We start from the raw sequence: 288,358 nt of genomic DNA on the forward strand, positions 1-288,358 counted from the left end.
TGGATGACTGGATATGTAAAGCGCTTTGGGGTCCTTAGGACTAGTAAAGCACTATACAAATATAGGCCATTTACATATCCAAGACTGACTTGGGAAAAAATGGTTTTTATATTCCTGTGCCCACATTATGACCAGATGTCAAGTTAAGCTACAAGGAAAGAGCAATAAAAAGCATCGAGGAAGCGTCTAGCACTTTAGAATGGCAATGGCAATGTTTACCATGTTAACTGTTTTTGCAGTTACTTACATACTTGGAAAATCTGTTGCAGATTACAGAAAAATATGATTTCTGGATATAATTCATCATCTGGGGATGATTTGGATATTTGTACCACGATGAATTAGATGCAGATTCAATAGATGTCAAAAAAATTCACAACAAACTCAAAGGATCATGATCATGCCAGAGGATCATGAAAACTGGATTTGGATTCCATATCCTGGAGACAATAAATGTTTGCTTGTGTATTTGATTATGGACCATTCCTAGAGTTAATAGGGTTGATTTTTGCATAGGAAAATATTATATTAAATAAATATTTAATATAATATCTGAATGAGATTATGTTGTTGGAGTAATTGGCAGGACAGTAGCCAAGAAAGCAGAGAAAGAGTAAGGGGGAATGACATGCAGAAAATAGTTGAACCCAGTGGCCTTTCAGCATGTGGGTCACCTGCCTAGTCAAGTAAGCTACTGTGTAGCAGCACCCTGTGAATGGTGTACTTTGCACTAAAATACACCTTTAACAAAACTTTACCCTTTTTCTAAAGCTTCATATGAGTTTGAACATGCTTATATGAAGCTTTGTTTTCATGTAGTACTGAATAAGGTGGCATTGTGCTGTGACAGAACTGGGGAGAAAGAGCCGAGAGGAAGAGATAGAATGTTCACCGTATTCTGAGGTAGGATTATGGCTTAAGTGCATTTGATTACAGCTGTATCAAAACTGACCTCACTGTGAACACAGTTTCAATACGGAGGAGCTGTTTTGTGTGTGTCAACAGAAAACTGGGAGAAATAAGTAGATATTGCTTTCATCAGACTTGGACTCGCCTCTGTGCTGCTCGGTGAGGCATGTGATATCGCATTCGTTATTTTACTGCAGAGACCAAGGAAATGTGTGCTTTGTCTGATAGACTCTAGTTTGTTCATGTAAACTATGTGTCTTTCTCACACATAAAAGTCTGCCATGCTTTGACTGACAGCTTTTCAGTTGTATTTTCTTCCCTTAAGTATTATTATTAAAGAACACTGCATACATTTTCATTTCTATGTCAGTGACACCAAACTTTATTTATACAATTGTGCCTTCTGTGGCTTCAAATGACACAATTCAAATAAAATTGTAGCTATAAAAGCTTTGATGTGAAATTTTGTACTTCTAATTTCAGTTTTGGACCGAAATCTCAAAAATATTTTGTATTATAAGATACTTATTCTTGCCTCCAGCAACACTGTGGGGAATTTTTGACCAAGATATGTCCTTTAACTCATCCATTACACAAATATTCAGGTAGCTTCCTTCATCTGCGCAATAACACTAAGATTATAACCATCCTGTTTGTGATGCTGGAAAACATTTGTTACCTCTGCTGGACTATTGTAAGTTATTATCAGGCTGTTTTGAAAGTTTTCTAAAAAGCCTTCAGTTGACCCAAAATGCCACAGTGAGAGTACTAACACAGACTTGTGTGAGATAATATTTCTTCTTTGTTAGATTATCTTTATTGGCTCCCTGTTAAATTCAGAATTGAATTAGAAAACCTTCTCATAAACAAAAGTCTTGAGTGAAATCCTAAACACGTCCTAGTAATATATTATCCCAACAGAGCTCTTCACTCTCAGACTACAGACTTACTTGTGGTTCCTAAAGTTTCTAAATGCAGAATGAGAAGCAGAGCCTTCAGCTATCAGGACCCTTTACTATGAAACCAGCTCCCAGTTTGGGTTCAGGGCGCAGACATCCTCTCTACTAATCTACTCTCTAGATTAGGTTTAAAACTTTCCTTATTGATAAATTGTGTAGTTATGATTGCAACAGGTAACACAGATGCCATTATTACATATTATGAATGGTTGTCTTCTTTATTGTTGCTCTGTGGTTACCCCTACAAAAGTCTGATGCCTGCAGCGGCATCCTGTTGAAAGGGAGTTCTTCCTCCACACTGCCCCCAAGTGGTTGCTCACAGAGGTTTTTCTCTAATTCTGTAGGATCCTTACCTTACAGTATGATGAACTCTGAGAAGGCTGTTTCTGTGAACTCGTGCTATAAAAATAAGGTAAATTGGCAACAAGTCAATAACATGACCAAAGGGTGGCTGGTTCTTCTATTAGAAATAGCATGAGGAGTTGAGTCATTTGCGAAGGGCAAAAAGTAGACCCCCTCTCCTTTACATCGAAGGGCCACTTGAGATGGTTTAGGCATCTGACCACGATGCCCCCTGGGCACCTCCTGGGTGGGGTGTTGCAGACATGTCCCACTGTGAGGAAGCCCCATGGCAGACCCATGACATGCTGGAGAGATTACATCTCTCAACTGGCCTGAGTGGATATAAAGCCATTTTTTATTTTACCTTTCACTTTCTGAAGTCTTTGTGGTCATGCAAAGTCCTGCAAATCTCAAAATAAAAAAACAGCCGAATTTTATCTTCTTATAGTTGAAAGAACCCTAACTGAGACTTAAACTGTAGAATACATTCAAAACTATCATGTTACTATTATCCTGAAAACTGTGGCAGTTACTGTTTGTTTTATTATGGTTCAAATTGAATGTAAGGTGTTAAACATTATGTTGTTCCTTTATTGTGGTTTATATAAAAAAATATTACTGTTCAAGGTAGATTTGAACAGGTCCAAAGACGTCCTTGAGGAAACATCCATAGCCTCAGTGCACCACTTATATTGTTAGACATCAAACATGTAACACGTGCTGGAAAGATTTTTGCTTCTCATAACAGCATGATTGTAATATTTACTGTAAAAGGTTTTAGCTTACAGAAATTCATACATCAAGGGCTTTTGGGGCACAAGAAGAAAATTTGATTCTGTATGTAAGATAACATGTTTACAGCTCAAAAAGTGTTTTGGAACAGATTTAGCCTTCCAGTATGAATCATAATGAGTAGGCTCACGTCTCCTGCAGTGAACAGCAGCTCACTGAGGGAAAAGCCTGAGTTATTACAAAAGTGTGATTCAGATATAAACAATGACAATAATGTGACAAGCGTGCAAATTTCGACTAAAAATCAAGGTTAAACTCATTAAAGACCAGGATTACAGTCATCATGACTTTTGTCACTAGTAACTTGTTTTACTGATCACTAAAGTCTGTAAATGCGCTCACACATGACTGCTATTTCGTAAACAGCAAAAATGTAGAATGAATGGATCATTAAATATATACATAATATATATAATAATATAGAAATATATTCACCCAGACCTACAGGTATTATCCAAATGTCTAAGAGAAGCTTTTCAGCGTTGTTAAACACGGCTGTGGGCTTGAAAACATTTCATAAAGTGGTAAAGGCAATTAAGTTTAAACATTTTTCCGCTACTCCACAGCTTCGAACATGGTTGCAACAGCATGCGGGAACTGCTTGTGTTTTCGTGTGTGAACTTCCTCTTCGCAGACGCACTTGTCGATGCGCATCCTCTACCACCCTGCTTCTCGGTCTGTTCCTTTAAATGCTCACAGCCCACGCCTCGAAAAGCGGCTTGTTCCGGCTTGCCCCTTTACATCTTTTTATCCTTGCTCACAACATTAAACTAGTGCCATCCTCATTACACCGCTCCCCTGACCCTTACGCACCAGCCTTTGAAGCCGAACCGCGGTGCAGTTAGTAAATCATATCTGGGGAGGAGCGTGCCCCTCTCTGTCCGTGCAGCTCGGTGCTGAGTCCGATGATGAGGGCCAGTTCGGGAACCATCACTGGCGGAGCAATACCACCATCTCCTCGTTTCAGCTTCGGTTTGTCAAGCAGAGGGCGTGTGGCTCGCCGTACCTGAGAGGAGCGAGCGTCTCTTGTCACGTATTCTGCGAAAGGGGGGCAGAGGATTAAAAGCGGACCAAGGCACCTGTCTCTACTGCTCTGGGATGCCGTGCCGTGTCAGTGTCGCATTAGAAATAATGTTTCCCCTGCGCTTGTTTTGCAACTGATGAAGAATAATTTTGAAGGCATGTTCACGTGGATGGCTATGAATATGTTTATTCCGGTGTTCTGGTGTAACGCGTGAGGTAAGTGACTTATCCAGAGGTGCGCGCTACTTTCTCCCGCTGCTCAGATTTTTCTGCAGAGCTTTGACATCTTGGGGTTGTTTACATGTTTTTGTTTAGGGTTTTTTTATTCCCCCATCGTTTGCAAATAAGAGCTTGTATCGTGGCTCATGATCAAAACAAAAAAAAGCAATGTCTATAATAACCATCATGCTCCTACCGCATTAATTTCTAGAATTGAATTGGCACTGGTGTTATATTAAAAGAAGGTGGGCTGTAGTTGAAATGAAGTGACAGCACTTAAGTGAGCTGGGAATACAAACGAGGGGTTTTTCTGGAAAGAGTTGAGGCACTCAGTGGCAATATGTGAAGCGATATGAAAGTAGATGTGCTGCTGTAATGGTGGAGACTGCTTAATGTTGGCTCCAGTGCGCGGAGATCGCTTCCAAGACAATGTGAAATTTATGGAGTAACATCGCTGTTGCTGAGAGAGTGACTTCTTGAGCCGTAGCAGAGCAGTTTCCAAGTTCAGGTGTTGCATATTATTTACCGCCGCTGTCATCTTAAAGTTTAAGCATGCAGCATGGCCGCCCTGCAGGGAAGGTTACTGTATAACCTGCTGATTTGCAACTGGAAGCAACCTTGTGTTCTAGCATTATTAACCAAAGGTGCAGCAGCCCTCCCTCCACTTTGCTGCAGACACAAATCACAGGCAAAGTGAAACAGACTATGGTGCAGTGTGTATATAATATATGCTGTATAAAACAACCAGCAGCAGCTTTGTGAGATGTATGAGTGCCCTGCCTCCCATTTAGACACTACCCCCACACACTGTGATGACAGACATAATGAATAAATAATCACACAAGCCCACATACCCCCACAGTACACTGAAAAAAACAAGTGACATGACATGGTGAAACAAGTGATATGAACTGTAATAAGATAAGATAAGATAAGATAACTCTTTATTGTCATTGCACAGTCATACATAGTACAGTAGTACAATGAAATTGGAAAAACTGTCCTACGTCGGCACTACATATAACACAACACGACACGATATGACACATCACAACGTAACAAACAACACAACACAGTATATTAACTTAGTATAAAAAAGAAGAATAAGTGTATGTGTATTGCACACTGTTATTATTGCACATTATGCAATGAACTCACGAGTACCATTGTCTTATCAGGGTTATCTTGGCACAGTTACTTAGAGTTGCTAAGCTTTGACAACATTTAAAACGAGCTGTGTGGTAATTCCAGTGTATTGGTGCGACTTTATGTTATGGTTTTATATCGCAGGCTCGAAGTGCATCAGCGTTCTGTGCTCCCTGTGCAGCAGATTGGATTTTCTGTGCCCTTTGAGAGTCTTGCAAACAATTACCTGGCGCCATCATTTCTCAGTGTTAAAGTCTAACTTTCCCTTCATCCTTTATCTGCTGCTGACTGTCATTTGCATTTATTGTTTCCACTTCACAGAGGTGCTGCTACCTACTCAAATAGAAAGTTTTCATTCATATAAAAACTGTCACTGTGAAATGAGGTTTTCCGATTTGCGATTTTGAAGTATCCATTAAACTTTAAAATGTAAACACTGAAAGATGTTATTAAAATGTTATTGGCAGCAGTGTTGTGCGCGTAAAGTTTCAGCCTTGTTGTGCTTCGATGTTCCCACGAGGCTTGGATGGTAAAATTATGGTAAAATTATGGCTGTGATATTTGTGAGGTTGAATTTAACAGGTCATTGGCACGTTGGCGAAAAGTGTTAAAAGTCACGAGTATTTAGAAATATTTCAGCCTTTTTTAATATAATGTGTAGACATATTTCAGAGGCATTAAATATGAATAAACTGGAGCTGTGATGTGTTCATTACAAGTAAATTACGTTTCGGTGGAAAAAGTAGGGGAACCCAACAAACCCCCCACCCACCCAACTGCACTTTATTGTAAAACTCTTGAAAGCATTGATATGTTTTGCGAAAATGTCCTTGGCCTTCATGAGCAGCATTAACTAAGCATGTTTTTCAATGGCAGGAGGAACCGGAGGTCCCAGAGGAAACTGTGTACGGAGAAAACATGCAAACTCCACACAAAAAAAAGGCGTTGGGTTTTGAACCTTTGACCTTGAGCGACTGTGGTGCCTTATTCAGTAGCAGTCATAACACACACACACGCAGCATAGTGTATCAATACATAATTAGTGCTTTGTGCCTCTTCTGTGTTTTTTTCTTCTTCTCTGTTTACACAGATATTGTGATGAATCACAGGGGGGGTCTTGTCATGCTGGTATTGTATTGTGAATCCTCGATACAGGAAATGTGGATTGACAATAAAAGGGAATGTCAGGCATCCAAATACATTACGTCAGAATTTGGCTTAGAGACAGTTACAGTCTGAACGTCTTGGACTGCAAAGCCACAAGGAGGCCCTAAACTTATAGCTGTCACAGCCAATTTAAGATTGTATTGTCTAAGCACTGCATAACTGCTTAAAACATGTTTTCCTATTTCACTTTTACTATGCGATGTTGGCTTTAAAATTGTTTAGAAATACAAATATTTCCCTTTGTACGCCCCACGTTCTTTGCTTTCTTCATACACAGAAGTGTATGAAAAAGTAGTGCTGCCCCTGAAGGGTCTCTCTGCAGATACTGGGGGGGTGGAATAGAGGTAACTGTGCCACATCGCTCCGCTGGGCCTACAGAAATACTTAAGCGGGAGTCAGAGTTAAAACATCATGACCCAACACATTCAGGAATTGGTGGCGGCAACAGACGCACACGTAAGGTGTAAGGGCCGCATATCAAAATTCACCCATCCATTGTTACTACATGTCTGTTAGCTCTCACTCCAGCTATGACCTAATCCTGGTGGCTAGTGGGTGTGTTCTGCTTGGACTGAAGCCTCATTGGCTGTCTGCTGGATGATCCTTACTTCCGCTATTCCTTTCAAATGTGCTGCCATTTTCAGTAGCAGAAATTAGGTTTCAGTGTGTAGCGAAAACCTGTAACTGTAACAAGGACTTGAGCTGTGGCATGATATTTTCTAAGAGCTTCAACTGTGTTAACTCAGTCTTAGTCCAAGCATAAGTGATACCCATGTGATGAGCTAAATGTCACCCCGATGTAGAGTATTACTTCAAGTCCTGTAGAACACTCCCTAACAATCTTTGTCTGTGTGTGTGTCTCTCTGTGAGACATGCCAAAGGAAACTCCAGATGCCCCCCCCACACACACACACACACACCCAGAGGGGGCCAAGCAAGGCCTCACAGCCAGATGATAGCTCGCCAACTGTTGGCTGTAAAGACACAATGTACTTCTCATCGTCAACTGAGTAGAGTGGGTAGCTCAGCAGCACCATGTGAGGAAAGCAAAAAACTGCTTTGGCCTTGTGTGTTTTAAATTTCACCAAGCTCGCTTATATTGACCCTCTTCTTTGTTCATGCTCTTCAGAATGTCTCATTCTCAAGTGAGAACTCGAGGCGCTTCTGCCACAGGCATCCCCGAAAGAATAAAAATTAAAAAAATCATTGCTCATAGGTTAATTTCCCTTTTTTAGTGTAATCAGAAAAGGAGAGGACCTCGATGAGGAAGTTGTGGTCTGCAGTAATGCACACCCACTTCTTTCTGTCACAAGACTGGAAGTATTCATGACTGTGTGGGCTTTGTGTCTGTTTGTATGTGCATGCTCTGCCTAAATGCAGCAGTGATGCACTCATGCAAGAAATAAAAATCTTGTGTCTATTATGACATTTTTTTTTTTGCCACTCATGTGATGTGAGGTACTCATGCTTTTTATTTTAATAGTGGTGTGATAGCGTAGGCTTGCATCGAGCAACCCGGGAAGTACTGCTGTACCTCGAGCACTCAGGCACAGTTGTAGCTGGGGCTTATTTGTGAAAAAAAAATGACGGGATAGCAGTTTGTCAGAACAGGAACAGGTGGCTGTCAACGTGACTACAGACAGTGAATCACGGTTAAACAGTTGCCCCCAGAGGTTACACCCCCCTTAATCTGCAAGGACTCACAGAAAGACATTATCCGGCTCACGCGCCGTGGTAAAACTCCCCACCTTCTTGGTTTTCCAAAAAGCCCCCAGAAGCCGGTTCATCACATGAGTGTTACCTCACTCTTTAGCAGGTTGTGGGCTACAAAAGCTGTAACCGGTGTTATATTTGGGCTTCTCGCGGAAGGAAATATGACGCGCGAGGACAGAGCGGGGCTATCCACGCGGCCAAGCAGAGAGCGCTGCCGAGGCGAGTCGTGGGTCGTTCCGAAGGTGCGTATGTCTTGTTTTGCAGTAAATCTGGCAGGCTGCCATTTATGTGATTATGGCTGCATATGGATTTGCAGGACTTTTTGGGCATATTTGCTGTTTAACGCGGAGTACAGCACGTGCGTAATGCGCACAGTTCCTCTTTTTTTGACCTCCTTCTGCTGCAAAGTTGCCATTGTTAACAGACTTGGTTTTCATAAAGCTTCCAAAAATAGTATTTAAAATAAAATTAGAAATGGTGTCTTTTTCTGGTTTTGGATAATAGTTCTCCATTAGTTTGATACATGCAGTACCTACACATGTAAACAAAAACCGGTCCAGCCGATTAACAGCTCCCTCTAATCGTCGTCTTTTTTTCAGTTGGCGTGTGCGTGATAAAGTTATTTTATTGTATCTCTAAATCCGTTTGAGTGAGGGCACCAGCTGTTGTTATTTTAGTGAATATTGTACTTTGAGCAGATGCAACAGACTATGAATGCAACAGGCGCTCACCATTTGAAGGCAGTGTTAAACATTTTGCATAGTGGAGACGGAAGGATCATGTTGTGTTTGATTTTTTCCTTTTTGTGGTTATATTTTATGAAAGGTTTTGCGTTTGGTCAATAACCAGCTATGTATAGAAGCTTAGTCATGAGGCTTTTACACAGAATATTAGCACATTTGCATGTGTGCTTGTCAGTTGATTCTCTCTGTGTCAGCCCTGTGATTGACTGGCCACCTGTCCAGGGTGTAGCCCAACTCTACTTCCAAGACAGCTTGGCTCTGCTGACCCTGAGTTCAAAATGCAGCTGAGAAAATATATGAATGAATGGGTTTGGTCAACTGAATCATCTACTGACAAGATGTTTTTAATCATACTTTCAGATTAGTCATAACATCTCTATAATATACTAAGTATTTCATATATAAATAACATGCAATATAATACAGAAAAAACAAAACAAAAATAAAACCACAGCATTACTTTATCCCATAAACAAACATCCATTATAAATTCAAAAATATACCTGATACTTTTCCTCCTCTCTCATGCTGTACACAGTGAGTGGCTAAGCCTGACTCTTCTAGTAAATCACAGCAGTATTTTATTAAAGCACTAATGTAATCTGGATGTTAATGTAGTAAAATAGAGTATCCCGGCATTATATCCTGCACATTGTGCCAAAGCGACTCAAATCTTGAAAGCGGCTTTTGGCTTATTTCCGATTATCTGTGCACATGATTTAAAATATATTGGAAAATGTATAATTAGGTTTTGTAAAAATACAAAACAATGGATATTAAAACCAGTATTAATGATCTAGAATTGCTTTGGGTTAACTTTTCATGATACTCTGTGTGTGTTGGTGCAGTGTTGGGCTTTGAAATTGTCCTCACAATAAAAAAAAAAGATTCTGGTACTATTCAGCTCTATGTGCATAGCTGTCTGTGCACAACTGTCAGTGCTTATCAGTTATGTCCACACTCATGCACACTCAAGAGAAGGTACGGTATGTTATAAAAAGCAAACCAGGAAGACTCAGCATGACTAATTTCAGTCTCACAATCATGTAAAACTTTTCTTTTGGCTTCTCTACTAATATACATTCTGAACTTTTGCACTCTCATAACAGGTTCACAAATAATGCTGTTAAATTCTCTTTCCTACTTGCTGTTGTTGTCATCGTCTGTTCCCACTTGTTGTTGCTTTTGTAATGAGATCGGTGAAATATAGACCTGGACTTGAAACTGTGTTCTCGCTGAGGAGGTGCCATTTATTGCGGTGTGTGTTTGGGGAACACACACCTACCCAGTGGCAGCTACTTCTTTTAGGAAGTTAAACGGTTTTATTGCCCTCATTGCAAATAATAAACGTATAACTTTTATGACATGTGAGGGGCTGCCTTTGTACTTTGCAAAATGCGTGGAACTGAAATACCTATCCAGTGTTCACACTTGCTGGGCTTCATGCACATCGGTCCAAATGATATTTGAGTTCAAATGAGATATATTAATTGATCCCTAAATAGCTAATTCACATCTTTACATCCTGTTCCTTACAGTCATCGTTGGCACTGGCAAGCAGGTGCTGTTGTCGGGGTCGTTGACATGCGTTCCACCTGAGCTCGGCATCGCCTGTCTCGGTGGTGTGGTGGCAGGATGCCAGTGCAGGCGGCCCAGTGGACAGAGTTCCTGTCCTGTCCCATCTGCTACAATGAGTTTGACAGCAGCGGCCACCAGCCCATCAGTCTGGGATGCTCCCACACGGTGTGTAAGACCTGCCTACACAAACTGCACCGCAAGGCCTGTCCCTTTGATCAGACGCCGATCAGCACCGACATCGACCTGCTGCCTGTCAACTGCGCCCTGCTGCAGCTGGTTGGCGCTCAGGTGAGGCAAAAAAGAGAGAACTCCTGTTTATGTGAGCGATTGTGACACTGTCACAGTGAGAAAAGCCTGAAGCTTTATGTGTTTATATATCTTCTGTGTTCATCCCTGGTATGATATCAGGTCCCAGATGTTCAACCCGTGAGTCTGAGCAGTGCAGCAGAGGTTAAACACTATGAGGTCTGCAGGATGTGTGTAGAAGAGCTGGCTCTCTACCTAAAGCCCATCAGTGGCTCAAAAGGTACTGTATGTGTGCTTTGTGTGGTACATTTGGGCAGTTGTGAAAAAGAATTAAGCTCCTTATATTCAGTGCGTGGGGACTGCAGTTGGGCTGCCTGTGTAACTTGGCATTGATGATTCTCACACTTCTCACGATGCTGGAAGCTTGTGTGCTTTTATAAGGCTGAAGGAACATTCATCTCTCTCCGGACTATATAAAAAGAAGATTTTATTACTGAAAAAGACTGGTTCTTTGTTCATAGACTTCCGGTTTATGGGATTGGGGCAGTGTTCATCATTTTGCTCATAGGTGATCATATCTGGTTAAGAAGGAAAAGCAAGGGTTTGGTTGGAGGTTATTACATGCATAAGAACACTGACTGCTCAGCTGTTGTTTTTGTGTAGGAGGATAAAGTTCTTCTTAATTTGTTTTTCTTCAGCTATTATTTAATTGAGACTAAATATCTGATGACTAAAGTGAATGCTTTCATTGTTATTTGGTTTTAGAAACAGTGGGTTTAACTCCGGAGCTGTCGCTTAATACAGGTGTGGCAAACCTGAGCCCGAGTGTGCTCAGTAGGCCCATGCAGAGGAAGCTGGTGACCTTGGTGAACTGCCAGCTGGTGGAGGAGGAGGGTCGCGTGCGGGCGGTTCGGGCAGGCCGGTCTCTGGGGGAAAGGACAGTCACCGAGCTCATCCTTCAGCACCAGAACCCCCAGCAGCTCTCTGCAAACCTCTGGGCTGCAGTGAGGGCACGGGGCTGCCAGTTTCTGGGACCTGGTAAGTGTGCATGACAGAAACATATTAGCTATATCACATAGTGCCTCTATACTCATGCCTGTGAGGCAAAGCACTTTCTAATCACAGCTAAATTCCAACCATTTGCATAATGTATATGCATCATCACTGGAGTGCTGTAAGGTATGCTAAAGATGTAAACATGTAAAACATGTTGTCTTAAAAACTATCACTTATTAAACATTTGACACTCTGAAGTTTTAAATGTGGAAGCAGTGCAGTTAAAGAGTTTTCCTTAACATTAACGATTCATGCTGTTAGACTAGATTTGTGTCACCCTGTCATCTTTTATCAAGTCAGTGGACTCATTGTGTCCAGAACTGTTTAAATTGCTTCATCAAACCGCCTGCTGGTGCTGGAACCTGGTGTCCTGTGATGATTACTCATAGGGCAGATTCTGACTGGGAAAGATTTTCTTGTCATGATAACACAATGAGTTCATTTAAATCTGAGGACACCTCCAAAACCCTTTGTTTACTAGATATAGACTTGCCTTTGTTTAGTCTTTATGTAACCAGTGTTGAATATTCGAATATGTATAGCATGTGCATGCTGCCCATGTCACTGAGTGTGTTTGTGCTAAAAAGTTCTCTCTTTTCTCCCCACTTCCTCTTCATATACTGCTACTTTCATTCTGACTTCCCCCTTCATTACCACCTTTTTCCTATCCTGTCAATCTCTCAATCCTTGTACAACCCTCCAACTCGTCCTCCATCAGCTATGCAAGAAGATGCACTGAAGCTTGTCTTACTGGCTCTGGAGGACGGTTCAGCTCTGTCCAGGAAGGTGCTGGTTTTGTTTGTAGTCCAAAAGCTTGAAGCTCGATTCCCCCAGGCCTCCAAAACCAGCATAGGCCACGTCGTGCAGCTGCTCTACAGGGCTTCCTGCTTCAAGGTACAGGCAGTAGATGTATGCACACTTACAGGAATGTGTAAACATGCTGCAATGACAGGTTCTACATTTCAGTGAACTGAACAAGCAAACCACAGATCATTGAATTTGTTCTATGTCAAACGTTACAAAACCATCACCGTTTGGTGCTGTCCTAAGAACCCAAGCCACGATAAATGGCCTCATTAATGGAGGGGACCTAAATAGATTGTCGGGTACGACTACAGGTTTCTTTTCTGATGAGGCGGTGCTTCAGATTAATATCCCCTTTTTGGCATTGGTTTTGTAGGTACTTTCCAGAACTTACATTCTCGTCAGTACAATGTTTTCCAAAAAAAAAAAAAAGTAAAATAACGATTCGTTTAAAATTAGTCATAGTGTCTGAGAAAGCTTTGCAAAACTCCCTTTCAGCTGTGGATGGATATGAAAATGAGCACAATCCAGTGGATTACAGTGTGAATCCTCTCCACTTAAATACTGGTACTAATAATTCATAAAAGGCCACTTCTTTATTAAGAAGATGGGCTTCTTTAAATATATTTTCGTGTGTGTGCGCATCTGTGTGCGCGCGTGTGTATTTTTATGCCTGTTATCTGATGACAGACATCGCTGGCAGGGCAGAAATGCCAGCTATCTGCTTGTGATGCAACGGCAGTTTATATTTGCACCTGTTGCCCCGCCTCGCAGGACAGACAGAGACATCACAGAGATACACAGAAAGATAAACGATGCAAAGATAGATAAAGGAGTAAAGACAAAACCTGATCGTGAAATTTGATTGTGTTTTTATATTTGTAAACAGCTGACAGTTGGTGTCTTATGATGATTACTCATAGGGCAGATTCTGAGAAGGGGAGAGTCCCTTTGTGTGATCTGAATTTGAGTGTTTGAGTCTGAAGACACCACATGTTGACAAAGTGACGGCTCTGTTTGATTTACGAGACTAATTGCAAACACGACACTCAGCATTTGAGGTTTCACAGATAGAAATGTATTGTAATTTAAGGACAAGGAGAGTTAACAGGAATTTAAAACAGGCACACATTTTTCCAAAGAAGCCATGCAGGTGTGCATTATAACAACATGATTTCATTGCTGGTACAAAATTACCATAGTAGCCTTAATCATTCAATTTTCTGACCCCACAAAACGTCAATGGTGTTGATAACCTAAAATTGTGCCTCAGTTTTAAGTGCACTATTTATAATATACACAAGAGTACATGAAGCTTTATTTTGAAATCGTGTTAAAGTTTGATTTTTCTTTTTTTTTTGTCTGTCTAATCGTATTGGAGACAAAGGTCATTTGTGTCCTTGTCTCTTCTTCTCACTCCCCTGTCTCTCATCCCCTCTCTCGCTCATCCATCTTCATCATCAGGTGACAAAGCGTGATGAGGACTCCTCCCTGATGCAGCTCAAGGAGGAGTTTCGCACATATGAGGCACTGAGGAGGGAACATGACGCGCAGATCGTCCACATCGCAATGGAAGCGGGCCTGCGAATCTCACCTGAGCAGTGGTCCTCTCTGTTGTATGGAGACCTGGTCCACAAGTCACATATGCAGTCCATCATTGACAAGGTACCATTAGGCTTCGTGTCCTCACCTCTGGTGACCGTGTGCAAGGTTGTGACAGCTTGAATTTGCTTTTTAAAATTTCAAGCAGTGTTTATAACTAGAGATGGCACGATACCACTTTTTTATGTCCAATACTGATATCACAAATTTGGATATCGGCCGATACCGATATAAATCCGATATAGTGTTTTTTAATCAATAAAACTGTTTTTTTAATATCTTGCTGCTTTTTGTATAAGTTCATACTCAAGTTAAAAAAACAAACAAACACTAAAGCTAATCTGTTATACCTGTATGCAAAAAATACACTGCACCCAAAATATTTCATAGTTCAGCAATATTGATCAATCTGATAAACTTAAACCTACTCCATCCTTCCTATTCTGGTATTTTAAATATTAAGCAACCTAACTAATAGTGTTCTAAAACTCCCAGCAAAAAATAAATAAATAAAAAAAAATAGGGAACCACCCTCCACCTCATGATGCTTAATTGACGTAATCAACTTTAATTTGATGCAGTGTGGAAAAAATGCTCAGAAATAAATTATTTTTCAAAAATAATTAAATAGATTCAACATCTTCAACAGAACTGCAGACTGCACAGATGGTACCTTCCCAAAGGAAAAAGTACTATAGCTTACTAGGGTATATTAGACTTAATAGTTGCTATATACAGTAATGGGCTTCTATACATTTTACATCAAATTAAAACTTTGGGTGTAAGATTCAGATAATTATTGATTAAAAGCTCGACATTTTAAATGAGAATAAGAAAGAAAAGTATGTCTTTGTGCCCCCTTTTCCCTGTTCATGCCCTATCGGCCCCCCTGGCTAAACTTTGCTAGATCCGCCCCTGCACAGTTACCAGCCATCAGCTACATAGAAAAAGATCCTCGAGTAGAATGTAATATTAAATAAATTCTAACAACAGCTTAACAAGCTTAAACGTGCTGCTGCTGTTCAGCTGCTGGTGTCCTCTTTCTGGGCAAAGGTGACTCGATATATCAGTTGTTAAGCTTAACGCGGGAATGCTTTACAAACATTCAGAGATGAACTTACACATTTGCTTTACTTCTCTCTGGGATAACTTCCTCGGAGATGAAATGCCGGATTGGTAGCGAGGCTACAAATACACACAGCCGCTCTATCACGTGACGCATACTGCTGCTACGTGCTACGGTTATGAGCCGAGTTATGCCATGTTGCAAGTTTTGTGAGGTGCTTTTTTGATATTTAATGGATCGATTACATTTTTTATTTCTCTCCGATATCCGATCCAGTAATTTATGTCAGTGTCGGACCGATACGTAATATCGGATTGGTCCATCTCTATTTATAACAAGCGTCTGGAGAGCGGAAGCAGAGGAATAATGCAATCATCTGTTTATTAATTCCTTGAAAAACGACCATCATCTTCTTTCATCTGCTCTAGTTGCAGTCTCCAGAGTCGTTTGCAAAGAGTGTTCAGGAGCTGACGATCGTCTTGCAGAGGACAGGAGATCCTGCCAACCTCACAAGCCTTAGACCACACCTAGAACTGCTAGCCAACATAGACCACAACCCAGGTACATCCCTTCATTTAACACCATGGATCTCAAGCTTTTTCTGGTTTTCTTCACATGCCCCACACTCCACAGTTTGTATCATTTATTAACAAGAAAATAAGACCCAAGTCAGATTTTTGTGAAATAAACGGTGGGACAATAGCATCAGGTTTGTTTGTTCATTTGCTTCCCTAGCATCCTCCTCTGTCACATCAACCCATTGCTTATCCTCGTTCAAAATCTCTGTCTAATATCTCCACTCCCCCCATTTGCACATGTCCAAACCATCTCAGCTTTGCCTCTCTAACTCTGTTTATATTGCCCACCTTATTCAATTTTTTTATTTTCTTTTATATATATTTTTTTATTAGTTCACTCCATATTTCTACCCCTGGATATCCCCAGTGACTCCACCTACAGTAGCTTCAACAGGCCACTGGTGTGGACTGCCACATAGAGAACAGTATTCATCCATCAATCCATCCAATTTCTTGCACTTATCCTTATGAGGGTCGCAGGAGGGCTGGAGCCTATTCCAGCTGCTGTAGGGTGGGAGGCAGGGTAACAGTATCCATATGGTTCTAATTATTAGGGTTTCAGAAGGATTGTTGAGTGAAAAAAGTGCTGCTTACATGCCAAAAGGCAAATTGCGAGTGCAAGACAGAGGGAAAGTTATGATTCATCATGTGTGCTAAACATTTACTAATCAAAACATAATGACTAAGTGTTTGATGTCTATTTGTCTTTTACATACACCCTCAGCACTCAGAAATGTATTCTGCACTGTGCCTCTCAAATCATTAGACAATACATGCTGCATTACTGCAAGTGGCTATATTTTCTTTGGTGTCATGTGGGATATTATCCCTCTGCAGTGCTGTTGCTGTGCTACAGCCAGCAAAAAACTGGAAGCTTGTGCTTTTCAAACAAAATAGTCATGTGACCTTCAGCTGTACAATGTATTTTGTGTTAATTATCAAATCTTGACATCTTAATGCACGAAGCCAAGATCTGAATGCTGTAAATATTACTGTGACATTTCATTATGATAGTATTTAGCTTTAGCATTCCTGCTTTCATATCTTCTTTAGTTATTAGACTGTGTAGGAACGTCCAAAAAGATAGAAATAACTCTCCAGATGGGGAGAGTATTAATTTGACTTAATGGTAACAGGGTCTCAGTTGTTTATTCTATATTTTCAGTGGGCTACACTACAAATTTCTTGGTTGAATTCTACTTGGGCTTTCTGTAATTTAGTTCTGTGAATAGCTCACACTTACATGTTTCGGATCATCAGACAAATTTAACAATTAGCCAAAGATAACCTAAGTAATCACAAAGGGCATTTTTAAATGATGATTTCATTTATCAGTGGAAAAAAGCTATCCAAACCTACCTGTGTGAAAAGTAATTCACCCTGCCCTGCCCTGTCGACATCTGTCATTCTGGAAAGCATCACAAATAATGTCCAAGGCTTTGGAACTTCAGTGAACCACAGCCAGAGTCATTATCCACAAACGGAGAAAACCCAGAAGACTAGTGGACCTTCTCAGGATTGGCTGGCCTACCAAAATTACAGTTTCACTTTTGGGTGGAACTGTTTTAATCCCACTATTGGGTTTAGGAAGCAACAGGTTGAGAAATATGGGTTAGGGCTAGTAATTCCACCCTTTACACAGAACAGTAGATTAAATTTTGTGGATTTCTAGTAATAAAAACCTCTGCTTAACAAACTGTATGTTGTCGTTCTGTGTGCAGATGCTTCCGCACCATCATGGGAGGAGCTCGAAAGTGTGATGCTGGCTGTAAAGCTGGTGGTTCATGGTCTAGTGGAATTCATACAGAACTTCAGCAAGAAGAGCCATGAAACTCCACAGGTACCCTGAGGCTAACAATTATAGTCGCAAAACAGATAACCAGGTATAAGGTGGGATGTGCTGCAAGTTTGTAAAAGACCATTAACATAATATATGTTTTAAAGAGCTGGTAGAGCTGTTAACAGCTAACAGATTTAGTTGAGAGGACTGAACCTCGTCTTTAAAAGTATAGCCAAGCGAATAGAGACTGAAATTGCCGTGTGAGTCTCATGCGCCTGGAAAAGCACTGAAATTGTTGTTGTAGGGAGATATGTTCATTATAGTAGGTTTACCTATGAGATAAACGTAGTAGTTTAATAGTTGGGTCTGTGCATTTTGCAGCCTCAGGCAAACAGCAAGTATAAGACCAGCATGTGCCGAGATCTTCGTCAGCAGGGAGGCTGTCCCCGAGGAACCAGCTGCACATTTGCGCACACACAGGATGAGTTGGAGAAGTGAGTGTGCAACTACATAACTTCCATTTTCTATGATTAAAAAAAATAGCACCTGATACATGTCCATTATACTGAATGCTCCTGTTGTGCATCCTTTACTCGATAGATTTAGATTGAGGAACAAGAAGAGCAGCAGTGTGGGCCGTGGGTTCCCTTTAGCGCAGGGGGGAATGAATAAAACTTTCACCATGGAGGGCAGCATTCACTCTGATGTGTCTGGAGGAGTAGGACAGGGGCTCAAAGGCAATGGAGACAGCACAGCCACCATGGTGGAGGGAGTACCCAGCCTAAATCACCCTCAGCTGATCTCCAGAGGGCTCGATGTGATGGAGGAATCTAAGCGAGCTGTGCCAAATGGAACTAGTGGGCCCAATGTGTCTGGCTCCAACAAAACCACATCTGGGTCAGCAGAACAGTAAGAGTTGTTTCCACCTGTTTGCTGATGTTTACATCTTCTGTTGTTGGTATTTAACCCTGTGATCAATGTTAATTTTGCTTTAAGCGTAGCACTGCTGTTTATATGTCTAAGAGAATAACTACAGGTGAAAACTCTAGCACCATATGAATTTCCAACTCAGTCCTAATCTTGTACTAACTCTTTCTCTGTGTGTTGTCATTCGGTTCATTAGGAAGCCTCTCTCTCCTCCCAGGACTCCAGTCAGCCACTCATCAGTGATGTCTCCCTTGACCACAGTCGGACGGTCTGATGGTGGTGCTCCTATACCCAAACATGGTCAGTTTATTCTGCGTCCATCGCATCCTTCTCAGGCGTCCGAGGTATACTACCAGGAGCCTCACTCCACATATGACACTGCCCACTATCAGCCAGCCTGTGAGTTTGTTTTTACACGAAGTTGGATGTGCAGAAATACTTCACTGTTGTGCGATAGGCGGAAAGTGCTCATAGCTTCTGTTTTTCTTCTTTCCCTCCTACTCTCCAGCAGGTTCCTATTACCCATCAAGTCTTCATCCCCCTCACAAACCTTGTATGGCTCGGTTCCTGCGATCCTCCAACGTCCCAGAATCCTCTCTGCCACCTTCCATTGGTCCTCCATCTTCTTATCCAAATGAACCTCAAACTCCACACCCACCTTCTTCGTCTTCCTCGGGGTACCCATCACACCCGCCTAGAGATCGAATGGGACCTCACACGTTCCATGCCCACCCAGGGCACCCAATGGGCCCTGCTCATGGAGTTTACGCTCCCCTCTATGACAGCAGGAGAGTATGGAGGCCTCAGGTGAGCAATCTCGACTATCATACTACCATAAAGTGTGGTAATTCTGCGACTTTATTTGTAATGTTGATGATTACATTTGCAGCTGTACCACAGAGAGGACGCCAGGAGTAACTCGCTGCCTCCAGAGGTGCTGCATTCCTCTGTCTACCAACCTCCACTCAGGGAGAGGTTCAACTCTCTAGACAGCAACTACTGTTCTGGAGCTGAACATCGTGCAGGGCTACACAGGGTAGGGGAAACAACCATAGACTGTATATAAAAGACATACTTTTTGTGTTTGCATCGAAGCTTTGTTTAATCTATGAGTCTGTAGAGCGCAGTTGTCACCATGTAAACGTGAACGTTTCACCCACATTTGCGACTAAAAATAGACCTGCAATAGAAACGTCTCTCGGAGCAGGCATGTGAATAAAAAGTATGACAACAGCCCACACGGCCCCCACTTTTTAAACAGAAAGACTGATAATGCAGCAGCAGCAAAGACGATGATGTCATAATTTATACACACTCAGAGCAAAGAGGCAGAGCTGTTACCGGCACAGTGAGCTCACAGTGAGTGAAAAGAAAATGTTTTTCTAGCATCCAAAACAGCAACACTGCTACTGTAATCACCATTAAAATCTTTGCTGGGAAAAAGCTCAGATATTATGGAGGGGACTGCAGCTGTCAGAGAGGGGGTAAATAAATGATAGAACAAAGCTGTAAATACATTTCATCTCTTCAGTTAAGTGGGCATATGTAGCGTGGGGGTGTACAGGAATTGGCACACTTTTAGAGCCAGCCCCAAGTGGTCTATTGAAGAACTGCAGCTTTTGGCCCTTTATCTTCCAACATATCTTCACCATTGCCGAGGGCAACACTCACTACTAATTGGCTGGAAAAATAAACTTTCCTCTTATCAGTAACATCTCGCTTAGACATTTAATTCAGTGGTGATATTGTAATTTCCCCCATGGCTCATTTGAAGAGCAGAAGTCTTTAAAATAAAATAAAAAATATATATATTTGAATTATTGATCAGTGGGCATACAGAGAGAGATAAGTGACTGAGTTGTGCTGTAATTAAAAAATAGTGGTCCCTACTGAGGAAAATAATGCTAACATCCCAATATATCACATTACCTTATCAATTTTTAATTGGTGGTGGTCTGTGTTACACTGAACAGATTTATTGCTTCTTTACAGCAACATCTCCTCTCCTTCTCTTACTCTTTTTACACCCACATATCGCCTCACCTCTACCTTCCCCTTCAGTCACAGAGCTGCAGCATGGAGCTTCAACCTCCTTTATAGTCCTCCCACTTCTCACCCGAATATGTCTCTGCCTCTCCCACTCACTTGTCTCCTTCTCATATCGTCGTATAGCATTACCAGCTATACTGCTGCAGTGCTAAAGCGCACTTCACCGACAGAGCTACATTACCTGTCGTACATAACAAGACTCGTTTTGTAGGGTGTATTTGTGGAGATAAAAGTGAAAATGAGGAAATGCAGTGTAAAAAAAATCTGCAAAGAGCAAACAAACATGATCCCATCTGGCATTATTATGCGTTACTAAAAGCCAAGAAAAGAAAATGAATCCACTAAGTGCAATGCAACTCAGTATCCCCCCCACTTGCATGTACACGTGATGAGGAAAACTAATAGAAAAAATAACCACCGTGAACATTTCTCTGACACATAAAGGACATTACATTATCTTGCATAGTTATTTACAGTTTCCACCCTGGCTGCTACCAGTTTCAGACCTAGGCCACACAAGTGCAGAAGACTGCAAAGGCTGTATCAATACTACCATTTTGGGTTCAGATATATTATTATTCATATTATTCTTATATATGCTGTAATATCTCTGTTGATGTTTCCTCCCCTGCCCATCGCTTCCCTCTTCAGGACTACGGACGTGTTGCTCTAGGCTATGAGGATCTGTTCAGAAGGAAGCAGGAACAGTGGGCTCATCATCACCATCATCACAGTGCCAACAGACCCTCCCAGTCTTCTCCCATCTTCACCATCGATTTTGGGACAGAGGTATCAAAGCAAATAAAAGAGATGCCCATTTCTCCTTATTTACACACACACACACACACACACACACACACACACACACACACACACAACACTTTTAAGGGGATTTATTGCCATGACAAGTAAAACTGCCCTTCTTTTTATTAAATATTTATTAACGTGCTCACTGCAGGCGGATGAAGCTACGAAGGGGTGAATTGGTTATGTGTTTTAACGGTTTTAAATTATGTTGTTTTTTAATTCCTATCCCAAAAGCTTATGCTTCAGCTGTGTCCAATGCTATTTAAGTGGGAGATAGTTGCCTAGCAACTGTGGAGGAAGATACCATAGCAATGCACAATTGTGGCGTGTGTGGGTGTGTGTGTGTGTGTGTGTTTGTGCGGGAGAAAGTGAGAGAGAAAAAGAGAAGGCAAGACTTCACCAAGCAGTGACTCAGGCTTTCAGCGGAGTAAAGCTTTGTTTAACAGTTTGGCAGATGTCTGTTTGTGAAAACATCCACGATTAAATCGACCACTTATTAGGTGCACAACTTTTTTAATTGTTTGCTTAACACGTTCAGTAAAATTTGAAAGACTCTGCATAACAAGAATAAGCAAATAAGACCAAGGAGACTGGCTGTCGGCGCAGTGATTTTTGCAAAGTGTCAGCACTGGCAGCAAGTGCAGAAATTCAACTTAGTGAGTACATGTGGCTGCTATATTTTAAGGACGTTACTTTGCTTTTTGCATGGTCTTGGAGGAATTGAATCCCATCTAAACCCACACACAGGCTGCCAATCTGTCACAGGGATGACCAACACGCTCTCATCTCAGGGTGTCAAATACCGCCTTTCTGTCAGATTGCTGAGATATGAACAAAGTGTCCTTTGACTCACCGGCTGCAGCAATATTGTATGCTGGGAGATAACTGTTCTGTTTTAAAGAGTGACAAAGTCCATATAGGGAAGCAAAAAAGGGTGGGTGTGGTTTTCAGTTACCAATTCTTAAGCTTGGGAACAGTGGTTTCTGTTCTTTGTGTTTAACACTTTGTTTTGATCTACACTTTAATTTTGCTCTTGGTTGTCAAGTTCAGGATCATTTGCAAATTATGCTAAAGGATACTTAATGCCTTTAAGGTGGTCCTTTAAAGGTGTCCATACGTGGTGAGTTAAGACCAGCTTCTTGTTACTGTAACCAGGTGTCACACAGCACAGGTGCCAAAGGAAACCAGGCAAGGTGACAGTATTTAATGAACTGGGAAAGAGAATGGGCACCTTAAAAATATGTTAGCTTTTCTGCATGATTTATCAAATGCAAAATATGAAATGTTGAACCAGCATGCCATTCACACAGCTGAATATTTCATGGCATATTCCTGGCCGAAGATCAGCGGAGGAAAAAAAAGGTGTAGCTATTCTCCTCAGGTGCCTGAAAAATTGAAAAATAAATCTTAAATTAAATAAATAAATAAATGTCCTTGACCTTTGGGCAAGTAAATCTAGAGCAATGAACAGCAAGCACAAGTCATTTTTTTACTGTTTTTCTATCTCTCTCTTTCAGCATGTGGAAAATAGTGGAGGTCAGTGTGTGGGATGCAGGTTCAGAGGTGATGAAGGCTTGGCTCACTACTCCCCTTGGTCCTGTGGTACCATCGGGCCCTGCCTCAGCTCATTTGAGCCTGAAACGCTTGCGCACACCTCATCTCACGCCTGCTCTGAGCACTCGGTAAGGCTCTTCATATATACAAAAGGATCAATTGTTTATTGCAAAACACAGAATTTTTGGCTGTGTACAAATGTGTGCGATCGCTTTAAAATGTGCACGTGTTTTCCCCATGCAGGAGTTGGACAGTAACGAAAGTAGAGGTGGTGGCGTCGGAGATAGCGGCGTCGGGAAGCGATGGCTGCATTCGCTGGATAACTACCGTCGCTTGAAAGACGAAGACCCGATCATTCCCTTTAGTGAGGGGCCCATTATCTCGAAGTGGGGGGCCATTTCCAGGGCGTCCCGCACAGGCTACCACACCACTGACCCTGTCCAAGCAACAGCCTGCCAAGGGAGCGCCAGTACCACTCCCATCAACTTCAAAGGTGAGCAGGGATAAAAAACGAAAGAAGATATCGTACGAAAAACTCAAAAAGGACCGAAAGAGAAGAGAAAAGATAAGAAATGTTTAAAAGTAGATCAGTACCTTCTTTGAAAAGAGTTAAAGCACAATCTGATGTTTTTTCTTATATTGCTTTATTTGGTGTGATTCAGTTGTTTTTACAAATGTTTTACTTTACAACTCTTCATTCATTCATAGATTACAATGCTCACTTGGATCACAGTGACTACAGGTGGAGCTCCAGAGGATCAGACTCTTCCAGCCACTCCAGTTTCCTGGAGAGGTACAGCATTTACATTCAGACTCTGTCCTTCTAGTTTTTTTTCATTGCTGTCATGTGAAAAGGAGGTTTTCACAGGGCTACGCACACCATTACTGCCTCCATAGGAATTAAGAGGGTAAGTAGCAGCCAGATGCTGCTAATCAAATGCACACGATTAACTTATCATCACCAAGAGAGACCACTGAGATAAATGCAGAAGTTTGGTTAAATTTCGGGAGCATACCCAGCGGTGGGCATCCCATCACATTTACCCCCATCACATTGTGCAACAGTCAGAGCTAGAAATCAGACACTAGAAGCCTCAGTTAGGATTTTAAAGTTCAGGACGGAACAATTAGAAGAAGACCGAGCAAGTATGGTTTGTTTGGAAGGGCTACCAGGAGAAAGCCTCTTCTTTCAAAAAGTGACATATCAGCACGGCTTAGGCTTGCAAAGTTTCATCTATACAAACCTGTCCTTGGAACAGATGAGACCAAAGTAGAGATGTTTGGCCATAATGCACTGTTCCATCTTTGAAGAAAATCAAGCACAGCATATCAGCACAGACATCTCACACTAACTCTAAAGCACGGTGGTGGAGGTTCGATGAATTAGGCTCATTTTACGAGCCCAAGGATCTGAGCATCTTGAGTTAACAATAAACTCCTGTGGATACCAACATATTGTAAAGTGAAATGTGAGGTCATATGCTGGACCACTTAAACTCAGATCTAATTGTGTCATGCAGCATTACAGTGATATCAATCACAGCAGCAACTCTTCAACACATTGGCTATGAAGGAATCAAGGTGTCACAATAGTCCAGTCAAAGTCCAGACCTAAACCTGACTGAAATGCTCTCTGATGCTGGGCCATAGAGAGCTGTGCAAAAACAAATGTGTGCTAACCTCTATGAATTGCAGCAAATTCCTCTCGAACGATGTGAGAGACTGATAAAGTCATATAGAAGACTATTACTTCAAGTTATAGCTCCTAAAGGCCTGTGGAAATGTTATTTTTTCACATGATTGTACATGACCACACAGTAATCTTTGTTTAAAAAAACTGATCTGTGCCGGTCTGTGCTTGCTTTAGTGAGCAGCTCTGTGCTTCAGAGCTACATGCCAGACGAACTTCAATAGGGAGCGGAGAGAAAATTGTGTCTGATCTGAAAGCTCACCGGACCGCCTTTAGCCAGGATCAGGACCGAGCCGAGAGCGAGTCAGACCCAGATCGAGACATTGAGCTCGAACTCTGTGCTCTAGACATGGAGGATTCGGACCAGCAGGAAATAAAGTCTCAGGTCAGTATGATTTTGTATATGCTGACGCTATATGTAGTTTCATGTTCTGAAGATTGATGTTGAATTTGCCCAACTCTGAACTGGGAACAGTCTCAGTAAAAAAACAAGTTGAGAAAAAAAAAGGTTTAATTATCGACCAGACCTCTTTATCCTTTGTCTTGTGTTACAATTTTGCCTCACAGGAGTCGTTAGACCTGGTCACCCCACAGTCTCAGGATGCTTCCCTTCTCCTTTCACCTCCGTGCTCCTCTACCCTCATCTCATCTCCTGCAGCAGAGCACCCACAAACAGAGTCAGAAAAGATGGATGCTCACCTGTTGAAAAAAATGGCCTTCAGGTGAATTACCATGGTAATCACTGTTCACAGGATTGCCCCGAGTCTTGAGTCATTTTTGACTTAAGTGACGCACAATCTCTCGCTGTCTTCCTGTCTCACATCTTTGCTCTCTCCTGTTTTGCAGGAAGTCTCTGTCTCCAGGAGGGTTAGTATCAGGAGGTCTGGGCATTGCGAAGCTCCAGGTTGGACCCCCTCGACTGGGTGACACTTCTACCCGGGCTTGTCCCGAAACATCTGGGCCAGAGATGCTGCTCAATGGAAGCTAAGAGGACACAAAGTCAATCACTGACCTACAAAGAGCTACACCTGAGTTCCACATCCTGGTTGAATGGAAAACCTTTTAATTCCAGCCTTCATATATGTTGATCACATGCCTAACTGAAACTTGACAGATAATGGTCAACAGCCTGTGCTGTGCCACGCTGCAAGGTCAAGAGTTATACACATTTTACTAATTTTCCAACTTTGCTGTTTATGGCTAGGAAGGTAAATAGCCAGTTTTCCCATATAGTAGATGCTGAACTTGTCTGTGTTTGCCGTGCCAAATCTGGTCATATTTACAAGGAGGGTTGGAGAGCTCTTAAACCATCCGATCGGTCACATAGGATTGAATTCATTTGTTTCGTTTTTTTTGGGGGGGTTTTCTTGTCGTTCTGCATAAGCTGTCAGATAAAGTTTATGGGTGACAATATGATAAGTGAATGTTCTTCAGTTTTACCAAGTTTACTGAGATCCTTTCTCCCAGTATAGCATTGAGGTACACAGGAAATTAAACAGAAGTCATTTGCAGCAGCAGACCCTCCAATTACTTACGCCTGTCCCAAACATTGAATGCTTTGACATTAATTCGCTGTGTGTAATTTGCGTTTAGCTTGTGCCTTGGAAAACATGCATTTCCAAAAGTTTCAAAGCAGGTGCTGGTTTATGGTCAAGGCCCACATAGCTTTTTAAAGGGTAAACAGTGGGATTATTTATCCCTTTTTTTAGGCGGACAAAATTTTTTCCATGTCTTATTAGGCTATAACAAATGCCTTCTCTGAGCAGCCTTATGTTTCATATTGACATTTCATTTTACGTCTCTGAAAAGATTAAGACATAGATGTTACTTATACTGAGACCAAAAATAGAAAGGGCACGGCACCCTTCTGAGAAAATAAAAAAAAGAGCAGCAGAGGTCTTTAAAAAGTGCTGATAGTGAATCAAGCCTCTGTCTTTTGAGTCATATGATCTTTTAAACGTTGGGCTCTGGATTCCAGTCCTGTCATGGGATCAGAGGCACAAACATACAGACCTAAATTTTCAAAAGATCACTGATCACCTAAGGTCAGTTTTCTACTTTTTTTTTTTTTTAAATGAATGATACAATACTTTTAACATAAATGTATTTTATTTAGGAACAGACTTTGTAGTTCAAGCAGCAGCTAGAGAAAATGTAATGAATTTCTCTACAAGTCAGTTTTATCTCTTTGTGCCTGTAGTGGCACTAATCAGCTACTCTTATTAAGTTAAAGAGTTTCACGCCGTCATGTGACTGCCATTCACACAAACATGCAATACAGTGGCCTTTCTCTCCTTAGCGTGGTCTAAAACGAAGCATGTGCTCTACAGTCCCCCCGCTCACACACAAGCTCTGTTTGTTTACCATTTCAAAGGTGTTAACAAACACAAATGTGATCTTAAAACGGAACTGCATTTTAAAAAGTCCACCGTCTATTATTTCCGGTCCCGTCATTTTTTGTTTGTTTGTGTATGTGTGTGTGTTGTGTAAACAATATTTACCAGCTGTGCGTGATGTTTAAAGGTCAAGCCTACCCAAGAGAGGGACGCCACTTCGTGCATCTGTTCATCTATAAACCTTTGTTTTACTTTTTGAAAAGTTTTGGTTAGTTTCATTTAACTAACTTCTGTGAAGTTGTTTGTTTGGGTATTTCTGTATAGGTTTTTTGCCACTCTTTTGTTGTTAGTTGTGTGTTACATTGTGGTAGACTTGCTTTCTAATGTTTGTCTGTGTTACATTGCCGTGTGCTACTTCACCATGGCTTTGTTTCAATATGGGTGATTTCCATACAGCCCTGCTGTGCCTCACTCCTTTTATAAATATGAGGCTTCTTGTCATGAGTGAATTTTTCTTAGTGACTTTAATAAATACAAAACATGAACCCATATATATATATATATATATATATATATATATATATATATATATATATATATATATATATATATATATATATATATATATATATATATATATATACATACATACATACATACATACATACATATATGGGATATAAAGTTATGAGGTTTGTTTACATCCAATTCTAAATCTTGAGGTCGAAAGCTAACTGATTTTCAAGTCTTTCAAGCTCCCTTAATTTCCTCTTATCCCCGCTACTGTACCTATTTAAAAAACAAACTCAGAAACATAAGCATTAACATCTTTTCTCTCATTATTTTATAAAAGTAAAAGGAGAGAGAAAGAGAGAGAAGGGAATTGGATAAATTGGTCTGAGCATTTCATTATAACTTGATGTGATACTCTTTAGAATTTAAAAAAAAAATTATTTCTTTATTTTTTGTTTTGTGTGACCGTGAAAGCCAAGGGCAGGCACAGGGATTTAGCTGCTTCCAGCCGGTTATTAAATCAGCTCAGCTACCTATACTATCACTCTGCATCTGTTTACAGCTTCACCTTTGAAGTACAACATAATAATGTCAAGTGCCATGTTGGGTACAGTACAATCAGTCTCTGAAATCCGCGCCCCGTCCCACAGCTTTTAATTTTCCTTCCCCTGTAAACTGTGCGAGGAGGGAGAGGCTCTGTCAAGTCGAGGAGTGAGATACTTCTCTTGTAGTTGTGCTTTGTTCCATTAGAGGGGGCTAGTGGACCCATGTCTGTTTTGAATTGCTCAGGGAAGTCTTAATTTGCTCAGCTACTTTGGCTTTTTCTATATCCATCACTTTGAATATTATGTGGAAGTATTTGCCTGAATTTCACTTTGCTGATAACTGACCCTTTCACCCCAACCATGCGTGGGTTAAAGTGTTAGCACTGATTATGTTATTTGCCAGTGTTTTCTTTGCCTCTCGGTATTAAGTATTGGCTTTGCTATTTGTGTTCACATGAGAAAGGGCTGGGCACTACTGTATGTAAAAACAGTATTGTGAGTATTGAAGTAATGTCAAAGTGATACTCCCTGTTTCCTATAAAGTGTCTGGAGCACTGCTGTAGTGGCTAACTGCACTGCACTGCACTGATTCTCCCATCGCACCCAGCGAGTGCCCCTTCCCACTTCCCTTCAACCCACCTCCTAAACCTTGGCCCTCCCTGCATCCTGCGTCATGCATGCGATCTAATCCCTCTTGTGATGGCGGAGGAGTAATGACAATTCTGTAGTTGTGATACAACACACCCAGCGCTGTAAGAGTTCTGCACATGCCCACTGTGTGGCCACGTCAAGTGCTGAAGTTTGCTTGCAGCATTTTAATTGCTTGCTCATGAAAATCAATTATTGTTTAATAGAGATTATATTATTATTGTTATAACCACATTTGGTTGTTGTGGTATTTTTTTTTCTTGGTATATTCGAAGTCTGCTTCTTTTGGATATGAAAGTTTGCTAAAAATGTTTTTTATTAGAAAAAAAGTGTCGCATTATTCTATATTATATGGGGGGAAAGCCTGTTTGTTGATTGTGAAACATATGAACTGATGTTTTCTGACTATTCATGTCTGTATTAGACATTTTATTTGCAAATCTATTGTTCGATTGAAATGTAAACTATTAAGAGATGGTACACATCCGTCATTGTATACAGTCTGACACCATCATTAGATGGACTTTTAGTATAGACGCTCATTTATACAACCTGTGATAATCAGATATAGTTAAATGTTTAAGTCATTGGGGCAGTTGTGTAATGTTTCAGAATGAGGAAACTACAATCCTTAAGAGACGGTATATCCAAAAGGTCCCCAAGATGAATAATACTGTTATGTATTCCATTTATTTCCTTGGAAATATCACGTTGTGAAAGGTTTCCCTTTTACTAATTGTGCAGTAATGCAGGGCTGGAGTAAAGTCTAACCTATGGTGGTGATGATTTATGTGCTCTTAATAATGTATGAAACTGTTTGAGTTTTGTTTTACTGACTGATTCTTCTGGTGCATTTTCTGGCTTGTTCAAATGTATTACAATGACTTGCAGACAGCTTGGCCCAGCGGCATACTGCTTCGGGGTTGCACTGAGACGTTAAGTTATGAAAAAGAAGATTTTAGCACATGAAATTGCATGCTATAATAAACCAACAATAGTACTGTGTGTGTGATTCTTGTCTTGATTTGTCTTGTTATAGGATTAGATGCTGGAGCACATTTACAACAATTAACAACAAGAGGTAATCCACCCAGATATGAGGGGAACATTAAAAAATCCACATACAAAGGCCACCAGGCTGGATTCAAACCTGAGACCTTTGCGCGCCAAGGTGACAATGCTAACTGCTACACCACTGTGTTAATGATTTTTCTTTTCAATGTGATTTCCTAGGATCTTTTTTTAAGTAGAATATCACAATGATGCACCCACATTGCTTCAAAATGCAGCAGGACTATACATTCCTTCCTGCGTGATTGTTGCAGTGCATTTAAACTAATCAAATCAAAGTGGCTGTTAAAAGTGTGGACTTAAACATGAGGTGGTCAGTGTTATTGTGAAGCGTTCATTAGAAATCTCTTATTTCCTAACAGGCTAAGTATGTGTGTGAGCCTGCTGTGATGTGGTGACCTGGTTTTCAATATATTTAAACGGAGTATTGTGCTTTGTGTTCCCACGTACGTCCCTTATGAAACAACAGGCTGGACAGGAAGGGCCAGCATGGCACCGACACAATGAGAACCGTAGGTGTGTTTCTCATAACTGACTGCAGCGGGACATAGTTGTTGTTTTTTTTAAACCCAAGATATGTTGTAAACAGAAGGGCGCCATCAAGACTGTTTTGTTTTGGGGTTCTTTTTAATGAGGTGCAACACAAGGACCAGATATATTTAATAAGTGTATAAAACTAGTGATCAAAAAACAATTTCAAACTACGCAGTCCTTTTTTACAGATTTATTATGTGAAAACTGGAGCTGCATATGAATTTAAACAGAAACTTCTAATGGATAGTTTTTTGCAAAGTGAAAAAAAGGTATTAGAGACTTTTTACCTAAGTAAAAGAATCATTTTTAAATAGCTTAGTAGTTCACAGGATGTATATTTAAATATATTTAAGTTCTTGAACAAAATGTACTCACGTGAAATGGCACTGTTAGAATCATATGTATGATATTTTTCGATTATTTTAGAAATATTTATGTGTATGTATCTTTAACATTGCAGCTGTTGATGATTTTAATTACAGATATATTGCTCTGTAACTTGATCTATAATTGCACTCAAAATATAAAGTGCATGGAAATAGTTAAATGAAGTATAACTACATAAAACCTGAGTAAAGTACTTGCGTTAATGGTCCTATCTGTGCTCTCATCCAGTGGTGGGATTGTACTCTAGTCCAATGCATTTGGGGTGCAGGCAACTAGAGAAGGAGAACCATGTTTCAGAGGGACCATGTACAACCGATTCATCCCTTCTATACATACCCCTGGGCACCATCTACACTGAAGTACTGCAAAATTCTGGGTTTACATTTGATTAACTTGAGTGTGAACTATGGAAACAAAGACTGAAGAGACTGAAGAAGTCACTTGGATGTGTTGAAACGTTTCTCCCACTGAAAACGCTACGTCCAGATGAACAGACTCAACTTTTGGAGATATGGAAACAAAGGTTCTTCTATGTAGAAGTGCATGAATTAATACAAGAGGAGAACATATCATTATTTTATGACTGTACCAACTATTGTACTATTAAGCCAAGGAGTTATATGGTCAGCATCAGCACCACATATGTTTACAACACTAAGAAAAGGAATGAGCACTCAAAGGTAAGAACTTGGGACTTCTGTGAAACCCCAGTCTGCCTTGTCATGAAAGAATGAAACATTAGTGTTTGAAGCTGCTGAAATCCAAGAATAAAGCAACAGGAAGTCTATGTGTAGTTGCACACCCTGAATATTTCATGATTACACCTACTTTCTCACCTGACAGCAGCAACTGTATATGATATAGATATGAAATAGATAAGAAAATCTATGAAATAGAAATGGAAACCTCCATCTATACCATAAAAACCTCCAGAGCCAAGCACAGACATTCACGCCACTTGCAACTGCATTTATTTTGAAAAATGGAGAACAGACTCCTACTTGGCCCAGTGTGTTTGACACTTCTCATTTAAGATGAGCCCTGACTTAAAAAACAAAACAAAACAGACTCGTGTTATCAGTCAAAGCTGCACACCAGCCAGCGCCTCCTTTCTGCATAGACTGAGGAGCATTGACAGACGCATGCGCGGTGTGGTTGTCAGCGGGTTGGTTGGGCTTGTGTTTACAGCTCGGCTGGATGCTGTTGTCTGCTGATGTTATTTGGGAAGTGCAATGTTGTGCCAGCCACCGTTGGAATAAAAATAAAAGTGGGAACCAAGGTAAGCTGTTTTGCACTTGCGCACGCATTTATACTCGAGGTTAAGCGTGACTGTCTCCCTGGTCAGGAGGAAATATACCTGTTTGTTGGTTGGAAGTGCCAGAGTAGCATGGCTAGCAGGCGTTAGCTATCCAGCCATAATACTGTAATGGCCTGTATGAACACTCTGTCCATCGCGGGGCCAGGCAGCGGATTTATCTTAAAGTTATTTGCAACCCATTTACCTAAGAGTTTGCATTGATTGTGTCGTGTTGACGGAAGTGTCTGGGGAAATGTTCACTGTGCGATTAAACATTTTGGTCTGACTTTGAGGCTATAACTGCTATAGCTGTATTAGCTAACGTTAGGCAGGTTGGTGAGGGCTAACTGAAGCAGTAAGTGAACACTGGAGCTAGCGAGCTTCGCACGTTTTAATCGAGAGAAATAGATTAGTGCCTGCTCAGGGACAGGTGTGGTTTAATAGGCTGACAGGTAGCAGTTTTGCCTATATCCACATGGAAATGAATGTGAATGCTAAGCATGCCAGATTGTGTGTAGATGTTACAGTTGTCACTGTAGTGCAGAATATGGACATATATTAATACTTATCAATGCACTCATTATCAGATCGGATCGGTCCTTCCGTATGTTATGCAGTGCGATGGGGACCTCATGAATAAAAGGTCAAATAGCCAAGCATGTACTGAAGGCATATGTGATATTAATATACAAGTCAATAACTTCATAAGATCAGCAGCAGATATTAGAATTAGGCTGTCGGTGCTTTTAACGAGCCTTTCATGCTGTCATTGTTTCAAGAAGACGGAAACTTATAGTGCTATTACAAAATGCCCTGCAGGTATTTGCTGTACTGTTATAGTCACGTGCCAAGGGAATAACCAGGGAGGTTATGAAGTTCTTTCCTGGAATAACTTTATTATTATTATTTTTTAAATCATAGGCAGTCTGCTCTGCAGGACCCATTAACTACCAAAACACAACCTTGGAACAAAACTAGCTGTTTAAATACATTAATAACATTTCGCAAAAGGCCTCATTTTCCAGGGTAGTCCCCTTCAACCTTTTAAACTAACTTCGCTGACCCTGATTTCAATATATCAGAATGAGTGTGTGCTGTGTTACAGCTTCCTCTATGCTCTGTTTTACACTGTTAACATTGCACATTGTCAGTTCTTTAATGAGACAAGTTGTGTCAACACAAACTGACCAGAAGTTATATGCCATATTCCTCTCACTTAATGCTGACGACTACTGTCTGTCTATCTGTCTGTGAGCTTGAACAGTTTCCATCAGTCAGCTGATTGTTCCTGTTGTATTTCCTGAAACTCCAGTATTACGAAGCAAAGCTCGTTGCATATAATGCATTCGGTGCATGCGCTCGATAAGAACAAAACAAAGCCAAAAAAAAGGATTAGACTTTATGTAAATATTTGTTCTATTAACCATCAGCAGCTATATTAGAAGAGGAGGAAAGCCAGCACATTCACAGCTATACTTTATGGAAGCATTATGTTATGCATGTGTTTTCTTCCACATTACACAGTAACATACATAATGCTGGTTTTACTACAGATGCTTATGCACAATAAAGTACTTTATTTGTCTGATAAACAGACCGCTATATGGAGATTGCTATGATTGTTAATTTATGTGGTGTTGATAATATCAGGAACCACTTCATTCATCACTTATGGTAATTAAAACTTATGTTATCTGTTTAACATTAATACTTTTGTGGCTTTAGGGACAACTTAAAAAGCTGCTGAGAGGCTAAGATTGGGCCGTGCCACTTCTCTGATATGTTATCTGGAAAATGTCTCACAGAGATTCTTTCTTTCCTGTATCAGCAAAGAAAGAAGCGACTTACTGTAAAGTGCACTTAACAATCAAAAAAGTAAACAGCGATCACAAAAAAGTGACCAATAAACAAATACCAAACCCACTCCCCCAAATACAAACACATAAATGACATGCACAGGGGGCGATCGTGGCTCAAGAGTTGGGAGTTCGCCTTGTAATCAGAAGGTTGCCGGTTCGAGCCCCGGCTTGGACAGTCTCGGTCGTTGTGTCCTTGGGCAAGACACTTCACCCGTTGCCTACTGGTGGTGGTCAGAGGGCCCGGTGGCGCCAGTGTCCGGCAGCCTCGCCTCTGTCAGTGTGCCCCAGGGTGGCTGTGGCTACAATGTAGCTGCCATCACCAGTGTGTGAATGTGTGTGTGAATGGGTGGATGACTGGATATGTAAAGCGCTTTGGGGTCCTTAGGGACTAGTAAAGCGCTATATAAATACAGGCCATTTACCATTTACCATTTACCATGCACATAGCTCAGCTAATATAAGTATATGACATTACATTATATTATTATTAGGCCCTTACACCATAATAATAAATATCAACCACTAAAGACAATAAAGCAGAGTAAAGATGTCAAACTGAATAGATTTTAGCACCTCCCTCTATCACTACTGTTCAGATGTTTTTTTCCATATCTGGACTGAGATGCGAGTAACACCCCTCATACACACCTGTTTTTGGACAACTGATGTAGACTGAATGGCGAGGGCACCAACTGTTGTGGATTAGTGTTTCAGTGCATGTGCTGTGGGTGAGATGACTCTAATTCATACATTAGTTACATTAGAGTTCAAAAGTTCCCGGGCGTTTGATAACGGTTTACTTTTGGGGGAAATAATGTTTCCGCCAAATAACCAACGAATTGGACAAGTCTGCATCGGCCTCAACTTTGCACAACTGGATTTTGTTGCATGTACTGCTTCTTTGGAGCTTTATGGAGTTATTAAGCTCATTTGTGTCACACTGATGGATGCATCAGGGGCAATTAAGGGTTCAGTATCGTCCCCAAAGATACTGAGCAAGTGTTTCTGTGGTTAGTGAATTACCTGCTCTTCTTCCCAAGTAACAGCTATCCTCATGTTCAGTGTTAATCAAATTTAATTAATAATTAAAAAAAATGTATAGAAAAGACCTGATTACCTTCTGGATTTTAAATGTTATGACTTGGTGGATTAGACGTATTTCCGTCCTCAGTTTATGTGGCTTCTTATTAACGGTAGGGGGAAGCAGTTTATTGGTAAATAAATGTCTGCAGACTGTTGTAAAGCTATATCTAGCTAGCTGTACTGTACCTTGTATGGATGCAGCTGATTTGTATTTGATTCTTAATCATTCAGTTGCATTAGATGAATACCCACGTTGCATGAAACACTTGTGATACTCCATTAAAATCTGTGTCATCACCTAGGTGCACACAAAAACACTGAACACAGACCGAGCAGAAACTAAAAGTGGGCTCATTCAATCATCTGGACTGTTTGTGTTGAGAAGACATTAGCCTGATATCCGCAGACAGCTGGTTAGTATTAGCTGCCCAGCAGGGACCGACTGAATAAATTAGAATCCACATACTGTTCAGTCCACTTCCACGCCCTCATACTCTGTAGCTAGAGATAGCATCTCATCAACAACCACAGGCCGAGAGCTCAGATCACTATGCAGATCTGCGCCTCTTGCAAGACAACATTGTATGCACTGCTCACGAGAGCTGTCTTCTGTGTTTTTTCCTTGATACTCAGTAAATAGAAGAGCTATTTTAAGGTTAAATACATACACACACAAACCCACCCACATTTTTAGATGTGTGATCCAAAAATAGCACTCAATGTTAAGTCACCTGAAACAGAAACTTTGGTTGCATGTTAAAAGCAGGGTTAGATCATGTCATTTCAGCTGCTCATCTTATAAGGGTTGTACCTACCTCTCTATTTTTACTCACAGACCATTTGCACACTTCTTTTGAGTTATAGATGCTGTACGCTTTATTTCTTCCTTTTTCTTTCTTGCAGCCCTGCTTTGTTTTCCTGCATCTGGGCTTTGGCTTTGATAAGAAATTGCTAAATTTTTATTGTTAATTCACTAAACGACAGAAACTTTGACATACATATTTATCACTGAGGTAGGGACAAATGCAAAAGTGAGAATTCATATTCACTTTCAGTTCCATTTTCTGTATGTTCATCACACATAACTATTGTTGCATGCATGTTAACACACATCTAAGTGTCAGCTTTACTTTAAAAGCCATACCTCTATTTTTCAGAGACAACACCACTAAGTAAGTAGCTGTGAATAGCCAGTCCATGGCTGTAGCTCAGTATTTTACAGTGAACAGGTTTGTTGCAATCAGTTCTGTGTTTGTGAAATTAAAGGCAGGCCTGCCGTATTTTATTTAGTCACGTGAGATCATTTTATTGTTGAGCGCGAGTCTTTCGAGAGCATTCATACCACTTTATTAAACCAGGGGCCTCTGACCTGCAGTGAATCTGAATGAAGATTATAATTAGATGCTCACACAGTACAAATAAAATACTGTTTATGTGTGTGTTTCTTTGATTTTGCTTTGTACTGTTACACTCCCATTGTAGTAGATGAGCTGTTCTGTCACTTTTCCTCTTTTCCTCTTTCCTCCTTTTTCCCCCCTGCTATCTCCGCCTGGCTGAAATCAGTGCTGTGAGGCGGGTTGAAAAGGACTGTGGTGCAAGCCTGAATGCTCTGCCTGTGTCTGGCTGTGTCTTCCTCTCCCTCGTGAGGTGCACACAGGGCCCAGCTGGCAGCCCAGAACAGCCCGTTCAGCTGGATAGCAGTGGGAAGCAAAAAAAAAAGAAAGAAGAAGCAGGCATGTGTTTCTAGTGTGTGTATTTTTACACATGGGTTAACATGGTATCCTCCTGTTTTCAACTTAAAATAAACTAAAGTGTGTGAGCCACTTTAAGGGATACACAGACCTCACCACTTTACTACTGTTATCGCTTTGTGTTGATTTATAGTTGATAAATGAGTAGACGATGTAGGTTGTAGTCCTGAAAGAAGATACTCAAAATGAACCTGGCTGCACTTTAAGGCTAAACGTGAGCTTACTTTATTTTCCTCCTTGACAGAGTAAATGTAACTTATATTGGTTTTCACATTTGTAGCATCTCATAGACATGCAGAGTATTCATGTTGAAGTCAGAGAACATTTTGGGAAACAAGCTTTGGAAGAACTATTGCTGCTTCATATCCATATGAACCTATGAAATATGCTGAACAGTTGAGTTATTGGATTCATCCAGGGTGTGGGCTCTTCTCTTCTCTTCAACCTGCTACTCAAAACAAAGAATCATATAGTGATGAGACATAAAAAGTCAAATTAAAGTTGACTGAACAAATTAGTTTAAATTTGCTAAAAACACTCAAGGTATTGGAAATGACCTCCAATTTAAGGCATTTTAGAACCCAGATAATTTTAATGGTCAGTATCCTGACTGACTGGCAGCGATTGTCGATCTTCTTGGAAGTGTACCAAGGCAGTGAAAAGGTTGATAAGGAACAGTGTATCTTGGCAGGAGCAGGCAGAGCTCTGTTGGTGAGGCTAGAAAGGAAACTGGGGTGACAAGGGAAGCATTATAAGTCTTTTGGAGCCTCCTGCTAGTCAAAGTATTAGGTTTGTGTGTGTGCATGCACGTGTTTCTCAGTGAGTGCCTATTTGTGTTCATAATACAGCTGTCTGTGTGTTTTGTAGGGTATGTGACATCCAGCACAAGTGGGTATTTTTAAAAATGTATTTTATGTATGTATGGGTGTATATAGTATTGACTGTTGTATGTGCATAAAATCAAGTTTCGCCTGGCTTTCTCAAATCAAAGTGCAAGTCTTAGTATTTACCTTAAGAAAAGCAAACAACATGCTCTCTGGACCAGCAGGCAGAAGGCCTGACTATTAGACATTATAAAAAAGGTGGACATGGCTTTGGGGTCTGAAAGACGTGAGAAAACTGCCTCCGGGCTTGTGCTGACGAGTTTGTGGGCTTGGTTTCAGAAATAAGTTTCAGGATATGACTTATAATATCCAGCTTATGACTTGTAATGGGCAAGTGTTTAGCCAGTGAGCATGCAGTTTCATAAATCCACCTCTCACTTCTCACATCCAGTTTCAAAATGCTAAGATGAGCAATGGGAAATCGCTTCACAATGGGACTTCAGAAATCAGCGAGTGATGGCACTATAGCTATCCCTAAAGTTTATTTTAGCCATCTTTCCAAAAGTAGTTAAACAATTTGGAAAAAAAATATAAACAGTTAAAACAGGAATAAAGATCTGGACGAATGAAATATGTTGCTGTATGTGAAAAAGTAATTGTCCCTGTCCTGATTTCTTAGGTTTTGCCTGTTTTTACAACACTTGAATATTTCAGATCATTGAAAAGAGTTTAATGTTAGTCTAAGATAACCCATAAAAATTATTTTAAAAAAAATATATAATTTAATTTAATAAGAGGAAACGGCCACCCAAACCTTTCTGGCCCTTTCTCAAATCTTTCAGCCCTGGTTGCTACCAGACCTGCTGGATCAGTTAAATAGAACCTGTCTGACAATGTAAGGTAGGCTCATAGAATGCTCTCAGTCATTGACATCTGAGCGTTCTTAGGTGTCCAAAAAACAACACAAAGGCTCATCTCACCTTTGCCTCACCATAATGATCCCCAAGACTTTTGGGGAAATTTCTGTGGATTGACAGTCAAAAGTTGGACTTTTTTGGAAGATTTGAATCCCACTGCAACTTGTAACAAACTAACACAGCATTTCATAAAAAGAACATCATATCAGCAAACATGGTAGTAGAAGTGTGATGGTCTGGGGCTGCTGTGTTGCTTCAGGGCCTGGGTGACTTGGCATAATTAATGGATCCATGAATGCTGCTCTTTACCAGAAAATCCTGAAGGAGAATGTCTGGCCATCAGTTTATCCCCTGAAGCTCAAGTGCTTTAGGATTATACAGCTTTACAGTAATTCTGAACATACGAGCAAGGCCACCTCTGAATGGTTAAAATAAAATGTATTTTGTTTATTTATTTATTCAAACATAGGTTCATTTAAAAACTGTATTTTGTTAGATCTGAAACATTTAAATGCAACAAAACACTAAGAAAGCAAGAAAGGGGCAAGTACTTCTTCATGCCACTGTAATTTAATATTATTTTACCTGTTTGCTTTAATATGCACTACTTTCGAATTATGCTAGGCACTTTTGCTCTTTCTCTCTCTCTCACTCTCACACTCACACTCACACACACACACACACACACACACACACACACACACACACACACACACACACACACACAAGCCAACTGTGCTAAAAATGGACAGCAGCTGTCTTTGAGCCAAGAGTAGTGTAAACATCTGCAAAGTATCCTCAAGACTGAAAGCCTGCAGGGATGAAAGAGACTGGGGATTGATGCAAAGGACCGTGTCTGAATGCTACTGAGTCTGATGCTTAGTTTTCTTTTGGACTGGTATTTGCTTTACTTTGTCAGATATTCTCTTCAATTAATATTATTTCATATGGAACAAGACAGTTGCCAGACCAAACATCCAAGAGCACAAAATGAGAGTAAACCGTCATATCGCAGAAACCAGTATAGATTTGGCTTATTAATAGCTACAGTTAGTAGTTACAGTTAATTAGTCTTATTGAGGTGTCTATAAAGTATACTGGGATTAGAAAATCACCAAACTATGTATGAAATAACAGCAATGACAATGTTTTAAAATGATCTGCTCAGCAAAGCTATCAGCAGAGTAAATAAGCTGCCAAAGAAGCACAGTCCATAGACACGCATGCAACCGTGTTGTCTGTTGCAACATAAGTAACAACGCCCATGCAGAATGAGAGTTATCATTAAATATTCTCAGTATATACTAGTTTTAACGATATATTTGTGTTACTTTGTACCTACATTGTACACAGTGTATCAAATTATTGTTGCACAACTAACCTGTAAGGTAGGGTCTAAGCAAGTTGTGGTGTGTTCGTCCATTTGCTTTATAGTGTTTATGCTAGTGTGGGATGTTAAAGTAGCACTGCATATTTTTGTTGGTCATTAATATTCAGAAAAGACAGAATAGATTATAACAGGTATGCATGGGAGCACCTTTTTTGATTAGAAAGTGAAACAGGTGGAGAAGGTAAATAGAGGTGTGTGTGTGTAATTTGTGTGCACAGTCCCTCATTACAAAGTGGGTGAAACATAGTTTCTAACTCCTTGGCATTAATTATGATATTTAACCAGTAAAGGTTAGCATAATTGGCTGTCAGCTGAATGGTCTTTGTGTTATGATTGTGTTATAGCTCATTCAGACTAGAGTCGAAATAAGACAACCTTCTTGCAACCAGGAAAGGTCAAAGGTTGCCTGGTGATTGTGTTTAACTTTGTCATATTTGGCAACTGATTGCAAGTAGTTGCAGCTACCAACTGGTTGCCAAGAAGTTGGCCATGCTGATTTTTTTTTTTTTTTTTTGCTTTTCATACACATGAAACATAACAAATGTTAAATAAATCTATTTATATGTGGTTATTTATAATTCTTTACTAGGAAAATATGACAATTCAGTTTAAACATGATCTTGCTTTATTGCCACAACAGGTCGCACATTACTTGTTTTACCCGACTCTGCTCAGATCAGCGGGTTGTTGTGTTTGTGCCTTTCCAAATAGATGTTGCCAACAGGGAAGTTGGCACACTAGTTCTAGCCTCACTTGATAATTGTACCTTGTTTTGCAACACAAATTTAAGAAGAAAAAAGCATAAGAAACAAAAAAAAAAACCCAGAATATTTAGAGGAGTAATCAGATTTTAATTTCCTCAGAGTGGTTTGAAATGATAAAGAGAGCACTTTAATTTATATAGTGCCAATTCACAACAGGTGTGCCCTCAAGGTGCTTTTAAATTGTAGGGTAAAGACCTATAACATAAAAAAAATCTCAATCAGATGGCTCTTTATGAGCAAAGACTTGGCAACAGTGGGAAGGAAAATCTCTCTTTTAACAGGAAGGATCCTGTGGCAGAACCAAACTCTCACAAGGGCAGTCTGCCCCGACCAGGTGGGGGTTAGGAGAAACAAAGGCAAGTAGAGGGAAACGGGGCAAAATACACATGCGAGAGAACCAGTTTAAAATTATTTACTATATGAATGAATAAATGCACTAGTGCTGTATAATTATATCGAGAGTGAAAAAGACTTTAATGAAGAATAAACACTTAGTCCACCAGGGGAAACCCACAGCTGTCTAAGCATATTGCAGCATAACTAAGGGATAGTTCAGAGTCACCTGATGCAGTCCTAATTATAAGCTTATCAAAAAGGAAAGGTTTGAGCCTACTCTTGAAAGTAGAGATAGTGTCTGTCTCCCAAATCCAAACTGGTAGTTCTGCCTTCCATTCTGCCTTTAGAAACTCTAGCAACCACAAGTAAGATCCTGAGATCCAAGAGCTCTGTTGGGACAATATGATACTATGAGGTCTTTAAGGACACGGGGTCTGATTACTCAAGACCTTGTAAGGGAGAAGAAAGATTCTAATTTCAGTTCTGGATTAAACGGGTAAAAAGAAGATAATATGGTAGAAACATGCTCTCTTTCTTGTCCTGTTTGTACTGTCGTTGTAGCATTTTTGCAACCTGAAAATAATGCATTACAATAGTTCAGCCTAGAAGTGATAAATGTATCAGTTAGTATTTCAGCATCACTTTGAGACAGGATGTTTCTAGAATTAGTGATATTGCACAAATGTGAGCAGTGCTACAAATCCATGTAATACTCACATTGAAAGGCACATCCTGGTCATGATTCCAAGATTCCTCTAAGTGTTACTGGAGGCCAATGGCAATGTCATCCAATGTAAGCATCTGTTGAGATGCTGTGTTTCTAAGATTTTTAGGACCGAGTACAATAACCTCAGTTTTGTACGAGTTTTGAGGCAGAATATTAGAGGTCATCTAGGCATTTGTCCTTACAGTTTTTTACAGACGCTAGGACACATTTCTCAATACTTAGGTCCTTTTGCAAAACTCCTCACACAGTGAGCACAACAGAAGTCTATGTGGGCTAAACTGAGGACCAGTTATCATTGTTTTGGCACAAAATGCATTCAATGACTACATCTCTCAAATTTCATGAATTATTTTCTCACTCAGACACAACAACTGCCAAAAATCTTTGTACATACAGGACATTTTGCATGTACTTACATACTGTTTTCAAAACTGTTAAACGTATGGCCAAAACAATAACACAATGCAAAACTTAAAAAGACAGCAAAATCCAACAGCAATATTTTATTGAAACATATTTTAAATCTAAAAATGCAGTTTAACCAGCCACAGCTTATTCTCATTGTAGATGAACATCTACACAGGTGTTACTCCTTCAATTTTTCAACTCCTTCAATTCTGGCATGCCAGAAGATTATTTCCTAGGTGTGTTGGCCTAGATGACATAAGATGTGATGTGGATGAGAACCTGTGGCCAAATGGAGAAGACCGAGTAGAATAGCATTACTGTTGTATGTGTATCAGTGGATGGTGTGTATACAAATTCTTGTATTTTGGGATTACTTAGTGCAAAAAACTAAAAATACATAAACAAATATTAATGAATTCTGCATGATGTCTGATTCATTCCAGTAACATATATTGAAATTATAAACAGAGATGTGTCCTTGTTTTACACAAGAAAACACTGTGTAATGCTACATGTTGTTAGTGTTTTTTAGGTCATTGTTTTGTGGGTGACAAAGTGTGTTTGTCGGCTGTCAACCTTTGCTAGTGTTCTGGAAGAATGAGTTTATTTGAGACCTGAATAAAGTCTTTTGGTAGTTGTAGTGCATTTTGAATGTGAAATGAACTGCTTTGCCAAGCTGAAGGTCAGTTAGGAGAATTGTGTGAAGAGTTTTGCAAAAGTGACCTAAGTATTGTGAAATGTGTCCTAGCGGCTGTACAAAACTGTAAGAGATTCTGTAACAAACCACGGCAGACCCGGCGACGCATCCATACGCTTTTCAGCATTTTTCATCGACTCTCGGTTGCTGTTCACAGTCACACGCACACACAGCTGCAGCTTTCCAGCTCGCAGCTGAACACACTGACAACAACCAAACCAGGACCACACTAACACCGTTGGGGAACGCTGGTGGCAGTGGCGGCGGTGCCGGCCAGGACCAGGCCCGAGCGGCCAGATTCTTCCTGCAGGCGGCGTGATGCCACCACCTGTTCCCACTGTGTGCCCACCATTTCGGCCACCATTCGGGCCAGCTCATCCACTTGCTGGCCTGGTTGTGGGTCCGTCATGCCTCCCATCCTGGGTTTCGGCACTACTGTGACAAACCACGGCAGACCCGACGAGACATACATGCTTTCCAGCATTCTTTATTGACTCTCGATTGCTGTCCACAGTCACACACACACACTGCTGCAGCTTTCCAGCTTGCAGCTGAACACACTAACAACCAAACACAGGACCCTACACCAATTTTAAGCTGGTGAGGCAGGATTGTGATGCCGTGCAGGTGTGTCCGCCTTCCCTGCCGTGGCACTGCCGACTACACTCCGCCACACATGCCTTTACACATGCCTGACATTATCTGCATAGCTGTGAAAATGTTCCTTCGAATGATACTGCCTAAGAGAAGCTCTTAAAAAGTATTGGTCCCAGCACAGAGACCTGTGGAACTCCATAATTAACCTATACAATTAACCTATTGTTGTTAATTATTAGAGGTGGGAATCACCATACAACTCACGATACGATATTATCACAATACTTAATGCACGATACGATATTATTGCAATTTTTAAAAATATTTTGCGATATTCAAATTCTGTACATAAAGGTAAACTTTATCAATATTCATTTTATCTAATATCAAAGTCTTACACTCAGTCTTTCTCTCATTTCAGTCAGTTTTATTGTTGACAAACTGAACTGTTTGTATTACAGTCTAGTCCAACTTAACTGAATGCAACCATCTGGTACAATTATAGCTATTCTGAACTATGCAATTTATGAAAACTATGCAGCCCCTTCAGCAACTGAAGAATTTGAAAGTAAATTAAAACAAAATATAATTTTACATTAAATAAAAAAAGTTTTGAACTTAATTAAAATAAAACATGTCTTAAATTAAAATAAGTAAACTGTCATGTTTATTGCTGCCAAAAAACAAGTTAAACACATTTGGACAGTGAAGAAATGTCAGGATTCTTGCTCAGAAAAAGGAGCTGATCAACATGCTCTGAAGTCAGAGCGTGTTCCAGTCCACAAAAAATGGTTTGTAACAAAATATCGATTTCTGCTGTCCCTGTATCGATACATTATTAGCAAACAAAATATTACCATACTACACAGTATCGATTTTTTCCCCCCACCCCTATTAATTATGGAGTCTGAATTATTGTGTACTGTGAGAATATGACTCAAACCACTGTAGCGCAGTATCTTTAATACCGAATCTCTGTAATAAAGTATTGTGGTCTACAGTATCGAGTCCTTCACTAATGTTGCTTGTGTACTGTGATGATCTCTGAAACCTGAAATTCTTAAAATCAACCATTCATCTACAGGTGATCAGTTAGCTGCTTACAACTACTCTTTCAAGAATTTTTGAAAGAAAAGGAACACTGAAGATTATCCTATAATTAGCTAAGACAGCTGGGTCAACTAGAGGCTTTTTAAGTAATGGTTTAATTACTGCCACATTAAAGGCCTGTGGTACATAACCCGCGAATAAAGATAAAGATAATAAAGTGAATACGGTTGATGGTTTTGAGGAAGTATTTACTGAAGCTAACTTTGAAAGATCAATTGGAGAGTTAAAGTTTAAAATAAATAAGAGCAGTTTTATAGGTGCTGTACATAATGATACATCTGTGGGACTGCTGTGAAAAATTTTCTTCTCTAATGGTGAAAATTTTAATTGTGAAGAAATTCATGAAGTCATTACTAATTAAGTTCAACAAAGCTCGGACTCTTTCTCAGCCTGGCTAGAGTGCTGAAAGGAAACCTGAGGTTATTCCTGTTTTCTTCTAATAGTAAGTGAATTAATGTTGCATCTTTACAAGGGACTTTTTTTTAAAAAATAGAGCGACAAATTATTTTTCCAAGTCAAATAAAGGTGAAACGCTAGTATGGGCAGAAATCTGTGCCATCAGAAACTGAATTTGAATAAGTTAAATTGCTCGGATTGAATCTGAATTGTAACTTGAATAAATGCTTTTACAAACTGAATATGAATTAGCCTAATTTGAAATTCTATTTATTGGTTTGAAAATGATCATCACTGAATTGAAATTGAATTTTATATTTTGAAAATGAATTCATTTGCTTTGAAACCGTATTTTATCCTTTAAAAATTTAGCGAGAGCCACAGTATCCAGAGACGTACACCGAGAGGATAAACCTTAAGCTGTCAATAATAAATTGCAGCCTAAAAATAACAATCATATCACCAGCAAAATCACGTAACCTCTAATATAGACGTTTATTTTGGGTCAGTGTGACTGTGTTTGTGTTATCTCTAATAATCCAGATTGACCTTTTGTCCTGATACTTTCTCATTGTTAAACCTGCTTGCTTTGGGTGGGTTTTTTTCCCCAAAGCAAGAAGGGCAAGGGCAAAGGTGGACACTGAGAAAAATAGATTGCAGGGTGAGTGATGAGGCAAAAAGAGAAGTGAAAGAGGGAAAGGGAGGAGCAGCGAGAGGAAACGGCCAGAAATGCTTATGGGTGTTTCCTGCCACCTCTCTTGTTTAGAAGTTACCTCATGCCTCAATACTAATAATAGAGCTTTGCCTGGATTTCCCTACCTTAATGCTAATTCTTATCTCAGTGTGAACTACACAGTGGCATCCCACAGTCGTAATTTACCAGCAGAGTCAAAAGTTGTTATTTGCAGTTGTGGTGGCTGGTTGGTGTTGCAGGGATGCATTTAGGAGTGCATGTACTGCAGTTAGATTATTTAGTGTGTGCTTTTACATTGTTCAATGTATTTTTGTGAACTTGTGATTCATTAGTGTGAAACCACAGCTGAGACTTTGTAGATGGAACATGGGTCAAATAGATGGTTGTAAAAAGTTGTCTTTTTCCTTACTTCCTCACTGTCATTCGCATCACCATAGCTTTGCAATGCATGTAAAATCAAGCTGTTTTTGCAAACTAGTCTACTTTATTCTTCTGAAGCATATAAAATTGCTTTAAATGACCCACAGATGCTTTTTCTTTGATTTTTCTGGTTTCATTGCTTCATCATTTTATTCTCTTGTCTATCACCTTCACTTGAACTAAGCTTCGTTTTGCGCTCTTTTGTTTTTTTGCCTTTCTCTGGGTAATGACCTCTTTCTTTGGGGTGTTCAAAAGACCTCTAAAAGTGAATCACAAGTACTTTCACCATTTTTAGAGCCACTTGCCTTTCTATAAGATGCTTTTCATGGATCTCATCTCATCATGACTGTTTTCTGCTTCTTTCTTTTTATTTATTTTTTTCTAGGGGATTTTGCTCATCATCTCCCACCACTTCCGCCTTCCGTCTTCCATTCATGAGCAGCGTGGCTGAATTTAACAGCGGCAGCCATGGATGACAAGGGCTCGGTGGGGAAGATTAGCGTGTCTTCAGACTCAGTGTCCACTCTCAACAGTGAGGACTTTGTCCTTGTGTCCCGGCTGGGGGACGAGACACCCTCCTCTACTAATAATGGTAGTGATGACGAAAAGACAGGACTGAAGGTAAGGTTGGCTGGGTGTAGGTACGGATGGAAGTGCAAGGTAGAAAAGGGGGACTTGTTGGAGATTAGGTGCACTAATAGTCACTTAGGCACAATGGCATAAGGGTCTTCCCATTAAAAAACTTCCATGAAAAGCCTTCCACCTGACACCCCAGGAATCAGCTTTTTTTTTTTTTTTTTTTTAAGATAAATTTACAATTTTACATAAGTAGTTGCAAGTTTACTTTCATATTTCTAACATTTATTACAAGTTAGAGGGTCTCAAAGTGGTTAGAGGGGTTCAAAAAAAATTTAATGCATGTTTTTTCCAGCATTTGAGCATCAAGATGACGGAGTATGTTGTAGTTTCAACAGCAAAACTGCACCATATTTATGTCTACGACATAGAGTAGCAGAAACAAGCATTGGCACCCGAGGTGTGTGTGTGTTTGTTTTTCTTTTTTAATTTTACTGAAGAAACCTTTATCAAAACATAGTGAGTGCGTGATATAAGAGGTCCTGTCTTTATTTACACTTTTTTTCTTTATCTGAATTCACACTCATCTTCCAGCTGCAATTTCTTGAGGGTCATTCATTTGCTAATATAGTCCTATTTTAACACAACACATAGGTTATGTAAAATGGAGAAACATTGGTGAAACGTGTTCTGCATAAGGGTCACAGAGGGTCAGGTGGGAACTTTGTTTTAGATTAGGCTAATTTTTTAATAGATAGATTTTTTTATATGGCCTTACCATTAAATTCCAGAGGTGTTTTTACTTTGAATAGACTCATTAATAATAACAGTTAAGATGGCCTGATCAGATAAGTAGAATAAACTGTACAGTATAAAGTAGGAAACCAAACGAGAATGTCCAGCACACTAAATGGTGTGACTATTATTACCTTGTGTGTTAATTAAATCTGATGGACCATGATATATCAAAACATCTCAATGTTTATTCATCTTTATTTATTTGTTAGAAATAGAACTCATAAAAAAGCAAATTAGGAATTACAGTTTATACAGATTCATGTTGCTAACATACTGTTTTCATTACTAACAACCATCTTTTTTTTCTTTTTTTTTAACATCTAGCAGGGTTTGTTAATTTCACACTCTTAACCATAAACCAGCATTTATTGTTTTGCTTCCTCATTCTCACTTTGCCTTTTTTGCCGTAGTTGGTCATAGTTGGTGTTTGTATTTGCTACTTTTAATGACGAAGCCCTTGGTGATTTGTGCACATCCACATAAACTGAGGGTAAATTGTCTGGTTAAGTTTCCCTGTGCTGTTTAGGCTGCAAATGAAGGATGTCATTCATGCATCCACCGCCAGATATTGTTGCCACTGAGTGTGATTAAGTTGGATGCTATTTAACTTTGGGAGACCGTTTCCCAACTGCTGTGTCAGTCAGGTGCTTGTGTTTAAATGCGTAATATGATATTGTGCTATAGCGAGGCTGACTTACAGCTTGTTTTCTATGGTTGAATTCACTGCTCAACTTTGAAAGATATCCAGGTATTGTGGTGATATAACCTTGCTTTGACCCATTGCTGGGGAAAATATCGGTGCTTTGTGATGCGGGCGTAGCTCTTTTCACAATATAAAGACTTTCTAGGAAATAATTGTGACTGCCAGCCACTATCCTGTGTGTGTCCCTAATGGGTTCAGATTACCTCTCTTCGCCTCTTCTGCTCGATCTCTTCACAGGATGCATTTTGTCCACGTGTCTCTCAGTTTAGTTGTTATCATGTTTCTTTTTATTGAGTTGCCTTAAGAAGCGGCCTCACACGTTCGGACTATTTTCATTACTGTATGTCACTCATGTACGATACCTGTTTGTTTGTAAAGAAAAGTTATTCTGTAAAGTTCCCAGAAGATGGCGCCAGCAGAGCATAGATGTTCAATATCCATTCGCTAGAAAGTTGCTCTGCTTTGACCTTCTGTCGTGTTCTGTCTTTTGAGTTTTCATATTTCATTCATAAGACCAGTGTCTGTAAAAGCATCACAGCTCTTTTTTTATGGACAATAAAATCAAGTTTTTGCGCTGCGTATTTTGCCATCGTCTGCCTGCTGTCAGATGGTTAAAAAGCAGAACGTGACACACATCCTCTGTTCTCACAATGTAATGGCGAAATCACTCCATCCACTGGCACGCGGTCATCCAGACATCATGTTTTGGTTTTTGCCGACACACTCTTGTGCACATCTCCCTCCAGTCAGCCCATCCAGTCAGCAGAGGAGTCAGTGTCTAAACTTGTTGTTTGTTATGCAGGTGATTTCTGAGGAAGGGGTCAGCTTTAAGGTCAGTCTCTTCTCTCGCTCTCTTTCCTTTCCTCAGCTTCTCTCTTGCTTGTGAATATTATTCACCTTATTCTTCCTGTGATGTGATTCAGTGGTGATTCTGTCTGTGATTATTTGTGCTTTCTGTAATTTTGCCGTCTGTCCAGCGATGGCCTCAGCTCTTTAATACTTTGGATTTGATGATGTTAGAATTAGACTGTAGGCTGTAGTTATGCAACAGTCGCCCAGGCTTGTAGCACTTCCTGTAAAGGCCCTCTACAGCTACACAGTTACAAAACGTCAGAAGTGTGAACGTCAATATAGAATTGATAGCACACTTACGCTTGTTTAGAATGCTTTTTCTTTTTTTTATCATGTTAATAGTCCTGTGTCACTAAGATAATTGGCAGTGGTAGTATCCATCCTGCAAATATATTAAGATAATTAAGTCCAGCAGCAATGGACAAATGACCTCATTCTTTTCTGCCAAAGACATAAATTAGGTTTTACTCTATCTGTTTGGAAAAATGTTCTATATTTTTACATCATTTTTGTTATCCTTAAATGATCAATACAACAGTGACCCCTACCGGCTGATCTCCTTTTCTTATACAGCTTTTGGATGCTGCTGCAGCAGGCAGGGAACAGGCATTTACCTCACTTTGTGCTGTTTGGCCAAGCTCAAGGTTTCAGTTGATACTTTCATTTATAATCAGTGTTGGCATAACTCTAAAGTCTTGATACGTCCACCCAAAGTGATCTCAATACAATGTACTAATATTGAAATATACCTAAGATACATCTTTAATGGCCAAACTGAAACAAGTGATTCATACCTTAAACACGCTGCAGTCGCTCAAAATACATTTCCATGTCACTGTTATGGGCAAGGCAACTGCATGTTTCTGCAAACTGCAAAACTCAATAATAATTCTTAATTCTGGTTAAATTGTTTGTTTGTTTTGTGCTTTTTTTGTGGTTGGGTGCATGATTATTTCTGTGTGTGTGTGTGTGTGTGTGTGTGTGTGTGTGTGTGTGTGTGTGTGTGTGTGTGTGTGTGTGTGTGTGTGTGTGTGTGTGTACACCTATGTGTGTGCATCAGATTGTAGGCAATGGAAGTGAGCAGCAGCTTCAAAGGGAGCTAGAAGATGTCCTCATGGACCCATCAATGGCTGACGCTGGCCTTGCGTCAGAAGCAAGGATGGATGATCTCGGTAGGGGCGATCATGCCCTTTATACCACAGCGTCACCTGTAGCCCCAGGCACTGACCCTCTGAGCGCACCCCCACCGCCACCCAAGCTGGAAATGGTGCTTCCTGTTCAGACAGCCCAAGAGAGTGAGCTGAATGAGAGGTCATACAGAGGCAAGTCAGGATGAGATGAAGTTGAATCATATTTATACCGACAATTTTACATCACATGTTTTAAACCATCCTGTTTCCTCATTCGTTTTGTTTCCTAAAGGATGAGGACTGTTGTCATTTTGTTCTTGGTTTCCTTGAATTTCATGAATTTTGCCAATTGATGTTATATTTTTTCCTTAAGCTTCTCTTACTTTTCCATTCCTTCTTTCTAACCTCCTCTCGCATGAAACTGTACAGCTGAAAGATTATAATAGATGTCATAATATTATCCTTTTCTTTCTTTCACTGCCTGTCTTTTCTCATAACTGCAGCTGATGAATCATCATCAGAATGTAGTCCTGGCAGCCCCATCCCAGATGAGGACAGCGTCGTGTTCAGCCAGCTGACATATCTAGGATGTGCCTCAGTCAATGCCCCCCGGAGTGAGGTAGAGGCCCTCCGTATGATGAGTATCCTCAGAGGGCAGTGCCAACTCCCCCTGGATGTTACACTGTCTGTGCCAGGCGTGTCTGAAGGGACTGTCAGGTAGGGCGAAAATATAGATTTTCGGTCAGTTGTGTGGATTAGTTCTAGTGCAGATGTCCAAACTTGGTACACTCTTGTTTCTTTTAAGAATTTAAACAACAGTAATTTTATTGGTGTTTTAACAGGTTGTTGGATCCACACAACAACACTGAGATTGCCAACTATCCGATCTATAAGATTTTGTTCTGCGTACGAGGCCATGATGGCACACCGGAGAGTGACTGCTTTGCCTTCACTGAGAGCCACTACAATGCTGAGATCTTCAGGATCCATGTTTTTCGCTGCCAAATCCAAGAGGCGGTAAGCATTCACTGATTATGCAACTGTCTTTGTCTAACTTAATACCACTATGTGGTATATAAGGCACTCTTTTCCAAGCTAAGGTCACAACAACAACTAGAGTAGCCAACCCCAAAAAGTTTGCAAGCAATGTAGTTGCTATTCAGTTAGTGAACAAAAGGGGGAGTGAAAGCTTCTTGATTTTATATATGGCACTGCCGTCTCTTCTTTTCACACTATTGCACCCCTCAAGTACAAATACATGTGCACACACTTGAGTTGTGGACACGGCAGCTCTGGGGGTGACCTGATGTGGCATTAGGACGCCGGTGTTGGTTTCTTTGGGTCTTGTGGGCCACGGGCACTCAATCAGTGGAGAGTTTGTGGATTCAGTCAAAGTCAAGTTTTCTGAACCTTTTATGATTGCGATAATTCAAGAAGTCTGGGGTAGGACACAGCTCTTAGGCAGCATGGCTTAGGTTGGTGATGTGTGTTAAATTAACATTCACATAAATGTCCCAAAACAATTTCCTAGCCTGTAATGAGATGATTGGTGTATCTGCCGATTATTGTAATGCTGTGTATGCAGTAGGTTCAGCAGAAATGTAAAGGAAGAGAAGAAGGTACCCGCTCATGAAACTGGGTTAAAGCTCTGCTTTCAGTGTTCAGTGACCTGATTTCTTCATCATGAAAGCCGTCTCCTTCAGTGTCACAGTGAGCCCCCAGACACTTCATCCTGTTATCCAGTTTCCGAGACTCCGATCTGTAATACACATACTCACTAAAACACTGATGCAAATACTCTCACTCAAATTAAAAAATATTCTGGACATCTCTGTTCTCTTCTTGGCACTCTTCATCTTGCACCCACCCTTCTCTTCCTTCAAGTGCCATAGCAACAAACCAGTCCACAGCATCTCCTGCTTTTTTGGGCCTCCCTTTCAGATTATTAGACTGTAGCGAGTCAGCCCATTGGTTACCCGTTCGTTTGGGGAGAAAGCTGCTCTTGTCATATGCATCACATCAGCTTCAACTTCACAGTAAACAGTTGACAAAAACTTGCCTCTCTCATCCAGAGATGTGTATCTATTTCTATGTAATTCACATCAGTTCAGCTTCAGTAGATGGGTTTTACAGAAGTATTCTAGGATCCTAAGAAGCTGATGCAAGTGAAACACAAATTGGCAGCTGAAGCTGATTTTTACCGTGACATCATTTAAGAATGTCTCAAAGCTTCGTGTGCACGGAAAGTACATGAAGAAAGAAAAAGCTGGCAAGTGTGAAAAAACATCCCGGGTGGAAATAAAAACAGTGTAACAAGACATTTAACACGCACCAGATCCTTAAAGGCTGCATTTTTTAGATACGGATCAAATCCAAACTTCTTATGTAATCGATTTCACAAGTTTGAGTTGAGATCAGGGACGGACTCTTTGAATGAAACTCCAGTTGTTGGGAGTAAAGGATGAAATAGTTGCCCTTTTGTTTTTGACAGCCTCTTTTGCAGAGAAAAACTGGTATTAGTTGATAAGACCTTAATGCTATTTTGGCTTGTGTGGGGCTATTTGAAAAGCACTCTGTATCAAACTAAGTTCTGCCTGCCCCGATTAGTTCTGGCGTACAACTGCCTACAGAGAGTTCCTTCGTGAAAAATGAAGATGTTGACAGCTGATCAGTTTTAAGCAGCACAGAACAACAGTCCCATTGTATTACATGTACCAATACAGGGGGTAATTTCCCCCCCCCATCTAGCTCTACTCATCCCCCATCTCTTACATCCTGTCCAGTGTTGTTTCTCAATAAATAGACCTCCTGCGATCTCCTAACATCCCTGTACTGTACCAGAGATAAAACAAAGACTTTCTGTAGCAGAGGTTAGAAGCTGCTTTGTACTCTGGTCTCGTGAAAGAGCCGAAGAGCATTGTTATTTATTGATAACCGCACTTTCCCCCACCCCACCCCTCTAGTCACTGACCCCCCATGAGCGGTGCTGTTTACCGGAATTAGAAATGATCCAAAACCACTCTGCAGTGGTCCTCTAGTTGGGGGGATAGCTCTGTTTATTATCAGCCACATATGTCTCTTTAGTAGTAAGTGGACAGAAAAAAAAACTTTGCTCGCTGTGAAACCTGTGCATTTAAAGTCCCCTCAGTGGAGACGATGTAAATAAATTATTACCACCTTGTGTTTTCACACTTGACAGACTCAAGCTCTGTCTCTAGCTCTTGCTCCTCTTGAGACTTGGCAAACCTCTGGTACAGCTTGCTTTATGTTACACAGGAACAACACCCCCACACTCAAAGTTCAAAATTAAATACAATTCAAAATGGTTAATCTGCTGAAGGTCTCTTCTGTTCCTCATAATTATGACCAGACAAATTCCACTTCGACCACTTGCACTATCCTTGTCTATGGTTACAGCACAGGAAACCTAAATCATTTGGCTGGAAAGCTTTAGCTTGTTAGTATTCTTCCTCTTTAACACTTTCAGTTTTTTTACTTTGCAACTGTTATCTTGTGTTTATACCATGTTTTGTTGAGTTTGCCTGTGTTTTTTCTTTGACACTCTTAAATTATATGTCTGTGTTAGAAGACCTTTAAATTTATATTGTCTTTTGGGATAGATATTCATTGTGCGCATTTACTTTGCTCCTGCAGGTTAGTAGGATACTGTACAGCTTTGCCACAGCCTTTCGGCGGTCAGCTAAGAGGGCAGTTCTGTCGTCTCAGCAGGCTCCCCCTCTCACCCCTGACAGTGACTTGTTTACATTTACTGTCAGCCTGGAGATTAGGGAGGACGATGGCAAGGGTACTTTCAGGTGGGAGTCACATTCACTCATCATGCATTCTAATTTTTAATCCATCATTGAATTCAAAAGTGCAATTTTAGCTGTCTATTGGAGTGTAAAATGTTTTAGTCAACATATTACACATATAAATATGGGAGCATACATCCTTAATTTTAAGAATCAACTTTTTTTTGTTGTTGTTGTTTTTTACTACTAAAGTCCCAAACCTTTCTGGGATGGGTGCTGCCCATGAGGGGAAGCATCCCCTAATTGGTTTGGGTAAAAATGATGAAAGGAACTTTGCACTGATTTATTTAAAAAAAAGAAAAAAGTATTCTTTGGTCTCTGATGTTAACCAATCAAACACACTTTTTACCACAAGATATAACAACAAAGTTCCTGTGTTTTTTTTTTTTTTTTTTTTCATCAATCCTTCTTCACAGGTTGTTTTTATTTTATTTTCCCATAGTCCCGACTTACTTCTATGTGATGACAAGCAGCCCAAAGGGTCAGGTTATTTGGAAAACAAAATAAAACAAGCAAAAATATGCCCGTGGATATTTTTAGCCGACTCGTATTTCCTCCTTATTAGCATTGGGTTATTTTTAGTGTTCCAACTTCCAAGCAAGCGGCTTCTACATGCAGGAACTCATGGCCTGCTTTTGTTTTTTCTTTGATAAAATTAAATTAGCAAGCCTCTGAAGACACTTTAAATGTTGACATATATTCTGTAACAATAACATTCACATTTTGAAATAGTTTTTCCTTCTCTACAGTGTAAATAATCCCATCAATCTGAAGTCATACAGCAGATTTACAATATAAATTGATGATAGTGGGGCTTCTGTTTTGGTTTTTTTTAGTGGGGGGGGGGTTGGTCGGGATGAAAAGTGAGAAATTCCAGCATGTAGACACTCTAATTAGACTGTAAAAATATTTCTTCTCTTTCCAGCGCTGTGGCAAAAGACAAGGACAAGCAAAGCTTCAAGCTGCGTGCAGGACTGGACAAGAAAATTGTCATCTATGTTCAGCAAACCTCAAATAAAGAACTGGCTATTGAGAGGTAAGATAAAGAGTTAAAACACTTATACTCTCATGCACACACATCTTCAGAATATAGGTCAGCATTTTACTAAGCAGTGCCCTGGAGTCCTCATGATTAAGTGTTTTTGTGAATTTTAGTTTCATGCAGTGATCAAATATGTCTAAATTTCTCATAAATGATGGTCGTGCTCAGAGGCATTGAAGGTCTTTTTGTTCAGAGTTCTTTTTAAGTTGTTTCTAATTAACTGAGAGAAGTGGAGTGGTTTCAGATGAGTTATTTTAAAAAAAGAAAGAAGAAAGAAAAGAGGAGAAAAAACCACACGAGGTGGCTCTTAACTTGATAAAAGAATGTGGAAACAATCTAAGTTCATGTAAACGGCCATAAATGTCCATAAAGTTGACCAGACATTCTTAAGAAGTAAGTCACTCTGTAATAAACACCTTCACATCCGTATGTCAGTCCATGTCAAGAACCGTTGTTAGGTGGTGATCGAGGTTAGTCTCATTTTCCACACTTTAATAAATCAGTGGAAATTTAAACATTTCTTTACCCTTTTTGCAGACTTTCATCCTCGCCATGATTTGTTCTTGATTTGTGAACCTAGAGAAGGTGACGATTTTAGTGGAGTGTTTAACGTTCTCCGTGCTCTGGTCTGTGTTAGAGGATCATTTCAGGAAGCTATTATTGGTAACATGTGTGACCTTTTTTTTTTTTTAACGATTTTTTTATTTTATTTTTTTTTGAGAGATTCATAGTCGTATGCCTCGCGTTTCTTTCCCCCTTATGTAATCATATTCCTAGCACATTTTTCTTTCTCTATATGTGCTTTCCTTAGGTGTTTTGGACTCCTGCTCAGCCCTGGGAAAAATGTGAAGAACAGTGACATGCACTTGCTAGACCTGGTGGGCCCCTTTTTTCACTTTTCTATGTGTATCTATGCGTTTGTTGTTCTGTGTTTGCTAACTTCTTGAGACTTGTACCTCCTCAGGAGTCAATGGGAAAGAGCTCAGACGGGAAGTCTTACATCATCACAGGAAGTTGGAACCCCAACACGCCTCAGTTCCAGGCTGTGAATGAGGAAACGCCTAAAGGTAGGAGCCAAGAATCAATTTAAGATTTGTATAAGACATAAATAGTTTTCATTAGTGATTATTTCCTTAGTTTATTGGATTGCTGGCTGGTTATTCACTCATATTTCACGGCAGTATGTGACAGAAGTATTTGAGTGTGGTGGTTATTAACAGAACTTTGCCCAAGCCAAGCTGTAGAGAAATAAAGGATATAATAAATGGACATTGTAAAAAGGAATGATAACGATAACAGTTGTTTTTAATATATTAATTACTTGTAGATGGAAAATTCGGTCAGTAAGTACAGATAATATTGTAACTTCTGTCTTTTTTTCCCCCCTTCAGATAAATTCATGTACATGACAACAGCAGTGGACCTGGTGATTACAGAGGTGGAAGAGCCCGTTCGTTTTCTTCTGGAGACGAGGGTCAGAGTGTGCTCCCCAAACGACAGGCTGTTCTGGCCCTTCAGCAAGCGCAGCTACACCGAGACTTTCTACCTTAAACTGCGACAGGTTTGTCAAATCATGAAGCAATCTGCATTTAAATTAATTCAGCCGATGGTCTCTGTGACCAGATATTAGCTGTGACCTGCAGTGGTAGAATGCAATATTTTGTGCCTTTTACTAAGTGGTATATGAACAAAGAAAAGAAGTAACAAATGTTTTATCAGCTATTCAGGGGATGATATCCTCACATTTTTACTCCATGTTGAAAACTCACACATACGCCCTTGAAAACTTTTTGTGAAAGTTTTAATTTGTTAATGATAGTTGTTAGAGTCAGACGTTTGGATTTAAGGGAAAGGTAAACCTTAGGACTTTTTCCTGTGGTCAAACACATCTTCTCTTTTCAGATGGAGCGTAAAGAGCGTAAGAGCCCTGCCTCTGACACACTGTATGAGGTGGTGAGTTTGGAAAGTGAAACCGAGAGAGAAAAAAGGAAGACCACAGCCAGTCCCAGTATCCTGCCAACTGGGCCTGGCGGGATGGTCCCTTCCCCACCCGAGGACGATGAAGAGGAAGGTACTTGTAATGCTGCCGTACTTTTTCAGCTACTTTTTTGTTATTCACTTTTGTAGTCTAAAAGTAAGTACATTTTATTTATACAGCACATTGAAAATGCTTTACAATTCAAAAATAGCTAAAAGAGGGGTTCCTCAAATTTACATAAAACAACACAGCAACAACCCGTGTTTCAACCAAATGTCCAGAGATTAGGGATGGGTATCGTCTAGGTTTTATCCGATACCGGTGCCAAACCGGTACTTTTGAAACGGTGCCGGTGCTTAAACGGTGCTCAAACCGGTGCTTAAAGAATGGAGAACACAAACTTTGTCCAAAACCTCTCATGTTCAGCTGTTTTCCACTTTTTCTTTGGTCATTTTAGCCTTTTTGGCCAGGGTGAAGGGAGTATCTGCCATCAAACAAGAGGACAGCCGCATGTAACTACGAGGTGTTTGCTAGTTCACCTTACATGCATTAATGTAATAACGTGGTTAGCCTACTCAACATAAATTACACACGAACAACATCAAACTACTCACGCAGAGAAGAACAGCTGCTGCTGCATCATCATCCGTCATCATTTCTGCTACACTGGCAGGGCTAGGGGCCAGGACTCTCCTCTTCGTGTTTTTGGGGGATGTTGCTAACTCCGGGTCCGATAACAGGCACCACACCCGCAGTAGATGTGCACAGCGTGAGGTCTTGCAGAAAGCTATCAAATACGGTGCATTTCTCTGCTTTAAAAAAACCCCCGCTTTTGACCGCTTCGCCTTGGGCATTTTTAATCTGTAGCTCTGCTCTAAAAGAACGTACGTACCTGGGCCCGCCTACTATCCTTGGGAAGGTAAAATGATTGGCTAGAATCCAAAGTGTAAGACATCTCAGGAAAATAAAGCACCGACATGTGCGCTACTTTTCGGTCTGGTTACTACCGTTTATGTCAGAACCGGTGCCATACTGGTACCCATCCCTGCCAGAGGTTAGCAGTTTCCAAAGGTTTGACAAGAATTTTGTGTCTTCAGCTTAAATTTAAAGACAGCCATAGTTGATTCTTGTCTAAGGTCCTTGGGAGATCATTCCTATTACTAGTCCTATTGTACCAAAACAGCAAAGGCGTGGCCCCTTGAAATAGTGATTGCGAAGGAGACATAATTGTAACATTTACCCTTTTAAACAAAGTGCTTTTTGTTTAGAAGCTATACACGTTTTGGTGCAATCTTGAAAAAGCTCATTAACACAACTTAGCACTGGTTCATTTGTTACATTTTTCAATTTATCCTTTTTTTGATCTTGATACCAGCTACATGTTGCAAAAATATTGTAAAAGTAACATCTTAGTTAAAATACTGCTGCTGCTTTCTTTGGGCCTTGTTTACTGCAATATGCAGTTTTGCAAAGTGAAAAATTGTCTATCATGTCAAAATTTGAAATACTTCTTGGCAGTCGTGGACACATTTTCCTCCAAACTAAAGAGGAGAGGGATCTTTTGCCTTGTTATTAGCACACAGTACTAAGGGTAGCCTCTGTTATGGTACCATTAATGTTGAACTAAACGTACAGGTTTGGAGTAACATGTGCTCCCATCTGGTGATAAACTGATCTGCATGCAGTCCAGATCTGTCACACATAGAAACCTTTTTTGACATCATTACTCAAAGAAAAGTTGAAAAAGGAGGCTCTGAAGTGTTGAGCCACTGAAGTCATACACTTAGTAAGAATGGGGAACATTATGCATTGTTCATCAAACTGCCTTTTAAAAGAAGAGATGATGCAACGAGTGGTAAAATGCATGCATCCCCATTTATTTATTTTTTTATTTTTTTATGAACAGTCTTACTGAGATTAAGTTTAAAATGAGCACATCCCATTTCTCAGTTGCTGCATATTAACATCAAAGTAGGGTTTAAACAAATATCAAATTTTTGCTGTTTGTTTTTTTATGATTTCATTTGTACATGCAGGAGTAAAGATTAACTGTTGACAGAGTTAAATGTTTAAAAAGGTATGGTCATGGATTGTTGCTTTGAAAAAAATTGATTGCCCCCCGCCCCTCTTCACAGATAATGACGAGCCTTTACTTAGCGGTTCCGGTGATGTTTCAAAGGAGTGTGCAGAGAAGATCCTGGAGACGTGGGGAGATTTGTTATCCAAGTGGTAAGGTGTTTTCCTCTTCGTGCTCCACTTCCGTCGCCATTGAAGTCATTGTACACAGATGCAGTGTAATCCATGTGAAGGAAAGAACAGCGGGTAGCAGTTGTTGATAAGCAGCTTATTAAGATGATTTCCTTCTTCCAGTGTGGAATTAGTTTTTAATCAAAAGCTTGTGATGAGCAGAATAGAAACTGCACGAGCTTTAATTAGCTGTAAATTAACACGCAAACAAGCTCTAATATTCAGCTGTCTTTGTCCCTGTCTGTTGTTGTTTGTTTTTCAGTGCAACGCTGAAATATACTTTAAATTGTTACAGTATATACATAGTATGATGATGTTATCCTATTGTACTAGATTTGGCTTTTAAAACACCTTCAGAGAAGGACCCAATGATGATATGATCATTAAAGCGATTAATTCTTTCTTTTTTTTTTTAATGTTTATCTCTCTTTGCTAATAATAACAATGGCTAAATAAAGAAAGGAATCATAAGACTAGCAAGTCATAACACTAGGCTTTCTTTGTGTGCTTCTGTGATTTTTTTTTGTGTGTATGTATTGTGGCATTGTTGAATGGGGCACAGAAAAGCAAATAACAGAAAGCCCTTTACAATCTTATGCCCTGAGGACCAGGCCTGGCATTACTTACATCACATGCACTCTCACATGCATGCACACACATGTACGCAGTTTCCCATCTTGGTCTCGGTAGAAATGCCACGTATTGCATAACCTGACGACGCCCGGGACAGATAAACAAAACAAACCCAGAAAAATAGAGGGGGCATGAATTAAGAAAGGGGGGGGGGGGGGGGGGGGGGGTGAGAGAATCATCAGGGATTCAGGGATTTTTCTGTCTGCTTCAGTCAGGCGATAGTTAGTGCCAAGGTACCTCCAGTTTGCCTTCTCCTTCTTTTGCGTGTGCATGTGCGCGCGTGTCTACCTCTCCTCTGTATCTCTTAACACTAATGGGCTTGCAGATCCCTGAGTTCATTTAAATCTGCGTGCAGGGTATAACACTCTCAGCAGGCTTAAGATTTAAAAGTGAAAGGAAAGAAGGAAAGAAAACATTGAAATTAGTTTTTATGTGTTTTTCCTGCTTTTTCCTGTTGGGCTATTGCTTTTTATTAGCTGTTGTTTTGTTGCTGCTGAAAGTAAGATGGGGATAAAATAAAACACATTAAAAAATAATTTAATAGATAAATAAGTTGTCATGCGTTTGCTGTACAAAAGGTGCTCATATGTTGCATTCTGAAAGAGTGATTGTTGAGTTCTTGGTCGAGTGTATTGATTGATTAGGCGAGGTGTGATTGCATATAAATCATTTTTCTTGTGGTATCAAGCCCCACTTGTCATCTTGGTCTTGGCTCTGCCAGTCATCAATAGGGATGATAATGGCTCATTAAAAACATTATAATTAAATAAACATCATTTTATTTTAGTATATATTTGGTAAACTGATCTTTTCTTTCCCCATTGTAGGCACATGAACTTATCAGTGCGTCCCAGACAGCTGCCAGCTTTGGTGCGGAGCGGCATTCCTGAGGCACTCCGTGGGGAGGTTTGGCAGCTCCTGGCAGGCTGTCATAACAATGACCACCTGGTAGAAGAGTACCGCACACTCATTACAAAGGTAATGCCTCGCAAACATATTACTGATGAGTAGAAAACACTTTCAATTCAGGTTGTTCAGTGATTAGAAAAGCAGTCCTTAAACACAGTCACTCAGTCTGAAGCACCTGTATTATTTTGGCTCATCAGTGAGATATCCCCTCTGAGGATTTCTTATACAGTTACTGAGATAGACTGTTAACTTTTAACAGTTTTGTCCTTTCATTGGTGTCACTTTAGATTTCATAGTGCAATACAAGAGATTATATCTTCAGATCGGAAACATTTAGTTCATAGATGTTATGTGTTTTTTTGGTTTTGGTTTGTACTTCCAGACAATATGTGTTACTGTTTTCTTCTTTTTTGCTTCAGTCCTGGTTAAATTTTAGCAACTCAAAGTACACCCCAGAGGCCAGCAGTGGCCTTGTGTCATAAGTTTTTCTCTCATGTGCTTCAAACTTGTGATAATAACCACTGTTGCCATGTAGATTGCACAAGATGATAACACTCTGTGTTATGTGTGTGTACACACCTATCTTTTTTCAGAACAAATTAGTGGTTTGTTAATGGCCCCATTAGATGCCTTCAGTAACAGAGAAGCATAGTGTCTAGAGCCTGTAACTACATATCAGTCATTTTGAAAAGGGAATAATCCTTTAAGATATTAGCTGTGTTGTTTTCAAAAATGACTGAAAAGATCAAAAACATTAAGACGAGGAAAACATGATTATGTTTTGTGCCTATATACAGCCAGAAATGTATTATATTAAACGACATAGACTGTTTGATTTGCGAGCTTTTTATTTGAGTTTTTAGGACTTCTGCTAGTGTGTAGATCTGGACATCTGCTCTGATATATATATTCAGCTTGCATTTAAGTTTCAGGTTGTCAGAGCACCATGATGTGTTTGTGGTAGTCCATCTGTGTGAGCTTGTGTGGAAGCTTCAGGGGTGACTTGTGTCTTGTCTAGCGTCACACACGCACAATCATTCTGATCAAACTTGAGTTTTGGGGTTAATGCACACTACAGGAACCGGGAAGTGAACCACAGACCTTCCGACAACCTGCTCTACCCCCTGAGCCCCACAAAAAGAAATCATGGTAAAATGATCAGGTACAAGTACTAGTCTGAAAACTAGTGGAAAAAATAGCCATTGTCCAAACAAAACTTTGAAAGTCCTTAAAAAAGCCTTGAGAACTTGTGCTCAACACCACCTTCAAAGAAAATTAGAAGAAAGTCTGGCTCCTTGAAAGCAAAATATAAAGAAATGAGGGGTTCAGCAAGAAATAACAAAAGGTTTGTACCAAAAAATTGCAACTGAACTTGGAAGTCAGTATTTCAGAGTTTCCAGATGGAATTCTTAACTGGAAAGCCCCCTCAAGTTTGACTTCCAAATTGAAAAGTCAGAGCAGTCCCACCAGTCCTGACTTAGCAATGCTTAACAATCCAATATGGCGGCTGCTCATGTAAACGATAGTAAAACTGTAAAACTTGTAGTCTGTGCTGCCTTTGTTGTCTATCCGTCACTGGCTAAATAAACCACACACAGAGCATTGAGCAGGCTCTGTCTGTCAGCATGCTGCAGTGGTGCAAAAAAATAAGCACTGTGCTCTATTGCTAGTCATGCATGAATGTCTCTAACTTGATAAGGAGCAAAAGAAATCCAATTTTCGCCTTGCTTTTATCGACTTTACGGCTGGAATATGCTCAACTTGGGAGTGATATCACTCCCACCTCTGACTTCTGAGATAAACGAACACAGGAATACTGGAAAGCAGATGCACCCCAGGAGAAGGGGGTGGGGGGTACTCCTAGAACCTATTAGCTGGGTGGGGGTGGCATTTTTAAGTGGCCTTATTTGTACATGACTACCCTTCTTGTGCGCTGAGAGCAGTGTATTAGCTTATGTAATTTTATTTATTATTTTTTGACCACAACTCTGTCTGCTGTTCTTATATAAAGGCAAGGACCTGCAGGGCAGCAAACTTGGTCTCAGGTGGTGACAAGATGTTAACCTTGCCCTTCCCTGCCTTCCTCTTTTCCCCTCTGACCTTCTTTTTTGTCACCCACCTTTTCCCTTTCTATTATCTCTAGTGTTGCCTGTAAGCATTTTCTGTGTTCCTGCACTTGCTAGGTAAATAGTTGGAAAGGAGTGCCTGCTCAAAAAGAGCTCTTGCAAAATAATGCATTAGCCATGCTGTAGTTCCGTTAAAATGAATGGCATGAGTGGAATCTGAGCAACGGATCCTTGTGCCAACATATTGATAGCTTTTGGACTGGATGTTGGGTGGGAATTCATTACACAAGCAGGACAGCATTCCAGGATTGTACTGGAGCCCACTGAAAGGGAGGGAAACACATGCAGAGGATTTATATTTTATTTAGACTTGTTAAAACTCAGTGAATTAGACAAGAACAGTTTAAGAATGGAAAGATTATAGATAGCTTAAAAAAGAAAATACATTGTTATTAATGTAATATAAAAAATATGCAGGTTTTGAAATTTGCTGCATAATGGGACTCTAAATATAGTATGTAAAAATTAGGAAGGACTTATTGTTCCCATTGTGTTAATTTTCTTATTCTCTTATGTACTGCTGAGGCTCATTTATTCTTTGCCTTTTTTTGGCACATGATTTGACATTTACACATACTATGTGCCAGCTCTTAATTTTCTCAGTGTGTTCACTTTCCAGCCTATGTTTATGTGTATCTCTTTGTGCTTTGTTGCGTGTCCTTGCTGGTTCCATCTTTTGTTCTCTAACCCTATCTGTACTTGGTGTTCATCCACGTTAACTGAAAGCGGGGTATTGACGGAAGGAGAAATTATAGTTAGAAATTTACCCTGTTACTTTCACAATGAGGTCCAATGAATTTCCTCCATATGAGGGTTGGTTAGCACTCCACAAGGGCCCAATAAACTCATCATATTTTGCATTAGTTCCATAAATTATAGTGAGTAGAATCCAATCACTGATGGAGTTAACTACGTTTGGAAAACAAATAATTGGGTTTAGCAGCACTCAGGTTCACTGGCAGATGATTTTAATCAGGAGGATGTTACGAAAGGCAACGTGACGTATACTGGCAGACAACGAGTTGTTGTTACAGCGCGTCACAGAAACAGTGTCACCGTATTATAGCGTGACATGTTTTTATTGTATTTTTCATTTCATATAGTAAGTAAAAGACCTTATGGTAAATAATCTATTTCAGTTTAAATAGTGAAATAGTGGTTTTAGCATTTTTTTCAAAGACTATTTATCTTGATAACAGTAATGTGGACATCAGATCACAACAAGGGATAACATAAGTTATAAGTATTTGTTTATTTTAGATCGCAAGAAACTATTTAATATTGCAACAATAAATTGGAATGCAGCACAAGCAGATACGTTGACTAAATGGGTTATAAGTAGCAGTTTATTATGTTGTTGTGAATGGAATTTGGAGGAAAGGTCGTAAAGAGAAATAGGCATAACTTTGCTTGCGTTAGCATTTTTAGCCGTGTACATGTGCCAACAAAGTGGCTGCCCAGCATATATGACTAGTGCATGCATGGTTCATAATGGTGTTACTGGATTGTATTTAAGCATGTTTCAGTCTCATTTGCCTAGGCTAGGTGGGCAAAATAGTTGAAAGTTTGCTCCAAGCAAAAGGGCACACTTTGTGTGACACAATTATGTGTGCAGTGTAGACTCAAAGTGATCCTCAGACCTGCCGCACCAGCCTCCTGTGGGGAGCCAAGCAATCACTTCTAACTACCTGTCTGCCTGAATGTGTCTGCTTGACCCACATAATGACCTGTCTCCCTGCCTCTTTGTCTTTGTGTCTTTATAATTATTTGTATTTGTTTACACCTGACTCTGACACTCTCTGGCTTCTACCTGCGCCCATTTGTGTTCATGTCAAGTCGTGCATCTCATTGCTTTTCTTTGTCTGGGTGCTCGTTTGTGATTCATCACATTGTCATCATGCCTTTTTCTCTTTCCTCTCCTGCTGTCTTGTCATCCTAGCATATCTTTCTCCTTTTTTCTGTGTGACTGTATACACATCCGTGCCATAGGTTTATGCTGTTCAGACTTCTTGAAGGCAGAAACTGAAATACTTACATAGCCAATCCCAGAAGGTTAAGAAAGTCAGATTAAAGCATTTCAGTGCTGTTCTGGTTTTTGTTGAATCTATTTTTGTTTTTGCACTAATGTGTAGATATTCTTCTCTTGCCTTGTGCTTTTATCAGTTAGCTCTTTTCCCTTTGGACACCTTTTGGTTAGATAGTTAGATAATCTCTGTAAACAGATTTTGCATATGAATATGTATCACAGCTCACAATGTTTGGTACCAGAAACTTTTTGTCTCTAGTCAGTTTATATTCCTAGTGCTGTTGGCCAGTCATGTTTGAGCAGGCTTTGGCTGCGTGTAGGTGAAGATTCTGTGCAGAGATTACAAAAAGCTGGGCTTGCTAAGGATTGTCTTATTGCATTGGAGTCACACTGGGTTAAATATGTACACTTGGGTTTTAAGGGGTATTTATTATTTTCTTCTTTTTTTTGGGTTGTATGGAAGCCCCAAACGCAATTTCATTGTTCTTGACAATGACAATAAATAAATAAATACCAAATCTGCTGAAATGAAATCTTGAAACCCTTAGCTTGTCGATTTAGATTTTATTTGTTTTTTCTGTTTAATGTATCTGGATTCCTGAACAATGACTAGTGGACAAAAATGAAAATCTTGGCCTTGAAATCTACTGGCTACACAAGTGCTTACCAGCAAAGACTATGGCAGTGGTGGTCTTTCTTTTAAAGAAATAAGCTGCCCTAAGCACTAGCATGATTACCTGTTAATTTCACAATTAACTCGAGCTTCCTACAGCAATACTGGGTTTTGTCTGGTATGGAATGGCTCATGGCAAGATGAGCAAGAAGAAAGAAAAAAAAACAAAACAAAACGATGAAGTAGTTAAACCTAACAAACTTGGGTGCTAACCAGAGATCAACAATGGATCATATATCGATTGTGGGAGAGAGTATGAGCATGCAGCGTTTAAAGCGTGGAAGTACTGACCTTACTTTAAGTTTGATTCCATAAAAAGTGACAAAAACATTAGTGTCCGTTGTGCGTGGGAAGAAAACTTATTTTTACACCGAACCCCCCCCCAAACAAGCACCGAGTGCGCTACGACGTAATGGGAAATTCACACAGAAACTAGCGGATTCTTTAACTGACCGCAGCACACCTGCACCAGGGTAAACCTCCACCTACCCCACTCCTACTTTACAGGTGAAAATAGAGCAAAAGGACCGCTGAGTCTTTGATTTTATTTATTTTCTGCTGTGTTTTACTTGCATCTACTTGAAAGGCTGAGTGTAAAAACAAAAAATATTTTATTTTATGTGCTGGAATGTGCAGAAAATAGGTTTAAATGTTAAACTAATTTCTTCCAGTCAGAGAATGTTGCATATAATTAAATTTTTGCTTGATGCATAAAGTTAAAAGATTAAAACTAATAAAACAAGTTTTAAAAAGAGACTTTTCCATTTGATTACATTTTGTATGATGGATTATGCAGAAAAAGTAGAATTGGGCTGAGAATCGCTTTATCACCTCTTCAGGTTGTAAATCGTGTTTTTAAAAAGTAACTAAGTAATTAAATACTTTTGAAAATAAGTAATCAGTAAAGTAACGGGATTACTTTTTTTGGGAAGTAATCAGTAATTAGTTACTGATTACTTTTTTCAAGTAACTTGACCAACACTGGTGCTAACAGTGTAGCTCAGTGAGTTAACAACTACATCAAAAATGTAGAATAGAGCCCAGGGGTCGATAAAAGTGGAGAAATTGGTATCATACTCAAAGCAGTTAATGGTAAGTCTGAGTTTCTTTGTAACCTGGAGAGGCAGGGCAGCAGAGATGAGAAGGATGATAAGGGACTGCTCTGAATGGGTGTCACAAGGAAAGCTTTACAGCAAAAACGTCTGGACTGGGAGCCAAGTGAATGACCTGAGGCTGGAAAACTTGGTTTTTTTGGTTTTGGGTTTTTGGGTTTGTTTGTTTTTTTGGATGCTGGAGGTGCTTAATGTTGACAGCCAAATTGATCTGGACAGACTGCACTGTTTTTTTTTAGATTTAATGCGAACCCCGTTGGTTTTAAAAATCTACCATTGAGAATAGTGAAATGCACTTACTGGACCCCCACAAACACCTGCTGAAATGATGAGGACAAAGAACAGGGTAAAGATGGATTTTATATTGAGTTTGGATTGCTGATTGTTGTGTGGTCTCTATTTGTTTCAGTTGTTTTTTTCCTTCATCATGATTTATAAGTGGGAAAATTCCTATATGAAGGAAAACCCTGCAATACAAACAAATACAAATGATTACGAGATCATCTAAGCAAAGTATACTATCAGTAATGTGTTCTTTATCGTTTTTATCATTGTTGATTGTTGTTGTTGTCCATTTTTTCCTTCCCTGGCCTTAGGTATCAGACTGTACTGCAGTTTTTTGGTGTTTTATTGTTGTCAGGTGTGTGTCAGCTGCTGAACACCTGACCTTGAGCGGATGCTAAGCAGGGAAGCATCATATGGACGGCTAACAGGGCTAACATGTGCAGAGCTTGCAGACCACGGGACAGCACACTGTACTCATATTTTAGCTCTTAGCTTCTTGCTGCTTTGCGTATCTTTCTCCTCCAGCTCGTCCTCCTCTCTCTTTATTAAGCTTTGTTTTTCTTTTGACTTCCATGCTCATTTTTCCTCCCCTTCCACTCCTCCTTCCAGCCCCTTAGTCCTACTGTCGTCTATTTTTAGCTCCTCGTGTGTTGAGCAGAAGAGGTGCGTGAAAGCATGGGAGTGTGTCTGGATTGCGGGGGAGAAAGGTGCAGGCTGGTGTGCGTGTGTGTGACTGTGTGGGTATGTTTGGGTCTCCATCACGCTACACCAAATTGCCCACCACGAGGCACACTCTGCAGTCTTCAGACAGTCATTAGGAGTAGGATGTTGACAGTGCTGGGCTAGATATGACAGTAATTACTACCTAATGAAGCTGCTAAATTTAGTGCTCTATATTGAGTAATTCAATTTAATCCTCACATTATGTGGTTTAAAATAACTCGCTGCTCATGTATACAGAATCAGGACACAAACAAGTTCACTGACAAAGTTTTACTAAAAGTGCAAACATTCAGAAATATGGAAGGTATTAAACCAACCTGAGAATGTCATGAGAAATTAAGTTGGTGCCATGTAGCAGTGTAGATGTTTAGTACTTCCTTCGCTTCCTCCCTGCCTTAATAGCCACAGATAATGATTGACTCTTGAAATTAAACAATCATAGTATAGCCAATCATCCTTATGCAGATCACAAACATGATGATCTTACCTCTGTTCATAAACTGATAAGTTGCATTGATGACATAAACTGTTGGATGTCTTGAAACTTTTTAGAGCAGAATAGAGTCTCTGAAACCTTGACAGTATTTTAGACAGTGATCTCAATTTAGATCTCATTATTTTTGATTATTTTATTGTTGTATTATTTGTATTTGAAGGATTATCCAAATTATCAGTAGGACAATTCACTCAGAATGCATCAGCCCAGTGTCCTTACAGTTACATGGAAATTTGAACATATTACTCCTGTACTGAAGTCACTGCACAGATTCCCAGTTTGTTACAGAATTACCCTTAAAATCTTTGACTTGCTCAGTGTCTGTAACCCAGTCAGATCTCTCAGGTCATCAGGTGCAGAACTTGTAACTGTCCCCAGAATTAGATCTAAGTGTGCTGATGGTGCTTTAAGTTCCCGTGGACCTGTTCATTGGAACAAGCTGCCTGCTGACCTGTTATCATTATAAACCTACACGGATGTTTTAATCTTCTGCGTTCAGTGCATTGAATTGAAGTATAATGAAATGTGCTCTATAAAAAATGCCATTGCCATTATATACGTCACATAAATACTTAAAGGAACATGTTGTTTTGCTAACATAGCAATATTGTAAAGGTGTTATTTTTATAGAAATTGTATGACATTTTAACATTACACTGTCATTGTTCAGTTATTTAGTGCAAATGAACATCATTGTTAAACAAAACGGTAAAATTTGAATTTCAATGTACTGATAAGCCCCCTTTTTCTTGTTTTTGAGACAGTAAAACTTGGACATCAAATCTGAAACAACCTTCTTACGTAGGATTCCCTTTTTAATCAGAATGATTGTAGTCAGAAATAAAAGTAATAATATAATGTTAAGCTTACTGATAACACTCAGTCTTAATTATATCTAACAATCATCAGAAGCAGAATAATTTAGCTATGAAAGTCAGTATTTTAGAATGATTAGATTTGACCGATGACCTTTAATTTCAGCATGTTATCAGGAGTGTCTTGTGAGCCCTCGGCTTCCTGTGGAAAAGTTTCTGAGCTTTAGTTGACTTGGAGGTCCATTGGGGATCATTGCAGTCCCCACTTGTTAAAACCAGTGCTAATACTAATTCCCATTTGACTGCCATTCCATTTTTAATGTCCACATGATGTTGCCAGTTGTGTCTCTTGGAACTCAAAATTTCTTTAGAAACCTCTTCATAGGGCAGGGATAGCTCAGTAGGTAAAGTGGTCGCCCCATGATCGGAAGGTCGGCGGTTCGAATCCACTTAACGGCTACCCTGAGGTACCCCTGAGCAAGGTACCGTCCCTACACACTGCTCCCCGGGCGCCTGCTTAGTGGGCTGCCCACTGCTTCACTGAGTGAATGGGTCAAATGCAGAGAAAAACAAGTAATTTCCCCATGGGGATCAATAAAGTATCCATTATTATTATTATTATTATTATTATTATTATCATGACTTATTGTTAGTTTGGTGTAAGGAAATAATTACGTGTCTTTTATAGCCACGTTTGCGTCTTGGCTGTAAAGGCAGGAACTGCATCTGTATGGCAGCTGAAGCTTATTTTGAAGCTTAGTTGTTACAGAGTTCACAAAAGTTTAAAACTAAAATTAGTTTTTTGTTTGTCTGCTTTGTTTTTGCAACCACTTTGGTAGTCTTGTGTTGAATCATGTGATTTTTGGGAGAAGGTGATTTATTTGTGTTGTGCATTAATATTATATTACTGTGCATAATGCAGATATAAACATTTGATGAGAGACAATAACATTTGAGTTTGGCCTTCTTTTCTGAATTTGAGTTGTCCCCTGTTGAGTAGTGTTACATGCAGATTTTAAACCCATATATTTAACACCTGGTTTAACTTGTGTACAGGGTTGTGCATCTATTGGCCTATTGAAATCTAAAGCTATGGTGGGGCTGTTGGTTCTTTATTTGTTTTTTCCCTGTGTGGATTGCTCCAAGATTAATAATAGAAATATTTCCTGTAAGCTGTACTAAAACATGTGGTTATTGTTTTCAGCAGCGCTTTACTTACAAATGCTGTGTACTGGGGTCTAGAAAGAGACTGGGCAGATTCTTGCTGCCTGATTGCCTGTGTTTGTGGGGGGATGAGAGATTTTAAAAGTCAAATTCACAAGTTCTGTGTTACAATGAATGTTTCTAATTTTAGCAGTGTGAAACATCATGTTTAAGTCTTGGGGTGATTATGAGAAACACTGGCACCAAGGAAAAAAAAAAAGAACGGGGAGGAGTGGGAGGGTGGTGGAAGGAGGGCAGCCTCGTGTCTTTGCAGTTGATCATTGGTTGGAACCACTGGGAAGGGGGTGGTGCCTCAGTGCCACTGTTTCTGTAGAGAGAGGCAGAGAGAGCGAGTAGTGTGAGAAAGAGACAGCAAAGGAGAATAAATGAACACTGGGGGTTCTCCCAGCCAGCCTGCCTGCCTGCCTGCCTGATTTCCACTACAGACAAAGGTGATGCCCTTCCCAGCTGAGGTGGGCGTGCGTGCATTTTGAATACCGGTCACCTCGCACACCTTCTTCATCCTCACAGCTCAAGGCATTCTGCTGTGATCTTTCTGCGAAGGACTAGACAGAAACTGAGGCAAGAGCAAGCAGAGAGGCGGAAACGGCAGCAAGAAATCAGAGCTGGAGGATAAGAAACGGGGGGAAGAGGAAAGACAAGCAAGTTAATGGACTGAATAAAAATGATGCTTAATCTTTCATGTAAATTATGTATGCAGCACATTAAACAATAATGTCTCCTCACTGGAAGCTGTGTCTGTGACTCTGTGGACTGTAGACAGAAAAGAGAGAGATTCAGTCTGGGATTTCTGCAGCTGCAGCAGATGTTGATGACATCTCAGACTATATAGGGAAGGGAGGCATTTCAAGCAAGTCGGACTGGAATTCCTTAAAAGTCAAATTTTTGTCTCTTTGCTCTTCTTTGTGCCTTCAACTGGGAATTTTGCAGTGCCGAAACAGGAAAAAGAAAAGGACCCGTATTGCATCATTTGGAAACCTTAACAGCCTGCTCTGAAGACAATTCCTGGGGACTTTCTCACCTTTTTATGGTCTTTCAGTCTTTCATTCATTTGAAATGATAAACGCCACCAGTCTCATTATGGAGCACTGCATTTGGACTGAAACCATACAGCTTCTCTGAGCTCTACCCAGCGACCGGGCAAAGTAGTGGCTTCTAGGATTTACTGTATCCTTGAAGAGCCCTTCGGACAGATATTTCTGCCCAAGATGATGAATTCCTCGCTGGATCCACTGAACCAGAGCTCTGCTGACTTCTCAAACTCATCTGCTCCCTTTTGCTTACTTGAGATAGGCTATTCCCAGATTTTCACGACCTGCCTCCTTGAAGTTTCGATCATACTTCTCCTGACTGTTCTCATTATTTCTGGTAACCTAGTGGTGATTTTTGTGTTTCACTGTGCCCCTCTGCTCAGCCAGCACACCACCAGTGCTTTCATCCAGACTATGGCATATGCCGATCTGCTGGTGGGAGTCAGCTGCCTTTTCCCCTCCCTGTCCCTACTCCATCATCTTCAGAGCTTCGATCCCAAACTCACCTGTCAGGTGTTCGGGTACATGGTATCTGTTTTAAAGTCAGTTTCAATGGTGTCTTTAGCATGCGTGAGTGTAGACCGCTACATCGCCATCACACGGCCTCTGACTTATGCATCCCTAGTGACACCTTGTCGAGTGCGCTGCTGTATTGTGTTGATATGGCTTTACTCTGCTCTGGTGTTTCTCCCATCTTTTCTTGGATGGGGGAAACCTGGTTATCATGGCGATGTTGTGGAGTGGTGCGCAGTGGAATGGAGGACAAGTCGGGCTTTCACAACCTTCATTGTTACGCTGCTCTACGCTCCAGCTGCTCTAACTGTCTGTTTCACTTACGCAAACATCTTCAAGATCTGCCGACAGCACACCCGAGAGATCAGCGAGCGCCATGCACGTTATGGACCTCAGCAACTGCAGGGCCCAAGAATCGCAGTTGGCTCTGTGGTCAAGGACAACAGTACAGTAGAGCAAGGACAGTTACCCCACTTGTCCCAACCCCAGTATCAGCAGTCCACATCAGCATACCCAGACAGACGTTATGCTATGGTGTTGTTTCGCATTACTAGTGTGTTTTATATCCTTTGGTTGCCCTATATCCTCTACTTTCTGTTGGAGAGTGGAGGGATCTACCACCACCCTGCAGCATCATTCCTTACCACATGGCTGGCTATTAGTAACAGCTTCTGTAACTGCCTCATTTACAGCCTCTCCAACTCTGCCTTCAGGAAGGGCCTCAAACGTCTCTGCTCTTTCTGTTTGCAGCGCAGCGGCAGCAACTATGGGGTTAGGAACACCAAAAAGGCTTTTTTTGGTTCTGCTGAAAAGGGGTGGGGATATGGTCACGGGGAGATGAGAACTGGTACAACATGTCACGTGTAGGGTAAACACTTTTGCCAAATTGGCATTTGGACACGTAAGAAACGGCTGAAGTGATGGCTGTTAAAATGCTGCTAAAATGTGCTGTAAAGAGATGGAACAAGGTGTTGAATAGCCTATGCCGTTTCTGTTGCATTTGGAAGTTAGACAAGCATCCTCTCTGCACAAGCCACAGCTGGCAAGTAGAATAAGTCGAGAGTAAATCTATGAGAAAAAAAAAAGTGGCTCTTCATGATGTTTTAAAATGGTCAAGGACAGGCATGATAGGTGGAGGGGGGTTGAAATAAGGAAAAAAAAAAGTATATGAGAGCCGTAGACGTAAAGTAACTTGAGGATGAACAAAAGGTTTATCTACCAGTGTTCCTTTTTTAAGTGAATCCTTAAATTGTTATAACAAAAACCCTTACCGAAACTGTGTTGAAAAACTAAATGTGCCGTTTCTGAAATAAAGTGATTTCACTTCATTTGCCAGATCATCGTCACATAAGTAATACTGAATGAAGCGCAGGATAGATGAATGCAAACAGAACAAGTGACTTCTGTGATTAAGGATCGATGTACTGAAGCTAACTGATAACAACCAGCTCGTTAATTATGGTTTTCAGTCCTCATACCATAAATCAGTGTTAAATATTAAAAATGATGCAACTTTTTTTCTTTAAATATTTGTTGTCTCTTGTCGCTGAAGGAGTAGGTAGGTGTAGACCCACCTAGATTTACCGACTTTGAATTTTAGATTAACCTATTTATTGATGTTGCTCACAAATGTCTTTAAATGATTTGTGAGTTTGCACACTACATCCATTTTCTTTGTAATATAGTATGGTAACCAGCTTTGGCATATGACTGTTAACCTGAAAAATGCAGATGTAATGATTAGTGAATATCTCTTTCAAGTAATATGTCATTGCACCTTTGTTATGATTATGTAGCAAATGTGATTTTGTGTTTCTGGGGCACTGAAAGGCCGAGGAAGGATGTATTATTGCACTTATTTTATATTGATTATTGGTACATCTTTGGGCTAATTTTATTTATTTTTTAAGAGATTTTTCTTGTTGGTTAGAGGAAAAACAAAGAAGCAAAGAAAAAAACCCACAACTATATTTTCAACCACAAAAGCCTAAACTTATTAACTTTTTTTAAGGAACTGAACATTTTCTTTGGGCTGTTCCTAATGACTATTGTTCTTTAAAGATTTTTATGATTGCGAGACCGTCTGACTGAAATGCCAGAAGTACTTGACCAGTCAAAAATTTTCAGTGCTCCGAGCCTCACCCACAGTTACTGCCCAAGAGCATTTACATTAGCATTCATATGAATAACCATTCAACTGTGAGCCTTACCCCTTATCTTTTGGATTGGTAGGAGAAACAATCCTATGACATCCTGAGTCAGATATTTGTAACAATCTCAAATGATTCCTTTTTTTTGTTTTGTTTAGTACAATCTTAGATGTTTGCTGTGTTGTGACTGCATTACTGTGCCTGCATTTGGGATCTAGTACACGTGTACGCAAACAAACAGGGATCACATGCAATCAGAACAGACAAATAGCCCATTCACTCTGCCAGCAGGCTTACCTCTGTGCGGCAACAAGAAGAGGGACTGGTTGTGTGCATACCGTCCTAAGCTCTAAATTTGCGAGGAATTACTTTTGCGATGAGCTATGGAGTCTTCTTTTATGCGTTTGGTTAGCTAGAGAAATTCGAGCTTTATACATTTTATTTAAACTACCAAAGAGAGTTCAGTAGGTATTCGTGGATATTTTTCCACTTTTCTCTAGTGTATAAAAGATCAATGCTAGCGGATTTTACTCAAAGTTTGCGGTGGGTCGGCGATGCCTTGTGTGCATGAATATGACTGTTTCTCAGACTACTGAGATATATCGTTGCCTTGATAGAAACACGATTTTAAACTGTTGGGAAATGATTTCCTCTAACAGCTAGAGAGGGCTCTGTTTATTAACACTTGGCTGTTTTTGGAAGGCACAAACTGTCAATTGTACGCACGTACAGAAATGAAAATGTCAGGTCCACATTCACTGCGGAGTAACCTGAACCACACGAGTTGTGAAATATATTTGCAAATTATACTTATATTTCACAAGTTCACTTTTGTCATTGTTTATCTGTTCTGTACAATCAAAATTAACCAGGAGTGAAAACATGACTGAGAACAATTTAAACAATTTTTTATTTTATTTATTTTTTTCTTTTGCATTTATTCATTCATGTGTGCTTGTTGTGTATGAGAGTTTACAGATATGTCAGGATGCGACCATTGGTTGAATTTGGACTGTTTAAGATTTTCCAGCAAGGGTGCTACTGAAGCTTTCCCCTTTGCTCATTTCTTTATTAGCTGCACTTCCCTCAAGTGTTTCCCCTCTGTGCGTTGTGAGTGTATGTGAGTATGAAGTATTGTGGTGGTAGATAGATTCACATGTTGTCTTTAAATACTGTAATCTGCGTAGCAATGCCAAATATTGTAATCTTTCCTATTTTTGTTTCAGTCTCTAAACAAGTGTACAATATTGCCGTACTGAATGTTTGATTGTTAAACTATACAAATTTCTTTTCTACTCACTTTTTTCCTTTTGTTCTTGTAAAGTGATAAATGTTGCGCAATCTAGGTAGGATTAGCAGCATGCTTACTGATTAAAAAGACTGAAGTTTGTTTTTAGATATTTCTGTTTAAATTTTCTGCTGTAAACACAATTTGTAAAGACTGATGGCTTTTAAAGTTGACTAATTTAAAACTATAAAACTTAAAGGTACAGTTTTGTAAATTGTAGCGTATAATGGTGACACATCATTGATCTTGCGTACACATTCAGTCTGTCTTGTGGGAAAATAATCACTTCCATGTTCTCAAGGACATGACACTGGTGACTATGAGGAACAACTATGGCACGCTGGGTAAGATTTTAAAGAACAAGAGGAAATGTGGCCGCTACAGCTGGTTTAGGAAGTCATTTGTAGCTTAAATGCAGCATTCTTCTGTGAGAGAGAGGAAAAGAATTGTTGGTGGGCACAATAGTAAATGAGCACATAGTTCACCTGCAACAGACTGATTAGTAAACTCAGAAAGGTCATGAAAATGTATTCAGTAGATGCAAAGAAAGAAAACTAAAATGACTCTGAACATCCAGAAGCTTATATCCTTTTCTTTGGCTGTAATCAAAGCGCATTTGAATAAATTTAAATGTCTTTATGAGCATACAGCGTCTTTGTCTTTTGTCCTAATGAAGTCACATACTTTAATGGATAAAAGTGTCATTTATTGGATTTTTTTCACTTGGATAAACGAATCGTTTGTCATGGAAAAGGTTAATGATAAAGTGATTTGTCCAATTCCCGTCACAGGTACTATGACTGAAAAGGCAAAGATAGCATTAGTACGTTGGTCTTTCTATAGTTAGTGAGGAGTACAACTACCTGTTAAAATGGTGGTGAAGACATATTGTTGATTTGTTTTAGGGCCTCTCTTAACCGCAATTTACCAATCTTAGAAGTCTTTGTGTCGCCTTGAGACTGGCTTTGTATTTTTAGTTTAAAAATTATTTTTTACCCTTGACTTGGCCCTGCACGTGTCATCTACATTGCCCTCTTGTAGTCTGATAGTGTAATCAGCAAATTAGGGCTGACCCACATTCAAAACTGTGTTTTGTTTTGTTTTTCTTGTAAATTACTCGTCTGTTATCATCATTGTTATGGAGGGTTTTCTTTCCCCGGAAAATTATCAAGATCATTTTATCGTCCTGCTTTAGTCAAAACAGGCAGTGTCATTAAAGGCTGACTTATGATGCAGCTGTTTTAAGGAACTGATTATTTTAAATACACAAGAGGAACCTGAGCACTGTAAGTGAGGTGTATTCTGGAAAGCTTCCAAAGTCAAGATTTTTACTCTTGCCCACATTGAACACTGAATAATACATGTAATGAACAGTCGGAACTATGTAAGTTTCAGATTGAGAAAATAGAGCCACTCCATTTTTAAAATAATGCTAAAATGCAAAATATTTTATTTGCCAACGGTGTTGAATTTCTGATGAGGTTTGCGTGAGATGTTAGCTTTTGTGAATCATGAATGTGGGGATAATTTAAATGTTTTTTTTGCTGCTGGTGGACGTGAGATTCTTCTGATTTACTCAATGCTTTGTTGCCTTGTTTTTGTAGCATTTTTGTGCATTGTGTATCTGTACTAGGCAAATAAATGTGATGTTATTTCAGTCTATTCAACTGAATCTGAACTAAAACAAGGAGAACTGAGGTTAAATTTTGAATTTTGTTGTTGATTTCCCAAGTTTTCACTAGTCAAAATGTCAGATCTCTCGAAAAGCAGCATATTTCTGCCTGCAGCTATTCAGCTGAATTTGAATGCTGCTGAAACTGATGTAAAATATGTGGCAGTTGACATTACTTGTCATTTCTATTCTGATGAGATTCATATTTTGTCTGCTCTCCTTTTGCTGAGGCAGTGAAACCAGTGCACAAATGGCACAGAAAGTAGGGCATGAGACAGACTATTAAGATTTAATTATGGCTGATGCTAAGGTGAGGAAACTGCACTATGGGAAGCCTAAGCAAGTGTTATTTACCAGCCATTTTAAAGAAAAGAGAAGGAATCACTGAATTCATCTCAGTTATATTTACGTTGTTTTTTTTTACGTTTTTTTTTTTTAAAACAGGACAGTAAAACATTCACCATTTATTCTTCCATTTACATTTAAATCAAGTTAAGTAATCTAAATGCAACACTTTGTATTATTTTGTTCAGGGTGAAAGGTTTATGGCAAGCTTGATAAATATCACCCCATGTTCTCTTGGTGTCTTGGTAGGGTCCTTTAGGAGCAGAGAAAGAATAACAGAGTGACATGTCAGCTATTGTGTTGAGTCAGAGAAAATCGGGGACGTAAACAATAGAGAGCTAGCTATTCAGCCTTCTCACGGAAGCTCTAGTCTAGTGCTTAACTCCAAGCTTTAGATTCATGCACACACACACACACACACACACATTTGCACTGTAGCGCAGCCATTTTTGGCTTACCCCCAGTGAAGACATTTTATTGGTGTTCTGTCAGAAAATGTTTTGTTCCTGGACTTTCACTCAGTTTATGGGTGTTGTGGGTCTCAGCAGTACTTGTTACTGATAGCCAAAAGTGTTCTGATGCATCTGTAATGTTTGTACAGATTTTTAAACAGAAACAGGCTGGTGTGCTCGAGAATAGAGAGAACTACAGAAAAGGCCGATCTGAGACAACCTAAATGCAAATGAATAAATAATTGTGGCAAGTCCTCCGAGAATCTTAGAACAACATATCTGCCGAGTCCACTTTAGAGAAAATGGCTGCTTCAAAGGGGAAGTAATATGATTTTTCTTATATTCTGCGATGCTTTTACAAAAGTGTAAAATGGCTGTCATTGATAAGGGCATCACAGGCACACAGCTCCAATCAGGAAAAACAAGTTGGCTTAAAGTGAGAGGAAAAGAAGCTAAAATGTGTTTTTTTTAGACAGAGTATGCACCAAGGAGGGGAGCTGTGCAATTGCCCACTGTAAGATAAATAGGAATTATTTTAAGTTGGGAATTGTGGAGAGCTCATTTAGTAGAGTCATAGAATATCAATATAGAGCAGTAAATGAGCAAAATAGACCCTCTTTAACGGGCATAGTGGTCTCAAGTAGAGACTGACTAACTGGTAGCTTGTACTACCGTTTGACATTGGCTATTTACGAGTCTGTCCATATTATACAAAAAGCAGCAGAATGAAGGAGAGTCAGGTAACACGTGAACAAGTAAACGTAAAACTAAATATATCAAATTATAGAAAAATATCAGCTGATGAATCAGAAGAGCAGAAAGTGTTTTTTTTTTAATCATCAAATATTGGTAATTGGTAGTGATATTGGTTCCATATTAGTCAGGCTCTGACATGAATCAATATAATTTTTTCTGAGATCTTTTTTTTGGTCTTGTTTTTGTTTGTTTTCCGTTCGTACTCTAATTCCATTGATAATTTTCCAGTTAGCTCCAGATGTATTTTATCTTTCATGTTTTCTCTCTTTCTACTTCTCTGTGTTTCTTTTTCTCACTTCCTCTCATGCTTCCGTACATTATGTTGAGATACTAAATGCATTTTCTTCCTCTCTCGTGCTACTCTAATTCTGAACTTTTCTTTAACTGAGCTGACAGATAGGGAGGAAGCTAATTGGCCATTATGTCAGAAGTCTTTGTGCATGCTCTAAACACTTACGATAAGTATGGCTAAGTGGTGCTTGTATAAATAGATTTCTGTGACACAAGTTTTTAGTACCCTTGAGGCTAAATGTCTCAATCACTTTGGATTTTACTGATGCACTTTATGGTGAGGTCCTGCCAAGTTTAGAAGATATACTTTATTAGGTATTCTTGTTCTTCTTGTCCTTGTTAATACAAATATCAAATTGGCAAGTCACATGGCAGCAATTCAGTGCATTCAGGTTTGCAAATATGGTCAAAATGACCTGCTGAAGTTCAACCCGAGCTCTGGAATGGGGAACAGAAGTGATTTAAGCGACTTTGAATGTGGCATGGTTGTTGGTGCCAGACAGGCTGGTCTGAGTCTTGTTGATCCGCTTGGATTTTCCCACACAACCCAACCCTCTCAAGGGTTTACAGTGAATGGTCAGAAAAAGAGAAAATATCCAGTGAGCAGCAGCTGTCTGGGGGGGAAATGCTTTATTGATCCCAGAAGAGCGTCTCTGAGGGCACAGCACATCGAAACTTGAAGCAGAGGACTAAAGCAGCAGATGACCACACCAGGTGGGACTCCTGTCAGCTAAGAACAGAAAACTGTAGCTTAATTTCACAATTTTCGCCTTTTTTAATGAGTTTTGATTTGTGCTGTGACATCAAGAATTTGCCATAAACAACATGAAAGCATGGATCCATGGTTCAGGTGCCTGAACCAAAGAAGACTTTCTTGACATAATTTGGGACCCTTAGTGGTGTTGCTGACCTTGTCTATCCCTTTATGACCACAGTGTGCCCAGCTATTTATAGCCTTCTCCCTCAGGATAGTGCATCATGTCACAAGCTCAAATCATCCCAAACTGGTGTCTTGAACATGCCAAAGAGTTCACTGTTCTGTACCAGGCCACCCGATTTCAACCCAATAGAGGACTTTTGGATGTGCAGCTGACAAATCTGTAGCAACTGTGTGATGCTGTCATGTCAATGTGGACCAAAAGTTGTGAGGAATATTTCTAGCAGCTGGTTGAAGCTATGCCGTGGAAAAGTAAAATGGGGATCCAACTTGCTGCTAGCAAGGTGACCGTGTTTAAAAGTGAACATGACTAATCTCAGATAATTAGATTTGTTATTGTGTATGTCCGATTGAACGAGAGCTACAGTGTAATTCAGAGCTCCAGCTCTGTGACAACCAAAAAACCAACTCTATAGTCACCAAAATTACTCTGAATTTCATCTAGTTAAATCACTTTCACTCACTGACTTAACACCTTCCCCTTGTTCTTAACTGTCACAGCTAACTGCCTGAGCCTTACACCAACCTTTATCACAACATAACCTCATTTAACCTCAACCTTAAAGTCAATTATTTACTCTAAAACAGTCGTTTGAAGGCAGAACAGAACATAAAGTCTTCATCCCATATTCCCAAGGTCTACAATTCACACAATACCATACATGTATACACACTCAGTGTTTTTTAGGGTGTGGTGTTAGTCGTGGAGTGGACCACTGTTGTTGGTCTCTTATCCCCATTAGCTTGCTTTGTTTAAATATCCCTTTCTTCCTGCATTTCTTCTCATACTTGCATTATTTTTGTTACACTCTCTTCCTTTGTGGAAGTTGGAACAGAAACCTCGGAAAAAGGAGGGACTTGATGGGTACAGTAACAGAGTGACCAAAAAGGTATAATTAGCTACAAAGGGAGCACGAGTGGTTTGAAAACACTGACGATTTAAATGAAGGGTTCTCTTTTAAGTTTACATCTACTTTGAGGATGGGTTTGCAGGATTGTTTTCTCGGACAGAATTTGATCCCCTGTAGGGATTAATAAAGGTTTAGTTATGCTAAAGTGCTCTTCAGCAATGGTTAAAAAAACATACAAGCAAATAACTCTAGGTGTAATTTATGAATTTCCAGCATGTAATGGAAACATTTTCCTACATGTATGAAATGAGTCTTACAATTTAAAAAAAAAAAAAAAAAAAAGTTAATTTAACATTTTTGGCTGAGACATTATAGGTTTACACCGATGACTGAAAGTGTTTCCCTCTGTTGTCGCGCCAACGCCCTCATTTTGCTTGAGAGAATGATCCCGGCACCAGATTACAAAGTTCAGTGAACATCACCCAATACATAGTCCCAAATTTATACTTATTTTACCCACAAATGCTACATAAAGCTATGTTTAAAAGTGGGTTTGATTTGTTGTATACAAATGGGGAGTTACAGAGTAAGATTTTTTATTTAGAGGCCGTGTCTCGGAAATTCACTTGTGATGAATAATGAATTAAGTGGTGATTAATCTTTGCAAAGCACGGCTAGTTTAGATTATATTATTCACTGATCTATGTGTGTGTAGTATATCCACTCTGTGGAGTGATATGCCAAAGAAATACGTTTCCCCAGGCTTGTATATGTACTGTGTGCAATCTCCACACATACAGCCATGCGGTTCTGTGAAAAACTAAGCACATTTAAGGATTTAGTCGCTTGTAGGACCACCTTTAACAGCAATAACTTGAAGTAATAGTTTTCTTTATGACTTTATCAGGCTTTTACATTGTTGTGGAGAAGCTTTGGCCCACTCTTTTTTACAACATTGCTTTACTTCATTGAGGTTTGCGGGCATTTGTTTATGTTGAGCTCTCTAAAGGTCCACAGTATTTCAGTCGGGTTGAGGTCTGCACTTTGAGTCGGCCATGCCATTGCATTGTCCTGCTGCATGGCCCAAGTCAGTTAGTTGGTCTACACTGAAATATACCAGGGCTGCTAGATGGATTTGGAACATTTGTGTACTCCCAAGAAGATGATTTTTTGAATCTTCTTGTTCTCCCTTGCATTTTCATCTAGTGAAATATCTTACCGGTTATATAAACTTGCTATGAAAGTTATTACTACTATAATAATAATAATAATAATAATAATAATAATAATAATAATAAAGTGCAAGTAGCAAAATTGGGTCATTAGTTTGAAAAGAAATGTGAATTTGTCTAAAATATTGATGTTGGGACCAAATAGAACTGTATTGTGTTACAGTAGCGCAAATAATTAACCTTGATGGCATGTACTTTCAATTTTACAGAAAAAAAAAAGCGTGCAATAGCAAAACCTTAAGAGCACACAGCAGTCTGGATAATAACTGCTTAAGCCATCCATCTATCCCTCTCTAAAGACAATATGTCTTAAACCTGATGCAGTTGTTAAATTCAGTTTATAGTTGCTGTAAAGTATTTCAGTCTCAGTTTATTTTCTTCCCAAATGACCATCTAGTTGACATCAAGTAGGTCACCAAACCAAGAATTGAATCTTACATACAACATTACACAAATTAAATTACCATTTAGTTTCCACTTTTGGTAAAAGCAAAGCTGTTAGTATATTATTTGTTTCACTGAACATGTTTTACCAAGTAAATAACAATATCTGTTTTGTGTTATGTGCCTGTTGTTTGCATACGTACTATACCATCAGAAACTAATGCTTATATTACGTATAAGAAGAAGTGGTCATTATTAGAGTCAAAGTGGGGTGGGCAGATACAGACAAATAAAAAGGCACTGAGCTGTGGACAATCTGTACGGTGGAAGGGAACACTCTGTCCTACCACTTTTTATTCCTGCCCCATACTGTAAATCTCAGCAATGTGTGAGGCCAGCAAATACTCTACAGCACTGACCACTGCTGGGTCTCTGCGGATTGATTTTTCTCTTTTTGCAGAGACCGAATAATAAAAATGGCTTTGAATGTTTTAGTTACTGAATTTCACCCTGCCTCTGCCTCTTCACCTCCTTTCAATCCACTTTAACCTCTCTCTCTCTCTTCTCTTTTCACTTTTAGGAGTCCCCTCAGGACAGCGCCATCACCAGGGACATTAACCGGACATTTCCAGCTCACGACTACTTCAAAGACACTGGAGGAGATGGACAAGACTCCCTCTATAAGATCTGCAAGGTGAGACACTTAACACACAAGGAGGAGGTTAATTTTTCCTCTGAAGTCAGCAGAGGGCATTATCCAGGCAGTCATTAAAATGGATTCACACAGTGCACAAAGCTACTGCAACAGCTGTATGCCAAATGAGGTGTAAACCATTTGGTAGCAGAACTGCAGAAACAAGTCAGCAGCACTCTTTTCCCCACTCTCCCCCACATTAACTTCTGCTGCGTGTAAATTTACAGCTTAAAATACACATAATGAAGAAATAACAGGGAGTGATAAAGTGGGTCAAGAACAATAGTAGTAATACTTCGCAGTATCCTCTTCAAGGATATTGGGCCAGTGGCTTAAGCAGAGATGATTAAAATGACGCTCCCACTTATTATAAATGTTAAGCTTTACTATTAGTGAGCAGTTTAAAGGTTTTCAAGAGGCACTCCAGGATAATCTGATATGTTTGCATTTAAAGATTACAATGAGTCATTTTTTTTAGTTTATTCAATAGAAAAAAGAACATCGTACTCATAAATAGACATTGATTAGTGTATAATTATATCTTCCAATAATCAGTGCATTGTCATAAATTGGGAATTAATCCATTTAAACTACATAGGAGCAGGGGCTGCCATGTTTGCCATGTTGCGCCACCATCTGAGCTGAGATGGGCGTCGCTGTTCCGCCTAATTATTTTTTATGTTTCAAGCTAGAGGCCGGCGGCATATGTAGTACGCCTCATAAATTACTTTTAATTTAAAGATCACAAATAGGTATTTTAAACTTTATTTATACATGGATATTTTAATTATCCCATTCTTATTATGTCTGCCTCATCCATTTCTTCTCTCTCTGCTCCCTCATTTCCACCTCATCCTCTTCCTCCTCACCTCAAGCCTCATGCTCTGAACACATGAAAATGTGCATAAACATGCTTGTTTTTTTTCCTGATATTGTCAGCAGATTAGACATGCGACCGTCCCTGTTTATTACAGTCTCACATCGTGAGTGTCAGAATGTCAGATCCGCTTCAAAGACAGTTTCAATAACGCCGGCTAACAGTGACCAAAACAGCAACACTTACCGACAACTCACCTCAGTATGAGACAGAAGTGAGTTTCACTGACTCGTCGACTCGTATCAGACTCCTTTCACAAAGTTTTACAGCCTCCTACAGTGTGAATAGACGTGGACTCCAGCTGAGATAAATGGAGGACTGACATTCTGTACTTACTTCATGAATGGCGGCCAATCTGCAATCTACTGATGTCTAGCAGTGATATTTTTCACAGTGTACCTTTAATGTGCACTGCTAGTTTACTTTTCTGCTTATAAAAGGCAGCATTTTGTGGTCTTTGCATGCATGAAGTTTTTTCCTTTCCCACTCAACTCACTTCACTGCCAGATGTTTATGCACCACTACTGCAGGTCATTAAATTTTGTTTTCTCCCTCCCATAGATTGTTTTGTCCCGTCTCCCTATAAACTCTTCCTTCTTTCCTCTTTCCCCTCACCTGCAACCACTCGAAGCAGATAGCTGACCCTCCATGCTCGTCTGGAGGTTTCTTCCTGTTAAAATGGATTTTTTCTAGTCCTAGTGCTGCTCTTTGTGGATTGTCTGATTTTTGGGGTAGTCTTTCTAACACTGTAGGTTCTTTACCTAAGGTATAAATCACCTTGACACACCTGTTGTTGTGGTTTGGCTCACTATTTCAATTTCATACTAAATGGAATTGAATCAAAACTGAAATTCACATAATATTTAATAAATCTTTTAAATATTAAGAAGTATAAATAGCTGTAATAGACAGCTTGTGTCCTGACATAGATTTGTAAACTCACACCCACTCATGAAGTTGTTTTTTTATAAAACTGCATGTAATTACAGGTGAAAAACAAGCAGTTGGTTAGCTTGCAGCCGTCGTTCTTGATGAAACCTGTCAGAAATAAAAATAATCTCCATGTGAAATTGAATCACATTTCTCTGGAATACGATATAATTACTATGTAAATGACTGGCTCCACAGTAGGTCTGTAGAGCAGTAGTTGAAGGTGCCAACGCTAAAATCAACCGCTCATTAATTTACTTTCTCACCGGGTTACTGGGTGGTTCAGTGAGTTCACAAGAGTGAAAAGCAAAACAAGTTTTTTTTAAATCGAACGCGTAGTTTGGTGTGCGCGTTTGATTCAAAACGTTGGCGTTTTGATCATCGAGCATCTGTGCTCTCTTTCTCATGAAAACGAGCACATGCGTCAATAATATGCATACATACATCTGAAGCTATACCTCCATAATTCGTCACGAATGTCCCGACTGCAGTGCGTTCAGTTTTTAGTTTCATGTCATTTATTATGTATAACTCAGGTGAGGACATCCATCTCTTCCCAGACAACCACCTCCTCAGGTGTGTTTAAATAATTCAGCGGGCCCTCCCTCTCCTGCATGTATGGATTGATCCACACTTTGTCCGTTTGATTCATGCTCATAATTTGTGTTTGTAGCTCAGTAGGCCACTACAGCCCTTTCGCCTGATTCTCTCCCTAGCTCCCAAAGCAATTTAATACATAACATTTGTACCAACATTTCCTTCAGACCCCTTTTTTCTTGCTTTTCTGTTTGTTTCTGAATCTATCCAGTTAGACTTGATTTCTTTAGGTCCTATTCAGTCTTTCTTCATTATTATACTGCCACACAGCTCATACACATTATAATTTAAGTTCTCTGTAGCCAAACCAGCGTGCTGAGGGTGAAAAAATAAGATATTTGTTTCATTTTGTTTGGCTTACTGTAATTGTGGGCGGTCACTGCCTGTTCTGTTGATGTGTTTTGTTTAATGTTTCTTGTAAATGTAGATATATGGTATACTAATTACGTTCTCACCATCAATTAAATGCAGCACAAGATCAGTATTTACACATTGCTTTGCAGCCTTGGTGTAACTTCCCAAATCTTTAGAAAAAAATGTATGCTATACTATACAAATACATTAATTTCTTTATTTCTTTTTTTAAATTATTATTATTTATCGTGACACTAGTTTGTTACCTTTCTTTCTGTCTGCATTCTTTTTTTTAGGCTTATTCTGTTTACGATGAGGAGATCGGGTACTGCCAGGGACAGTCCTTCTTGGCTGCAGTGCTGCTGTTGCACGTGAGTTTACATACCAGCATGTCCAGGGAAAAAAAAAAAGTATTTCAAATATAGTGTCATAGCTGAGCGGGGCTGTTTTATTTCCTTTGACATCGATACCCTTCCAGCTTTCAGAAACACTGGAGGATTGGCTTAATTTATTACATCCTCCATCCTATGTTTAATGTCTCTCAGAACTTGGTCAATAAGTACCTATAAAAGGAAATTTTAGAGGTTTTATTTGTTTATGTAATGTAGACAGCAACATTAAACCACCTGCCTAATATTGAGTAGTTCTCCCTTTGCACTGCCAAAACAGCTCAGACTCTCTGGGGAATAAACAGGTCCCCTCTTGGGATGGGCTGTGTTGACTGGGACCAAGCATATCCTACAATTGCTCATTGGGATCTAAGGTGTTTGGAGTCCAGACCAACTTCCTAATCTTGTTGTTGTGTTCAGGAGTATATGTTGCAGTAACCCCCACGCATGTGTCTCTAGCAAAGGTTTTAACCGCAGAACTCTGCATAGTCATAAGGCTTTAATGTTGGGGTTTATTTTTTATTTTTTTTTTGTGTGTACAATATGGTCACAGTGATCATCTGAAACCTGTAGCTTGTTTTAAAACTCCTCTGTGGTCCGGAGAAATGCCAACAGTGCCACCTAGTGTAGAAACAATGGCCATTTTTATAAAGCATCCGACCAGAGGATTTTTTAAAGTGACATTTTAGAATTTCTTGGGGCACTTTGCAGTTAACTTCATGTGAAACCCTTGTTTTCAGCATGACTGAACTGACTTAAGGCACTAATAAGTAAATCTCTTGGTTTTCTTTAGATGCCAGAGGAGCAAGCATTCAGTGTCCTGGTGAAGATCATGTTTGATTATGGGCTCAGGGATCTTTTCAAGCAAAACTTTGAAGATCTTCATTGCAAGTTCTTTCAGCTTGAGAGACTTATGCAGGTTTGTATGATATAAACTTGTATAACTGAATGCTCTGCACACCTGTACACTGATATATACTATTATATTATATAATGTAATACATAAGACCAGCAAGGTGTATTACTTAGTATTTAAGTAGAATTGAAGTGATTTCTAGCTGCTCTCCTTCCTTTCCCCCCCATTTGCTATCTTTTTTTTTATTACATCTTCCTTTTCTCCTCCTCCACATTCTTCAATCTGCTTCTCTAACCCCATGTCCTTTTGTGTCTTTATTGCTTTTCTTGCTTTCAACGTGTCTGTTCCAGGAATATATACCAGACCTGTACAACCATTTCCTGAATGTGGGCCTGGAGGCTCACATGTACGCCTCACAGTGGTTCCTCACTCTCTTCACAGCCAAGTTCCCCCTCTACATGGTCTTCCATATAATCGACCTGCTGCTGTGCGAGGTTCGTAATCTAAACACAAACCTCAGTGACTTCAATCGACAGAGGTAATGACTTATTAACTCATGGCATAGAAATGCCCTCAGCTGTTAAAGGCTGATGGGGTGTTGTGGTTACCCTGCCAATCCGGCAGGTGACATGATGTGACATGGAGATCCAAGTTTGTGAGTGGGGTAACTCGAGAATGAAGCGACATAGGAGTTTTAAATTCATACCATAGGTGTGTCTACAAAAAATATTGAAGGAGTTTGAATCTCTGTGACCTAAACCTTCAGCTCAAGGTCAGAGGTCCAGTCTTCTGAAAATTGTTTGAATTGATAACTCAAGAAGGAAATCGCCTCGGATTCTGAAATCAATTTTATACAGTGGTGTGAAAAAGGGTTTTCCCCTTCCCGATTTCCTTATTTTTCTTCTCTTGTCACACTAAAATGTTTCAGATCATCAAATTCAGATATTAGACAAAGATGTCTTGATGGATGCTCAATCATCCAGGTAAGGAAATCCCAAAAAGTTGATTCGATTCATCTGGATGTAGCGTTTTTAGTGGAAGAAATGTTTCGTCACTCATCCAAGTGACTTCTTCACTTTCAGCTGAGGTCAGCTTCTTGATCATTCATGTGAAGAATGATCTGCTAGTTTCAGTCATTATGCAAATATATTGTTTACTTAAGCTGAACTCAGCTTTCCAAAAATTAGGTTAATCACAGTTAAGTCATGATTTAACAAGATGGGCAATTGCTTTTCACACAGAACCAGGTAAGTTTGGATACGTTTGGATAAGTTTTCTTCCTTAATCAGTGAAATCATTGTTTAAAAACACAATTTATTTGGGCTATCTTTGTGTGATATTAAACTTTGTTTAATGCTCTGAAACATGTAAGTGTGACAAATATAAAAAACTGTAGTAAATCAGGAAGGGCGCAACAACTTTTTCACAGCACCGTAGGTACCATAGATATCTTTTTTTTTTTACCCTGGGAATTGAAACTCTGAATATAGGAAAACCCTCGTCTCATTAATCTGCTGAATGATGTCAGTCCAGTGATGGTGGAAGAAAGCAGCAGGACTTGGGATGTGGTTCAAGATTTAGGAATTTATGACCAGACCCAGGGAGACTTGTTTCAGATCACACAATAACTCAGACCAGGGTAAAGTCTGACCTTCCGGTGTAGCGGTCCAAGCTGAGCAGCTGTCTTCAGATCCTGTGGAGAGATATGAAGTTACCCCATTAAGTCAGACCGCTTTAACAAATCATCTGGGAAGAAAAGGAGCAGCCGCTGTGCTTATCCACATACTTAGTAAAAGTATATCCCTAGAAACAAGCACACCACTTAAATATGGGGTTTTATTATGAAAGCACTTTAGATGTTTTATTTTTTCAAGAATAAGCATATGACAACGTTTATGTGTGATTTTTGTCAGTCGCTTTTTTCATTAAAACTTTAAGCAACAGTAATTAATCAATTCATTTTGTTTTTTTCTCCCCTCAGGGCATTAGTGTAATCTTCAATGTGGCCTTGGCACTTTTAAAGGTAAGAAAGCCCAGACAAAAAAGAATTATTTTATTGTTCAGCCACACCAAAGTGAAAATGGGACAGCAACCTCCTTGTGATGAGGGGAAATTGGTTGATGATTGTGTGTAGATTGCAATTGTGTTGTTGGCAACACCCTTAACATCTGGGTAAGGTATTTATGCAGGTCGACTGGCAGGAGGCAGCCTGAGACTGCAGTCACTCAAGCAGATTGGTGAAGGTTTGCAAATAAGTTCAGTCTAATTTTTAAAACACAAAAGTTGCTTCAGCATAGCAGCTGACTGCAAGTGGTTTACTGACCTGGTCCCCGTCTTCGACGTGACCATTGAAAAGTCAATGAGATCACAAGTTTATTGCAATAAATTTGGTCGTGCTGCTCCAACCGCCGTCTTCTTTAGTGTGACTGTAGCATCAAACCAATGAGCATTCAAAGATGGCCAGAAGATTTGAGTGGAAACAGAAATGGAGAGGTTGTGCCAACAGAACCTCAAATTCTAAAAGGTTTATGCATGTGAGACATGTGCAGCCTCACCCCTCTGTTCTGTGCTAAAAGCAGTGCACGTGCTTTTTTTTAAGGGGACGTTGTGCTTGAAGAACACAGTTCCATCCATAAAATAAACAGGCAAAATAAAATAAATCTGTGGAACAACTTTTATTTTACCATAGATTTATAGACTTGGCCACAAACACAGTCTTTATCTTAGTGCTCACGTGTTCCTAACCAAACCCAGGATGTTGCCTTAAGAATTGTTTCTTCATTTAACAAAAAAGGAAATGAGTCTTTCCTTGACAGGCTGTTTAGGCTTGAGTAATGTAAATTTATGTCTAATTTACCTTTTATCTGCTTTTCCCCAGACATCGAAAGATGATCTAATCCAAACAGACTTCGAGGGTGCTCTCAAATTCTTTCGCGTCCCTGTTCCGAAGAGGTACCGCTCCGAGGAAAACGCAAAGAAACTGATGGAGCTGGCCTGTAGCATGAAGGTTAGTTTAAAGCAGAGCATGTAGTACTTATACCTGCTCAACCTGGCTTTTTCTTAAAGATAGTAGACTTGTGTCTTATTGTCATATTTTGTATAAATAAGAATAAACAGATGATTTTCTTAAAATATTCAGAAAGCCTCAAACCCAACTGAACAGTAAATTATTAAACAAAATATATGGTACCAAATATGTGATATATGATCATTAGTTGATCATTCGCAGATCATTATGCACAAAAGTAAAAGATTTTTTCAAGCAGTATTTCTCAAATACCACTAGGGGTCACTGCCGTGCTTTACACCAACCTTAACAGATAAATCGAACACACGTGTCTTTTTCAGTATCTCAAACAGGCGCACTCGCACCTGTGTCCTGACCCGTTTTGAACTGTCTGGCCTAGTTTAAGGGACCTGACTTTGAAGGTAGCTTTGGGCAGAGATATTTATTTGCACAGACTCTGTAAAGGAGCCAGCAGACCGAGAGATTTGAAGTTTTTGGTTCGCAGTTAGACAGCTGGGCAGCAGGCAGATCATGTAATGATCTTCAGCAAAGAAATATCTGCTGGAAATAAATCGGAGGTATCGCTTTTGAATTTAAATCATAACCACCAGAAAAACACTGATTTTCTAGCTTATACTCCTTTTGGCTTATTTGACTTCTTCTATATGCTGTCTTTGAGTATTACACTTATCTGTGCTGCTTTTTTTCTTTAGGGATTCCCCGTAGCAAGTATGTTATCTGGCAAGAGAAAATAATTCCAAGAATTCATTTGAGGTCACTGACTACTGTAATGACTTCACTGGGAATTAAATCTCAGTCAAGGCAGAGTAATTTGAAGCTTGGATAGCAATGTGGGGTGATGACTGGCTGTATCAGTAACTAACCTGAAACGACTGAAGATACTGGCTGACTGGACTACAAATTGTTCTGGGTTGCAGCTGTGTTGGAAGCTTTATCTCAGATTTGACTTTATGTGATCTTTTTCCAGGTACACCCCTTTTTTTTTTTTAAATGTATTTATTTCATTTCGGGAAGTCAAAGTAGCAACAATTAGGTCGCTTCCTTCAAGGTGACCGGAATCTTGAAAGTTTTTATTTATTTATTTTTTTTTACAGCAGGCTTTTATTCTGAGGTGTTTCTCATAAACTCAGAGTTATTCTTTTAATGTATGACTTTAACCTTGGAAGTCCAAAGTTTTCCCAGCTTTGTTTCTTCCTTTAAATCTGAGCCCGGGCTGAGGTCATCTGTGACTTTGGTATTTCTTTTTTTTTTTTAAACGGAATCTTGAAATTAATTATAAAAAATGTCTCCAAATTTATTCTCATAGTTCAACTTTCATAACTTTCTTCGTTGAATGTCAAATTTATTCCCTTCCCCCTTTTTAGTTTCTTAATGTACCCTAATTCATATTTTTTAAAATAACCAACATTATTGGAAAATGAACATATATATAAAAATTCAACATCCTGCTTCCTAAGTCATTGAACTATAAGAGATACAAAACCTAAACAAGGCCATTTGTATCATCTAAATTATATTATCTGATATATATCTTATCAACTTTACATCATATTCACAGCAGTGTTAAAGCAGTGCTGAGTATCTTTCCAGGTTGGGAGTCTGCAAACTATTTACTTAACTGCAGTGAGAGGTCATTATCATTATTAGATTTTTAAAGTCAGTATGAGAGAAGTACTTGTGTTGTGCATTCAGCTCACAAACTGTATTCAAGACATAATCTCAGGGTCAAACCAGGTCATTTATGTTGTCTCAGTGTGCTTTTGTTGCACCAACCTCCTCTTCTCATCTGCCAGCCTTATGACTTCTAATGCTAATATATGCAAATTACCCCAGAAATTTAAATAAAACCATAAAAGTTTGAATTTCTTTCTTGGACACTTTTAAAAAAAAGTTTGGCGCGTCAAAGTTTTAGCTTGTGTTCATACCTTATAGTTCTGTTTTTGAGCTACTACACATGAGCATGCGTGTGCAGATATGTTTGTGCACCTACATACAGTATTAGTAGTCGCAGTTGATTGAAACCTTTCAAAGTGGAAAAATATTCTCTGTTTATAAAAAACTTTGGACTCGGGAGGTTTGTGGATACTCTCTGTACTTCATTGGCAATTTAATTATGAGCTGTTGGAGAACCAAAGTTTTGCCGTAGATGTGAGAAAAAAGACAATAAAAGGATGGATGCATTAGAGACCTGCTGCCCTGAATGACCTTCTGTACTTTGTGGAGGAGAACGTGCAACCAAACACACTGAGAGAATGCATAAAGACACATGAATCGGAACAGCATGAAGGTCATGCTACATCATTAGGTAATGAATGTTGAGATTTCAACATGGGGAAAAGTATATAGTCAAAGTATGCAAACACTGTAGTGCATTGATTGTGAACCCTTAACTAAGGGCATTGAAAATCCACACATCTCATTATAAATTGGTACTGGTAAGATTAGATGTTACAAACAGTAGCAAATTGGCCAATAATACCACCCCGTGTGTTGTTACATGTTATTCAAATGCATGAATAAATAAAGCTGCAGTCGAGCAAAGATTAAAAGTCTTCTGTCTTTGTTTGCAAAAGACTTGAAAACCTCTCCACTGGCCGTCACATTAAACCAAACTTAGTAAGCTAGTTGTATTTCCTTTCTTCATCATTTTTTTTTTTTTAATACTTTCTCTTTATTGATTTTCAACTTATTTTACATACAGAACTAAAGAGGGCAGGGGGAACCAACACAGTCACACATGTTCGCATATTCCAAAATACACAACGCCTTGTTTTACTTACACATATTACATATTACACAGGTGCATGTTCCATTCAAACAAATTCGCAGCTGTCCCTCTGCATCACAGAGGTATCAGTTTCTAGCCTCTTGACATAATGATCCCATCGTTCCCAAAGTCTCTCTCCTTTCTCCTTCTGTAGCCGCAGTGAGAGGGTAATCAGTTCCATATGATGAATTGCGTTAATAATGTCTATGACCAGCTTCCGCGTGGGGGGGCTTGTCTGTAACCAACACCTAGTAATTGCCTTTTTGCATGCAACCATAATTATTTTCAGTAAGTATAAGTCTCTGTTATTTATATCCTCAGGGATATTCCCAAGGTACATGGTACTAAAGGAGAAGTCCAGTATTACTTCCAGCACATCCATCACCATTTGTTTAATCTCCTCCCAAAAGGTCTTCAGTTTAGGGCATGACCAGAAGACATGGAAGCAACCTGCAGCGACCTCCCCGCACTCCCTCCAGCATGAAGCGCCTGAACCACTTATTTTGGATTTCTGCTTTGGTGTGATGAAGAATCTAATTAAATTCTTCCATCCAAAATCTCGCCATGTTAAAGAATTTGTGGTAGACAACACATTCTTCCACATCCGCAACCAATCTTCCTCTGAGATAGTTATACCTGCTTCTTTTTCCCATCGATGACTGACATATCTTGTTGAGGTCTTTTTCATGGCTGTAAAACTTCTGTATATTTTGCCTATAGTACCTCTTATAATGTTCTCACCATAAGCATCCATAAATATTTGGATCACCCCACTAGCATCTGCGTCAAGCATTCTAATTTCCTTCCGGAAGAAGCTCCGAACCTGCAGGTAACGATAAAAATCTTCCCTGCCGATCTCGTAAATCTGACACATGTCCTCAAATTTGATCAGCTCCCCATGCTTAACTATCTTACAGATCGCAGTGATTCCATGCCTGGACCACTCCCTGAATTTATGGTCTAACAATGCTGGAAGGAAGCGTGGGAGATACGCTGGCCATCCCAGCAACCCTATTTCCCTATTAAGACCAAAAATTTTAATCACATCTGCCCATTTTTTCAGGGAAAAACTTACACATAAATTTTGCATCTGATATGCCTGTGGCAAACTCTCAAGGGACCCCAGAACAGACTGTATTGGGAAATCCATCAAGGAAAGCTCAATGTGCTTCCATTTTGCCTCAAACTTAGAGTTACACCAGCACACTAGAGGTCTGATCTGGGCTGCCAGATAGTAATCCTCAAAGCACGGTAGAGCCATGCCCCCCCGCTCACCAGGCAGCTGCATTGTTGCATATTTCACTCTCGGCCTTTTATTTCCCCATATGAATCTTGAGCAATGCATATCCCATTCCCTAAATTGTTTTGCTGGAACCTCAACTGGAAGTGCTGCAAACAAATATAGCAGCTTTGGGAGGATATTTATCTTTATCGCTCTAACTCTGCTGCCCAGATCGAGGGGGAGCAGGCCCCACCTCTCCAGATCTTCATATATCTTCTTGTTCACCCGATTATAATTAACTTCATATAACAATGCAGGGTCTTTTGTCAGCAGGATCCCCAAATACTCCATTTGAGATTGATGCCATCCGAATCTATATCTTGCTACCAATTGTCTTGAGGGGTTAAAGGAGAATGCCAAGATTTGAGTTTTTTGAATGTTCAGTCTATAACCAGACAGTCTGCCATATTCTTCCAGTATTTCCATAAGCAGAGGAATTCCCTCTTCCGGGTTTCCTAGCGCTACCAGCACATCGTCTGCATACAAGCAAATTTTATTTTCCACATTCCCCGTTGTAACCCCCTCCAATCGCGTATCTTCCCTGATACATTGAGCCAACGGCTCAATGAAAAGGTTAAAGAGCAATGGGCTCAACGGGCAGCCCTGCCTGCAGCCACGTCGTAGCGTTATCCGATTTGAGAGGCTTCCATTAACTTTGATCCTCGCTGTTGGAGACAAATAAATCATTCTTATACACTGAATAAACCTGTCACATAGCCCAAATCTCTTCAACACATGAAACAGAAATTCCCACCCGACTGTATCGTATGCCTTTTCCGCATCAAGCCCAATGAGAACTGTTCCAGTTTTCCCTTTAAGTATCCGGTCAATAATATGAATGGCCCTTCTGATATTATCGTGTGTTTGTCTGTTACCTATGAAGCCTGTTTGATCCTCCTCTATCAGCGTGGGCATCAATGTACTCAGCCTCCTAGCCAAAATCGCGGCAAATAGTTTATAGTCTATATTTAACACGCTAATAGGTCTATAACCTCTGGGGTCAGTTTTATCCTTCCCTGCTTTTGGTATGACAGAGATATACGCCTCCCGCCACGATGGTGGGAGCGCCCCCCCACTCAGAGAGTAATTAAAAGAGGCCTTTAGTAGCGGGATTAAGGGTTGCCTCATCTGCCTATACCACTCTGGTGGAAATCCATCACATCCTGGGGCTTTAAAAGTCTTGAGTTTTGAGATCCCAATGTTAATCTCTTCTGCTGATATTTCTCTGACGAGTTTTTCATTCTGCTGCTTACCTATAAACGGTAGATCTAGGCTGGATAAGAAATTCTGAATCTTATGCTCATCTGCTTTGTCCGGTTGTGTGTATAGCTCAGTGTAATATTCTTCAAATGCTCTCTGAATTTCTTCAAGTTTATTAGTTATCTTATTTGTTCTTAAATTTCGAACTTTATGAATAGTGTTCTCCTGTTGTTGCCTCCTGAGTCTCCATGATAATAGCCTAGCAGCTTTGGGTCCTGCCTCATACCACCGTTGTCTATTATATTTTAATTTTTTTTCAAGTTCCTCACTTAAAATTTTGTGGATCTCTTGTTTAACCAGCCTCATCTGCTCCAATACCTGGGGGCACCTTGTAACAGTGTGCAATTGTTCCAATTTTCCTAAATTTTCCTGCAAATCTGACAGCTTTTTTGCTCTCACCTTCTTTAGGACTGCACATTTTGCAATAATTTTACCCCTAAGGTATGCCTTAGCCGCATCCCATAAAATCGTAGGATTAACTGTTCCATTGTCATTGAGTTCTAAATATGTTTTTAACTCCTGTCCCATTTCTCTTTTAAACAAGTCATTATTTAACAGACCTGTGTTAAGCCTCCATAAGGTGTTTTTGGGGCTAGCTTTAAACCCAATCTTCATAGTTAGTCCCGAATGATCAGATAAATCTCTTTGTCCTATTATACAATCCTTCACTCTGTGGAGATCTTTACTAAAAGTAAAGAAATAATCAATCCTCGAGTACATATCATGTCTCGCTGAATAAAATGTAAATTTGCGTTCATGTTTGTGTAAATATCTCCATATATCTATAAGCCCCAACTCAGACAACATTGTTTTTACTTGTTTCTCTAATTTAGTTCCCCTCCGGTCTCGGTTAGTTGTATCCCATTTTGGATGGAGAAGTAAATTAAAATCTCCTGCACATATACATGTGCCAACACTTTCTGCGGCGATAAGACTGAATATCTCCTTAAAGAACCCTGTACTACTACCAGGGGGTGCATATATATTACACAGCGTGACGTCTTCCTGTTCCATCTTCCCTTTCACCAACACAAATCTTCCCTCTTTATCTTTATGTTCTCCAGTAAACTCAAAACCAACCTTGTTCGGTATCAGAATGGCCACTCCTCTTTTTTTGCCAGATCTATGTGAGGCATAATAGATATTTTTGAATCCCATTCTCTTCCACTTCTCATGTTCTTCCTTTGAGAGATGCGTTTCTTGTAGAAATGCAATATCAATTTTTTCCCTTTTTAGCTTTGAAACTATCTTACTCCTCTTAATGGGATTCTTTATACCATTTACATTCAAAGACAATACCTTATAATACTGCATATGTTCTATATATTTCCAACTTATTTTCCTGCACCAACATGCCAATACTCCCAGCCCTCAGAACACATAATAAACACACATGAACAAAGACAGAACTTGTCTTAACCAAATAAACCAGGTCTTCCATAAGAGAGGTTTTTTCTCTCCTCTCAGTCTGGGGGAAATGCCACAGTGTGGGGCCCCTCTCGTTTCCTATTTTAAAAGAAAAAGGGAAACTAAAAAACAAAAACAAAAAACACGTGAGTCACCTGCATCGGCCCCTCACCACTCTATGATCAAAGGGATATCGACGTGCCATATTCCATCACGGCCAGGGGAGGAGGCCATCCAACCATATATCCCCCTGTATTGATCAGCAGCCCGGCGCACCTGTTGTTCCGTTGGTCTTATGATCATCTTAACAGCGAAACGGGGCGGGTGGGGCGCAGGTGTTACTCCTCCGTACCGACGTCCTCCGTGCGCTGGAAAACCTTCAGCTTTTCCCGTACGCTCCCGCGTAGATCAGCTGTATCCCCGGCGCGTCGCGGCCCAACCACGCTCGTCGGTAGGATACTGCTGATCATCTCCGCCGTAACGCCTTTGGGCTTTCTTGTGGCCACCGGTCCCACCGTGTATCCGCGTCTTCTTAGATCCGCCGCAGCTTCCTCCGCGTTATTGTATAGGACCATTCCCGAGTCAAAATGAACCCGCATTTTAGCAAGCGGGGTCTGGAACCGGATGGCGTTTTCTTTAAGTACTTTTTTAACCGGGCCATACTCTTTTCTCTTCATTTGTATGTTTTCGGCATAGTCGTGATCAAAGAAAATCCGTTTCTCCTTTATATATACAGGCTTCTTCCATGCAGCGCGTAGGATTTGTTCTTTAATATTGAACTTTAAGAAGCGCACCACCGTTGATCGAGGGGGCGCCCCCGGCGGCGGCTGCACTCCCAGCGCCCGGTGAGCTCTCTCTATCCCCAGGCTCTTCTCGCTGCCCAAGTCCACACCGTCCCCCAACTCCGATATCATCATGCTTTCCACATACCTTAGCATGGAGGTGCCTTCTATGTTCTCAGGGATGCCATATATCCGTATGTTATTACGGCGTGAGCGCCCCTCCAAATCCGTAACCTTCTCTTGGAGCTGCCTCTGGTTATCCAGCAGCTGAACAATGGCATCCCTCACTCCAATGTCCCATTTCTCCTTCCCTACCATGTTTCTTTCCATTTCTTCCAGACGTTTCCCCACCTCCTCGATCCTGCTTGTGGCGGCGGTAACCTGTTGATTTATCTCGTGTGTTAACTCGCTCATTTGGGCTTTCATGTCCTCTTTCAAACTTGTTCTCACGAGCGATAGCTCCTTCTTCATCTCTGCCTTAAGGTCTTGCATGCCCTCCGCCACTACTTCACTCACCACTTGTCTGAGGGGGCCTAGCGCTGATGTTGCGGCCTCCGCCGCCATCTTCTCGCCCTCTTGCTCGGAGCGTGTTTCATATGTCTTACTCTCAAGTCGCGTTTCTAAGCTTCGGCCTGGGGCTCGTCCCTTCTTATTTTTATCTCCGCTCATTATTCTTAAAGGGGAAGTCGCTTTTAATGAATTATATTCTTGAATTGCGGATTATTTTAGCTATCGATGCAGGAGCTCCTGTTTATGCTGCTACTCTCGCCACCATGACACCGGAAGTCCCCCTTTCTTCATCATTTGTTGTTTTACTCTTTCTGCTCAACAGATCAGCCAGAAGAAACTGAAGAAATATGAAAAGGAGTACCACACCATACGGGAGCAGCAAGAGCAACAGGAGGCCCCCATCGAGAGATATGAGGTACGTGGTTTTTCTAACAAAATATTTCAGTCCCCTTTCTTGTCTCGATATGTTCAATACAGGAAGGTTAAATGATGAGTATATTTTTCTTTAAAAAAATAATGGCAAAAGGAAAAAGAAACCAGCCAAAACAAGAATGATATGCTCCTCCTATTTAGCATAAAGCAGTCTCATCCTTCCTTTTCCAGGAACAAAATGTCTGGCACAGTGCATCACTTAAAATAACAATAAAAATACGGCAGAACAAAAACTGCATGGTTCATAACAAACCGTTATTCTGTTGGACTTCCTCTTCCTCCTCCTCTTATGTCTGTTGTTTATCTGCTGGGCAGGGCATTTAAAAAAACAAAACAAAAAATGTTGTATCATTTTTGTTAATGTTGGTTCTTCTCACGTGTCACTCTAATCTTTCCCCAGAATGTTTTGATCTTTCTCCACTACCAAATACACAGAACCGTTATTTCTTTTGGCTCTGTGCATTCATTGCTTGCTCTGTGGTGTAGTGTTTAATAGACTGGCCTGGACAAATCTGCCATGGCGACCCCCTGGGGAAAAGGGGTGTGGCATAAAGTACCTATACATACCCATGCTTCAGTATTGTTTGGCTTGTTTGTTCTGTTGGCAAAATGATATGCTTAACACTGAGAAAAGTTTTAAAAGTGTAGGGGTGTTAGATGTTGCTTATATGGCAGTCTCAGCTCATTGCTGGCTAGTTACTAGGTCTATATAATTCAACTTTTATAGATATAAATTAGATGTTATTGCTGTGAAATTAAAAAGATGGCATGCTCTCATATAGTGCTGTAGGTGCATATTATTTAAAAATACATTATGAAATATTGTTCCATGCTTTTATAGCTCATAATGTCATGTTTTTGTTGATATTTAAACATGCCTTTGTGGTGGGTTACTAAATGACTTACAATTTACAAAACTTTTCAGCAGTAAAAATATTTTTTAAAAATTATATCTGTTCAGATTAGAGTTCTTCAGAAAACGTATATTATTAGAATTAGGATGATACAGATCTCGCTTAACTTTTCTTTATATTGTTTTCTGTCTTTTTACATAGTAACATTATTATTTTAGTGGTTGGTTGGTTTAACCATTTCAGTATTCATGAATTATGTGTCATCCCCACGATTACCATATAGTGGTAAAGCAGCGACTATATTCTGACATTCATAGCTGAACAAAGTAAATCTATATTTCTTGTGGACCTTGACAGTCCTTGTTCAGCAAATAAAAACTACAAGGCCATAGAAAAGCCTTTAACTATACATTATGCCATTTCAAGGGTAACAAGATGGTTTTGTGCACTACAAGATCATCCATCACTTCTTTTTTTTTGTTCGTGTCCAAAGAAGTGTTTTGATCTTGGGGTGTTTCTATTTTTGCCATGTAAGAGGGATTCATCTGCTCTACGCTAAAGTCAAATGTTCACGCCAGTTTGAGTCATAGTAGTGATAATAAAAGCTGGAGTTGTGTAGTCCACACTTTAATACAAGGATATGTAAATCCATGTGCAAATGGATCAGGATCAGACGGCTTAAAAAGAAGAAAAGTGACACAGACATGAAATGTTTTAACAAAGATGGAAACGTTGACCTAGAAATAGAAGGAGAGGTGTTAGAATTTGTGCTAAGTGCTCCGACTTTATTCCCACTACAGCTGTAGATTGCTGTTAATGATGTACAAACCGGTTATGTCTTGTTAAACATTACAGACATCTCTTACTTTGCGGTTACGTTTTCAGCTGATCAGAGTGAACTTTTATACTCTCGGTTTCATATGTGTGTTGTCGCATCGCTCTGGAAACTGCTGAACCAGTAAGACATGTTTGCACAATCAAACTTAACTCCATTTCCTTGCTCAGCTATCTCAGCGCTTTCCTTCCTCTTTGGTGGATCGTCACTTCTCCGTGTTCAGTGTCGTCTGTCTTAAACGTTTTGATTATTTCATTCTTAACATTTTTGTGTTGATTTGTGGTTGTTTTTCTCTTTTCTTCTTTCTAAACACTGCTTTTTTTTTCCTCTTACATTCACCATCTAGCGGGAGAATCGGCGTTTGCAAGAGGCCAACATGCGTCTGGAGCAAGAAAATGATGACTTGGCACATGAACTAGTTAGCAGCAAGATAGCCCTGCGCAAAGACCTTGACAATGTAAGCCAAAGAAGAATATTTGTGTATGATTGGGTGGGGCTGTTAAACTGTCATTTGTCACTTCTGGTAGAACATCTAAAAAAGGTTATAGCAAAGATGAAAGCGCAAGTGTTTTTGAACAGAAACTTTTTTTCCCCAATTCCTTGAAAAGAGAGAGAAAACTAAGAAGAAAGTAGGGCGACTCTGACTTTCATTGACCTACTGAGCACTGGGTTATGGTGTCTTTTGTGTGTCTGTGCATGTGTGTGTCAGGCCGAGGAGAAAGCGGACGCCCTAAATAAAGAGTTGCTGCTGACCAAACAGAAGCTGATTGAGTCGGAGGATGAGAAGAGGCGGCTGGAGGAAGAGTCTGCACAGGTTAGAGCATGTAACGCGCTCTCATCTAGAGTGAAACGGAGCCAGGGGAAAAAAGTTTCCTGCTGATGCCTAATGTGTTTGTTTTTCCTCAAAATGTCATAAGAAACACAGGGTTACAGGAAGCAACTGCTGAAACAGAAGTCGAAATATTAAGGTGACCTGCTATGACTGAGCAGTTTTTATTGTGGACAGGTCCAGGATTCACAAGAAATATTGCATCGGCTGATTTACTCTCAATCAGTGAAGTTCTGTTTGTCTCTGTCGTTTGCAGGGTATGACAGCCTGTGTGGAACTGCTTGTCTTTGAAACAAGACCGCATTTTATACTTTCCTGAGCTAGAAGCACAGCTTATAGTGAGCATGAGACCAGATTTTTTTCTGACCTTCAAGTCTTTACAAAACAGCCGTTATGTGATGAATATACCCCTGTCATACCTGAAGCCTTACATCAGACTTGGGAAATGTTAAGCACAGCCATCTTTTTGTACATGTTCTTCTGGCTGTATATTTGCCTCTCAGCCAGTTTCTCTGCATGAGACACATTTCCACATACTTTCAATTACAGAAATATTTTAAGAAAAATAAAACCACTGGCTCGCTTGAGACTTCATGTGTGGAGTTTAATGTTCTCCCTGTGTTTGTGTGGGTTCTCTCCGGATATGCTGACTTCCTCCTACATTCCAAAAACATGAACAGGGTTACGTTAATTGGTGATTCTAAATTGGCCAGAGGTGTGGATGTGAGTTTGTATGGTTGTCTGTCTCTCTGTTAGTCCTGTCAGAGACAGGCGACCTGTTCAGGGTGTACCTTGCCTTTCGGCGTATGGCAGCTGGGATAGGCTCCAGCCCAGTCACAACCCAAAGTTAGATACAGTAAGTGGAAGAAAGAAAACGGATGGGTGCTTGCTATTGCTACATTCTGAAGGTGTTACAAGCAATTCGATTATTAATGATACCTACATTAATATGTTGATGACCTACATACAGTAAAAAACAAAATATACTATTCCATAGGAATTAAGAGAGTAATTAGCAACCAGGTGTTGCTAATCAAATGCACTTGATTAACTGATGATCTACAAATCTAGCCATCTCTGTAAAAAAAAGCTGAGGTTTTGACAATTTCCCATTAGTGGAAGTCCCAGCAAGATTAGACTGTTTAATGATCCAATACACTACAGAAACCCAAGAAGTACATCTTAGACTTTAGGTTCGATTAGATTTACAAAGTTGCCTCTGAACAAACCGCAAGATTTCTAGACCAGTACCCTTTGGACAGATGAGAGCACAGTGGAGCTAGTTGGCTATAATGCACAGTGGCACTTTGGCAAAAACCAAACGCTGTATACAAACATATCCGCACAAGCACCTCATACCAGCTGTCAAGCACAGTGGCAGAGGCGTGATGATTTGGGTTTGTTTTGACATTTACAGGACCTGCGTACCTTGCACTCGTTAAGTCGACTATGAAGTCGTCTGTATACCAAAGTATTTTAGAGTCAAATGTGAGACTACAGTTTGGCTGGATTGGATCATACAACAGGATAATGATCCCAAGCACAACAGCAAATCTGCATCAGAATGGAAAAGAAAATAGTCAAGTTTGTTGCAATGGCCCAGTCAAAGTCTATTTTAACATTTTAAAGAGAGCCGAATGAATGCCCACAAACCTCAATGAACTAAAGGACCATTATAAAGAAGAGTGTATTTCTCCACAACAATATCAAAGACTGATAAAGTCATACAGAAAATTATTACTTCAAGTTATATACTGTTGCTACAGAAATGCAATAATTGTTCCAGTGAGAGAGAAAAAGATACAGAATCTCATTTACTTTAAAACCGCATTCCTGTATAGTCAACCCTCAGATATCAAAGGTTGTCAGTCTTTGATGGTTATTTTTTCAAGTTCAAGTAAAGATTCTCTTTGATGGAGAGCACAGACCCTGCTGCCCTCTGATCCTGTGCATGTTTCACGTGGTCCTCCAAGTGTCTGTGGTGTTGTTGAGTTTGTGTAACTGTGACTGATTCATGTGCTCGAGCAGAGGTTGCATAGAGGCCATGACATTGCCCTGAACTTAGTGTCTGCCAATACCTTTCCATGTCTCCTTTACATTTCATGGCAGTCACACAGTCTCTGGGGCACCACTTCTGTCCTTGGCCTCTGCCGTGTAACAGCCTAACTGTATCTCTGTGTTTTATCTACAGCTGAAGGAGATGTGCAGACGAGAGCTCGATAAGTCTGAATCAGAAATTAAGAAGAACGGGTCCATTATTGGAGAATATAAGCAGGTATGTACTGTCTGCCTACTATATGCCTACTTTCACTTTTCAGTTTACTGTGTGCAACTGAATAGTTACATTAGCAGGTCTAATAATAGTGTTTCCACTTTCATATATGTGATGTAAGTTAAAAAGTGGAAACTGTCACACAACAGTTTTTTATCACAGTTCTCTTGAAGCTTATTTTGGAAAAACAAACTTATTTTAGTTTGTGTTTTCCATTTAGTTCAAGCTTCAAAACCACATCTTTACTCCCCACCCTCACAGACAGGTGGATCATAGTGCGTATACACTCACCGGCCTTTATTTATTATTATAGGTACATATTACTAGTTCCTCTTAGACCCTCATTTCTCTTCCGAGCTAATGTAATTCGTCATTGTATAGTTGCTGGAAACAGTCCTCAGAGATTTTGATCCATATTGGCACGATAACATTACAGAGTTGCTGCAGATTTCTCAGCTGCATGTCCATAATATGAATCACCCCTTACACCACATCCCAAAGGTACATTATTGGATTGAAATCTGGTGGCTGTGTAGGCCATTTGAGTATATGTCATGTCCAAAATAACAGATATGGTGTGTTATTTGATGGAATTCTCTGATAGGCTGTGGTGGCCCAAATCAGCATCATTTGGCACTAATGGGTGCCAAGAAAATATCCTCTTTACCATTACACCACCAGCACCAGCCTGAACTGTTGATTCAAGGAAGAATGGATCCCTCTTCTTAAGTTGTTTATGCCAAACTGTGAATCCGAATGTTGCAGCAGAAATGGAGACTCATCAGACTGGGCAATGTTTTTCTTCTAATGTGTTGTCCAGTTTTGGTGAGCCTTAGCAAATGCCTCAGTTTCCTGTTCTTAGCTGACAGGGGTGCCACCTGGTGTGGTCTGCTGTTGCTTTAGTCCATTAGCCTAAAGGTACAATGTGATGTGCATTCAGAGATGTTATGTGCATACCTTGGTTGTAACAAGTGGTTATCTGAGTTACTGTTGCATTCCTATCAGCTGAAAGTAGTCTGGCTGTTCTGACATCAGCAAGGCAAATTGGTCTAGAAAACTGCTGCTCACTGGGTAATTTCTCTTTTTTAGACCATTCTCTGAAAAACCTAGAGATGGTTGTCTGGGAAAATTCCAGTAGATCAGAAGTTTCTGACATGCTCAGACCAACCTGTGTGGCACCAACAACCATGTATCATTCAGAGTCACTTAAATCACATTTCTTTCTCATTCCAGTCCTCGGTTTGAACTCCAGCAGATTGTCTTGACCATGTCTAAATGCACGGAGTTATTGCCATGTGATTGGCTGATTACATTATTTTTAAAAGCAGTATACCAGGTATACCAAAAAAAGTGGCTGGTGACTGTGTACCTGAAGGGAAATACAAAAATAAGCAATGAATGAGGTAATAGGACATTTAATTAATGAAATAATGTGAGAGTTTAGAATAGGATAAAAATGGGAGCATCATAATCACATATAGTGGGAGCATGTTGTATGTATGTTACTCTGGCAGGGACAGACTTTTCACATTGAATTCAAGTCATCCAGAGTTGTTTCATTGTTCATAGTACGCTGAATTTTAAAAATGCAAATTCACCTTTTACACACAATCCAGCAGAGGTGGTGTCGCCAGCTTCTGTTTCTTCATTTCTATAATTCCAACCAAAATGACTACAGTATATATCTATCAATATGCAATATTGTCTAATCTTATCAAAAACCAAGGAATGGAAAAGTGTCAGAAAATTGACCAAAGCATTTATTGCTGAAATGGTTTCGGGCTGAAATCCACTGAAGTCTCACAGTGACCCAGAAAGAATAATTCAGAAGGTTGGGATAAAAATTCAGAGAGCATAAGCTGCCAGCAGTTGGCAGTCTTCACATAACTTTGAGCCAGTGCTTGCATGTTTGTCACTTTTTAGTTCATTTATATCTCGAAGCATAATGCTAATTAAATCCACTCGTTTCTTGTTGACTTTTTTCGTACGCTTGGCTGTCATTGTTGATAAGTTCTGCTTTTTACTCAGCTCAAGTAGCTTCACCAGAAACACCATCATGGTATTTTTGTTTTTGGATTATAGTTATGTTTTTGTGTGTGTGACTGAATTGTGAATTAGATTATGTGGAGCTCTGATTCCCTTGAAAGTGAGCTTTTGAGACGCTTTACACCACTTATCTTTCCTTACTTAGCCCGTCTTTTCATATCTAAGCTTCGATCGAGCCATTACCGTGGCAGGACCACTCATAAATATTTAAAAATAATATACTCTTTAAGAGCGCTCTGTTTTCCTTCATTTATCTATTTTCTGAAGCAGAGCTGTTCCTTAACTGAACCCGGAGCTTTTGATGGCTTAGCCTGCAAGCATATTTAAAGTTCCGTCTGTCTGAATTCCTCTCAGATCTCATCCTGTCACTTCGTGCTTAAATATAAACTCACCCAGATCAAGTGCTATTACCATCAGCGCGGGGACATTATGCAACAATCCACCTCCTATTCCTCTCTGTGGAGGGAAACAGAAATAGAAAGAAGACTAATTTAGGAACAGACCTCAACTTCACCTGAGTCTAAAAATAATAACCGTCGACTGGCTTTGATGGCAAGTGTGAAAACCGGTTATCGAATGTCCCACCGATGAGAGGAGACCGGATTTGATGGTTTTTGTGTGTATCATGGGTTGCTAGCTTGCGGTTGAGAGCTGTGTTGAGCAGACTGAAGTGTGACAGGAAGGAAGAGGGTGATTGATGGAGAGCGGGGGAAAATGAACAAAGTGTGTGGAGGGGGAGGGGGGAGCATTCAATCCGCTGGGATTGACAAATTGAGGGATTCCCTAAAATAGCCTGGGTTGTTTACAACATAGATAATGCGAATGATTATTCACGTAGCAATTTGCTCTTTCAATGTGTGTGAATGCCAAGAGTTTCTTTGGGGGTTTTATTTATTTATTTATTTTCCTGTGGAAATATAGCCAAAAAAAGCTTTGTGTGCTAATTGCTCCTCGAGCACATGAGGACAAAGACAAGTCTGTTAACGGTGGAGCTAAAAACGGTGTCAAGTGGTGCATTGCAATCCCCGTTCTAGGACTGGAGCTTTTGTAGATAGATGCAGGCTAGCTGGGTGCTAGCCAGGTGAAGCAGCACGTGCCAGCGCTCGTGTCTCTTGGGTTCTGTTAGCATTGCGTTGTTTTCTCTTTTCTAATTCTGATTGTTTTCCTTGTCGGTGTTTTCGGTCAGTTTTGACTAAATAAATAAATTTGATCTGATTTACTTTTAATGGTTTTAATAAGATATTTTCATTCTGGACAACATATTTTTGTTAATTTGGGTGCATCAGCACAATTATCTGCTCCTTGTGGAAATATGATGAAGTAATTAAGACTGCATGTTCTTGTAGTTCCTGCATTGTAAGTATAAGTATACTGTTTGCATGCAATATTCAATAGAAAGAAAGCAAAAAGTGTCTCAGGCAGTGAAGTTACCGTGGGGCCGGATAAATTATTAACTGAAAATATTTAAAATAAATAAGGCTGAGATTGTTTTGTAGGAATAAATTGAATATAAAAAACTTTTTTTTTTAAATGCCCTCTGGGTCTTGAGCCTTCAGCAACGAGTGCAAAATCCATTATTACTGTGAAACAGTGGTATAGAAAAGAAACTCATAACAAGGATGGAGAAAATGACTACCGTGGTCATCCTGAATTTAAATGAGCAAAATAATCATTTACAGCTTGCTTGCAGATGGTGCAGCGATAACGATTCCTTGCCCTAAGATGGACAAGTACCCCCATCTTTCACAGGCTTGAAATCCCATCAGAACATATTGTCCTCCTCACTATGTCCCTGTTAGAGTCATCCTTCTAATTATAGAAAAAAACTGAAGGAGAGTAAAATCCCTGCTGCCGAAATGGGGACAAAAACTGACTGAAGACTTGAATGGCTTAAGGCTCAGCAGCTCGGGTAAGAAAAAAGCAAAAAAGAAACAGATGCTCCACTAGTTAAAAAGGACGCAGGGAGATTAAAACTGCAGGACTACAGACAAAAGATCAAAAAAGAAGAGATAAGAGGTCAGTAGTGACGGAGCTGGGTATAGTAACGGGCAATATGAGGGAGAATGTGACAGGATGGAAAGATAGCTGCATGATAAGTATAGTAAAAAAAAAAAGAGAGATGAGGGTCACCAATATAATGTATGTAACACAGAGAATAAGAGCAAAAGTAGATGTCGAGATAGATGGACTGTCTATAGACGGCCTGATGTCTCTTATAGGATAACTCGTTGCACTCTGATTTCTCTGTCCGTCTGCAAGCTACAGGAAAAGTTTGTGGGTGTTTGTTTGACTCTCAGGATGCTTGTAGCTGTTTGAAGGAGAAGGGGAAAAGGAGATTTGAATATACATAAGGCCTATGACACCACTAATGCACTTAAAGCTAAGAGGATAAAGTCCATACAGACTTATTAACCTATAAACACAGTAGGGGAAACACAACTGTCTGTCTATTTGTTAGCAGTTTTCAATATATCATTTTCAAATTTTGATTGACAGTAGATGCCAACAACACCTTGAGGTGATTTAAGACACACCAGTTGTGAAAACCAGTAAAAATTGTATATTACCCACAATTTGTTTTCATCTTCAAACTTCTCAACAATATCCTAGACCTTGGGGGGGCATGAGCACTTGACCTTGACCTTCATTGTTAGCGATAAAAAGGTCAGAAGAAGAAACCATATCAAAAAATGTGTCATACGAAAAGCGATGGAGAGAGTTGTACACCACCTCAATTCAACACCTTACAAGGTCACAATGATGCCATAACTGACTGACGTCATCCTAGGATAATAAAACATGCGCATGTTATAATAAAAACATTATAAAACATCACAGTTTCAGTATAGCCCTTGCCCTACGGGGGGAGTGGTGCTCTCTGAGTGCTGATGTTATTCTTATTACTCTGTCTGTATTGTGTTTTTACCATATTATGGGGATGAACAGTTTTCATTCATAAATATTCATCAAACTTTTTCTGAAAGGGAGTTTTTTCCCTCCTGTTTTCCTGTGTATACTTTGTTTTACTATTAGGTTTTGTGGCTGGGTGCTTAGGTAAATTAATGATTTGAATCTTTGATTGTTGTTGGCCGAAAACTAAGCAAGCTTTTGTGGCTTGTTGGAGCTGTGTTGAAGCACCAGAGACTGGAAAAAGCTTGACTTGAAGTACAGATTATTGGTATTGAGTATTCATTTTAATTGAAAAGCGTTCCTCTGGTTTAATTGACGAGCTCTGTCTAAAAGTGGGTGAACAAACCAAGCTGTTTTTGTTTTCTGCAGATCTGCTCCCAGCTGAGCGAACGACTAGAGAAACAACAGACGGCTACGCGAGGAGAACTCGAGAAAATCAGGGTGAGTTTTACACCAACCCAAATGACGTAACCATGACGCCAGGATTAACTTTGTCACTTTATGAGTTTACAAAGTGTATTACAATTTTTACCTCTCATTACTCCATGAGCTGCCATGTAATGTGCTCCTCTGTCAGCAGGATTCAATTCATTGCTTAAAGACACTTCTGATGAACAGATAACCTGTTTTAACATCTGAGACACAGCCTCATATACATTGATTTGCTTGTCAGTGAGTGAAATAAGTATTTGATCCCCTACAACCCAGCCACAATTCTAGATCCCACAGATTATCAATCAATTGTAATCTGTGGGATACTCCTGATCTGAACTTATGTTCTTAAGCATATACCTGTCGATAGAATCAGTTTCTTCCATTGCAACCTCTCCACCTCCATGTGCAAGACCAAAGAGCTATCAAAAGACATCAGGGGCAAGATTGGCTGAATGGACTTCAAGACCATCACCAAGAAGTTGGTGTTGTGAAATATAAAATAACCAGTTGTTATAGATGTAGAGGTCAATGCAAGATTTTGGCTCATGGGAGGAGGAAGATCATGAGAAAAGTCTTGGAGCAGCCCAAAAGTACATGGAAGGAGCTTGTTAATGATCTGAAGGCAGTTAGGAGCACAGTCGCCAAGAGGCACCTCCACTGGTAGCACACCATGCAGTAATGGTGTGAAGTTTTTCAGCACCCACAAGGTCCCCGTGCTCAGGAAGACACATGTACAGGCCAAGAAATGCTGACTCAGACCCAAAGAACACCCCCTGCATAGTCAAGCATGGAGGTGGAAACATGCTGAAGAGCTGTTTTCTGCTAAGGATACGGGACGACTTCACCGCATTGAGAGGCCGATGGACGGATCATTTACTGTAAAATCTATGACATGAACCCCCATCCCCCAATACATGCAAAAGAAGCCAATGAGCCTTTTTGACCAATTATATTAAAAATGAGCATCAACTCTTGTTACTCTGGCATCCCAGCACAGAGGGCCTACTTAGTCTAGAGATAACTGGCTGTCTAGAGAGTGGTTCTTAGCTCTGTCTGGAAAGCTTTGAGTCAAAGATTACATGAACAAGAAAGTTTGACTGAACCTACAGGTTAAAGTAAAACCTGTAGTTAAATGTAATGTTTAAAATCAGATCTTTTGGGGGGAAGAGTGAGGAGCATGACCGAGGAGGCCATGGCAGTTTTACCTGTGGCCCGTGAAGTATTAGTTCAAACAGTAGGCGATGTAAGAAAAGGGCAGTTTTGGCAGGAAGCTCACAAAATGTTTAGTGCACCAAGGTCAAGTCATGTAAAGGTTGCAGCAGGACCTCTCTGCCTGTGTGGAGGTAAATCTGTGCAGTTTTTTTCTATACTACTAATGGTGCAGAAATTCTCCTAACTGTCAGCAGCTGCTGTAGCTGCTCACAGATGCATTTTTTTTTTTTAGATATTTAAATAAACACACTGACAGCGACTCACTAAAACTGAATTTGAAGTGACAAGAGCACCAATTGCAGCTCAAGCACTCTGCTGCTTCATTAAGGCCACTTCTGCAACAATGAGACTGGAAACTTTACATATAATTACTATTCAGCGTAAAACTGGCCACATTTAATCCAAATTAAATATTCTCATAAAATATTCATTTTTAGGAAGCGTCTCCACCGGCTGCCTCAGTCGGCTGTTGTTACTGTGGCAAGCAACCCTGAATGTAAAGTCCTGTCGACAGTCCTACATGTTGGTGCCAACTCAGGCACTGATCTGTCTAGAATAATCTCAGAGGAGTCGCCCTACTAGTCTGGTTATCCTGAGCCAAACTTAGAAAGAGCAACTGAAAGTAAATAATACTTTTACTTACCTCATCTGCTCAAACAGACTTCATATGCCTTCTGCAAAAACATGGAATTTAACAAATAGCTCAAAAAGTTTTGAATGAATTCTGATAAAACTCTGTAGGGGTGTAGAGCGAGGTCATGTTAACAATCCATTAAAATTAGGATCATATTCAACAAAGTCTTCAAGGTCACTTTCATGATTTATGGGTCAAAAACAGACAAAAACCCTTCGAACTTTGACACTATGATTCTTGCGGTGACTTTAATTTCATACCTGTCAGCATCTTTTTTTGTTTGTTTTTTTTGGATTTAGGAGAAGGTGGAGTTATCAGCTCGCACTGTCAACCTAGGCTAACAATTCGATCCTAAGTAACAAACTAATACACACTTTTTGACTGGCTGAACATCACAATCAGTGACACAGCACAGCATGTATTTTCTCAGATAATTACAGTAGACATCAACACTTTACACAGGTGAGATGTTCCATTCACTGAGGTGAAGCAGACTTTAAGGTGAAGCAGACTTCCAGGCCTGATGAGTTATTTAGAAATGAGAAGAGTGAGAGAGAAATCTTTCTTTTTGTTTTGTTTTTAGCACCAGGCTATAAATCTGTTTTAACACATGAGTCTATGGGGGTTTTTTGGACGCAGCCTAAGTGGTGATCATTATGAAAACTTTACAGCGAGAAGACAGCTGGGTAGCTATAAATATCTGCATTCAATTGAGACAACAGTTGTTTGGTGAGAGGAAAAACATTTGGGGCATTCTCCTGTTCCATTTTAAGTTTTCCTTTTCTCACTCCGTCTCTTTCTTCTCTAACCTTGCTCAGGCTTAAAGTGTCCTCTTACCTCTTCTGTTTGTTTCTTCCTCCCCCTCATATGTAGGCGAAAGTTGAAGGCTGCGAGAAATGCAGCAGTCTTTTCAACAAGGAGGGACGGGTACGGGCCGCTGTGACCACAGCATCTGCCGGGGGAGCCGAGGAGACCGATGAAGAGAAGGAGGCTCTGAAAAACCAGCTGAGGGAGATGGAGCTGGAACTAGCTCAGACCAAACTGCAGCTGGTGGAGGCCGAGTGCAAAATCCAGGTAGGGTCCAGAGGTCAGAGTGTGAGTCATTCATTATTCTGACATGGGATGTTTCTTAAAGTTGAAAGTAAAACATTGTGTCATTCGTGTTGAAAGGAGAAAAAAAGGAGGCCACATTTCTGCTCTAATTACTTTATCACCCCCGAACAGGCACAGCAGCAGTAACCTGCAGCACAGGCCCAACAAATGAAAGCAGAACATTTTCTTTTAAGAAGATAGAGTTGAAGAAACCTGCAGCTTTATGCGATTTAATTTACTAATTGAGGACAGTGCTGTGATCACAGGCTCTGAATCAACGTTAGCATGTAATGGAATCAGAAAAGAAGCATTGTTATTATAGCGGGGAGCTTTTAAACATTGCTGTGTTAAGTGTTTTTTTTAAAAACCCGTGTGAGCAGAGTGAAAAAATTGAGGTCTAGTTTCTAAATAGAGGCTTAAGGGGGAAAAATGCATTAAAGTGACTGCAACAAAGCGCTCTGTGTGGAGATTACTTGGAGTGATGATGAGGAAAGTTGAGGATTTTGTGTTGGACTCAAAGCTGCAAAGTAAAAGCAGTAAATAAGATATATTGCCTGTTTGGGCTGTAATTTCTTGCTCTCTTTCATCCAGGATCTGGAGCACCACCTGGGTCTGGCTCTCAATGAGGTGCAGGCCGCCAAGAAGACCTGGTTCAACCGCACACTCAGCTCCATCAAAACCGTCACTGGGACCCAGGGCAAGGAGACCACCTAACCTAACATTCCCTATCCACCCAGTTTCGACCGGATTATGTCTGGAGATCGGCGCAACTCATCACGCCGAAACCTCCGGACCTCTAACGTAACCCACCGGGCCATAACTTTGACATGAACATTAGCCGTTAAATCCCAGGATCACTTTGCTACAGGCTGTGTTCCTCCTAACAACAATATCGTCGTGTTTCCCTCATTCCTGATCTAATCTGCCCAGCACAAATCCCAAATGACTGCAGCCAACTGATGAGAAGGGGTTGCAAACATGAGATGAATGAATTACAGCAGTACCACTCTCTGAGACAGTGTGCTTCCAGCAGTCACATAAAGACAAGTGTTTAAAAATGAAAATAACAAAAAAACAGCATAATTATTTCTGTCTTTGTACTGCTGATATTAAAGACCCACAGAAGGAAGGTAAGGACACCTGAAATGTCTTTGTCCTTACGGGATAGAGAAGAAAACACTCCGTCCTTCCTTGCCGCTCTGTGTGCACTTCCCTTCTAAACTACTGGCACAAAACTACCAGTCCCTGTAAATGTTTTGTTTTAGGTACGAGAGCTAATAGATGCCTTTTTGAAACGGAGCATTTTCTAATTTACGTTGAACAATACCTTTTGTTGTTGTCTGTTTTGTTTTGCTTTTTTCTTGTACCTTGTCAAATATGCTTGCGTAAAGGGGAAACGTATGTGTGAATGTAAGAGCGCATGTTAATTTGCTTTGTTTTCGACTGTGAGGTGATGTTTGAGTGGATAAATATTTGACTAAAATAATGTGCAAAACTGTGTGTGTTCAAAAGAAAGAGCTGGAAAGTGTGCGTAAGCCCTAGGGAAAGAAAAAGCACTAAGGTTGTGAGTGTACGCCTGCATGCAAGCTGTTTGTCTAGTCTGCTTCAATGTTCAAGCGTGTATATGAACGATGCTAACAAGAGGTTTGATGACAAAGCCTTGATCTGAAGGTTGGTAAAAAGTGGTTGGTATAATTATGTAATTTATGATAAAAGCTGCTGTAATGTTAACCGACAGCTTAACCTTTCCTCGTGTCAAATTTCACACGCAGGGTTTGTTTGGTTTGGGTCACTTGGCGCAAAGAAAAGCTCAAAACCACGCAAACCTCTGTGTGTGCTGCACAAGCGTACTGTGAGAGTGTGAGGATAGCTGAAACACACAGCGATGCATCGTTTGCCAGAAAGCTTATGCACTGCTTAGAGGAAGTCTGAATCGGAAAACACACACAGACAGAAAGTTTGATTTCCTACTGCACTGAAGCCCACCTTTAAGCCCCGCCTCCCTCTACCCACGCCTCCAGCTGCACTGCAATCTTTGACCTTTTGACCAAGGTCCCATTTAATCCTTGGTTGTGCAGCACGCCAGGCACATTTCAGTCACACTTTTGGTTGTTAAAAAACACTGAACTAAAATGCAGACACACATGTGTGTGTAAATATATATATTTTAAAAAAAAGCTAGTTAAAAGTAGTCCCTCATGTCCACCTGCACAGAAGGTTATAATAACATGAGATCTGAAAGAAGATATGCAGTTAGCAGCAAAACCGTGCTCTGTCAACGAGAGGTCAGTCCAAAACACCAGCATGAAGGACACAGACGAGAGCGGGGAATAACCAGATAACGCATGACATCACAAGACCTGGGTTAAAGTTTGCGTTGTTGTGTGTCTCTATGCTATTAAGTCCAGTATCCAGTCAGAGGTAGCATCGAGGGATTAGATTGCTTTACTGGCTTCCAACGCAGAGCAAAAGCCCCGCTAACCCCACCCCCCAACAGATCGATGAATCCGTGCCTCGGAGCATTCGACGTGCTCAATCAGATCACAGTGCTGAGGAGACTTAAACATTAAGGTGGCGACCGACACTCCTGCGAACGCAGGGACAGAAAGGCCACACATGTGAAGACACCTGTGAGCAGCTCAGGAGTGTGGATCAGGATAATCCGTCTGTGGGGGTTGATGTAAAAAAGTGCTTGTGTGTTTTCATATTTAGCCAACTCAAAAGGGAGCTCATCAATATTCTAGTTTCTATTCATAATTTACTGCAAGACTGAAAAAAAAAATGAGAAAAAGCGCAATTTTTCAAACTTACTGTAAATTGTATAAATTCTGATATGAAAGGTGTAATCTGATTGGCTTGTATTCTAGTGATGTCAGAGGAGGAGTCCGCATGAAGTTGAAAGAAACGAAGGGCCATCCCTCTAAAGGCACTGGGTTGTAAATAAGAAACATTAAAAAAAACAAAAAACCTAAATATTGAGTTTTTGTTTATGATTTTCTACTCTGTAACTATAACTAATGATGCCTACTTGTACCCACCCACCTGCTGCCGTGCTACAGTTTGATTCACAACAATGTTTTAATGTTCGTTTGTTTATTTGGGGCTCTTTTTTTTGGCTCTAAGCTTTTCAGTCAGACTGCTGTTTGGTTAATTAAATGCCAAAACGTAGCTTTATCATCCAACGACAAAAACATTATCAACGTGTGCAAATTGTAATAGTGTAGAATGCACTGTGTATACTTCATGAATTTCAATATAAAGATATCAACAGAAGAATATCTGCGTGTCTTTCTGTTATTTTGCATCTTTATTTATTAAAAAAAAGACAAACAATATAAAATCGAATAAAGGTTAAAAGGAACTTTACAGGAGCACAGGGCTAAAGTGATAAAGTCTCAATATGATATTGTGGTTTGAAATGCCAACTGTTTATGATGTGAAAAAACTTTATCCTGGTTGTCACATTCAGTATTTTGCATACTGGGACCTTTTATGATTATGGAGGAATAAGATGAAACGGGGATGGGAAGAAAAACAGAAGGGAGCAGACCGCCCTGTGATCATGACGATGCTACAGATTAATTATGTTTGCACAGTAAGAGGAGTCAAAACAGTAAGATGATAGAAGATAGTCATTAAAGTAAGCCATTATAATCGTTAAGCAAAAGTGTTGTTGCTCAACTTGAAGTCCAGTGAGAGAAACTGCTGCTTCTCTGTTTTAGGTAACTGTGAACTTTGATAGGTAAAAGCATCACCTTACCCTCTGAGTGTGTGTGACCTTGCTCACTCCCATCAATATCTTCTTTCCACCAATTTCAACGAGAAAGGAATCACTGTTACTTTTAAAGCTATTAAAGTATTGAGAAGCCACAAAATGAATTAAAGCTTAAAACCTAAAACTTATTAGTATTTTGCTCCTTTAACTCTTATATCGCTTGAGTTTGAAGGCAGTATCTATAAAATAACACAAAAAAAGCCTTACATGTCAATATCCTCTTCAGTGTCTCGAGTTGGAATTGAGAAAGAGATAAAAGAGGCCCATGATGGTGATATAATGAGACTTCTCTTTGTGTCCTCTTGGGAGGTTCTGAGAGTTTTAAAGATGAAAATAAACCTGTTTCTGCTAGCTAATTATGTCTTGTGAAAACAGGCTATCTGTCAGACACTTAAACAAGCCTTTTCCCTCGAGATGCATGGAAAGCTCTTCGTAGCTTGTACGCACTTTGGCGCCTCAGAGAACGTGCCTCAAAATGATGGGTGCATTGTTATCTGTGTCAGGGATGAGCTATTTTCTGCCTTCGCCTCAGTGTATGATATGTGCAATGTGCACTAGTTGAACTGGAGGTCTCACATATATCATTTGGAGTGTTTATAACTTAGATCTAGCCGATAAATTAACACCTTTAGTGACGACGGCAGTGGGGAGTTTGGCTCTGCAGCTGCAGATTGCAAAGAAGCAGGCATGAAAAGTTGGAAAGCCGGTAGCATACCGGGAGCTGCTGGAGGTAACAAACGCCAGCATTATGCAATCTGCTTCACACTTTATCCCCCTCCTTTTTCTAGCCTGCGTATAAGACTGTAAACAAATGGCACCAAGCACCAAAATAGAATGTCACAGGGACTGCTGATGGGTGCTGTCTTGGACTTTAATGGTTGTTGATGTATGAATCAGGGATGGAACTCTGTGTGTCTGTCAGAGAATATGCCTAAGAGGGGCAGTGTGACAGTATTTTTACAACCTCATAAACTTCCTGGCACCTGATCTTGTGAACTCACAAACAAGACTGAACTTGGCTTCTTTTGATAAGTTTATCTCTGAGACTAAATATTCATATGACTTAGCTTCAGATGTCAAAGGGATAAGTGGTAGGGTGAAGGTGGAAAAGTGTTCCACCCCGACTTCACTCTAGAGCCTCTGGAGCCTGTTAGAAAACAGAATTCATAAATTCAACAGTAGTAAATGCTGCAAATTTAGTATGTAATAAAAAATATTCCGCCACAGTAGATCCCTACAGGAATTCCTATACAGGAATCTACTGTCAACTACTGCTTTGATGAAAGCTGTTTCTGCAGAGTAGCATATCTGGAGATCTGCAAGAACTTTTAGACTTTCAGAATTTTAATTTAATAAATATGTGAAAATGTCTGACTCTTTACAGTTTAAATTCCTATTGGATTCACTCGCTGAACTGTACCTTGTGTGCTATGGGAAATAAGCCGTATGGCTCATCTGCTTATATCTTGTTGAATTCAGGTCGTTAGATCCACAAATAGCATTGAATATTAGTAGCACAGGACACGTGATCACAGCCTGTAAGCAAAGAAAATTTGCTGGAATTATTAACTGAATCATTTCTAAGTGATTAGCCCTTCGACAGACTGACGACCTGTCCAGGTTGTATCCTGCCTCTTGCCCTAAGACAGCAGGGATAGGCTCCAGCGCCCCCCATGACCCTGAAAAGGATAAGTGGATAGATGGATTTCTAAGTGATTATTATCCTCACACTGCATTGCTACTCCCGATCTTAGGGTTTCCCTACCTCTGATATCCCACTTTAATCACTGGGTGTATTAATAATTTAAATACTTTGTCAAATAAAATCAAGCTCTTCAGTCATGTTAGCTAGCTGGAAAGCAGGCTACATCATAAGTAAAATAAGTAGTTGGTATTAGGGGTGCAATGATACTCGTATCGATATTGAACCGTTCGATACAGTGCTTTTGGTTCGGTACGCATTTGTATCGAACAATACAAAAGTTTTAATTTATTTTATCAACTTTCCTTCTGACGATGCTGTCCGTGTTGAGCGCTCAGTGGATCTGCGTTCGACTACTCCGCCTAGGCTGCACTGAGCGCAGCGCAAGCTAGCAAGACAGAAGCTAAGCTCATTGCAACATGGCTACTGCCTCAACGCTACCTGAAATTGAACCTCCCCCACCCTCATTCAGATCTGGTGTTCGGAACTATCTTGGTTTTCATGTGAAGCATGACCCTGATGGTAAGCGCGTCATGGACAAAAGAAAAACAGTATGTCGGATGTGCCACGCAATGCTCAATTAGATTGGTGGGAGCTAGTGTGTTAGCGCAGTTAGCTCGTTAACGTGTTGACACCGTCCAGCCCCACACACGGGGCGATCTGCGGTAACTCGTTAACGGAGATTTGCCGTGTTATGGCGTTAATGTCAGTTTAACAAGATTAACGCTGACAGCACTAGTGGGAATACAACGAATATGACTGCACATTTACACCGACATCATCCTAGTGCAAAGACAAGTGGAAGCAGACAAAAACAACAAGCACGCATGCTACAAACTTTACCCGAGTCATTTAGACAGCCACATGATTCTCCTGAGAGCTATTTCTCTGTAATAAACTCTCTTTTCCAAAGATGAGTGATTTCTCGATCAGATAGATTTATTTTTTTTATTTTGTTGTTTCAGCAACATTAAATTTAAAAACTGTACTTTTGGGTTAAAATATATATTTATAATTTTAATAAATTATAAATTAAAAAGGCATGAACATTTTTTGTATCGAAAAAATATCGAACCGTGACACCAAAGTATCGAACCGAACCGTGAATTTTGTGCATCATTGCACCCCTAGTTGGTATATATATTGGCTAATAAGGCTCTTGAAAAACATTTATACATAAAGGATTTAGCTGTTTGATCCAAGATGCTAGTTGTCTGTGGTTTTATTTTTAATCTCTCTGCAGCTATTTTGACTTCCCCCCCCCCCCCCCCCCCTGCTCTCTGTTTCATCGATCATGTATCTGTTTGTGTTTCCTATTTTGCTCTTATTGACGGAAGGGAAAGGAGACAAAGAAATGAGTGGTCACTTATTCACACTCAGTTGTAATCTAATTTTTACATAACACTCAGCCTCTTCCTTTATGGATGGTGTGTGAATGTTTGGATATTTTCAGGTGAAAAGGTGAAAATCCTGAGCGGTGGATCTTGTTAGTTTCATCTCTGCTGCCTCATTTGCTCAGGTGAGGATTGTGGAGAATGCAAACCCTCCACCGCTTCAGGAAATATATGTGCTTCGGTTAAAATTTCACACATCTTTGTTGTGGCCAATTACTCTGCTATCATTGCCTTCTTAATGAATAATTAAGCCTGAGGGTATTCTCGCAGGAAGCCGAGAGCCGTGACATTTGATTATCATGGTTTTTGAGTTCGATTTGGAGTGTTGAGGAAAAATAATGAAAACTTCCTGTCTAAAACATTTGCCAGTCGTGATTTTGTGTATATCAGATGGACTAGGTGCCTTCTCCTATCAGTCTCAGTAGACAAATCCACCAAATCTGCACCTTTATATTTGGACTTGATTTTCTTATACATGAGGTCGCTGTGTACTGAGCTCACATTAGGAAAATGGACTGAGAAATATGATTTTTATAAAAGTCAAAGGTGGTAATGTTTAAATTAAATTACTGAGATTTCAAATGTGTTAGCAAATAGGAATAAAGATCTGGATTTATACGTGTTATTGTAAAGATGTTAGAGCTGCTCTCTGCACTGCCAGAGGTCACAGGAGAATGGTCAGATTGTTTCAGGCTGACAGAACAACAACAGTAAGTCAAATGTGTGTGTGGGTGGGGGTGGGGGGATATATGTGTATTGAGAGTGTGGGGAGTGAGTTGGAGGGTGGGGTGGGCTGCTTTTAACTATGTAAAGCACTTTGTGCTACATTTTTTCTGTATGAAAAGTGCTTTATAAATAAAGATTGATTGATTGATTGAAATAACCACTTGTTACATGAGGGTATGCATCTCTGAATGCACAACACATTGAACCTAGATGGGCTCCAGCAACAGAAGACCAGATGGGAAACTGAGGCTACAATTCATATGTGCTCACCAGAACTGGACCATAGAAGATTGGAAAATGTTTCCTGGTCTGATGAGTCTTGATTCTGCTGGGACATTCAGATGGAAAGGTCCAAATTTCAACATGAAAGAATAAATCCATCCTATTCTGTATCAGCAGTACAGGCTGTTGATGTCCAGTCTATTGTCCAATAGAGCACATCTGGGATGTGGTAGAACAGGAGATTCCAATCAGTTAGCTGACAAATCTGCAGCAACTGCATGATGCCGTCATGTCAACATGAACCAAAATCTCTGATGAATGTTTGGTACCTTCTGAAGTCATGCCATGAATGATGAAAAAAGGGGACCAAACCAGTACTACCAAGGGGTAAGTAATAAAGTGTGTATATTTTGTTACAAACTGTTTATGTGGTTGTGGCAATAGATTGTTGATAATCTTACACAGTAAGCCAAACATAGCCAAATAAGTAAGTAAAGAAGAATAGATAGTTTTCTGCTTCCTCACTGTAGTTCGAGGTGTGATGACATGTGCTTGTGCTTTGCACAACATGTCTCAATCACCTATTCACACACTTTTTTCTTCATCTATCTAAAACTAACACACCAAAGAACGCACCAGGAGCAAATCTGGCTTTGGTATCTTGCCCTAGGATACTTTGTGATGCAGCCAGGGATCGAACCGCAGACCACCCATAAACACCTGCTTAATTAAAATGGACCTATTTTGCTCAAATGAAGAAATAAAACTGCAGACCAGTCAGTCTTATATTTGTCAAAATATGCTAGAATTATCACACAGTTTACCAACCATACAATCTGGGTTTAGATCCCGTGTGGTTGTGGCATTCGAATAAAATAGCTACTCTAAATGTAGAGCTGATATTTGATGTTGTGTTGGCTTTAGCTGTTTGCTGGCCTTGTTAAATCTTCACCAGCAATGTTGTCATCTATAAACAGGCACTGATGTCCTCTGTCAGGGGGAGAGGAATGAGTCCTGTCCAATTAATCTGATTTGTGAGCATATCGTCGTTTCTTGTTACCAGCTGAAATACAATACAGGCCATCCCAAAAAGTTGTCAGCAGTCCAAGGTCATTTATTACCCCACAGTGTATGAGTCTGCACCTAGCATACAGATGACTCTGGTATTATATTGAGTCTTATTAGTTTTCCAGATTAGTGTGTACATAAGCGAGCGTGCACAAAGCCAGGTTTCAAACTGTGGTGTTTCTGCTTCAGTTAATTTTTAATCACGTACATCCTCCTCTACTTCTGAGCAGTCATTGTAAAACAAGTCTTTATAGAAGACAGTTGTTTCATTGTATTAAGGTTTTATCATGTTAATGGGAGCTGGCATGCAAATGGAGCATCCCATTCAGATTTCTGACACCTCTGTCTGCATTTTCAAGGGAAAATAATACCATAAAACAGTACTTTAAGCCTGAATTAATGCATTAATTCTACCACAATTGACACAATGTACTAATACTGAGCAGGGTTTAATTTGTCAGGATGGCTGTCATAGTCTGGCGAGTTTAGACGTCATCCTTGCTGTCCTCTTTGCTTTCTGTCAGATGAAAAAGGCATGTCGTTTTTCTCTGTTGTTTTTTTTAGGAAACAGCACGCACAGACACTTATTGCTGTGTTGGATGATTGGCGGCTATGGCTGTGCGTTGATGGTGTTGACTACTGGAGATGTCACTGGATACTCAGACTCAGCCATAAGCAGTACTGCTTTAGAGAGGACTGACAGCTTATGTTTCTAAACCACTATGTGCTGAAACTCTTAGAGAAACTTACCAATTATTGTCCATAACCTTGAGTCTGACATTATGGCGTGACATAAAAAAACATAAAGATCCTCCATCTTTAAAGCATCTGACTTGAAACTGCTTTCATTTTTCAGCATGACAATGATCCTAAACACACAGACAATAAAAAGCATACCTGGATAGAAACTATCAGTAATAGATTGGCCTCTCCAGAGCCTGGACCTCAACAATATTGAAGCAGTGTGGGATCATCTTGACAGAGAATGAAACATAAGGCAGCCAACGTCCAATATCAAATTTTAAATTGGTTTGCAGCTTCTATTGATAAAGACCTAGTAATTAAATAACAGATAAGCAATTAAATGATAGTAAAGTCCCAGTTTGTTTAATGATCTTCTATAGGAATTTCAGTAAAATGTTTTTTTCTGTAATTTTAGACATTTCTTACAATTATTATGTAGGAAAACTAAAAAATACAGTTGAACTTCTTTACCTTATATTCAGACATCTCAGGGATTAAACACTGACAGAAATGTTCACTGGTCCGTCCCACGTAGAAACAAAGTGAGCTGTACGTGGCCCACCATGTAAAATCTGTATGACATCCCTGATGTACACATTCCCATGTTCATAACAAAATACAAATAAATGATGTTGTTTCAAGACTATTGCACAGTAATGTATTTTAGATAAAAATCTAGATCTATTTTATGGTCAGACCCTTTTGATAGGCATCAGTGTGAGACAATTTAAAAAAAAGATACTCAGATATTGATTTTAGCACTTTCTCAGTTTTATTTTCAGTTCATCAAGCATTGGTTACTGTATGTCAAGAACAGTGACAACCACAGATCATCACTGATGTTAATGCTGCTACTAATTAAACAAACTATACAGCGAATTCAAATCACGCTCGTCATTCTTTATCAGTGGCCTCTGTTAAGCAGAACCTTGTAGAGTTTCACAAAATGTAACTTTGATCATTTAATGTCTGTGAAGGTTCTCAGTCATCCAGGTCATCGTAGTCAAAGGAGCTTGCAGAGAAAAGCGTCTGGACTTCTTTAAGTTGCTTGAAGACGTTTCACCTCTCATCCGAGAAGCTTCTTCAGTTCTAAGGTCAAATGGTGGAGAGTCCCAGATATAAACCTAGTGGGAGTATCCCCCCCCAGAGGGACAAAAGGACCCCCTGATGATCCTCTAATCACCTGAGCCAAGGTGTGAAATTGGGTGTGGGTCCCAATCAGCCAGAGTTTCGGGTGTGTTCATTGTGAAACCTGGCCCCACCTTATCATGCGAATTCCTGAGGTCAGATGGCCCAGGATGTGAGTGGGCGTTAAGGCGTCTGGGAAGGGATCTCAAAACTGGATTATAGATGGCAGAGAGTTGGTGTCGTAAACCCCCGCCTCTGTTCAAAGATGGTCGCTCACAGTGGACATAGATGGCTTCTTTCACTCCTCTTTCAAACCATCTGTCCTCTCTGTCCAAAATGTGAACATTGGCATCCTCGAAAGAGTGTCCTTTATCCTTAAGATGCAGATGGACTGCTGAGTCTTGTCCTGTGGAGGTGGCTCTTCTATGTTGTGCCATGCGCTTGTGAAGTGGCTGTTTGGTCTCTCCAATGTAGAGGTCTGAGCATTCCTCGCTGCACTGTACAGCATACACCACATTGTTAAGTTTGTGTTTTGGCGTTTTGTCTTTCGGGTGAACCAGTTTCTGTCTGAGTGTGTTGCTGGGTCTGAAATACATATCATATTTATATCTGGGACTCTCCACCATTTGACCTTAGAACTGAAGAAGCTTCTCGGATGAGAGGTGAAACGTCTTCAAGCAACTTAAAGAAGTCCAGACGCTTTTCTCTGCAAGCTCCTTTGACTTTGATCATTTAATGGAACAAATAGATTCTGTGAGCAGATATCACTTCATCAATTCATAGGCAGCATCATAAAACGGTGTATTTTATTCCCCTTTTGGTCAAAGACAAAAAAAAGGAAGATATTTACAGGAAAAAGAAAACAATCATCACTCATGAGATGCTATTTTTGCCAAAACATCATTATTAAAAATTAAAAAAAGGGGAAAAAGAAATATGAATCCTAACAGGGTAGATGCACCCAAAACAACCCTTACACACAAGTAGTTCAAAAGATATATAGATGTATATATATGTATTTATCCATATATATTCTGTATATATGCTTCTCTACAAAAAACAAGTTTACTCTTTATACGAGTAAATACATTCTACTCTACAATCACCATAACGACTGTGTACATTCCCAACCAAAAGACTTCGATCATTTATCAGGAGGACGATGGACGTGAACAATCCATGAATTATGACCAGGAAGTATGCAACAACATGCTTGATGTGACTGCAGTGCTGTATATGTATGTGTGTATGCATGCGTCTGCATGTGGGTGTGTTAATACATACCCCATCGCCCCACCCTCTGACATAAACGCACACACCCAGAGAAAATGATCTGTTCTGCAGTTAGTCTGTGCCTAAGCAGTGGAAACATAATCCAGGATCTATTTCTGCAGCGCTGCAGAGTTTCAGAATCACTTGCGGATGGACTTTCCGGGTCTTCCTACGGCACTTCTCTCGTTGCTTCCAGACAAATTTAGCATGATCCCCAGATTTAAACCCCAACTTTCTGTGCTAATGCAAGAGTGAGCAAGACAGGTTTTCTTTCAGATTTACACACAGGAGAGCATTCTTTTTCCCCCTTCTTTCCTGACATTTCATAACTGTCTAGACAGATCACATCTCTCACTTCTGAGACTGCAGGATGATCAGATTTGTGAAGCAAAGGCTTCGTAGTCTTTGGTGTGTAGATGAATCCCATCGTGTAGGGAAAAAAACCCCTCCTTGTTTTCCAAAGGCATTCATGCATTTTCCTTTTTGATCTGGCAGGAGGAGAAGAGGGGCCTTTGGGAAACATGGCTATATCTCCAGATATAAACGGGGAGCAAAATCTCTCCGATCTCTTAAACCATTGAACCTATCGCAGAATTTAAACACTCAAATCTCCTGCATGTGTTGCCACTTTTTGGAGACAACACTCTTTCTTCTTTTCTTCTGATAGCTTAATTTATCACACAGGTAACTGCCATTTCAACAAAAAAGCAATGTATGTACAGTGCTACAGACAGCCTAGTATAAAGCACTAATAAATAGAGCAGGTGTGGGTGTGTTTTCTCAGCTATACATGGCTCATATCCTAATGTACAAACAAGGTCCAACCACTTGTGTGACTCACATAGTTCACAAATACTCAATCCATGGAGCAAAGAGTGTCATGTCGACTCAGTGCGCTTGGCTGTTATTGTCGGTAAAAGCTGAAATATTTACACATTTGAGTACATGTGTGCTTCTGTGTGTGTTTGTCTTGTTGCATACACGTGCGTGTCAGGTAGCCCTGAGTACAATGCGTGAGTGTATTGCTCGTGCGTCTTTTGTGCTTTTTAGATTTACAGGTGTAGTTTTTGTTGAACGCCCACCAGAGGCAGTGTAGATGCAGAATAACAGGGATGTATCTGTGTGCCGCTGTTTACTCGTTTATAGTGATCTTGGGGACTACTAGAGTAGGAATGACATCCATCAGTGGGACTGGAATCCAGAAAAGACAACCAGTATGTTCTAAAACATTATTCACACTGGCATTTCTTTTCAAGCCGCTCATAAGTGTTTCCAGAAAAAACACATCACTGCAATATTTTCTATTCTGAGACACTTTGGTGGAGTACGGCTGGTTTTGTCACTGACCTAATAAAAGCGGAAGATATCTAGTCAGTTCATCAGTCAGCCTCCCTTCAGTCTCTCAATATACTATATTTAACTATATTTTGAATTCTTTCCTCTTTCTTCTTATTTTTCTCTCTCTCTTGGTAATTTCTTTTAAATCCCCAAACAACTTGAATACTTGGAGTATATTTTCTCAGCTGAAACATCAAGCAGATTTCTCATCTCCTTACTAGATTACTAAGAAAAAAATATGCTTTTAGATATGGTGGTATCATTTAGGAGACAGCAGCTCCCCAATAAATAAAAAATACTGCTGACTGGAGGAGCCACTGCCTGCACATTCCCGCTAAGCTGCCTGTGCCAGGTTTAGACTGACCCGCTTTCTCTGTGCTCTCAACCTCGCCACCCTTCGTCTGAATACGGTTGTCCGGCCAACAGACTAAAAGGACTGGGTCAGTAGTCAGGGTGACTCCTCCAATGTGTCTGTACAGTCTGAGGGGAAATGAAAAGGTTGCTCACTGAGGTATGACTGTCTGCCTTATTAATGTGGACCATCTGGAGAGTGAGAAAGGGGCAGAGAGGGGGAGCTGAAGGCAGGGCAGGGAGGAGGGCATTTTAGAAGAAATTCTCAGCTGATAGAGGTCTGTTTCCACACAGCTAACCTCAAAGTTATTCACCTCCACGTGAATTCCCCATGTAAATGAAAAGTAAGAGCAAAGCCTGCTCTAAACTTTATTCTACACTTTTAGAGATCAAACAAGAGCGGCTCTCTTCTTTAATGGAAAACCACTATAAAAAGATTGAAAAGAAAGAAACAGTCATTCACAGCAAAGACCCACAGCCAATTAATAAATCGAGATCTAGTTTGTGTGAGACATCTTAACTTAATTGTGCTCCATGTCAGAGCAGTAATATTTACTCTTGTAAAGCCAGGCTGTCATTAGGATTTCAAACAACTGTAAATGAAAGATTGAAGATTTAATAACCGTATATTAGAGATTATAGACACATTATGGGAACAGGAAGTACACAACAGCCTCCATTTTGCTACTCGACCTCTCAGTCGCACGACAATTATCACCATCCTTGCAAAAATTGTCAAGTTCTTTTCATTTTCAGCGTAGTAATGTCGCAAAATCTCACTCTAATTCGGCTTATTGTTTAGAAACGCTGACTTTAGAGTCATGCTGTGTCTATCGGCTTTTTCTCAGATGTCTTTTTTTTGTTGAATCAAAGCCAGCAGAAACACAGGAGATCAAACTTGCGCCCAGATCAAGGCGAATGTGAGGAGAATCAAAGGTTTTTGATGCACATTTTGTAGCTTCTGCTGACTGACATCTTCTCTCTACTAAAGGTTAAAAATAAGAAAGAACAGCGATAAAAAATCTTCAAAACCATGTGAGAAACAAAAAAACCCCCCCAAACATCATGCACAGCAACGGCGATTTACATTTTGTGTTGTGGGCAAGATCCCTTGTACAGATCAGCCATCAATGACAAGTCTTAAACTATCGAACATATTGATCACATACACACTAATTAAGTCAGATACGGGATGAAATGTGGTTTGGGGGTGAAAGTGGTTTGCAAAGTGGCCTGCAGAGGTGCACAAGCCACACAAGCCTAGAGACAGGCAACCTTCCATAGACAGGGAAACGTGTGTATTGAGTGAATGGTTGACGGCCACCGCCCGGTGAAATCGATCACAGACAGAGTGACGTACTGAAAACCTCCTTGTAATTCGTCACTGACAGGTTGCCTATAATTTGCGTGCAGAAGCAGATTTGTCCGCAAGCACTCAACCGACTGCTGTCCAAGCGGTAGTGAACATGAAGTAAGTGTCACGCAAACTGAAAAAGGGGATAGGTTCATCTGCAACCAAAGCAACCATAAGCCACGGGGTCATTTACCAGTCTCTAGGTCTGAGTGACTACAGCCTCAAACAGTGAAGTTTACATGAGATTAACCACTTGGCTGTGTATAACCAGCAGACGTGGGCTGGCACTGATATCAGCTGATCTGGAGGGATTGTGCTTCATTTGATGCCGCAAAATCAAATCCAAACAGAATCTGAATGGACTGCTTTAGAATTTACAGTTACCTAAACTGCCAGTAATTTTATGACATAAATTGTGCTATAACAGTAGTACTACACAATCAACTACTCAAAATTTTAGGATGACATGAAAAGCTAATTTGCCTTCCTTTACTGTACAATTATGTCAAAAGTTTGTGGTCATTGACCTGGTCATCTTAGCCTCAATATTTAGAGACACATGGCTATGACCATATCCACAGATTGAACTTTTTCTTCCCTTATACAACTGAGCTGAACACCAAATGCGAATCTGATACTTAAATTATTTTCAGGTAAGGTAACATGAGGCCAAAGACAGCTTTGACACTGATAACTACGTTCATGTACAACGATGATTAAACTGCATTCTCAGTCCAAACTCCTGATGACCCAAATCACATTTCTGTGAAAAAACTGTCCCAAATATTAATTTGTATTGTATCTTTCCCAACCTGTAAGATGCTCATGTGTTTTCGCTACCAGCAGCATCACTTCCATTCAGCAGAGAACAGCCACAGAGAGCTGGAGGAAACAATGTGTGTGAATGTGTGTGTCTGCAGAAAGAAGAAACAGTGAAGTGCCAGTGAGCTGTGCTTTTGGTCCCTATAAGGCTTGCGGGACGGAGCTGATGTGTGATCTGTGCCGAGGTGGTGGTGTGTCCATTAATGGAAGAGGGAGGAGCGTGTACATCCAAGCATACACATACTGTAACAACAGTATTCCCTGCTAGCAATGAGACTATAGAAAATGTGCTTTCTGACAGGAATAGTGTGCGTTTGTCTGTGTGTCAGTGTGTGGTTATAAGTGTGTTCAGTAGCGAGCACCTCTGGTCCGGGCAGTGTAAACAAACCTCGGGCAGCAGAGAGCGTGCTCAGAAAGGCTCAGAAAGACATCAAAGATAGAGGAAAAGTAGGAAGGAAGGAAAGAAGGAAGCATTATTATTCTAACAGCACAGGTTATAGGAATACCAAAGATAATATTGCCTCTCCTAGAACTAGCTTCAATTGCTCAGTATATATAAAATTGGAAGAAAGCTATACTGTGATATTACAGTTACATTACACTTTATAATTCTAAAATAATTTATAACAACAATAGTTATATTTTATAGAGTATTTACATAAATACATCATCATATACTAATATTGTCAACACACTGTTATAGAAATACACCATACATATATGTGTGTGTGTATATATGTGTTATATTATAGCCACACGCACACATACATTGAATATACAATCAAAATAAGCTATTGCAATGCTGTGTTGGGTAAAACTTTGTTGGACATTCACATCTTCTCAAGTAAGTAAGTAAGCTCAAAGAGAGGAGTTCAGGTGTATTGCTATAAGAAAGACCAGCCCAGCCCTGCACAGTCACAGCTGAACGTTTCTCGTAAAATCCGAGTATTGCTTGTTGTAAAGTCGCTCTCCTCTGAGGAGATGATCTGGGTGAAGAGACGAGGAAACAGAAAGAGGTGCTTTGTGCCTCTCGGTCGATGGTTCAGATAGTTTCTGCCTTTTCTTTTTTTCTCAGGAGGAAAGTTTCGTCAGTAGACTGATCAAACTGAAACCGTTCTGAATGTGTGAATCCATCAGCTGGGATTCAAAGGCAGCCCGCATTAGACGGAGAAACAGATGGGCATGTGTGCAGCCAGGTAAGTGTGAAGAGCGCCTCCAACAATGTGCTGCCTCTAGAAGTCAGAGAAGAGATCCTGTGGACCCAGATGAATGATAAAAGGAGCGATGGTGCGCGGCTGGTAGAAAGGATTGTCAATAAATAGACCACCTGCAGTGACGAAAATCAGAGAAAAAGGAAGATTGATTAATTAGTACACTTTTTTAAAGTGGTATATAAGTATATTAACTATATGAGTGTATTTAAAATAGCGCAGAATGTAGAAATGTGTGTAGAAATGTCCTGTATATTAAATTAAAGCAATAGTCAAAACACTTTGGGAAATATTCTTAATGGCTTTTTTGGAAGATAAGAAGATGAGAAGATCAATGCCGCTTGTCTAATGAATATGAAGATGCATCCAAAGGACACTTAGTTTAGCAAAAATACTAGTAACAGGGGGAAACAGCGAGCCTCTCTCTGTCCAAAAATAGGACAAAAATAGGATCTAGGGGCGCCAGGAAGACTAATAGTTACACTTTTAGTTTATTTAACACACTGTGCTAAATTGTGTTATTAGGATCTGTAATACCTCTCGTGGCTGTGGAGCTGATTTTTCAGAAGAAAACTGGTTGCTTTAGAAGAAATGTACATTTTCCAGTCAGAACATTAAAAGAAGTGTCTAGTTAAAGGTCTGTCTCACTGGGTCGGACCATCGTGATAGGACAGAAAGACAATGTGCCTTATTACACTGCAAAAACTGGTGAGGAAAGGCTGGGGGAACACAACAAAGAACCCAAGCTTTTAATTCAGGCTGCACAGTCCAAGAACAAGTCTGATCCTTGGTGGCACCACCCTGCAACCAGACTCAAAGGGTTGTCTGCTGGTGTCCAGGTGGCAGATATAATTGGACACCCCTGGGGATTCTATGCCCATGTCCTGTAAAGGTGCAGAGTAAGACACTAAAAATCATGATAATTTAGTTTCTGCTGCTTTAATTTCAGCCACATTTCTACAATGCGAGCTCCTGAGCTTAGCTTGGCTAGCTGTTCCCCCTGCTTACAATCTTTATGTTAAACTAACTAACTTAAAGTGCAACAAAGCCATAAAACATATTTCCCTAAATATCAAAACCAGTAAATATTCTCTATGGATCTTTGGGTCTTTATGCATTGAAATAATATCAACCTGAACAAAAAGAATAAGAGAAAAAAACAAACACAAAATGGAAGAAGTGGTAATAGTGTTCAATCGTGTAAGATTGAAGTTAACGTCTCAGAAGGACAGAGATTATTTAAGGGCTTTATAACAACTCAGAGGAGCTCAACCAACCATTGGACAAGACATTGGGTCCTCTCATCCAATGGCTGCGCCTCATAGCCGTAACCATGGAGACGTCCTCGAAGGGGGGTGTGGTTATCACTTGCTGGTTGGATGACCAAGACGTGGTTGAAGGGCCACGGGCAGAACTCTGTCTCGATTGGCACTCTTTGACTGGTGTGTTGATGGAATAAGCTTGAGTTTCACCTTCACTGCACTCTATTTACATTGAGCCATTTTCCTCTTAGTTATTATTTATAAAGACTGTTTTTTTCTTTACAATCATCTTATAGAGGATAGTTTTAAGCCCAGGTTTTAGTGGTATTATTGGTGCTGGTGCTTAGCATCGAGGGAAAAAAAATGAGCAAACACAACAAACCATACTGACAATGACACTGAAAATTATGAAACAACAACATGAAAATGCTGACGGTGAAGTATGATTCACGGAGCTACAACTCGAATGTCAGGCAAAGATGAAAAACACTGATTTAAATGTCTGTGCAGAACATATTAAGTTTATTATTTGTAGGATGATTTATGCTAGTGAGGTCCTTTTAAGCAATGTCAGTATTCTTCTGTTGCAAAAGACTGCCGTTAGCTCACATTACAACAAATGCAATACTGTAGGCGCTAACTCTGAGAGCTGCGGGAAACCTGCCGAATATTAATTCCACATGCAGTAATGAGATCGTGCAGCTGAATGCAAGATGGAGGATCTAACTAGGGCGTTCTAAATTCATCATGTCGTCTTTGTCTTTTTCTCTGAGTAATCTTTAAGCTGAAGGTCAAAGAGATGAATTGAGAGGTGACGAGGTACTGAAATTCAATATTTGCAAATGCATGAGCTTGGAATATTAACAGTACTAGTACTATTTATAGGTTTAATAGTGTAGGTTTTATAGTACTATTTGCAGGTTTGAAAAAGGATAGGTAAATCTGTCTACGTTAGGTGACATAAGTACAAATCCAGTCCAAACAGAACCAAAGAGGAAGGCGCTACTCTATTAAGTTCCTTCGTAGCTGAAAGCCTTTAAATGAGATATACAACAGGAGCTGTTCAGCTTTTATTGAAGATAAACTTTATTTTGCAGCATTGATGATTTGTTCCTATACATCTTTCACACCACTCACATTATTTTCTTTGTACACAGAATATGTGTGATGTGTGTGTCATATTGCAAAGGATATCATCGTCTTTAGCAAGGAAAGAACAAAATAACAAAAGGCTAAATATATATATATATATATATCGATAGAAATATGGATCGATAGATATATTACTATTTAGACTCAAAGAATGAGGTAACAATTCACAGTACAAATCCTTCAAGTTTTTAAATGTTTTTATATCTTAAGAACTTAAAACCTGCAGGGTTTCTAATATTCATAAAAGTTTTTGGAACCAAAAACAATATAAAATAAGCAAAAAAGCACTTTTACAAATCTTCAGCTCAAGTCCTTAATCCTTTCCCCTTCGTCATACTGTAAAAAAGAACAAGAAAAAAAACTGTCTCCCTTCTACAGAAAACCTAGGTGCATTTTGGTATGGCGTGTCTCTTATGCTAAAAGAAGTGGTAGTGGGGGACGGGGTAGGCGGGCACTTTCATGACAGGCAACAGAAGCATTCTCTTGGGCAAACCTAGAGGGGAGACATGAGAAGAGCATAGCTCTGCATGAGTTCTGGGGAACAAATAACCAATGCTCACTATGCTAAGAGCATGTCCATCAAACACCCGTCACACTAGACAAGCAGGTTCCCAGAGGTAGAAGTGTAACTGCGTGAGAAAAAGCAGGAATGTATGCACACGAGGTGACAGCCTTTATTAGTGGTTTACCACAGAAGACAAAGCGGGAGTTAAAAAGAAAAGCTAAAGTTTAATTTTGTACAATTCTGTTAATTTCAGTCTATTTGAGTCAATTTAAAAGCGTTGATTTCACAATCCCGTTATTTATTATGATTTGGAATATGGTGACCAGCAGGGCCTTTAGACAATCAGACGGGATTTTCCTAGATTTTTTTCTAGATTGTAAAGGCAGTAATAATTACGCCAGGTTGCACTAGAATAAAAAAAAAAAAGGTTTAATCAGTGTGACTAATCCGATAATTGCTCTTGATCGCAACAATAACACTAGTGTGTACACTGGTAATGTTAATAATGATGATCAAGGCTTTAAAATTAGGAATGAAGGGGTAAAATAAAGAGAAAGAATCACCTGAAAAATAGGTAATGAAACAGAAGCTGGTGCTCGCATTGTTCCGTAACTGACACTGTAGTAATAAATCTAACAGCTTATGGAATAATCAGAAGATAGATAGCCTAAAGTAAGTGTGGCCTTAGATTGAGTGGAGCTACACTATCAGGCTGCATCAAGGCCTGTTAGAAGGGAAATATTTTTGAACAGCGAGGAGACACAAGTGACTTTGGGGTTGCGTCAGGAAGGTCATCCGGCGTAAAAATCTGCCAAATCAAACACGCAGAGCTACCTGCTGTGGCGACCCCCTGCGAATAAGTGAGCAGCCAAAAGTTGCTTTTTATTTTTTTACCTGTTATTCTTGCAGAGCTATTTTTTTTCAGGGTCCAAGAATACACGTGCAGAGATAGAGACCAAAACACTAAAGAGAGATATCAAACGTTGTGCTGTTGCAAATTGTGTGGATGAAACATTTCGTGTCTATATTTTTTATCTAGTTCAATGCATATTTTTAATCTCCACTGAACTTCCTACTTACTTGTGGGAAGGTGCAGAGTAAGTTCAAGGTCAGGACTAGTTATACAAGCCAGATACGTGACATGTTCGGATGAGTAACGGGTCAAAGGTGCACACAGTACGAAGCAATTTATATGCTTCCACAGAACATGCAGGGCATTTAATAGCCTAGTTATGCACTACTGTTTTTCAGTTGCTTAGTATGAGGCCAGCTACTGATGTATTGTTTTGGTAAACAATAACTATTTGAAAACGCCAGCGAAGGCAGACTATTTTAGCAAGGAAAGGTGTTGCACTAATATGTAAAAAAACCCAGTTGAAACTGCCTGAGAACTAACACTGGGTTCCAGCTTTCATAAACATACTGTATAACTGAGGTGGATTTCATTTTCAGGGATGTTGGGTTCTCAGGGGGTTGTTACAAATCTGCCTGGGGCCCTCAAGGTAGTTTCTTCTAGCACATAAGACCCTTTCAAACTAGGCTGTAAGATGGACGACGAGGCCTCCTAGTACTACATGTAAAGTCCCACTGCACAGGACTCGCTCTGTTAAGGTAAATATGTGTATGGAGTGGGTTTTTCGCCAATACCTATGCTATTGAAGGTCAAGTATATATTATGTCCTGAGAACAAGAAAACAGTGTAGCAGCAGTCCTACTGATGGAAAGCTGGTGTGTATCTTAAAAGTACTGGGAAAAAAAAATTGGAACTCGTTCTATTCCTTCTGCTAATCTAAACAGAAATGCGGATGATGGCTCTACGAACAGGGCTCAGGTTAATAAAAGGTTAATAAAAGTCAAGAAACAAGGTAACTATTCAAATATTTTTTTTTCTACTCTTTTGCATTTAAACTATTTGAAGGCAATGCCGGAAGATGTGTTGATATAAACACAATCAGGATTGTTTTTTGGATGATTTTAGATGAAAGCCGGAAACAGACGACAGCACTCTGTGCTGATAGAGCAGCAGTCCAACAATAAGAGATGAGAGTGTAAGAGGCAACAGGCAGATTAACACATACGGACTGAGTGGACAATTAGCCAAAGCACAGATCTGATTGTAGAAAGACAACAAAGAGATTAAATGTTTAACGCTAAAACTTGGATCTTAAAGGGGGTCAAGATTTTAAAATCATTTTGCGAAAAGAGAAGCAATGGATATAAAAAGCAGTCGAGGACAAGGGCTGTAAGTGTAAACCTACTGAAGATTCATTAATTTACCCACAAATGGCTAGAGAGAGAGAGAGAGCGAGAGAGAGAAAAAGAGAGAGTGAGAGAGTGAGAGATGGAGGGAGGTTACAGGTGGAAAAAGGAGGCTTGAGCTGATGAGGAGTGGACGCGAAGAGGCACGTACCGTACGCAGGAGCAGCTGCTGCAGCAGGGCTGTAGCCATACGGTGTCCCAAAGCCTGTTGGGAAAGAGGTTACAAGGTCTAATTCAATTCTGCACTTGTTAAATCCAAAACTAACACACGTTTCAGCTTTTGTGTAACTTCAGATGACTATTTTGGCCACTTTCTAGCAGATTCTAGCAGACAGCTATGGGTTTAAAGTATGAGACCTAAGTAGATGCTGTACTCCTCAAGCATAATGAAGATAAATCTTGCAGTGGTTTTTATGCTACACAGTTTATCTGCTCTCAACAAATTACTGCTATCCCCTTTTCTATAGGTGACTGTAGGGTATTTGTGATATTTTGCAATACAGCTACAGGGAAATGCATGGGTTTTTTTAACCACAGGAAAATAAGTAAGCGGCCTAAAGCAGAGGAAAATGTCAGAATTTTAAGGCCAAGAAAAAAAGAAAATGCCAGATCTGCAGAAACTGTCATGTCAAATAAAAAATATAATATAAAATACAGTTTAGCCAAGAAATTCTGTACAGTGGTAAAATGGGATATCGGCAAGCTTGGGAACAGAGATTTGAGTTAAAAACCATGTCCAGTATAATTTGATGTGCATTTTTCGAAGAAGAAAAATGAAGATTATGATGCAAAATGTTAAGTGGTTAACTGTGCTAGCTGTGTATTATTGATTTATATCTAAAAACAACAAATGCAACATTTACAGCGTTGCAAACTGGTGACTTTTTCTTTTGTCACATAACAAGACACAAAATCCCTTCACTACCTGGAGTGACATATCCAGGTGCAGCTGCACTGACGAAGGCTCCTCTTGCTAGGGCCGCTCTTCCTCTTCCTCTGGCAACCTGAGCTGCTACTGCTGAGGCTGCTGCTGCTGCTGCCAGGGCTCCTTTGGTCTGAACACAGGCACAGAGTACACATATTAACAATCACAATGCCAAGATCAGAAGCTGGCCATAAAGCTAGAAAAATGTGTGTTTGAACCGCATGAATGCAGCGGCACTGCAAGAACATATCAAATCAAACATGCATGTAACACTGACAATGTTCTAATGCACTTGGGTCTCATTTTTTACAGATCTATATGGGAAATAGCGTTATTGACAACATAAGCGGAAGAGGGGTGATCTCATAAAAGTACTGATCTGTTAAACTTGTTAAATCAGTCTAAACAAAGTGTTATTGATTACTGATAGAGGGACACATTGGGCAAACTCTCCAACTGCTTTTTGATCAGAAAGAGTATAACAGTAATGCAAAATAGGACAGAAAGACTGGTTTAATAGTTTATTGTTGTTTCAGTGTAAATGCACATGCTACAGAGTTAATTGGGGACTTCTGTGTCAGGGTTGTGCTGCATAAGTGTGTCTCTCCTTACTTGAGGCAATATCTTCTTCTTCTTGTTTGCAGCTGCGTTGGGACCAGAGAAGAGTTTTTCCAGAGCTGCTAGGGCAGCGCTGGCCTTTGCTACCTTTTTGTTGGGGCCTGCCCCACGAAATTTCTGCCCGTCGACCTCCACCTAACATGCACACAAATATTCACAGAAATGTGTTTTATGCTTAGGGAAAAACAAAAGAAACATACTACATTTTAGACCTGTAGTGATTTATAAACAATTAATTCTCTCTTATTTTATTGATGTAGGTCTTTCTATGGGTATTCACACTTTTTATAGTACAAATCTGTTAGAGCTAAAAATCACACAATGTGGGCCAAAGGCAACGTTTTTTGAAGTCCTCAGTGAGTCAGTCTGCGAGTCTTGCTGAACAGGACGGCTTGTTTAAGGATGCCCTGCTGTCAAGCAGGCCTGCTAATCAATCAGCAGAGCGATGGAGCAACCAGGCATGTCGGAAAACAAACCACCCCACTGACTCTGCCGGGTGATGAGCCTGTTTCTGGTTGTGTACAATACTGTGCACAAGGCTTGAGACCTCATTTCTTTATACATGTATTTTGATAGGAAATAAGTGCACTGATTTATTGAAATGTGCAAACACAAATAGAAATATAATATATATGGTAAAAACTGAATTTTTACAAATCTAACAAGATGAATGCCAATATTTGGTATGAGCACATTTTTTTAACACAGCCTGACCTGGGACACCGGCATTCCTTACTGGGTTGAGCAGACAACCCATATGCCATAAGGCTAGTGCATATATATAGATATAACTATATATGGATTTATAAAACTGGACTGACTGAAAAGGACTGAAAAAGCAGGCAATGTTCAAAGGCAACTTCTTTTTTTAAACTTTTGCTTTTGACAAGATCCGTAACAAAAACATTTTTCTCTCACCTCCATAACAAAGCGTTTGTCGTGGCTGCCTCCACTCTCAGAGATGAGCTCATATTTGAGGCCTCTTCTCTTCTCGTTTAGCTCCATGACAGGATTCTTTCCACTCGCTGTCAGTATGGGACCCTGAGTTCGCACCTGGAGAGTGAAAAGGTATTAAAGTAACTTAATTTAAAAGTGGGTTCATTTATTTATAAAATAACAAATATGACAGTTAACATGGGAGATGACGCATGGTATGAAAATGTCAGTGATTTAGGTGCGTTTCATGTTAAACCACACTGACCTCCTATTATGCTTCAGTAGCTCAAATCAAATTTTACCAGATTAAAAAAAAAGCATTTGAACTAAGCGTGTGCTTTCATTTGTTGACACACACTTCTCATTCCCTACCTCAAGCGTGTTGGAACTGTCCGAGGAGTGTGTTGGGTTATTGCTAGTGTGCGAGGAGGTCTCGCTCTTCCCCTCACTGTCCGACTTCTCGTCTGAACTCATGGGGTCCAGGTCTGAGTCAAATCCAGTCGGGTAGCCCATTGCCTGGAGAACCTTGAGATCGAAGGCAAGGAAGTAAAAATAAAGGTAGGAAAGGAAGGAAAAAGGCAGGCAAAGACACCTAAAAGGGCTAATATGCATTAAAGCAACGAAATAAAAAATAAAACCTTTAAAGTGACTAATCAAACAATCTTACATTGCTTTTGCAATATGAACATGATTTCTGATGAACTCACTTATGTTCCTTTACGTCAGATCACTTCATTCTGAGAAGACTGCATTAGTGTAATCAGGCAAAAAAGATTGAATTAAAGAAGCATGCTGAGAATCTATTTCAACCAATATCTCTTCTTGAGGCAGGAATACTGCAGTATTAATGGCTCAGCTGTACAATGGTTAGCTGATTTGAGTATCATATCACTTTAATGTAAGTCCTTGACAAGACAGCAGCACACAGACAGGGAGAGAAGAAGGGAGGGAAGGACGTTGATTGTGTCACAGCTGCTCAACCAGCCCCTATAGTAAGAGTATATGTGAGAGAGCAGGAGGTAAAGAAAATGAAGGCGAGAAAGAGAGATCAAAAGATGAGCACATGAGAGAAAGGAAGTGAGCAAGAAGGAGAACAGAAAAGAAGGAGAGGTGGGGAGAAAGAGCCTTTTATGGGAATGGAGCGGACAGCGGCTTATCCCAGCTCGGTGCTCTGGAGAGCCTCTTTGTTCACAACCACTTTGGGATTACATGGATTTGCCCACCTCCAACTTTCCTCGCACACACAAACACATCAGCAGGTATAGGTAGGCAAAAACATATTTGTAGCCATACAGGTTTGGCGTCAGCTGGAACTTATGAAATTTTTCAGGGAGCCAACTGAAATTACCACCTTGAGGCCTCAGGCTACTGCCAACCTGTCAAGTTGGAGTTTAAATCCGTGCTCGTCCAGACTCATATGGCATGTGGCCTGAAGACTTGAATAGGTGGTCCCCAAAAATTAGTGTCACTATTTCAGCATTTGATCAAATGTAAAATGTGTTCACCATCTAAATCTTCTGCTCCTCAGTTATGGCACTGAATAATGGCAAAGGTGTTGTTGAGTGGCAATTTTGAGGTCACAGTGACCTTTAGCCAGTTCATCCTTGAGTCCAAGTGAATGCTTATGTCAGACATTAAGTCACAGCAACCGCGAGAGGCATTAGAAATTATTAAGACTATTTTTACTGTTCTCTATATGTTATTTTATCCATCCATTTTCTTCCTAGTGGAGCCTATTCCAGCTGTCATGTGGTGGGAGGAGGGCTGCACCTTAGACACAATGCCAGTCTGCCACAGGGTTAACATATAGCAGGGGTGCCCAATCCCGGTCCTCGAGAGCTACCGTCCTGCAGCTTTTAGATGCATCCCTACTCCAACACAGCTGAATCAAATGGTTTGATTACCTCTTCAGCATGCCATCGTGTTTGGCAAAGGCCTGATAACAAGCCATTCATTTGATTCAGCTGTGTTGGAGTAGGGATGCATCTAAAAGCTGCAGGACGGTAGCTCTCGAGGACCGGGATTGGGCACCCCTGACATATAGAGATACAGACATCCCCCGCACTCACATTCACACCTGTGGCCATGCAACTGCTAAAGAGAAAGACAGCAGCCAGCAAGTTGAACTCAGAACCTTCTTGCTGTGAGGCTACATTTCTAACCAACCATGTTTAAAAAACATAAAGACACAAATGTAATCAAACACAGAAATCAAGCTTACCTTGACTGCAACGTGAAGCTTTGCAGTCTTCTTAGAGGATCCAGAGGCTTCGTAAACTGTTCCATCTAGGTCCACAGACATGGTGAAGACTGGAGCATGAACCGGCCCTGACTGGGACAGCAGGCGGTACTGCAGCCCTGGCCGGATCTGGTTCAGCCGCATCAGGGCGTTCATTGGTTGGTTGGAGTCTATGGCTTTACTGTCCAGGACTAAGGCCAAAAACAGGTAAGAGAGAATAATAGTAAGACATAAAGCTAGGGTACATTTAAAAACTGTAATGCAAAAGTTATAAAAGCTGAAATTGGACAGAGTAGAGAAAAATCAGGGTAATTTGTAATGTTTTTCAGTATTCTGCCAAGTTTTTTTTATGAGGAATAAAGGTGCCTTTAATCACTTTCCTCCTTTTTGCCAATATATAGAAATCCCTCTTTGCCTCGATTAGCTATGGTTCCTCTTCTCCTTGTACAAAGAAAATACTAGGAATGGTTGGGTGGCCTACTAAAATGTTAACAATCAATAGCATCGATGTGTCTCAGAGGAATAAAAAGAGAGGAAGGGAGCAATAAAAGAGAGACAAGGTGAAGATAAGCGAAGCTTCTCAGTAGATAAAATCATGAAAATCGAATGATGAAAGAACATTTTCTAATATAACATACTTTGAATCATATACACTGTTAGGCTTTAAAATATAACAAGCAGACTACAATATTAGATTTGTCTTCCTCCTTGTACCTTTTCTTAGATTCCTCTTCATCTTCTTGATGAGGTCCTTGTCATCCATTGCTCCATCATCATATGGCCTCTTCAAACCTAACCCTAAAATCAAGAGACACAGATAAACACAGAGAGAATTACTAATCAATCACTAAATACAAGAGATGTTTATGTCGACTTACACATGTGGCAATTGTGTATGACAAAAACACACAAAGGCAATGTCACAGAGAACAAACGATACAAGAGAACAAGCACAGGACGGATGAACACACAGAGAAGATAAACAGAGCCGACAGGCAGACCAGCAAACAGTCAAACAATGAGGAAGACATACCAGATCGTGCCCTACGTGCACCTTAATCCATAAATGCTTTTTCCATGTCAGCATCAAAATTTCAAAAGGCCGATTTTCGATTTTCCACGAAAGTCACTTTGGCTATGTGCCAGCTCAAGATCTTATGAGATTTCTGTGAGTCTCTCTTTTTCCTGCAGAAAGCATGCACAACCTAAAGCAATTTCACTAAAGCTAAAATCCTTAGTGTGGCACTGGAGACAGGGTCAATAAAAAAACTGAGAAAAAAATGTATATAACATACCTACATCACTGAAGCTAGTTTTATTATGATTAATATGTCAGCCTTTCTGATGATGCTGGCAGTGCTACAGAAGTGCATAGAAAACACATAATCCACCCAGAAAGGTCATGACAAGTGTGAGAAGACAGCCAAGGCCTTGTCTGATCTAGAACTGGACGGGCAGGCAGAGCAGCAATGGGGAATAAAAAAAGGTACACACCTTCTTTATCAGACCACGGATATTTCTGCGATGGTTTATTTGAGGGAAGAGGCTCCATCTCTAACACCTTGTAGATCTGTCCGAACGCCATGAGCCTGAGAGCATGCTGTTGAACACAAATCACGCACCATACACAAAAAGAAAGATGATGAAAGCTGAGAAACGCATTTGAACCAAGACAGATTTGATGTCAACAGAGGCACAGCGTGCAGTATTCAAGATGTTTACTAGCATTATAAAACATTATTAAATTATTTTAAAAACAGTATAAAACATTAAAAAGGATGCAACTGGTGGAGTTACCGTAAATGTCGGGCTATAAGCCGCTACTTTTTGCACAAGCTTTGAACCCTGCGGCTTTTAGTCAGGTGCGGCTTTTCTATGGATTGTCCGTGATTTTTGTGATATCGTAAGACGATTTGTTTTGTGTGTTCCGCTGTTGTACGGCACTACGTTGCCTGGCGGAAGGATCGGGGTTCAAGAGTGGTATGTTAGTCACATGTCCGTCCGCCAGGCAACGTAGTGCCGTACGAAGTAGCGCGAAAAACAAACTTCAAAGTAGCGCTACGCGTTCAGCGGGAGTCGTGGATGATGAGCGGCGATAAACTTGCAAGTTATGCCCAAAAAGCAAGTTATGCCCAACTCCACCGGTGGATTCTGACAGCGTGGAAAAGTGTGAAAACATCCACGATCACCAACGGATTTTGAAGGGCTGGACTGCTGCATGATGGAGAGGAGGACACCGCCACGGCCCTTCTGAGGGTGTTCGACTTGGTTTTGAAAGTGACAACGAAGGAGAGAAGAAGAGTGGATGACGAAGCCATCATGAGCCTGTTTGTATCCGACACTGGAGAAGAGGACTTTGGTGGTTTTAGTGCGTAGGAAGAAGAGAAAGATGGTGAATGACTGACTTTTCTTCTTGTTAAAGCCGTGTCGCTGCACCTGAGCCTAAAAGGTAGGCCGAATCTATTGTTCTGGTGTGCTGTAGGTTATTGTTATGTACTACATGTGCAAATATGTACCCATAACTTGTTTTTCAAAATATTAATAAAAGTGATGTCTCCAAACAGCCATCTCTTTCCTGACAATTCCCTTTGTGCATATTCTCTTACATATGATAAGTCAACATTGAAACACCTGCGGCTTTTGGTCAGGTGCGGCTAATGTATGCACAAAACAGGATTTTCCCCTGATTTTAGCTTGTGCGGCTAATATTTAGGTGCGCTTTGTAGTCCGGGAAATACGGTACTCTTTAAGTCTAAGTAAAGAGAGTCAAAATATCCTACAATGTTTAACTTATGTATAGCCTAGAGTCGATAAACACATGTAAGAAGCTCCTTCACTCTTTACTCTGTGATAACTCACTGTCTGTGCTGTTTGCTATATCCTGAATATCTGAGACAGAAGAACTGTTCCGATGAGGAGTAACAACAGTTCTTTAAGTTAATTTGTCACAACACAAATTAACTTAAACAACAATGGACATTTTGTACTTAAGTGAATCTGCAATACATAGGAGTATAAAGCTGGATAATGCATGGGCAAACTTCTAAATATACAATTTTAAAAAAAAAAACTCAAAACACTTTCTTATCTTGCACCACAAAGCACCAAAACTGTACCCAAATTCAACCATAATGACTCATTTGTCTTTATGTTAACTTATCATGCTCAGTGTCTTACATGCATCCCTATTCTACACAAACAGATAACCAAATGGCACATAGAGACTCTGCTAATATAAATCTATTAGGGGGGTAGAGTGTCTCAGATATTAATGACACCTGGTGCAGCTCATTGACAGAACAGCTCCCTCTCTCCTATCTGCTCTTGTATCTGCTCCAATGCAATTATCCCCATTGACATTCCAGCCTCGTCCAGGCTGCCTTCAAAAGGAAATGGACGGCAAGATTCACTAAGCCACGAGGCTCAGAGGCTGCCCTGCTCGCTCAAGTGTGTGTGTCAAAGGACATGACGGCACACGCACACACACACACACACAAATACCACACGCGCATAAATACTGTCCTCGAGGTGTCAGAGATGGATTTATGGCTTGCAATGGCAATAGCTTCCCACACCAATCATTAAAATGCGGCACCACACAGCTCTTTCTGGTGACTGAATGTAAGTGTGTGTGTGTGTGTGTGTGTGCTCGCAGAATGAGTGGTTGGGGCAGCAATGAGGTCTTCCTGTCTTGCTAATGGGCATATTGCTGAGTGATTCCCACACACTGCCAGCTCAGGGCAAGAAGCACTGGGTGATAGCAATGCCATAGTTAAACTACATTGTACGTGTGTACCTGTGCACTGAAGGTAATGTCCTCAGCCTGCTGGTCAGTCATGCTGGCGAGTGTGTTTGTTGGCTCTTTCTCACACGGGTCGTGTAAACCTGGGCCTCCTGGGGGAAGTGACACACAGACATGCTAAGTCAGTCATTGTCACTTTCTGTGCCGACGGTGCAGCTCAGCAGCATTTAATTGGGCTTGACTTTAAAAGAGACAGTGAAAATCTTGAGAATTAAAATGAATGGAGAAAAACATCTTGTAGGTAAATAAACATTCTCCTACTAGTGTGGCATACATTTCCCTTTGAATTAAAATGGGTTATTTTTTATTTGCAGTTTGTTAAACTTCCACTCTTCCACTTTTAAATAGCTCCTTTCAGTCCTTCAAAGCAGGCACTTGAAAAGCACCAGTCCGAGAGGAGAACACTGGTTTTTGATCCAAAGTAAATTAGCTTTATTCAAAGACAATTTTACCCAGTGATGCAGAACACTTTGCAAAGAAGCCATTAAGCTAGCTCTAATTAAGATGCTTCCATAATAATAATGATGACCTGCCTCAGACAGCTGTGCTCTGCTGGGTCATTTATAATGTCTTGACCTCTCTTAAAAACTGCTCAAAAATGTGTCAAGCAGAGCTGTGATATATCTCCTCATCTACCCACATTAAGAACTTTATTTAGCTCTCCTGGTAAGAAATGCCAGAAAACTGTATGAAAATACATCCTCATCTACTCAAATCTTTGCAGTCACTAAGGCTACGTTCAACTCCAATTTTTTGATCAAATCCGATTTTTTTGTATGCTCGTTCACACTACAAATAAAATGCGACAGCAAACGCGCTCTAGTGTGAACGCTCAAAGTGATTTGATGCGCTTTCGCCTGCAGTGTGAATGTAGCCAAATTCCTTCATGAATACACCACACCAAGTACCTGGGAGCAGTATGCCTGAGGCCAGACACTCCATGACTCTGCGCAGCGCTTCTCCTGCCCCAAGGGGTCTGTTGCAGGTGGCAATGGCTTTCTCACAGATAAGCTCCAAGGGCTGTGAAAAAAGTTGACATAAAAACAGATAAGCATGCAATAATAGAGAAATGTGGGTGATATGTCATTAAAAGGTACATTCACTGACCACTTTGCTGCTACGTACACCCGTTCAACAGAAATTTCGAATTAGTTACATGGCAACTCAGTGCATTCGGCATGTAGACGTGGTCAGGAAGACCTGATCGAGTTCAAACTGAGCATGGGGAAGAAGGTTGATTTAGGTGATTGTGAATGTGGCATGGTTGGTGATGCTAGACGGACTGGTCTAAGTATTTCAGAAAATGATGATCTACTGGGGTTTCTCCACACAACCATCTGTAAACTTTAAAGAAATGGGCTTGGCTGGGCTTGTTGATGTCAGAGGAGAATGGTCGGACTGCTTTAAGCTGATAGAAAGGGAATGCAAAATAACCAATTTTTACAACTGAGATATGCACAAAAGTGTCTCTGAATGCACAACACTCTGAATTTTGGAGCAGATGGGCTCCAGCCGCAGGAACCCGATGCCACCCTTGTTAGGTAAGAACAGAAAACTGAGGCTATAGTTTGTATGGGATCTCCAAAAATTAGACCACAGAACATAAGAAAAAAGTGTGGCCGACAAATCTGCTGCTATTGTGTGATGTATTATGAAGGAGCATGAAGGTCACATTAAGAAACAAAACTATTATTGTTAATGTGGAGAATAAAGTCAAAATTTCCAGATTAAACTCAAAATATTGTTATTGTCAAAATGTAGAGATTTAAGTGAAACAACTGCTAGGGCTGATATAAGCGTTACAAAATGCCTCACGTAGATGAATTTGTGAAACAACTTTATCCCCCAGTTTTTCCTTCTGACTAGATGTAGCTTTCTGCACCATCGTTTCAACATTTATCACCACATTGTGCTTATGTGCTAAAAGAGAAACAGTTTTCATGTCACTAAGACTGAGTGTGAAGTGCAATGTCAATAGCGTATCTACAAAAGGCATAATTGTAGAGGGTGTAGCAGCTGTGGCAGTTCTTTGACTTCAAACAACAGCTTTAATCGCTGCATTTTGACTTTTTTCTCAAAATATTATTTCAACTTTATTCTCAAAATGAACACTAACATTTTTTTCTTTATGTGACCCCAATACGCTGTCATACAGTATGCACTGATATCTCTGAGAAATGTTTCCAGCACCTTGCCATGAAGACTTAAATCAGTTCTGAATGAAAAAGGGGGTCCAACCTGGCATTAGCAAGGTGTACTTATTAAAGTATCCAGTGAGTGTATTTAAACCATCTACACAAGTAGCTCCATTTGTAACCTGTTTCATTTATATACATTGCCTAGTTTTTAGCATAAAACACGTGATTTACAGATGATAAGTAATTGAACACAGGAGCAACAAGGCGAGCACAACACTCACCCATCCCTTCAGAGGTTCCCAGATGGGATGTCTATTGCACATATCCCTTAATATCCTGAGAACGATAACGCAGGACTTGAGTCCATTCACTCGAGCCTGAGATGGTGGAAGGGAAAGACAGAGGGAGGCAAAGAGGAAGATTAAAGGAGAGGAGAAAAGGGAACAAACTGAGTATAGGAGCAGTGGTATTTGTTCAAACACATACAGACTACCGCCTGCAGAAAATCACAAAGCCACAGTCAAAAGGAAGTGACTGGATCTTTCTAAAACTCTGTGTCGCGAAAGATGTTGAATTAGTTTACTGAACATATATGTTAATTATTATTTCTCATTATTATTATTTTTTCTTTGTGTTTTGTGTTTGTCTCTAGAATATACACAGGCTACCACTATTTTCTTTTGTTTCCTCTTCTTTCTTTTTGCCAATAAGGTAAATGAGTCGGGAGATAGATGGGAAGGGGTATGGAAGGAGAATTGAAGGGAAGCACTGACATGTTGTACGGAGCAGGCAGGTTCACATAATTGCCAAAAAGAAAAACAAGTATCAACCATTGCTTTTGTAGCCCTACGATACTTTTTTACAAAAAACTTTTAATCTCACCCTTTTCCAGCTCTACACTAAACTTTTGGAGCAGGTATGTATAAAGTGGCTTTTTTTGCCATGATGTTGCAAAACAACATCCTGCAAACTGAAAATGCAAATTAGAGGACAAAAGAAAACATTAGTGCATTTGCATTTGTTCTAACATACACATTCAATTTTACTATTTTAGTAAAATCAGTACATTTACACTCCCTGGGTGTGCATAACAGGCAGTATAGTTCTATCTGACTATTCTCTCTGGGTGAGTCGTCAGGCTACAATAAGCATCGGGCACGAAGACAGGAAGTGAGTGGGTGCCGACCTGGAACCACTTGGCGTGTCGCAGCGCTGCCAGGGCCAACAGACATCTGTGTCTATCCAGCACCTCCCCCTCCTCCTCCTCCTCAGCCTCCACTCTCTGCGCAGCAGCACCCAACACTGCCACGAAACAATAACAACCCAATATAGAGAACGTAAAACACACACACGTCAGCTTTGAGTGTGTGTGTTTGAGTGTTGCGCGCGTGAATGTACGCAGACACACCCGAAGTCGTGTGTGCGAGCATACACACACACACACATGCATGGATATTTTTGGTACATACAAGGTGCTTTTCATGCCATAAAGTTGCTCTCTCCTTGTACAAAGTGCTCACTCGCTGCACGGATTACAGATCCGCAATGGATGCCCATCAAGGGCTCCTCACTCTTTAAATGGAGTGCCATTTTCAACACTAGGATGAGTCAAATGTGTGTTGACTGCACCACATATTATCATAAATTTACTGTCCATCCTAGAAAGAGATGTGTTGAAAATTGCACAAACTACTGAATAGCGGTTTAGTATTTTAAATCCACTCAGTGGCTAAAAAAAAACATCAGAGCAACCAATGTTACAAAAGAAGAGACAACTTTGTGGGATGGAGAGCCCCCCCACAGACATACACAAAACAAATACCTAAGGAGTGTTTGATTTACTGTGTGTGAGCACAGTTAGAGCATATCGAGTCATTTTTATTGTGCCCAGCAATGTAAATCAATCTCTCCTTTATGTATTTGACAAGGATTTTATTTATTTTGATCCAGTCTGCACCAGGCAGGAGTCAAAATAGCAGTTTTGTTTGTCTTCTGCATTACTTAAGGTGCACTTGATTTTCACAGGCTCATAGAGAAAATGATGGTGCAGAGAAAGCAATTCAACAACCTGTCTGGGCAAACACAGAATCAAGCGCTCCTAAAGTAGAACTGAAAAGGAAAAGAAAAAAAATCTAAGATAGTTTGACCCAGTCTGAGACAAACACAACACAAGAGGGATCAAGGCAGGGTTTAGTCAGAGCATCATGGTTGGTAAAAGTAGAGCATTATACTTTTATATGTAAGCATTTGATTCATGCTGCCCTACACACAGGGCTGGCTGGGTTAGTACAGCTTCAACTGGCCTGCTACGCGAGAAACAGCACAAAGTCTGTGATATGCACGGCAAGCTGAATCAAACGCAGCTGTGTATGAATGAATGCCGTTACATGGGGTTTCCAAAGAAGGTTTTATTGTGTGTGGGACCAACTGGAGATAAAATAAAACACATTAAAGAGTCCTTTGGGGCTCTATGAAAACACAACTAGGTAAATATTTTTCTCATCAGTCTCCCATAAAAAGAAAATCCTAGCCTCGAGAGGCATTAATTTTAAATGTCAAATGCGTCCGATGCGTGCCGGAGTGAAAGCATTTATCTTGCGTTATAAAATGCAGTGTAGCATTTCCTGACAATGGCATGCCTTAGTGTGAGATCTATGTTTCAGTGTGACGTGTCCTGGTAAATCCTAAGGTCTGTCAGACTGGGCCCAGCTGTGTGTTGGACAGCTCAGCTACTAGCAGATCATTAGTCTTTCTCTTCTCGCTTGTCCTCCCCCTCTTCTCTCAATCAGCGCTCTTCTTTTATCATTATCTCTCTCTGTATTACCCTTTATAACTGAGTACAGAGGGAGATTTATAAAAAAAAAAAAAAGGAGTGAACCCTCCCCCCTTTACCACACAAAGCAGGTGAGCTGCATCAGTGAGTAAAGCACACACATGCATGCAAAACAATACGAGGGGTCCTCTCTATCATGCCGAGGCATCTGGAATGATGTACGGCAAACCTTTGTGCTATCGCTCATCTCTCTCTGAGACCTGAGTGTCTAGTTGGATGAGAGCCACAGGATAGATGGGCAGCTTGCTACTGGCTGCTTATTGATTTCGCTGGCCTGCTGGCCTTGGTTCCCAATCTTACATCCCACAACCAATTATAACCAGTAACTGCTACACATGAAAACAGGGGAATGGGGATGGGTTGTTTACAGACTCAACACCAGAGCCTTTCAGCTCGATTTTACTTAATTACTTTGTAAAATGTCATAAAGTAACTAGAGTAACTGAAACATTTTGGAGCAGTATATTTCTGTAATAATTGGTTTGGATAATGGGACTAATTCAGGCATTAATGCAACAAGGTCTGATATCTTATTAAAACCAAGCCATGACAAACTGCTGCTGCTACAGTGGCAGATTCAAGAGACAAAACATCACTGGCCAAACTTTATTCTCCTTTATTCTTGGAATTTGGCTTTCCAATTCAAATTAACCAGACAGACTGACGAACAGTCAATGTGTGGGCTGCACTACTGGGTCTGTAGCTCAGGAGGTAGCACAGGTCATCTGCTAAATGGAAAGGTGGTGGTTCAATTCCTGGTTGCCAAAAAAAAGTACTATTGTGAATGGGGCATAGAGTAGAAAAGCTCTCTACTTAAAATTCACTAAATTTCATTTATATAGCACCAAATCACAACAGCAGTTGCCTCAAGGTGCTTCTTACTGTAAAGTAAAGATCCTACAATAATACAGAGAAAAAAAACAAAAATCAAACGACCCCATTTAAGCAAGTACTTAGCGACAGTGGAAAGGAAAATTATATGCAATTTAAAAACATCTTTACTTACTGGTGTATATAATGTAGAGTAATGTTAATAAAATTCCATGCCCTTACACACAAACAATGATTTGGTCAGCTGATGAGTTGCCAGATTTGTGTGGCTCCTTGCTACCCTAAATCTCTACAACCTTAATGACAAACGATCCAGGTTAAAATAAATTCTCCTTTAAGAATTATTGACAAACTGTGTCTCCCTTTTCCAAAAGGTTTAACAAACAAACGCTGTTCTATCGAATCAACTAATGGCTATCGTAATACACTTAATACTTGTTCCAGCCAAGATGTCGCTGCACTTGTTCCAAAGTTCAGCTGCTTAATCTCTTATCACCTCGATTTTGTTACACAGGTTTTCTGTGAAAATCAGGAGTGACATTAAAAACTGTTAATCCACTCACTACTTCTTAAGAACAATGCTGTTTTGATCTCCTACCTATTAGCAGCCTGTTGGCCACTGATAGGTTCACAGCTCCTGGCTTTGGCCCACTTAAAGTTTGAGATTTGTGGTGAATGAGCATTTTTCTTGGCTCCTAGATTAGGGACCAGCTATCCTCAGGGGTTTAGATCATTATTAATGCTTCCTTGCTTTGACATTTATATATTTTTGTCTGCAGCATCTTGTTTGTGGAGATTTTTTTTGTCATCTTTGACGACTCTAAGCACTGTGTAATACTAGTTTTCTATCATATGAAGAAAGTTCTACTTACACACTTGAAAGCAACTAACCTGGATCACCGTGTAGCAGGCTGTCAAATCAGTAAAATAATGTCGACATTTTTAAAAAATTCATCTTGAGTATTTGTTTTTCTGAAATATGATTGGCTACTCTACCCACCTCTGCCTGTACCTGTCTTGTCCTGTGTCAGCATCAGTTCATGAGGTCAAACCTCTTGTCTGACAAAAAATGTGGAGTTTTCTAATAACATATACATAGTTAACACAAAGACCAATTGATTGTGCATGTGCTGGGTGTGGCCAAACAGAGAACAACTTTCCTATTCCTATGCTCCTACCTTGTCCATTTTTGCTTTCTGGGTCTTCCTCTTCTTCCTCCACTTCCCCCTCCACCACCTCTTCTCCTTCTTCCCCATTCTCCAGCTCCTGCTCTTCCTCCTCCAATTCCTCCTCCTCCTCTTCTTCCCCGTCATCTTCCCTCATGGCCGGTGAGGTGAGGGTAATCTTCAAAGTGAGTTTAGGCTCTGTTGTCGTTTTTACCAAGATGGCCGCCTCAGGCAACGAGCTTGTGACCTCATATTTCTCTTCTGTCAGCTTCTGTTGTGTGTCAACAGACATAACTCGATAGTCAAGAGGCCAAGGCCACAATATGACACAGCACAGATGAAGAAGCAAAATATATTTCAGCATTGTGCGGCTTAAGCACACCACAACAACATCACTAGGTACGACAGGAGATTTAATAAGGGGAAGTTTTTATGTGAAAATAAATGAGTGATGGTAGTTAGTCTTGTGGACATCATAAAAACACCCAGGGATACTTCTGACCACAGAACTGACTGTGTAAGAAGACAGAAAGATCGCATGGACCCTTCAAAAGATATTTCCTTTTTTTTTTTTTTCAAATCACTGGCAGGTTAGAATATAGACTCCCAATTTCTGCGTCTAATTATCAAATAGCCTTTATATAAAACTCTGGAAGAGCTGTAAAATCTACTGAAGACACAGATATCAAGTAATATCTGATGAAATCTGGCGAATCTTTTGTATAAGTTTTGCAGACACTGTTTATGTATTTTTCTCAACACCCATTTGTTTCTCTATGTGCACACTGTGCCTCATTCAACCTTCGTTCTGAAGAAATTAATTACAGTTGACCTCGCTGGTCAGCACTATGACATGATGACTTATGCTAATATGTTCATGTCAGCATACGCAGCAGCCACAACCGTTACTTAACACACCTGTACTGTATAGAACAAACTTAAACAAATTAACACGCTTAATATCACCTACAAGACATGCAAAGATCAGTACACACAGAGGCCCAGATGAAGCATATACAGTCATGGGTGATTAAAAATATTGAATAAAGGGATGTCAAATAAAGCTTATGTGTAAGTTAAATAAGGAAGATCTGTATTCGCTTGTTTGCCTGCGTTCCTGAGTGTTCGGGCTGCTAGTCTGTTCTTTACAACAAGTCGAACTCTCACGCTGTCAAACACAATTCTGGCATCATTAATTGAGTCCAATCATTTTCTTGCCTGCCTTCTGTGAACCAGTCAGCCACAGTTATGTGCACTTTAAGTCTCAGTGTACTGTAACGGTTGAAATTACAGTGAATTCAAGTCTTTGTAATAGCCCAAAACAGACCTTACCCTCTTCAGCTAAATTTAAGCTTGAGTTGGCCATGAGTAGCTGACAAGATTAAGCCAGATTAAGTCTAGAAAACAACATTAAAGGAAAATAAGCTACCTAGTTTTTATAAGTGACAAAAACAAGTATATCTGGGTTTATGTCTACATTCCAGTTGCCCTTTAAATGAGCAGTGAGTCACAGAGGGCCCATCTACATCCCATTTGGCTCTGATGGGAAATTCAAAATCGCTGGTCACTGGGCCGTAACATGAGACTATTTCTCACAGGAAACACACACACACACACACACACACACACACGCTCTTTTTCTCCATCTCCACCTCAAAATGTAATTGTGAGCAGAGAGGTTGTGCTCTGGCACTATTTATTTATTGGGTAATTTCTGCACTTGCCAGCCACGTTGGAAAGTGTTTCCCTACATTTGTTGTTATATTGCTAAATCCTTCCCTTCCAGTCAGAGCCCCTCACCAGGCTGCAGTGATGTATATCCTACAAATGAAATAATTTAAATGGTGTGTAACCCAACTGAAACAACAGATGGTATAAGTCCTAGATTATAAAACAAACAGGGGTCAAAGTCACAGGTTGTAAAAAAGCGATACTTGTCCTTCAGAGAGCTGTATTGTGTGTGTGTTTGTAAGTGTATGTGTGTGTATCTTGTATGTGTGAAAGTCAGGACCTTACTTCTTTGCCATGACTTATTAATGAGGAAATGTGACACTGACATAATGACGAGAGTATTAATCACACATGACTCATACATACTCAAACACCTCTCACCTTCTCACTTGACAATATTGCTGTCACTTGTCTACTTATGCTCACGCTACCACTCATGACACTCTCCTCAACACTCACAAGCACAACACAGTGAGAGCTGGTGAATTCAGGAAGAAAATGTAGAAGCTTATTTAAACGGCTTAATTTCTGACATTGAAGAAGAGTGTGATATAAATATAGTGCATTCCTGGATTACATTTGTCAGACCGATGTGATTGTGGGTTTAATGCAAAGATTAAAGGTGAACGTGAAAAAACAAGAGAAGCATGCATGCCTCGGTGCATTTGTGTGTGTGTCTCTAACCTCAATCTGTGTGGGTAAATTGTGACAGACAGTGTCCAGCAATGTCTGTGTGGGTTTGTCTCTGCACATCAGCACCAGCTCCAGGTCCATGTCGCCTTTGATCAGGAGTCCTTTGGCCACTAGGCCGATCCTCATCACTCCACACAACAAGCCGCCACCGCTGGACTCCCTGTAAACACATAAATAAATATATAAAGTCTTCTCTTGTATGAGATTTTAAGCTATGTGCATATGAACATTTTAATTCATAACTAGTAAATATCAAAGACAGAATCCATGCTTAGTTCTCAGGGAGTTAAATACGATGAAAGAGAAAAATAACCTTGTTATAAAATTAACCTACAATTTTGTGCGAGACCTGACAAACAGAACTGCACTGCAGGCATGAAGTCGACTCAACGGGAGATCCAAACCTCTTTTTATCAGCGTAATATCTGAATCTCTAACAAACACAAAAGTGTTTGAAAGATTAAAATACTAAAATTCCAATTCACACAGCAAAATAAGATCAGACAAGGCAATTCAAGATATCAATGAAAACTACTGAACCATTAATAAAAAGATTCAAGAAGAAGGAGCCCCCAGTGGAGGCCGTTTCATTTCCTGTTGAGCAACATATGCTCCTTCTACCTCAGAGAAGTGCGTTTAACTTATTTCTTCCTTCTGCATAAAAAAGTATTTAGCATGAACAGTCTCTGTGAGAAGTAAACAACACTAATAAGTGCCAACATTTTTTTGTCAGTGACTCAGTACTCTAGGTTGCAAAAGAAGAATAAACAACAAATCTAAAGTTGTTTATGTGACGTAAGAATGAAGAAATTCAGGCTTCTCAACTGTGCCTTTCTTTTTAAAAATGCAGCTATTTGCCACAGAATTTCCTCAACATGTGGAGAGATAGAACAATCTTATCTTTTCTAAAGTCCCTGGTGGCTCAAAGTAAGTGATGACATCTCTCTAGGAAGTCATTTCCTCTGTACAAAACCTAAACTAAATCCACAACTTGTACACTTGACACTTTAGTGTTTAAAAGAGGAGTGAACTCTCATTTAGGAGGCACCAAATGTGAGAATGCAAATTTCAGAGGATAGAGCAGATAACTGTCCGTAGTAGCATTGGCGTGGATGTCATGTGTCCATGCCTCCTGCATGCTCCATCCAGGCATAGACCCATGTTAACTTTATTTTTAGTAGTGAGACACTTGATTGATTATTATTATGCTGATGTTGTCCGAAGCTCATGTGTCAAAATGTTTTTAGTGAGCTTTAAAGGCATAGGTATATTTACCGAACTGCTGATGTAATACATTAAACGTCTTTGGTTATGGTTTGTAGGTTTGACAAAATAATTATTTTGTGTTTGAGTGACAAAATAATCCATTAACTGAAAAAAACATCAACAAAAATTATGAATTAAAGCCCACTGTGCGTTTCTTCTGCCTACCTGTAGCAATCACTTGAATCCTCAGTTTCTTCGCTGGGCTCAACACCAGGGTTGTCCTCCTCTGTGCTGTCTGCTGGTTGGCTGTCAAACTGGTTGTGGACTTCGCAGCTGCTCTGATCCAGCCAATCAGAGACATGTTTGAGGGCACACTCGACAGTGGATACCAGTGTCTGAACTGCTTCCAGCTCTTGAGAGGAGGGGTAGATGGTGGAGTGTTTCGCCATGACGTGGCGGTCATCGTTACTGAAGGAACGAAAGGACCTCTGAAAGGGAGGATGACAAATAACAGAGAGGTTAAAACGCACAGGAACCACTAACACACGGGCTTGCATACCTGTAAACGAACACGCATAAAAACACCTTCCTTTCCCTGCAGCAAGGACATTCTTTAACAGCAGATTGAGCTTTAATCCATCAAACAAACACTTTGGACTCCCTGCTAAGGACTCACTTTATTCATAATAACAACAAACAACAAAACCCAAAAAAGCCTTTCACACAAAATTAAAATGCAACACAGCTATCCCACAAAGTGTGCGTGCAACTGGCTTTTTTGTCTGCCCAAGTTGCTTTTGTGCTCACAGAACATGTTATCTCTTTTATAGGAAAGAAATCAATTCTAACTTCCGTGACAGCTCCTATTTACTGCCACTAACCCTAGCACATATGCACACGCACACATGGCTATCAGAAATTCATCTCACTGAGTCCATTCCACATGTCACTCAGATATTCTGGCCTTGGGAATTCATGTCAGCTCTTCACATGCTCGATTCTACTTGGTAAGAGGTTTAAGGGGGAACACCACAGCAGAAAGATATCAGGTGCAAGGCTTCAGAAAAGGGTAGCACAGAGGGAGGGTAAATGACAGAATATAGAAGGCACCTACCACCGAAGCCAAGAAGGAAGAGAATAGATAACAACAGAGGAGTGCGAAGGGAGCAGTGCAGAATCTTTAACAAGGATAAATGACAGAAATGCTTGTGCGACCAGAGGCTGAATTCAGAGACAAATTGGCGACGTAAAGAGAAGAAGGAGAGGAGCAGGTGGAACGGTGCCTTTGTGATTTGTGTCCTGCAGTTAATATCACCCAGATGGGTCCGCGGTGGTTATGTGGATTCATATGAAAACACTCCTCATCCTTTCACAGAGTAGATAGAGGTTTACAAGGCTAACTGTTCAGCGAGGAAAAACTGCAGTGCTAAAGTATTTAAACATCTGAGTGTTATGCATTAGCTATTCTAATTTTGCTCAGCATAATTGTATTGAAAATGTATTACAATCTATTATCAATGCATAAAATTTGCTGCAATACACATAATGTAAAATCTCTGCGGCAGCTGTTTAATTAATAACAGGAATACTCATACAAGAGATAATTAATATCTGTTGTAAGACATTATTTCAGTTCTGTTCTTGAGTGCTTGGATGGTTAGTAGCAACATCACTTCTGTTATAATCTCAATTTCAGCTCTCTTTCACTGTCTGGATTATTTTGTGACCGTACATGAAAATAGAACATCAACTAGAGTCATCACTGTGGCTTTCATCTTGCTTATTTTCTCAACTTTTCTCTTTTACTGCTATGATCATTGGAATTATTTTCGGTTTGTCTATTTTTACTTCCCTCGCTTTGCTTTCTCCTGTTTTTAAAAAAAAATGTAAAAGTTTTAAAAAAGAAGTCAAGATATTGTTTCATGATTGCTTGGATCTTAAGGATGGGGTTCATTTTTAAATGAATATCATATTATTCATTTAAAATATTAATATCATATGAATATCATATTATATTGTTCTGGGGAGCCCGAGGTGCATACGACACATACAGTTCAAAACGAGGGTGCACTGTTAGCCTTTGAAGTCATTTCCATAGCTTAGTACTGCAAAATCAACAGTAAAAAACTCTAAAGGATGTTAGCAGTTTAGTACTGTAATTTGCATGTATTTGTGGGAAAATTCCATGAGATTACATTATTTTTACGGTAACTCACCGTACTCATGGAAACAGCTGTAAAAACAGCAAATGTAACAATTGGTGATGTTACTGAGATTATACTATTACACCATCCGGATTTCTGTTGTTTTCTACTGTAGATCTAAGAGTAATTACTTAAATCCTCATTCAGAGTGTATTACTATAAAATGTGATTCACTGTGAAAGTAGTATAACATATAAACTACAATATACAGCATCATTTTTAACTTAAGGAGTAAGTTGCAGCCACACTAAAATTTAATTCCTTGAGCTGAATGGAACCTCATATATTAATAAATGTATTTGTTTAGTCAAACAATGTGAAACATTAGTAATACTATTAATTAATAGTATACTTGTAAGGTTAGTATTGTGATAGAGTCGAGTATATTTTAATTATACTCTTGTAGACATTATGACATTGTGCTAGTACAATTATGGTGAACAAAAAGTACATCTAAAAGTTAATTTCAAGAATACTGTTATGTACTAAAACGGGGGCCAATATAGTCCCAAGAAGCATTATTAGTATACGTACTAGGTAAGGTATACTTGGGAAATATAATTGAAGTATACTTATTTTTTGTATGGCCAGCAACAAATACTAATGGCTACATTTAGAGTAATGTTTAAAAATGACTTAATTTAGCAGGGTGTTCCTTTTTTTCTCTTCTTATTCTTTCTGGACCTTCATTTGTTTTGTATAAGGTGGTACTTTTTAAGACACCTCTGCCTAACTACAGTGACCTAACCTAATAATATGCTCTGGTCGTCATTTTACACAAGTTAAGGTGTCACATCCATGAAACCTACACCACTAACCAGCATCAGTTCTACAACTTCACTCTCAAAATTAATAAATCCTGGGACAAGCAGAAACTGTATTTTTAGCGGTGCATTTTGTTGCAGGCCAGACTGCTATGAAATGCACTCTCCTAAAGAAATAATTCCTTTGTAGCACCACTTCGTCTTGGTTCAGAAGAGATGTCCTGGATATACGTGATAATGTAACACATTATCACAGTTTAGCGCGTTGGGTTGTGTTTTTAAAGCGATTGTTACGTTTTTAAAGCTTTTTAATGCGACAGGTGCGATAGCCGACACCACACCTTCACCTGACGTACAACGTGACGTATGGCGCACACATCAGGTATTCACTTTCTAAACAACAATGGGGATAGACAATATTGCTCGAGGTGGTTAATGCTCCTTTCGCTGGTTGCCAACCACCATTAAATAACAACAAGAAGAAAATATTGATCTGCTTCTCTTAGTTTTGCACGTTTAAGCCGCAATTCAGACTCAAACAAAGCTGCAAAGCAGGAGAACAACATGGCCATCAACTATTCTGTGCCACAGATCCAGTTCGCTGCAGCACAGAGTGATGATGAGATCGTTAACATGTGCAAAAGTAGTCAGAGGTAACTGGATGTTCAATCGGGTTAAATGCAAGGTTGATTGGATTATATCTGAAGATCATATGCTATTCGTGATAACTCTGCTAGACTCCAAATTGCTCGTCCATGCGGGAGTATCTCAAATTTAAATGAAACCACTTAACACTTCTTCCCTAAAACGGACTGACATGGGACACATTAAAGTTGGATCGGAACCAGCTAATCAGTCTGAAGGTAAGTGTTTTTTTCACTTATTCGAGAGAAGTCCGAAATGCGTTCTTATTACTGTTTGTTTTGACTTTTAAGCTACCCTACCAGGATATTTTCATTCAAATGCTAAGACAAAATGTCAATATCTATGAATGTGGAGACTTAAAAGACTAGTTAGGTAATAGTTTATTTATTTATTTAGGATTTATGAGACTTAAAAGAAACTTGGACGTTTGCAACAGGTGAATTGGTGAACTACCGAGGTTGCGCCCAAATGCTTAAAGCTGTTAGCTGGTCAGTGTTTTCAGGTGTGCACTGTTCTCTTGTCGGCACACATTTTCTGTTTATTGAAGCCTTTTGTGAATAATTTTGATCATGTAAAAACTGGGAATTGGTACCTATTCACAATACTCTTATTTTTTGCATATGTCATTCAGGAAAGCTAATTGGTCACTGAACTCTTTGCAACTATGTGTATTTCTAAATTTTGTGGCTTCATTGCACGCAAATTTATATTGTTCAGTTTGCATGTTAAAAGCCTGCCAAGCACCCCAAGGCTGATTGTGCTTGGTAAGAAGTCATTTATGAAATAGAGCTAATTAGACCATATTAAAATTTCTGTTTGGCACAGGAGCTTTTCGTGGACACAGGTATCCAGTCTCTGTTTTGTTAGCTCAAATTTCTGTAATTTCCTTTATAAACCAAGGTTGTTGGACATGTGTCTCAGTGACTCCAGCAAAGTAACAATATCAAATTTCACATTACATATTACTGATCAACATAGTAGTCTAGCTACACCAACAGCAAAAATACTGAAGTCAATACTGTAAAGTTTAACAGCAGCACAAACTATAAACTCCAAAATAACCATACAGTTGATTCATCTCCGGTAATTTAACTGGGCTGACTCTTTGTTAGGTGTGTTTAATAACCCTTTAAGACCTACCATAGAACCAAGTCCGCCAGAGCTTATATTATATTTTTACATGGTGTGGTGCCATTTTTGGGAGCATTTCAAGTTGCTATACATCAATACAACAATTATAGCCCAGATTTTAATAACATGTATTCATTAAGTACATAGTAATTACATAAATTGCAAAAAAGTGCAATAAACTACAAAAAAAGAGAAAATCGTTTTTGCTTTTTTAACATATATTTCTAGTTAGAGAAATTTAAGAGGCGTATCCCTCAAAACTGTAAATACAAAAAAGTTGCATAAAATAGTTTCCTACCACAGGAAATTTATTTTGAGTGTCTTCATAGTTTTATTTTTGAAATACACCAATTTTTATATACTGCAGGAAAAACTAAAATAAATATTATACTGCAAATTTGCAAAAAAGCAGCACATGCATCAAAATAAACTATTTCCAGCAGTGCAATATGAGTCCTAAGCATCCCAGAAACGACACAGAAAGTCATAAAGTCAAATATAACTTTTAAAAACACCAGTATAGGCCCATGAGGCCCTGATGGTAAAAAAAACTACATTTCCGCGAAAATGACGCCACTTCCGGTTTCGGGCAGGTAATGGCGGACATGCAAAAGTTCGCGCTGACGTCTATTCCAACGTAGGAAGTGTTCTGAACAGCTGATCGGATCGGCAATGCGTGTTTCTGGAATATTATGTTTTTGTTGCTGCAAGTGCTTTTTATGCAGTTTTTGCAAAGCTTTATGTGGAAGGAAAGCTGATGGCATAAGATGTAAGTACAACTCCTCCGGTTTCATATGCAAAAAAAATTATTGCGCTAGCTTACGTGGTTGCAGAGCTACCGGGATTTAAAAATAGTTACGCAAAACAGAGCGTGCCCGCTCTGACCGGCTCTAAAGGGTTAATGGGCAGAATAATTCCCAATTATGTACAATTATAATATGTTAAAACGGACTTATGTACATAAGGCCATTAATAATTAACTGTACATAGCTATTTGCTTTATGACTATCTAGACAGTGTGCAGAAGTGAAGTATTGAAATTATTTTATGTTGCATAATGACAACATGTTGCCCCTATACATTTAAGGACAAAGTTCAATGATGGCCACCTGCTGGATGGTGAGTGCAGAGGGGCATGTAATTGTTGAGCTGGACAAAGAGAACACCTTTGCTGATGCAATGTCAGTCTTCTTTGGTAATTCTATGTATTGAACCTGGAATACCAGAAGTCAGCGTGTGCGAGGTTTTTTGTAAGGATAAACCCTGAAGAGGGAACAAAATGTACCTCCAAGGTTGGGACAAGCAGAAAGACTGGGACCACTGTGAAGCGAAAGGTTGTTCACATTAACCCTCGTCACTGTCGCCAGTGAGATACCGTAAAAAAGGCTACGGTGCGTTACCATAATTTGTCCAAGAGTATTATACCACACCAGCAAAAAACGGTATCATCCTGCAGAACGGTAAGCTACCGTAACACGGCGTCACGGTATGACGCTGGCAACAGTGACGCCAGTATGTTACCGTAAAGTGGCGATGAAAAGTCTAACAGTGTGCTGTTAGTAAGCTGTAAAGCTGACCTGCTTATCTCCAAGACCCACATTTTCCTTTATTCACTGCACACACATACCCACATCTACTCAAAGAGAACCGCACACCAGAAACAGCATGCAAACACATGCCCAGAAGTGATGAGCTTTTTCAAGTAGCATTCACAGTGTAGCATGAGTGCTACTATCAATCTACTTGAAATCCAAGGACCGCCTTCATGCACACACACACACACACACGCACGCACGCACGCACGCACGCACACGCACGCACGCACGCACGCACACAGACACACACACACAGACACACACACACACGCACACAGACACACACACAGACACACACGCACACAGACACACAGACACGCACACACACACAGACACGCACACACACACAGACACACAGACACGCACACACACGCACGCACACAGACACACACACACGCACGCACACAGACACACACACACACACAGACACACACGCACACAGACACACACACACACACACAGACACACACACACACGCACGCACGCACGCACACAGACACACACACACACAGACACAGACACACACACGCACACAGACACACGCACACAGACACACACACACACGCACACACGCACACGCACACAGACACACACACACAGACACACGCACACAGACACACACACACAGACACACGCACAGACACACACACACACACACACACAGACACACACACACACACACACAGACACACACACACAGACACAGACACACACACACACACAGACACACAGACACACACACACACACACACACACACACAGACACACACACACACACACACACAGACACAGACACACACACACACACAGACACACAGACACACACACACACACAGACACAGACACACACACACACACAGACACACACACACAGACACACACACACAGACACACACACACACACACACACAGACACACACACACACACACACACACACACACACACACACACACACACTCAGTTGTCTTCCTGTCACTTGACAGGACATCACAATGATTGATATTCATTTTCTGTGGACCTATGCTAGCCCGAAACCCAACCAGTACCTTCCCAGCCTTAACCTTAAACCAAGGCTTTTGACACAGCAAGCAACAATTGGAAAACATTTTCTCCTCAAAACAAAAAAACCCTTGAAAGTTGAAAGTTGCCCACAAATTTTTAATAACATTCCATTTAGTGCAATTTACCTTAACACAGATTTCTGTGTATGGTTGTTACCAACTACAGATGGCTGAATATCAATAATAATTTAATCTAACATGAAAGCCAGTGAATGTATCAAACTGATGTGGGGGCAATATCCTGGCACACAAACAAATTACCATCAAAAGACTAAAATATGGAACATATTAGGGAAGCTATGGGGATTCATAACTAAAGATTATTTTAAATAAACAAAACAAAAACAGAGTGATGTACCATACTGTTCAGAAGTTTTCTCTATGTCCTGCCTGATGTTTGCATTTGGATTTGTGAGCTTTTCCCTCAATTTGAAGGTGTTCTTTATTCACTGTAGTCTGTTGACAAATTACATTGGAAGTATGGTTCTTAAATGGATATCATCCTTTCTGTATACTTCTCTCATACATTTTAAAACTAATATTCAAAAAATTGCTATAATATTCTTTAGAATATATTACTGATATTGTCAAAAATGCCACAAACAGGCAGACGGATATTAAACAAATAATATATACACTCTAAATATAGGAAGCAGCTGCAAGAAGGTATATTACAAGAGTATGTGTGTGGAAGCTTATGTCTGACAGGTGTGCTGACCTGTCACAGAAAGAAGAGTTTAATATTCAGAATTATGATATCATATTCTTTGGAATATCTGTCAAAAATGTCATGGACTTATATCATGGGTGCTGTAAAAATGATGCAAAATAATGGTAAAAACACCAGTACTTAGGGTGTTGTCTGGCTCACGTGGTTGAGCAGGTGCCACTAAAGAGGCCCGTGTCTGAGTCCACCCCAGACTGCATGCCATGCTCCCTGCTTTTTTGTCTGCTTTCTGATTAAAAGAAGCCTGATAAACCCCACTAATGTTTCAACTTATTTATAATGTGCTGGTCAACTTCAAAATCAGCATACCTTTTCCTCAAACAATCAAGATTGCTCAGTAGGAAATTGTATATAAACTTTAAACAATTTGAAAAGCACTGCTTATATTTAACAAAACATCCCAACTTTGCTAAGGTGCTTTAATACTAAATAGTCCAATTTGTATTTCAACTGCTGACACTCTTTCAATAGAGCGAGTGAGCTAAAGCCATTAACAGAATGCCGAACCAACACTGCAGCCTTACAGCCTCTGCAGCTCAGTATAACGAATGTCACAAGAACATTTAGCAGGGTTACACACTCCAGTCACAGTGAATTGCTAACAGTCTGGAAAGACAAACTGGTGGAGTAAATTAAGACAGCTTTAAAGAATATACCACCAATAAAAACCATGATATCATATCTTAATTTGGAGTACCGAGGCTTAAACGGCCAGGCTGAATTTTTGAATTCAGTCAGTTTGGTGTGGTTTCAACTGCTGTCTTCTCAGGTTATGGGTATAAGTTATCTAAGTTATCTGTGAGATGGCCCCATTGGTGGGACACAGACAGCCAGGTGACGTAGCAAGACATACCAAAAAAAGGTCTGAGAAGCAGGCCTTAGTCAACACAGTACTATAATGTAGAAACAGCTGTTTAACAAACGGAACACATGAACAATTTTTATCAATTAAAATTTCTCTTATTTCTCTGAATTAATTTGTGACCAAATGAAAAAAAATGTAAGAACTGCAGGTTGCAAAAAAATAAAAAGTATTGATTGTCTTTATAAAAAAAATAAAACCAAAACAGTTTTGTTACTTAAGAGAGAATGATTGTACCTGCTGTGAGAGTATTTTTGTGTACCTAAAGTGCAGTGACTACCACATATTGTGTCTTCTCAGAACAGTGTTTAACAGACCGACGGTTGCAAACTTTATGAGCTGTTGCTAATGGAAGCTTCTGCAGCCATAAACCAAATTGCGAGGAGAGTGTCTGTATCTATGTATGTGAGCAAGAACTACTCGACCTGCAAGGGCGGGGGAGTTGTTACCCAGCTGCTCTGATCACCAAGTAAATCAGAGTAGTTAAATAGGGCTCACTGTAAAGAATCAACCCCCTGAGTCAGTGTGTACTGACATGATGTTGTAGACATTTAGTGAGATGATCAGTATGCTGAATGAGTTTAGAGATTTCTCAGTTTCACAGGTGATTTTGGAACGTTTTGATCAATATTCTTTTGCATTGGCAGGTTGATGATGTACCATCAGTCTGTTAGGGATAACCGAGATAAACCTGACTGCTATATAAATTAGAGGTCAATTGGATAGTATGCTTCCCAGTCCTGCGAGCATGTGTGCGTATCACACATGATAATTAAAACACGAGGATCATGATCTCGATATCTGCAACAGCCCCCAGTGTCAAAATCAGTTTGTGTCCAATATCAGCACATAATGTTTTGGTATGCATTTTAATGGCAGTTGGAAAATAAAGTCAGTATATAAACAAAAGCTTACTGGGTATTAGAACGTATTTGTTATTATTATGAATCTCAGGACTGTTCTCGCAGACGTTCAGGTTTAGAGACGTTCAGGTCTCTCTCACTGTTATTGTTAATTGGAACGTGTAATGCAGCTGTTACTAAGCCGTGTCTGCTACTAATGATCTCTGGTGACTGTTTTTGTTTAGGGGTCGTTAACCTCCTAGGACCTGGCATCCACACATGTGGACACCGCATTTTGGGTTATTTAGACCAAAATACTTAATTTTGCTCTACAAGGGCCTGATATCCACTTACGAGGACATTATACTGCTACTGTTCTATTGAAAATTTTAAAAAATATCCTCATATATGGCTCTCATTTTTCTTAGAAACAAGAATCAGGTAAAAAAAAAAAAATCTGGTAATTCTTTGTTTTTACATTCATCAGGTCCCAATCAGCCCAAATATCAAAGAAAAATTACAAATGCATGCTGTGGAAGGGTCCGTGTCTTAGGAGGTTAATGCCAGACATGATATAGTAAGGGTGTGATGAAAATTGAATCATGTACTATATTAACACAGTTTAAACATAACTTTACCGTTTAACTACAAAGACCATACCACCAGAGCTCTCACATTATGGATGAGAATTGGGAGCTGATTCCTGACAGTCTGTCCCATCAAAGCATGCCTCCAAGCTTATGATGGCATATTTTTGTGGCACAATCCAAAGGAGGAACATCAAATTCACTGGGTGGCACTGGTATACAGTGGGGCAAAAAAGTATTTAGTCAGCCACCAATTGTGCAAGTTCCCCCACCTAAAATGATGACAGAGGTCAGTAATTTGCACCAGAGGTACACTTCAACTGTGAGAGACAGAATGTGAAAAAAAAATCCATGAGTCCACATGGTAGGATTTGTAAAGAATTTATTCGTAAATCAGGGTGGAAAATAAGTATTTGGTCAATAACAAAAATACAACTCAATACTTTGTAACATAACCTTTGTTGGCAATAACAGAGGTCAAACGTTTACTATAGGTCTTTACCAGGTTTGCACACACAGTAGCTGGTATTTTGGCCCATTCCTCCATGCAGATCTTCTCGAGAGCAGTGATGTTTTGGGGCTGTCGCCGAGCAACACGGACTTTCAACTCCCGCCACAGATTTTCTATGGGGTTGAGGTCTGGAGACTGGCTAGGCCACTCCAGGACTTTCAAATGCTTCTTACGGAGCCACTCCTTTGTTGCCCGGGCGGTGTGTTTTGGATCTTTGTCATGTTGGAAGACCCAGCCTCGTTTCATCTTCAAAGTTCTCACTGATGGAAGGAGGTTTTGGCTCAAAATCTCACGATACATGGCCCCATTCATTCTGTCCTTAACACGGATCAGTCGTCCTGTCCCCTTGGCAGAAAAACAGCCCCATAGCATGATGTTTCCACCCCCATGCTTCACAGTAGGTATGGTGTTCTTGGGATGCAACTCAGTATTCTTCTTCCTCCAAACACGACGAGTTGAGTTTATACCAAAAAGTTCTACTTTGGTTTCATCTGACCACATGACATTCTCCCAATCCTCTGCTGTATCATCCATGTGCTCTCTGGCAAACTTCAGACGGGCCTGGACATGCACTGGCTTCAGCAGCGGAACACGTCTGGCACTGCGGGATTTGATTCCCTGCCGTTGTAGTGTGTTACTGATGGTGACCTTTGTTACTTTGGTCCCAGCTCTCTGCAGGTCATTCACCAGGTCCCCCCGTGTGGTTCTGGGATCTTTGCTCACCGTTCTCATGATCATTTTGACCCCACGGGATGAGATCTTGCGTGGAGCCCCAGATCGAGGGAGATTATCAGTGGTCTTGTATGTCTTCCATTTTCTGATGATTGCTCCCACAGTTGATTTTTTCACACCAAGCTGCTTGCCTATTGTAGATTCACTCTTCCCAGTCTGGTGCAGGTCTACAATACTTTTCCTGGTGTCCTTCGAAAGCTCTTTGGTCTTGGCCATGGCGGAGTTTGGAGTCTGACTGTTTGAGGCTGTGGACAGGTGTCTTTTATACAGATGATGAGTTCAAACAGGTGCCATTCATACAGGTAACGAGTGGGGGACAGAAAAGCTTCTTACAGAAGACGTTACAGGTCTGTGAGAGCCAGAGATTTTCCATGTTTGAGGTGACCAAATACTTATTTTCCACCCTAATTTACGAATAAATTCTTTACAAATCCTACCATGTGGATTCATGGATTTTTTTTTCACATTCTGTCTCTCACAGTTGAAGTGTACCTCTGGTGCAAATTACTGACCTCTGTCATCATTTTAAGTGGGGGAACTTGCACAATCGGTGGCTGACTAAATACTTTTTTGCCCCACTGTAACTACCCAAGCCTATCAAGCATCCAAAATAACTAAGATTGTGAAGTAAACTTTTACCTGGCATGCTTTCCTGAAAACTGAATTAGAAACATGCAGATTTTTAATAGTTAAATCCTAACTGTCTGCAAACCACCAGCACACACCATGCTGTGTATGTGTGTACACATATACCTTCATATGCCATTGTAGCATGAAGCTTTTAGACCACACACTTACCAATTACACTCCATTTCAAGCTCTGGTGAAGCTAACCAGCTGGCAGCCCGATGTTACATAACTGCATTACACAGCATTTACAGCTTAATGTTTACTCTGTTAGCATGCAGATACACCGATGCAAGACAATTTAGTATATGTCACAGCAAAAATCCAACAAATATTTAATACTCGCATCACACTTTAAATTTGGATGAAGTACGCACATGAAACCCACACAATCACATCGAATGCAGTGTGTTTGACACACACACACACACACACACACACACACACACACACACACACACACACACACACACACACACACACACACACACATTACTTTCATTACTTCCATCCATCACCACTCATTCAGTCCCTAATGGTCTGCAATAAAACCATTTGAGTTCAAGGTGTTGCAGCCAGGCACGCACCCTGCCAGTAGCAGCTAATTCACACAAGAGGCATCAGATTCTGATGTCTTTCCTCTCCATTACTGCCAGTCTCTTTTAGGCTCCCCCTGACTTATCCTGTCTCTCTGTAGCCATATGCTATAAATTATGTGACCCAATGCCAAGGACAAGACTTGGTGGAGCAATATTAGTTGCATTGGGAAGGAGATGGGGATACATTTATAGCCAATTTTTTTTTCAGTGTACTTCATGTGTGTGTTTGCTCACACGGGTGGGGTGGGGTGGGGGGGGTGGGTGGGGGGGGTCTGATGAGATGTGTGCTTTTCCTTTTAATAAGGCATGTGCCTGACATGATATGTGAGTGCTCAGCACACAGAACTAGGTAACGTGAGGAGAGACTATGAGATAAGGGAGAAAAGAGGACCAAACAAAGAAAACAAAAGTGACACATCTGCAGGAGATGGAGGGAGGTCAGAAAATAAGGATTTTAATATTTTCACCAGGCTACAGAGGAAACAAAGGTTTGTATGTACTGTAGCTGACAACACAGGCCACGGTGAAGCTACTCTAAAACCCAGAAAAACAAATCACCACCTATAAATATCTGGGAAAAAACAAATCAGAAGTGGTGCTTGTGAAAATGTCACATGTCTTTAACACCACATGAAACCATGAAGAGTCAAAGGAGATAAAGAGCTGTCACAATAGAGGCCTTGAGTGAAGGGACAAGAAATACTAAAAAAACAAACATCTCGGTGCCTCCTCTGCAACAACTACAGCCTAGGGGAGATTGCATTAAAAATTCAGCCTGTGATTTATCTGCACTCTGCTTGGCACGCTGGCCTGCCACACTCCTCTATTCTGTTTTATTGTTCACTCCCTTTTCCTCGCAGTTTTTCAAATTACGCACACATGGTCACAATAGCAGGGTACACATACATCAAAATATATAAACAAAAATCACACTCCATGCTGCAGCAAAATATCAAATAGGTACTTCATAGCAAGCATCTCAAGAGTTCTGATAAACATGGGATGAAATGGGAAATGGAGACTACTATAAAACCTTATGGCGTGTTAAGCATGCCATTAATATTATCAAATGTGCTTCAGCCAGGATGACATTCATCTAATTTATCTAAAGCCTGGTGTAATCAGTCAAGTTTATTTATCCCCCCAATCCGAAACTACAGTACCCACCCTACTTTGTGATAAAGGATTGGATTCTTTTTTTTTAATCTCTGTCCTTTGCTCCTGGTAATGTGTCAGCATGGCTTATAGGTTTATTGCTTGCCTGTAAAATATAATGACCTGGGTGCTTAAAGCAAACGAACTGACACTGCACTGTTTTGGGGGCACACTTACAAAGTATTAAATAATGGCATATCTGCACATGAAAATATACCAGAATATTGTGTATAAAAAACAAATAACATGAGATTATGTCACTTTGAAAAACATAAAAATCATACAAACTTTAATTTAGTTTCATATGCTTACTATTAAATGTAAAAAAAACAAATGAACAAATAGTGCTTCACATTTCAGATTCGAAAGTGCACTCCCCAGAAATGAAGGAATTAACAAATAACGTACAAGGACACAACTAGGGCCTCAATCCCACACACCTAGAGACTGGTTGGTGACTGGTAACCACCGGTTGCTAGGGAAAAATGAGTATTTATCAACTGGTTACTAGTGTTAGGGTGCCTGGGTCATCGACCCAGTGTTTTGCGGTTTTGGTTCTTTGATTTTGTTCATTTCATTATATTATGGGTTATAGGTTTATTCTTAGTTTAGGTTTTCTATGTGGGTTTTGTTAGAGTTTTAGTGTTCTGGTTTTCTGTCTGTGATCCATAGTTGCTGCCTCCCCTGTCTGCTGTATCCCCGTGTCAGGTCTGCGTGTCTGTGCTATGTTTCCTGTTTTACTTTGAAGGTCCATGTCTTATGCTAATGTGTCTGGTTTTGCTTCCTTTGCCTCGTTTGGCCTGAGTTGCCCCAGCTGTGTTTCCCTCCTGTTTCCCATTCCCTGATTGCTCCCTCTGTGTATTTAAGCCTTTTGTTTCTCTGTGTCCGTGTTGTGCTCTACCCTTATCTACCCTCATTCATGCTGCGTGTTCTGGCTGCATGGCTGCGTTTATTCTTTGTATTTTGAAGTTTGTTACTTTGAGTTCGGCATTAAAGCTGTTTTTTTGAGTTTACGTTGTCTCCGGAGTGTGCACTTTGCGTCCTTTTCCTGCCTGCACACAGCCATTTCATAACAACTAGGGATTGCTGGAGGTTGCTGGTAATGCCAAACGATAAGGTGATAGCTCCATTCATTTAGAGCTAGAGACAGATCACTGATCCACTGGCAACTATCGGCTGCAAGGAAAAAATGCAAATTTTTTATTGTCAAATCCTAGATGTATGAAAGCCACCACCATAAACCAGACCACATACTTTCCATTTCATGCTTTTTTCAACTAGCAATAGCCAGCAGCCTCTTTCAACCTGTTGCCAAGGGAATACACAACCAGTCTCTAGCCCTGTATGAGTGGGACCTAAACATTAAGGTAGACAAATACAGAATAAGGAACCACAAACAAAGTTTTGGGCAGGTGTATTTATCAAATCCAGAAAACTCAGAGGTTGAAGAAGCTGTTTGTGTACTTTCTGTTTTAATACAGTGACACCCTTGCCAAGGTCAGTATTTGCTGCATCACCAAAACTCGGGATTAATCACAGTACTGTTTTTGCAACACAAGCATGCACTGGTCGTATTAAGCTTGGTTATTTATGAGCTCAGTCATGTGACCTCTTCTGTAACGTCCAACCTCAGCACCTTCAGTAACATCTTGTTTTCTTTCCATTTCTATCAATCATTCATGATTATTCTCCCTAGCACCTTTTCCCTTTCTTCCTTCTTTATTTCCCTTCTCCCTGCTCTACAAACCACTCTTCCACTTACTTTGTTTTTGTCCTCATTTTTCCTCCATTCTCCTCTTGTTCTAGTTTTTAATAATTCATCTTATGCTCTACTCCCCTCCCCCCTCAGGGGTACAGCTCCCACTGTCACAGGCCAAGACCATTAATCAATCCCTTCTCTCACTTGTGCTCTACCTCTACCTCTCTCAGGCTCTTAACCTTCCTTTTCTACCCCACTTTTTTGCTTGCAACATCCTTTATACTTTTCATGTCTCATGCCCCTGTCCCTGATTTATGTTTTTATGGTCTTATCTGCTTCCACTTGTCATCCTCTCCCTCTTCTATTCTCTTTGATCTGTTCAGCCAACCTCTCCTCCTCCTAAACAACATGGTAGTTCTTCTTATGGCATCTTTTTCCTTGTGTAACATCTCTCTTACTTGTGCCTTTGCTTATGTAAGGAACGAACCTCAAATCTACGCCTCATTCAGCATGTCAGCAAGTGACTGCGCACTGGTGTAATAATGTAGAACAAGTATTATGAAAATATAAAAAAGAACAAATCTGCAAAGTTACAAGAATGTCATCTAGAAAATGCCAAACGATGATTAAACCTTCATTTTTCTCTCTTTCTGTTAATCACCACCCACCTTTTCCTTGACTCTTCTTCATTTTTATAACTTCATTTTCCTCTTCCAATCCCTTCTCCTCTTTTCCCAACAATAATGATTAAGTTCAAATTTTCTACTACACACTCAAAAACTCCTGTCAGCACAATCTATTATCAAGTATCTCTCTATCTCTGACACACACTCTCTGTTGTCATGTCTAGTACAACTTATCTTACATCATACAATCTGAAGAAGTCCTTTCTCTACTGCCGATAATGCACTAGCACAGCCACACACACACAAGCCTCCAGCACTTACAGACACAGAGTCTATTACCATGCCTGCAGGAGGAGTGGTCACTTGTTTCCTTCCTGCTGACGGTCACTTCTGGAGTTGCCGGGCACGTGGTGGGGTGCAGAAGCAAGGTTACCGGTCAGGATGTTGATGCCACGTTGCTTCCGCTCCTCATGTGCTCTTCTTCTTTAACTCTGGCTGCCACTCTACAATAGGGAAGTTCTGATAGATGGAGAAAAAAGAAGAAGGAGAAAAGGATGAAAGTTTGATCACAAGAGGATGTGTGACAGATGAATTGCAACGCCATTTCTTCTCAGACACAAAATAAAAACAATCAAAAAACAGATTAATTATGACTGCATGCTTACCACACATACTCGCATCTGCAACCTACATCTGTCTAAGCCAGCTGAACTCACTTGCACTCACTCGCTCTCTGTCTCTCACTCACATGTACACAGTCCTGTCAGCAGGGGTGCAAGGTCTGTCCTTGTGTAAAAGATCTGACAGATTGGCTGATTGGCGGAGCTAGGCATGTGGACACAAACACAGGGACACGCACGCACAGGCCTTCATTCATTTTTCATCAGCTGGCTGGAGTCCGAGGGTGGGAGATGTATTACAAACATGTGCTTGTTTTCATACGCTGGTTACACGCATCACACGCTCTCCTTGATTCATACATGTATGCAAACCAGTCGACTCTTCTATAAGATGCTCTTTATTGTCTTTATCTATAAAAAGACATGGCTGCATTGTGTCACTAGATTCAGCGTAGTGCGATATTTGAAACCACTTTATAAGCGGATACGATGCCAAAACTGTGTGAAAAATGACTTTGGGACTTCTGCTTTATCCTAAAGTAGTGAGTTTCAGTTCACTGCAGGTTGAACAACAAAGAGGGAGAAACCTTTTTAAAAAAGAAGAGGTTGACAAAGCTCAGAAGTGGACCTAAAAATGTAAAAATCTATTTCAATTTATACAGTGTTTAGGGCTTGGTGAAGCAGGTTGTTATGTTGCAGAGCATGTCTTCCAAAAACTGTGACAGTAATGATTCTTCTAACCTTATCTCTTCCTGGCTTTTAATACTTTCAGAGAAATAAAAACAGAAGTGACAGTAAAGAAATACTGAAAAGAAAAGACGTAGAGAATCTGCAGAAACTCAGAACACACAAGAACAAACAAATGACAAATGATTCAACAGCTGCTCAATAGCTGTCCTTTATGGTTTTCTAAAGCTTTTATAATCACTTTATGACTATAAAAAGTAAATCAAAGCGACTACTACCTTAGCTCATCTTATGGCTAAATATCCCGTGTTTCTATGAAAACGCAGGCCAGTTTTATCAGCATGGAGCAAGCTGAGGTGAACAGATACACAACGTTCCTATTCACAAAATGAAATGTCAACAGTATCACTAGTGACAGTACACAGGCGCATCTGGCCACACTCAACCCAAAGCAATGACATTTACAGAGCTGTGCATGTCTGAATGTGCTCACACAAACTGGCTGCTCAAAGCCCTGCCAGACTCAGGGGACTCAAGTTCACGCCGGTGCAGGACAGTCCACCTCTATTCCTTCACTACATTTTTTATATGAATACAAAAACAAAAATGCTGCAAACAAGATCTTTGTTATGACTTACACAACAGAGAACAAACAGCACTTGAAAATAAGAAAAATAAAACAGTAAAAAAAATAACGGGTTGCAGCTGCAACCCTCGCAGTTTATCTTCAAATAAAATGCTTACATTTTTTTTCCCAAAATGTTGACAGATGTTAGAATTAAAAGCAATAAAGTAAAGCTGACTTCTGATCTGAGGACTAAAAGTGCAGGAAATCTAAAAAGGCAGCCAACATTAATACTAAACGGGTCTCATCACTAGATTTGGTTTTGATTGAGAAACTCAATCTGAGATATCAGATTTTGCAGGGATATGGAAAACAATGCAGTAAGATACAAACCAAGACAAAATGAAATCAGCTGATATTATCAGTCGATACTGACCTATTATGTATATATGAGAAATGATATCAAGGTCTTCCTATTGCAATATGAAAGCCTTTTTGTTTTTCATTGAGATAGTGTAATAAACAAAATATTCTTGTCGTAATTTGGAAACAGTGTGCAGAGTGTCTTCATTGTTGAAAATACTACTCTGAAGCACATGGAGCAGACAGGCAGACACTAAAGGCACCAAAGGGTTCTAGTTGGGTGAAGTCAGGGGGCAGAGAGCATAAACACACTTGTTATTTTTCAATCCCTCCTGGCTTAGACCTGCTGGGGGATTAAACTGTGGTGATGTTGTAGCCTCTGAGAAAAGTGAGTGAGACCCACGAAGAATGAGAACAAGAGAGGAGAAAAAGAGAAAAGCGTACAAGATGCAGTGAACAGCTTGAGAAAAATGACAGAATTGGAATTGGCCGTGTATAGGAGCATGTAGAACAGAGAGAATGGCTAAAAGGAGGAAAGTGGTAAACTATGGGATAAGTATAAAGTGGTGCAAGATGACAGGGGAATCGGATAAACAACAACTCCAGATATTGAGCTGGCCCCTCAGGCGAACAGACTCCACCAGAAGCAGCAGCTCATTTTCTCTCCAGCTCTCCTTCTCTGAGCCACTGGCCGCTGGCCTAACTATTACCTCCTCAATACACCTGGCAGCAGCTGCAGCAGCAGCAGCGCCTGTGTCTGCACACTTGTGTTTTGCCAGTTAACTTACAGCCAGTGCTAGTCGCTGGAGGGAGCGAGGGAGATGAGTCTTCTTCCAACATGCCTTGGCCACTTAGGACTGTATGCACATGATAATAGAGCACACAAACACAGGAAAATAGAATCACCCTGCCAAGAAGCTTAATAACAAAGTGCCAGTCCCCATTTGATTCTCATTACCAGAACAATTCTGTAATAAACAACCCCATCAGTCCCCTCTCTTTTACTTCTCTCTCATGGCAGTTTCCTTCTCATTTTTCTTTAATTAAAATCAAGTGTACAGTGATGAAAAACACAGTAGGATAAATAATCTAAAATATGATCTAAACCTAATATTAAAGAAGACTGAAAATGCTTGAAAAAGGACTGATTCTTCCCTTTAACAACATGTGGTCTGCTGTGTGCACAACCTCCTCTGTCTTCCACTGGGAGCTAGGGTGTCTAAGTAGACCAGGTTTTCACATGAATGGCTGTGTGCTGCCTGGACAAACTATATCCGCCTGTTTGTTTATAAAGTCTCCTGTGGTGCTGGACTCACACTGACCAATTATTACATTTTTCCTCTGCATCCACCCTCCATCTCTTTTTGTACACCCCTGCCCCCACTTGCTTCATCTTCCCTCTTATTCACACCATGCTGGTGGGTCATTAACACGTGATTGTGTGTTACTCTCCTGAGAAGGGCGGTGGGGTTGGGGACTGGCAGGGGCTTTACCTCATTAATGCTGGCTAGCAGTGGCTCATGGACATTAGCATGTGCACACACAGACATGGATATATCTGCAAATGGCACACACACACACATACACAGGCATACTTGCAGAAATGATCTCAGTTTCATTCCAGTTACTGAATATATTCATCCCAGAAGTTTATGCATAGGGGAAAACACATCTGTAATATGCCCTTCCTTCTCCAAGAGTTTGTGACTACATCCATACAGAGAAGAAAGGAATAATGCAGAGGATAAGAAACAATGGACGAGGACAGACAGAAAAATGAAGGCAAAATAGCAGGGAGATTCGGAATTAGCTGAGATGGCTCTGAGTAGCAATTTACACCTTTCTCATCTGATAACCATCAAATGTGATGAACGGTGGAATAGTCAGACTGAAGGGAGGGAGACGATTGACAAAAGACAGAGTGTGCTAATTAGCGTTGGCAGAGCTAATTTTCACAATGTATTCCCTTTCAGAGTTTAGTTTTTGTTTAGTATTTGCAATCAGATGAGAAGACCTTTAGGGCATTCTCTTCTAATATAAAATATGTCAATATTGTGTCCAATTATATCCAACTTTGATATTTGATATTTCTGGCATTTTTAACAATATTGGTCCAACGAGCTCTACGGGAGGACAACGATCAGCTAATCTGCGATAGGGACAGGATCAATGCAATTTTCAAGCTGTTCTAAAGCGTCATCTAGCTCTGTGACCAAAGACAGATATTTTAAACAGCCAGTGTTTTGGGGACACGCATGTCGTGGTAACTATTCAACATATAGAGAAACCCACACCACTATTTTTACTTCACTCTGCTCTAATTCTTAGAACCCAGCCAAACCAGTTAGTGGGGGTTTTTAGCCATCAATGTCGACCTAAAATGATGTTAACATCAGGCAGATAAGTGGGTCTCTAGTGATTATTTAGGGGAATTTGAATGATCTCCCCCATGGAAATCAGTTAAAGTGGAGCTAATGTGACACTGATGATGGAAACTGAGTGGAACCAGCTGACAATTCTGTCTGATATCTGAGTAGATATTAGCATATATTACAAAACAAACAAATGTTTTGTTGTCAACAAATATTTTGAAATGAGAAAAGTGCATTTTGCTTATGTTGAGAAAGTTGCAGAGAACTCCTAGATTACTGATTCGACATGAAAAACATGCGACTATAAGTAAAGAAGTTGCGGTGCCTTTGCTGCATGTCTTCCTCTGCTGTCTTTCTTGTCCACTTTTTACCTTTAAAAATATAGTTTTTAAATATAATATCAGCATTAGGGAGCGTTGCATTCTTCAAGTAAAGCCCTGGCTCGTCTCTCCGCTTTCATTAAATAAATTTAGAGTTCTGATTGAACGCTGCCGGTGCCAGTGCCAGCTGGGGACGTCCTCAAACGATGAGAGCTATTAGTAAAAAGAAAGTATGCCGACTTTCAATTCCAAGATTTCACATATCAAGGCATGAACAAAAAATCACCTATTTCTTGAAATCAGTTAAATAGAATCTCAAATGTACAACAGATGAAATATTAAACCATGTCAATATTTATTTATCAGAAATAGAAAAGCTGCAGAAGCAGTATATACTGTAGCTAACTATATCCCATGATCCAATAGCTTGTAGAACTACATCTAGCAGCATTAGATGTGAATTAAAATAAAGTAATCATATTTTGTATGACTATATGATTAGGGATGGGAATGTAACGCGTAGTCTATTTAATGTTTTGTGTAATATGTGTAATACATTATTTTTTGAGTAACAACCCCAACACTAATCACAACAAAAAGTTCAGAAATACCTCTAACATGAACAAATAATAGGAATATCTAAGATATACTGCTTAGCGATGTTGGTGACACTCAAAGACGAGCCAGTGAGAACCCAATGAGAATCCATAACAGAACGAATAAGGAATTGAATCATTAAATGATATCAATAATTGGACTGGAATCGCTGAATTCTTATCACTTCCCATCCCTATATATCAGTCTCTCACATTGTTTTAAGTGCATGACTTTAACATTTACCATGTTAACTGAGAACTGTAGAGTCTGAGATGTAGCTCTTAGGTTTTTTTTTTCAATTTCTCTGAGCATCGCATGATCTGACCTTGGGTTGTCTTGAATTTTTTGTTTTTGTAAATAATCTTTGTCACTGTAGAACGGTGGACATCAAACTGTTTGGAAATGATCTCACAACACTTCCCAGATTGATGGGCAGCAACTTTTTAAAAATCACTCCTGATGACCTTTGCCCTTGACACACACCTGAATGCTTCAGACCAGCAAACTGACAAAAAAATCTGCTTTTAAAGAGGTGCTCACACTTGCTGATGATCAATTAATCAAGTGCATCTGATTATCAGATTGCTAACTTGAATTGACGGTTTTGAGATTAATCTATGCATTTGTGAGATAAAAGATGCTGCACGGTATGAGAAAAAGCTACAACTTAATGTAGGAAGATTGCTGTTGCTTGTCATACCCTTTTTTTCTAAACAAACACATAAACTCCAGTAAGGCAGACCTGCAATCAGGCTAATCTCTTCGGGAAAATGAGCAGGTATAAATAAGAATGGTGTTTCTGGAAGCTAAGACTACGTTATTTTAAGTTAACTGTTGATTTTTCTCTCCCATAACTATTTGCAAGGCGTAGTATTTTAGGTCTCATGAATACTTTCCTCACCAACACGGTTTCCCACATATCTCCTTTAAATAAAACAGGTACACAGGCACTCAAACACCTGAAAGGCTGCTCGGGTACCTGAATAGCCAGTGTGTTATATCATTATTGATGTGTGGATATCTCGAGGGTGACTGATGCCATAATGTTTGCATCTGGGAAAACATCTGCAAATGCGTGTGTTAATTAGTTAGACAAACATGCCACACAGAAACCAGCACACAAAAATAGCGCAAGACGTGGGTCCAGGCGGTGCATAATATTCAGAATAAATTCAGAATCACGCACCAAAGCCATGTCTCTAAGCACCTTTGTTGAGATGAAGCATGCACAGTGTAAATAGGTGCTAGCTCACTGAGACGTCTGTTTACTCGGTCTATTTCTCGACTGCAGTGAGACAGCAGGGCAGATAGATCCAGACACAAATGGACAGACAGAAACACAGAAAGCGTGACAGTGAGATGCACATGGAGAGCTGTGGTAGAGAAGAGGGAAGGGGGGTTTTTGACAGCAAAGGAGATAACATAGAGAAGCGGTGGCATGCTCAAAGGAGACACTAATGAGTGTGTTGTCTTTCTAAAAACATAAAAATGCACATCTGAATTTTGATGTCCTTTTTTTCCATTTATGTTCCACCTCCAACCTTAGCATCTAATTTCTTGAATAAATTATTTTGATTTCCCAAGTTCATTGGATTACTTCTTATCTTTATTCTCTCGAGAAAGCATCTTTAATACCTTCATATCTCACACAGCAGATTAGACTATAGAATGACTATAAGTTGATTCTTCAAATATGCTGACCAAAATCGAAGTATTAACTCAAGTATAATCAGGCCTGTGTAAGTCAGAGCTGAGGGCCTTATTTTACTGCTACAATAAAAACTCTGTGAACAAAGATTTGTTGATTGCTGTGATTGTTGACTTTTAAAGTACAGAATGGTAAGGACAACCTGCCAGGTGTATGGTTTTATTAAAGTCATCAAGGCAAACAACCACTGGAAGCATTATGAATATGTCAACAAAGAATGATGCTTAGACAAAGACTAAATAGCTCAAGTAAACAGCATTCAGCCTCAGGCTATAGGAGATTCTCCTTCCCATAATGAACTATGAGTTTCCTTCTATAAACACTCGATGATTTCCTTCTCAGACATGACGTTGCATTTTGTGCTGTGTGCATTTAAAAAGAAGAGATGAAGAAAAGGACAGCGACAGAAACCAGGATGCAAAAACTGTCACACTTCAGGAAAATTAATGTTCCTTTGATATACCAAAAAAACACATACATGGGATGAAAGACACTTCAAAGGAAACCCTCTTTATTTAGGCCCATTGTCTTCATTATGACTAGAGAAGGTTTATTGGTGCTACTGTGGAGGGTGCGATCATCGTGCTCTGCAGACATGTCAACTGGTTGCTTTTGCGTTTTCTTTTTTACCATCTATCGGTGGGAGAAACAACCTTCAACCACTCATTAACATTGCACAGTCTGTCCACTAGACAGATAATCAAGACTTTCTTCACTGACAGGTCATTTTTGCTGCTGTTGTTTTCACCTTGTGTGTGAGTATGTGTGTGACTTTGTCATCATAGCAAACTGTGGTTCTGGTGAATGTTGGGGTTATTACTCCAAATGCTAATCTATTAGATATTATTTTGAAAAAAAAACAAACAGCAATGGTGTTCTTACTAATTTACTCCCCTAAAGAAATGAGTTAATTGCACTACTAGTTACAGACTTTTTCATTAGGATCCACTTGGACTGAGATGCACTGTCACAGGAAAGAAACTGTCCACAAACTGGCACAGTTGACACATACACATACTTCCCTTTACTTATTTAGCCGACAGCAAAGCTTATGAAAGCTAGATTTTATTGTAGAAACAGTTATGCTATGAGACTCACTGCTCATCACTGCTTTTATTAGCAGCTGCTCGGCTACAGTCACACATATCCCAGTGGGTCTGGGGTTTGTCGCTACTAGCTTTGTTTTATCTTTGAGTCGATGTTTTGTTAGGAGGAGTGGATTGTCGTTTCTGGCAGCTGTGTTCTTGACCTTTCGTGTAATAACAATTAATGTATACATCCACTCCTTAATTATTATAGCTCTGCTATTATTGAAGTGTTGGAGGAAAAGGGCATGTTTTGATTCTTTTTCTATCTGTTAATTGTACAGATAATTCAATAAATTATGTAATCTCAGTAATGACACAACTGTTTATGCAATTAGTGAATTTAGCACTGTGTTATATTGCTGTTTTGCAGAAACTGTAACATGATTATAGTAATCCATTAAATTGGAACTGCTGGGGACACTTGCTGTACTAGGAAATAACATATAATACTTTTATATGTACTTTTGGCAGGTGTTGTGTCTGTGATTGGACACAGTCTTTTTTTTTTTTCTTGTCAATTCCATTCAAATCACACTGCTAACTTTGGGAACTTCACATTGAGTGTAATTAAGAGTCATGCCAACTGCAAATTGCAGCATGGAAACAGTGCCAAGGAGGAACCCATTAATACTATGACCCTCAATCCAGTCACCAAAATGGAGAGCACTGTACAGTGCACAGTATTTTATTAAGATTAGTTTTACACCTGAGAATCATTGTGCCACAGCTACTTTCAACTAGACTCTAATCAAATGTTTGGTGGGTGTTGGTTTTATACTTCCATCGAATTGTTGTGATATTATTTTCCACGGAAATTAATTTGTAGACTAAACCTTTAATTGTTTTATTTGATTTTAATGAAAAGAGTTTTAATATTTGTATTTTCAGAAATGACAGACTAGCAAACATATTGAGGTAAATGTTTATTGACATGTATTGACTTACAACCCATGTTGTAAGTCAGGGGTCCCCAATCCCAGTCCATGAGGGCCTGCAGGTTTTAGATGTGCCCTTGATCCATCACAGCTGATTTAAATGGAGAAAATACCTTCTCAACATGTCTTGAAGTTCTCCAGAGGCCTGGTTATGAACTAATCATTTGATTCAGGTATGTTGACCCAGGGCAGGGTGAGACCTAAAACTTGCAGGGACACCAGCCCTCGTGGACTGGGATTAGGGACCCCTGTTGTAAGTCATCTAAATGACACGTTTACTAGACACACAAAGCACACATACAAATAGTCATGGATACACAAACAATTACTTCACCTACTAACTCGCCTGATTTTCTGAATTCCCTGCTGATTTCACCTGATCTGTTCATTTTACCCGAGCTTTTCTTCTCCTCTTCTATGTTGGCTGCTGTTTTTCCTCAGTTCTTTTTCAGTCTCAGTCTCAGTATTCTTGGTATATTTAGTATCCTCACATGCAGCCTTTACTGGTTCATGTTTATTTATTATGTCTTTCAAGATCATTATTAATATTTGCACAATATAAAATTAATATTATATCCAGAAAATCAATTTAGTACCAGAAACAATTTTAAAATGTGATGCCTGTGATCTTTTTTTAATTGCGCAATATAAATTGGTGTTTTCATTGTTAATTATTCATCCTGCTGATATGACGAGTAAAATGCGCAGATGCTAATACCACCGTTTAACAGTTCAGTTATTAATCATTTGTAACTAATTCCACCTGAGAAGTTATTAAAGACCAAAACAAACCATACCTAAAGTATTCTCTTTTGCAAGAACCTTGCAAAAAAGAATTGAAAGAGACAGATAATTTATGATACATCACTTTATTGACTAAAATCGATCTTTCAATTTGTAGAATAAATAAGACAAGGCAAGGTCAAACTTTTGAACCCATTAATTGATTTCTAAGGACACATATGACCCTTTAGTTACCATTTTGATTCCTTCACCCCTTATTATTGGTTGATGACTTTCTTGCGATCTGAAATTGTAGGCTGCAAAAATATGCATTTACTGCTTCTCTTGAAGAATGATAGTGTTCAGTTACCCTACAGGGAACTATAAATGACTACACTGTAGTTCTTCCTTGACTGTGTCCAGGTGCAGGGCAGGATAGGTCAGAGCAAAGTGCTGATGAGATGGGAGAAAGCATAAAAAATGCTGATGTTGCCTTTGCAAGGGAAATAGATAACATTGACAGGGGAGTGTTAGTCCCCTCGGTCGATTATTAAAATGGAGAAAGCTGAACGCGTATGCAGTTCCTGCTGACGGTAGGTCAGACCATCTACCTGTCTGTCTAGCCGTTTATCTCTCAATCTCTCCATATATGTGTAAAACTACAGACAGATATATTTACTGTATATCTGATACGTATAGTATGTATTTGTATATCCACATCAACTTACTCAACTCAACTGTATGAGTACTGTCCTGCGTCAGTGTGGGGAATAAATAGACTATCACTATGCCAGAACTGAAGCATGCTGCAACCGTGTGTGTGTGTGATATAGTGTGTTCTGTGTGTGTGTGTGCACACTGGTAGGCTCCTGCTGTGCTGATTTCAGCAGGAACAGATGGTCCTGCCAGGCCTCTAGTGTGAGAGGACTTGTGAATGTGCATACTGTGTGTGTGTCCTGTTGATGTTCTCCTGTGTTTTTCCACAAATAATCTGCCACACTTACACTTCCTGTCTATTTTACATATGACTACACACATACACAGACCCACTGACACTGATTGTTGCAGTGTAAGTGATATCTTCGTGGTCTTTGGCCTACTTGTCTATTCCATTGACACTTAGCAGCTTAATCCTGCTTGAAAGGATCTTCACTGCTAAGCTCATGTTTGCCAACACACAAAGCTGTCGTGCCACCCACCACTTTGCTTGTGTGTGCCTGAGCAGGTCCGTGCATGTGCGACTGGTTATAAACACACATTACTGCTGCTAAAGGGTTAAAAAAATAACGTGAAGCACTGATGTGCCCAGTAAAATATATAAATGCACCAGAAACCAATAAAAAGGCTGGGTATCGCCAACAAACAGCTAATTAGCAAAATATACAAGATTTTTGAATCAAGGTTACATGAAACTAGAACCCACGCCCAACAACTAATGCTTTGGTGATTAAGTCAGTTAAATTCCTTGATATAGAGCACAAAAATTACATAAAATAAACCACTGTTACAAAGGAGTTGGGGGGATGAAAATGTATTATTGCTGCTATTACCACTTTGACATTCCATTAACAACTTCAAATCCAATATCTTTTAATCCTAAAGGACTTTATCATACATTCTACAACTGCACTTTATTCATGTTTACCTGGAACTAGGCTGGCAAAGATCCAGGTAAGGCCAAAGCCAAAAAAATGGGTCACAGATCAAAGTGCCAGATCAACTAACCAGGGCAAATTAGCAAGATGTCGCAATCGGAAACATACGCCGGTGGGAGTGGAAAGTTCTCTAGCTAATCTACTAGCAATGTGCTAATTCACAAAATCACATGCAGCCACTTCATTTCAGTAATAACACAATGCACCAAGCAACACTGCAAAATACCATGTAAAAAACACATTTTAGATGGTATCTTACAATGTAAGAGTAGGTTTCATGTTTCCTGTTTCCTTATGAACCCAGTTGGGCATTTCATGTCAATGTGAGGCAGCTGAAGGAGAATGAACAGATGTTTGACATAAGGCCAGACTCTATACTGCACGAGGTCTTGTAGGGTGAGAGAAACGTTCTCTGGATAAATCTGACACCTCAGGAGGGGGATTTATCCCAAGAAAGACTACTTCATTATAGACTATTCCTCTTAAAATCTGTGTTAGTTGAGTTGTATGATGTGCAGAAAAACATCAAATATTGTTAACTTCAGAATTCTAAACCATCCTTAAGGTACTCAAGTTAAAGTTACTGTGCCAAGTGTGGAAAAATGCATGCTATGCACTTGTTTTTTTCTTTCCTTTATGTGATATGAGGCTGTAGGTATTAAAATTTCAGATTATCTTAAAATGTTGAACTATTGAGATGAAATTTGGAGATAAAAATTACACTTTGAGATAACCCGATCAGAAAAAAACTTCCATACATTCATAATAAAGAAGGAAAATCCTTGAAAGAGTTTTGGTGAGATGCTGATGCTCTTGTGTGCTTGGCATTGTCATTATGGATCGATTTATGTTTAGAAATGTGTCAAAAAACCTGATACTCTGTAAGCTAAAGAAGTAGCTTGGCTGACTGTAATAACCACTAAAAGACAAATCCTTCCATGTGCCTTGTACTGCGATTCTTCATTTCCCTCTGACACCCTACGTTAAGCTCAGTTCTCTGAGTTCTGCTCTACTTCATCAAAATACCAGTATGTTTGAACACCATAAATATGACTTGCAAAGCCCTAAACATTTGGGGTGATGAGTCAGTGAAGTGTGACAGAGCAGAGGCATAGACTTGGTATTGAACACACAGTTTTGGGCAATCCACCGGTGCTATTAGGTGGACATTCTGACAACAATTTCATCTGGAATTCCAAATATATCAGCACTTCTGCCAGCAACTATCATCCCCACATCAGACACAAACATAAGCTATGGTTTTAGTAAACTACTTGCTGAAAACCTTCGTAAATGATGTTTGTGATTTACTCCAAATGTTGTGCTCGGAAACTCAAACACGTTGGCAATACGGCCAGGCACAAAAATGTCCGTGTCCACACCTTTCAGTCAAAAAACTGCCAGTGCACATATTTAGTAAATCCTCACAATAACTTTTTTACACCAAAACTGGGTTTTTCACTGGGCTTAAATATTAAAAATGATCTGGGCAGAATTGAGGCCAGAAATGATTTAATATGTAATGTTGTTAAAACCATCTAAATTATGAAATGCATACTGCAGTCGTGAACTCATTAGAACAGCTAGGGTTATCCAGATGTGAAGTAATCCCCTAATGGTCTTCTACTGTGATACACTGGACAAACTAGAAGGCACACACACACACACACACACACACACACACACACAGACACACACACACACACACACACACACACAGACACACACACACACACACACACACACACACACACACACAACCACACACACACACACACACAGACACACACACACACACACACACACACACACAGACACACACACACACACACACACACACACAACCACAAAGAACTGTTAGTGGTAATATGTCCACTCTCCCTCTATCGTTCCATTTTCATTAATAAAATCAGTAGTGTGGCGAGTGGAGACAGATGAGCAGATTAGCAAGATTTACTACAAAAGCTAAATCACATCCAGTATTTTCATATCCAGCAAGGATATAAAGTAACACTTCTGACAATAATAAGAGTAATAGGAGTGTGTCCTGCCATTCGTTCTCTTGCTTGTCATTGTTTTTCTCATTTTCACTCTGAAGCTATTTCCTCTCTGTCTTGTGTTCATACTGCAGAGAAAACAGTGTCTTGAATGCAGATTGCTTTACCTTTCAGATAAAGTGACCAACTATTGATTTCAGTAAAACTACAAACAAGAAAAAAGCACATTCATTCTTAAATAATAACAGATACCGGAGGCCCTGTGTGAACACATATATTCCTGTTACCTAAAAAAAACGGTTTATGCATGTCTGATAGTATTCCTAAAACGTGTGCCACATTAGGGAGCTTCATTTTCTCTCCCATCCCCCTTGCTTGTTAATCTGCACTGCTTTAGCAGCATCTGATCAGTGCCTCCATTCATTGCAGGTCAATTTGGGCTGTGTGCTCGATATGGCTGTCTCATTACACACTTCCTTCCTGTCTGTCTCTCCGACTCAGGGGAGAAGACGGTGGGACTCAGAGGCGAGAGGAAGGAACAGGAAGAGAGAGAAAGGAAAGGAAGGGTGGGACTTGATGGGGGAAGAGTGTGACCAGAAGGGAGGTTAGAAATGAGAAGATAAGACGGGGAAAAGATAGAAATATACAGAATGAGGGAAACAGAAAAGGTTTACAGTGTGTGTGTGTGTGTGTGTGTGTGTGTGTGTGCGTGCATGCAAGCCACAGGGACTATTGATGAATAATTAAAAACAATTTAGCATGAATTATGATTGACCCATCTTTTAAATTATCTGATTATCTTATATCTAATCTGATGATATATCCATATAAGATTAACACTTTAAAATGAAAGGAATATTCTAGTTATTTTTAAACCCAAGTTGGGTCTCTCTCATAAAGCAAGAAATCGACTCTCTAGCCTTGTGTATGTGTGTCTGATCACTGGCTTTCTTGATTAACATATGTCACAGAGTAAATAAAATGACAAACCTCTACTGACTTGACATTTATCGTTGCTCATGCATAACTGCATGTGTTCCTAATTTGGGCCTGATAATAATTTCAATAGTTCCTAAAAGGAAACACAAAATCATCAAAAAGCACCAATTATATTTTGGATGCCTGCAAAATGGAAGTCAATCACCACCAAGTCATCGGGGGGAAATTATCTTCACTGTACTGATTAAAATAAAGAAGCAGTTGACTAAGGTTACAGTATTATCATGGTCACAGTTAAGCAGAAAAAAAAGAACAGGAAAGGAACAGTGCCCCCTTGGACTGAAGTCGGTATCCTGACACATCTGTACTCAAAAGTTCACAATAAAAACTAGGGATGTCAACAGGACGGACACTAACTGTACCTTTCAATACCAACACTCTGAAAATGTGACAGCACATGATCATTTTTTAATTGCAAAGGTACCGTAGGCCCCATATTTACTGAGAAGTGCAAAACAACATTAATACTCAGATACTAATAGATATTAAAAATGATTGCAACAGTATTCATAAGAACAGTTTCAGTCTTCTCCTCCTCCAACTTCACACAACTTCACAAAGCACTGCAGCAGGACAGGCAGGCACACAGCCCCTTCCCCACTAGCAGCTGAACGCGTGAGCAGTAGCACAACAAACTTGGCGTGCATCTTGAAGACTGACAGCTCAGCTTTATGAGGAATCATGAGAGGTCAATAAAGTTCCTGTTTCAACAGCATTGGCATACTGTATTAAACAGTTATTATAAATATTAACTCGGCACACACCAACGTTAACCATTTAACTATTAGCAATTATAGCTGTCCATTAAGTTATTATTAAAGCAGTATCTAGCACGGGAATGTCAAACTTATATCACAGGCCACATAGACCCCACTTTGACTTTATGTGGGCCAGACTGATGATACTTCCCATTCTGTCAGTGTAAAAAGTTTAACTGTGCATTTAATCAATGAGATATCTTAATATAACGCAGAGATAAAGAAATGCTGATAAAGAAATGCTGCTGTAGTAAATTAAAGAAGTCTGTCAGGATGACTTTGGGCTTAAATTGCAAGAAGTAATGTGGAGAATTACAGATTTATCTATAATTTAATTACTTTGGTGAAGGAAAAGCTCCAAAACTTGTGAAAATGAAGTTAAAAGTCCAAAAATAGAGTTCTTCTTCCCACATTTTCCAAAGCCTTCCAGCAAGCCAGATTGGAGTCTTTGCCGGGTCGATTCTGGCCCCTGGACGTAATATTTGACATCCCTGATCTAGCAGCTGTGACTAACAATAAAACAATAATGAATAATGTTAGTGTCGGAGCTAGGCAGCAAACATTGCCAGTCCTGGCTGTCTGTAACATTAACAGACGGTGCTAATTTTACAAGATAACATGTTTTTTTTGCATGTGCACCTAAAAAAATCCCCTTGAAGGTGAGAAAAGTCTAACAGCACTATACTGAAAGAGTGGCAGCTGAACTTAACAACTCTAGTTTATCAACACCACAAATACGGTTCTAAATCACCAGAAGCACTGGAAATAAACAGGGCTATATGTGAATACATTTACATGCCTCTTGATTTTGTCGCAAAAATGGTATCAAGATCCGAGTATTTTCCTGGGTGTCGGTATCGAGTTTGAAACTGTAGTATTGTGACAACTCTGACTTCCTTCTTTCCTTCTGTCATGGCTACTTTTGCTGCTAGAGGGCTTTGTCACTTGAACTTAAATGTGTCGTTTTGCTGCACTGCTGCTGTTTTACAATTTATAAAGTTAGAAGACTGACATCCTGCTGGTCCAACAGGTGAAGGTGTTTATCTGTCCAATGCGCTTTGTTGGAGAAAAGAGCCTTTTTCTCAAGCAGACTCTTGTGCAAGTATTTCACAGCCAAATGTCCAGCCACCACGGTCATGGTCGCTAACAAGAAGGAAAGCAGGCAGCAGAGAAAACCATCCTCACGCTCTGTCTGTTGGTTTTTTTTAACAACTTCTTGGTCAAATGAATTAAAACAACATGTGACCAAAAATCTGCATCTTCTCTGCTTTTAGATTCAGACCTGCTCATCTGTGTGCAAGTGTGCGCATGTGGGGAAAGCATTAAACTGCACCAAGGCATTAGACAAAGGAAGGAAAGAGAGTGAGAAAGCGATTCAGGCTCAACTTTTCCCATTGGGATTGCTCACCATGGCTACGGAAGCATTTTCAGCCGTATGTGTGACATAAGGAAGTGTGAACAAGACACATGTAGACAAGGAGTGAATGAATGATAACATGGCGGCAATGAGATACTATCATGAGCTACTCAAATGAACCTATATGTAATGTTGCTAGGAAGAATCAGACTATATGCAAATTACACTGCAGTAAATATTATTTAAATCAGACTCTCAAATATTGGATAAATAAACATTGCAGATAAAGTTGCAAATCTCATGTTCCATATATAGGACTGCAGCTACTTATCCACAAGATACACGATCCCCTACAGAAAACACGCAAGGCGGCAGGAAAAAGCGGTGACCCAATACAAATGGAAAACAGAGAGCGAGAACAAACAGCAACAAGAGTCTATCACATCTCATCTTACAAGCAGACAATCAGACCCCATCCATATTTTAAGAGCTACGGAAAACTGTAACAATGGGCTGTCATGATCCAAGATTAGTGGAGGGCAGTTTTAATGAGGGGGAGGGCACAGAGGCATCGTGTTTCCACGCTGGCAGCCAAACTCCAGTATCTACTGAGGGCAATTTGTCAGAATTCGGTAACAAACCATCAGAAAGAGTAATTGAACTTCAGCAATAAATCCAATTTTGTAAAGCGTCATATTATGAAACCAAGCGAATTCAACAGTAGCTCAGTTACTGATCATCATCACAACATTTTATATTACTGTTGACTACAAATGACAACTTTTGGTTGTATCAGCAGTTTGCTGATCATTTACTATCTTTTCCTGAAAGAGAAGTAAATTGGCAAAAGGTTGGCTCGATACAAAACACAACTGTCTCCGTTTTTCCTCTGCAATAGGTTTGTCGACATTTGCATAAAGCCATATAGCCAATGTTAGTGATGATGAATTATTCATGGGGTATAAAGGGAAGAGACTTTTACAGTGTGGTCCTGCTTGACAGTTGTGTTATGGACCTACCAAATGTTTGTGTGTGTGTGTCGGTGCGTTTGTGTGCAAGGGTGTTGAGTTAGAGTCAGAGAGAGAGAGTCTAAGAGAGAGAGAAAGAGAGAGAGTGATGCGCTCTGCTACACTCACCGGCAAAGTCACTGCTTTCTCAAGGACACTGCGGCTAAGGGGCAAGAAAGAAAGAAAGAAGGGATGGCAAAGAAGAACAAGCCAGCATAGGAGAAAGACCCTTGGTAAAAGACTGAGAAAGATAAAGAAAGAAGCAGAGACTAAACTCTCTGCCTTGTGGTATACCTCTGCCAACCAGTGAAACTGCAGTTTATGTTTACTCATATAATATATGTATTCAGATAACCGTGGTCTTCACCTTTGACCAGCAAATTAGGTTTACTGTTTGTGGGCAAACAGAATAAAATTTCATCTACATGTTCCTGAGATATTGCTTTCAGCAAAATGTTACAAGGTCATAGTGACATTGATGTTTACATTAAAAAGCAAAAACAAACAAAGAAAATAACAAACAAATTATTTTTTTACCCCTTTAGTCAAAAAAACAAACAAATTTTTGAAAATCCTCAATATGCTATATTGACCTTGAGTCTGACTTGTGACAGCTGTGGACAACATGACTATCCACAGCTATCCCTGATGCTGAGATATAAAATGGAAAAAAAGACTGAATGTTGTAAGCAGCAGGCTAAAAAAAGTCTAAAGAAAGAAGGTCTGATTATTTGGGATGAACATGGCAGCATGCTTGATTGTCTTTGTGTATGTATAACCAATTAATTTATTGGTTATTACAGTTCATGTTTAGGTTTATTCATAATTTATTCTAAATCACCTTATAGCTTTAAACTCAAAAACCTAAAACGAAAACAAATCCCAAAGATAGCGAAGTCCAATATAATGACCGATATTTTCATTCTCATGAAAACCCGACAGATAAACATGTGTTACGTTTAGTTTTTTAAGAATCTTTACCAAGATAATATTACAATTCAGTTTAAAAATAATCTTGTTTTTTTGTCATAACAAGTCGTGAATTAATTGTTTATACTCCACGCCTGCTTACATCAGCTGGTCGTGGTGTCTTTTTCGACAGGGAAGTTGCAGAGTGTGGACAAACTATGCAACATCTACACTTGGTCAAAGGGTCTTTCTCCTATCTTGTCTTTACTTTTTATATTTTCATTTAAATGTTGATAAGAAGATATTGGCAAATAGCAAATATTAGTCAATATATCAAATATATTGGTTGGGTTCTAACAGTATGTGTGGCATCTTAGTGTGGCTCAAAAATGATGTTAATTTGTGATTTAAGGACTAATGTCTGCAGCACCATTAACACAAACTAAATCTACTCACGGAACACTGACAAGCTCCCCAACTCAACATCCCAGCGAGCAAGCACACATGGTAAAGTTATGTTACTCACACTGTGAAGGAAAGCAGTCAAGCGTGTTTTTCTTTTGCCTGGTTCAGTCTCACCAGCAGTCCACTAAAACCTCTATAGCAATCAATTATTTACACATAAACACACACACGCAGACCCCAAAACAGTCCCACTGAGATGATAGTGGGGAAGACCGCTGGGTGAACTGCATAAAAGCTACTTTACATACATAAGTAGGCAGTTTACCAAAGCAGAGTGAACCCGGCAACCACTAGGACCACAGCCCCTGATCCACTGTGATCAGTAAATATGTCTAACTTAAATTCATTGTCAGTGTGAGACCACAATGAAAATGAAACCACAAATGAAGATGAGGCACTCATTTTTCTCAGATAATATCAGGATAAGTTGTAATGTACAAAAACTTCTACAGACGGTTGGGAGTGTATGAGATATACACAGAGACAGAGGAGCAGATCTTCAGGTATATGTATACTTTTCCAACAGGTTTGAAGGTTAAAAAGCAAACAAACAAAGAAAAGAAAAGGAAAGCAGCAAATTCATATTGCTAGTAATTTTATTTTGTCAGTCAACTATGTAAACAGTTGGCCAACAAATACATCTGTCAACCCATCAATAAATTGCATTGATGAGTAAGCAGATGTTTTAACAACATAGTAGGTACACAGACTGTTAACTGGGGGAACATATTGTACAAGCTAGCAAAAATACATGTATTATAGGGAAGTGGAAAAACACATAAATGTGTGATACCCGTTTATGTGTACCCATAAATCAAAATCAGACTTGCGTGTGCGCGCGCACACACACACACACACACACACACACACACACACACACACACACACACACACACACACACACAAGGTACAAAAATTCCAATTAAGATGTAAATCTTGAATTTGACCGGATTCCATCTGTTCACTCACAAGCAAATTCGGCCCCTCTTTAAAACCTTTTGTATGCTGATGGGGGAACTGTTTCTATTTAGCAGATTTATGATGGAATTCTTTTTGCCGAATAGTTCCCAAAGCGTTGCTGAACATCTGTCTCTTTTCCTCTTTTGGCCAAAAAAAATCCCTTCTTTGATCGTTTTCTAGGTAAAATTCAGCACAAAATAAAGCCGTGTCTATATTACTTAAGTATGAAACCGTCATTTCTTTTGAACAGCCTCTGATGAAAGCACTAATCTTGAGAAGGGTAACAGAAAACACGAACAGACTTAGTTTTGGCCTCAGTGGGCTCAGTGCATCAGTCTCTTTGCTACAGGGCTTGTCTTGCTTTCAGAATTACTGGTCTAAACTGTCAACACTGAGCCACCCAACTATAGCAGTAGCAACACTTTAAACTACAGTGTGAAACAGAGTTCAAGACAGCCTACAGAGGTACAGTATACAGACTACTCACTCACCCTCCTTTGGCCTCCTATTGGTTTATCTGTCCACTTTTCCCCCTGTCTGTCAGTTTGGAGTCACGGTGTTTGAGCAGGCAGGGTTCAGCACCTGAGAAGACACAAGTTTAAAGTCTGGTCAGTCACTACAATGGCACTTAAGGGCAATGTTCTGCTTGACTTAAAGCGATCACAGGGGGAGAACGTATCATAAGACAGATATTTTTCACTGCAAAACTTGCTTTACTTTACTTTTTCCTTTGCCTTCATCAGAAACATCAAAAAGAAAGGGGATAGGGAAAACAAAACCTTAGCTAAAAAATGTAAAAAAATTATTAGAATTGTAGCAAACATTTCTAAAAAGAAACTACAGAGAAATTATTGCATCTCTCTCTCTTTTTTTCCTCTCGTAGAAAATGAAGAAGTGCACCAACTGGCATAATCTTCGCTAACCAGAAAACTGACCCTAAAGAGGAAGTAGACTATTATTTGCATGTGTCACTTAACACAGCAAAGTGTTTGAAACGAGAACTTGCATGCAAACAGTTCGATCACATTGCACTCTATCACAGAACTATCTATGAAATGCTGTTGTTCATTCCTCTAAGACTATCTATTAATTTAGCTGCACAATTCATGCAACATTAGCCACTTCCCAATGATGACATAATTTACTACCTGACGCATTTTTCTTCCGTAGAGCCATCACAGCACAAAAGGTTGCTTATTTTTGTTATGATAAGCACTTACTACTTTTCACCTCGCTCTTCTACTTCTCTTACACAACTACCTTTTCATAGTTGCTGAACGCTTCCTGGTCCTATTTCACAATACAACCTTGCTCTTTTCTTTTAACAAGCTTTAGTCTAGAAAGAAAATTATGAAATAGTTTTGTATTAATACTCTGATAACACATTGCTGGTTTATGTTCTGTGTTTCTGCGATGCAGTAAAAGGTATGATTGATCTGCTTTACCAGGAAAGTTGTCACGATGTCCTGAATTCAGTCCCAATCATTCCAAAATCATATCACACACCCCTACTTTAGAATTAAATAAACAAAAACGTGTTAAGGTGGCAGATGGTAAGAAGTGCAGCTGTGCTGATAGCAACAGATTGTGGAAAATTGTGCAATATTAAAATTGGGTAGTTGCCATTAATAATTTCTAGAGCCTACAGTCTGCCCTGTTAAGCACAGTTTTATCACATTTCAAATTCACTGCTAAAACACATTAAAGAATAACAGATGAAACAACTGGAGACAGTAAATGATGGGTTTTTCATAACACAGTAAAGACCAACCACCCTTGAATGGTGGATCATGGTGGTAAAGATTTTGGTTGCACACCTTCTTTATGTGTGCACTGAAGAGATTTCTGAGTATAGGTCTGAGAAGCTATATACTGTTGTATATTACAGTCAAATCACTAACCTATGAGACACTTTGTGAAAAAAAGAAAAGAAATTGATGTTCCTGAAAAACCAGATATAACAGACTGACAGTGGCGCACCCTCAAAAAAAAGTAACAAGACACTATCATACAGCCAAGAAAATCAAAGCAAAACAAATAGTGAGTATTTGCTGTGTGTTCTTTCGAGAAGCAGTCACACCTTGGATAATAGAGCATAAATAAGGTGCGGCACTGGCAGGTGTAATGGATCTCATGGTTCTGCAAGACAAACTGGTTTCCAGAGATTTTGTTTGTCAGTCTATTCATTATGTTTACACGTGCATGCAAACACAGGACGCTGCAAAGACTGCACACACACACACACACACACATACAAACACAGGCACATTTTAATGCTTTTTACTAATTGTGTTCACTAAATTGTGTACACTCACTGGCCACTTTATTTGGTACACCTGTTCAGCTGCTCATTAATGCAAATTAACAGTCTAATTATCCAATCACATGGCAGCAACTCAATGCATTTGGGCATGTGCACATTATCAAGACAGCTTACCTAAGTTCAAACTGAGCATTAGAATAAGAAAGAAAGGTAATTTCTTTCACTTTGAAGGTGGCATTGTTGTTGGTGCCAGACAGGCTATCAAACCTTGACAAAGATGGGCTACAGCAGCAGAAAATCACACCAGGTGCCACTCCGGTCAGCTAAGAACTATCGCTCTGTCGTGGTGAAGAGAGAGCTGAGGCTGAGGCTACAATAGGATTAAATAGGATTAAAATTCCAAAAATTAGACAATATGAGTGACTGGATAAGCACTGAGTCTTGATTTCTGCTATGACATTCAGATGGTGGGGTCAAAATTGTGTGCAAACAAATTAAAGCACCCTGCTTTGTGTGGTGCAGGGGATGTTTTCTTTGCACACTTTGGACCCCTTAGTAGTAACTGTGCATTGTTTAAACCCCACCGCCTACCTGAGTATCGTTGTTGACCGTGTCCATACCTTTATGACCACACTGTTATAAAGGTGTTTCCAGCACCTTGTTGAATCTATGTCATATGGAATTAAAGAAATGCTGAAAGTAAAAGTGGGGCCAACCAAGTACTAACAAGGTACATCAAATAAAGTGGCCGGTGAGTGTATATTTCACTTTAATGATGTTATTTTGCATGCTTTTGGGGTGGGGGGTTAAGCACCTCAGGGTCTTGTTTATGAGTGACAGGAGAAGGGAGCGGGAGATCGACGACGGATTGGTGCTATGGCTGCTGTGATTCGGACGCTGTATCAGTCCATCGTGGTAAAGAGAGAGCTGAGTGTAAAAGCGAAGCTCTCAATTTACCAGTCGAGCTACGTCCCTACCCTCACCTATGATCACAGGCTGTGTGTAGTGACCGAAAGAATGAGATCACAGATACAAGCAGTGGAAATGAGCTTCCTCCGAAGGGTGGCTGGCCTCTCCCTTAGAGATAGTGTGAGGAGTTCGGCTATACAAGAGGGGCTCATAGTAGAGGCTCTGCTCCTCCACATCGAAAGGAGCCAGTTGAGGTGGTACGGGCATCTGACAAAGATGCCTCCTGGGCGCCTCCTGGGTGAGGTGTTCTGGTCATGTCCCACTGGGAGGAAGCCCTAGGGCAGACCCAGGACACGCCGGAGAGATTATATCTCTCGCCTGGCCAAGGAAGGCCTTGGCATTCCCCCCTTTAATGTAAGGCATAATCTGCTTGTCTTTTTGAAATTTTGGTTTCTCTGTGTGTGTGTGTGTGTGGGGGGGGGGGGGGGGGGGGGGGGGTATCTGGAAGGTTTTATATCATTTAATTAACAAGAACAAAGCACTACTCAGCAACTTGGGCCATGTAGAGTATGCAAATATGAATCCTTGAATAGCTAAGCTAAAAGTTAATTAGGACATGTTGTTAATGCTTTCTATGAGTACACTGAGTGCAGACCAACTATTCAAAACAGACACAGCAAAATAAAAAAATGCACCATTATGGGGAAATTTAAAAAACAAAAAATAGAGCATTTTATGCTAAAGATTGCCCATCATTAAGTAAGCAGTCTTTCAGTTTGATAATAATGCATTACAATTTGTGTGGCATATCCTGTGGCAATATTCTGCAGCAACTGACACATAAATTAGATCTCCCACAAAACAGAGATTTAAAGCCACTCTGTAATTACAGATGTGAACATTATATCCTAAAAAAATCTCTTCATATTGTTATTTTTCACAGAAAATGTGACAGATATATTATGCAGAGGTATAGTAAGGAACGAGATTATGTTTAGAAAATCACTTTTTACACCTCTTTAGCGCTGGAAAAGTGACACAGATGTGTATTAGTTTCCTTTGTTGCAGAGCACTACTGCAGGAGTTGTCGAATTTCCCAGAGGAACCCACCCGAGGGATTAATAAAGTTCTATCTTATCTTATCTAATCTTAACTAAGACATACGGCATTGTCAGATAACAATCACCATCGACTGGCACGGCTCTTAATAGAGAGCTCGAAGGAAGAGAAAACAAACATTGTGTCGAGCACTATTTAATTTGCCAATCCTTCACATTTAATTTGCAAACCATTATTGATAGCACAAACAAGAATCTTGATGTCAAACTGAGACGCAACGGTGCAATGAAGCGTAGGCCAAGACATGATTTTACGCTACAGTAGGAGGTATAGGAATTTTACTCAATTCATAAACCAAAAACCCTTAAAAAAATTTTTTGTTTTTACATATGGCCAGAAAAAACACAGATTTGGACTGAGAGGCCTTTCAGAAGAGTAAGGTACTTTCAACACAGCCGAGGGAAGCTGGAGACAAAGATGACCAAGCAAATTACACACCTAACCCTAACCCTTATTTTCTGACCAGCAGGAAACCCCCTATTAATTACTCAATTTAATAATTCCTCAACCAAACAGCAAAAAGTAAAATCCACATGCTTTCAGAGCAACTGCCTCACATAATAAAGGAATTATAGCTAAAATCTCCACTTTTTAAGAAATGCCTACAAACATGCCTTAGTTAACAGTTAGAGGTGGGAATCACCAGAGGTGTGGACTCGAGTCACATGACTTGGACTCGAGTCAGACTCGAGTCATTAATTTTATGACTTTAGACTTGACTTGAAAAAATGTTCTAAGACTTGTGACTTGACTTGGACTTTTACACCAATGACCTGGGACTTGAATTGGACTTGAACCGGTTTACTTGAAAAGACTTGATATTTTACCCCAAATATAAAATTTAACATGCATATTATATAGAGATTGAAAATGTGACGTCATTCACGGGTAGAACCGCAAAGGATTCTGGGAACTCGTGGCAAGCGGTACTAGCGCACGCAGGCTTTCAATTTAAATCAGTCACACAGCGATAAAAAGAAACACAAAAATGTCAAGAAGCTGTTGTATTATTAACTGCAATAGCCGGTCGCATGACAGCCACGGGAAGCCGACGGGTAAAGAGATCGGTTGTTATCGGATTACGTCGTTGAAGAGAAATTGTTCGAGCCATGTTTCCGAAGTAACAAAGAGGCGACGGATGGCCTGGATTGCAGCCATTCAAAGACCAAATATAACGTCCCAGAACACTCCAGCTCACAGGTTAGTCTGCTCCAAGCATTCCCACAAAGGTCAGTCTGCTGTTGTAGTTAATGCGTCATTTTTCTTAACATAATTGGTGATATAGGTTACAAGCAAGTCTGGCGCTGAACAGAAATTGTCGCTCCTTTGTTTATTGTGCATAAATAGTGAATTGTCCTGACACAATATTGCGTTTCGCTTGTGTTATTATGGTACATTGACAAAAACATATACTTTTATTCACAGAGTAAAACAGTTGTTTTGTATCACCAATTGCCCAGTACGATTACAGCATACAATATTATTGTCACTGCTACATTTCTGTGATGGGTACCAGAAATTATTTCCACTGCTAATTAATTACCGTTGAGCGCAAAGGTCCTATTAATAAACGGTTAACGAATGTGTATTTATGAAGACAATTTGTGAGACTGGTAAACTTATATGATACGTACGATGGTCTTTCGTTCTACACGGTGCGTTTCAAGGTCCTGCACCCATCCGTCGGTAAACTGTACCTGGGCTTGTTGCAGTGACCGGAAGTTACTAAACTTCACGAGTGTATGCACTCACTCCAAGAACCGTATGATTATAAATATGCATATAAATATGCTAAGATGAGATAGCTGACTTCATCTAACTAGCAAATGTTGTCCAGGCTACGTTGGTGATGCAGTTTTTTTTTAATGTGTATGATATTTTTGTCATGCGATTTGTCCTACAACCACATCCAAGAATAACATGCAGCTTATCTCAGAACTGTCGGTGAAAATTATTCTTGGAGCTAGGTTTAATTGAGCTGCATTTTAAAGAGGTGCAATTTCACAATTTGTGTATATTTTCTAAGTTCACTATTTTGTCATGTGTTGAGAAAAACACAGATATAAAAATTACATGGTCTAATATTTACATTTAGCATATAACTGCAACATGCTTTTTTTCGTTTTTTTTTTTAAGACTCGAAAGGACTTGAAATTCAAAATTTCAGACTTGTGACTTGACTCGGACTTTTACACCAGTGACTTGAGACTCGACTCTGACTTGCCTGACATTACTTGAGACTTGACTTGAGACTTGAGGATAAAGACTTGAGACTTACTTGAGACTTGCAAAACAATGACTTGGTCCCACCTCTGGGAATCACCATACATCCCATGATACGATATTATCACAATACTTAACGCACGATACGATATTATTGCAATTTTTTTTAAATATTTTGCGATATTCAGATTCTGTACATAAAGGTAAACTTTATCAATATTCATTTTATCTAATATCAAAGTCTTACACTCAGTCTTTCTCTCATTTCAGTCAGTTTTATTGTTGACAAACTGAACTGTTTGTATTACAGTCTAGTCCAACTTAACTGAATGCAACCATCTGGTACAATTATAGCTATTCTGAACTATGCAATTTATGAAAACTATGCAGCCCCTTCAGCAACTGAAGAATTTGAAAGTAAATTAAAACAAAATATAATTTTACATTAAATAAAAAAGTTTTAAACTTAATTCAAATAAAACATGTCTTAAATTAAAATAAGTAAACTGTCATGTTTATTTCTGCCAAAAAAAAAAGTTAAACACATTTGGACAGTGAAGAAATGTCAGGATTCTTGCTCAGAAAAAGGAACATGAAGTCAGAGCATGTTCCAGTCCACAAAAACTTTTTTTGTAACAAAATATCGATTTCTGCTGTCCCTGTATCGATACATTATTAGCAAACAAAATATCACGATACTACACAGTATCGATTTTTCCCCCACCCCTATTAACAGTATAAATGTAAAGCTGCAAAGATTTCTGCTGCTTCTTGGCTTGTTGTGTACGAAATGACAACATTTAGATTAAAATTGTGGACACCAAACAAAGTGGCTCCTGCTGTGCAGGAAACTAATGGGAATACAAATAAATAAACAAACAGACATGTCTCCATTTACACTCCTATCAAGGTCAGGGCTGTGCTCTCTGATGCACATGCTTCATGATACTATGCAACAGAATACACCGCTACCCTCATTTTCCACACGTCTTATTAAAGAACATTGTCACCCGGGGCCTTTGAATTCACTGGATAGATTTTAAAACCTTTCATCCTTCATATTTTGTGGGTTTCATGTGCTGAGTACAGCTACCTTCACCATGCTTTTGTCTACTGTGGATTACTCACAGAATCCCAGATAAAAGAGACTTTTTCATTAGTATAGAGCCCTCATAGTGTAATGTGTGCGGATGTTGCCATTAGTCAGACAATAACGTACTTCTGTTGTGTTGTATTAGTGTGTGGGGTTTTTTTTTAAACTGCTACAGCTATCAATGATTTATTAGGTTTCCTGAGTGCAGCATGTTGAATATCTAGGGTTTATTTGATATTAATTCAACTCATGACATAAGTTGGCCCTCTACATTTGGGACTCTACTCCATTTCTTTTCACTGCTGTTGACTTATTATGGTGAATCATTTTCATTACAGCCATGCTCTTGCACACACCCATCAACTTTATATTCATTCAAAAAATATAGACAATTCTCTGAAATAATTAAGCTCTCCTGAGGACGGTGTGTGTGTTGAGTACGTGAGCTATAGCCTATGCTTTTCCTAGCCCAAGGTGAATATAACCAGACAATTAAAAAAGTCACAGTGAGACATACACTCTGGAAGAAACCCTGGAAATGTTTTTCTCTTTTCATATTTCCTCTTTGTAGAGAAGGGCCAACCCATGGATCTCTACTGACTCAGCCTTGGCTTTAAAAATTCCACTCAGGAAACAACTAGAAGGGGACGGGGAAACAAACAGAATATGAGCACTGGGTAGAAAGGGAGATAGCATGTGATTCGGCACTATAGAAAATCCAGTGATACCGCAGAATGATTGAGGGTAAGAAACAAAGATGTCGGGAAACAAGTATACATCAGGAATAAAAACTAAAAGGTGCCAGGGTGTTTCCACGTTCAACCTGTTGTTCTTCATTCCTGTGGAGGAAGCTTCGCTTTTCCTCCTTCCACTCAACAACAAAAGCAATCTAAGGTCATACAAATGAAGCCGTTGCATAGTCATTTACTGCCGTCTGCCTTTCTTTATCCTTAGAAGTAAGAGCTAAAAGAAATTAAATAGCCTGTCCTTGTAAAAGAAATGATCCTGAAATCAGTTCAACTGAATCAGAAATATTCAATTTGAAAGTAAAACCCTCACCTATTCTGCTTTAACTACAAAAAAAATAAAGAGGCTTAAATTTCTGTACTACAGTGCCGGTCTGATGTGAGAAAAATTCATGAGAATTTAAATGAGAGCTACCACTGCACAATCAAAAGGACACGCTCAGCTAAACCCTCCAAATTCTCTAAAGGCCTCAAGCCCAATTAGAAAAGGAATGACTTCTATTTAGAAGAGAAGAAACTGTTGTAATGCTATTTCAGCATTGTATCTTTCTACTATTGAACAAAGGGTTTCTCTCCCCTTTGTTCTGCAAAAAAAAAAGTAAAAACAGATCATGACAGCTGGAGTAAGCAAAATTGTCGTGCAGCAACTTTTCACTTTTCTAAAAAACATTACAAATAAATAAATAACTAATAAAAAAAAAACCCTGCTGTTAAAAAAACACATCCACAGAAGGATCAACACACCTCTGCAAAGACTCAGTTCCTTGTTAGGAACTGAGATTACACATCTTAGTTTCAAACATCACTAGAGACCCCTCTATTACACAGCACGACTTTCTGCTTAGTCACTGATCCTGATGTTAGGATTTCTTCTCATTATTAGGTGGAAACGCAGTGCAGGGGAGAGAAGTCTTCAAAGATGCTCCCTGAAATTACCACTTACAAATTAGGATGTGTTAACAGATTAACCTGTTATGCAGCAGAAAACATCCCCGACATTAATGCAGTGTAGATAGCATAATCGAGACACGTATGGACAACCCAGAAAGGTGGACACACAAAGAAAAGAAACTGCTACAGGTTATTTTGTATCAGAGATAATAACACTGACAAAGCTATCACTGGCAGTTTATTTTAATTTTATATTTATTATTTTGAAAATCAACTGCACTGGGTGTTGATTTTGGTTTCCTCCAGAATACAGATTGGAATCGACCAAAACAATTACAATTTCTGCAACCTGCTGACACTGATTTTTGCCAATTTCTATTTTCTCTCAGTAACTAAGATCATAAAAACAAAAATTACCTTTTCTTCGATGCACAATAAAAGAAATGAATAAACTTTACAAATGTTTTTCCCTAAACTGCAGTAAGTTACAGGATATTCTCTCAACTGAACAACTGAAAATAAAACTATAAAAAGAAAAATAGTGCTCTGCTACTGGAAAGAGGTACAAGATAATTAACTGAAAATCAGGTTCTGTAAACCTACCTTATCTTACAATAAAACAAACAGAGAAAAAAAACATTATTTTATTTTTCAGTATGTTTATAACTTCCACAGATAACTGCTTTAACCCGTTGCTCATACCGAGGCTCAACAAGCCTTACTGGTGGCTGGTTGTTGTTGGCTGTGAGCTTTGGATAGTTTTAGCCACTTGGCCTTCGCTAGCATCTTTAAAATGTTCCGCTGAGTGAGGAGGATGTAAGTTTCTGGTTACAAAGGCTTTCATGGTGGTCCCCCCATGGTTTACTTTGGCAAACTTTTTGTCCTCACTCACAGTGACAAGCTTCCATGCTACTGACATGTTAGTGTGTGATATGAATGTGCATGCGACTATTTGCCTGCACTTTTTTGCGCTTGCTGTACAAGCATGAAATGGATAAGCTTTTAATCAGCCATACATGATTCTGACCAGCTGGTAACTGGAAATGAGACGATTCAGGCCCTTGGCCAGTCGATTGATGCATCTTTACTCACAAACATTAATCTCAGCCTGCTTAAAAAGCTCAGATTAGTATTAGTTTTCCTTACTTCTTTATGAAATCTATGACAACACACTGCAAAAAGTAACAAAACAATTTTATGAGCAAAACTAGAAATGACAAGCTGCAGTCAAAACTGGGAATTCTCCTTTAAAAGCAAAATATGAGCATATGCCTGCCCATCAGCAAAACACTGGGCTATAAAATGGTCTATTTGATGCCACAGCTATGAAAAGTGTTTCATCCCATCCAATTAGCCATGCTAGTGTTTGAAACCAACTGATGCGATTCAGTCTTTTTCTACTTTATGGACCATGGTGAATAACTTTGCTGAAAGAAACAGAAACAAGAAAAAGGCAGGCAGACAGACAAGGAAGGGAAATAAAAAAGAGAAGCCTTGACTCCTTGTGATTCCTTCACCCACACTTGTATCAATACACACACACCGCACAATAACCACACAAACACTAAATGAGAAAGAGTGACTAACACTCGCCCTGGGCTTCATGCAGTAGCTCTTAACAAATTCAAGCCTTACCCAATCATTTCCCTTCTCTCCGGGTTGCCATAGCTACAGCCTGTCTCTGTTTCTGTACTTTGGGAAGGGTGAGACTTTACCACTGTCAGTGCATGTGCGTGTGTGTGTGAGAGAGACAGAAAGAGAGAGGAAATGTGTGTGTTTTTGTGTACTCTGTTGTAACCTCACCAGATGGGGTCTTAACACTTCCTCTCTGTCAGCCTTGTATTCACTCTTAGATGGGAAGGTGTGAGATAACAGAGAGGTGAGCTATGCTGAGAGAAGAGGATTGTTGGGAAAATAACTACAGTCTTGTAACTCCTCCTGTGTCATCCCATTTCAGTATTGAATGAGCAACAACCTGACTTCTACTCTCGGGGCAAAGCACTATGTAATCCATAAATACATTTTTTTTTAAAAACACATAGTACAGTATCAGCAAATACAGCTGGGTAATTGGATGCTGAGGCAAAGGAGTGGTTTCTCAAACAATAAAAAAATCTTATAATCCTAATTCGTATTTAAAAACATAGTGGATTAAGCGACTTTTTTGTTACACTTGACCACTTGATATGTACTTCTATAGGTAGTGCCAAATGTTATTTTAAGTACCAGAGCTCAGATGCAACAATCTGCTGTTTAGGTAGACGACACACAGATTTTACTCAGTTTGTTAGATTACTAATCACAGTAGCATGCAACTGCTATCAGAGGAGGCAGAGAGAAAATGAGCAAGTGAGTACGCATGTCAGCGAGCGAGACACAACGAACACTCCAGAGTTTGCACGCATCTTCTACTGCTAGCGTAGAAGATCCATGCGAGCGCTCAGGTCATGAAAGTCAACGGACTGACAGAGATGGAAGCGTGCATGTCTTCAAAAGTGTGAATTACACCAGATGCCACCTTGCAGGTGTGTGTGCTTGTTTGATATCAGGTAGATGACAAGAACGATATAAACACTTGAGGATCAACATATCACTAAAGCTCCCACCATCTGCCCGCCAGCAGACAAATATAAACACAGTCTCCTCATACTCTGCTATTTCTTTATCTTCCAGTATCGCTCCACTTTTCTCTCTCTTCTAGCTCTCTGCAGTCCTGCCATCCGTCATCATTAGGAGGCGAATAGATGACCTGTCTACACACTCTCTGTCCATTTACTCTCTAGAGGAGAGGAGAGGAGAGGAGAGGAGAGGAGAGGAGAGGAGAGGAGGATGAAGGGGGGATTTGTGATTCATAGAATAAGGCTTGATTAAATAAAATAAGGAAAAGTGTTGAATAAAAATCTGTGGTCAATGAATTTTGCTCCTCTAATGTACACAGTAATATTTAGAATGATCATTTTACATATGTGACCTAGAGATGATCATTAAGGAAACTCCTGCACTTTACCTGATTAACTGATTTCATCACTTTTACGGAAAGCTCTTACAATTCACTCTTATAGTATGAGAGTGAATTTAGAAACATATTTTGTGATGTTAGTTAGGTTGCTTAGAGATTAGGTAGGATCCAGGTGAAGACCAAATATCAACTTTTGACCAAAGGTATTTAAAACATATTTTTAATGGTCAAAATAAAAAAAGTGTGATAGATAACATAAAATGGGGTAAAATTTACACTGTATGTGTGCGTGTGAGTGTGTGTGCACGCAGTCAGCTATAAATGACACCAAAATAAGGTAGATGCTTCAGTGTGTTCTGGCGTCAGGTTGTGTTACCAGACTACTTTGGTACAAACAGTCACTGGGAGGTAAGCTGGATAACCAAATGAAAAATCCAACAGCATTTGGTGCTTCATGAGTATTAACTTTGGAACCTGCATGTTTATTTATAACATTTATGCATTTACTATGTATTTATTTATCCTTTATTTAACCAAGAAAAAAAACCCTCTTGAAATTAAAAATTCATTTTACAAGAGTGTTCTGGCAGTATAATCATAAGTTTAGTTAAGATTAGTAGCACATACACACACACACACACACACACACACACACACACACACACAGAGCCAAATCCATACACTGTAACTAAATCATAACCAAAATGTAAATCCTGAAATGAATAAAAAAATAATAGATATAATAAGTATAAGTTTGCTTTCATTTATTATGATTTTGAACAATCAAAATCAATATCCTCAATCAATCAATGGGTTGACTGGGCTTTATTTTTCTAAAGGACAAGGAGGGATCAAAGCCAGTGGACATATAGAAAAGATTTAGATATATAGGAAAGGGAACGAAGAACAGAATGATATGAGACAAAAGGATGGCTATAGCTAAGATGGAGGAGGAAGAGGAGGAGAGCGTAGGGAAGCGTATGGATGAGGGGAGGACGATCAGAGGACGAAGTATTGTCTCCTGGTAATATGTAAAAATAACTCTGCTGCTGCTTAGTGGAGGAGCTAACTGGGTCAGAGAATTCCCACAGAGAGAGAGAGAGGAGAGAGAGCGAGAGGTATCACAGTGATTCAGGATGCAGTGTCAGTGTGAAGCAGGAGTCAGTCTCGCTTCACCCTGGGCTGTTAAGGATGAAGAGCATCTCTGTGCACATCCATCTATCCGTCTATCCGTCTGTCTAACAAACTGTCCTCTGTGACCCTCCCTCCCTCCCTCATATTTTCATCTCCCCCTGAGTTCTCTCTCTAGTTCTTTTGTTTACCTCTCCTTCCACCGCTAATAAACATAGTTGCAACTTTATCGCATAAACTTGCAAGTTTCCCTCATATTCCTTTCTGGCAACTAACCCCACTCTCACTTTCTGCTTCCTCTTTATAGTCTCACTCTTCATTTACTCCACTTCCACTATACTGATGGAATATGTAATGATATTATTAACAATACACCATCTGATTACCCAGAAGTTAAGCAATGTGACACATCTTAAACAACCATAATGAAGATGAAACTAAACTAAACACTGAGGGAATAAGAAATTGTTGAGTTATTATATTAGAGCTTTTATTATTATGAGTGAAAAAAAAAAATCCAAACTGGATGCCTCACTGTGTGTCTCTAGTTAATGTGATATCGTGCTCTTCTAACATTATGTAGCGGTTTAGTGGGCATCAAAGAACAGCATTTAATTTGACTTTAGTTTAGTTAATAAACAAACCAATTTGTAGCTACATTATTTCAGGATTATTTAATGATTAATACAAGAGCTCAGGACTACTTTTAATTTTCTCTTCTTTTTATTTTTCTCATTTATTTTGGGCTATAACATATAACATAACATAGCCCAGTATACAATAACAGGACAGAAACTAGAAAGATGACTATTATATAATTTTAACTAATGTTCTACAGTGTTTCTTATTATTATCTGCTCAGCCAAGCATCCTGCAGTTTACTGATTTCTCATCAATATTCATCAGATAACTTTGGGGTAAACACTTAAAGGCTAAGGATTATTAGATTACAAACCTGAACAAAACCAAACATGTTGGTTAATTTAGTCAGCATTTCAACTACTTGACAATAAAACTTTCTATAGTTTTACTTCCATGTATGAAATGTTATCCCAAGAACCAAATATTTCATGGGCTGCTGTGTTTCTGGGATTTTACTGTTTCCCCCAGCAAGCACCACAGCTATAAGAGTAACCCATAAACCATACAATGTGTGTTTGTCAGCAGTTCTGAGCAGTAATTAAATCTTTACAGATGAAAAATGGAAGAAGCATACAAACTATTCTGCAGACTATTCATCAGACTACTGTACACACTGTACTAGATGAATCTGTGTATCCTGGAGTCATATATCTGCAAGACAAACTAATATGGTCCTATATGTTTTTTTCTGTCAAAGGCAGGCAAATATGAAAAAAACCTTGTATCTTCAGTAAAAATACACACACGTGATACGATGATATTTTAATTTCTACGCCTGCCTAACAGATTTAAGGTTTGTTAAAATGAGTCCACAGCTTAAAAATCATTAAGAACTCAAAGCCATAATGGATTAACCTGCAGCGTTGGTCCAAAATGGGTAGGGCTGATTCTTGGCTGGCTGTCTGGGGCAACAGAAATAGCTTGAGCTGACTACAGCATATGTAATACGCTGCAGCAGTACTTGAAGTTTCTATGTCTTTCCATTTAAACCACCTGCTCTATATTCCTATCTAAAAGAACAGCTTTATGTGTCTGTGTACTGGGCTTTGTATGTGATACGTGACATGAGTGGTGCAGGGTCTTGGCAAGTTTACATAAATATGGGAAAGAACAGCACCACATATGTATAAAAAGCTCTTAATGGTGCAGTGGCACACTAGTCTTTTAAACTGTGGGCCTAAAGAGTAGTAGTTTGCCCAAATGAAAACAAAATATAATATCACCCTTGTCGTGCAGGAGTCTTTTAGTTGAAGTACACTGAACACTGCGCTACAGTGTTAATACAGCAGATCTTTGATGGCAAATAACTACTCAGGGTCACTAAGAGAAAGAGCTATTTAGCCACTGAAATAATACAAAAACATACTAGAGTATGTTTTGGCTACAGTGTCTAATCAATTCAAATAATAGTGAATGGTGACTGCTTAGAAAAAAACACCCTTTCTTGGCTTTGCAGTTAATGTATGTTAGTTGTACTTAATTTACACTGTATATGTGTTATATAAGTGGGGATTATAGAAATGGCTGAACAGTCTGCACACAAAGAGAGAAATCATGTCACGCCACACATAACTGAAAAGAAGGAGTGGTCCATTGTGGACGGTAAATTGTGTGTTAAAGGTATCTTTCTTAAATACTGCTGTGTAACTGTGCAACGACTGCAATCTCATAACTGCAGACATTATTTTATTTTCACCTTGTACCTTAGGCAAGTTTAAAGTCCATACGCATTAAAACAATAAAGTCACTTTATGACTGATTTTGGTAAAGAAATTCAAAAGCCCCTACTAAAATCACAAACTCCCACATGACACTCATAAATTTTATACTGTGTACACATTTACCTAAGACAGCTCTTATTCCCCCAAATCTCTAAAGGCTGCCTAGATCTAATCTAGAACTGCAACCACTCGTCGCTGTAATCAATGACATCGACTGTAAAAATTAGTCGACAGTGAATTTTCTTTCGCGTAAATGTGTTTTTGTAACTGCAATACACAACAGGACGCTGTAAGAGTTAAGTTAGTGTGTCACGTTGATACCTTGTTCATGTTAATGTTTGTACAGTAACGTATGTGTTCGCTAACCTGTCGGAAACCTCTCTGGATAATGCTTGCTAAGCGACACCGATTTTGTTAGCTAATGAGCGAAATGCTAACAAATTAAACAGAAGTAGCTACACCGTCTCCTAGTTTGTTTATTTTTTCTCACATTAATATTAGCATTTATTCTGAATAGTAAACCCCTCTACCTAACGTCAGGTAATGTGTGGTTTGAACCATCTAATTATATTTATAATCAGTTAAACAGTTTAATTAGCATTGAACACTACACCATCTGAGAAACTATGATATACAACCAAATTTGTGATTAGTAACAGTCTTTTCTAATTCATTTCAATTCAGTTTTATTTCCATAGCACTACATCTCAACGACAGATTGCCTCAAGGCACTTTTAACTCTGTTTTGTTCTGTTTTACTAATACTAAGCACATGAGTATAGATGTGTTTGTCCTGAAAAGAGGATCATGCACCTCTCAAATGGTCATGACAGAGAGCATCTTTAGCATGGTTATCAGCAGCTGATAACATCATCTCCAAGATAAGAGCAAGCCTCACTCTGGAGGATGTTCACTGCAATTGTGAATTCATGAAGTGAATCATCTGTAAACTTTGTTAACTTGTTATTTTGGACTGGAAAATAAAATATTTTTGATTTAATTTGAAGTTTTATTTATATGGGCAGAAGCAATTTAGTTTCCTATTTGCACTTTTTTTTAGAATACTGCTAGCACTTTCATTTATATTACTTTATATTTTTATTTATTTTGTTTTGATTCTGACAGTCCTATTGAGTAATGTTAAAAAAACCCATTTCATATTCATATGTTTCCTGGGTCACTATTTTAATTTTCTGTGGGACAAGACACCAGGGTGGTATTCACAGGTGAGGTACTGGAGCCTTGAACAGGAGGTGTGTCCACAGGAAGTGGAGATAAGAGTTACTGAAATAATCCCTGACAAATCGAGTAATCAAAGAAAAATTGGCAGATTAGTCGACTACCAGAATAATCTTTAGCTGCAGCCCTAATCTAATCTGATGGAGAGAATGCATTTCTAAACCCAATATAACGCCTCTGCTTCTTTTAGTAGAACATAGTTACAGTGAGGTTGTAAATTAAACAGGAAACCTAAATAGAAACCTTAGAAAAAGGGAAATGTTTTTGATCATCTATCTCCACTGTTGTTTTAGAAACTAACAACACAAACAGTTGTCTTTCTGTGGCACCTGTCTTTAAACAGGTGACTGAACTAGTGACTGACGCTCCCATTTCTAACATTAAGATGCTGGGCAACTTAATGCTATAATTATATAGTAACAATGTTAAAAGAAAATACACTGTGTCTAGTGCTGCATGGTTACAGCCCCATGGAGCAATTAAAAGAATGAAACGATGCCACACAAAGTATCTGCCATGTGTTAATGACATCCCATGATCCCAATACAGTACAGTTTTCCAAAGTACCGATGCTTTACTGCTGAAAGTATTGATGAAAAGTTAACCTATCAGGAAAGAGCAAATTAGAATTATGTAGTCGTGACACTGCAACATGTCTGCAATAATTAATAGCCTAAAGTGCAAACCCAAAATGAACCAAAAAAAAGTTTTTATGGGTCTTTCTTGCATGAAAATCACAAATATGATATTTACTATTAAGGATCAAGGCCCCTCATTTTGCTCCTCTGAAAGAGGGCTGGAAACAGGACGCACATAAATACAACACGTTGTACCTAATGATCCACTTGCTCCATAAGGAGGAGGATCCACTGCTGCAGCCAAAGATGCAGTAGTTTTTTCTTTCTTTAAAAAACTAATTACAAAACAAAACGTGCTACAGAGTACATTTCTGCATGAAATAGGTCAAATTTATTTGCTAACACAATGTAAGACTGTGGGCTATCGCTGATCTCCAACTCAAATCCTATCGAGTGTCTGGACGGGCTGAATATAGACTACTTCTTTCAAGTCAATGTGTCAGAGCTAATCTCTTTCTCATGCACGTTTAATTTCATTTGGAAAAGCCCTCGTCTCTCGATTTGTGCTGTTTGTTTGGGTCGATTCGTTACAGTTACCAGTAGCATGCTTTGCTTTTTGGCAAACAGCCTTCCAGTGGTCTAATTGCTACAACAGCTCTGCTGGTATTCAAATATATAGCTAATTTCCACACTTGATATGTGCTCTTAATAGGGCTGAACGATTATGGAAAATAATCTAATTGCGATTTTTTGCCCCAATATTGCGATTGCGATGCGATATGCGATTATTTTTTAAGGTCTTTGTCTTCTGTATTATTAAACAAAGACAAGCAATACATCATATAGTATGGCCAATACTATATTACATTAATTTTAAACTGTTCTTTCCTGGAAGACAGACCTCTGTTATGATGACATGAGGTGATGCATGAATTGATGACTGACATTTTTATTTAACTTCTTCAATCACAACAGTATATTTGAACATACACAATAGTTTATTTTTAGCTTACAAACATCTGAGCATAAAGTGCTGACAAGGAACCCTGGTGTAAACATTAAAATGAAAGTCAGTACAATGTGCAGATTGCAGAAATATACATAAAAAAAAATCAGTGGCTTTACCACACTCAGTTTTTCGACATCTGTGAACTACTAGACAGTCATTCAATTAAAAAATAATATTAAATAAATAAAACTAATAAATAAAAAATACACACATCTTACTGATCTCTGCAGTCAGTAACATTACACATAAAGTGCAAACATAATAGCAATTGTATAAACACACACACAAACACGCCTTTAAAGTTTAAAGGCGTGAAATTGGACGGTCTAGTTCTGATTAGCGTCACCGCTGTCTCGGTGGAGTTTAATAAACTCGGCCGTCTGCTTCTTGCTATCTAAAATATAACCAGACACTGGTGTAAATTCTCGACTGTCTCATACTTCTGTTTAATAAGTTTTCTGTTTGACGTTTAGTCAGCTGTGTGAAAACCAAGGAGGAACCCACCCGGGGGATTAATAAAGTTTTATTTTATCTAATCTAATAACTTTAATCTCAGCCAAACCGATTTACTCACGAACAAACAAAACACTGAAAAAAGCCCAACAATAACATTTTTAGGTTGTCTAAGTGACTTATATATTACGTTTAACCCGAGCAGCGAAACTCCGCGGTGATCTGAAAATGATGTGCCGGGAGTTGTGCCGTTCTCGGCCGCATCAGTAATCCTCGAGCTCCCGGCTAGCTGTCGAGCTGGTGGGTAGCAGACGCTTCTGAAAACGTCGAAGCACTTTTGCAAATATGGGATATCTTGATAAACCGAGCAGATATTTGATGTTTACACAACTACTTTCTCGCCTGAAAATATGTTAAAAGTTTATTTTGTGACCCAGAAAGATTAGTATGAGTAATTTTAAAACTTAGTAGCGGCCGCCATTGCTGGAAACTGGAGTTTGGCTGGGCCGCGCTATGAATTCTGGGATATGGTAGTAATTTGGACAGCCTTATAATCGCAGTATAATCGCAGCCTTTGCGGTTAGAAAATTGCACTTGATCATGTCGCGATATTATCGCAAATGCGATATATCGTTCAGCCCTAGCTCTTAAAGTTGCTTCCTGCTTGTGTTTCGTAAGCTGCATCAGTCCTTTTTTCCCCCCTTGTTATAACAACAAATGCTGCTTGAATGTCACACTGACCACCGGCTTCAGATTTTCACAATCTGATCGAAAAGACCTCTTGAACATCAGTACAAGATCAAAAACACAATTTCAACATTGACACATCTTTTATTTAAAAAATTGTTTTTATAAATATAAATTTATAAAAACATGAGTTTAATACTCAAGATTTCTAATATAGGGGACTCAGTTTGCATGGATCATGTTCAGTCAGAATAATGAATATTGCAGGTTATCATGATCACTAACCTGCGAATATCCTACACTACATTGATGCAGAAGACATGCAGAGATAACTTACAAGTCACAATAAACAAATCTTTAAAGCGCACCGATTTATGACCTTTATATTTGGTGCTTACTTATGAGTATAAAAATACTATATTAGCACTCACAGAAAAAAAATCCTTCTTATTGATTACAAAGACATTTTTCACAAGCCTTATGATGGAAACTGACACAAATATTTATGTACAGTTAAGGCATAATTACGCTATAATTAAGGCACAATCTTTTTTCCCAAACATCCGCACAAACAAGTGATAAACAAGCAGAACTGTTTTCTTTTCTCATTATCGAGTTCTTTATACTGTTATCATATCCTCTTACAACTCATTCAAAGTGTTGTATTACCCATAAAAACGGCATCATTTTAGATTAAATTCTGAATTTACAGATAACTATAAAGCCCCCGAGTCTTCTTCTTAACACTCGGGAACCAGGGCACAGTTTGGTTGTCTTAGTGGAGCTCGGGTGCTTGTTGCACAGACTGAGCTGGTAACAGAAGGTGAGTGAGCCTTTAGTGTCAGAGCTCCCAGGCTTTGCAAACTTCCTGCCAGAAGAAGCTCATTTTACCAAGATCTTGACACGATATCTATGCAGTGTGGCTTCGTCTCCTGAGATTGGGAACAGAAGGGGGTGTTGCAGGAAAGCTGGCAAACGCTGGTTCAGCCTTCTGGAGATGTTGTGTCTCTAACCCAGTGATTCATTTGTGAAGGAATATTCCTATTCGATAACCACAAAGTCATGCCCACGCTCACGCAGCCTGAAAACTGAAATAGGTTATTCAAGTGGTTGGTCTGCTTACCAATCTGCATGGTAACATCTCTATTTCAGCTTATTTCTGAACTAGACCTAGTAATAACAACTTGTCAGTTTTAGCTAAAAATAAGTTTCTTTCATCAATCCAGGCAGCATTCAGTGCAAGCCCAGCATGGTGTGTGGTTTATGCTGTTTTTTTCACTCTTTTGGGCTGGCAGGAGAGACTGTCTGGTGTGTGAGCTGTATGGAAGCTGTCCGACTAACGCTCTAATGAGCTTAAAAGTCAGCAAGTTGAACCAGAAAGATTTTTCTTTATTCCAGTGCAAGTTACATCCTACAGCAGCTTAGGTTCTGAGCAGGGCTGTAGTCTCAGAGTTGACTGGTCGATTGTTTGGTCAATACGCTCTCATTTGGCTAAATTCTCATCAGCAAACATGCGCTGATGTTACTTTCACAAGGAGAAAAGCTCTAAATCAATAGACTTCCAGGAATGATCAATTATTATTTGCAGTGACAGGAACAAACTACCCGTGAAAATAAAGGCTGCCAGTAGCAGCATCTACATCCAGACAAAGCAAGATGAAGCTTCTCTCATAAAAAGAGAACCATGATATCTTAATGCAGCGGTCCCCAACCCCCGGGCCACGGACCGGTGAGTCGTTCGGTATCGGGCCGCGAGAGTTGAAGCTCGAGTGTGAAGTTTATGGTTTTCAGGGTTTTTATCATTAACTCAGTTTCCCTGGGTCTTTGTAGCTGTGTCTTATTTTGAAAGAAATATTTACACGTTACCATAGTGATCGGTTCGGTACGCATATGTATCGAACAATACAAAAGTTTTAATTTATTTTATCAACTTTCCTTCTGACGATGCTGTCTGTGTTGAGCGCTCAGTGGATCTGCGCTCGACAGTGCAGCCTAGGCGGAGTAGTCGAACGCAGATTCACTGAGCACAGGGCAAGCTAGCGAGACAGAAGTTAAGCTCTCCTTGCAACATGGCAAATTGAACCTCCCCCACCCTTATTCAGATGTGGCGTTTGGAACTATTTTGGTTTTCATGTGACGTATGACCCTGAAGGTAAGCGTGTCATGGACTAAAGTAAAACAGTATGTTGGATGTGCCACGCAATGCTCAACTACCTTGGTGGGAACTAGTGTGTTAGCGCAGTTTGCTCGTTAACGTGGTGGCCGTCTAGCCCCACGCACGGGGCGATCCGCGGTAGCTCGTTAATGGAGATTTGCCGTGTTGTGGCGTTAAGGTCATTTCAACGAGATTAACGCTGACAGCACTAGTGGGAACACAACGAATATGACTGCACATTTACGCTCGCAAAATCCTCTGACATCGTCTTATCAATCGTTAGCTTACTATGCAAACATGACAAGTGAAATCTCCCGCAGCAAGCTTAAACATATGAGAGGTTGATCGCGCAGAGAATCGCTGAGCGTTATGTGAGTGCCTGTGTAAAAGCAGCAGGATATATATTTTAGTTCTGCTGAGCCAAATAAGACAGGTCAGGGTGAAGAAGTGACAGCCAAAGAAAAGCTTACCACAAAATGGAAAAGTTTTGTGGTAAAATCAGACAAATCAGACTATAAGGCAAAAAGAAAGTGCAGCTTTATGGTTTCATGGACAAAAGAATTTCTGTGGCTGCAATATGACGAGCTAAATAACCAGGGCTGCACATAAGTGGTCCGCAGGTGCGCATTCGCTTTCAAAATAAAAAACACGCACAAGATAAGAAGTTGCAACGCATGTTTGCGTACATAAGATTTTCAGGAGGAGGACAGACATTTGTTTAGAACTCTTAAAGATGTCGAAGAAGCAAGCTCCTTTAAGCAATTACTTTGGTGTCCCTCCACCTCCAAAGAAATGTCAGAAGGAGTCCGAACCACAAAAGAAGTGCGTATTCTCGGAAAAGTGGTTGCAGGAGGTGAGCTGGCTTCAAACAAATGATGAACGCACAGAGATGTGGTGCGGAATGTGCCGTGAAAATTTAATAAATGACAAATTAAAAAGGCATGAACATTTTTTTGTATCGAAAAAATATCGAACCGTGACACCAAATCGAACTGAACCGTGAATTTTGTGTATCGTTGCACCCCTTATATATATATATATATATATATATGGAAATGGAACATTTACATAGACATAGAAATTTCTCAATTCAAACACTTTATGGCAGGAAATTACAGATTCAGGAATGTTTGTACACTTTAATATTTTGAAAACTTCACGTCGATCCATAGCTCAATGAGGTTAACTACTCAAATCCCATCCCATGATAAGAATAGACTAAGATGTTCTACACCAGCCCCAGAGTGTAGCAATTTATTCAGACTTATTAAAATGCTACAAAGTACAGAGTCCTTTTTTTCTCTGGTTTATCTTTATCTCCCATATTTCTTTATTCATATGCACATAGCTCTTACTCTAAACACCTACACGCAAAACCTCCAGCTAAATGTAAAACATCTGAGACACATCCATGGGAGTATTGATGAAAGTCATTAACACTGAAATGTGGGAAACCAATAACTTCACTGGGCTACGATGAAAAAAAACATTACAGGCTAATGACAAATAGTCAAGGGAAATTCCTCAAGTACATTTGACTTTGAAGTAAAACCCCTGACACAAAAAAATGGAGTTTGTAAGACTTCTTCGTGCAGTTTGTCAGTATTTTATAATTTCATTCAGAGCTTGTTACGAACAACACACATACCATCTGTTTATTACACACATGTCCATGTAGCAAAAGAACAGTGTGATAGATTCATGCAATTAAAAACTGTAGTTCAGGAGGCAATAAACTTCTAATGTGGGCGGTATACCTTTTGTAATTTTATACATGCTTCAAATACAGCCATACTAGTAAAAAAACAAAAACCCCACTGTGGATCTTCACAGGATTTAAATGTGTCTTATTAGCAGCTACAAGGAAAGCAGCGTACTGAGAGCGGGGCTGTTTTTACTTTGTATCCTTCAATTCTAATTATAAAAAACAAATATAGGACAAACATTAATAATTTACAGCTAACACATCAAGATAGAAATCAGGGCACACAATAATCTGTGACATATAAACAAAATGTAGAACTAATAGCAACACAGTTACTGTACAACATTGCACTGTTCTGCTAGCCAGGTAAAATAACAGCGTGTTAAATAACAGTGAAGACTGATGGAGGATGAAGAAAAAAGAGAGAGAGTGAGAGAGAGAGAGAAAGACTGTTTTTTCTGTCATTTCTGGTCACGCTGCTTCTGTGCTCTGTTACTGCCAGCCGAACTCATGCAAAGATGACCTGGTACTCAAGCCTGTTAGGTGTTTTTTCCTGATGATGGAATCATTTGTGCAACCAAAAAAAAAGAAAGCATAACTCCAAACTGAGTTGGTTTCAAAGCTACACTTCACAGCTCTGCTGTGGAAACATCAATGCTAACGAGCCATCTGTTGACTTTGTTTAAATAATGAAAAGTGAAATTATATCCAACCAAAACACAGAACAGGCAGCCTGGTAAAGACTGCATGAACAGCCTTTAACAAGATGCCTGTTAAAGAATAGATTAGTTGTTGTTTTGGTTGTGCAGTTTTATTTACGTTTTATTCCTTTTTTACAATGACATTAATATGTTACATTTTACATACTCCTGCTAGATAAATGAATCTCTGTAAACCTATATGAAGGCCACTGATAGGGGAAAAAATAGTGATTATTATAATGATACCATGATACACTCCTAGAGTCCTTAAAAAAATACTGCGATACAAGATTTAGGTCATATTGCCCAGCACTATAACTATCCAACTGGCACTTGACTCTTTGATTCTAACTGTATCCTCTGCTTGCTTGTGTTTAATATCACTACGCACAGAATGAGAACAAGCTGCATGCTGCAAACCAGCGGTGATGAACAATTACTTTCTGGCACCAAGCAGTTTACAAAGATACAACAAATAGGCGATGAGATAGCTTATCGACTCAAACAAAAACATATAGACTTTTGAACGCATACAAATCTCGTACACTCCTGACCTTCCTCTTCCTTTCACAGCTACAAACACACACATACACACACACTGGCCGCTGGCTGAATGGTGGCCATGCTTATAAAAGTCAGGCTGACACTGATGTGTGAGCTGGAGTGAAACGATGAAATGATCTCAGGAGAAAATATGGTAAAGCTTCACAACAATTCACGTCCGCCTGCTCACAAGCATGTATGAGTGTGTCAGGAAGGATGTGCTGTTCTGTTGCATCTTCTGCTTCTGTTGAATCCTTTTCAGCACTGAGGCATATAATACAAGTGGCTCTTATACATTTCAGTAAAAAAATAAAATAAAATAAATACACACACACACACACACACACACACACACATATATACATATTATATATGTGTGTGTGTGTGTGTGTGTGTGTGTGTGTGTGTGTGTGTGTGTGTATATATACATACACACACACACACACACACACATACATATATATATATATATATATATATATATATATATATATATATATATATATATACATACAGTATATGCAGCACTACGGACAATAACTACAACCACGATTACCGACACCAACAAGCTGATCTACAATACGGCAGCAGTGATCAGTGAGGTGCTTGGCTACAAGTTGAACAGCCACAAGGGGCAGTACCCTCCATGGAGAAGGAGGCTAGAGGGCAAGATCAAAGTAGCACGGAGGGAGGTTAGCCAACTATCGGAGTTGCAGAAAGGTGCGACAAAGAAGGTGCATAAGAAATACAGCAAGCTGTCCATACCTGAGGCCTTGGAAACTGCCAAGCAAAGACTCACAGCCTTGGTCAGCCGCTTGAGGAGGTACACCAGAGAGATAGAAGGCAGGAGAATAAACCAGCTGTTCTCCACAGAACCAGCAAAGGTGTACTCTCAGTGGCAAGGGAACAATAATAATAAGAGAACAGCACCACCAAGGCTGGAGACGGAGCAATACTGGAAGAGCATATGGGAGAAGGACGCAACCCATAACGGCAATGCTCAGTGGCTAGTGGATCTGAGGGCAGACCACAGCGACTTCCCTGAACAGGGTCCAGTAACCATCACAGTGGCAGATATCCAAGAAAGGGTCTCCAGTATGAAGAGTTGGACAGCACCAGGGCCCGACATGGTTCACGCCTACTGGCTAAAGAAGCTGACTGCACTCCACGAGCGTCTGGCAGCACAAATGAACCAGCTGCTAGTTAACGAGAGACACCCGGAATGGCTAACCGAAGGTCGGACAGTCCTGATCCCCAAGGACCCCAAGAAGGGACCGGTCCCCTCCAACTACCGACCAATAACCTGCCTCAGTACTACATGGAAGCTCCTGTCAGGCATCATATCGGCTAAGATGAACAGGCACATGGGTCAATACATGAGCGGGACACAGAAAGGAATTGGCAAGAATACCAGAGGCGCAAAACACCAGCTACTGGTAGACAGAACAATCAGCCGAGACTGCAAGACCAGACTGACCAACCTGTGCACTGCCTGGATTGATTACAAGAAGGCCTATGACTCAATGCCCCACAGCTGGATACTGGAATGCCTAGAATTGTACAAGATCAATGGGACCCTAAGAGCCTTCATCAGGAACTCAATGGGGATGTGGCGTACAACACTAGAGGCCAACTCCAAGCCCATCGCACAAGTCACCATCAAGTGCCGGATCTACCAAAGAGATGCTCTGTCCCCACTGCTGTTCTGCATAGGCCTGAACCCCCTCAGTGAGATCATTAACAAGACTGGCTACGGATACCGACTACGGAACGGAGCAGTTGTCAGCCACCTCCTGCACATGGATGACATCAAGCTGTATGCCAAGAGTGAATGAGACATCGATTCACTGATCCACACTACCAGGCTATACAGCAATGACATTGGAATGTCGTTCGGACTGGAGAAGTGTAGTCGGATTGTAACAAAGAGAGGGAAGGTAGTCAGAACTGAGGGGATTGAACTACCAGAAGGCAACATTGCAGACATAGAGGACAGTTACAAGTACCTGGGGATCCCGCAGGCGAATGGGAACCATGAAGAGGCCACTAGAAAAGCTGCAACCACCAAGTACCTGCAGAGGGTCAGGCAAGTCCTGAGGAGTCAGCTGAATGGTAAGAACAAGATCCGGGCCATCAACACGTACGCCCTGCCCGTGATCAGGTACCCTGCTGGGGTAATAGGCTGGCCAAAGGAGGAGATAGAAGCCACTGACATAAAGACAAGAAAGCTCCTTACCATGCATGGAGGGTTTCACCCCAAGTCCAGCACCCTGAGGCTGTACGCTAAGCGGAAGGAAGGGGGCCGGGGACTGGTGAGTGTCAGCACCACAGTCCAGGATGAGACAACGAACATCCAAGAATACATTGGGAAGATGGCCCCAACTGACCGAGTGCTCAGTGAATACCTCAGGCAGCAGAAACCCAAGAAAGAGGAGGGAAACGAGGAACCATCATGGAAGGACAGGGCCCTGCACGGTATGTACCACCGGCAGATAGAGGAGGTGGCTGATATCCAGAAATCCTACCAGTGGCTGGACAAAGCTGGACTGAAAGACAGCACAGAGGCACTAATCATGGCAGCACAAGAACAAGCTCTGAGCACAAGATCCATAGAAGCTGGGGTCTATCACACCAGGCAAGACCCCAGGTGCAGGCTGTGTAAAGATGCCCCAGAGACAATCCAGCACATAACAGCAGGGTGCAAGATGCTAGCAGGCAAGGCATACATGGAACGCCATAACCAAGTGGCCGGCATAGTGTACAGGAACATCTGTGCCGAGTATAACCTGGAAGTCCCGAGGTCAAAATGGGAGATGCCCCCAAGGGTGGTGGAGAATGACCGAGCTAAGATCCTGTGGGACTTCCAGATACAGACAGACAAAATGGTGGTGGCTAACCAACCGGACATAGTGGTGGTAGACAAACAGAAGAAGATGGCCGTAGTGATCGATGTAGCGGTTCCGAATGACAGCAATATCAGAAAGAAGGAACACGAGAAGCTGGAGAAATACCAAGGGCTCAGAGAAGAGCTCGAGAGGATGTGGAGGGTGAAGGTAACGGTGGTCCCCGTGGTAATTGGGGCACTAGGTGCGGTGACTCCCAAGCTAGGCGAGTGGCTCCAGCAGATCCCGGGAACAACATCGGAGATCTTTGTCCAGAAGAGCGCAGTCCTGGGAACAGCTAAGATACTGCGCAGGACCCTCAAGCTCCCAGGCCTCTGGTAGAGGACCCGAGCTTGAAGGATAAACCGCCCGCAGGGGTGTGCTGGGTGTTTTATATATATTTAAATATATATATATTGAAAGGCTTTACAAAGTCACTATACGTGCTGAACTGGTACTCAGATAATTGTATCAGTTGTATCTGCCTTACATGGGGACCAGTTCAGAAATTAAACTTGCACTGGAATATTAATTTGACAGTAACAAGTGGACATACACATATTCTTTTTAAAAAAAAAAATATAATCTTAATGTGCATGTCAGCATGAGCTACTTTGTGCGTACAGAAGAGAACAGAATCTCATAAATCCTACTTTCTTACGATAAGCATATATAAAAATCTAAATCTGTCATGGCCCACGCAGTATCTCACTGATAATCTCCATTACCAATTACAGGGTGATATGCTACAGCTTAACATGAAAGCAGCAATTAATCTGCTAACACCGGTCAGTGGATCACTGCTGTTGAGAGAAAATATTGCTTATGGGGATGCAACTGCATGCACAACACAGCCAATGTATTCCGGTCAATTATTTTTAACTGAGCTATAATCTTCACTCATTTTTTGTGAGATGAACGTCAAATGTAGTTTTGACTGTTTCATGATCCCAGGACTTTTTTCTTCTCACAGTAGCACAAATAAAAGCCTTAGACAGCCCCAGTGGAGACAGACTCGCCTACAGTTTCTTTTTCTCAGAGCTTTATTACTTATTATTTTCTGTTACGTTTTATAACGGGAAGGAGAAGGAGATAGGAAGGGTGTCTCATTTCCCTGAAAACAAGTGCTTCTTTAGACAGAAATAGCAAGATTTTACTTTTTTGAGATTGTAGACAGGTGTCAGTGCAGACAGAGTGGGATCACTAACAACTAGCACAACATAAGCAGCTACAAACCTTCAAGAACTGACAATATTTTTCATGTTTGCTACAAAAACAATCTTTCATCTGCTCTTTCTGAGGTACAAAATTTTTTTTAAAAAAAGACAAGAGCCTTAAAAGTGACAGACAAAGCGCACAAGGACAGGATATCACAACTGTGATGAGCAAACAGCTCTACAGTTTTTAATAAACAGAGTATTCTGGTAATCAGGTCAGTTATTTATCTTGCAAAAAAAGTGGAATAATGAGAAAATATTAAAGATTTCTTTGACAATCTCTTTGTCATAAAAGTTGACTGAATAAACCTGGGGGTTTTTGGAGCACAAAAAAGCAATGAATGTCACCTTGGTCTCTGGGGAAATGTGAATGCCATGGGGCCTTGGGTTTTGTGGTTATAACTTATTGATCACAAAGCAAAGTACAAGTCTAACCTCCCAGCTTTTTCCTATATGGATCCAAAGAGCACAATCTTTGTTTTTTTACCTGCATTTGTGAAGTAGCACATCTCAATCAACCTACTGGAATTTGCTCTTTTTATGCCAACTTTTTTGTGAATACAGTTTTGTACAGCCGTTCACATTTCACAATACTTAGGTCACTTTTGCAAAACTCTTCACACAATTCTCCTAACTGACCTTCAGCTTGGCAAAGCAGTTCATTTCACATTCAAAATGCACTACAACTACCAAAACACTTTATTCAGGTCTCAAATAAACTCATTCTTCCAGAACACTAGCAAAGGTTGACAGTCGACAAACACACTTTGTCACCCACCAAACAATGACCTAAAAAACACTAACAACATGTAGCATTACACAGTGTTTTCTTGTGTAAAACAAGGACACATCTCTCTTTATAATTTCAATATATGTTACTGGAATGAATCAGACATCATGCAGAATTCGTTAATATTTGTTTATGTATTTTTAGTTTTTTGCACTAAGTAATCCCAAAATACAAGAATTTGTATACACACCATCCACTGATACACATACAATAGTAATGCTAATCTACTCGGTCTTCTCCATTTGGCCGCAGGTTCTCATCCACATCACATCTTATGTCATCTAGGCCAATACACCTAGGAAATAATCTTCTGGCATGCCAGAATTGAAAGAGTTGAAAAATTGAAGGAGTAACACCTGTGTAGATGTTCATCTACAATGAGAATCAGCTGTGGCTGGTTAAACTGCATTTTTAGATTTACAGTTTTTTCTGAATGCTTAAACCCTAACTGTGATTCCTGTAGCACAATCTCTAAAACTATTCAGACTTATAGCAAAACCACTCACTGAGTTTGCAAAACTAAAAGCACAAAAACTGCTTTGCACTCAGTTTGCAATTTTGTAACACACACTTTGCAAAACTGTAGGCACAATTAACTACACAACACTCAATTACCAAATTTCCAACACACTCCTAGCAAAAGTATACACATGTATGGCTATCATTAACACTAATTTGCCAACTGTCTGGCACACTTTCACATGTGAAAACTTTTTTAGATAATTAGTTCACTTTGCAATCAGCCTAAGCACTATAATACAGGTAAGCTGTGTGTGCGGAGTACAATGGAGGGAGCAGAAAGAGTGAGAAGTAGAGGAGGCCGAGGAAGAGGACGTGGAGGTGAAGAAGTAGGATGAAGAGGACGACAAGGACAAGGAGGAGCAAGAGGAAGACGAGGAGGGGGGAGAGGAAGATGAGGAGGGGGGAGAGGAAGGGTAGGAAGAGTAAGAAATAGAATTGCTGATGACATCAGAGCTACAATAGTGGACCATGTAATCAACCGTGGAATGACCCTGAGGGTAGCTGGCCAACGGGTCCAGCCTAACTCGAGCCGCTACACTGTAGCAAGTACCATAAGGACATCTTGAAATGAGAATCGGTTAGTACAGTCACTTCGCACAAAGATTTGTAGCACTGCCATATGCCAATGAGAAACACACCAATACCATTGATGTAAAAATACTGAAATTGTTACTTTACAGAATTGCTAGATGACCAGATGCTGGGGGCAGAGGAAGCATGTTCACTGCAGACCGAGTAACCCATATAGTCATTATGGCGATTGCAAATAATCCTATACTTGGAAATAAACACTTGTGTTTGTTTTGATGTGTTTGAATAAACACCAGTACTTGAAGTTTGGATCCCTCTATGCTTATGGATCTATGACAGCAGTATGAGCTCAAACTGACATAGCCTACCTTGTGCACAGAGAAAGCAAAAGCCAGATGTGTTTTGTATTCATACCATCAGTGTGCAGTTGCCGCATTGTGTGCTTAGTAGATGATGGCTTGTGTGTACTGTTTGATACGGAAACACCATTTTTACGAAGGTGTGAAGAGTTAATCTAGCTGTGTTTGCTTTTGCAAGAGAACTACAATGTTTTGATTATTGGGTGACAGGTTTTCTTATTTGTGTGAAGAGTTTTGCAAAATTAGCCAATAGTTACAAAAAATGTGCTTAAGCAATCAGAAAAAACTGTAAAATATGTTTCACTAAAATATTGCTGTTGAATTTTGCTGTCTTTTTAAGTTTTGCATTGTGTTATTGTTTTGGCCATAAGTTTAACAGTTTTGAAAACAGTATGTAAGTACATGCAAAATGTCCTGTATGTACAAAGATTTTTGGCAGTTGTTGTGTCTGAGTGAGAAAATAATTCATGAAATTTGAGAGATGTAGTCATGCATTTTGTGCCAAAACAATGATAACTGATCCTCAGTTTAGCCCACATAGACTTCTGTTGTGCTCACTGTGTGAGGAGTTTTGCAAAAGTGATCTAAGTATTGAGAAATGTGTCCTAGCGTCTGTAAAAAAACTGTAAATGAATGATAACCTTTTGGGGAGGATCTACTGCTACAAAATATATTGAAGGTTTGCAACCCTAGCACCCATTCTGGCCTTTTTTGGAGCAAACAGAGGAAAGCACCTTTCTCTATGGCACTTGGATCAAATTAACCAAATTATTGAACCAGCTCGGATTCTGCCTGGCAACTTTCCAGCGTCAGTCCAAACATGTCCTGTTTGGTCTGAATAAATAGCTCCATCTTCCTGGAAGTCAGAACGAGGGCAAGCTATGGTTTCCCTGATCTAAGCTCTTTTTGACACAGTAAGCAGAGCTGGGACATGAGAAGGGGACAGGCAGGGTTGTGTGTGTGTGTGTGTGTGTGTGTGTGTGTGTGTGTGTGTGTGTGTGTGTGTGTGTGTGTGTGTGTGTGTGTGTGTGTGTGTGTGTGTGTGTGGGTGCAAGGATGTGTGCACACTTTTGAATGAGTGTATTAGAGGACAAAACAGTAAAAGAGTGAGATGAAGGAGCAGGAATTAGTTTAGTTGCCTCTACTTTACCTAAACTGGTTATCAGCATGTGCTCTGTAAACATCATATGCTTGTGTGCGCCTGTGCATAAACAACTGCATACGAGGGAGAGCTGCCAGTGATTGGCAGTATCCGAGTGATAGAGCAGGCGGGCATCCAAACTGTTAAACAAAGGATAATACATTTACTCCTTCAGTAAATGTGGTGTTGCAACACCTACTAACAAACCCAACCATTCAATGAAAAAGTACATTCTTAAACCTGCACCATCTTCTGCCACTATCTCCCCTTTCCTGGTAAATCCAGCACCACCTATGCAAGTAATGCAGAATATGCAGAAATGTAGTGGACTTCTGAAAGCTTCCATCTTACACCAAATACAGTGTGATATTTTAAAAGTGGAGCAACACACTGTTCTGATATTTTTTCCCCACCATTTTGACAAATGTTAGTCTAGCGCATTAGTAAAAGGAGAAGGTTTATATTTATTGTTCATATCCAATGTGCTGTTTGCCCGTTGTAAATGGAACAGCAAACGCCCAAGCGCTTGGGTCCAGCACAGGAAGACAGCCCAGATATCCAACAATTCACAAAGAGACAGGCAAGGATCCAAAAATCCAACAAACAAAATTTACAGGAATAAGCCAAAGATAGTGATCAAACATCTGGCAAGAGATCATACCAAAAAAAAGACAAAGACACAAGAAAATGCTAGTAAGCTTGACACAATGCTTTGATAATCTAGGAGGGAAAAAATTAAAGGAATGGCTATATATTGGTGGGAATTGATAAATTGAATTGATAAAAGGTTATCACAATAATTAAGACATTATATGGATGATCATTTTCTGAAGGAAATAGTTAATACTTTCCCAACACTTATCTGGACTTTATCTCAATTTGTAGAACAAGGGTTGTGTAAATGCCACACTAAGTGGTTTACAATATATGGATGCAAACAATTTAGCTCTTCTTGGAAATGCCACTGAAAATAATTCATTCATTATTTAATATACAATTGACTAAAATCATAATGTAACCACAACAGGCCATTTTTTAGATAGACTCACTGTTATTTCTACAGACTCAACAATGAATCATATAATGAAGGCTGCCTTTGTGTCGTTATAAAGCAGCCACGAAACACCCCCCCCCCCCGAAATAAAACAAAGTTCACGTTAACAGTAACTTGAAATCCCATCCTCTGAAACACTAATTTCAGCTTCAGTGTCCCTGTACAGCGGTGGTACAGCGCTATGGTGCAGTAAACCTTACATGGCCATCTCTTGCACTGTTTCTGTCTTTCCTGGTTCTCTCTCCGCCTCTGTGTGTTTTCTCTCTTTGTCTCCGTATCTCGTATCCGGTGTCTCTGTCACCCAGAACTATTCCTGGATTCCTGAGGTGAAGGAAGCAGGAATGGCTGATGTGGCTGTTGGCAGTAGCATTTTTTTGTGTCTCTTTTCTGTCTGCACACTTTTTATAAAACACACGCAGAGACAATATTCTTGCGTTGATGACTTTGTTCCTTTACCAAGTGGGGAAGATGTTTCCTTGTGTTTGTGAGACAAAAGCCTTTCTTGTTAATGCACATGGGTGTGTTTGCATGTGTACATTTGCATATGTGTGGCACACGACACAGCTGAAACTGAGATATGGTCAGGCGGATGGATCGGAGTTAGCAGGTTCTTTATTATTGTGTATGGAGGAATATTCAAAACAGTAGCACACTCTCATGTTATCTGCCCTTTGCACAGTCTCACCTGCACTACAGCACCTCTGGGACTGTCCTCAACTCCCTGTTGTGCTTACTGGAACCTTGGCAGCCAGCTTCCATATCAGCCAATTAGGAAAGCTTTTACTAAAGCTCTGGCCAATTGAATTAAAGCTACATTTCCTTGCCAGATGAGACTCTAAATGTGCTGCTGTATGCTAGAATCTGAGAACTGGTGGAAAGACTCCTGTTTCACTGATAGGCAGTGGGCACCAAAACACACTCAAATGCTGCAGAGGTAGCAGCAGGAGAGAGAGACGTCTCGTGACATTGCTGTGTCTCCTCTTATTACTGAGTGAGTGTTACTGAGATTCCAAACTGTTTAAACTGAGCACATAACATAAAGCACACCAGAGCCCAAGCTGCTGAAGGACCATGACGCCATTCCCAGGCGTACATAAAACAGATGCAGAAGAAAGAGAGCTGAACCGAGGGACACATTTAGAGGTGACAGGAATCAGGCAAGTGGAGTGAATACACAAGGAACAGACAAGCTACAATATGATAAAGCCAATAAACCTACATCTCAGGCAAATGGCTATTCTCGCCTTCAAAACTCTCTCAAACAACCTGGTTAAAATATGTCGTCATATAAGCTTGTCAGTATTGACAGTAATACTGACAACACTATTTAGTAAGTGTCTTGATTCATGCTCAATCATCCAGGTAAGTAAATCCCAAAAGGTTGATTCTGTTCATATGGACTTTTTAATGAGAAGGCCATACACTGTCATTCATACAACGCTGACCTAACAACAACACAAACTGAAGGAATTAGATAAAAGATAAGCTTTTGCCTCTGACATTTGAATGAAAAATCACAAAAATTAGTTTTGCTATGTTGGCGATATAATATGAATCCTTAACAAGTTCAGAAAGTCAAAATGTTGTGAATAAACACACGAAAGCAAGGTCCAAAATGATAATTAACTTAAAAAATCCTACATAAACAACATGTACAGTATAACCGCTCATACCAAATGGTATCATCTAAGGGCTCCAGTCCTTAGGGTTCCAGTTGTTTATTTGATAATGAGAGGCACACAGGTCAGTAGAAACTGATATCAGTTGCATCTATGATCATTCATATTTTAATTTAATGCACTTTTACTTTGTTCAGTAATTTTGATTTTGGTTTGATTGCTTTTTGGATGAATGAATGAATGAATTGATTTTTGATGAAATCATCATCATTTAATGTATCTGACAATGGAAAATGATTCACAGATTGGTCCACTCAGACATCTCAATTGCTGACTATGTGGAGATCTCTGAGGATCTAGCTTCAGTTCATATAAAAATTAAAAAACAAATGTTAAAAACTGCAATCTTTAAAATACTCTTGAACCTGGAATTTCTCTTTATCTCTGTAAATATAACAATTTCTCTTGTGACAACCTCAGAAGCTCTATAGGGATGTCAATTTATGATTATGCATTACAAAAGTAAAACTTAGTGTGGATGTTGGAAAAAAAAACAAAATGGTCTTTGACAGTGTGGAATATATTTAGAAAAAAGAACCTGTCAAAAACCACTATTTTATGGTTTATGGCTGATATTAAATTGTCACTCTGCTGTGTCTCTATTTGTCTTTGCTATGTGTGCTCAGTCTATCTACTAGTGTTGCCAGTTCTCTATGTGTCCTTAATCTGGGTATCTGGTCCCAAGTAAGTTCCATTAGTGGAAATTAAATCCATTTTCAAATCCACTGAAGCAATCCAAATCCACTGGGTGCGCTTCAATCGCCTTCCAGATTCTAGGGAAATCAAACACCAAGGGCTAAATGGTAAAACGCCCTACTTTAAATAAAAAAAAACACGGGGTTTATGTCTCAGGAATGTGAAATATAGGCATATCAATAGCGATAGTATAGTGGAAATTTCCATTTTAGGGCCATAATGTCACCTGAGCTAAATATATTCATATATATATGAATATATGTATATATATATATATTAGGGGTGCAACGATATTCGTATCGATATTGAACCGTTCGATACAGTGCTTTCGGTTCGGTACGCATATGTATCGAACAATACAACATTTGTAATTTATTTTATCAACTTTCCTTCTGACGATGCTGTCTGTGTTGAGCGCTCAGTGAATCTGCGTTCGACTACTCTGCCTAGGCTGCACTGTCGAGCGAAGATCCACTGAGTGCTCCACACAGACAGCATAGTCAGAAGGAAGAGCGCAGGGCAAGCTAGCAAGACAGAAGTTAAGCTCTCCTTGCAACATGGACCTCCCCCACCCTCATTCAGATCTGGCGTTTGGAATTATTTTGGTTTTCATGTGACGTATGACCCTGAAGGTAAGCGAGTCATGGACTAAAGTAAAACAGTATGTTGGATGTGCCATGCAATGCTCAATTACATGGGTGGGAACTAGTGTGTTAGCGCAGTTAGCTCGTTAAAGTGTTGGCCGTCTAGCCCCATGCACGGGGCGATCGGCGGTAGCTCGTTAACGGAGATTTGCCGTGTTGTGGCGTTAAGGTCATTTCAACGAGATTAACCTGAAAGCACTAGTGGGAACACAACGAATATGACAGCACATTTACGCCGACATCATCCTAGTGCAAAGACAAAAACAACTAACTAACTTTAGCCGAGTCATTTGGACAGCTGTTAGCACATGATTCTCCTTATGCTGCTGAGAATATAGCCCAGAAGAAGCGGATAGTATAGCTTTTATTTTGGAAAGAGACATTTCTCTGTAATAAACTCTCTTTTCCAAAGATGAGTGATTCCTCAATCAGATACAGGGCTTGCAATATCGCTAGCCCGACGTCCTGGAGCTAGCGATTTTTTCAGTCGGGCTACCAAAATCTATCTCTTCCCTGCCCGTCGGGCTATTGTAGGAAGGAAAAATATATGGCAATGCTTTTGCATTCTTTCAGAAATGTAGCTGGGTAATTATGTCATTGGCATCGGTGAGCCACTGACAATATGTGACATATTGAAATCGCGTTTGAATTTGCGCTTGTTTTTTTGCTTTCACTTTGCAATCGTGCGAACTGTGTATAGAGAGCGACAGCACTGATCTGTCAGTGATGATAATTTGTGCACCAATTCCTCTGACATTGTCTTATTAATCGTTAGCTTACTACGCAAACATGACAAGTGAAATCTCCCGCAGCAAGCTTAAACATGTGAGAGGTTGATCACGCAGAGAATCGCTGAGCTTATGTGAGTGCGTGTGTAAAAGCAGCAGGATATATATTTTAGTTCTGCTGAGCCAAATAAGACAGGTCAGGGTGAAGAAGTGACAGCCAAAGAAAAGCTTACCACAAAACGGAGAAGTTATGACAAATCAGACTATAAGGCAAAAAGAAAGTGCAGCTTTATGGTTTCATGGACAAAAGAATTTCTGTGGCTGCAATATGACGAGCTAAATAACCAGGGGTGCACATAAGTGGTCCGCAGGTGCACATTCGCTGTCAAAATAAAAAACACGCACAAGGGTTAGGGTTAAATTTAAAAACTGTACTTTTAAGTTAAAATATATATTTATAATTTTAATAAATGACAAATTAAAAAGGCATGAACGTTTTTTTTGTATCGAAAAAATATCGAACCGTGACACCAAAGTATCGAACCGAACCGAACCGTGAATTTTGTGTATCGTTGCACCCCTAATATATATATATATGTCTAGATTCAAAGTTGAAACATCTATGCCTGTTTCATCTTTGAAACCCCCCACCCCCCCCCCCCACCCCCACAAAAAATGCTTTAAAAAAAGTCTGAGATGTCAAGGGGGAATTATGAAGAAAAGGGGAATCAGGGAAATCTGGATTATCAAAAAAGGAACAGCAAGGGAAAACAATGCTTAAAAGAAGGAGGAGGAAACAAAGACAGACTGTGCAGGGTGATCATACAATAACAGCTCACTCTTTCCCTCCTTCTCATCCTTTTATCTTGTCGATACTCAGAGTTCACTGCAAAGTCAATGCTTGGGCGAAGGAGTCCACGAAAGTGCTGGAGGGGCCTGGAGCGCACGCATGCACACACACAGACACAAGCATACGCACACTTTTTCAGCCTAACCTATGTAATGCTCACTTTGTAGGCCTGCAGGCAGATATTTGTCCACTGCAGTAAATAGCCGTGTACGACCACACAAATAAAGAAGTAAGGATGTAATAATCCTGTCTCCCCCTCTCTCCAACACGTTCACAAAGTCTACTGTGTGCAGTACAAGACGAGCATTATACGGCTGTAACAAGTAAGGACTAAAGAAGCCTGTGTTGCCTCTCAATAAATCAACTCCATTTAGGCGAGAGAGGCAACAAAGGCACCCCACATTTCCACATAACCAGGACAGGTGTGGCTGAGTGTGTCAGCAAGGGGCACCTCCTGCACACGAAAGCAGGTTGGAGAAGGGTGGAGCAAATAAAAATAACCTCAAGGCAACAGGCCATTAGTCAAGCATGAGGACCACCAGACACAAAGAAACGATAAGACAAATGAGAAGCACTGGAGAATAGCAGAGAGCAAAAGCAGCTCAATTCACCAGTCAATAAAAAGAGAAACAAACTATCTGCACATAACGAAAAAAAAATTAACAAGAGGAGAAATATTGCAGCATCAGACTAAACAAGTTAGAAAGTTCTGCGTGGTACTGCATGCTGGTAGGTGTGAAGACCTTTGAACGCTGACAAGCTGACACGCCTGCTGTGGTCTTTCGAGTTGTTCCAACACCGGGAAATGAGGCGCACGTTTACGGTTTAATGCGTGGGGTTTTTTGTTGTTGTTTTTTTGGTATGCCAACAAACTGGTTGAGCAAGACGGGAGAGCAGTTCAGCATTTTCTTCCTCTCTGTCACTCGCTCGATGACGGGCATGCACGCACACGTATAGACACACTCGCGTAATAGGACACATATACACACACAAAACAGGAGGTATATGTATGTAAGGAAGTAGCCAGTTAACCTCAGTGATGAAACTTTGATCACTTACTTTTGGTTCCCTAAATCTATGCCCCCGTGAAGGCTAAAGGTGCATTTAAAAAAAAGGAAGTAGTTAAGTAACATAGCAATTTAAAAAAAATGCATTTAACACTTCAGGAAGACTTACCCCAAAAACCGCAGAAGAAGGGTTTGATAAAATATTACAGCTAAACAATTGAGACCTTTGTGCCAACGGTATAGCCTACATATCTTACAGTCAAGTGCGGAAGTGGGCTATCAGACACCTGCTATAAAAGATGAACTACAGTCGACCGACACCATCTGGCTTCATTGTCTTATTCTTCAAAGAACGGTTAATTTTTGAGACTCAAACATGTCTGACTGAAAACGTAACACGCTCAGTAACAGTAACATTAATAAAGTTTATAGTGTACGTAGTTCCTCTTTTTGCTTTTTTGACAAGGAAAAGCGAAAGCAAAATAAAAATAAAAATAAATAAATTATTTAATGCCAGTTAACTTAACCACAACCAACCGACAGGGAGAGATAAATTGTTCAAACTCTTGCTACTAGATTCTCAACTCTGCCTGGACGGCGCGCCGTAGAAAGGCGTCAGAAAACATCAAGAAAATACTTACGAGGTTGGCAAATGGGCTGCTGGGAGTCCGTCAATGACTCAAAAAACCCCACAAAAATATATATCCGAGCAAAGACAAAACAAACCCGATAAACAAAGCTCAGTCCAACACGTGAGCGAGACGAGCTGTCACCGTCCACTCACGACGAAGAGAATAAAAAAAAATCACGAGCGCCTTGACAACCTGGGCAGCGAGCGAGCGCGAGCCCGGAGCCGCCTGCTGGTCTATCCCGCCTCGCAAGACACGAGAGCGGAGCCAAAGAGAGGGAGAAATCTCCGGAGATGAATGGCGGGAGTGCGCAGGCGCGGACGAGGGGGGGTCGACTCATTCCGCTGGAGTCAGGCTGTGAAGAAGGCAAGTGCAGAAGTGCCGCATGTATGTAATCTATAGCCTACTACTAGCTCTCCGTACCAGGAAGGGATTTTAGAGGGGGGAAAAAAATACGTGACAGCGTAAACAGCCGCTGATATATGGCGATAAAGCTATTCCTCAACCCATATGCAGACACACATAGCCTATATATACATTTACACACACAAAGAGAAAAAGACAAGATACGAGCTTCTAACTGAGCTTTTTCATTAATGTATAGCCTGTGCAGCTAATGACATTACTTTGAGAGGTTAGGCAAGAATTCACCGCAGATTCATTTATATTTACTAAATCTAATATATGTGATATCTAATCTGAGGCTTGTAAAAAAGAAAAGTCGATTGTGTCCATTAACACAATCAATTTTAAATAAAACAGAAAATCAGATGTAAGATGCTGAGTAAACAAGTCAGCATGAAAGAAAAAGTACGAGTGCTTGTTTAGTGATTTCTTTTTGTAGTTGAAAGCATTAAATACGACTTTACTGCCAAAACAACAGAGTCAAAAAAAAAAACTGAGCAAAGAAACTGATTTAAAAAGCATATGAGGAGCTATAGCCTATCTTCTCCAGGGCTCCCTCTCCATCCACGAGAGGCATTAGCTACTCTCTCTCTCTCCCCCCAGACAGTCTTATAAATAATTCAGCAAAAAAAGCTTATGCCTCTGCCTGGCTGCATGCAGCACCAAAAAGCCTCTCACGCTCCCCGGTGCCACAGCGTCAGTCTATGCTGGCGTTACCAATTAAGCTAAAATAAATCTAGAAGCAAAATAAAGTTCAATCAACATTCTCGTTTCGCAAATGGCTGTGGAAGATCAGCCAGATCAGCCGGGGATTACGAGGCTGCTGTCAACTATCAATAGCCTCATGTGCCTGGAAGAGACAAGGGGGAGAGGGGAAAAAGAGGAGCTGGAGGAGGGGGGGGGGGGGGGGGGCTGAGTTTCAATGCCTAGACGGTGCAGGGCAACCGAGGATGCTGTTTGTCCTGTCCGCGGATCTGATCGGAGGAGAGCAGAGAGTCAACCCGCAAGCGACAACAAATGAATCCAAGACATCCCGTCCCAAAGCTGCGCATCTGAATTGCTACATGCGGAGCTGGTGAGGGGAGATGAAGGGAGTGAAGGGGGAGTGTAAAGCCAGGACAAAAAGCAATTTACCTGCACACTGCTCCCGTTCAGCCTGCCGTTATTACTTCCCCACTCAGTGTGGCTTTCAGGGCTGCCGCTCACTCAGAGCTGCCCGCCGCTGAACGGGAATTTAGACGACGGGATTTGTTCACGTGGCCCCGTTCGGTGCTCCTAATTGGCGGAGCTCCTGGAGCTGCTGCTCCATTCGCACCTGTGCAGCAAACGGTGCAGCCGACAGCGGTTCACGGAAGAGAGGCAGGTGCAGGAGAGGAGAGAGAGAAGGGAAGCAGTCTGGCAAAAGGTACAACCTCTCGTAACAGTCTAATGCAACTCTTCCTCCTTGTTTTGTTTAATTTAAATAGATTCAATTTTATTTATGTAGCGCCAAATCACAACAACAGCTTTATATTGTAAAGAAAGTACACCAACAAACATGCAGAGAAAACCCCAACAGCCAGACGACCCCCACTGAGCAAGCATAAGGCAACAATGGTAAGGGTTGGGGTGTTGGGTGGAAGAAAGGATAAAGAGACACTAAGTTTAATTAAACTCCCTGAATAAGTCGGTCACATAACTAACAGCTGAAGCATACTACAGACAAATATTTTAGTTTTTTTTAGCTTTCTTTTGCAGTGTTGGCTCAATATGAGATATGAGATACATCTGTTACACATCTGCACAGCAGAAGAATTTCCGTGGCTGTCGTTTGAGCAACTTGGCCTTATCCACATCCATGAGCACATGAAATCCTAACAGGGCCACATATAGCTAACAGTAGTGTATTTACAGCAATGCATGAGTGCATTTGATTTACAGTAATTGGTGCCTAGTGTAGCCCACAGGTGCTTCTGCCACATGCATAACAACGCACAACATATTTGCAATATGCTATGCATTAAATACTGTATTTCTGCTTGAGACTTCTAAACAAGGCTGCAGCAAACCTCAGTATGTACAGCCAAACCTTTATTCCTTTAACACATGCACACACAATACACGCGCACCATACACACGCTGTTATTCATCTACCTACCTAGGCCACAGCATAGTAGCAGTCAATGGTGCGGGAGTATTTTTAGATCTTATGTGGGTTGCAGATGCTGCTGTACTCAACCGGGTCATAGCAAACAGAAATCTGTTTTCACTGTAAAATTCAGTGCCTTTTGATTTCCTGTCAGATTTCCCCATCCTGTCAACATGTGCTCTGCCTTCCATCTTCTTCTTGTGCAAAGATCTGTATTACCACTTTCACCTGAGCACACCTGTCTGAATGTGGTCATAAGTCGTAATCTGTTAAAAAAAAAATCTGTAATTTTCAGTTTTCTTCACAGCTACTGGCAGATTGGCCTCCAGGCTGTTGGCAATAATGTACCTCTGTGTTCTCCCCCCCCCCCCCCCACTCAGTTTTGGCCTGAATTAAAAGCATGTTGGGTTTTTTAGGGCAACATAGGGCATTTATAATTGACTGTGATAAATCTGGCTATGTTGCAGTTCCAACTGCAGATAATTCACAGTGAATCATCTTACAAGCTTGTGTAAATCTTCAAGACATTTCAAAATTCAAGCCGCTGAAGTCGGTTTTATAACACACCTTGATGTAGGTTGGAATAACTAGTTGTCACGGCATCCTTGAACACTACTCATGTTTCCAGACTGGAGGGGTTCCCTTGGTTTTTGGAGTCAGGGGGTGGAGAGTTATTATCTGGGAGAACAAAAGCTGAAGAGCAGAGAACGCAGCAGTCTTCGCCTCCTTGTGTTTCCGTCTATCCTTTCCTTCATCCGCCCCCATCATCTCTCCACCTCCCCCCCCCCCCCGCCCCCCAACACATCACCACAAACGCCTGCCATCTGACACCCCTCTAAGGAGTTCTTTAGTTGTCTTCTAAACACACAGGCACACACAGACACACATATGAATTGCTGGTAGTGAAGATGAGCTCCTATGTTCTCAATCCAAGGCAGCAAACTGGGCCAAATGGCACAGAGAGAAACAGACGGAAGGACAGACAGAGAGACACTCTCTTTCAGTGCTTTAATCAAGCCTATGTGCACCTCAAAAAAGAGGGGAAAGATTGAGAGGGACTTGGTGTTTGTGGACCATATAGTGAAGGTCACAGCATGTGTGCACAAACCGTTGGTCATTTGGTTCAATGCCACATGGCTGTCTGACCACAAGCTGGACACAGGGAGCTGTGTGTGTGCGCGAGGAGCCTTGCTGGGGCCGGACAGAACTTCGACGGGTAGCAGATGGTGGTGCCAGCGTGGGATGGACATGAGAGCAAGGTGGACTCACACACATGGATGAACACAGGCGGCCCTGCCTGTGGTTAGACAGCCAGTGTTGCCAGGAAGCATTTCAATAAATGCTAATCTGACTATCCAACCCGTACCACCCTTTGTGATTGTTAACAAACATGTAGAGTTTTATCATTCCTGTGTCCTAATTACTTCTGATCATTATGCAGACCACACTTCTAATTTTTGCTTTCTAATTAAAAAAGTTACCTCAGCGTATTACCGAAGAGATGACATGTCACCGTTAACAAAGAAATAATCAGCGTTGATAAAAGAAGGCTGTTTAATGCAGCACAATAGTCAGGCAGCCGGTAAGATGTCTGTGAAACCCTAATTTGTTTAAATATAGGATGAGTTTCACAATTAAAACAAAACCCTTTTGTCAAAACTGATGCACATTATACACACAGACAAACTTATTCAAAGCATAAACATACAGCTCCCCGGGCGCACACATATAAAAACATCTTCATGGGACTAAGGCTGAGCAGCTGTCTGGGGAGTGCGGGACATCTCTATTGTTGGAGTGTGATGGATGAGATGGGAGATTTGAATGCAGAGCTGAAGACTATAGACCGAGAGGCAAATTTCCTCTGCCTATAACGTGTACCTTCATTACTGCAGTCAATGGAAAAAGATGTTTTTCCTTTTTCCATCTCTCCTAAGGTGAGCACAAAGGCTGTTAAATTAGGGTCACACAGAATGAGCAGATGATGACATGACACTTCAACAACACTGGTGTTGTGTGAGGGAGATGGATTTATTTTGAGTTCATGTGCTTCGGTGCAGTTGTTTCCTATATGCATGAAAACATGTCTGGCTAGCTTTGTGAGGCAAACATGTTTGACCTTCCCTCTCCACTTACAATGTTGTAATAATTGCAAACAACGCACTTATCCTCAACCATAATCCCAATCCTAAACTTAGATCTGAAATTAAACCCCAAGTCTTAACCTCAAACTCTCAAAGCTCTTTGAAATAGTGTCAGCTAAAATGACTTTACTTTTCCAAAATGTCTACAACTCAGTGCTCACAAAAGAGGCCATGCAAATTCACCCACAGACACAAACACACAGTGTGGCTTGTGGGTAAAATAACGTGTGAACATCTGTTGCCAGTGACAGGCAATGGTAAGGTGAGATCGTGCTCTTGCCCCCACCCGAAACCTCACACATACAACCAATAAAGACACACACACTCACCCCGTCTCACACACACATACAGTAAAGCCTGTTATCCTGTGTGCAGCTCAAGCCTTTGGCTGTCAGATTTGATCTCAGTCTCTCTGTGCTGGTGGTGACAGAATGACATACACGCTCATCAAAAGGGTTGATACTCTCCTTTGTTTGCCTTAATACTGCAGGACCTGCTCACCTAAACAACAACCTGTGCAAAACTTTGTTTTCCATGCTGTAACTGGAATGGAATAGTCTTTTCACAAGTTTACTAAGAAATAAAACATGAGTAGGGTATAGTCACATTATTTTCTTGGCCCATGTGTCCACCTGTGTTTGTATGTTAGGGTCTTTATCTCTTGTTTCTTACATTCAGTTTTATTTCCCTTGTCTTGTCTTCTGTGATTAGCTTCACCTGTGTTCCCTACCTGTTACCTCTTTCCTCCGCCTGTATGTATTGACCCTGTCACCTCTTTTCCTTTGTCAAGTTATCCTACATACAGTATATTGCCAAAAGTATTCACTCAGCCATCCAAATCATTGAATTCAGGTGCTTCAAGCACTTCCACGGCCACAGGTGTATAAAATCAAACACTTTGGCATGCAGACTGTTTCTACAAACACTTGTTAACAAATGGGTCACTCTCAGTGTTATGATCCAGGTGAGCATCTGGTGTTTTCTTGCTATCAGCCTGTGTCTTCCTGTGTCCACATTGTGGGCGGAGCCCAGGCTTCTCACCTGTCATCCATTAACGGCAATCATTGAGGCAATACGTACAGCCAGCAAAGTCTTGGTCTAATTGCATTGTAGCTTTTTTGTCTATACACTGTACCTAAATTGATTTCCTTGTGCCTTCAGTTTCCCCGCCACTGCACCGCTTAATTCACCTGCAGCTTAGTTCCCTGGATGCTGGTCACTTTTGCAAGATTCTCTGCATCGATTCAAACTGCCTGTTAGAAACTAAGCATCTCATTGCACTCACCAGCCTGTCCTCCTGCCCGCCGTCACTCCTGGATTCCTGGAAACACAAGATTGGAACCTCACTTGATCACAAACTTCTTGGACGCTACCTTCCCCAGAGCCCAAACCCGCAAATCCAGTATTCACCTTTCATCACTCAGCATCTAATCAAGCTGTCCCTCTGTTTCAGTGCATCCACATTAGAGACTCCCACTACCTTCTCATGTCTTGTTATCTTGTATCTCTGTGCACGCAATAAAGTTTGTTATCTTGTCGCTGTTCACATTTGGGTCCATCTCACGTGCAGTTCCCTGGGTTCCCTTGAGCTCCCAGGAGCTCAGTGAATTCCAGCCCAGTACTGTGACAGGATGCCACTTGGGTAACAAGTCCAGTTGTGAAATTTCCTTGATATTGAATATTACACAGTCAACTGTATGTGGTGTTATAACAAAGTAGAAGTGATTGGGAATGATAGCAATCAGCCACAAAGTGGAAGGCTATGTAAAATCACAGAACAGGAGTTGGGCTCTTCAATATCATGCTCCCAAGATTGCAGGGAATAATTTGGGGATGGCCTCTTCCTGTTCCAAAATGACTGCACACCAGTGCACAAAGCAAGGTCCATAAAGACCTGGATGAGCAAGTTTGGTATGGAAGAACTTGACTGGCCTGCACAGAGTCCTGTCCTCAACACCTTTGGGAAGCTGTTTTACCTGAGAAGGGTGGGTCGACATCATATCAAACACAATGGATTAAGAATGGGATAGCACTCAAAGTCATGTGAATTTTTTGAGTATTCATGTAAAAGAATAATTTTGGCAATATTGTTTAGCTGTGTGCTGGCTAGTGGTTTCCAGATAACACTTCTAATTAAATTTTTAATTTGTAATATTATGTTACTGATATTTGATTTTTTTTGATACAACAGATGATTTGTCGAGCACTTTAATTTTAGGGCATCTCATTTTCAATAAGAGAGCACAAATGAATGGAAAATAACTTGAAATAGATTGAGAAAAGTATACTTGCATGTTATCAAACTATAGGAATTCTTTAGGCTTTTAACTAGAAAGAAGAAATGTTTGTGCAGATTCTCATTCATTTATGGCATGCTAGTCTTAAGAGCTTCAAAAAAGACAAGCTTTTTTAAATTTGTTGTTGGTTTTTAGAACTGAAGAAGTCTCTTGGATAAGAGGGGAAACATCATCACAAAGTTAAAGAAGTCCACTTGCCTTTTTAAAGTTATTAAGACCAATTAGCAGAAATTAGGAAAGGACACAAACATATGCACAGGTGCGTGAATATACACACCTGCTCATGCACATCTGCCCAAATACAGGGGCTGGTGAAATTTCAAAACTGGAAACACACAAAATCTGAATGAACAGACTTCACATTGATGGGTAGATGATGCAAAGCAGTGAAACCAAGAAGTCACTGTTGTATCAGGCTCATATTAACAAGCCTCAAGGTGTCTTAGCTTGACTGTGCAAAGTGCTGCTTATAAGACACCCCATCAAATGTTCAATGACTTTGCACTTCCATTCAAACTGTGAAGTAGACACATTAATGAGTACGGCAACAGCGAAAGAAAGCCAGGAAGCCACCGCCATCAGCGAGAGAGGAAACTGAACGACTACTGGTACTTCTGGTTGCAGCTTTGATCTTGATCTTGTCAAAGATTGTAAGGTCAGTGAGGGGCATCATCACGGTTTTTTCAATGTCTGCTTCATAAGTTGAGCCATCTCAAACACACTGTTTTATCCCAGTGAGCATAAACTGTATTTTATGTTTTAATTCAGACGTAAGAATATTCGTTTTTCCTTAGAAGTGATGAATGTTTACTATAAATTCAAGCCACATGTAATGCCAGCTGCATCAGATAATAGTTCAGCAAAATATTCACATGTTGGTGCCATATGGACTCAGCATAATGCATTCTTTAAAACAGTGCCACGTAAAAATGCATGAGTTAATTATAGTGGTGATACTAGTGATGCTTCCAATCCAGGTGAGGAAACACTCTGAAATCAGTTTAATATCTGTCTCTAACTATATGGAAATAATGCACTATAATTGAATACAGTATGTTAATTTGATCATGTCTAAATCAGTTGTGGATAGTGGTCTATTTAAAGTAAAGTTTTAGTAGTCTATATGACCAATGGACACTTTATTAGATACAGTTTCCTAGTGCTGAGTTGGATGCTTTTCTTTGCATCTAGAATTGCCTTAATTCTTTGTTGCATGGACACGGTGCTGGAAAATTTTTTAAGAGATCTTTACCCATGCTTTCATGTTGTGTACACCACAATCAGATGTACACTACAACAACCAAATGTCACAGCAGAACAAAACTCATAAAATCAGGCCATGTTTTCCTAGTCTTGTGTCTAGATAGTCCTAAGTGTTTGGACCCAGCTGGACTTCCCATTCTTGGATCTCTCTTGAATGAGAGGGTGAAACATTTTTTATGAAACTGCACTCTATGAGTAGAGATGTTTATCTGGGAAAATCAGTAGATTAGCATTTTCTGAAATACTCAGACCAGCCTGTCCAGTAATAATAACCATGCCCCATTAAAAGCCACTTAACCAAGCTTTCTTCCATATTCTGATGCTCAATTTAAACTTCAGCAGGTTAACTTGACCATGTCTAAAATCATTAACAAAGAGTTGAACAGAAAAAGTGCCTAACCGAAGATGATGCTTATCTTAAAGTATCAATATTTATACCTGTAAACTTTGAAAACAGACTGTTCTAGATTTTGAGTACTTTTATTTTGATATAGGCACAAATACTAACAAACTGATCATTTAAAAAGAAACCTTTCTAATTTGAGAAATCTCTGTCCATCGCCCCATCTGTCTGTCCTGTTATTATTCCACAACCTGGGCAATCCTCTTGAAATTTGGTGGATCTATTGCTGGGGACAGCAAAATTATGTATTCTTTTATGCACTGGCAATGATGAATTCCAAAGCATGTTTCCATTATGCCTACAAATCCCAAAGGAGTTCCAAACCTTAACCTACGTACGATTAAGTCTTAACCATACGTGAAATAGGAGTTTGATGGCATGTTAAAAAGAGAGCCATCGAGAAATTCTAACTTTTAAAAATATTTTCTCTTGGATTTCCTGTGTCAGATGATTCCAGTCACCCTTGAGTAGTTTGAGAAAGCTGCAACTCGTAGTAGTAATCTCCCTAGTGTTCCTGTTTGTGTTTCCCTCTGACTTCTTAACTGTTTTTTATTAATGTCTTTGTTGGCTAGTTCCTGTTTTACATTTTACTTACTTAGCTTTCTTTTGTGTCTTGTACTTCCTTTCTGTCCTTCCAGATTCCCTGATTAGTTTCATATGTTGTTAATTACTGTCACCCTCCTCACCTTTGTAATTATTATATTGTTACATTCTGTGGCTAAATACTAGAAATCTTGTTTACATACAGTTTTCATACAACACCTAAAACTGTAAGGGAGCTTTTTTTTAAAAGTATTTTTACTGAATGGGTGCTCTAAGTACTCAGTCCATCATTCTGTGGTATTTTATAACCACCTAGCCATGTCACAGTACATACCCTTGTACCTTAAGAGGTCATGTAAGAACTACCAAACACTAGACCTCTATACACAATATGTTAAGTCACTGAAATATCCCATTATTATGATTAATTATTATTCCTAACTTCATTATCCTCTAGCTAAGTGTTACAGTAATTGTGTAAGTGCTGATGCCTGATAGATGGTGTGGGTATTGGTGTGTTTAGAGCAGAATATTAAGAGTGAAGCAAATCCCTGGGACTTAGGTCCAAAGGAATTATGTATGACTGACACTGCTCTGTTTGTAATACCATCTATTGTACTCCTGCTATCTCCCTCTATTTTCCACTCATTACATCACTCTGTCAGTCTCCAGCCCTCTCATTCAAAACATTAGCATCCATTTCAGTCCTCCCACTTGCCTATTCGTGGGTCACCCTATGGATTCTGGGTAGTATGATGAAAATGACACTAGGATATTTGCATCTTTGGGACTAATCCACTTTTAATGTGTCCCAGCCTTCTTTTGTTTACGAATCTGGCATGTTGGGTTTAAAGGTGTTAATTACAGTTCAGTTTTAGAGAGGCAGCTGTCCACTCCTCCTTAGAGAGCCCACAGCACAGAGAGACATGTGTGTGCGTGTTTGCAAATGTGCAATTAGAATCATGTGCCAAATATTATTATTTTTTTGCACAGATCTGCCACTGGGACGAACTTGATTCATGCAGGAGAGTGTGTACACAAACACATTCACAGTGACATTTTCATGCTGCTTTTCATCATCCTGCCACTGATAAAAGAATTTAATTTCCGTTGTGGAGCAGTTTATTACAATTAAGCCTTTCCTTATGGACTTTTTGTCACTTTAGTCTTTTGATTAAACACAATGCAGACCTTTGGGATTATGCCTTGAATAGAAGTTCTGAATCTAAATCATGTTTATATGAGTTTTAGTCACAGCTTTGTACAAATATCCAAGTGTTCCCTTCATTAGCATGGATTGACAGAGAAACTGCAACATTTAATCTGTAGTGGTCCATGAAAAATAGAAGAAGGAAAGAAAGATTGATAAGATGTATAGATTAATATATGGCCAATATGGAGGCTCTTTATAAAAACAAAGAACCTCCATAGTGGTTTTCATACAATGCATGAACAGGCTTCCTCTTAAGCTGGATTATGATAGTCACTTCCTGAATTATTCCTTCCACCTTTAATATCTATCTTTTTAGTCAAAGCCATCTTTTGGGGGGTCCCCCCAAATTCTGTACTTTTCATTATTGCTGCAGTGACCTGAGAAAAGATCAAAAAGTGCAGGTAGTTTTAAAACAAATTACTTTGTGGTTCTGATTTCAGTGATACACTGCAGACATACCAGCACACACAGCAGGTTTCAGATGTATGATCAAGGTATTGTTCCTATGATCTACAGAGATACAGCTTCTTTTTAATGTAACTATTTTGTGATTTTTGTCAGACATAACCACAGAGAAAAAAACAAAGAGGAAAAAGATAAATAGGCAGAAGCTCCAAATCACATATTACAACCCCCCCCCAGAAAAACTGATTCATTAGCCGAGTAAACAAAGCCCAATATATCCTCTATATTAATATAACCGTAACATAGATTATCAGTAGGTTGAAATTTAACGTTTAAACTGCAGTAGCTGTCACATTAGTCACATTAGAATCAGTCGATGTATGTGGGTTATCATTAGGGAAACACTAAAGAAAAAAGTAATAAAGCAAAAAGGATAAAAATGTAACGTGGGTGTATGTAGTCAGTTTGTAAAGTTTCTTTTAAGGTGCATGACCACGTGAGTGTGCTCACCAGAGAGTGGGAGATAGAAAATAGAAAGATGACAGAGGAAGGGGAAAATCAAGACAGCTTGCCAGGAAAAAAAAATCTTGTCTGTATTATGCGCAAATGTACGTGTGCGTCTTGGGTTTTGACGTCTACCTCTGATCTGCAGGCTGAGACGAGATTCACACCTGCTGAAGATTCTCATCCCAGACACTCAGAAATCTGTCACCACCACATTTTGGTCTCTCTCTCGCTGTCAGATTTTCAGGGATCCTATTTCCACCCTTATGCTCGGTTTGCTTCCTTTCTCCAACTTTTATGTTAATTTATTTCTCACTTCTGCACTGGGTTTTAAGGCAGATTCTTTTCCCACAGAGATGTGATCTTTCTCTTTTTATAACCTCTTACACTTTTTGATCTTTCTCTCTTCTCACGCTGTTCCTTTCTCATTATTATTTCCTTCCTCGGTCTCACACTCGCCTCTCTTGTGACTCTGTCTGCTGTCCTACTGCTTTTATACATCCCATTACAATTACAGAATAATTGGAGTTGTTGTTGAAATCCTTCATGGTGCTAGAGAGAAACACCATGAAAAAAAATATTAACACATTAAAAGAAGCTCAATGTAAATATTTATAAGTATTTGTTTCCCCCTTCATCTAAAATATTTTCTTTTTTTTTAACCCAGCGCAAAAACTCACCGTGATCGGTAACTTATTTATTAATTTAGATCAATCAATAAAATATGTTGGGATTTTGGGAAGCCTATTGCAGAGGCTTAATGCTAGTCTGCTTTATCCATTCCTAAACCAATTTTGATGTCTGTTTGGAACATCCAATTGTATCTCAGTTTCAAGCATTTAGCTGTTGATAGTCCTCTTTTTTTTCTGCATTCACATCGTAATATCTAACAGTACCACTAGCACCAAAACAACTTCAGGATGCTACCACCCCCACACTTGATAGCTGATACATTTAGATTTGAAAGCCCAATCGTTACTCTTCCAAACATCCCTTATGTCTTTGTGGCCAAATAACCCAATCTTTTTCTCAACTGACTGTAAAACCTTTGTCTACAAGGTATTTGGCTTGTCCATGTGTGCAGCTGGAAATTTCAGTAAAGCTTGAAGGTGTTGATTTGGGGAGCAGGGGCTTCCGTTTGGGTCAGCACTCTTTCAGTCCATGGGAATATGAAACTCCCTCCACTATGGACAGTGACACTGGTGTTCCGCCATTTTCAAAGAAAAAGATTAAAAGAAATCATTGAAAGCCCATAATGAGCGTGTATAAGCTTTTGACCACAACTGTTGCTTCCTGGTCAGAAAGATTGAGCTTGTGTGGATGTGCCTTAAACCTGCTTTCTATCTGAAGGCCAATAAATGGCCATAGTTGCGTTTGTGTTGAAGTCTGTGGGAGAACAGCTTTCTGTCTTGACCTCTGCAAACAATTTTCTGCAGAGATTATGAGGTCAATCGTTCATTTATGCTCGTATTGAACAAAACCTTCAATATGACCATAAATGAGTGACTATTATGTACATTTTGGTTATACCAACTTTACAAATATAGTGTAACACTACACACTCATTGGCTAACAGGCTCTCAGTCACAAGACAAGGAGTACATGGATTGGTAGTCAGGCTGATTGGTGATTGGTGAGGTTTTCACTGTAGTACTGAAGAGTCTTTACCTTACATTATAAGATGGCTGTTGTTGCGAGTTAGGAAAAAATGTATAGATAACATTTCATTTAATGGAATATAAATGAAAAACAAAGAAAGCTTAGTCCACACCAGCCTATTCCTAACAACTAGATTCAATCATGCTTGTGCTCAGGATGTGGGGTGGGGGGGGTTGTTTGTCAAGATTGTTTGACAGACCTAGATGGTGGTGTGTACAAATTTAGCAGTGTCTTTGGTCTCAAAACTACAGCGCTTATATGATTATGTTGTGTTATTTTTTTTTTACCTCACAGTGTTTGATATTATAAAGACAGTAGTATGTGAAGCTTACCCTCAGTGAGGATGAGGGGAAATTGACCTCTGTGAACACTTTCCTGGGAGGAAAAAGAAGTACAGGGAGAGTGGAGATATCTGGGGTTTTGTCAAGCAGCCAACTCAAACATCATTTTTCTCACACATGGTCCCTAATCTGCACAACAAACAAAAAACCTGAAATTAAATGGATATAAGGCTTCCTGGCAGAGAGTTAAACATAGTCATGGAATCCCAAACCACTGACACACACAGCTGTAAACACCCACATGTGTGGATTTCAAATGGTTTGTGCTAAAGTGACAGGATTAAGTCCTTTTTCTTAACAACAATAGTGTAGAAGCAGTTAGAGCTTATCTCTGTGCAGTTTGTTATCCACTGACACTCAGCTACAACTGATACTGACAGCTGTTGCTCGGCTGAAGGAAAAAAAACCCACCAACAAAGATGTGAACAATGAGGTCAACATGTTTTGGTATTTCTGTCAAGCTGACCACTGGTGTTTCAATGCATTTGTGCTGTGGTAACAAGTGTAAATCAAATCAAGTGTGGCACAACCAGTTATTAGGTTTAGGGAGCAATTACATTTTCACAGAGGACCAAGTAGGTTTGGATAACTTTTTTTCCCTTAATAAATTAACTTTCACTTATGTTTTATTTCAAAATCTGAAACATGTAAGTGTAGAAAAATATGCAAAATAATAAAATAAAATAAAAAAAATTAGGAATGAGGCAAATACTTTTTCACATCACTATTTCTTCTTCTTATATCGGTTTCTGCTTGCATGTATTGTTTGATACATGAGCAGCAGAGTGAAAAGCCACTTTAGCTTGTACTTATATCACGAGATAAACAGAACACACTGGAACATCTTAGGTATGTGGCCATGAAGCAAAGGCCACATACCTGTACAACAATAACAATGCAGTGAGCAGTCAGGAAAGTGTCACAATACACACTATTCACCATAATGGACAACAATGACTCTTTGGGGGTTGTTATTCCCTTCAGTCATGAATGGTTTAAATCTGCGTGTATTTGTTATTTAAAACCAGATAGAAAACCTCAGAGTAAAGATAGAAATATCATAATGGGTAAAAAAATGAAAGGGGATGTAACATCAGTGACTGTTTTTCACAATGCTTGCTCTTGTTTTTGTAACTCATGAAAGCCACAACTAAATTTATCCCCATTATAACAATCAATTATCATTTTTATTGATTTTTAGCCTGAATGAATGGGAGGTCACAAGGGACAACTCGCATAACTGACTAAAATCAATGCACTCTCACTAATTGGGTTGGGAGCCAATGGAAGGATGAGAGTTCCTCCAATAGAATTTTCAAAGGTGAGGTCAGCCATCTGCAGAGGAGGAAGTGAGACTCATTCAAGGGATTTACATTCAGACATATTTGTTTTGAAAAAAAAAAAGGCACTGTGACATAAATCCAAATCATATATAGTATGTAGGTCTGGTATGGAATTATTTATCTCAATACCAAGGGCTAGGAGGAAGCCAGAAGCACTTAATACTGGCTATTTCCATTGTGAAGATCAATCAATCACATATTCCCCTGACCTCTATAAATCCATCATTTTTCAAGATTATTGCAATGTGCAAAACAAAAAGTGGAGAAATTGGAGAATTATGCACACGGTATTAAAAGTGAAATACTTAAACAAGAATTCAGTGTTTTAATAACTGAAATACAGGGTGGGCCATTTATATGGATACACTGTAATAACATGGGAATGGTTGGTGATATTAAAGTCCTGTTTGTGGCACATTAGTATATGTGAGGGGGCAAACTCCTCAAGATGGGTGGTGACCATGGTGGCCATTTAGAAGTCGGCCATCTTGGATACAACTTTTGTTTTTTCAATAGGAAGAGGGCCATGTGACACATCAAACTTATTGGTAATGTGACAAGAAAAACAATGGTGTGCTTGGTTTCAACGTAACTTTATTTTTTCACGAGTTATTTACAAGTTTCTCACCACTTATAAAATGTGTTCAATGTGCTGCCCATTGTGTTGGATTGTCAATGCAACCCGCTTCTCCTACTCTTCACACACTGATCGGACCTGGCACCCATAATGTGGTGGTGCACCATCTTGCTGGAAAAACTCAGAGAACGTGCCAGCTTCAGTGCATAAAGAGGGAAACACATCATCATGTAGCAATTTCAAATATCCAGTGGTCTTGAGGTTTCCATTGATGAAGAATGGACCCACTATCGTTGTACCCCATATACCACACCAAACCATCACTTTTGTTGGTCCAGCAGTCTTGGAGGGATCCATCCAATGTGGGTAAGTGTCAGACCAATAGTGGTGGTTTTGTTAGTTAACTTCACATAAAAGTTTGCCTCATCACTGAACAAAATCTTCTGCGTGAACTGAGGGTCCTGTTCCAATTTTTGTTTTGCCCATTCTGCAAATTCTGTGCGCCGATCTGGGTCATCCTCGCTGAGATGCTGCAGTAGCTGGAGTTTGTAAGGGTGCCATTTGTGAGGAGCTAATATCCGCCGAAGGGATGTTCGACTAATGGCACTCTCCAGTGACATGCGGCGAGTGCTACGCTGTGGGCTCTTGCTGAATGAAGCTAGGACAGCCACTGATGTTTCTTCATCAGTGACAGTTTTCTTGCGTCCACATTTTGGCAAATCCAACACTGAACCAGTTTCACGAAACGTAGCAAGCAGTTTGCTAACTGTAGCATGGGAGACGGGTGGTCTCGTAGGGTGTCTTGCATTGAAATCTGCTGCAATGACCCGGTTACTGCGTTCACCAGATATCAACACAATTTCGATCCGCTCCTCACGTGTTAACCTCTTCGACATGTCAATGGCTGTGAACAAAGAGAAACTTGTGAATAACTCACGGAAGAATAAAGTTACGTTGAAACCAAGCACACCGTTGTTTTGCTTGTGACATTACCAATAAGTTTGATGTGTCACATGGCCCTCTTCCTATTGAAAAAACAAAAGTTGTATCCAAGATGGCCGACTTCTAAATGGCCACCATGGTCACCACCCATCTTGAGGAGTTTGCCCCCTCACATATACTAATGTGCCACAAACAGGACTTTAATATCACCAACCATTCCCATTTTATTACGGTGTATGCATATAAATGGCCCACCCTGTAGATTACACGTAGAGGGTTGGAAATAATTACTTGATCCTCTGCTGAATTTGTAATCTCTTACAAAGAAATAAACACTCTCCACTATTTATGGTGGTTTCATTTTATTGGAGAGAGGCAAAATATTAACCAATAATCCAGAAAGAAACACACTACATAAAAGTTGTAAATTAATTTCACAACTTTAAAACTTTGTAACTCAGTGGCATTTCAGTGACATTTCACTCATGTCATTGAGTGAAATAAGTATTTGATCCCCTACAATCTAACCAGATTTCTCACTCCCACATGTTGGCTGTGCCAGTGTCTTGAGCACCATGTGAGAACTTGTCACATGGGGTGAGACGGGCCTAACTTACTCACTTTGCCAGTGAACATCTTCATGAGGTTTGGGAGAAAGTGCTGTGCTCAGATGGAAACAATAGTCCAGCTCTTTGGCGTCGACTTGACCCGCTGTGTTTGGAGGAAGAGAAATGCTGACCAAGACCCAAAGAACACCATCTGTAAAGTCAAGCATGGAGGTGGAAACATTAACCTTTTCTGCTAAGAGTGCAGGATGACTTCACCACATTGTGTAGCCAATGGATGGTGCCACATACCATAAAATCTCGGACGATAAAATCTTCCTTCAGCCATAACGCTGAGAGCACCGGGTTGTTCTCAGCGTTGTGGCTGACAATAACCCAAAACATATCGACATGGCATCAAAGAAGCGGCTAAAAAAAGAAGAAACACATTAAGGTCATGGAGTGGCCTAGCCATGTGGAAACATGTTGGTAACTATATAACAGGCTCATTTTCAACTATCCTAAAATTTTGAGATGAGCCACTCTATTTAAACAATACCAGTCTCAAAATGTCTTTATATCCTAAAACCCACATCATAAAACTGCACTCCTATGAACAGGGATCTGTACTGGAAACACTGTAAGTCCTGGTGAAAATATGTAGGCATTTATGGCATTTTATGTACTTGAAATAAGATAAACATTTAAAGTTTTTAAGTCATTACTTAATTTGTTTTCAGTACAACAATGAACAATTTCATACTTGTAATAATTTCATACAATGAAATAACCATGTATTGAACTATCTTACCTGCTTTCATATCATTGCAGTTGGGTTACTTTAATGGTCTACTTACTATCATAAATCAAAGTTACATTCATAGAGTCTAAATTGTACAGAAGGTAGCAAACTACAGCCTTTGCAATCCACTTAAATAGGCTGGTGGTTTTAGGATTTGTGATTTTTCTCATTACTTTTATAATAAATCATTTCATGGCTGAACCTGAGATCATATTTCTGAATTACTGTCTCTCTACTAAGCTTTTACCTACAGCTTTTTCTTGGAGCCTAAAGCCTTTGGAGCTCTTGCTGTTAGGGCACCTTGACACTGAAATAAACTGCAAGTGGGATCACTTTTCAAAGGTGTTAATGCTGTTTTGTCTCAGCGATTTTTCTTTACACATCTTAGTTTTCTGTCCTAAATATACAATAGATTCTGTATTATTATGAGCCCATACTATATACTAATAATTTTCATATTCCCATGGACTTATGGTTTAAATGCATGCAGACTAAAAGATGAGAAACTATAAAGAAAATTTGCGCATGTTTTGAAGAATAGACATACATTTGGGAATTTCTTTCAAATAATCTTAGCATATCCATCCATCCATTCGCTTCCGCTTATCCTTTTCAGGGTCACGGGGGGTGCTGGAGCCTATCCCAGCTGTCATAGGGCGAGAGGCGAGGTACACCCTGGACAGGTCGCCAGTCTGTCGCAGGGCCAACACACAGGGACAGACAACCATTCGCACTCACATTCAATCGCACACCTAGTGGCAACTTGGATTATCCAATTAACCTATCCCCACAAGCTGCATGTCTTTGGACGGTGGGAGGAAGTCAGAGTACCCGGAGGGAACCCACGCAAACACGGGAAGAACATGCAAACTCCACACAGAAAGACCCCGGCCTGATGTTGGAATTGAACTCAGGACCTTCTTGCTGTGCGGCAGCAGTGCTAACCACCGTGCCACCGTACTGCCAAGTATCGCAAGTATCGCTCTTAGTATAAATCGCTCTTTTTTCCTCTTCTTAACATAATTCTTGCCTGAAATGTGCAAATCTTTTGAAGGCTGTGGAAGTATTCTCATTATCACAAATCTAATTTTTAAACCTCTCAAAGGAAAATACACAAGTATGCACACAAATACCCAGAATCCTAACCTCTCCCTGTGTGAATTTCAGAGAAATTCTGCAACACCCTGCAACCACAAACCACAAACCACAGCACAGACAGATGTTTTTCCTATATGTATTTCTTTTGGTCTCACCCTAAAGCCTAACCTTAAACCAGGACTTTACCCTAAAATGTGAAGACTTATCACATGGGGACTTGCTTTTTGTCCACACATGGAGCCCAAGTAGCTACAATGTAACATAGTAGAATATTAAAAGAAAAAGTCACGTTCTGATTCCAGAAATCTTTTTTTAATAGCTGGATTTGTGTAGAGCAGTGAGTCCTTCTTACTGTAAATTGGAGCTTTTATATCAAACACAAAAAAGGTATGGCACATGTGCAAATTAAACTGCCTAAACACAAAGCTCTCATGCTGAACTCACAGTGAACCCAAGAGCAAGATCAAATTCTCCATGGTTTTTCTCCCGAGAGGTCTTTTCTTTTATTTGAAAAATATCTTTGCATCTTAAATCGGGATAGAGCCACTACCACCAGTACTCTTTTGTTTCTGTATTATTTCCAAATAAGCAAACTGTATGCAGCTTTTCTGTTTTTTTAACTTCAGAAACAGTGACTTGTTATTGCAGGAAAACCAAATAGCATTTGCTATTGCTCCATTCAATTACTGAAGCGAAGCTGCACTTATTGATGTCATTTGACAAGTCAAATATCTGTTGTGAAAATGGTTTCTTTTAATTTTGGATATTTGTGGTCCCATTTGTTCTCCTTTATCATGTTCACTCCCTCTGTCCTACAAGGAAGGAGAATAAAATTTGCTAAAAACCTTTCTCCCATCCTCAACGGTATATTTGTCACTCAGCTTACAGCCTAAAGATCATGTCTGGTTATTTTTGGCACAGTGAAGTGAAGCACTGATGGAGTGTGAAGCGAGAGACTAACAGGACAGCCAACAACTTGTTTGTGCTTGCTCATTATGCTCAAATGGAGGTTGTGTGTGTGTGTGTGTGTGTGTGTGTGTGTGTGTGTGTGTGTGTGTGTGTGTGTGTGTGTGTGTGTGCGCGCGCGCGCATGGCTGTTTGCTTTCATGTGTGTCCTTTGAATGTGATGTTTTAGTAATGGTTATTGATACTCACCCTGACAGCTTTGCATATTTTCTTTTCTTTATATGCAAAAATACACATCTAGCATAATAAAATTTGCACTAAACTGCACAGCAGAAGTATTTATATTTGTGTTGCCTCAGAATCCATAGAAAATTCAATGTGCAAACCTTCAAATCATCCTGATTTTGTTTTGGAGTCTGACTCAATTATTTCCCCTCCTCTCTTTCTCCCATTCATTCTGCTGTGTAGGGCCAGTCAATCAGTCACTGAGTACTCACATTGGTTTGTCTTGTAAGACTGTTGTCGCAGTGCAATAAACAACAATTGATATAAAGGAGAAGGTTTGAGGGAAGAGGGAGCCAAATTGCTCGGTATTAGAGGCTGTGGGGTGTTTTAGCTGTGACATAACACATACTAATATTCCTCAAGAGTGAGACTGGAAGATTTCAAAAGTGTGAGAAACAACAGACAGAGAGACTTTGGGAAATTAAGTAAGAATAATGATGGAGAATAACATTTCTTTACAGTCAAAGACAGATAAAAAATACCATACATCTTTTTTCCAGTTCTGTGGTTTTATGTATGTATAAAATACAATAAAATCTGGTCCTTAGCAGACTCTAAAACGATTTAATTACAACCTGAGATGAACAACAACGTGAAATATTACGCTGTGTCATTATTTGTTTAACAAAATATAATCTGCCAATAGTTATGCCGAAGAACAGAAGCAGTATTCCAAGTACACACCCATGCTTCAGCGGCTTGTGCAACCATCTTCAGCAGCAATAACTTGAAGTAATCATTTTCTGTATGACTTTATCAGTCTAAGGAATTTTTGGCCCACGCTTTTTCACTATGTTGTATCAGTTCAGCTATCCTGCTGCATGACCAAAGCTTTAACAGCTTCACATTTGACTCTAGAATACTTTGGTATACAGAGAAGCTCATGATCTTATAAAACAGTCCAGACTTACATTGCTGAGGACATTGCTCATGTCATTTTTCCTTGGTATTGTCTTAACACAAACCCAAATTCTACAGATCAGCAAACAGCCAAAACTTTTGCTTTTCGAGCCGCTCACGCTTACTGATAATTAAGTGCATTAGATTTGCAGCCCCTGGCTCCTGCTTACTCTCTTACTTCCTTTGGAAGCAGTAAGGGTGTACTTGTAACAGGAGTGTGACATTCTTACATCACTGACAAGCTTCAGCAGTTAAGCACATCAATCAAGCAAACTTTGTGAATCATTGAGAATCAAACCAATAAAGTCACAGAACAGGAGAAAACTGATGAAAAAAAAAGAGACCATTACTCATACAGCCAGGTGCCCACTGTCAAGGTGGCCCTGGAAGCCAGTACGCAAATGTGTGCCCAAACGCAGATTCACTCGCAGACAAAAGCAATTGGATTTGACACAAACTTTTATTCTGAAACACAAGAGTAACAATAACACAAGTGTGTGAAGGTCCTGAAACAGAGGGAGAGAGTTGTTAGTTGGGACACTGGGAAGTGAAGTTCTAGTGGGGATGAGAATGATCTGGATTTGTGGGGCTTACGTGGGATGCAGGAGGGTAGTTGCTCTGGGGGGAGTAGTGTTGGCCGGGTGAACGTCCTGTAAGATGGGTGAGAGTAGTGAGTCCAACCTGACTGATCCACTGATCCTGAACCATAGTAGGCAGGAGGACAGGCAGGTGAGGAATTGTGAGCCAGTGAACATGAACCAGCTAGAGGTTTTCCAAAGTGATGACCAGCATCCAGGTGGGTAAGAAACTGCAGGCAATATGTATGGTGAATCCAAGGAGCTACTGTGAGCACAAGGTAAGTTAAGCCTGAGCGTGACACACAAAGGTAGCCTGTTACTAACGTAGGGTTAGCAGACAAACTGGCAGATCACTAACAGGTGGGTATGGCAGGTGTGTATATGAGGGCTCCGCCCAGAGGTGGGAGCACAGAGACAGCATGGAAAAATACAGCCATTCACCCAGACCATGGCACCCCTACCAAGTCTGATTTCAACATGATCGTTCAAATGTGTGGTGGGGGCAAAAGGGGAGTAGACAAAAAAGGCTGGATGGGCAAAATGGATGAATGTGGGACCAGAAGTGAAGGATCAGCAAGCATTTTCTATGAAACCAAACACCAGAGCTCTCCTGTGATCTGTTAGAATGATGGCAAGATCTTAGTGGAGATTAAATGCACAGCATCGAAAGCAAATTTCTTATGAGTGCATATGTGTCAGGTAATGTATCATGAAACAAAGATTTAATAATAGATTCTGTAATGGAGTAACTGAGTACACGAGTACATGAAATATGCCCAAGATGTACTACATTGTATTTATCGAAAATGATTTAGTTTCACACATGCTAGCTGTTTGCTAGCATACTGATTAGCAAGTGAGTATGTATGAAGTATTTTCGCTTCAGTAGATTCACTCAAGTGCTGTACTGCAGTAGAGTGTTGGACTACTGTGAAACTATGTGAGTATTATAACTATGTGAGCTGTATATCATCAAAGCTGGTGGGTTTTGAGCAAACTGTTTGAAAACGTGCATGTAGCTCCAAAGATGTATTTTATGTTCCCTTGTTTTCTGCTTTGAATTTTTTATTAATAGTTATTATTCAGTACTCTGTGGTTATTTTCTATCTGACTTTTAAGGTTGTTTTTTTGTATCCTGTGACAGTTTGGCTTCCTGTCTTCCTTCACCTGACTCTCTGATTACTTTCAGCCGTAGTTAATTGTGTTCACTTGTGCCTTGTTATATCCTGTTTATCCCTAATCAGCCTAGTGTAAATAAATATAAATAGTCCTGCTTCCCCCTTTGTCCTTGTCAGACTGTTTGTGTGTTCCTCCTGTGTTTGGCCGGACTTCTGCCTTTTAGTTTTTGTTTTCCTTTTTGAGGATTTTCTTTCATTTTGGACTCTTCATCAGTCAATAAATAGCAAATTGTTATTTAACTTCATCTGCCTACATGTTCTTCACACTTCACATTACTTGAGAGTGAATGGTCATTCCAGCTACCCCTTTATTAGTTGTATTGGTAGTTGTATGTGTTAGAGTGTTAGCAATCTATCTGCATATCTGTAATACGTTACAGATATGCAGGGAGTTTTACAGTGTGCCTATTGTAATATACAAAAACGGTTCATCACTGTTTATTTGTTTACCAAATAATACTGCCAGATGTTTTCTTGCGTTATGCTTTCCAGTGGTCATACTGTAATCTTCATAAGCAGTTTATTACTGTAAATACAACTGATGTATTGGCACATAAAGCCTGACATGTTGCCTGACTTCAGTCTCATGTTTTTCATGAACTGTAACAAGAAATCAGCTGTATGGCTAACTCCCTGCTCCTTGCATAAGGTGGTTTTGTGGAGATGAGTTTAACAAACAGTCTGAAGATGGGTGCTGGCCAGATGTGATTAATCACCTCTAGCTCATGTTAATGGTGTCTCAGTGCCAACCGAAGCATAACACTGTCTTTGGCCAAAATAACTGATATAACGCTTCTAAATGAACGATACAAGTTTGTAACAATGTGGGAAATCTGGATGACTTTGCACACTACTACCGCTACTACATAAGTTATATTTTACAGTACATGTTGATGCTTAGTGTTCCTGTCGTTTAATTTTTTTCTGACACTTCACCACGCTTCTTTAAAAAAACAAGAAAATAAAGTTAATCTTTTTTTGTCTTTTAGTAAGTCAGAGATACAACTTACGTAATTACCAATGAAAACTTGAAATCTAAAAGAAACCAATAGACCACATCTGTGCTTTGCGGTGTATCCCTGTGCGAATGTGTGTCTTTGCATGATTGAACCTGCTATACATATGTTTTACTGATCCTCCATAATGCTGCAGGCTCAAACGCTGTCACGTATTGTAACTGTCAGCAAATCCTATTCACACACACAGAAAGGTCAGGATCTGTTCTCTTCTTTCTAGCAGCAAATCATGTTTAGTAGCAGTCAAAAGAAAGACAAGACAGACCTGTTCGTCTGTGATTATCCTAAGTCCTTTTTTACCAAGTATGCGTTTCTAGACAGCATGCAGCTGATTACAGGAACTTGTATCTTATCACAATTTTCCATCACAGCTTGTAGGACATGCATCTACTGAGCTCACCAAACCAAAGAACTCCCTCTGATGTTTACCAGTTTCATGGACAGTTACTTTATTCACAGCTATTACCACCCAGACACTATAGTTCTTTTTATCATTTGTTTGCACATTATATTGTAAGGTGACACAGAGAAAGGACAGGCCACTGAGGAGAAGATAATTTTGTTGCTGGCACAACAGGGGTGACTGGGTTTAAGATTCATCGGCTTGATTGTGCAACCAAGAAGGCCTTCAACTGGGCGGCTTGAACTGAAACACACATAAAAACATATATAATGCCTGATAGTGGAGAAAAAAGTGAGAAATCTTATAAGCTTTAAGATGGTCTCACTGACATAGAATATCTAAGCTTTCTCATCCTTTTAAGCATTTTGTTGGCTGAGGTTCCACAATGTTTTAAAAAACACTTCATTTTTATTGCCTATTGAAGCTGAGTGGATTTACATCTTTTACATAAATCCAGGCTCCTTTTATTTTAGACAATCACCATGACTCCACTGACTGTTCTAAAGGCTCAAATGGTAGATATTAAAAACTAATGTTGAACAAAGTGTCAATTTATTATGAAAGCATAATTTAAAAAAGTATTAAGTGAAATGCAAATAAGTGTGCAGCTCATCACAGAATAGAGTTCCTTGTAAGTCTAGTTTCTTTCCCCCCCTGAAATGATCATTTTAAGGGCTTTTCGAAGCATTTTTGTGATCCATAATAGATTTAACAGTTTTCTGTAATGAGTAAATAATTTGAATGTAAACTATTTAACATTTTCATTTAGTTTCTTGCAAATCTTAATTCATAAATACAACTACACCCGGTGTATATTCAAATACACAAGATCAGAGGAGAATGGCCAGACTTTGAGTTGATAGCAAGTCAACTGAAACAGCAACTAAAATAACCACTTGTTCCAACCAAGGTATGCAGAAGAGGATCTCTGAATGCACAACACGTTGCACCTTTATGCAGATGAAACGCAGCAGCAGAAGGGCACACCTAGTGCCACTCCTGTCAGCTAAGAACACAAAACTGAGGCTACTGCTTGCACATGCTTGCTAAAATTGGACAATTGAGGACTGGTTTTCCAGTCCATTGCCTGGTCTTCTGAGTCTCAATTTCTTCTGCAATATTCAGATGTTAGGGTCAGAATTAGGCTCAAACAACATCAAAGAATATATTCAATCTATCCTGCCTCATATCAATAGTTTAGACTGTTGCTGATGGTGTAATGGTGTGGGGATTTTCTTGGCACACTCTGAGTTCCATAAAATCAACTGAGCATAATTTTAATGCCAAAGCCCATCTAATTATTGTTGCAGATGATGTCAATTCCTTAATCATCCCAGTGTACACATCTTCTGATGGCTTCTTTCAGCAGGATAAAGCACCATCCTACAGTGATCTCTAAATGCCCATTTAAGTACAATGAAGAGGGACTTCACTGTACACAAATGACCTCCACGATATTGTATGTGGAATGAGAAATTTTGCATCATAGATGTGCAGCTGAGAAATTTGCAGCAACTGCATGATGCTGGTCTGGCAACATGGCTGAGAAATGTTTCCAGTGCTGGATTGAAGCTGTTCCATGAAGAATTAAGTAAGCACTGAAGATGATAGTTAGTCCAGCCTGTTACTAGCAAGGTGTAATTAACAAACTGTCCAGTGATTGCAGATATACATTATACATAAAGTTCCTTTATACCATTGAAAGTGTGAGTTAACCTAAAATGTTAATGAAAAAATGACATCCTCGCTTTAGCTCAGTGTGACCCGGTCACCCAGCAGCCTCAGACAGTATTGAACTGGAAGCCCCACAAAGCACAACGTGAATGAATTCTTAGATTAGCATGCAGGTAGTGTAACATTAGACCTTTAGGAGCCTAAGAAGAATAGAGTAAGGATGCCTGCCACATTAGCATACACATAGGTTAGACCCGCACCATTCTACCTACCAGCTGTGATTTAAAGCATTACTAATATTATATTGAAACAAATGCTGCTCCCTGTTAGCAAGCTGATACTGCAATAAAAGTCATAATGTGAGAGCTTCTGATATAGGACCCCATTCTTCACTGTTATGTTTATGCATTCACGCACACCAAAAGAGCCTGCAATTCCCAAACTCTCAAAGTTGATATTGTCTGCTTGAGACCCGGCCCAGGCCTCGTGCCTCTGTGCCTCTGTGAGGAACAGAGCAGCCAAACAGCTTCGTCAGCTTCTTTCTCTCACAAGTCCTGCTGTTATTTCCATAATTCGGAAGGTCACAGAGGGCTTCAGTGAATACAGCAACAAATACACTACCACGGTGAACAAAAGCTATTTTAATGCTGAAATAGTAGACTTCATTATGCGTTAGAGCCAGTGCGTTCATGCTTTTATTGTAATAATGAATGGTCGATGCAGAGTTTAAAAAATCCTCAAATTCCCAATCATCGGAATCAACCTACATCACTGTGACTACTCTGTCTTTTATAAACTTTGAACTTGAATAAGTTTCTTGGAATCTTGAAACATCATTGATATCACCAGCTTTCTTCTTTTCATGGGTACACATACAACTTATAACTTATATCAGACCAATAGAGAAGCTGTTTTTGAATCAGGTGTTAATGGAAAACATTCCAGGGGTTTGAGTGTTTGAACTTACTTTGATGTTCTTTGCATTGATTGTATTAATACTAAGATGACTGATGGTTGGCGAATCACCCTCCGCTCATGAGAAGTCACAAAAAGCCTGAAGGTATAACTTACCTTCTTTTATGGAAGTAATCAGCACGAAATGTTATGCTTTTACTTCCAAAGAATTTTGGATGCCTAGTGTGCCAATGTAACTTCCATCCATCCATCCATCTTCTTCCGCTTTATCCGGGGCAGCAGCCTAAGCAGAGAAGCCCAGACCTCCTTCTCCCCAGCCACCTCCTCCAGCTTATCCGGGGGAATACCAAGGCGTTCCCAGGCCAGCCGAGAGATATAATCTCTCCATCGTGTCCTGGGTCTGCCCCGGGGCCTCCTCACGGTGGGACATGCCCGGAACACCTCACCCAGAAGGCGCCCAGGAGGCATCCTTGTCAGATGCCCGAACCACCTCAACTGGCTCCTTTCGATGTGGAGCAGCAGCTGCTCTACTCTGAGCCCCTCCCGGGTGGCTGAACTTCTTACCCTATCTCTAAGGGAGAGGCCAGCCGCCCTTCAGAGGAAGCTCATATCCGCCGCTTGTATCCGTGATCTCGTTCTTTCGGTCACTACCCACAGCTCGTGGCCATAGGTGAGGGTAGGGACGTAGATCAACCGGTAAATTGAGAGCTTCGCTTTTACACTCAGCTCCCTCTTCACCACGATGAATCCGTCTGTCGATCTTTGGCTCCCTTCTCCCATCACTCGCGAACAAGACCCCGAGATACTTGAACTCCTCCACTTGGGGCAGGTGGAATGTAATTTTTTTTTTCAATGTAACTTGAATTAACAAAAAAAGCACCAAAAATTACACTATGATACATTTCTGGCGCATCTTTGGTCTCTTGCCCGTTTAGTGACACCGTTTTTTCCTCCGTTTGGCACATTTCTTGGATCTTTTCTTTTTTAATTCTCAGCTTTCAAGATATTCAGATAGATAACCTGCAACAGGCCATAAATAACCCACTACATCTGTATTTAAAAAGACATATACGATTGATAATTGTTCTAAATGCAGATAATGAACATTTCCAAATCATATACACACACACAAAGAAACCCTCACAATATTTTGAATGCTCTTTTGAAAACCTCAGCTGTCATTTGAGAATTGAGTAACTGAGAAAAAAACTGCAACAAGTAGGGTTTTTCTGCATGTAGGAGCTATTTTTGAAGCTGTAGCTTCAGCACTGAGAACCTCAAAAAATGTTGTGAGAAATCTGCCAAAGCAGTTGAGAAAAACTATAAATGTGCTTTCCTGTACTCATATTACTGATTTACACCCCTGTGCTCGGCAATTAAATGTTTTTTCCTGCATGTGGTGACTAACACAGTAAAAGAATACAAGCACATTTGGTAGAAACACGATCTATTTTCATCACAAAGGCATTTGAAATTGTACGCAGTTCTTTTCAGTTGTATGCCTGAATGTGCTAAAACATTTGCCTAACAATGCTAACGAAGGCTAAGAAATTCTCTTTCTGGTGTGCACAAGTAAAAGGAAAAATATTGTGAAGATTTCATGTTACTTTGACAACTTAAATAGTCTTTAGAGAATTGAGCGAGGAAAGCAACCGAAAAAGCCATGAGTAGATATTCGTATAATTCGGTACCATTAAGCTAAAACCTGATACAATAACAGAGACAGGACAGCAGAACGAAAAGAAAATACTCTTTGGAGAGCCAATTACAAGAATATTTATTGGTGCTTCAGAGAAAAAGGATCCATTTAGTTTGCTTTGTATGAACTCCACTTGAGCTGTCAGCACGTTTACACATGAGCAGACATGAAAATATTCTTAATGAGGAGCTGCACAACTCAACCCACAAATCAAATAAGTATGCAAATGCAGACAGTGGAATTCTTAACAAACAAACAGTGGGTCTCAGAGAGTCTTTCCCCCTGTGTTGTGCACACAGATCACAGGTGTGTGTTTATGAATGTGTGTGTACAGCTTTCAGGCCTTACATCTGCTCGTGGTGAAATCTGAACTAACCAACTGAACACAGTTTGAGTGACTCGAACCATATTTTTTTCACATTGAACTGTGGGAAAGGATATCATAAAAGGATATATATAGAACACAGTAGATATGAAGGAATTAAAAATATTGATCTTAATCAATTAGGAGAGAATGCGAGATTAAATCGAAGTTTTTTAAAGCTCAGTTTCACTATTAAATCCAAACGCGGTTTAACAGCATGGAAGAGAAATAGAGAAACTCACGATCGTTTCTTTAGTGTTCTCTTCTTTTGTTTTTCTTTGTTTTTCAGGGGATAGCGTTATCGTGAAGTTGCATCAAATAGGACTTCTGTCTGTCTGTCAATATACGCACTGCCCGTCCAAACCCCGGCCTCTTATTAGATTTCAGCCATAAATAATTGATGATTTGCACCTCCCCCATCTCCCTCGGGCACTCTTTCTGTGTCGCATCCTTGCAGTTGCCTGTGGAAAACGGACACTCAAGGTTGAGCAGTGCAATTTTCTGCGTGTTGTGTGTGTGTTCATAAACCATGACACTGGGAGTTCAAAGAGCAGGGGGAGCATCCTGGCATGAGTTCAGGAAGTAGATGACTTACCAAAGGAAGTGGCAAAAGGAAAGGTAAAATGAAAAAAGAAAAAGCAGATAATTACATAGAAAAAAAAGTACAATAAAGTCAAGAGCTGTGAGAAAATAACAACATGGTTTATTGGCTTTAGATTAGATTGGGGGGGGGGGAAAGGGCCAGATTGCAGAAAGTAGGTCATGGTGGAGGAAACATGCTATCTACATAGTGACTGATGAATCTACGCATGTTTAGAACATGTAACGGGGGAAAAGATTATCAATCTCCATAGGCTCTTTTCTATACGTAGGTTTTTACATAAACAGGTTTGCAGAACAGCAGATGTTCTTGGTTTACATCTCTTCAGATTCAAAGACTTCAAACAGGCACAATTCACACAGATACGGAGTCATGATGGTTCTGTGCTCATCTAATATGCAGATAGAAAAACATAAATGGAGAGTTATGCAAATGTGCATTGTTAGCTCCTGACACATTTCATGAATTTCAAAACAGAGAGAGAACGCATTCCTTATCCTCTGCAGTGGTTCCTCTGTCAAGTTGGACTGTTGAAATGATTATTATGCATGCGACTGCAAAATAAATAGAAATGAAAAGCCAAAAGTGCAAGATAAAGGATAAAACTTTAAAGGTTTTAGCGAGCGGATTAACAGCCGCTTATTACTGTCGGTTGTAAAGCGATAGCAGAAAGAGTGACAAATTTCACATTTACATTTTATACACACAGCTTGAATTTGAGACCAAAAGCTCAGTCTTGACCTTACAAGCAGGAGTTGGCAAAACACTCTCACCGTGAGGTGTATTATAGGAGCTGTTCTGGAGATTTCGATCGTGTCAAACAATGTCCTTTGGGAGATAGCTGCTGTGGTATTGTAGATGCTCAAAGTTTCTTTTAATTTTCTTTCCTGAGCATTAACAGATAGATAGAGGATAGATGCGGATAGAGCCATCTTGGATGTGCTGGTTTTAATATTGTGGCTGATCGGTGTAAGCAGAGAAGAGTCGAGTCAGATAGTTTAAGGAATATCAAGCTGTGCTTTGTTTTGGCAGCCGTTACACACAGAATGATTCCTGACACCATCTGCTGTCTTCCTGTTTTTGTTCTTCACTTTCCTTCTCAATACTAATCTCTTTGTTTTTCAGTCTCTCCATTTCTGGCACATGTTCTCCATACCTCTGTTTTTCATTCTCTTTGTTTTGTAGCTTTTTTAATGATTGATACTTCTTCAGTTAGGTTTAAAAGGACAGTTGTGTTGACTGGGCAGTTCACAGTCCCAGCTGTGTGGATACTAAAAGGATTATGACTACTCTCTCTCTCTCTCTCTCTCTCTCTCTCTCTCTCTGTGTGTCTGTGTATGTGTGTGTGTGTGTGAGAGAGAGAGAGAGAGAGAGAGAGAGAGAGAGAGAGAGAGAGAGAGAGAGAGAGAGAGAGAGAGAGAGAGAGTGAGAGAATGTATGAATAAGATAGAGACACCCACAGAGAGAAAGAATTAAACTGCCATTAAATATTTTAATTTTAAAACCTTAGTGAATCCTTTCTCACTCTTTTGTATAGTAATTTCCTTTTTTTTTTATTATTAATTATGCCCATCTGCAACCAGCAGGATTCCTTTTAATATATATATATATATATATATATATAAAAACACCCAGCACGCCCCTGCGGGCGGTTTATCCATCAAGCTCGGGTCCTCTACCAGAGGCCTGGGAGCTTGAGGGTCCTGCGCAGTATCTTAGCTGTTCCCAGGACTGCGCTCTTCTGGACAGAGATCTCCGATGTTATTCCCGGGATCTGCTGGAGCCACTCGCCTAGCTTGGGAGTCACCGCACCTAGTGCTCCGATTACCACGGGGACCACCGTTACCTTCACCCTCCACATCCTCTCGAGCTCTTCTCTGAGCCCTTGGTATTTCTCCAGCTTCTCGTGTTCCTTCTTCCTGATATTGCTGTCATTCGGAACCGCTACATTGATCACTACGGCCGTCTTCTTCTGTTTGTCTACCACCACTATGTCCGGTTGGTTAGCCACCACCATTTTGTCCGTCTGTATCTGGAAGTCCCACAGGATCTTAGCTCGGTCATTCTCCACCACCCTTGGGGGCATCTCCCATTTTGACCTCGGGACTTCCAGGTTATACTCGGCACAGATGTTCCTGTACACTATGCCGGCCACTTGGTTATGGCGTTCCATGTATGCCTTGCCTGCTAGCATCTTGCACCCTGCTGTTATGTGCTGGATTGTCTCTGGGGCATCTTTACACAGCCTGCACCTGGGGTCTTGCCTGGTGTGATAGACCCCAGCCTCTATGGATCTTGTGCTCAGAGCTTGTTCTTGTGCTGCCATGATTAGTGCCTCTGTGCTGTCTTTCAGTCCAGCTTTGTCCAGCCACTGGTAGGATTTCTGGATATCAGCCACCTCCTCTATCTGCCGGTGGTACATACCGTGCAGGGGCCTGTCCTTCCATGATGGTTCCTCGTCTCCCTCCTCTTTCTTGGGTTTCTGCTGCCTGAGGTATTCACTGAGCACTCGGTCAGTTGGGGCCATCTTCCCAATGTATTCTTGGATGTTCGTTGTCTCATCCTGGACTGTGGTGCTGACACTCACCAGTCCCCGGCCCCCTTCCTTCCGCTTAGCGTACAGCCTCAGGGTGCTGGACTTGGGGTGAAACCCTCCATGCATGGTCAGGAGCTTTCTTGTCTTTATGTCAGTGGCTTCTATCTCCTCCTTTGGCCAGCCTATTACCCCAGCAGGGTACCTGATCACGGGCAGGGCGTACGTGTTGATGGCCCGGATCTTGTTCTTACCATTCAGCTGACTCCTCAGGACTTGCCTGACCCTCTGCAGGTACTTGGTGGTTGCAGCTTTTCTAGCGGCCTCTTCATGGTTCCCATTCGCCTGTGGGATCCCCAAGTACTTGTAACTGTCCTCTATGTCTGCAATGTTGCCTTCTGGTAGTTCAATCCCCTCAGTTCTGACTACCTTCCCTCTCTTTGTTACCATCCGACTACACTTCTCCAGTCCGAACGACATTCCAATGTCATTGCTGTATAGCCTGGTAGTGTGGATCAGTGAATCGATGTCTCGTTCACTCTTGGCATACAGCTTGATGTCATCCATGTACAGGAGGTGGCTGACAACTGCTCCGTTCCGTAGCCGGTATCCGTAGCCAGTCTTGTTAATGATCTCACTGAGGGGGTTCAGGCCTATGCAGAACAGCAGTGGGGACAGAGCATCTCCTTGGTAGATCCGGCACTTGATGGTGCCTTGTGCTATGGGCTTGGAGTTGGCCTCTAGTGTTGTACGCCACATCCCCATTGAGTTCCTGATGAAGGCTCTTAGGGTCCCATTGATCTTGTACAATTCTAGGCATTCCAGTATCCAGCTGTGGGGCATTGAGTCATAGGCCTTCTTGTAATCAATCCAGGCAGTGCACAGGTTGGTCAGTCTGGTCTTGCAGTCTCGGCTGATTGTTCTGTCTACCAGTAGCTGGTGTTTTGCGCCAACAAACATTAAAACCCACTCATGATTATTTTCTAAAAAGCCGAGTCACACATGCATAGATGACAATGTCGACATGGTGACTTTCCTGGTGGAGCATGGAGCCTGCATCAACCAGCCTGATAACGAGGGCTGGATCCCACTCCACGCTGCAGCTTCCTGTGGATACCTAGACATAGCAGAGTATATATATATATATATATATATATATATATATATATATATATATATATATATATATAATATATTAAAAAAATTTAAGTGAGTGTTAAGTGAGCCCTCAGGGATGAAAATAAATAACTTCACCTGGATTTTTTTAAACACACATCTTTTAAAATAAGATGTAATATAATAGAAATAGACATTGTGGGTGAAAATGTGAAGGTTTGTTGTCAGACCTGAATATGCTGGAACCAGTGCTATTGGCATAGTTTTTTCAAAAGAAGTCTCGCAGTGTATCTGTTTCTTTGTTATTCCCTTCCTTTTCCCCTCCTCCTGAAAATGTGTAAACGTGGGTGTGCATGAGAGCTGATTTGCTTTATTCCTCAGAGAGCTGAATGATGATGAGTTTGAAAGCACTCTCTGTGATTCTGTCTGAGTTCCTTTAGACATTGTTGTCAGGATCGCTTCTGGCTCTAAAAATAGGCATTCATCGCATCAGAAGTGTCATAATTATACACAGTGACGAGGAGAACGATGGAGTAAAACTTAGTCCGTCTTAACAAAGCTGAAAGGCATCTCTCTCACAGCCAGGAGCTGTGATATTATTAGGAATATCAATTAGGTTTTACAAAAGCTATATGGCTGCGGTTTATTTTTTTATGTTAACATTAAAAGGACCGACCCGACAACATCATACATGCAACCTTTTATTTCTCCTATACTGTCCATAAAAAAGCCCAACTGTCCAAAAAGATAAACCAACCAACAAACTAGCCAAGCAAATGTTGTTGAAATGTCCAGTAGAATTTTCTGTAAGAAAAACATTACAGTTATTATGCAATTATGAAATGCTACATTTTCACTCATGCACTAGACTTCACTGGGATTTCCAAGTGTTTTCGTACAGTTTTCAGTGTTTCCTGCATACTTCCCCCTCTGGACTGCTGTCCGTGGTGCTGATCACCTTGTCCTCAGATCCCTTGCAGAGAATCAGTACACATGAGAATTCAGTTTTGGCTCCTTTTCTGTGTTGTTTGTGTAACAGCTCTGCAAGGTCTCTCTCCTTGTTTGTGTAACAACCATGTAACGCCTTTGCTCCATCTGAAGCAGCGGGGGATTTAAGCTACAATGAAAGCAAACAGCATGTCTGAGTGACGTGATGCCAAGAATTTGATACAGATTATTCAGCCAGTGAACCATCTGTACTTAAACTTTTCCCCTGGGACACCAATCTAAGATTGAATCTCGGTAATTATCAAGATCCCTTCGTGTTAGACAGTTTGTCCGAAAATTATCATCTTATCAAACCAGTTACAATTTTACTGTGGATTGCTTTAAACTTGCTTTGACCTTGACCACTGCTGTTGCTTATTAAAAAACAGTATTATAATCGGCATATAATAATATAATAATGTAAACGGTCATAAATTAAGAGAAAACAGTGCCTTATGACCTCAGTTCCATAACGTTGACATAATGACATTAAGTAGTGTTCTTAACCTTTTTCATTAATGTCACTCCATTCAGACTAAATGCATATTAAAGCATTTCATACTTAATACTAACAAACAACTGTGCATTCAATGTAGCTCTTCCCTTACCTGAACTCTGTACAAGTGTGCTCTCATTTATGAGCATATTTTCATATTTCATATCTGTGTTTTGCAGTCCTCTAGTGGTTTATTGCTGATACTACATGATGGAAAAAGTATGGTGTCAATTTACTGTAAAATGTGCCAAAGCATTTCATATTATAAACACAGTTAGGCTGATGGAGTAATAGTGCAGGAACATTTATGTGGTTACTACTGTTTGTTGTCCTGCAGTTATAAACCATTCAGCCTCTAAAGAGTGTTCTGGCACAAGAGCTTTAGAGCTGAGTGTCTGCAGTCTGAGATACCAACAAGCTCAGTAAACATCCATCCTACTTAATCCCGACTGCTAGGGTTAACTTGGTCGTGGGCCAAAGATGGCCCAGGAACACTAACTCTGCTCCTCAGTATAGTTAAATATATGTCCGTAACCTGCAGCTGCTCCCACTGCTGCTGTTGCAAATATTCCATTGAACATTGTAGCTTATTGACCGGCTTATTCTAGCATGTAAAACCATTTTAGAAGAACACATATATTATACATGCTACATCAGAGGCGGAGCCAGACATTTGAAACACCCGGGGCTTAGCCCAAAGGGTAGTATGCATGTGGGATTTTTCTTTTTTTTTTTTTTTTTTGGGGGGGGGGGGGGGTGTAGAAATGACTGAAAGATTAATAGGCTCTGTTTTGAGTTTTGTTCAAAAAAGAATGACTTCATATAGGGAAAAATATATATCACATGTGCAGGACACCTTAAACTAGTTTTTTAATTAAGCAGCGAGGCAGAACAAGGTCAGGGCTGTATCAAGACACAGGGACTAAACCCCAATTCAACCAGACCCAGAACTGATCCAGAATTAAAACAGGACTACAACAGTTCAAAATCAGGACTACTGAGGACTTAACCAAGACAGAACCACAATCAGAACTAGATGATAGCACTAAAAATCATCATAGACCTGCACTACACTTGTTTTTTAATTCTACCAAAGTCCACTATTTAGATTGAGAAAAGTTTATATAATTATTTAGCCTTGTTGTGCAAACAAGCCTGCAGAACTTAATAAATACAGAATTTGAAAAATAACAAACCTAAAAAGAAACACTAGGTACGAGATACATGAGTACCTATGATACGGTGATACTTTTGGTAAACAACCATTTGACTAACATGTGTGTCTCACCTGCTCTTGTTCCATCTCTGTTCTGTCCTCGTTCTCCTCTCTCTCCCTCTTTGTGCTGACAATCATCAAATATACAGTTGAAACCAGATATTTACTCTTCATATAAAAAGACTTTTTTAATTGTAACATCAAATCAGACAAAATGTTTATTTTTTTAGATTGATAAATATAAAAACATATTTGTTAACTTTAAGAGTAAAGAGAGAAACTGTCTGTATTTCTTAATAGCAAATGGCACCAAATTGTATTCAAACTGAGCCACACTTATGGAGCTCCACAGTTCTTTTACTGGTGTTTTGGTTGATATCTCTTGATTTTCCCATGTCACAGAAACAGGCTCTGTGTTTTGCCTTATATGCATCCACAGCTGTGCCACCAACTTAGTCACATGGACTCTACTAACCTATCAGAAGCTTCTTCCGCTCAGAATGGAATCGTCTGGAGTTTTCTTATTAATTAACAATAAACTTAGTGTATATGTACTCCTTAATATGATGAAAGTGATAATAAATAGACAGTTCTGTCTCTCTTTATTCTGACATTTAACTAATTCAAAATATATTTCAATATTTATCTAAAACAAAAGTTTACTCTAAATTGATGTTGTACAGTAAAAATGTTTTATGTTTTCTCCCTAAAGTGTAAATATCTGGTTACAAATGTGAACATCCTGCTGTGTACTGAAATCCCTCTTGTTTTGCATAGAAATATACTGAACAACATACAAAGCATAATATATAAAATAACATTTACCTGAGTTTTTTCTTTGAAAGAAGCCTCGAATGTCCATTCTTATATTTCAGTGCATAACTGAAACCGATTTAGTCGGGGAGGGTAAGAACTGAAAATATGAAATAAACACACGTAAGCTAAGACTCTCTAAAGAAACAGCATTTGTTCGGCTTTTCATTTCGCCATTTGTTGATTCACTCGAAGAGCAAGTAACGTAATATTGGTCAAGTGATCAGTTTGATATCAATCTTTCGTGATGCACCGTCATATTTACATTATTTGTACGGTATGAATGATTTTCTTTGGTACCTGGTCAAACTTAAGCTCTCCTTAGTATGGCTGGTTCCGTTTCTCCAACAGCGCACTCACGGGCAGCAGCTGTCCCGCCCCCTCGCTCAGTTGCTTAGTGTCTGAGCTTGGATCATACCAATATCAGGGGGGATTCACGCACAGTCGTAAATTCCCACAGTGTGCACTATGTGCTTCGAATATTGTGTGTACTTTTTGTTTTATACAGTTGTCAGCCAGGCATCTAACTATGAAAAATTACACTCCAAAAGACCCCGGGCTTCTGACAAAATAACCCGGGCTTAAGCCCAGTAAGCCATCCCCACGCTCCGCCCCTGTGCTACATACTATAAACAAGCATTTCTTTAGATTTACTGAGGATTATGGCTGCTATATATAACTGCTTAACACTATATATTACATTTAATAAAATGTTACATTTAATGTTTATACAATAGATTCATGCAGGTAGCTACATGTGTGAATATAGTGCAAGCACATAGAATAGATGTGTGAATGGCTGTCTTGCCCTTGTGCTTTTTTCTCTTTTACTCTGTGCCAGACCACACCAATCTTTAAATTCAACCTTTATTTTGATCTCAACACAACCAGATTTCATGACTGTATCTTGCACAGCTGGGCCTCAGTACCTGCCATAGTATCTAAAGCCACCTTTGAGTTAGTTGCTTCTGCAGTAGGTCTTACTAAAGCCATGTTTTGCTTTGTTGATGAATTTCAACCCAGAGTCAGACTAACGAGGTGAAAAAAACTAGCAAGGCACATTATGATTGAGAGCTCAGTGACAGACAAAGACAGAGACCTCCTTTGTAACCTTGTGCACTGCCGACTGGTTCCCTGATCTGACCTTTGTGGTCAGGAAGGAAGGAGAGCTAATGCAAGATATATTTATGGCTGTGGTGAGAAGTGGGGACACTCACAAATGCTGCCATTTTGGAGCCTTTTCTCTAGATATAGAGGATTGTCTCTAAGTGACTTTAAGTTGCAGAGGGCAAAATGCTCACTGTTGACTTTGCCTATGCTCTTCCTCCCCCTTGGAGTCTTTAGATGTGATCCTACAAGAGGTTAGAAGATGGAGAATCCTGGAGAGGGGTTATCAAGGGTGAGCGGTCTGACTGGGAGCCTGCTTGATCTAAAGCCATGTTTTGCTATCTATCTATCTATGAAACAACTTGGTGACAACTTGGCACCTTAAGGTGCAGAGCTATCAACTGATCAGCACCTAGGGGTGAGTTGGATCCAGCTCACTCATAGCAAGCTAAACTGCAGACCTAATAAACCTGGTATACCCAAACAGGTAGTGAGGGCAAACTGCAGTGGCTTCATGTGTGAGAGGAATTTAGGAAGGTCAGGATTTGACTGGCTTCAAGGAGCTTCTGGCAAAGCTTCTGGCAAACTGTTAGACAACTCAAGAAGGGAAATCAGGGCTTGATTCAAGGTAGAGTTGGAAAGAGGAACAGAGGCTGCTCAATGGGGACATTGCAAGGTGGTGGAAGAAGCCTTTTAACGAGTCAACACATCCCTGGCAGAGGCCGTAGAGTCTGAAAACTTAAGGGAAGCTGTTTTTGATACCAATTAACTTCATCTTTGGTAATAAACTAATAGGCAGTACTACTACCATAAATATACAGCAAAATATAAAAAGAGTAAAAGATCAGAGGTATAGTATATCAAATAAATTGCAGCTTACACTCAGGAGCGAGTGTCTACATCTTGTCATTCAGCCTCACCAGGGTGTTACTATGGAAGCTGCACCTGCTGCAGATGAGTCACCTTCAGCTGGCTGGAATCATTAAAGAGTTGTGTATACACACACACACACACACACACACACACACACACACACACACACACACACACACACACACACACACACACACACACACACAGGCCTCTTGACTTGTCTGCCAAACCACAAAGGGAATGACACAGAAACTGGACCAACACCAGGTGTCGGGTAGGTAAGCATCATCATTACATCTGTCCTATCATGTCTGTTTATTGACTCTTGCCATTTTGCTGATAAGGCCACTAAACAACACTTTTTACATTCCTGTTACATTTAATTTACTTACATTCAAATTAAATTTGCCTCAAATGTATCATTTTTCCCAGCCCTGTATCTGTGGAGTTGGTGCAACAGTAACACAGAGAAATCAATTTAATTTCATTCCGTTTAAATGTCACTGCAACCACTAACACATCTCGTGCGCTCATTAACTTTTTATTCTGGTCTAATAAAAGTGTGCCTCATTTCATAGTCCTTCAAGACAGCAGATTTAAATTAGGTAAACAAATACAGCTTTAATTTTCGAGAAGTACACAAATATAACCATGACAACAGATATGCATTAAAGTAAATGTTTGGCTGTACGTTTTGCAATAGAGTTGTGGGTCCCTTAGAGGTGGTTTTCTTTTCATGTGAAATTCCAATTCTAATGAAACTGTCTTTGGCGCCCCCTACAGTCTATAACACACAGTGACAGACTTTAGTATTATGTGAATCCACTTTGCCCTGAATCGCACAAGTAATGAAGAAAACAGATGGATGGATGGAAGAATACACAAACTTTCACATGACAGTTTGTCACAGCTGAGACAAAACAAAGACCTGACTATAAGGTCATGGCGTCACGACTCCCAGAGTAGTTGCTTCTAAGGGTTTATTAAGCTCAGAGTCTACTGACTTGAATCATAAATGCTGGTGAACTTATGCTGCAGCGGTCTTCACTGATGATTTAACTGTGACATTTTTATATTGATGTAGCATCTGTCCAAGTCTGTCTTGGCTCTTCAAAGTAAATTGTTTCATATGTACCGACGTAGATCTGAACAGACAGCTTTTGCTGCTTAAAGGTATCCTGGAGCCCAACCATCTCTGAGCACATACTGTGGAAATATAAAAACAGGTCAATACTCTAAAAATAAAGTGGTAAATAAAAGGCGATGAAAGAATAAAAAATTTGTCTGGACACAGGTTATGTTTGCTTAGGTTTGGCGTGAAGCTACTACTTTTATTCATCTTCAAGTGGACATATAGTGACATCATTTTAACAATGACAAAAAAATAATAAAACACATTAGAATTCAAATGTACCGAATTCTTTTTCAATGAATGCCACCTTTTAGGTGGTGCATACTGATTTATTCAAATTCAGGTGTTAAAGTCACTTCACATTTCTATCCATTTATTTCACTCTCCATTCATGAATTCTCAGCTATTGTTTCTTATTCATCCTGTAGAAGGATCATTAATGTAATCAGTGAACAAAAATGGCTTTCATAGAAAATCCCACAACAAATGTTACACAAATTATTCAGATTCTTTACAATTAAAAAAAGGGGTCCTTAAAAAAGTGATCTCTGGTATGGGTCCTCACAAATGCAGCAAAGGATGGATCCATGTGCGGCAGGATGAAGGTGTGCAACTGTGCAGTGTTTGGCTTTAATTTCACCCTGATGACAAACAAGACTTCAATAATTCAGCTCTCGGCCTCCCTTATGTTGTGACAAATAGAGGCCACATCAATACAGCAAAGTGCCAAACCTGATGACAGCCCAATCTAAAACACTGTCGTCTTGACCCTTTTCTTGGCCACCCTCACTTTATTTTATGATTATTGTATTCTGCAGCATTTCTGTTTTTATTAGATAGTATACAGTGATAAGTGACAGGCTGGGTGTTTGACAATGAAAGTGGAGTCCATCACACAAAGGAGGAAGGAAGCACGAGACAAGGTTTCACGCCCACAGAACATAAAGAGAGAGCTTAAATTTAGCATAAGATATACTGCTATTGGTATTCTACATCTTGCCTTTCCAGCCTCTGGAGACAACACAAGGACAACAAATACACGATGTTTGGAAATGTAGAACAAGCATAATGAAAAAAAAGGGCAACATAACAAGCGGTTGCAGTGCTTTAAAAGTAGAAAATCTATAGCATTTTCATGGTAAGCTATTCCATAATTCGCTTCAATTTACTGACAGAAGAGTTTCTCCAAATGTGATGTGACAATGTGAGACATGACATAGTGCCCTGTGTGGTGCCACAAAGTCAGACTACAGATACATTTTACTGATGCATTTCTACAGATTTATGGACTTCTATTTATAATGACACTGTTGTGAAGCTACCTGTATTCAGTAAAAGCTCTGGACACAGAATACATCTAACAAAAAGGAAAGGACTTCAGCCTAGATGACTGTTCTTCTATTTTCAGCTGTTCAGACTTTCTGTCTCACTGCAGCCTGTGTGTGTGTGTGTGCTTCTGTGTGTGTGACAGTGCGGCCTTGCCTCAAAGTGACTGATATTTGTCACTGTATGAGGAAGCAGAGAGCTGAATTATTGAAGGCTTGTTTTTCATCAAGTTGAAATTAAAGCTACACACGCAGAGGGTTCAACACACACATGCACACAGTCAAACACAACCGCACAGTCAATCACTTCGGCAAATTACTTCTGCTGAAAACCAGCCTAGAACACAAAGTTCAAAATGAAACTCGCGATTACTTCAGGGTGCGCGTGTGCGCGTTTACCGCACTATGTCACATTTCTCACTTTACTTCATCTACCTCCACACTGGGTTGCAGAGCAGTGATCAGCAGTCATTTGCTGCAGTTTGTAGGCTGCTGAAGGAAGCGCTGTACATGCTTGAAACACACGTTTTAAGTTACAAGAAGGATTATATGAGATATGAAGTGTACGTCTGATGGGATGCAACAAACCATTAAGCTGGTAATTGCACAACAATCCCGTGTTTTTTATGAGCCACTCTGAGTCATCGGTTGTCTTAATGACTCCTAGGAATTTGTGATGAGGAATTTATAAGATACAAGCAAAGTGCGTTTTACAGTTGGCTTGTGTTGCCATTCGGGTGACAATTAAGGATAGGGGAGGAGCTCTGTCTAAGTACTTCTGTATAATTTAGCATCAGAATTTCCTTTGCTGATGAGTTCAAAATTGCTCCAGGGGTCGACTTCTTTGACAAAATATTTTGTCTGAGACAGACTCCCCTATCACAACCCTGAACAGTTAAAACATCCATTTATTTTCTTAAGTGTGAAATATCTTCAGTGGAACTTTGGGTGAAAAACAGAAGAAAAAAATAGACCACAAACCTTTGCTTCTCCTTTATCTCAGAATGATAAACACATTAAAAAGGTGTTAGCATTATATCTGGTTCAGGCCACTAATGTTATCTTTAATAAAAGGACTGTTTGGGTGTTTCGCATGCAGTGCGGTTTCATTCTGCTCTGTGCCTTCACTGTTCACGGTTTCTAATACTGGTGTGGTTTAATGCTGACAGGAAGATGAAACGCATCTTTTTTAGAAGCTGCACACAACGACTCAACAGGAACTGAAAGAGCACAAAAGCTTGTCTCTCATTCTAAATTCCATTTAGAGTAGCACACTTCACACTATAGTCTCCATGATTCATTTATGTTAATAAAGAAGCATCTTTATTGAAATTTGACACAATAAATCACATTACTAATAAAGATGTTATCTTATTTTTTATAAGTTCGTACACATAAAGAAATATAAATAATACGTGAAATCAAATTGTAAATTTCACATTTTAGGGATTTGTTTTCTTTATTATTTGATTAAATAATAATAATAAAACATATAAACTACTATATAGAAAAACAGAAAAAAAATTAGCTTTAAAAAAAAATAAAGGGACTGTATTTATTTTTTTGAACATTTATCACTTCCAGTAAAAGCACGTCCGTGTTAGGTAATTAAAACAAGGCCTGGTCGTGGTTAAGTAAAACCAACATCTATTCCTAGCATGAGACAGATATGGTACAAACCATACAACCATACACCTGCGCTGACCCTGCCCTACTTTTTGAGTCGACTTTGTGGCTCCAGCAATGCCACCTGACTTCCAACTCTGCTCTTGTCATAACTGCTAGGGCTCACACGACGACACGAGACAAAGCGTTTAATACAAATCTTAATTTTATTCTTTCCTTAAAAGTCAAACCTTTAAAAGATCTTCCTCATGCAGAAGTGTCACCATAAGAGATTTGAAATGACTCATCAAACGTTTACAGCTGCAGCAGGAAGATCAAAGGACTCTTATTCTGATAATCAGAGATATTGAAAAGTGATAGCGATTATTACCTCTGAATGAGTTTACAACCAGCTTTTTATTTGAATGAGGCAAAATGCCACCAATCAGCACATCTGCGTTGAACACTTTGCACCCCTCCTAGTTTCCACTGGCACGCTTTCTAATCTGTCAACACCTTTTCATTCCGGCCAAAAGCCACCCTCGCACGTTTCGCATATTCATCTCTTTATCTTACCCCGTTAAGGCTTGCCATCTCATCTTGGCCTTTCATTTCCTTTAACCACCGGTGCTCTCAGCCTTACACAGGAAGTGTCAGGTCTGCCCTGCCCTGTCACTCTTCTCAGTCTCTGGCTGCTTGTCACATAAACAAAGTGTTTGCAGTATCACCCGCAGAGAGGAACTGCGGTTCATATCGAGGTTCTTCTCTTCGACAAGAAGTTATCCTCCCTGCCTGGTTCTCCTCAGCTTTTTACAGAAACCTTTCTCAGATGATCCATTTGTGAGCAGATTGAAACTGAGCTACAACATGAGCCTACGGAAACTAAGTGAGTAGCATGTGTGTTTGTTTGAATCTATTTGGAGGGCGGTTAAACTGTATAGTAAGCAGTTCAGTTCAGATCTGAAGATCAAACATTGTTCTGGTGATAATGTGACAATAGTGACATGTAAAAAAAATCAGCACCACAACAAATAAAGTCTACTTCAAATATTTTTTGTCTGCTTTTGTTAAAGCAGTCAGGTAAGATAAATACCTTATTTACTTTATTTTAATACTGTATGCATACATGTTCTTATATTAAAATGTCATTTTAAACGCAGTCCTTTTATATCTCTGCTTCTCGGAAAGATAAAAAAAAAAAGCGTGTGGACATTTCTGCACAAAGGCAAATTTGTGGCAGCAAAATGCAAAGAAGAGGGTAAAAGTCCCCTCAGTGCCTCTTGAAATTGGCACATATTCAGCCAAGCAGAAACAAAAGCACAGCTATATAAATAGCATTCAGTTCAAAGCTGCAGATAAATGCAAAGAAAGCAGAACAAGCGGGAAAAGAATACAATATATTTTTATCAACTTACAATATTGCTGTGACTAGATATGTCACTAGAATTGTACCTTTGGGTAGTAATTTGTATGTTTTGACAAGATTTACAAAGGCTACTCTTCTTTTCTTCTTTTCCATTTTAAGAAGCTTCAGCAATTTGAGGGTCAGATTTTTTATAGCGGTGTTGTCTAATTAAACTACTTAACACTACAAAAACAACTTACTTAAATGAGCGAAAAGAATAAATATGAATCAAAGGTTTTAGATGCACTGCAATCTAAATCTGCTTACTGTCTTTCTTCCTATTCTTGTGGGTGCTACTGTGAAAGGTCACCCCAGCATACTTGTTTCACTCTGTCCCTAGCATCTTCTTCTGTCACACCAACCCTCTGCACGTCCTCCTTCACTGCATCCATAAACCTGCTCAGTGGTCTTCCTCTTTTCGTCCTACCTGGCAACTCCATATCCCACATCCTTTGTCCAATACATTCGCAATCCCTCCTCAGCACATGTCCAACCTCGCTTCTCTAACTTTATCTCCAAACTGCCCAACCTGAGCTGTCCCTCTGATTTTACTCTTTTATAATCCTGTCCCACCTGGCCACTCCAAGTATCCACTTCCAGCTGCGCCTGTATTTGTTTGATTAGTACCGTCGTCTCCAAACAATACATGATAGCAGATCTCACTACCATCTTGTAAACCTTTCTTTTCCCTCTTGATGTCACTCTTCTCTCACAAATCTCCTCTGAGACTTGTTTCCACCCACTCCACCCAGCCTGCGCTCTCTTCTTTTGACCTCTCTTGTGCACTGTCATTTGCTTTGGATGGTTGCCACCTCCTTGCAGCTTCACTTTTCCACCTGCCTGACTTTCATTTCTCTTCTCTTCAGCGCATACCTCCACCTGTCCAGGGTCTCTTCCACCTCCTCCCAACTGTCACCACAGATCACAGTACCACAAACATCGTAGTCCACGGAGATTCCTGCTTGACATCACCACTGCCAGTCTCATTACTGTCCTATAATTCTGAAATTCTCACACCCGCCTTGTCCTCAGTAATGATCTTTATATCTCTTTTGCAACTATAAAGAGCTTTCATTGTTTTAAACAGTTGCATCTCACCATAAATGCTTGTTAACATAGACTGAGGTACAAGCATTTTTCCACGGTGTATTTAAAGTAAGAGCAGAAAAAAAGGAGACTAGATGAAAAAAGAAGCGACCAAGATCACAACCTGAACACTCGCTCTTCTTTAATTGTCTTTCTCTCAAGGTTTCAAATGGTTTGGCAGCCTAACCAACCTCAGTTTTCGCCGCTCCACTGAGAAATCACCTTCCAAGTCCTCTAAATCAAAGTCTGGAGCAGGAGCAGATGACACTGATGGTTGCACAGTCCTAACTCCGGTTGCTGAGGCGACTGTGGATGACCTGGGGGCCATGCGTCCCCGCACTGCCAGCTATGTCCGCTCCAGTGAGAGCTATACACACGTGGGCACGCTACCACGTCTTCTGACGAGGAAGAAGGACAAGAGCGCCAAAGGTAAATGCAGCAGAAGTTACCATCATCTCTCCAGGCTGGCTGAACTTTTGGGCTTATATGGGGAAATATTTAACATGCTAAATAACATGCTTTCTCTCTCACACTCATGTACCCAGGATGCCCGAGCAGCAGTAAGAAGGCTAAAGACAAGATCAACAGAAGTCAAAGCCAGCGTCCTGCAGGGGACCAGAGCTCACTGAGACTCAAAGATGCCAAAGAGGCTGAGGATGTAATTAACACTGATACTCGGCCCCATGCACTGCTTGAACCTGATAGTGAAAGTAAAAAACCCGAAACCTCAAACGTCGCCTCTGGGCCTACATCTTCAAGTGTAGATCTGCCGCCATCTGATGGCTGCGGCGCAGAACTTCAGCCAAAGATTTGCGACAAGCAAGGCGTCACCGAGGCAGGTGCAGACTCGAACCCCGAGAAAGAGAACTCGTCACCTCCCCTTAGCAAAGAGAATGATGAGGCGCATGCAGGTCATGGTTTAGAGCCAAAAGAGGAGTCCAGAGAGGCGACAGACGTTGCAGAAACAAAAAACCAGGAGTCTGACAGCATCTACAGGTGATCTTTTTTTTTATATCTTTCATTTTTAAAACCACAGTGTTTGTAGCTATTTGTTCACCTGCTACATGTACTAGGTCTACCCAATTTATTCTGTGTTTTATAAACTAATCATACCACAGCCTTGCGTATGGTCATGTTCCAGCACAGAAAAACTGAACAAATGATGGAGGAAGGGAGCCTTAATTAAGGCCGAGCACCTCTAGTCTGGTTGTGTTCTTTGAGTAAGCCAGAGGGCGCAGATCTGCGGGTTAAACTGCAAATTCGCTTTGTGCAGACTTTGCTGTAGACAGGACTTATCCGAAGCGATGCACGTGAAGTGGGAATATAACAGGATTCATTAAATTCTTTTGTGGGTAACATCGATTCTTTTTTATCGATTGAATTCTGCTGGGAAACTCCTAGTTTTATGATTTTTTTCTCGCATTGATTTGTTCTTACGCACAAGAACCCAAGTGAAATAAGATTTTTGTGGGCTTATTGCATGCGTTTCATAATTTATCAGCAAAGCCAAAAGTTGAAGAAGAGTTTGGGGAAATGTACTAAGACTTCAACCGATCTCATGTTCTCGTAACTTTCCCATGGCATGTCAGTGCGTGTCTCGTGTTAGAGTGGGATTTGCACTGCGTGTGTATGTGAGCGCGTGCTTGTTGGCTGTGGTTATGCTGGCACGCGGGGGCTCGTGTGTGTGTGTGAGCGTGCACTATCAACCCATTAGTTCTAGCCGAGGGACCGTGGGAAATGCAGCTCTATATAGTGTACTCCAACTTCAGTATAGGCACATCAAAGAGTTCTCCCTCCTGTGTCAGTTCAACCCTAAATCACAGGTCTTTCCATCGCTCAGCCTGACCGTCCATTTCCCTTCCACGGCCTGTCCACAGTGCAGCTCTTTACTCGTATTTCCCAGCTTTACTGGAAAACCTTTTTCAGTTGATTCTCAGTGTTGGTAGTGTGTGGTACTTTGGGATTCTGCTAAGAATGAAATGTTGTCATCTTGTTTCTGGGCAGCTGGCAGATACAGGTCCTCTGTGTCATTGTCTCTCAAGCAACAAAACATGGACATTCAGCATCTACTCATGTTGTCACTCATGCTGTTATGGCTGCATCTAAAACAAGTACAGGATAACCTCATTTCCAAATAAGTCGAGACTGTTTAAATTGCAAATGAAATGATAATGCAGTGCCTTAAAATCGGATCATGTTTAGCATGTTTCAGAACTGACGAGACAAATTTCTGCAGCTTTAAAAAGAGAACTGTTTCCTATTCTCACTTGATAAAAGGTTTCAGCTGCTCAGCAGTTTGGGGCCACATTTGCTGCACTTTGTTTGGTATACATGCCAAACATCTTCACTGGGTGATGGGTGACTTTAGCACATGGATTACTTTATTGCTTAGCCATGCTGTTTGAATAGATGCGGAATATGCCTTGACACTGTGTAGCTGAAATAAGCAAGACAGTCTCTGAAAAGATGACAGCATGTGTTATATCATCAACAGTGCAATTCATCAAATCACAGCTGTGCAAGTTAGCCATGTCAAGTATGCTAATACATCCTCGTAACAGCACAGATGCTGGCTTTCCAATGTCATTTTCTTTAGTTGTGGACTGTTGGTCAGACAGTTGGATTGTGTTGCATGACAGCAGATGTTTTTCCTTAACTTTCTGAGATTTTATGAACTACGCAATGAAATCATCAGCAAGACATTTTTTTCAGCGTGTCTAGTGTTTATCAAGTGAGAAGTCAGTTTAATAGAGTACATAACCCACTGTCCTCATCCTTGAGTAAGTTGAGGGCAACTTGAGGTAGCAGCAGGAGAACTGTGAAACTGAGTTTTAATGAAGTATATTATCCAGTAGATGAGGTACAATGTTGCAGGCAGATTATCTCTAATGAATTCAAAAATTCCAGGAAAGCTTTCTTTTTAGTCTTCTATGCACTTTATTATCAGTTTCAGGGCACTGAGTGGGACCTTAAGTTGCATCCTCCTTTATAAACTTTTCAGGCTTTTCCACTAGACGTGACATGAAAAACATGCACATACACAGCTGTGAGATTTTTTTGAAAGTGTTGGAAAAGAGCATATACATATTTAAAACAGACTACTGCTTCTGAATTTTATGTAAATCCGGGGTAATATTTGTTCTCGCTAGTGTTATCAGATGCATAGTTATGCATTAAAATATTCTATACTTATACAATATTAAAAAAGAAAATCAGGGTTAAAAGCATAGAAGCAACTGTGGCTGTGGCACTGTGGCGCTCCTCTACTGTGGGACCTATTAACATTCCCAAGCCTACTACCATGATAGGGGCCTTTGATCTGACCTCTCTGTAGTCATGTATAACACAGCTTTGCTCTGGGCCCTGTGAGACCCTTCATGCAAGTGGGAGCTGTGCTGAGTGATCTTAAAACTTGTCTGGGAGTGTAATTGCCCCTTTTGCTTGCCACTGCACCGTATCTGCACACTAGTGCCCACACTGAGGCTCCCAGGACTGCAGCACAGTGAGTTTTGACACATGATAGGGATCCATCATGAGTGTTAAAGCGTGAGTTATGGTGCCTCTGAGATTTAAGAGGCCAGCTCCATATTTAGCAACCTTAGATGCTCAGTGGGATTTGTTATCTCTCTATTTTCCTTGAAGCTGCGCTGCAATAGTGTTTTACTCACTGGAGAGCGTGCTGCTGTTGTGGGAATACAGGCAGACCTTTTGTGTGTTAACATGTGCTGCACCTGTTAGAAGAGCAGATCAAACACAAAGCCACGATTGTGTGTATCAAAGGTTTATAGGCTTCCCCCCCTGTTATTACAATCCTGAGCATCTTATGTCTTTAATCTTTCTTTTCTCCTCTTGTCCTTCTTCATTATTCTCTTTTCAGCCACATGAAGCCAGCAGAGGACCGATCAGAATATGTTCAGGTGGGTCTGCATCTGTTTTTTTAATCTTCTTTTATGATTATGCCATTTATTCTTCTGCTCTGTGTCTGGGCGTATTTTAAAATTGCCCTAAGGAAGCATTTCAAAAATCTCTACCTTTGACACACGGACAAAAAGCCCCAATAATTTTTCACTCTTTACCTTTCCATTATCATTATATTTTTTTTTAATATACTCTTCTGTCACAAACACACATTTAAAACCTTACACTTGAGCAGATATTAGTTGCAGTTTTCACCATGAATGTGCAGTTGAATTTCCTCCTGAACTGCATGATTATTAAGATGATTAAATTTGATATTTTTTTCATGTGAGTGCTCAGATGTAATTGTGGCAGATTATTAGCCCCTCAGTTTTCAACAGCTATGCTCATTTGAGCAGGCTTACTCTGCATTTAGCCTAATTCAGCCTGCCATTTAGCTAATTGAATTTGGAGTGAGGAAGTCTGCGCCTTAGAGCCGGCACTGTGTGCTGCAGCCAGTAGGTGGGGCCATCCACTTTGGGTGTGAGCTCCTCAAAGAGCAGAGATCGTGAGAAGCTTTTTCCACGACCTTGGAGAACATGGTACAGATTCATGCATTTTCTTTTTAAAACATAGCATGAGATCAGCTGAGATCAAAGTGGAAGTGAGAATAAGAAGGTAGGGTTGAAAAGGGAGGTAGAAGGAAGAAAAATAGAAAGAGAGAGTAAAATAAGCTGCTGGGCTCTTGGGATCTGTTTTTTTATTGATTGTACATCAGAGCCAGGCAGTAAAAGTATTCTCCTATGACCTTGACCCGTGTTCCTTCTGTAAAATAAATATGTTCAGATTTCACAGGCCTGACAAATTACCTACAGTTAGAAATGACCTTTTTTTGTAAAATGTTGAAAACCAAACATTTGTGTGTGTGTGTGTGTGTGTATATGTATATGTATGTATATATATATATATATATATATATATATATATATATATATATATATATATGTGTGTGTGTGTGTGTGTGTGTAAATTATGTGCATATGTCAGTATCTTAAACTTAACTAAAACAAACTTAGATCATTAAAAAAAACATTAAGCTTAGCAGTACAACTATTGTAAAAATGTGATCACTTCATTTGTAATTCAGTTTAAATTGTATTTATAGAATTCCAAATCACAACAAAAGTCATCTCAAGGCACCTTACATTTTAAGGTAGATCCTACAATAATACATTCAGAGAAAATCCCAACAATCAGAATCAGAAAGACTTCATTTATCCCCAAGGGGCAACTAACATACAACAGAAGAGCATAGCGTTGAAGATAAGAACAATAAGAACAGGATCGTATGACCCACTATTAGAAATCACTTTTGTGACATTGGGAAGGAAAAACTCCCTTTTAACGGGAAGCAGAACCAGGCTCAAAACCCAAACAAAGCATTGTTCTATTTATGGCTACTGCCCTGTCTTTTAGTTGTTGTGACAAAACTATTTTAGTTACTGAGTTTTTCAACTCACAAAACATTTCTTCAACCTTATACTTTGTTATACTTTTAATTCTGCATTCTTTCATTGTGATTCTTCATGTTATTGTCCAGTACCGTGCCGAAAAATGACCATGAATGTTATGTATTGATGGTGACAGACACTTTAAACAAGTATCCACTGACAGCTTTAACAGACCCACAATGGTCTGCTAAAAGCAAAATCCAAACTACATCCAATCAACTCAAAATTGAAAAGAAAATATTTTCACAGGCGGGCACAAATATAATTTCATGGTCACTGGCTTTCTGAAATAGAGCCTCCATTATTTTTCTAGAAGGTTAGATTAGATGAAGCCCTCACATTTTTATAAATTATATGTTAGAGCTCCAGTTTAATTTCAGGCCACATGTCCTGCATCCACTATGAAACACTGTGCATTACAGCTAGAGAAGTGTGCCTTGAAATAAGCCATGGCTTCACTGCATAAACTCTACAATTACCGCCTAGAAAATGTTGCTGTTTATGATGTGGTCATATAAAACACAGGGTGCCTCATGAGTGTGTTATTCACACCAAGTTTGTAAAAAGTCTGATATATGATCAACTCGTGCCAGTTTTCCCAATTTAAAACCCTTGCAATGCTTTATAACCCAAGTTTGTTTCTTTCTCCCCACCACCATCACCCACTGTCCCACCCAGTCCTTGAAAGCTGCCAGCAATCCCTCCATCTCCTTCCATTTCTCTGAAACATTTATGACAGCTGATGTTTAAATCAGGAGTTGGCCTCACTGTTCCGTGTTATAATGTGAGAGACGGAGCCAATGACTATCTCTGAGGGGGGTGTGGGAGGTGTTTTCACATGTGCCCGCTCACACACGTTTACATTCATTTGCACACAGACACATGCAAACACAGGATCGCACATAAAGTGAAAATGAGACAAATTGTAGCAGAGAAAGGCATACAAACCAATCTGATGTGAGAAAGAAAATAAGCAATCAGTGAGAAAACCCCAAAAGCATTCAAGACAAGCACTTCATCTTTTCAGTTTTATCATAAAATATCCATAATACCCAATATCATCTATTTTTCATGGCGACACATGGTTGGTCAAGCAGTACATAGACTGATTTTGGTTTTGGACTTTTAATGAGAGATGTAATAAGTGTCTTCAAATGGTTTATAGTTGGTCAGTAAATAGACCAGACAACACTGTTTTATTAAGAAAAAATCAAAAACGTTTAGCTTCAGTGTGAGTTTGTTTTTGTGCCCATTAAGTGAACGTGTGGTTACTGTCTTTATGATTGTGTGTTTATTTTTGCCTGTGACCCAGCCTGTGCTTTGTCTCCTCTCCTGTTTTGTGGTTTGGTTGTACTTTGACAAAAGAGGCGGAGGTGAGCTGGTTCATATGAGATTTATTAACATATGTTTGCAACAGGACTCTTAAAATGAATCTGTGTGTGCACGTGCGAAGGGGCTCAGCTGTGTGTATGCGCCTTACTACATGTTTGATTATGCGAATGGTTTAAATTTCTAAAGTCTGTGTGAGTCTTTGTGCTGTCTGATTAAATTAAGGCAGTGCCCTGTGGGGGCATGGACGAGTGTGCCCGTGTGTGTGTATGTGTGACTATTACAGTAGATTGAATTAATGTGGCGCCTCTGCAAATGGGAGTGGGTGAAAACCATCAGGGCTGGTAACACACCCCTGAAAAGTGTTCGTTTACTATCCCTTTTTTATAACAGACAGAATACACTCGTGCAGAAAGCTTCACTTTCTGTAATGAAAAAGCAACTCTGAGTCTTTTGTGATTGCAAGAGTTCAGATATGCATTATGTAAGCCAGCCTGTTTAAAGTGGAACTATTGTGCTTTTCAATATTTGTCATGTATATACACGGTTACAATGGTAAAGGCTGACCTAAAAATTTTTTTGCTATTTATATTATTTCAAGAATACAAAACATGAGCTGTGAAGGAGCATAATAGACTCATTTTAAGAGTCCTCCAATGCTAAATTCTTATTATTTTTTTTATCAAAACTGGAAAACCATTATCTAATCCACTGATTTAGCCTCTCAATCAACGGCCATTTTTTAAAAATTTCTTATGAGGTCAAAGAAGCTTTTTATGGCTGCTCTCTTGCCATAGCCAGTGGTTTCAAGATTGCATTTCAGGACATGGATTGTTTAATTACACATAACCCAAACCTGCAAAAGATTGTAGTCCAAGTTCTATGACCAAGCAGACTACAAATTGAAATCTCAAAGCTTCTACCACCATTGTCCCTTTCCAGCAGATTTTGGATTTTCATATCTGTATAGAAATAAATGCATTAGAAACTAAAATAGAATTTAGTATATTCTTGTAAATGTCCTTACAGTTACAAACAGAAGCAAGATTGATATATGGGTAGGCATATATTATAACCCAAGATTGGTCTATCATATTGCTATCAGAGTATAGTTGTATATTTCAGTATGTTGTGATATGAACAGTTATTATGGCTTCTAGAAAGGCAATGTAGAGGTAGTCATGATATAATTTGGGAAATACATTTCATTAAAGTAAATAAACAATTCAATATTTAATTTTTATTTTTAATAAAACTGTAACATTTCTGAATATTAAATGCTACGCTAACATCCTCACATCGATGATGTTGATAGATAATATACATATAGTGTCTTTGTTTAGCATGCTAACATTTGCTAATTAGCACTAAACAGTGCACAGGGGACATTTATGGAAAGTGTTTTTGCTGCCATTTGGATATAAACCAAAGTAGTGAAGTAGTACAGTTATGAACAAAAGCTTTTAGGCAATCCTCTTTTTTTTTAATGTTTTGGAGGGAAAATTTGCACATGCAGCAATTTATTGAGACACATGCAAACATGCATGGAAATACAGCAGATAAAGTGAAAAACAGAGTTTGTACAATTCTAACAAGCTTGAAAGTCAGTATTTGGTATGACCACCTTTATTCTTCAACAGCACCTGAACTTTCTTAGTCAAGCGTTGTTATAATTTCTTTAAGTAGTCGTCAGGAATAGTTATCCAGTCTCCTTTAAGGACATTCAGTTTGCTTCTTTGGATTTTTGCTGCCTCTGTTGTCTGTGAAGATGATCCCTCACTGCTTCAAAAATTGTTGAAGTCTAGAGTCTGGGGAGGCCAGACCACGACAGTAATTATATTTCCATCTGGTTATACTTTTACTACACTGGTGTAAACAACTTCATTTTTTACTACCTCAGAAACTGCAGCCTCTGAGAGAAAAAAAATTACTACATGACCAGTGCATTCTCAAGTATTCCCACAACTTTATCCACTCTTTTTTTAAGGTCACCATGAAGCAGAGATACTTGTCTTGATGGTATTACACAGTGTTTAATTTTTGACTAAGATGTGTCTAGTTGCTACAGCAACCAATTTGTGTAAAGTGTAGTCATTTTAATGTGATTAAAGCGAGTGGAGTTTTAATTGCACTGTTTAACACTTAAATGAATATTTTTCAAGGCCTTTGTGTGGATGGAGGCACAGCATTCCCAACAGACCTCTTTCTCTCTTTGTATCATTATTGCAGGCTTTGAAACGCATATCTGTGGTTCGATACGGATTAACCAGATCTGTCCTGTGAAAACACACTGATGACAATCAGACCTGCAGTTCATTAGCTGTACCTGGCTAACCCCCAGTGGAGCCAGGCACACACACACACACACACACACACACACACACACACACACACACACATAAAGATGTGCTTTCGCTAATATTCTTGATCTACCCTCAGTAGATCTTTTCATTTCACACACGTTTTCATAAAAATATTTTCCTCTATTCCCTTACAAGCAAACACACTCACGTGCTTGTATCGCTATCTTTGTGAGGACATTCAATGAAAGTGAGGCCAAAAATGTCCTTACTTAAACAAAATCACACCAGTCCTCATAAGCATAGTTGAGCAAGTACATACACATGCACACACTTCATATCTTTGTGTGTCTCTCCACATTCACACACACTTTCATTAGTGTGATGCTTGCAGGCACATGCAGGGATTCTCCATTGTGTTCCCTATCAGCCTGCGGGATGGGGCTCACTAATTAATATTTAACTGAAGACCGCCTCCAACCAAGAGAGGAGATGCAGAGATAGAGGACTGAAAGGAGGGGAAAGTGGAAGGATCATGGTGTGGAGGAGAGGGGAAGGACAGGAGAGAGAATAGGCCGGGAAGGATCAGAAGGAAGAAAAGCCTGGAAGTCTGAGGTTAGGCTATTGATCACAAGGATAAGAAGGCAGGAGAGATGAGGGGAGGAGTACGGTGACAAGAGCAGTTGGAGAAATGCTGGATTTGACAGAGCCTAGAGAGAAGGAGATGACTGATGCAGAAGCACTGAAAAGAGAAAGGTTCAATGAATGGATGACAGTGAGAGCAACAGAGAAGAAACTGACAAGAATTTGAAGAAAATGTAGGAATGAGACAGATGTTTTCTGACAGAAACACTTCTCGTCAATGCAGAGATATAAAGAAAGATAGATGGATTTAAGGGGAAGCAGTAGCAGGAACAAAGTAAGGATGAAGCAAGGAAGAAAAAAAATGCCGCAGCTCCACACTGCAGCAGATGATATTTGTTTGACAAAAATTAATTCATCCAAGGATGAAGTTTGAGTTTTACAGAATTTGCTTTAAAACAATAACAGGCTGTGCTTCCTTTACCAGCTGTGTGAACCAAATACTTATTGAAAGGTAGCCAAACAGGCTACAATTATAGCAGCAAGCAGACTACCAAAGATACATATTTAAATATAAATATCAGTTTGTGGAGTGGCTTCAGGCTAGTCTAAGACACCCTAATTCTGACACATTTAATGATAAACTCTCTCCATGCATCAAATTGTAGATTTTTTTTTCTCCCACATGTGTGGCAGATGTAACAGGATGTATGTTATGATTGTTTTGCCATGGTATTACAGAGGATTGAGAATAGAAAGGCACAAGGCCCCCCTCTTATGAGATTATTTGTGTCCCCGCTGTGTAATCTGTCTAATCCAGCACTGTATGGTTTGAGATTACGTTAAGAGGAGACGTTGCAGTTAATGAATCCGTCCTGTGTCTTGTAGCTCCTTATCGTTCAGGCTCTTTGTCTCTGGCTGTGACCTACTAACATGCATTCAGGAGGCAGATTAGAAAGGTGATTACTGGTATCATCCGATTCTGTGTGTATGTTTGTGTTAGTGGGGCGAAAGATGACCTCAGATGACAAAGTGAAAAGAAGGAGCATGTCGCTCTCCTTCTCAGCCGCTTTCTCTCTCCTGTATCCGCCTCTCGCTTTCCTGCATTGGTGCGGACCTGACTAAATGCAGTGTCAGAATTTTGGATGCTGTCAAGGCTCTGGCAGTGTTTCCATGGCGAGGCGTCCTCAATGATGTCACTCACTCGGGCCTCTGGAGACAGAGCCCCACCCCTCCTGACATCTCCCTGCCGGTATGTGCGCGTGTGTTTATGTGTGTCTCCATGTGAAATGGGCCGGTGAAAATCACACCATGTTATCCTTGAAACACCTGCCTGTGTGTTTCAGCCCGTAATGAGCTGTCTAGCTGCAGTCTGCATGGCTTTGTAGAGACACATCATTATATCCTGCAACACACACACACACACACACACACACATGCACGGGAAGATTTCTGCCAACGTTATTTCACCACAGGAAGCCAATGCGTTTTGGAGGCTGCTATAGTAACATATAGTGGCATGTGAAAATGTAGGTGGAATAAAAGGTGTGAGTGTGCATTCAAGCATTTGTGGAGGGGGTGCGGTCTTGTCGGGTGTCTTTCATGGCAAAAGAAAGGTTAGATTCCTTTGGGAGGCTGCGCACATACTCTTCTCACCCTCCTTGCACCCTCATCTTCTTCATTCATCATCTCATCTCTTAATTATCTTTTCTTTTTCTCCTCCCCATCTTTTCCTTACTTTCTCTCTGTTTCACTCCCTCCGTCATCTCCTCCACCCCCCACCACTCTCCCACCCCCCCTGTCAGCATTGTCTCAGCCCTGGAGCGGGGGTCATCAGGAGGGTGGGTGGGGTTTCTGCCTTCAATTCGACAGCACTCCTCTCTGCTTGTGCCTCCTAGCGTTCAACCCCCTCCCCTCTTCTCTCCCTCCCTCCTTCCATCCAACCCTCCCACCCTCTCTCCCACTGGTCCACCCTCCCCCCACCCACACTCCTTTCATCAGCAAGCAATGAGGTAATCCCTAGCAGCCGCGTGAAGTGCAGCAAGTGCAGTGAGAGGGAGAGAAGCGAGAGCAGAAGCGAGAGAAGCCGGTGCAAGGCAGAAGCAGCGAAGATGTCAGGAGCTGTAATATCACTGGCTGTTATCAGTACCAGCTGTTAGCAGCTCGCTCGTAGGTAATAGCTGATGTTGTCACAGGCAGCTGCATGCAAGCTGCAGCTTTGGTGTTAGCGGTTTTAGCTTGTAGCCTGTTTTTCTTTCTTTTCTGTTTTTTTTGTAGTGGTGGCACTATGTTGAGTGGCTGTTAGCCAGACAGAGAGGCAGGCAGGGGTGGGACAGGCTTAACCCAAGGGCTGGTGTTTAGATTGGACACCCCGGGTGGGGAAGAGAGCGTGAGACAGAAAAGGGAGAGGTGAAGTAGTAGAAAAAGAAAAAGAAGAAGAAGAAGAAAAAAGAGTGAGGTTTGAGAGAAGGTAGCAGAGGTGTGTGCCCACCATGACGGAGAGGTGTAGTCTGTGGAGTGCCCTCTCGGCTGCAGCATGCTGCTTCTATCGGGGATCCTTCATGCAGGTGCAGGTGAGTGAGCATTTGTGTGTGTGTTGTGCTTTTACTGTTTAATACTCTGCATATGTGCAGTATACGGTCCAAGTTTCCTTGTATTTGGTGCATTTGTGTATGCATGTGTGTATGCATGTGTGTGTTTGTGAAGGTTCACGCTTCTGTATATTTGTGGGAGGTGTGCTGACTGCTGGCTCCTCTTCTGTCCCGGCAGCTGGTAATGTCAGCCTGCCTGGTAGTTGGCAGTCTGATGATATCATAGACTTTGTACAGTACTTGGGTGTCAGATAGACTGTGTGAAAACAATGTGCGGAGTGAGTTAGAGGGAGCTGGTGAGGGAGGACAAGGGTTTGTGTGCGTGGCTTTGAGAAAGAAACCATGGGAATATGCGTTTGCACTTTGCATGGTTGTGTATGGGAGGCAGAGAGGGAAAGTGTGTGCGGTACAGTATTCTACGGTATCAGTTGTACTTTGGTCTAATTTAGTCTTGCTGCTGGAAACCCAATATCTGCCCTTATTCCTGGACAAAATGACACCAGCGGTATATTTGTGTTTGTGTCTGTAATTCCATTAGTGATGCTTGATATTGAATGATCATTGGCGAAAAGCTTGTTTCAAAATTTCAACTTTTTAAAGGAAAACAAACTAACAGCTCAGTTCGGGAGGAGTGGGTAGTGATGCTTTTTTGGGATCTACTGGGGCAAGGATGTTCAGAGTGGGAATAACAAGGCTTTCACATGACAGGAGTAATAGAAGAAGAAAATAACAGCAATGGATGAGATAATAAGAAATGACAGACTTTGGGGTACAAAAGAATGTTATTGCCTGAAGTTGTAATACTGAGCTGGACTGAAGTGGCTCTTCTCTTCTCTTCTCCCTGCTACATGTGTTTGCAGCCAACTGTGCTGATATAATTATGCCTTTACAATGAACAGGAAGGATGCAGAGTTGTTTACAACTCGCTGTGTTTAAGCAGGCTAATCCCCATGTTAAGCGTTGACTTGTCCCACCTTGTCTCTGGCAGCAGGACATTTTGTCAGTGTCACATCTAGCTGAGAGAGTCTTCATCCTGGATTACTTTGGTTGTCTTTTTGCATTTAATACATATGTCCGTCTTAGAGAAAGACACACGCAGAGATTGTTGGCTCTTTTCCTTCTAGTTTTTTCTTTGAGGCATCTGCTTTTGTTTAGAGTGAAGTGATTCAGAGCTCAGAGTAATGAAGTTATTTTAATTAAATCTGTCATGAGGTTCCTGTGTAGTGGTGGTTTTGGTGGGGCTAAGTGTGTGCGAGTGGGGGGTAAATTAATTAGCAGTCGTTGAACAGTTAGCGTTAAGTGGGCGCTTTCTAATGTAAGAAAAAAAAAAGAAACATTCACAGCAACTCAACTTTGTTTACAAGCAATGTGATTTTTGTCTATAGACTGATATTGATTCCCCGATCCATTCCAATTAAACATAGACTGTCAAGCACAATACTGCGTGTCACGTAACCCAAACTGTGTGCGACAGAGAGCTCAAGGCTTCAATCATTACCTGTGCGCTTCAACACCACACTGCTTCTTTTTCTTTCCCTCCAGGGGTTCATTTGTTAGATTATTTGCACTTGTTACACCTTTTGTGTTAGATACTTGCAACTGGTGATCTTCCATTATGAAATAAATAAATAAATAAAAACCAAAGTGATTGTTTCACTGGTGTGTGAAGCCATTAGAGGACCCACTAATGCTGTGATATCTCTTCTCTTGGTGCTTTATGTCCCTAAAAGCTGAAGCGCTCTGCTTGATGAATATAACATTCACTGCTGTTATGTCATTTACGGTACTTTGAGTGAGAATTAACTGGTGGTTTGAATATGTAATTTTACCAGGTAATTACAGTGTAACAAGCAATACTAAAACACTTATTCTGTACTTTTTATTTACTTCTCAGCAAAATGATTTGTTATAGAATCCATGTCAAGAAAAGACACAGATATATTTTTATGTAAAATTCATGGTTAAAATCTAGCAACAGTTGTGCTTTTTTTCCATAATGACAAATAAGTATGTTATTCAGTATTTTCAACATGCTTGTAAAGTAATTATTTATGGTGTATATTTGCGCTACCGGTAATAAATACAGACTGGTTTTGGCTTCACCAGTGCTCATTAATAGCAAGAAATAACAGAAAGAAAAAAAAAAATGGCAAAAACTGAGAGTATTGTACTTTCTTTTAAACCCAGAGACAACCCAGATATACAGTAATGAACCAAAAAGCTCATAGATGAGATGAAGAATGATGTCAGAACACATTTACACTTGTCGAAGTAAGTGTAAGTCAGCTACACAATCAGTCTTCATATCTTGTCAGTTACACTTGAGTAAAACTAGGACAGCAATCTCATTGCGACTAGGAAACATTGGTGGTTACCCGGCAAATACACTGCCAAGGACCGATTTAAAGGAGTTGCAGTAGCCAACTTGTAGGCTGGAAATTGATCGTGCAAAACCATAACCTGTTGGTGACCACTTTCAATAGTAAGGTGACCACACAGGTCGCAACCTGACGCCATGCAGGTTGTGATCAGACTCGGACTGGCAATCACCGTCAGACAGATTGGTGAAGA

At 39.9% G+C, this 288,358-nt stretch overlaps 5 protein-coding genes across 15 annotated transcripts in view; 4 read left to right on the forward strand and 1 right to left on the reverse strand.

The window, feature by feature from the left end:
- The first annotated feature begins 3,799 nt into the window (after nt 1–3,799).
- rc3h2 (ring finger and CCCH-type domains 2) lies at nt 3,800–29,797 on the forward strand. Of its 6 annotated transcripts, none has more exons than XM_076886390.1 (20): nt 3,800–4,241; nt 10,552–10,879; nt 11,000–11,117; nt 11,603–11,875; nt 12,612–12,787; nt 14,162–14,362; nt 15,794–15,926; nt 17,665–17,783; nt 18,105–18,217; nt 18,324–18,632; nt 18,847–19,049; nt 19,162–19,457; nt 19,540–19,686; nt 21,351–21,488; nt 23,024–23,188; nt 23,304–23,553; nt 23,769–23,853; nt 24,928–25,135; nt 25,318–25,472; nt 25,597–29,797. In XM_076886390.1, the coding sequence occupies exons 2-20, from the start codon at nt 10,649–10,651 to the stop codon at nt 25,736–25,738; spliced, it is 3,462 nt and encodes a 1,153-aa protein (XP_076742505.1). In that variant the 5' UTR covers nt 3,800–4,241; nt 10,552–10,648; the 3' UTR covers nt 25,739–29,797. The 6 variants fall into 6 exon arrangements, with proteins under 6 accessions (XP_076742505.1, XP_076742506.1, XP_076742508.1 ...); XM_076886391.1 differs by having other exon boundaries at nt 18,324–18,620; nt 19,159–19,457; XM_076886393.1 differs by having other exon boundaries at nt 19,159–19,457; nt 25,318–25,485; nt 25,597–25,711.
- Nucleotides 29,798–31,932: 2,135 nt separating this feature from the next.
- rabgap1 (RAB GTPase activating protein 1) lies at nt 31,933–114,678 on the forward strand. Of its 2 annotated transcripts, XM_014409459.3 has the most exons (27): nt 31,933–32,063; nt 46,440–46,675; nt 48,934–48,963; nt 50,044–50,305; nt 50,617–50,830; nt 50,956–51,130; nt 53,768–53,928; nt 54,851–54,961; nt 55,779–55,845; nt 55,932–56,034; nt 56,359–56,528; nt 56,870–57,038; nt 59,081–59,174; nt 60,653–60,803; nt 82,697–82,810; nt 85,865–85,939; nt 86,751–86,876; nt 87,164–87,307; nt 88,795–88,836; nt 89,692–89,820; nt 98,172–98,264; nt 100,317–100,427; nt 100,680–100,784; nt 102,991–103,074; nt 108,397–108,468; nt 111,182–111,382; nt 111,992–114,678. In XM_014409459.3, the coding sequence occupies exons 2-27, from the start codon at nt 46,523–46,525 to the stop codon at nt 112,112–112,114; spliced, it is 3,279 nt and encodes a 1,092-aa protein (XP_014264945.2). In that variant the 5' UTR covers nt 31,933–32,063; nt 46,440–46,522; the 3' UTR covers nt 112,115–114,678. The 2 variants fall into 2 exon arrangements, with proteins under 2 accessions (XP_014264945.2, XP_014264947.2); XM_014409461.3 differs by lacking the exon at nt 48,934–48,963.
- Nucleotides 70,524–75,841, forward strand: LOC105940731 (putative G-protein coupled receptor 21). Its single transcript, XM_012916652.5, has one exon. The coding sequence runs from the start codon at nt 71,423–71,425 to the stop codon at nt 72,623–72,625; it is 1,203 nt and encodes a 400-aa protein (XP_012772106.1). The 5' UTR covers nt 70,524–71,422; the 3' UTR covers nt 72,626–75,841.
- A 7,102-nt stretch (nt 114,679–121,780) lies between the features above and the next one.
- Nucleotides 121,781–230,395, reverse strand: strbp (spermatid perinuclear RNA binding protein). Of its 3 annotated transcripts, none has more exons than XM_004538305.5 (19): nt 230,292–230,395; nt 189,748–189,838; nt 169,511–169,690; nt 153,029–153,291; nt 151,589–151,757; nt 149,186–149,444; nt 145,530–145,645; nt 144,625–144,720; nt 143,114–143,225; nt 142,200–142,297; nt 139,898–140,003; nt 139,118–139,201; nt 138,386–138,594; nt 136,537–136,689; nt 136,147–136,281; nt 135,223–135,363; nt 134,611–134,740; nt 133,837–133,890; nt 121,781–128,623 (listed from the first exon to the last, which is right to left on the reverse strand). In XM_004538305.5, the coding sequence occupies exons 3-19, from the start codon at nt 169,511–169,513 to the stop codon at nt 128,529–128,531; spliced, it is 2,223 nt and encodes a 740-aa protein (XP_004538362.3). In that variant the 5' UTR covers nt 169,514–169,690; nt 189,748–189,838; nt 230,292–230,395; the 3' UTR covers nt 121,781–128,528. The 3 variants fall into 3 exon arrangements, with proteins under 3 accessions (XP_004538362.3, XP_004538361.3, XP_004538363.3); XM_004538304.5 differs by lacking the exon at nt 230,292–230,395 and adding an exon at nt 228,765–229,019; XM_004538306.6 differs by lacking the exons at nt 121,781–128,623; nt 230,292–230,395 and adding exons at nt 130,832–131,414; nt 228,765–229,016.
- A 41,428-nt stretch (nt 230,396–271,823) lies between these two features.
- The window catches only part of sh2d3ca (SH2 domain containing 3Ca), a 55,625-nt gene continuing 39,090 nt past the window's right edge, over nt 271,824–288,358 (forward strand). For 2 of the 3 annotated variants that reach the window (XM_004538301.2, XM_004538302.2), the window contains exons 1-4: nt 271,824–271,972; nt 273,740–274,006; nt 274,123–274,573; nt 277,455–277,494. In XM_004538301.2, coding sequence (XP_004538358.2) covers nt 271,954–271,972; nt 273,740–274,006; nt 274,123–274,573; nt 277,455–277,494 — 777 coding nt within the window. In that variant the 5' untranslated portion in view covers nt 271,824–271,953. Of the gene's footprint in view, nt 271,973–273,739; nt 274,007–274,122; nt 274,574–277,454; nt 277,495–285,206; nt 285,770–288,358 lie in introns of those variants that run through there. The other variant, XM_004538303.4, reaches the window with a different exon arrangement.

This window comes from Maylandia zebra, linkage group LG7 (assembly GCF_041146795.1).
Source record: "Maylandia zebra isolate NMK-2024a linkage group LG7, Mzebra_GT3a, whole genome shotgun sequence".
NCBI classification, from domain to species: domain Eukaryota; kingdom Metazoa; phylum Chordata; class Actinopteri; order Cichliformes; family Cichlidae; genus Maylandia; species Maylandia zebra.

Coding starts and splice junctions, on each gene's coding strand:
- rc3h2 (XM_004538307.4), top strand. CDS start 10,649: ATGCCAGTGCAGGCGGCCCAGTGGACAGAGTTCCTGTCCTGTCCCATC. Junction 18,218..18,323: donor ACACAGGATGAGTTGGAGAA/GTGAGTGTGCAA, acceptor TTTACTCGATAG/ATTTAGATTGAGGAACAAGA. Junction 25,473..25,596: donor TTGAAAAAAATGGCCTTCAG/GTGAATTACCAT, acceptor CCTGTTTTGCAG/GAAGTCTCTGTCTCCAGGAG.
- rabgap1 (XM_014409459.3), top strand. CDS start 46,523: ATGGATGACAAGGGCTCGGTGGGGAAGATTAGCGTGTCTTCAGACTCA. Junction 88,837..89,691: donor TGGCCTTGGCACTTTTAAAG/GTAAGAAAGCCC, acceptor GCTTTTCCCCAG/ACATCGAAAGATGATCTAAT. Junction 103,075..108,396: donor TTATTGGAGAATATAAGCAG/GTATGTACTGTC, acceptor TGTTTTCTGCAG/ATCTGCTCCCAGCTGAGCGA.
- LOC105940731 (XM_012916652.5), top strand. CDS start 71,423: ATGATGAATTCCTCGCTGGATCCACTGAACCAGAGCTCTGCTGACTTC.
- strbp (XM_004538305.5), bottom strand. Junction 138,595..139,117: donor GAAGAGGAATCTAAGAAAAG/GTACAAGGAGGA, acceptor TTTTGGCCTTAG/TCCTGGACAGTAAAGCCATA. Junction 128,624..133,836: donor AGCAGCTGCTCCTGCGTACG/GTACGTGCCTCT, acceptor TCGTCACTGCAG/GTGGTCTATTTATTGACAAT.